Source organism: Cynocephalus volans, chromosome 17, assembly GCF_027409185.1.
Source record: "Cynocephalus volans isolate mCynVol1 chromosome 17, mCynVol1.pri, whole genome shotgun sequence".
In the NCBI taxonomy this organism is placed as follows: domain Eukaryota; kingdom Metazoa; phylum Chordata; class Mammalia; order Dermoptera; family Cynocephalidae; genus Cynocephalus; species Cynocephalus volans.
The window spans coordinates 20,733,183-21,021,540 of NC_084476.1; the positions used below are offsets into that span (position 1 = coordinate 20,733,183).

General features: G+C 42.2%; 1 protein-coding gene across 1 annotated transcript; it reads right to left on the reverse strand.

The window, feature by feature from the left end:
* Positions 1 to 6,082: 6,082 nt before the first annotated feature.
* PAPPA (pappalysin 1) lies at positions 6,083 to 236,176 on the reverse strand. The gene is made up of 22 exons (XM_063082520.1): positions 235,756 to 236,176; positions 202,787 to 203,849; positions 183,168 to 183,313; positions 178,466 to 178,759; positions 171,188 to 171,380; positions 163,931 to 164,052; positions 156,141 to 156,639; positions 126,922 to 127,050; positions 121,788 to 121,879; positions 93,070 to 93,263; positions 68,448 to 68,561; positions 67,332 to 67,467; positions 64,725 to 64,938; positions 55,905 to 56,073; positions 54,645 to 54,828; positions 46,312 to 46,522; positions 45,456 to 45,627; positions 36,915 to 37,062; positions 32,285 to 32,394; positions 23,752 to 23,823; positions 18,852 to 18,950; positions 6,083 to 6,190 (listed from the first exon to the last, which is right to left on the reverse strand). Exons 1-22 carry the CDS (start codon positions 236,174 to 236,176, stop codon positions 6,083 to 6,085), a joined length of 4,890 nt encoding a protein of 1,629 aa, XP_062938590.1.
* Between the last annotated feature and the right edge of the window lie 52,182 nt (positions 236,177 to 288,358).

The window sequence follows — 288,358 nt, forward strand, 5'->3', positions numbered from 1 at the left end:
CTCTCTTCAAAAAAAAAAAAAAAAAAAAAAAGAGGAATATTCTGGAAGTATATGGTTGATGTAACTGTAAGTAATAAATGTTTTAGCCCCCCAAAACTGAACTTTCTTATAGCATGTAAGAATGTTTTTCAATTTTTTCATGTGTAAAATGTAGATTCTTTTCAAGATTTATTATGTAGAGGATTTATGCACATTGGATTTAATCTTGTGCTATCATTGACCTTCTAATTCTAGGCCCTAGGCTTTCTCTTCCATGTTAGTGTGTATATGTATATGACAGTCCTTTATAGTTCTAAAACAGACAAAAACCACACGACGACACATTGAAGCATACAAGCTATTATATATTTTCATAATATAGAACTTTTAGGTATAGTAATCAACAGTGGCAAAATATTTCTGTCTTTGACATTATTTTTTGTGAGATCCAACCTGTAATTGAGACCAGAAAAGACAGTATGGAAAAACAAATCCACGAGAACAAGATAAAAATATCATAAACAGCAAAATATGTCTGAGTATTTAAAACCGCATAGAAAAAATAAATTAGATGAACAATTGTGTAAATATAAATTAAAAAAAGATGACATTCTTAATAAATAAAGTTTACTATTTACATTTTTATATATTGCTGAAAGACTTAACTTAGATCCATAAAAACACATAAACAGGAAAAATAAAATAAAACCCAAAGTAGGAGCAGCAAATTTATGCGCGTGAGGTACAGAAAAAGGATTGGAATCGTGTTTAGTTTTTGGTGTTTAGATTGTTTTCTTTCTGTCTTTTTTTTGTTTTGTTTTTTGTTGTTTTTTTTCCTTTTCTACAGTAGGCCATTAGGATTCTCATGAGAACAGCTTTTAAGCACTTCAATGGAGAGTCATTTTTTTTGGTAGCTTCCAGAAGGTGCCAAACAGATTTCAACATCATAATAATTAGAAATACCCATAATAATTATGACAATAATAAAAAGGTATAATATGATACACAAATATGGAAGAGCAGTTTGTAATATGAATACATTTTCTCTAGACGAGATCACAGTTTTATTTTGTAAATATTACATTTAAGTATATATATACACACATATATGTACAACTATATATACATGTGCATATATATGTAAATTTATATTTATATATAATATCTTTATATAGATAGATATCTGTGGACAGGTTATTGATTATAGAGACCCAAGAAAGCAACTCAATATTGTTCAAAATTCTTCTCACTGGCTGCTGGTGTGTAGTTTAAGAAGCCACAAGTTGTTTGCACTCAGAATGCCGTATCTTCTTTTAATGGAACACTTGAAGTGGAAATTTAAGTCTCAGAAGTGAGGTGTCTGCTAAAGAAGAGATTTAGAGGCTCCCTTCCCGTATAAGTTGGAAATGGCCCGGAAGTCTTGAATAGATGACAGTAAACTGACTTTCACACTGTAGGAAGTAATTGGCTTTTAACCAAATCATAGAATTCATAAAGGCCAGAATAAGGCGGGGGCTAGGAGGGAATCGAGTTTACCTAAAAAATGAGATATTCCCCAATACACGTTTCTCTCTGAAGGTGGACTATAATGCAGGAGCTCCAACTTTATTCCTTGAAATATCAAACAAGCACCCCCTATCTTTCTTAAAAGGCCAGTGGGCCTGTACATTCCTGAAATATAACCCACAGATTTGTGTCAAGCCTTGACCCTCTCAGATTGCCACAGTCCATTTAAAACCTCAGGGCCTCACAATCCCCAGCCCTCCCACTGTGAGGTAGGTAAGTAGCATCGTCCCCATTTTGCAGTTAGAGAAACTAAGCACATGTGGAGGCAATTCGATAACTTGTTCAGCATCACTGAGCACACTGCTGCCTGCAGTCAAGAATTCTAGGTTCTTTTACTCTAGGGATATAATTCCTCTTTTGGCTATTATACATTTCACTTAAAAAGCAAACAATTAGTAGGAATTTGGCAAAACTTGAATGAATTGCAAGAACAGGCTTTTATTCATTTGCTGTTTAGTCTTTATGTTTTTTGTTTACTTGGTTTGTTTTGTTTCTCAAAACTCATTTGAATTACCTGTCTGGTCATGTAGCAGCTTTTTAGGAAAGTGGACTATGCAGTCTGGTTCTGAGTGTAGTCTTTGTAAAGCCCAGTGCTATACTGGGAAATAGAAACATATTATAACATGAAAATCACGATGACACAATATTCCCCCTTAATATTTGGTAAAATTAATATAAAGCCTTCCCCATTCCTTACTACCATCGATTGCCACCAAACAAAGAAAATGTCCCCCTCCCCCAACAACAACAACATATCAAAGGGGAAAACGCCTTATTTCCTGGACCTACCACAATGTACAGAAAATAACAGACAGCGTTAAAAATCCCTCTCTATGTCTTCTAGGGAAATCTGTATACTTGTGTCTACCTACTGAGTATGTAGAATAAACAATTTCCTCTAGGAAACATAAAGATAGGTTTTTTATTCTTAGTTTTTAATCATGCATTTTTATTTCCTTTTAATCTCCTTGTCTTCTATTAATCTCTATCTGCACAGCTTTATCACCATCATTTTCTCCGTTTTATTTTCCCACTTGAAGTAGTTCCAGAAACACACACACACACACACACACACACACACACACACACACACACCCTCAAAATTGTTAACATGACTAACATGACTGTATGGTTTCCTTCCTTCCTTTTCTTTTCCTTTCTTTTCTCTTTCTTTCTTTTTTTTAAACACAGGTAAGACCTACAACAAATTGACAGTTACAACCAAGTTAAATCAAACCTGGAAGGGAGGTAGCTGAAATCTGTCTCAAAGAATTATTTTCGACAAATAGCATTTAAGCGTCAGCCAAGGTGGGACTAAGACCAAGAGAACTCTCTAGGCAGTGACTCATCTTGCCAAAGCCAGGAGTAGCAGCTGAGAGCCTCCATCCACAAAGCCCTACTATTTATGACTGTTCATCTCTCCCTTCCTTAAATACCAGTTCACCCACCAAAACTGACTCCGCAAGGACTAAATTCCCTTAAAAAGTTGTTGGCACAGAATCTGGGGGTACCGCAAGTCCTTGGGGCTAGGGTCATGGCTTGGAAAGGCTTCCCCAGACGGGGCTTAGGGAACCGTCCACCTCATCTTTTCTTTTGTGCTGCTAATAGGCTAATACTTCTTCAAACACGGAACCCCTGAGCGTTTTAGGGCCCCTGAGCTGATGATACACAACAATGCTTCAGAGCTGCCTCCTTGTAAGTAATCTATTGTCCTAAACAGGAAATGATCGAAGGGAAGAGACAATGAATTAATTCCCAAGAAGAAAATGGATCTGGGAATTGGTGCATTGCACGAATTGAGCTGACCCTCTTCCACTAAGGCTTGAGAAAAGCCTGTTAATTACAGCTTCCATGTGGGCACGAGGCTGGCCACCCACAAAGTGGACTCTTCTGCCTAATATCCCTGGCAAATATGAATTTGTTAGTAACAGGTTGGAAGGAAGGTAAGAAGGAGGCTGGGAGGGTTGGGTTCCTTCCTCAGAAGGGCTCAATTCAATCTGAGAGTCTGAAGATAGAAGTGAGCCTCCGGGAGTCTTTTCTCAGCTGGAGAGCGTGGGGATAGATGATGGGGATAGTGAAGGTAGACAGAGGATAAGACTGATTAAGGGAAGTGGGTGAGGTTCTTCTGTAGTTGCTGCAGTCTCACTACTAGTAATGTCATCTTTGGATCTTCAAAGCTTTTCGTATTACATATGGATGTATTTAAGCCACTGGGGAAGGGCTGACACTGTTACCTTTCTTAGCTCTACCTTCTAAGCTAACATCACACAGGTTGATAACTCAGCTGGGACAGAGACGGGCCTTACCAGTTGGCAAGAGTCCTAAGATACTGAAGAGGGGTACAAAACAGGATCAATTGTTCTAATATTATTCTTATTTTTTTGCTAAGAATTGCCCCTGGAAATTATAGGAAAAAAAATGCCCTGACTATAAATGAGATATGGTTTTGTAAAGAGAAAAGATAAAGGATTTGAACCTGGCTTTAACAATGGTGACAACCTCTCTTTTCCAGAACCTAATCTCAGAGTTTATAATGCAAGCCATGTAAACTAACTAGCACTGCATTTTTATTTGTGGGCGCTTGTGCAAAAAGCACCTTGATGTGTTTCTTAATGTAACAGACCACAGATGGCCAATAGATATCTTCTCAAATGTTTTTGATCAGCAGGTAGTTGTTATTGGGAGAGACATAGTAAAATGGTTTCTGAAGTTATTTTTGATCCTAACAGGAAAAAGAGCTGGGATGGATTAACAATGCCTGTCTTGGGTGCAGGATTAGGAGAGGCTGCACACATGCCTGATATTTCCCATTCCTGTGCTAAACTCTCTGTTGGTTGTATTCAGTAGACATGAGATAGCTTGATATATAGTAACCTTTTTGTGATATAACAGTTTAGATTCTCACTTTCCAGCTCCAGGTTTCAGAAAATATGTCAAACAACCATTAACTCGGCCTCATCCTGTAGTAATCTCTTTTCGTATTATTTCAAAGAAAGTGGATAGGTAAGTGACTGAAAAGAGGCAAAGAGGCTCCAGAAGAGATAGGGGCTTCCACGTGCAATTGACTAATTTTCTCTTAACTTTTGGAGCTGAATATGGGAGAGAGGGAAGTGTTGCCCAGCACAGGTGTGGAAGGGAGTACCGGTAGCTGGAGCGATGGCCGTGTTGGGTTGTTTGGTACTCTTTGGCTTCCCTCTGATGACCCTCTAGAATAGAGTCTTAATTGATCATATCCAAGATGATTCTCTGTTCCAGAGTTACATCTACTCAGAGAAACAGTGAGGTTCTCAGGACCAAAGCCTACTCTAGCCAGGAAGGCTAGAAAGACTAGGATAAGGATAATAACCCAAGAGTCCTGACAGTTCCAACAGTCTCTGGATGGCTCCAACATCATAGAAATTTAACACTGTTCCACTTGATTACAAAATCTAACACTGGCTTAGACATTCTGGATTCTCAGTGAGGGTTCCAGCATCTGAAGTCCCTCAACTCTTTTCCCGGATGAGAAGCTCACCCATAGGAGATTTAACTTCTCACCATTGTGGGCTCATGATGGTTTTTCTCTTGCTGAATGGCTAAGAATTGAGGAGCTATGGAAAAATGTGGGTCACTTTTAAGGCAGACAGTTTGGTTGTGTGGGTTTTTCCTAACCTAGTTCTAACCATCTTGGGGTACTCATTGTATAGGATAGAGCAGCAGGAAAAGTAGCAGCAAATGTGGTCCCAAGGCAAGATCTGAGGAATGGGTGGGTTCTGTAGGGATATTATGACCTTGAGCCTCAAGCAGGGGGCTGGTATAATACCTTGACATTGCAATCATAAGCCATTTCCAGCTTGGCCTTGAACCCTGGAGTTGGGGTAAAATCCCCATGGCAGCAGAAGAATTGGGGGGCTTTGCATACGTTAGAATCTTTACCTCTTCCTGGGTCCTAGTTCCCTAGCAGGTAGGTGATCATAGACCATTTCACTTCCAATCCCAATGGACTGCACAACTGTGTGTGCCCTACATATCCCGAGCCTAAGGGTGTTAGCTATTTTGGCATCTCAACACTTGGTCTTATCAGTCTCTGAAACTCTCTTTTTCCCAAGGATAGTATTGGCTAGGAGCTTGGGAAAGAAAAGGGTGAATTTGTTCCAGTATCTCTCTGCTCAGTCTCCAGAACTGCTCTCACACAGATGTTTGTATGCGTGTGTATGCATGCATGTGTACTAACCACATATGTGCACACTCCTAGATACAGAACATGTTTCTTGCTGTGGTCATGTGACTAATTTTAGGAGGCTCTAGGACTGCATGCTATCTATATATGCAATCCACCTCAGACTTTGGGATGGGATTCCATTCCATCATTTAACAAGGCGAGACTTGGTTCATTCGCCACTGTGAGTCCTTCCTGGTTGAAATTAAAGGCAGACCGGTTGGGTGCTAAGGATCCCTGGTGTGGAGAGGCCATTCCATTGAGCAGCTGACTGTGAAATCAATACCAAAGGGAAGCAGGTCCTGGCGTTGGGATTCTTTGACAACTCCTTGTCTTTCCTTAGCCATGGCTGTATCTCCGGAGGTCTTTCCGGCTGTGTTCTTGGGCCTGGGGATCCCGACAAGCACAATCACCTTGTAGGTCACAGGACATGGGAAAAGGGGTAACCTGCAGAGAGAAAGAGAGAAGGAATGATGCAGGTGGTTTGGTCTGAAGTGGTAAAGATCAGAGAGGCAGTGCAGGGCAGAGGTATAATCACTGGATTTGGGAACAGAAGATTCAGGTTCAAATGACGGCTCTGTTTCTTGCTAGTACCATGATAACTTTTTATCAAGAACACAGTGGTCATTATCATAACAATTTCCATTTGCAGAGGCATTTGTTATAGGTCAGGTAGTGTGCTGAACACTCCCAATAGTAAAACACTGAATCCTTTTGACAATTCTGTAAGATAGGTACTACAACAATTACCCTTTTATAATTGGGGAATCTGAGGCTCAGGAAAGGACAGGGATTTGCCCAAAGTAGCAAGTGACAAATCTGGTATTTAAAGTAAGACAAGCTACTTCTTTCTGAGTCTCAGGTTTCTATGTGTACATCTGGTATAATAAGACCCACCCCGCACTGTAAACTGTAAGGGCTGAGTAAAATCATGGGTGAAAAATTGTAATGCACTGTACCAAAGTTGGTTAATATAATTGTACAATGGAATATTTAACATACAGGACTGCTGTGATGACCAAGTGAAATAAAAGATGTGAAAGTGTCTCTTAGGAAAACAACTCTCTGCACATAGTGGCAATTTTGATTTTAAGAGGCAATGATAAAACCTCAGGCAAGCTCAGGCTATCTTTTAGAGGGCCTGCAATACTGAGTAGGGAATATTTCACATACAGATTTTGCACAAATTTGTTTGAAGGCTCTAAGGAGCAGATTTTAGCATAAGAAAAATTGAGAGGGCCAAGTTCCAGTTCCCAGTTTGTCCCTTCATGTGCTCTGTGACCTTGTGCCGTCTTTCTTTTCTCCAAACTGATAGAGTCCAGCAGAGCAAGTGTCTTCCCCATCCAGCAAATAATCCATCTTTCCAAAGAGCACAGTGCACTCCCTGCTTGAGTCCCAGCCTGAACTAACACAAGCCGATTTCACCTCATTGCATCATGATATCTGCATATAACTTTCCCCAGAAGGTCCCCCATCTGCGCAGATGGATTTAATGACCTCATTCGCCTCCTGCCCCGGCAGGGTCTCCAAGTGCTCACATAGTCTCAGAGAGCACCTTGTTTCTCTCCCTCTCTCTCATGTACTTGTAGACTCATTCTCTATATCTAGCTCTTTTTTTCCCTCTGCATCTTTGCCCTTCCTCCCTTCCTGCCACCCAACCTCACTCCATCCTGAGATTTTGTAGTAATTGAAAATGTAGGATTGAACATCAGGAAGATTTAAGTATGAACCTTAGCTGCTTTCTCACCTACTTGAGGTGTGACCTTGGGCACATGACAATTTCTCTGAGCCTCCGTGAACTCATTCATTAAATGGCAATAATGAAAGTGCACACCTCCTGAGGCTCTGATGAGGTGGGAGTGAAGTAACTCATGAGAAACACCCAGCACAGTGCCTGACATGTGCTAAGTGCTCAATTACATATGTGTACGCAGGTGTGTATGTATATAAACACGCATGCATACACATGAATATACACACATACACACATATGAGGGTACTTCAAAACGTTCACGGGAAGATTCTTGTTATCTTTTAATTTTATTTTTTCACAAATTTTGGAAGTATTTTCATATATATTCTTTCTCTCTCTTTCTCTTTTTTATCCTCCCACCAATTCTGTGGTTATTGAGGCAGGTACCATGTTGGTCTTGTTCATTTTTGGTTTTGCAGAGCCTGAGCCATAGAATAAATACATTTCTATTCATTTGTCCATCTTTCTCTGACTCTTCCTTTGTACTTATGCCTAACACATCTCTTTGTTTCTCTTTTCCATTTAAATTGGTAGGTGCTTGGTGCTCTGGTGTTTTCAGTTTCTCTTCCCAGGCACGTCTCCCTGTGCTTACAACTACCTGCTGTTCCCTGTTCAGCACATTTTCTTTCCAGCCTTAATGACTTTGTGGAATAAATTTAGAATATTCCATTCAGAATCTAGGATATACTTCTACAACCTCTAGAGTATTTTTCTACAACCTCTTCACCTTCAAGAGAAGCAAAGAATGTTAGAACTGGAAGAGACACAGAGAGAACACCCTCCAGTTCAAGTGAGGAAACCGAAGCCTGAGCCAAGTCAAAATCCAACACTGAAGGTAGAGATGGAGATACCATGGGAGCCAGAAGACCCAGGGTGGGATGTTCATTTGCCTCAAGCTCAGTGAGTGGTTTGGGGAAAATCTCTTCAATGCCACGACCCTTAGTTTCTATATCTATAAAAGAGATTTTTTTTAAATACCATATTTGAGAGGATTAAACATGAAGAAACATGCAAAAGCCCCGGCACATGGCCTAACACCTAGGAGATGCTCAATGCTGAATGCTTGTGTGCTGAATCAAATTTCTCGCTGACTCATATTTCACTATCTTACCGTACCCTCTCTCCCACCTCCCAGACTTGAAGACCTGCTTTGTCCTTAACTCACCTATCCTTTTTTCCATCCCCTTCTCCTGCCCTTGCTCACAATCTATCATTACAACGATCCAGTTACCTCTAATGTCTTCTCTGTAATCCTCTCTGTAACTCTTTCCCATTGAGCTCTAAGACCCATTAGGAAGAGATTCACACCTGCTTTATCTCTTGTGCTTCCTGCTGCACCTTACACAGGCAAGTAATCATCAAATTGTATCTCTTGAATAAAATCCAACGTCTTTATCACAAGTTCAAGGCCTTGCATGATCTGGTCTCCACACAGTTCTCAGATCTCACCTGGTTCCCTTCTTCCTCTCTCGTTCTCTGGCTTTTTAATTTATTTATTGGTTCCTCAAAGGCTCCAAGTGTTTTCTCACCTCTAAGTCCTTAGCCATTAATGTTCCTCCTCCCTGATTGCTCTTCCATGGACAGCTCCTTTTCATTCCTCAGGTCTTATCTCAAGCATCACCTCCTGCCTCAATGGCCTGGCCAAAGATGGCACCATCACTTTTACCCCATATCATACATCCTATTTTTACATGCTTTTTGTACTGAATTACTACTCCACTTGTATGTCACCTCAGTCTGGGCGGAGACCATGTCTGTTGTTGAACTGAGTCTTTATATACCACATAATAGGCATCTGATGGGCCCACAAATGGATGAACGAATAAATGCATAAATACACAGGCAGAATACAAGTCAGAGAGCCTCTGCTCTTCCACTCACTTGCTGGGTGACTTTTTGCAAGTTGCTTCCCTTCTCTAGGCTTCAGTTTCCCTCTCTGTATGATAAGAGTTGATCTTCATGGTCTCTAACTTTCTGTCTGGCTGAAAAATCCTCCTCAGTCTGAGAAAGGTAGAAGGCAAAGCCCTGGCTAGAAATGAATTAAAAATATACAGTTTCCCCACAAACTCTGTCTTGCATGTTCCCCTTTCTGCCCTCCCCAGTTCCAGCAGCTTCTCCAAACACAGTGACGGGCAGGGCCCTGCCACCATGTAGCTTCTCAAGCTGGCATGACAGCTCTGCCATGCTGGAGTGTTGTCACCATTCTCTTCCCTCGCCAGGTCAGCCCAGGCAGTTTCAGCATTTCCCAAAAAACATGTCTGGAAAGTAAGAGAAGGAAACGCTATCGAAATATGACAAAGTCTACAAGGTTTGGTCTCAGGAAGCAGGTCCAGAGCCTCCTTGTCTCCACCACATGTGTGTGTGAGTAGCTCTATTTACTGAGTTTGGGATTCAATAGTAGGCTCCACGTAGGAACTGCACAGCTTTCCAGAAGGCCCTGGAGCCCTGTGCACCTCAAGACTGAGGTCTCCCTGCCATCTGTAAGACAGGGGTCTTCATAAAGACCTACAGGGTTCTGGCGAGAAGTCCATGAAATCATACTGTCTCCAATCCAACACTCGGAGTGCCCAGTGCAGAGGCGATGCACAGTGTCTTGTTCTCTCTTCCCGCCTCCTTGTGAACTGCCTGTTCAGAGCCTGCCTTGGAGTCTATCTCATCACAAGCTTCCTCCCTGATCATGGGTCTAAAGCTGGGAAGAGAAGGCCAATGATCCTGAGGTGTTCCTGGGTCTGACCTGGAAGAGACTCAAGGAAGCCTGTTGGTGCCATTGCAAGTAGTGAACACCATTGTACACACACACTAGAGATTCCCGAGGGCCTTCCACGTGCTAGACGATTTCTATGCCAGCTTTCTGATTCTGCACAACCTTGTGAGGCTATCATTACTAGCTGTCCATCCTGAAGATGAGAAAAGAGAGGCTTCAGAATGTTTAAAGCAACAAAGTTGTCCTGGGCCTCAGTACCAGTCAAAAAGGTGATAATAGAGGGGTTTTAAACCCCACTCCAAACACTAAGAGCATTTCAGCAAGTGGGAGTAAAAAGAAGGCATTTTCTTCACCATGTGGCAAGGCTGACTGCTGCTTTGTCTTTTTAACAGCCAATAGTCTTTGCCCCTTGTTATGTGCCTGGCACTGAGCTAAACTCAATGTGCCTTATTTCACTCTTTCTCCCCAGCAACCTTAATAAGCTGTTCTTATGATAGCCATCTTACATCTTAAAGGAAACTAAGACGCAAAGAGTGGTTGATGGCAGGTGGCCTGGGATCTGCGTCTGTTTCTGAACACTCCACAGTATCATCTACCAGGAGGTGGGCACAGCAGGAGTCAGGGTCCTCTCTTCACGGAGGAAGAAACTGAGGCATGGGAAGAAGAATCACATCCTGATAAAGTCAGAGATCTGACCCTGTTTCCCACATTCCCTGACTCCCCAAGCAGCTTCTCCTCTTCTCCCCAAGACAGTCTCTCAAGAAAACCTGCTTCCCACAGCATGAATGCCACGGTGGCCAGTTTACATTTGGGGATTTCCAGCACCATGTGGCTAGGCTGTACCATAAATAGCTTGGCCACCCTCTCTGGGATTCTGTTAACAAGCCCAGGTCAATGACTAAAGGCCAGGATTCTCTCCTTTTTCCCTCTGGACTCAAGATGATTCTCAGGCTCAGGGCTTTCTCCCTCTGGGTGAGCTGTCCAGGCTAATACCTCCATCCACGTGTGACTGGCTCAGGAATGCAGCTCGGGCAAATGTACCACAAGGCCTGGCTGCAGATCTTGTCTGGAACTGGGAGACAGGCAGAGGCTGGATTCTGACTTAGACTCAGTAGGAAGGTAACGGCAGAGGGTGGTGGTGAGAACTCGAGATATGCTGTGCTGATGGGCAGAAAGCCTTGGCTCTTCCACTTGCTGGCTGTGGGACTTTGGGCAAGTCACTAATGAGACCAAGTAGATAAAGGCATGATGTCAGGCTTGAGGACTCCTCTGTGTGCTTCTTGCGGGTAGGGTGGATACAGTGCCTGGCAAAGGGCATGCAATAATCCATGAATACAGAGGCTTGTTTAAAGGTGGATAAGGTGGTCATGTGGATAAATGGAGGATAAAGTAGAGAAGAATGTGGGTAAAGTGGAGAAAAGCACTGGCCTAGATGAGAAGGAGACTTGGGTTTGAGTCCTTGCCCTGTTGCTGACTTGGTGTATGCTATCAGGCAAGTTATTTCACCTTTCTAGGCTTCAGTTTCTCTATTTGTAAAATGGTGATAATAACAGTACTACCATATAGAAATATTGTGGATAAATTATTAAATTCAGGTAAAGAACTTAATATAGCACATGGCATCAAATGTGCTCAACGATGATGATGATGATGGTAGTGGTGGTAGCAGTGACGGTAATGGTGACATTGGTGATGTTGGTGTTGATGGTGCTGGTTGTGTTAATGATGTGGTGATAATGGTGATGGTGATGACAACTTTTTGGGACAGAAGGGTTGGATTCCTTCATAGGGTCAAGCTAAAGTTAGTGTCTACTTCATGTACATGAAAATGTCAGGGGTACACCCCTTGGGAAGGGTGGGGACCATAACACCCCAGCAGCCAGTGATTGTCAGACACAGAAGAGTTAGTCTAGTCTGTTTAGCCATCTGCCTGTTATCTCTTACTAATCCTTCAAGTTAAACATATCTATCCCCTCTTCCAGGAAGCATTCTAGGATTCCCCCAAACTGGTTCAGTGCTTAAAATCTTCCTTGAATGCCCTCATTTCCCTCTGCCAAAAGCTTGAACTTCCTGGCTTGGATTGTAAAAGGGCGGTCATCCCTCTAGGTTCATCTCTGGTCCCTTCCACCTTTCACTCTGCTCTGGCCATACTCAGGGAATTATAATTTCCTTAATACTCTCCCTGATATCTGGGCCTTGGCACAGACTGTTCCTTCTGCCAGAAACACTCTTCTCCTCCCTGCCCCTATTTCTGGTCCTCTCCTGTTCCTTTCACCTGAGTGAGACTTTCTAGACCTTTTATGTCTCATCTTTGGTGTTGCCTTCTCTAGTAAGCTTGGTTGACAGTCCTCACTTACCATGTCTTCATTGGCACTTACTATACGCTAAATGTCTTGCCACTCATCCATAAGACATGAACTCAGCATGGCTGTGACCAGGCCTATCCTGCTCATGTGACAGACAGTACAGTATCTATCACACAGCAGGTACTATCCTCAAGCCACTCAGTGCACAAGTTTTTATTTGTGGGCGCTGAGCACCTACTGTGGGACAGGAAACAGTGCAGTACATTGGAACGTGGAATACATCAGTAAAAAAAAGAGATGCACATCCTTGTCCATATGCATTCTAGCATAGGGAGGGATGGGGATTTTCTGATAGTAAATAATAAGTGCATTTATAGTATGTGCCAAGGAGATAAGTGTCATGGAAAAAAGAAAAAAGTATAAGCCACAGCAAACGGGTGTGAGAGTGCCACGGGTGATGTGGGGTGGGTGGTCGGGGTGGGGTTCACTGAGAACATGACACTGGGCAACGACTTGGAAGAGGTGAGGGAGTGAGTCATGAGGATGCATGGGGAAGAGTGTTATTGGCCAAAGGAGTAAGCGGTGACAAAGGCTGCAAGGTACAGGGATACGTGGCCTGTGCAAGGGACAGAAAAGAGTCAAGAGGGCTGGAGGTGGGGAAGGGAGGCACAGAGAATGGGGGGGCGAGGACAGAGAAGTTATGTGGGTGGGCAGAGCATGTAGGCCACTGGAAAGCTCTGCATAGAGGTGTGATACGATCTGACTCGACTTAGAAGGACCACTCTGCTGCTGGGTCAAGAATAGGCATTGATGTATTTTCCCAGCTCAGTAGCCCAAAGTGCAGCCCTTTGTCAACATAAGCCATGGTCTGATCTGCTGCTCTCCATCTAAAGATTCTGATGATCTTCCCCTATCTCAGAGAATCACTAGCCTCCTTACGCCAATAGACTACATGTTGGATGTAAAGTCCTTTCCTAAGAAACCATGTTCTCACTTAGGGAGAGTTTCCAGGTTTAGCAAATGAGTCAGCTGGGTATGCCTTCTCGTGCTCAGGTGTACTGCAGAGATCAACCTCTTCTTACTCTCTACTGGTGTCAACCATAACTAGCCTTCAAGTTCCTGCACAGGACCACCTCTCTCAGGACCACCTCACCCACGGCTGTACGAAGAGTCTTCAGACATGAATTAAATCCAAATAAAAGCCCAAGTGAGTCTGGCCTGCCCAAGGTTACAAAGATAATAAGTCACGGAACCGGGACTACACCTCAACTCTCAAGACATCTTGCAGAATCAGTCTCTTAGCAGCCGCCTGAAACATGACCATAGCTAGCATTTCAGGCCGCCTTAGAAAGGCTTGGTATGTTGAATATGTTACGGTTGTTTTCCTTCCTCCCTCACATCCCTGACACATGCTTGCTTGGAATGATTTCAATTATTAACTGATTTTTTTTGTTGTTGTCAGTATAAAGGGAAATCATTACAGCAACCATTCTGGAAATCTGCTCTGTATTCGAGGCTCATCGAGGCTCCAAGTGGAAAATAATAAACTGACATCCTGAGAAGCTGCGTCCAGCCCCTTCCTGTCTGCTTCACACTGCAGGCAGGTGTCTGGGTGGGAAATTGGACACCCCGTCAGACTGAGTTTCCTGCACTATCTTGTTCTTGTCTGCCAGCTGGGCCTGGGACACCCCACAAAGCGGATGTGGGAAACAGCTGGTGTCTGTACAGACAAACAGGGGGAGGAAAGATGGAGGGAACAGACAGACACCGTGCTGGGCCAAGTGACTGGGAGGCCCCAGCCCTTGGGACCTGGAAGAGGTTTAGGTGGAGAGTTGGCAAGAAGAAGATGCTGAGAGTTCATACCAAGAACTCCATTCCAGGAGGTCTGCAAAGCAAGAAGGTCGCCCACAAGAGGGCAGGATGCTTGGGTAAGACTCAGACCTTGGCATCAAGACGTGCAGAGGGGTTTGAGGCAGGTGCTGTGCTGTTTAAACTCTCTAGGTTTGCATCTCAGCTCTACCACTTACTGGCTCTGTGAACTTAACCCTTCTAAGCCCAAGCTTTGTCATCTATAAAATGAGGATAAAAGGGACAACTCCCACAACAGAGCTACTGTACTGATGAAATGAAATGGCATGTAAAAGTAGTTCACACTATGTTTGCACGGAGTAAGCTTTCCGTAAATATTAACTATTACAGTTAGTTCAGAGTCAGGACATCCTAAATCCCACATACAGCTCCACCACCTTGTACACATGATTTCACCTCACTGAGCCTCAATTTTCTGCTTTGCTGAGTGGTTCTGGAGTCTAAGATTACATGCATGGAGATCCCAGCCACAGTCCAGCACAGAGTACGTGCTCCATTAATGAAATTCCTGTAATTTAGGAAAGTGCTGGAAGCATACCTGTCCTATGGATGAGTTTCTGAGTGCCCGTTTGGGTGCTTAGGCCAAGGAAATTTCCCATGATATCGACTGGGGCCAAGGGGACAGGTCGAAATAAATTAGGTCCAACAGGTAAGGGAAGGGGGATGAGAGGAAGGAAGCCCCTCTCCCACCCTAAGGGGCTTCCTACCATGAAATCTGTACTTTCTTCTAACCTGTGGATGCTCAGGGTAAACTCCTGTCTGGGCTGCTGGGATATCAGCGATGCCATCATCATCAATGCTAGGAAGCCCATATACCCCCCCTCTGTCTTTGCTGCTGGGAAAAGCTGCTTTCCTCTTTGTCAACGGGAGGGGTCCCACACCTAAGGTTCCCTGGCAGTCTGGTCTCACAGTGAAGTGTTTCTAACCAGAACTGGGGGGGGGGGGGTCATGCCCAGGTGTGCAGAGGTCAAGGTCCTATCTCAATGTGCTTTCATCTCTTGAGAGTCAACCTCGTGCAGGAGAAAGAGCACGACTTGCGAGTCAGGCAGAGCTGGGTTCAAAGCTGGTCTTCACCGTTCACTGGCCACAGATCCCCTAAGTGCTCTGAGCCCAAACTGGTTCCTCTGTGCAGCAGGGATAACAATAGCAACTCGTCAAGGTTGACATGAGGATTCACAAAGATACCAAAGGCCAAGTGTCTGGCCGAATGTCTGACATATGGGGCAGTTCACTTAGGGGTTTCTTGTGTTATTATTTAGTTTCTCCATTGATGAGCCGGTCTACTGCAGGGAGCAGTTGGAGAAAAGTTTCAAGAAGTTGGAAGTTAAACAGAGAAATTTAAATTGTAGCAAGCATGACTTTAACTTGAGACATCTTTCTTCTCTAGAAGTTACAGTTCTGGGAATCTTGAATCTGAAAAGCCCCAAACACCTCTGAATTGAAATAACTATGGCACAGTCACATCTACTGTAAGAGAGGCCTCTAGTCTCTCTAATCCATTATTCATATGTAGTTCTAACAGGCTGTCTTCCTTCTACCCCCAACCACCATTCATCTTAACCAGGAAAACTCCTCCTCCTTCTCTAGGTCTCAATATAAATGCTGCTTCCTCATGGAAACTTTCTCTGACCTTCCCACTGATCTCCATAAGATCCTTCCTGCACTTTTCCTTCATTGCCTCTTCCACAAAGAGCACTAAATGCTTAGTTGTATAGGTCGCTGCTTAAATCAGGCTTCCCCAATAGACTACAAGTTTCGCAAGGGCAGGAACTCTGAGTCCCACTGGATGCATGCAGCCTGGCCTGCTGCTGGGCACACAGAGGTGCTCAATGGACATGGAATTCACTGCATGAATAAAGTTTGACCATTTGCATTCTGCTGCTTCGGTCAACAGGAAAACACAACAATTTGAAGTGGAATAAGAGATTCTTTTAATGCAAAAAACCCAAACTACATTTATAATATGAGTGAAGAAGAAAAAAAAAAAAAAAAAAAAAGAAAGGACTAAGAAACATATTTAGAACTAGCAAAGAACTAATTCTGAGGTCCCTTAGTGAAGAGTCAGCTCCTATTACAGGGCCCCGGAATCTGAAATTTCTACAACTCAAACCAGTACAGAGACAGAGAGTCAAAATGGTATTCTTAAATATATATAAACATATATATATATATATATATATATATATATTCTAATTAAAATTACTTGGTATTCTTAAATATATATATTGGAACTAAAATTACTATAATAATTTGGAATCTGCACCTGAATCTCAATTTCATGACTTCATATCCCTACCATGCACTCTGTAGAAAGAGTAATCTATTTAAGGAAGTCTCCCCATGCCAAAAAAAGTTGTTTTATTTTTTACGTTTTAGTACATATGTTATGGTAGGTATTTTAATCAAAGCTGTTCTTTTTCCAACTGATGGTGTCAGATGGTGTCATAATTCTACACAAACTTCTACTTAAAACACACACTTCATTGTGCATTCACTTAAAAAAATGGCCTACTCCAATGGAGTGAAATAGACACTATTGTATACTGTACACTGTATTCATTTGGAAACAAGTATAGAGAGCCTTAAAAAATGCTGACACCTTTTATCTTAATCATTTCAATTCTAATAATGAAGTGTAAAGGAATAATTAAAGCTATAAAAGTATTTATGTACAAAGATGTTTATGAACATTATTATGAGGATTTGTAATTGTAAGTAACTGAAATTACCCAAAAGTTAAAAATCACAGTTGAGGTAAATGGTTACATAAGCTATAGCATATCACAACTATATAAATAAGCAATAATGAAGAAAAAATACAGCTGAGAAGTATATGCTAATAAGACATAATTCTTATGTGTAATATTTCCTGTGTTAAGTAAACAAAACCAAGCAAAAGAAGATCCCAAACTGAAAATGCAGTGATATTACATAGACGCATATAACCTGACATTTGACAAAATACATAGAATAAAATACACCAAAAAGAAAGGAGTGGTTATCTTTGCATCGTAAGACAATAAGTGAATTCTTTGGTTTTCTTCTTTCTGGATTTTCCAAAGAGTAGACTATGTATTATTTCATAATTAAGAAAATTTTATGCTCCTGTACTTTAGCAGAAACTGTACGCCTTCAGGGTTCTAGCAAAAATCAAAAACAAAACCAAAATCCAAAAAGGGTAGTCATGCTGAAATGTGCTGCTCATACTGGACTGACTGATCTCAGAGAAACCCGGAGTCCTTATTCATCAACCAGAAGAGGCAGTAACAGTCCTCTGACCTCAGAGTGTTCCTTGGGTTTTGTCCCATTCATTGCATTTTAGGGTCAGAGCATCTATCTTGAAGAAACCAACTCTCTTAAGGATGTTTCAATATAAGGGCAATTGGACTGGAAGGCAGGAGCCTTGCTCTGTTTCTATCACTTACTCTGCCACCTGGGAAAAATCATTCTTCTTTTATGGGCCTCCGTGTTCCCATTCAAAAAGTAAAAAGTTTGGGCCGGATAATCATAGAGGGCTCTTCAGACATGGCTAAGGGATTATTTTGCCTTTCCTGTCTCAGGAACTCAATCCTTCTTTAAAACGAGAGATCAGGGCCAATGATCTTTGAGATCAGATGATCTTTCAGCTCAGATTGTAGATGAGTACAGAAATAGAAATAGTTTCCCACTAACTCATTCGTCATAACAATGCTCTCGACTCCGGTTAGCTGGGTTTTCCACCTCTCTCCCACCTCTTTGCTAGAGCCCCGGGCTCTGGTCCCAGCTCTAGCCAGAAGGAAAATGGAGGTGGCCACTCTTCCATGAGTGGTTCATGAGCATCTCAGTCGAATGCTCCAGTTTTACTGCAAACACCTGAATCACTCTTGTGTGCATCTGAATACACAAAGAAAGAAAATCACGACCAACACCCCCCTGCCAATTCTACGGATGTGAGAAACAAAATAGATGATAAAGTTGGCAAAAGCCATAAGTGACCTTGTTGGGAATGTCCCATTTTCTCTCTCCCCCTAGATTTCAGCCATACCCCCTGAAAATGCATGTCTCTCTGGGATTTTACATGCCAGTCTCCTGCCCCAAACACTTCCCCTGGCCACCTCGTGCCCCTTCATCTCATCTCCCCAGTCTCAGCGTAGGTGCCACTCACTCTACAGAGCCTTCTCGGACCCCTTGCCTGGACCCTCACAGCTCTTTGTCTTTGCCAGCTAACAGTACTCATTGCACCTTTATTTATCTGCTTCTATGCCTGATTTTAAGCTTTGAGGACTATATCTGCAAAGATCATCCAGGGTCCAGCCTATGATATTAGCTCAACTATTGACTAAGAGAATTAAAAAAAAAAAAAGAAAATGGAATAAACCTTGAAGACAGAGTGCTGCCACACTGGGAAAATGGGGTATCCGGCATGTGGAAGTGACCTGGCCCAGCAACTGAAGGGGTGTGCAGGAGGCAACAGCAGAGGGTCACGTGGAGGCCTACCTTTTTGGTCTTCACCGTGGAGGTGCAGCAATCCCCACCATCGTAGTTGCAGAAGGCTCGGTTGTTGATGGCATCACAGTAATTGTCTCCCATGAAGGGCTATAAAGAGGGAGAGAAGCAGGAAGGCAACAAGGCCTTGTTAGCATCCTGGAATGTGAAGGAGCTGCCCCCAACACCGCATAGAGGCCTCTGAGTCATTTAGCTGGCTCTCATTGTCTCACAGTCCTCTAGAGTCTGCCTATCCGGCTTCAAATCCCAACACCCCCTTGGATAAATTATCACTTCTATCATTTATAAAGACTTATGTAGCCAAATTTTTCCCCACTAGAGTATGGTTATTCCAAGAGACATGCTTGTGTATGCTGGGGTATGCTCAGCCACATATTAGATCACTTACATCTTCCTGAAGGGGGCTTACTGAAAAACGGTAAGAGAATTTCAGCCCCCCTTCCCCCACTTTTCCTTGTAATAAGTAATTAAAGATATAATTTATAATAAAATATATAAGAAATATTAGGAAGCTGAATGTAATCTGCCCCCAAATTATAACGATAAAATGTAAGCATTCATAGGATTTGGCACAATGGTCTGTGTACAATGCTGGCTCTCTCTAACAGAGGGGGACAGATGTACCCCATGTTGCCTGCTTTACACGCCTGTTTTCTTTTTTTGTTCTCCAACAACATGTGAGGTTGGCATTGCTGTTTCCACTCGACAGATGAAGACCCTGAGATTCATAGTAAGAACTGGACTTGGCCAAAATCACCCTGGCAGAATGAGAGGAGTGATTTAAATCTAAGTCAGCTCCATGGTTTTTTTCTTCATCACTCCAGGCTGTCCTAGCTTATACTGATTTATTTCTTTTCTGTATTCCTCCAACCCCTGCGATGCTCCAAAGATGATGAAAAGGTGACAGAGTTGAGTCATAACTGATCTGAACCCAGAGCTATCTTAGGGGAAAGTTCAGGAGTCTCCTCAACTCCACTGCCACTTGTATTTCCCCATCCCAGCACTTAGCATACCAGACTCTACGGTCTGCTTATGATTTTGTAGCTGGTGCAAGACGATGAGCTCCTCAGAGACACAGGCAATGTCAGGTTCATCTCTGTCTCCCAATCACGTAGTTTAACGCTGTGAACACCTTTGGTCCTTAGTAATGTTTTGAAACAGAATGTAATTGTACTGGCATAACAGAAAGGGCAGTTGTCAGGGATTTAGAAAACTTGAGTTCTACTCCTCCAAATCTTAGCCAGCAATATGGTTACATGGTGATTTTGGTTAAGTGACTTTTCTTCTCTGGGCCTCAGGACTCCCACTACTTAAAAAAAAGAGGCTGGATTAGTCCACTAATTTCTCAAAGAAATGAACCTATCCCTTCCTCCATCAAATGCAATATAGTGTGACACTATAATATAGAAAGCAGAAGAAACTGAAACCACTCTGATTAGAGTGCTGGTTGGGGTCTGTAATGCTCAGTGACTCATTGGCCGGAAAGATGTGATCCTTTGTCTAAGACCATTGCATACCCAGCACACCACCTGTGATCCAATGGTCTCTCCTTCCCAACCTGACTGTTCTGTGGAGAACCAAGTTCACAAGGAATCCATCCCATGTGGCATCCCTGGCTTTTGCATTTCTGCTCCAAAGTCTCACTCACAGGGAATTTGTGCCCCCAAATCATGATGCCAGATTCCATTTCATCACTACCCTGTCAAAGTCTGAAAAAGATGTTAGTAGATAGAGCTAAGAATAGGCAGGAGCTGAGCTCAGGAGTGGGAGCATGCATGAACATGGCTGTGAGTGCAGGTGTGCCTCTGCTGTGTGACTACCATAACCAACACATTATTACCTTCATACTAGAGCAGAGGGACACAAACAACAAGCCACAAACCAAGGATAAGCCCTTTCCTTTTCTCTGTGCTGCAGACGGTCAGCCTCGGGGCTAAGTTCTTTATGTTCTTCTCCATTAGTCTCTATGAACAGACTAATGAAGGAAACCAGTGGTCCCTTCCTAAGAATAAAAAGAACTGAGCTGGTAAAGGAGTAGCTGAAGAAGAAGAGGAAGAAAAGAAAAAAACAAATGAAGGGTTTTTATTATTATTATTACTATTATTATTTGGTCCCTGAAAAAAATCTTCAGTTTCATCACTGGCTACTCTCTCCTATGTGGCATTTTCTGCAGCCATAGCCATTCATCTGTCCATCCATCCATCCATCCATCCATCCAACCATCTATCCATCCATCCTCTACTCACCCTTATTTTTTGGATGCCTACTATGTGTTACACATTGTGCTAAAGAAAGAAATGCAATAGTGAGTCAATATAGGCATAGCCTCTACCCCTCTAGACCATATGCTCTAGTGAAGATACAGACTTTAATCGAATAATCACACATCGAATTGAGCAATTTCAAGTCTGATAAGAGTTATGGAGGAGAGGTATATGGTGCTATTAAAGTAAAGAGTAAGAAGATTTCATCTATTCGGGGAGATCAGCGAAGGTGTCCCTAGGAAATGACATTCTAGCTGAGATCATAAAGATGAGGAATTAATTAGATGTGGGTGAAGTATGACTTTCTAGAAAGAGGCAACAACACTAGAAAAGCTCTGCTACTTAGAGATTTCTCCCATCTCTGGTATTTCTCATGTTGCTACTTCTACTGGTAATGCATTCAGGCAAACAACCCATCCTTCAAGATCAACATCATCCTTCCAAATACCCTCCCTGACAGCTCCAGCATGTTCTTGCTTCTGCAGATTCTTGCACTTGCTTTGGTTATAGCTCTTAGTGCATCATTTTAGAACTCTGTCTTTAATTGTCTATATCCCTTGCTATCCTGTGAGTTCATTATAGACAAGGAATGTGTGTCATCTATTTTTGTATTCTAGATTTCCTAGCAAAATTTCTGGAAATTTGAGCAAAATTTATATGTTCAGCAAATGTTTACTTAGAAAAATGATGGATGGATGGGTGGATGGATGGATGAAGAGGAGCAAGAAGATATCACAGATGACTCAGGAAGAGCACAGTTACTATTTTCACTTGGACAAAACCACTCTACTCCCAGAACCTAGAGTAGTGACTGGTATATAATAGACACTCAGTGAAGCTTTGATGAACAAGTGAGTTAATGATCACTTTGGACACAGCTTGGTGCAGAGGCAGAGGGCTCAGGGGTCCTAAAACCCTTTATCTGTCTTATCTACCTCTGGACACTTGAGGTCAATGGCTGTTCTCTGGTCCAAGCATTTGTATCTCTCCTAAGCATATTTTTCAGTTCCAGACAAGACACAAACTATTAGCTCTAAGCTAAGAAGGAAGGAAGATGAGGGGCCCCTGCCAGGGCAAAGGTGATAAGCATCACTGGCGGGGCTCAGAGCCTGACAGGTGAGGGTCTCTTGGGTCTCACTGCTGAGTCAAAAAAAAAGGATCGAATTCTGCTGTCACACTGCCTGCTCAGACCACTGACTCAGCAGAACTAGGGCTCAGGTAACCCAAGCTTTCTTTCTCCAAAATGCTGAACTGATTCAGAGAGATGGAAGGAAGAACAGCCACAGGTCCTTGGTCGTGGTTTTGTCATTCCTGGCTGAAGCCTGAGAGAATGGGGGTTCTTAAAGACTGTAATGTGAAGTGCTCTGAGCAGATGGTGCAGGGGGTTCCCAACCAAGGCACAGAAATAAATGTGTGAGCCAGGGACTGTCTGGTGACACTTACAGGTCAGGGGATGGCTCACAGGCGGGCAGTAGCCTACTCAAGGAGAAAAAGTGCCAGGCTGGAAGTCAGGAGACCTGCTGAGCTCATGTTTCACCTTTGCTATCATTCTGCACAATCTCAGACCATTCCCTCTCTGGCCCATATTTTTCACTCTATACAACAAGCGAGTAGCACTAGATCACATTAGGAGCCTTCCCAGTTTTGGCATTCCATCAAATTTTAGAACTGTCCACTGTCTGGTCCTCCGTTTCCCCATTTTTAAAATAAAAGGTTCAGTTTAGATTGTCTAAAAAAGCCTTTCTGGATCTGACGTTCTAAGAGTTTCATCAAATATAAATTTTTCTAGGGAACGATCTAGTCCTTCATATCCATTTTCCTCAGAGGTCTCTGGGTGGACCACAGAGATTCGGACAACCACCTGGAAGGGATTTAGGGCCCCCTTTTCACTGCCAGCTGAGAAAAAAACATACGGGACATAGTGACGTACCAAAATGATGCTGAGTGCCATGAACAGCCTTTCCTTGTGAACACAGCTGACATCCCAAGAACCCTGCCCCCGTGATCCCCATCCCCCTCAAACTCGTCACTGATACATGGAGCCAAATCTCATAATTCCAAGCTCCAGAGAATGGCTCAACTGTGAAGTCACAGAATTTAAGGGTCAAAGAGGATTTTATACTTCAGCTTAACAGTTGGGTCTAAAGCATCCATATTTCTTCCGGGGTTAAGAATGAGTGAATGACTAAGACGTGGGGCAGAAGGAACTGATCTGCAAGTAATAGTCATCAGTAAAATGGAAATTTAAAAAAAAAAACCTGCTTCATGAGGGTCTGTAAAGGTTAAATGTAGTAACGTTGGTAAAATTCCTGGTGTATTATAGATGCTAAGTCAGTATGGACTCCTTCTCTCCTTTTCTTTCAGATCCGGTATTATGCAGACCACAGGCTTTGGAGCAAAGAGATCCTGGCTTGGAATCCCAACTCCGTTACCCATTAACTATATTTTTGAGTATGTTTCTTCATATCTCTGTGCCTGATTCCATCATTTGTCCAAGAAGTCTGCTAAATGTATATTTACAACACTTCGTAGGTACAGTAAATGGTAGCTATCCTTAACATAACAATAAAATAATAACAGTAGGATTGTTTCCAGATAGCTGAGGAGTGACTTTCCTTGGGACTTACCTCACAGCCTTTGACACAGTGAATCAAGGAAGGGTGAGGATACCACTTGAGCCCAGCAGTGCAGACAATTCTCTGCAGAAAGAGGGAGAGAGAGGTCAGATGGGTTTGGGATTGGGAGCGAGCCATCTCCTTTTTGGCAACACATTCAACCACCCCGTCTCTTCTTGGGCCTTCCAAGTGCTGACCTCACCCTGGCATTTACATGGGGAATTGGCCCAGGTACTTGGAATAACAGGAGCCATAAGATTAAAATAATATTTGTGTTCACTGTATGTGTCTGTATTTCCCTGGCAGGAATCAGGGCTGGGGAGAAGCAGAATTGGGGGATGGAAACATGACCAGAAAGGCCCTTCAGAAAATTCTTGGCTGATGTTTAACCATCGGTGGAGTTGAGGATAAGACGGGATGATGAAGGGTAGGGGAGTGTGTGTGCACATGTGTGTGCACGTGTGTGTGGCTGTAAGAGGAAGATGGGACAAAGGTACAGAGCAGGATTTCTCAAAGCATGAGCTGAGGACCACATCCATCAGAATCATTGTGGGAGTGCATTCAAAAAGCAGAGTCCTCAACCCGGCTTTGGATCTAATGAATCCAAATCTCTGAGGCCAGGTATACCATATTTTCCATATCCACTCATCTGATGATGGACATTTGCGCTGGTTCCAACTCTTGGCTATTGTAAATAGTGCTTTAATAAACATTGGAGGACAGGTATCCCTTCAACAGATGATTTCCATTCCTCTGGGTGTATTCCCAGCAGTGGAATGGCTGGGTCATATGGTAGATATGATGTTGATGGGTGGGAGTGGGGAGAGGGACGGGGGAGGGAGAAATCGGTAAAGGAACATGAAAATCAACTACATTGTATATTGATAAAATAAAAATAAATAATAAGTAAATAAATAAATAAATCTCTGAGGCCAGGGCCTGGGACTCTGCATTTTAATCCAAGCCTCTCAGATAATTCTGATGCACATTACAGTTTGAGAGCAAGTGGGCTGAAGGATGAATGAACCAACCCCTGATCTGGAACCTAAGAGGCAGAGAACCCTTGCTACTAACACCTGCTGCCATGCTATTTGGGTCTGGTAGCAATTCCCTAGGTTTAGTGAATTTGTTCTTGCTGCATATATATATATATATATATATATGAATACACACACACACAAACACACACTTATTTATAGCCTCATTTAACAATAATAATTATGATGATGATAATGACAACTAAAATATATTGAGTGAATGTGTGGTGCTAATTACTTTACAAATTATCTTATTTATTTATTGTTGACATGCTGTGAGGTGGGCATTAATCTCAAGTCATAGGAGAACAAATTCCCCAAGCTTTATAGCTGTTAGATGGAGAAATCAGGATTTGAAAACAAGCAACTGTTACAGAACTGATTTAAGGCAGCTCATAACATAAAATCCAACAAGATGATATTTTTTTAAAGTAGTTGAGTGAAGAAAGATAGACAAACATAGAAAGATAAAATTGTATCAGGACTGGGGTTATCATAAAAATTCTAGAATCTCCCTTTTCTACTTTCATAGAGGCCTCAATTTTCATGCTAGATTACAATTATTTCTTTAAAAACAATACAATACAATACAATACAATACAATATGATGCAATAGCACATGCTTAGATTTGCAGTGAGAGGTAACTGTGTCGGGGACCAGCCATGGAACTCTATATGATCAGTGCTTGCTCTCCTGGTTGAGTGCCAGCTGACGAATTTTAATTAAGAAATTAATAGTCACATGGGCTAGAATGTAGAAAGTCCATGTGACCATCCCATTCTCTCCCCGAGGGAAAACCTACATGGGAGCCAAACTGTAATTAGGTTTCTTGGCAAGCTTGTGACAAAGGGAATCCTGTGACTCCAGGCTAAGTCCAGGTTGGTGCCCTTCTTCCTTGCTCCACAGCATTTTTGTTTCACATGCCTATTACAGTGCCTAGCACACAGCAGATGCTCAATAATTTTTTGTGAAGAAACGAGTCCATGTCAAAATCAGAAAATTTTACCAATGGATAATATTTTCTTTACTTGTCTTCCTCTGTTGTAGAGTATCAGCAACACATCTACAATGCCAAGCACAGTGTCTAGAGGACTGACCAACTTAGAGCAGACTGAATTAAATTAAAGATCTTGGACAAAGAGCCTAACTTGATGATCTGCCAATCAGTCTTGCAATGTGAAATCTACCATCTAGCCCCCTACTGCCTCTATTAACAATGTTTATTTACCCTCTCCCAATACACATACAAAGTGGAATATGGGAAAGACCACGGGATTTGAGATAGGATGGGTGGGGTTGCAATTCTGACTTGAAATTTATTCATAAATTTCTGGTTTGAGGCTTGGTTCTCCCATCTGTGAAATGGGTACTGAAAATGTCATTGGCTTGTTGTGATGACACATTGGGGTTAATGATGTGGATATGGTTAACCTGGACCTGATTTCTTAAGCTTCTTTAGGGCAGGTCCTGGGTTTTAGACACATCTGTCTCCCTCCAGGGTCAAGCATGAAGCACTGTGAACAAATACATGAAGGAATGTGATGCAAATACAAATGAAGGACTGTGAGTAACCTCAGTGACTATGTTCTTCTCCTCTGCTTTCCAGCCATAGGTCCAGAGAGGAGAGAATTACCTGTTTTTCTTCTCTGGGAAATTCTGACCAGACTTTTATCTCTGAGTCTGAGAGCCTGTTCCCCACCAAAGTCCAAGGATATTGGAGGGCATTTGGTAAAAGTTCGAGAAGTAGAACACAGCAGGGTAAGGATCCACCAGGAATTCAGTGCCCATCCCTCCCCTTGTTTACTTGAGAGCTAACTTAATCCATCTGTAGGAGTGTCTTGCTGTGTTTGCACAAGTTTCTGTCAGTTGAGGTTTACCTGACGTGAGTTCAGAGAAAGCACTTTTATACTATCTGCATGTGCCTATTTATCTTTCCAAGGCTTTTGGATTTTCCACTATTACTCAGGGCTGCACGCTCCACCTGTCTCACCACAGGGCCCCTCTGTGTGTGAGGAGAACTGGGAAAGGGGACAGGCCATGGGAGCTGAAGGAGAAAGGCTCGGCTGTTTATACCACGAGGTGGGAGATCCCAGACGGGGCCCCTCACGTGTCAGCCTTGCTCCTCTTGGTGCCAAAGAGACATGTGGCCCAGCCAGAGCTCTTTCAGACCAGGTTTGGTAAGAGGGCTTTCCCTTCCTGCCTTGGTGCATAGGAAGTAATAGACGGTCTTTTCTTGCTGGCTGCAGTTATCGTCATCATCAACATCAGCATCATCACTACATCGCTGCCATCATCATCACCACTGCCACCACCGCCATCATCATCTCCATCATCATCAGCACAAAACCCTCTATTACCTGAGGATGATGGACCACGCTCTGTGCTTATCGTATTTAATTCTTACCATCACTATGAGATAGGTACTATTTTTGACTCTGGTTTACACAAGAGGAAACTGAGGCACAGAGAAGTTAAGCAACCTACCCAAAGTCGTACACAGAGGCTGTGACAGTCAACAATTAAACACACATCTGTCTGATTTCAAGGTCTGTACTTTGAACACTACACTCTCCTTCAAAATCCCCTAACCCTTGAAGCTGTAAATATAAAACAGGTTACTCTTTGGAATGACAGAAAGACCAAGGTTCGGAGAGGTGGAGAGGCTTTGAGACAAACGTAGGACGGGGCAGAGAGTGTAAATAATAAAATGCAGAAAAGACAGGCCCCAAACAGAGCTGAAGACATGTGAGAAAGCATCTTAAGGAAGCCTCCTCCTGAGGCTCAGGGCTGACACCCTCTTCAATGTCTTCTAAGATAAGCCCTCTTTTCCCCTTGATTTATAGGACCTGCTATGAGAGAATTGTATCATCATCATCATCATCATCATCATCATCATCATCATCATCATCATCATCATCTTCATCATCTTGCCTTTGTTTTCAGTCACTGAGCTTCTGCCCTTCTTCTGGGTAAGCTTTTATAAAGGCCAAGACATTTTTCACTCTGTATCTCTAGTGCTTAAAAAACACCTGTTGTTTGAAAGTGTTTAATTCATGTGTGTTGAAGAGTGAATGAACACACGATCAACTGTGTGGATGAATGAGTGTGTCCTTGAGTGAAGGAGAAATCAGTAGATTCCAGCTGCATTTTTTTTTTTGTCTATAGGTTTCTCATCTAGGGCACTTAGTATCTCCTTCTACACATCCAATAGATTGGACTTAATAGTCACTCAGATCCATTTTTCCTCTGTCCTTTAGACTCTTGGCAGGGTTTCCCACAATGCTGCCTTCTTTTCAAGGTAGAATTCTGCATCCTCTGTCTGTGTATGTGGAATATGTTTATTTTTTAAAATGTGTATGATGGTAGCCTGGCAGGATGAACTGCAGAGGAATCAGCTAGTTAATTCAACCACATTAGTTACGTGAGTTGAACCTCTCTGAGCCTCAGCTTCTTCCTCTGTAAAATGGTGATAATATTTACCTCACTGGGGTGTGATGGAGATAAAACAAGGTGGTATATATGGAACTGCCCAGCAAACAGTGCTTGTATATCATAAACAGTCAATAAACGGGTCATTTCCCTTTCCTTTCATTCATTCATTCCCTTCCTCTCTTTTTTCCTCTCTTCTTCTCTTTCCTCCTTCCATGATTTTTCCAGAAGCCATTGTAAAAACCAAGGTCCCAGGTACCTAAGAATTAAAAGCTTCTCATGATAGAAGCTGCATTTTCTATTGTGAAATTCTCCTGGCATCCCTGAGCAAGAAACAGTATGGGGACATATTGGAGATCCTCCTTAGGTGCTCATGGGAGAGAAGCTGCCACCCCTGAACTCTAGATATCCAGGCTGAAAAAGTCTATCTCTTCCAAAAGTTGCAAGCCAACAGCTTCTATCCTATACAACCCACATAGATATTTGGTTTGGCATGCACATGCTTAACAAAAGTCAAAATTAGTTGCCAATATTAAAAAACAAAAAAAGATTTCAAATTTTGTTTTAAAAACAAACACAAAAAATCCTGTGTTTTTCATAATTTACCATAGTTTCCAACATTCCCTACAGTCTCTCCAGCACTGAACCTGAGGGGGATTTTCATCTATCACTGAGTTTGTATAATCTCATTTGTTAGATTAGAGGAAGAATTCTCTGAACCTCTGTCTCTTTCAAAAGTACATGTACGGGAAGGGAGTTGAGTGTTTTTCTCTACGGAAGTTAAAAATATGCCTATGAAAGAACCTCATGAGACATATACTCTATGATTCCAGCTATATGAATTTCAAAAATAAGCAAAACCAATCCATAGTGATAGAGACAAAAACACTGGTGACCAAAGAGATGGAGACATTGCCTGGCACGGGGAGGGGAGGATTCTATGGGGAGTTGGAAGACCCACTGTCTGTTGTGAGCAGGGGTTTCACGAGGGTACACAAGCATGAACATGTATCAAGCTTCATGCTCAAGATTACAATGTAAATTATATCTCAATAAAAAGAAAAGGACTTCACCTGTGTCTGTATTGTTTTATTTTTTAGTTTGGGTAGTATGTACATAGCTGTTATATTTTTCTGTCTTTCTGAAATGTTTACAGTAAATACTACTGCTACTAATATGCCAAGGTGCTTAATATACAAAACAATCTGCTGGGCCTGCTTTACTCATTATCCCACCTCCACATCATTCCACAAATGGAGAAACTGTGGCCTAGAGAAGTAATGATGGCTCCAGGACAGCCAGAAGGTGTGAGGGCTTGGACTAGAACCTTGGTCACTTGACACAGCCACCATAAGCATTTAGTGAGCATATGCTGTGTGCTAGGCACTGGGGAAGATACCATGCAGATGCCTTCACGAAGCTCTCTGTTCTGGGGCACCAGTCACGGTAGGGTCAATGCTGATATTCCACTCAGCTACACGGCTGTCCCTCTCTTCATACACGTCAATACATGGAAAGCACATAAAAAAGAGTCTGTCATGGGTAAGTGCTGGGGTGGGTGGCAGGCAGCTGGCTTGCCTAGGCTTGAGAGAGCCACTCATGCTTGTATCTGCCCAACTTTGTGTTCTGTGACAGCAATTTGGGAACCTTAAAATCTGCCATGGTGGGAATATTTACACCACAGAAAGTGGCAAATGCAGACTTTGTTTTTTGTGAAGAGCTGGTTGTTCAACATTTGCCTGCACATCCCTGGTAAGTGATGAGTGAACGTCTTGCCTTCATTAGTACTATCTGACATTCCATAGAGGCTGCAGGGGCAGCTGGAGCAAACTGCGGTGTCATACTGGCCTGGTCCCTCTTCGGTTTCTCTTAGGCAAGTGGTTTCCATCTCTGAGAGTCCATGGAAACACGAAGAGACTAATACCCACCTCGCAGGTTTGTGTGTGCATGCGCGTGCATGCGTGTGGTGGGAAATGCCTGATCCAGTGCCTGATCACAGCAGGCATTCCTTAAATGTGATTTCTCACCACTCACTCTCTTACCCTGGAACAAAGGTGGCACGAGCTGGCACAGAGCCGCACCATTGACCTTCTACTTTGCACTGGGGCTCAGAGGCAGACCCTCAGAAAGCAGAGGCGCTACCCGGGCCTCCTCTGGCCTGGAAACGCAGCACCAGCAGCTCTATTTCTGTAGCTCTCACCGCACCACGAGGGGCAGGGGTGCAGCAGAGGCCAGCTTTTCTGCCTTATTCCTGGAAATCATCAATCTCTGCCCTTCACCCTCCTCCCTTTTTCTACCACATTTTTTTCCTCCTGGATAATGAGGCCTCCAGAGACGGTGGAGGTCTGAACCTTGTTACGGTTCTCTCGGTAGGCCGGCATCAATAAAGGCAGGCAGACCAGGGAACTGGGTGGGGGCAGGGGTGGGCGGGCAGCGGGTGGGCGATTGGGGGGTGGGGTGGGGGGTCTTGCAGGCTTTCAAATCCCAGGATTTATTTCACAGTGAATTATAACTGAACTCTTTAGTGCCCGGGGCCCACAGAGGGAAGGGTAGAAATTCACCCAGGGGGGACGGAGAAGGCATGGAGGAGAGCTGGGCCAGCCCAAGAAGGTCACTGAGTCTGGAGTGACAGGGAGGTCTCCTGTGTCTGCTCTGGTATGAGTAATGCCCACCTGCTTTCGGGTACATGGGCGTTCGGGTGGGCTAAGGGACGGGAGGGGGTGGTGTCGAAGGAGCTGCTGATCACGAGTCTGGCTCGTAGCTGTAGCTGTATAGCCTGTGTGACCCTGGATCAGTCACCTCCCTCTCTGAGCCTCAGTTTCTCTACCCATACAATGAGAGACTTGCACTGGATGATCTCCAGCTGTCTTGGGACTCTGACATACAGCTACATGCACGCTCCCGGGCATGTTCAGCACATCTGCACATGCTGGGGCATTCAGGGGGAATCCATGTGGGAATTCTGGTTGAGGAATGGGAAAGTGCATTGAGGTACAAGGAACAGGTGGAGGAGCATGAGATGAGGGGGACAGGGCTGTCTGTGGATGTGTGGGAGAGTCGGAGGCAGAGAGAAGAGAGGATGGTGATGGAGGATAGAGTGTGGGAGGGAGGGAGGCAGAGCAAGGTCAAAGTGGTATCAGGAGGGGGAGAGAAACAGGGAGTGCAAACATACAGGCAGGGAAAAAAATAAAGTTGGAGAGACAAAGGTGGAGACAGGGCAAGAGGGGGAGGGAGGAGAATGCAGGGAACCGGGGGGAGTGGAGAGGTCCGGCCAGGTCCCTACGCCCAAGTGCTGAGCAAGCCCTCGCAATGGTGCCCTCAGCTCGTTTGAGAAACAGAACACCCAGGATCGGGTTCTGCCCAGCTCTCCAAGCACGATCTGCAGCAGGAGGGCAGACGGCAGCTCCCTGAGGCTGTGAGGCCTCCCAGCACCCCCGGCAGAAAGGCTGAACCTTGCCTGCCTCCACCCCGCTTCTCTCCCTTTCTCCAGGGTGAGGAGCCAGTGAGTGCCCAGAGTGACACATGAGACCTGGGACAAGAGTGGGTCCCACATCAGCTCTGGGGGCCCCGATTGATCTGATGACATAAAGGAAAGTGGGACCACCAATCAAAGTCAAGTAGAAAATGACACGGACTGCCACAAGGCAGGGACAATGCCAGCCTGGTAGCATGGGAAGCCACAGTGCTTGGATGCAGGTCTGGGTTCCACCCCTCACTCTGGGCCCATCGCGTCACCTCTGAGATCTCAGTGTCCACAACCAGAGAATGCAGACAACGACCTCTTCCTCATACGACTGTTCTTAAGTTTAAATGTAGTCTCGTGTGCTAAGCACCAGGTACATGGACATGGTAGGTGTTCCATAAACAATAGGTGTCACTAGTTCTTTATGTCACTGAGGAATTGCTTTCCACAAAACAGCGAAATGATTGTGATCCAGTCCCCATCCCACAGGACAGGTGTGATGACTAAATGAGATAATATATGTAAAGGGACAGACTCAGGATCGGGACACAGCAAGTGCTCAGTAATGTCATTTCCCTCCCCCTTAGCCACAGGCAGGTATCCCTGGTCACTCACCTCCACCCGAGTGGGGTTCAGCCAGTAGGGGATGTCACGTACAGTCACGTTCACTGGCAGAATGATGGACTCGCTGTTGTGGTCCAGGCACGAGGTGGCACACTCCGACCCTGGGGGGAGGCACAGCACGTGGCAGCGGCTCAGACCCCAGTCTCCTGATGCCCACAGGCTGTCCTCCCACAGAGGGAGCCCTGCTGACCCCTGGCCCCCAGCTGTCCCACCCGCAGGGCAGTGTGAAGGAGAGAGCTCCCCCGGCAGGGGACCTCCAACCCCCCGTAGGTGCTCATCCCAGCATTTGTCACATGCTGGAAGGTAACGCCATGGGGCCAGCACAGTCTGTGCTCTCCATTCCGTGCCAGAGTCCAGCACTGTGCTCAGCAGATGAACGAGAGAGGCAGTGAGTGAATGAGTGCAGAGGTGAGCAAGGAAATGTGCAAGAGAATGAATGAATGAACGAATGAACGGTGCAGCGAGTGAGCAATGAACAGGCATTTAGGTACCTTACAAAGGAGGACACACATGCATAAATGGATGAGTGAATGAGTAGAGGATGGATTGAATGGACAAAGGAATGAAAAACTGAACCAGGTAATGAGTCAGTGAAGGGGTGGGTGACTGGCAGGGACAGGGCTAGTACACGGAAGCCTCGGTCCTTGTGGGTGAAGACAGTTACTTTCAGCATATGGGTTGGCAAGTTGACTATATGTTGGCTCATTCATTCTTCACCCTGACCTCACACATTCTGAGGTCTCCTGAAAATCAAACGTATCCCATGAGCTGTCCCCAGGACTCTAAAGAGGTATTCATGTGGACAAAGAACTGACCTCTCAGCATCTGATCAGGCTTAAGGAGGTTATTCTCCATCTTAGTGCTCAACCGTCCCTCTGCTAAATGTGAACACTAAATGGTTCACTAGAAGCGTCAACTTTTTTCTTTAAATATCTTATGTGACTAACCATTCTAAAGACCCTCTTCTAAATACATATATGTGTATGTACATATGCACATGTACATGTGCATATACATATATGCATACACATATAATATTCATACATGCTTATATACATATATGTATATAATCTACCCAGTGCCCCTTCCCGTTACCGTTATTATTTTTTTATTATTTACTTCAGTCTAAAAGACTCACAGGGTATGAAGAGGGGGGCAAGGGTGGAGTGGTAGGACTAGGACAATGGTTAGAACCTCTTCATTTAAAAAGTGGGAACACTGAGCCAGAAACAGGGAGATCCCTAGCCTTGCTAGGTGGTTTTCCTATGTCACTTCATTTCCCTGCAAATCCAGCCCAGTGAGATAGGTGTCACCACACCCATCTCCCAGCTTAAGAACCAAAGGGCACAGAGCTCAGGTAAAGCTGTGAGCAGAGGGCCATGGATTCAAATCCACATTTTCTGACTTCCAGATCCAGCAATGGATAAGGTGCAGATACACAGAGAGAAGAGAGGTAGGCGGCAGTGGAAAGGGGTAAGGACGGTGGAGGGCCAGAGGCGAGAAAAGAAATGGGAGGCAAGCAGAAAGACAAACAAGATGAGGGACAAGAATAGGAGAAAAATCCCTACGGAGTCTGAGAAACTTAGTGCTGAATGTTTTATCATGAGACCAGTTCCAAAGGAGTTTTTAGGGATCAAAGATGAGACAAAGCTGTGATGATAAAATTCTTTTGCAAAAAAAAAAAAAAAAAAAAAATGCAGCCTCTGAGAAATAGACAAAGGTGATCTTATCCCAAGACAGAAAAAAATGTGGCCAACACAGGAGGCATTTGCTGTCCTATGCAGCAGTCCTGTCTTAATTTCTCTTTCTCTGGCTCCCCTCCCCCAGTCTCGGCTCTTGAGCTCCAGGACCAGGCTGCTGTGTTGTGATATATGAGCCTTAATTGGCATCATTACAGACTGGTGATCTCACCAGGCCCCGCCTCTCCTTCCTGGGAGGCTCAGGGAGGGTGGCAGACTTGGTGGCAGCAGCAGCAGAGGCGCAGCAGCAACTTTCCCAGGGCTCAGAACTGCTACAGAAGCCTCTCCAGATTGCTTGGGAGAGGGTCCCAGAGAGAGCCCACTGCGGGGGACTCCAGCCCCAATCTGCACACATAGCTCACCCCTGCTTACAAGGCCTTTGATCAAATCCCTCTCAATGGGGAAGTGGGTTCTCCCCAGGCAGAAGCTCAGCCTAGGAGGTGGATGTGGGGGGCTTGTGGAGGAAGATGAGACAGAGCCGAGGTGTGGGGAGGGAAACCCGCTTCCCTATCATCCTTCTCACTGTCTCCCTATGTGGTTCTTTTCCCTCTGCCTCCCCCAAAGTGCCCCCATCCACCCATCACTCACTCCATATCACCATAGTCATAAGATAGGCATGTGGGCTGGACAGCCATGGGAACAAGGGGTATGAGGGAGGGGAAGGCAAATCGAGTTCCAATATCATGCAGATTTCTCTCCGCTTCTGCTTTGACCATGAAAGAGCTCAGCAGGTAAAGGAAAACCACCACCACACCCCTTCCCCATCTCTTGACTGTCCTGAGGGAAGAGTACAGAGCCTGGCACTGTGGCTCATCACGTGTGGCTGTGACACAGGAATGCAGACACACACAGCGGGGCCGTGAGATGTGTTCGTGAAAATGTGTGTGTGAGATCCGTTTGCCTTTTGTGCAACTTCGGTGTGTTTGATAAGTTTCAGGGCCTAAGATGTGTTTGTGCCCATGAAGTGTGTGCACTTGTGTATTGTGTGTGTGCATGTGTTATGTGTAAGTGTATGCATGTGCATGTGTTTGTGTGGGGGATGCACTCGTGTGGAATTGGGCTCATATGGATATGGAGGTGCTAGACATAAGTTTGTATGATGCGTGTGCTTGGGACTATGTCTGGTTATGAAGCATTTCTGCTTATCGTGTATATTTTCACATGTGTAAATCTATTTGGATGTCTCAGTGGGTGTAGACACATGGCAAATCTATTTCTATAGGTTTTTTAATAAAGGTCCCTTAATCAGAATTTTTCTCACAGAGCTGCTCAATGCCAATTATGAATATGACTAAATATTCCCTTGTATGTTCTGATTGATCCCATCACAGATATAAGTGTCTTGAGCCATGCACATCCCCCAGGAATGACGGTGAGGAGAAAGTATTGGCATTGAGATGAATCTGCTCACCATGGTTACACCTGTTGCCCCAACCTTCTAGAATGCATATATTGCCAGGCCCTACAAGAACCCATCTCTCTGAAACCCTCCTGGGGTTCCTTAGATTAGTGGCTCTGTAAGATCTTTCTTTTTTTCTTTCTTTTCTTTTCTTTTCTTATTTTTTGGTGGGGCGCAGGGGGCGGGGTGGCTGACTGGTAACAGGGATCAATCCCTGGACCTTGGTATTATCAACATTATGCTCTAACCAACTGAGCTAGCCAGCAAGCCCTGTAAGATCTTAAAGTACCTTCCAAAACATCAGAGAGAGGGCAACCATGTGCTTTGGTGTTTTCTGACGCTGCAAGAGCAAGAGCCCTGGAGTAAATGCAGGAGTGCTGATTCCTGCTCTAAGTTTAGGTGAAGTGATTCTGCTATCTGAGATTGTATGCTCCCATCTTCAAAAGGCATACCTCTACTCTCCAACCACAGGCCTTGCTCTGGACATGCAGTGATAACTCTGGGTTTCCTGGGTGAAGAACATGTTGGGTCTGTGCACACTCAGATAACCTTCTGCGCCAGACATCCCTGGCAATTGCCCCATAAATCACGTTGGCCATGAGAAAGGACATTCAATTCCCCGGGCTTTTCATCATGGTCAATTAGGAAATCAGCCCAAGAGGAGGTCAGACTCCATGCACTCCAAGTTCCCCGGAAAGCCATGGGGCTTGTGATTAATGCATCTGTCCAGACGCCTGGTTTCAACTGGGCAGATCCCTGGCATAAAATCCCAGGCTGTCCCTCTCGTTGTGTGCATTTTCCAGCTGGCCTATCACCACACAAACAGTATTTTGAAAATGCTATTTGTGATCATTTTGGAGGCAGCTGAGATGCTCTGGAAAGAAGTCAAGCTTAGGAGCAGGACAGGTCTCAGGATTTGGGATATATTCCTTTACCTCCACAAGTGTCAATTGCCTCATGCATTACAGGTGATTGAGAGGGTAAGATAGAATGCTTTTCAAGTGCTTGATGCAGGGCCTGACCCATAGCAAGCACTCGTGAGTATTTCATAGGATGCATTTTGAGATTAATAATAAAAGCAGCCACACACAACTCTGTTGCTTCCCTAAACATGATGTGTGCTTTCACATCTCCTGCTCTTTGACCACGTGGCTCCGCCTGTCTGGAATGCCATTTCTGGTCCAACATGCTTTTCCTAATCCCTGTGTAAGCATCCCTTCTTCTGGGAGCCTCTATGTCCCCCTAGGCACCAGACAGCTTTTCTGTGCTCTGGTGTAAAGTGCACACTCACCTGCCATTTTTCCCCCAGTGTCCCTGTCCCTGACTCTCTTTCTGGGAAGACAGGGTCTACTCTCATTCATCTCTGTCTCCCTGTGCCCATGCAGGACCTCACATGGAAGAGGTGCTCCTGAGCCCCTGGGCACTAGCCCCAGTTCCTGGAAGGACCTTCCCCTCCCACTGGTCCCATGTGGGCCCCTCATACCTATGGCATAGCCATCGGGGCACTGCAGCTTGAGGTTGCTGTTGAGCTGGTTCGGGGCCGAGCACTGGCCTTGCATCTCCTGGCAGACATAGAAGGAGCCGCTCCAGGTGCCATCTTTCCGGCAATGGATGACGTTATTCCCACGACCCTGAATATCACAGAAACACGATCAGGACCAAGAGACACCACAGGCCCCCACAGGATAAGCCTTTTGGAATAAAGAAAAAAAACAAATTCTCATTTCCCCAGAGCTCTTAAAAGTGTTCCAAAACAATTTCGTAACCATGGTTGAAACTCCATCACCCTGAAAGAGAGGTATTGTAGGTAACTCCATTTTACAGATGGGCAAACTGAGAACTCAGAGCAGGGAGAAACTTGCTCAAGGCTTCCAGACAGCTTAAGTCCCAGGTACTAGCTTAGTGGTCTTTCAGAAACTTCAGGAGGAGCAATTATAGTTTTATTTGTGTAGTTTTTTTTAATGGAGAAGGTAGGGGCCTATCAGTTCTCTCCTTGATACAGCAGGTAAGAGCACAGGCCCTGGAGCTATTCAAGAGGAGTCAGGTATACATCAAAGCCTGCTTCCTCTTAAAGGATGAAAAAGCATCCTATGGCAGGGCTCTGCCATACATTAACTGGTAACCTGGCCCAGCTAAGAACTTTTTTTTCCTGAGCATTTCCTTTCTTCTTCTTCCTTCCTTTTTCTTCTCTTCCCTTCCCTTCCCTTCCCTTTCCCTTCCATTCCAGCCATAATGGCACCAAGATGGGGGATTGGGGATACTTCTATCTGTGTCCCCTCCCAGTTCTTTAGAATAGGCAATATACAGTTTCTCAATCTCCTGCAAAGTATCGGAAAAATGCAGCTTGAAGTCACAGTCCCTTCTCGAAGCCCCCTTCCAACCTCCAAGAATCCAATGGGAGGTCTCCCTTGGAGATATTTCAGAACTATTACTGAATTCAAGAAACATTTCTTAGTGGCCTCTCTGCACCCAGCTCTGTGGGGTACAAAAGGAAAGAGAGCCAGTTCCTGGCCCAGTGAGCAAGTGGGACAGGCAGTCATGCCAGCAGCCGGCCACATCAATATGACTGTGCTCAGTGACACAGGCAAACGTAGCCCAGTGCTGTGAGTACATGGGGGAGAGTAACGGTGGGGGAGAGACGACCAGGAAGACCTGTGAGAGGAGGGAATGTATGGAAAAGAGTTTTCAAGGATGGGTAAGCATCTCAGGCAGAGAAGGAACAGAAGGACATTCCTGGAAGACGGAGGGCGTGTGCGAATGCAGGAAAGGATGGTGAGCACTAGAGAGCCCGGGGAGGTTCTGGTTCTACGCCTCAGGAGGAAGGAGGCAGATGAGCTGGCAAAGTGGATAAGGCGTGGGGCCTTGAATGTCAGCGTAAAGAGTTCGGACTCTTCCCCTAAGGAAACGGAGAACCACAGATGGTTTCTGTGTAGGGAGTCCATCGTCTGAAAGATCTGAGAACAAGCTATCTATTCTCTCTCTCTCTCTGAGGCTTGTCATAAGTTGAGAACCTCGACATGAGGCCAGAGGAGCTGACTATGACCCACCAGTGCAAAAATTCAAGCAATGCCTCCCCACGACCTTCAGCTTCCGTTCAGACTCCTGTGCCTGGCCTCCAGAGCCCTCCCAGCTCCACTTAGTTCTTAGTTCATTGTCCTCCACATCACCACCAACCTGGGACTTCGGCTTCAGTCACCTGCATTCTTCAAGGCACCATATGCTGTGCTTTTGTGCTCCTGCTTCTCCTGTCTGCTGTTTCCTCCCTGCCCCATCCACCTGGCAGACACCTTATCTGGAACAACGCATCCTACCTGATGGTGCCCCAGTTCTGCACGGGGCACCACCTTAATGCCTCTGACGTGGCATTACCTCTTTGTTCACCACCTCTTCCCCAACTAGATGAGGAGCTGCTCAAGGCCCAGGATGGCACCCTATTCATCCCTGTGTCCTCAGGGACTTTCACAACAGCCAACAGTCCCTGGCTGCTCAGTCTGTTCATTCATCACTCAATAGATATTTTCGTTCTTTCAAGAACTGTTTGCTGAACAAAAGATAGGGAGAATAGGTGGACAGTGATAGAATGAATTTTTTTTAATAAGCAAGGAAATAAATGAATGCTTGGATGAGGAAATGAATGCATAAGTGAGTAAATAAACAAATGAATGGATAAAGGAATAAATGAAGGTGTGCATGCATTAGGAAATGAATAAACTCTTATAAAAGGGCTGATGCAGGCTGAAGCTCCCCTGTCTGAGAAAACAGCTGCAGGAGACAGGATTCAGAAGAGAAGGGGAGCCCCTCTCCAGGCCTCTCCTGGGCCAGCATGAGAAGGGGGCCATTGCAGTGGAAACCTCTCTGGTCTTGGGAGAAGTTGGCCCATCTGGAACACACAGCTGCGGGGTGACTTGCAGAGTCCACTCCTAGAGGCTCTGTGTAGGCTCAGGACAAACTTAGGCAGCTTCATGTGGCTTCAGAGAACCCCGACTCTCCCTCTCAGAGCCTCAGGCTCCAGGCCCCATGATTCCACTGGGCCCTCAGGGGAGTAGGAAATTGACCCCATTTCCTGGAGCCTTGGCCTGGGCCTATGATGCATTTGGCCTCCAGCCCCTGAAGGGCTGCAGACCTCAGCACTACGTGGGCCAGAGCTGGCTGGAGAGCCTGGTCTGTAGCAGAGACTGTTAGAACTAGCTGGAATCTACTCAGGGAGTTTCAAACTGGGGAGGCACCAGCATGGATGGAAGGTGGGGGCATAAAGCACTGGTCTTGCTGCCTCCAGGCTCTCTCTCACCGCTCGGTTCATCTGGCACCTTCTGCTGCTAAACCTGCTTTAAAAAAAACATGGCACCCTTCTACTGAGACCCCTTAGCCTTCAGAACTAGGCATACACATAGGCTGGCACTCCAGGGCATCCATAGTGGGATCCAAAGGACACTTCTGGCCCCATCTCTTGCTATGCTCATACCCTTCCTTCCGGTCAAGCGAATCACCTTGTCTCTCCTGCAAACTTCTCTTGCTTCTTTATCTGCACATCTTCACCCTTGCTGTGCCCTCTGTACAGCAGACTTTCTGGAGCCTCTCTGGATTTTCTTTAGGACTAGATCTTGATGCATTCATCACTTGCCTATCACTTGATGCAGACCCTCAAAGTAGATCCTTGCTGATTAAGTCTGGTTTGACCACAGAAGATCTAACGTTGTTGAGGATCCAATCTGGGAAGACCAGAGACCACTTTTTCTCGGTGTTGTCAGGGAACTGACTGGGTATCTTTGGCTCCAAATGCACGATTATGTGTGCTAAGGTAAAATCTGTCTCAAGAGGCCTGAGCATCCCTCAGCAAAACGGTTTGCTTCCCTGTGCCTATGGGTCTGTCTGTAAAAAAGCATGTTGTGCTCTCTCTAATTCCCCTAGCTCTTTAGCTACACAGATCCACAGAAAGCTGAAGGCATATATTAATTCCTTTATCAAACACCTGTTATGTGCCCAGTGTTTAAAACATCATTTGAACAATGTAGTAGACTAGAAGTTATGTCCTTTTTACAGATTTAGAAGATGAGGCTCAGTTAGGAAGTGAAAAATGAGTTTTTGAATGCTGCTAGCACTCAAAGGGCCTGGACCTAAGTCAAACTGCCTAGATTCAAACTCCAATTCTGCAACTTCCCAGGTGGACTTGGGGAAGTTCCTAAACTTCTCTTCACCTCAATTTCCTCATCTGGTAAATGGGTATGGATTCCACTACCTGACAGAGTTGTCATGAGGATGGAGAGAGTCAGGTTACATGAAGCACTGAAAGCCTAACACACACACACACACACACAGACAAACACACACACGGCTCTCTCAATGTTCGCCAAGGCTCTCAACCACTCTGCTGTACTATCTCTAAGGGATCTTCAGAATCAACCCAACCAACTGTGCATTGTAGAAATGGCAGCAGCCACAAAGGGGAGGCAGAGGGCACCAGTCACAGAGCTTGCCGATGCCAGAATCTCAACTCTCAACTGTAAGCCTCTGTGCCTTTACTACAATGGAGGGAAAGAAAGAAAGAAAGGAGAGAGGGAGAATTAGATTTATTTTCCTTAATAAATGAAATAATGGCAGAGAAAAATGTGGTGGCATCAGAACAAGGCAGAACTGGGCGGTGTAGTGAGGGAGACAGATGACTAAGCTTTGGAGGCACCTGCTCTAATGACAGGAGGCTCAGCTCTACCCCCTCCTGATTGTATAGCATGGGGCAAACCACTGCCCCTCTGAACTTCATCTGAAAAGTGGGATAGTAATACCAGATGTCGTGGGGCTTAAAAGAAAAGATTCGTGTAAGATACTTAGCCCAGCATCTGGCATATAAGAAGTGTCCATTAAATTGCAGTTGCTGCTAATCATTTGCCTCTGTTCTTGGCCACTGCCCTCTGTGCATTTCATTTCCTCCAAGTGAGGTACAGGGATGACATGCAGCAACAGAAATGAGGATGGACCAAAAATGTGGCTTGTGCAGTGACTTGGTTAGGAGACTTGGTTTAAGAACTGGTTCTGCCAGAAACTTGCTGTGTAACTCTGGTTAAGTCCCTTCCCCTTTCTGGGCTTCAGTGGTCTCATCTGTAAAATAAGTGGGTTGCAGTGGGGGTCTCTGAGGTCCTCCTTGGCTCTAACATCACATGGGTCTGGGATGTTTCTGACTTCCTCTAGGAAGCCCTGAGTACTTGGGCAAACACTTAACAACCCAGAAATGAGAAGCTGCCCCTGCCTGCCAAGATTCTGTACGTTGGGGAGCTATGCTTTGTCTGCAGCAGAGCCCATAAAGGCAGGGGTCAGCTCCATGCCACTTGTGGTGGGCAGGCTTTAACAGCCACCGTCTGTGGCTTATGCAATGACTGGGTATATTGTGGATTCCCACTCTTCCTCTCTTGCTTCTGCTGAGTTGCTGAAATCCACCATTAAGAGCATTGTTTTGTTCACAAAGCACCCTCAGCCTTTTCCTTCTCCTGCTGCACTCATCTCCCCCAGACCCTCTTCCCATCCCCAGGCTGGTGGCTCCTATAATCACCTACAAAGCCCCCAATACTTCTCACATGGAGCTGGGCCCTGAGTTATCACCTCAAACAGATCAGGAACATCTGAGCTGGACTAAATCCTTAGACAATTAGCACTTCTCCCAGCTGCCTGGGGCTGGAATCCCTTCCCTTTGCCACCAGCCTGCCTTGAAAATGCTGGGGAGCAGTGGAAAGAGTGGAGTCAGACAGAATGCCACCTATAACTCGTACCCCCGGGCAACAGCTTAGCTTCCCCAGGCCTTCTTTCCTCATCTGTAAAATGGGCATATTGTTTCTTTCTCAAATGTTTGTTGAGTCGTCAAAATGAGAGAATGTCTGTAGCACCAGTGACTACCATATTGCACAGCATAGATATGACAGATATGGCACATTTTCATCATAGCAGAAAGTTCTGCTGGGCAGTGCTGGTCTAGAGAGACTAAAGGACTATTTATTCTACAGGTTTATTTGGTCAACAGACCAGGTTTCACTATGGCTCATATTGGTCTCCCAATCCTGGCCTCATGCAGAAAGGGCTTCCCCTTCTCTGATTTTCTGGAGCTAGTCACCAGAGGGCTAGGTTTCAATCTGTTGCCTTTGTTTCCAGGTCCTGTGGGAGCCCATGTGGAGTATTAGGGATACTCTCCCCTGGAATGGCCTTGAAGGCAGTCTAGTTCATTAGTGTCTTCTCCAGGGCTGCCATGTATGGAGGCACAGATGGTGTGCTGCACAACTCCCAGGGATACCCATATCCCACTTTCATTATCTCATTTAATCTTCACAAATAAACTGTGAGGAAGGTGTACCTCCCTCTACTTTACACACAAGGGACCTGAAGCTTAAAGAGTTAAGTAACTTGCTCGAGTCCTCCAGCTAGTAAGTGGTGAAGCCATGTTTTGAACTCAAACTCCAGATCCAGCAACATACTGGCTCCCAAGGAATGAATGAAGTGGGAATTTATCTGTTAATTTGCTATTAGTGGTAGTGGGAGGGAGTGTGTGAATCTCCCCTACAACAGTTTTGGTTCTTTCCTGCCAGGATCTGGAGCTTGTTTGGAAAGCAAAGAATTCCCTCTCCATACAAGCTGTTTGATTCAAGATGCTCTGGAACGTGCATGTCTGCTGTGCTTACAGGCAGCAAGAGGGAATCTGAGGTGAATACTAGCTTTGGCTCTCAGGCTGCTGGTCTGAGGGTAGAGGAAATTCATTTTCAGTACAAACTAGGAACATCAATTGTATCAGGAGCCCGTTTGGCACGCGCTCCCTCATTCTCTGAGCTGACAAGCAATACCCTGCTCCTCTGCGTCTAGCCTCTCCTGCAGTTGCCAAACTGAACTGCCTGAGTCGTCTGATAAATTTACATTTTCCTCTCCTTTAAATACAAACTGGCCATGAAAGTTACTTGGCAGGCCCCAGGCAGACTGGGTTTCAGTTTGATAACATGACCACAGCCAGAATATTATTTGGCTCAGCAGTTTGGGTAACTGTTAGCAACAGTTTCATGTAAGGGAGCCAGAAGGAAGTTGATCAGCCTGCGAGAGGCAATGGTAATCTCTGGCCTTTGCTTGTTCCAGCACTTGCTTCTGCTTCCCTGGCAGCCAAGGATGGGAATGATTCCCCTGAGTGTTCACTGTCACCTATGAGTGTACACAGTTGCCTGTGAGTGTACACTATCAAGAATTTTCAGGTGGTGCTTACAGGACTCAGTCTATCCACAGTTGGGGGTCACCCAGATTCTGATTCTGACTCAGCCGATGCCAGCTGTGTCATGCTGGGCATTGGAGTAACCTCTCTGAGTCTTGGTTTTCCCATCTGGATAATGAGGAAATGAGCTTTGATGCTCATCGCAGTCTTTTCTCATTCCCTTAGTTCAAATGTCATTTCTTGAGTACTTACTAGGTGCCTAGCACTGTCCTAAGTGTTGAAGGCCTAAGGAAGATTAAAGATGCAGCGACAGATGTAACAGCCTAGCATGGGAATGTGAAATGCAAGTAATTACAATACCGTGTGGTCAGTGCTATACAAAGGGAACCCCGAGGAGGGGCACTGAGCCCAACAGTGGAAGGGACACTGAGAAAGGGTTCCCAGAGAAGGGGGGGCCTGAGCTGAGCTGTGAAGGAGGATGAGGAGTCAGGAAGCTGGAAAAGGTGAGAGGAAAACTCTTTAACGTAGAGAATGCAGAGGTGAGAGGTAAAATCGGTCTTAATTGTTATGGGGGAGGGGTCTTAAATGACACTTTGAGGAGTTAGGGTTTTATACTACGGGAAATGGGAGTCCCTGGTTTGTTAAGGGTTTTAAGCAGGCAGATTGTCATGATGAGATTCATGCGCCAAACAAATCACTCTGGCTGAAATGTGGACTATATAAGGGAGAGAGCGAGGGAATGAAAACACAGAAATGATCAAGAAGCTGTGTGGTGGCCCAGGACAGAGAAGACAGTGGCCTGAGCTAGGGTGGTAGTATTGGAGACAGAAGAGAACAGCTTCAGGAGAGGTTTTGGAGGGAGAACAGGTAAGACTTGGTGATGGCGTGGATGTGGGGAGAGGGTGCAGGAGGAATTGAGGATGGTGCTTTGGCAGTGTTTGGTATTTGGAGGCTAATACTAAGTAATGAAGACTGACAGGGGATGAAACCTGCACCAGGGACTAGCTCACGGATCACTGGGCCCCCCAGCTGGTGGTCCTTGCACACCCATGGAGCATGGGGCCTGGGTTATCAACTCTGAACCGCCGATTCTATTAAGATGGAGCTCTATGTGGACGGAAGGTGTCTTTGGAGACAGCTGATCTTTCATTCCCCTTTTTCATCCCTCCCTGTCCTGTTAGGTGGTAAGGGGCACGTGTGGGGATTGAAGAAAATTCATTCACAGAACTCCTTCATCAGGGGCAGGCAAAAGAGTCTGACTCTCGCAGTCACATGTTGACTGAGATAAAGTTTAAACCCTGCCAGCTCCTTCTGTCATTCTTTTCCTCCACAGTGTTCTCAAATCTGTACTTCTAATCTCAATGTGGCCTCCTTTCTCTTTATGCTTCAAGAGTCCAGTGATGTCTAAAGATAGTGGTAGACTTGTGATTTTAAATACTTCAAGGACCAGCATGGGTAGTGCTGGTGATAAAAGACTGGCAAAAGGGCCCTGGTCACTCTCAGAGTTACTTCACTTTGATCTGTTTCATACATAGGAATTCCATACACGATTTCCTCTGTAAGGGTTCCAATGCTTAAAAAAAAAAAAAAATTAAAAAAAAATCAAATCTGAGAATCTCTGAATAAATAAAATATAGTGTTGTAGAGAGGAAAATGAGGCTCAGAGAGATTGCAAAGGATGATAATTAGAATCCAGTTTCTTAACTTCTGCATTGGTGATATTGTTATTATGCAATCGGTCTATGTGGACAGTCTCCAGGAGAGAGTAGTCCTTAGAGTATAGGCTGGTCTTTGGTAAGCAGAGAGGAAAGGGACTAGGGTATTGATCTCAAGTTGCAGGAGGAGGAGGCTTACCTGGGAGGTGTCGCTGTCTTCACACTTGATCCTACACTCGCTGTTGAACTGGAAGCCATTAGTGCACTGGTAGAGCCCATGGAATTTTGGTGGAGGTGGGTCGCAGGTCACGGGAACACAAGCTCCCTCTTGCCAGCTCCCATCTTGCGTACATTGAGTCTTGAAGGCCCGTCTTCAAGGAAAAGAGGAAAGAAGAGACATCTCTAGGACCAAATGGCTAGACCCATGCCCTCCTCAAATACCACCAAATGGCTACATGTTTCCCTTCCCATGCTTGATTCCCTACCTGTCCTATTGAGTAGGGTGCAGGGATTAAGGAAAATTCACTCACACAGCTCCTTCAGCAAGGGCAGGAAGGAATGTCAGACTCTCTCAGTTATGTGTGGATTGAGATAAAACTCACGCCCCACCAGCCTGGTCCTCTCTCTTCCTTCCAGAGTGTTCTGATGGGTGCAGGCACAATGATGAGATGAATACCCACCATTTATTGAACAATGATTATGTGCAAGGCACTTTGCAAGCACTCTATGTACACATCCTCAGTGATTCTTCACTGCAACCTTATATGGTAACTGTTATAAAGCATCTCACTGCTTTAAAATGGAAGTCCGGAGAAGTGACATCACCTGCCCAAAATCACATAGCCAGTAGGTAGCCAAGCTGGAACTTACAGCTAGTTCTGTATGACCCAAACCAAATATTATAAACAATGTCCTTCTAGCTTCCCACAGAATAGAATGGCCTGCACAGTAGGTATTGCCACCAGCAAAGACATGACTGTTTCCTACCAATCAGGCAGGCAGACCTGACTCTTCTCCCCCAGAGCCTGTGAGTTTGTGTTTCCAGCCTCACTTACTTCTTTGACTTCCGGGAGGAGCCGGGCACGTGATATCCAGGTTTGCACTTGTACTTGCAGAAAGAGCCCACCTTGTGCTTGTTCTCTCGACAACGGGCGGTCTGGAGGTCTGCATGGGGTACTGGGGGTGGAGCTAGGCACATGAGCTCACACAGGGCCTCGGGGAAGGACCACAGCCCATCTTCCATACAGGTCAGGAGGCTGTTGTTGCCTGGAGGACACAGACAGGCAGGGTTAGCAAGGGCAGGAGTGTCTGATAGCGTGTCCACAGTCTGCTTGGACTTTAGCTGACTTGAAGAACTAGAGGGTCCCTCATGTGGAATTCTAACCCTTTCCACTTACAGCTGAGGAGCCCAGGGAGATCAAGAGAGTTGCCATAAAGAAGAGGAGACCCAAACTAGGGGAATGAATTACGCTATGTTTACAATGAACTAAAATTAAAGCTTCTGACTCCTGATTCTGAATCTCTTACACTGCATAGGAAAGAGACCTTCACTATCCTTTGATCCATCCTCCTTGCTTTCCAGGTGTGTCTCTGAGCCAGAAATGAAGGTATTTGCTTTCTAACAATTGACTGCAAAAACACCTATTGCAGTCTACTCCAAGCTTTGATATCAGTGTGCTGTATGACCTCCAGCTGCCACTCCTCCCAGGCCCTGTACCCCTGTATCTGTCCTGCCCCCCATACCCCCCATGCCTGGAAGTGACAGCATCATGTTATCAGGAGCTTTGATTTTCTGTTCAGGCCCTTGTGCTCAGTGAAGCTTTGCCAAAGCAGCTGAGAGAGCGGCACTTCCCCCATAGCCCGTGCCAGCTCTGACAGACGTGCTGATTGCCATCGGGAAGCTGGCCTGACAGGGAACATTGCAAATAAAAGTACAACACAGGAGTTAGGCTTTTCACTGCCAGCTCATATATTATCGAGGCTCAGCCTGCCCAAGACAATTAGAAGAGTACCTGAAACTTGTGCTTCTCCATCAAACTCTCCTCTTACTGATATTACTGAATGGTGTTGACAAACAGGGCTGGAAGCACGTGGGACGCTCTGGGATTTGAAGGTTAGAGGACAAGTGATAGGGAGAAAACTGACATTTATTGAGCAGTTACTATGTACTCAGTGCTTCTAATAAGCAATCTCATTTACTTCCACAACAGTGTGCTTCATATGACAATTCTCATGGAGACATGGCAACTCAAAGAACAAGGTGACGTGACCAAGTTTTACGGTTAGCGAAAGACAAAACCGAAGTTCAAAACTGATTTTGTCTAACTAAAGAGATGTTTTTTTTTAATGGGAAGTTGGCTATCTATGCTCAGCAGAGCCCTTTTTATCTGTTCTGGAAGAATCAAACCTCAACTTTCCTATCTGTAGAAGGAAAACAATTGCTTCTGCCTTTCAGGGTGTTGAGAAGATGAAATAAAACAACATTTATGAAAAGTGCCAATAAAACCACTGTCAATGTCTCTGTGTGCTCCTTAAACTCTTCCTTTTCTCTCTCGTTCTTTTTCTCACTTTCTCCTTCCCTCCTTTTCTGTTAACTTTTTACCTTGATTAGCAGATAAGAAAGGACCAGGTAAGTTGCACAGAGGTCTTTATTCTTTCAACAATAAACACCTATTTAGTGCTTAGTATGTGCCAGATACTTTCCAATTGTGGGGGCAAAGGAGGGAACCAAACCAAATATAAACAAAACAAAAGATAACCCTGCCATTTTGGAATTTATAATCTAAAGGGATAGGAAAAAAACACAATACTCTATACTAAAAAGTAAATTATTGTGCTAGAAGGTGACAAGTAGTATGGAGAAAAATAAAGCAGGGAAAGGAAGAAAGGGGAGAAAGTACTTTATAGTTTTATGTGGGCTCCTCTGCTTCTCCTATCCCAGTCACTTTTCTTCTTTTTCCTCTTCTGTCAATATGATTCATCTGGTTAGCACAAGACAATTTAGTGTCTGTAAACCCCACAGAGAATTCCACATTGATAAACTGTGATACTGACAACTGTGGGTATTTTCACATCAAGTAAAAAGAGTAAAGCATGCAAAGAGGTGATTCATTTGGCTTCCTTAGAAACAGAGAGGCTTCTAGGACACCAGGCACTACAAAATTATTTTTGCATTGACCTTGTGATTGGGGCAATCAGCCTAGGCATAGCAAAAGCTTAGTGAGAAGGGGAGCTATAAAAGATACAGGGATCATACCCTCTCCAAATTGCCCAAGAGGGATAAAATATCTGTGGAAAAAGTGTCGTGACTTCTAAAAAGTACACCATATCAGCTATGCAAATTGTAAACTGTGAAGTGAAAGCCATGGCAATATAATATAAAAATTACAAAATGTTAATCCAGAGAAAAATGCAAAGCAGAAACGTACATTCTGGGAGTGGGTAAATAGGAGTTAGCAGTGTACCACCATCAGAAGAACATGCTAAAGCAAGAACTAGTGATTCAGGACCATGGATACGTCCCCCACCCCCTCAACAAACAACCTCCAGGGGATGCAGACACTGAACTGTGCAGAACCAGTAATGTCCATGTCCCAGCTGCCACTGCTATTCTGCATCCACCGTGTGGCTTTGAAGAAAGCAGGATATGACAGATGCTGTCTGTGCCCTTCCCTCATCCCCTTGGCATTGACCTCTATACTCTGAAGGATGCTAACTGCACCAGCAACTCTCTGTCTGCTCATGGATGCATGCTGTGCTCACATGCAGGGCAAGCTCAAATTACCGAGGAGTTAATGTCCCTGGAGGCAGCACTGAACCAGTGATGGAACTGGTGGGTTCTCGTGCCAGTTTCCAGAGTTGCAGCAACTCCGTGGCACGTTCTATGCTTTCTCCCCAAGATCCTCAGAGGGACTGAGCTCTAGCTGCTCAAGTGGTAACCGGCTTTAGGAGAGACCCTTGCTGACTTTTGTCAGTGCCATGTCTCCTGTCCTCATTCCCCTCCCCTACCCATGTTTCCTGGGAGAACATGACTCAGGACACAAAATGAAGGCATGTCTGAGCCTGGAGTTTCTACGAGATGAAAAGAGGTCAGGTTCCAACGAGTTTGGGGACCCTGTACCTTCATTTGTTCATTTTTTAAAGTCAGGTGACATTCTTCACTGAAATAGAAAAAACAACCCTAAAATTCATATGGAATCACAAAAGACTCCAGAGGGTAGAGAGAAACTGGGTAAGGGGCACAAAGAATAATTACAACTCGTAATAATGTATATGTTAATAATAATGGTTTGATCATCACATATTGTACACAAAAAAATGATAGTTAACACTGTACCCAAAAAATACGTATGATCAATTGTGCTTCAATAAAAAAAATAAAAATAGAATTAAAAGATTTTTTTTAAAAAGACCCCAAATAGCGAAAGAAATCCTGAGAAAAATGAACAAAGCTGGAGGCATCACACTACTTGACCTCCAATTATACTACAAAGCTGTAGCAACCATCTTTTAAAGTCAGGAAAATAAGTCTTGCCCAATCTGTCTACAAATATGACTAAGGAAATTTCATTCTCTAATGAGTATTAAAATGGTTGTAAACTCTTTGCAATATCAACAGAGAGGCGCTTATTTTCATTATTTAATTTAAAGGATTATGTGGAAGACCAAATCTCTTTGGGAATGCTTTTAAGACTGAAATTAACACAGAAAAGAACCCAAGTAGGGAAATATCAAACTTTCATATGGCTTTCTCAGCACTTGCCATGTGGTGATGGCACTGCAGATCATAAGGCAAGGGGCTGCATCTTTATTTTCCCAAGCCTGGTCTACTGCCATGCACATAGTAGGTCCTTGATATCCATTTGTTAATGCATAAAATATTATGAAACTACCCATGACCTCGAATGAATCACCTAGCCTTTCTGGACCTAAACCAAACCTTTCTCTGAATTATGTCCAGCTCTGACATTTTAGGATGTGAAAGGATATCGGCCTCTATACTGTTGGGAGAAAACAAAAATGCAGCTAGCTGGACAGAAATAAGGACAAGCGAGCACTCGAGGCTGCGTTAGCCAAGAGCTAGCACTGGCGAGATTGCAAAGATCTTCAGTTTCATTACCCTTGGTAAGGAATAGACCTTATCAGAAGTTACATAGGAAGAAAAGAGGTTAAGAAGGACAAGAGGCACAGATAGAGCAGAGGGCCAGGTTGGGCAGGAAATGGGTCAGAAAGGATTCCAGGCTGGTTGTTTATCCAGAAACAGCCCACTGAAACTTCACCACCATTGGGGCTGGAGAAAGTCAGGAGAAGTCGAGGCAGAAGAAGTGGAGGCACCAAGAGAATCCTCTGCCAATTTAGTTCTGAAAGCACATTTCTCTGTTCCTGGAATCCGAAGGAGTTAAAGAGCACATCTGAGCTGGGCCTGGCAGTCCAGAAAGTACATCAATTTCTCACAGCTCCAGCCTGGGTAAATCAGACTACATTTTGATTTATTTAATTGTCCATTTCTTTTCCCTAAATGTCTGAAAGGAATTCTACCAATGGCTGTCTGTGATAGAGTCCATGGGGTAGACACAGGGAGAATTACCAGAGGCATCTCGTTAATCCTTCTAGTGACCCAACTCATCATTAACCCCATTTTCTAAGTGAGAAAATTGAGACCCTGAGAGGGTCAAACTAGACGTTGCTCAAACAAAAGTCCAGATATGTCTGACTCCTAAGTCATCTCTTGACCCCACTGTGGAGCTTTTGCTCATGAGCATGGCCAAAGAAGAACTGCTGGTCAGAGAAAAACTCATGGAACCAGAGATTTACAACATCAGAGTGTCCTGGAACCAAGAACTAGACACACAATACAACTTCACCATCCCCGCTTCTTCCCCCACTGTCCAAAAGGGTGTCCCTCCCTTCCAAATTTCTTTGCCAAGCAGCTCCATTTATCATTCCAAATGGAAACAGAATGCAGTAAGATGCGGTCATCTTCTGGGATAGTTGATAGAGAACCCTTTCTAAGAAGAGGAAGAAAGGAGGCTGGAATGTTGGAATCTTGCCATTCAGGCAGGGACTGGGAAAAGAAAATGACAAATAAAAGTTAGACTTTCACCAGGACAAACAAGAGCACTAAGTTCTGGGCACGTGGAATGTGGCAACTCTCCATGCCCACCTGTTCTCACCCCATCTTCAATAAAGTCTGACAAGTCAGAAAATGCTCAATGGGGTTGCATGTATCAAGGAAACTAGTGAACAGACTGTTTTAAATCTGAGGTGAACTAGGCAAAGCTGAGATAGAAAAGCTCTTGTTGTTACAAGAGCTAGAAATAGAAAGCAGGCTTTTAAAAAAAGATCTTTGTAGAATGGGGACATGCTTACTTTAGAAACTTCACTCCATAGTAAATATTAAATGCACCCAACATAGCTGAGTTTGGTGGGGGTTGACCAGATGATGTAAGTCATGTTTCATTTTTAGCCATTTAATTAAACATTTATGGTTCTGACTTTGAAGTTGTCTCTTTTGAATGTGAGAGGATTTATCCCCTCATGGATTTTTGTAGGTTCTGCCTATACTTGTAAGTGCTCATCTGATAAAGAACCCTGGCAGAAATGATTTTTAAGGCTGTGAATTCTTGGAGTATTTTGCTTAAATCTTCAAGAGTGGTTGGAGTTTAACTGAAAGGCAAGATATTCAAAGAATAGTCATCCGGAAACTAAGAGGCAAGTGGGTTTGTGGTGCTCCATGTGTTATTCTAGGTTCTTAGGGACTGTACTCAAATGACTGTCCTGGGTGGTGGCTGCTCTTCTGAGGACACTGACCTCTGTGGCCTGGGAGAAATATGGTGAGTGAAACATGTTTCCACACTTCCCAGCACCAAAGACTCCACGGGACAAAGAGATCAGGGGCTGGGAGAACAGCCACTGCTCAGGTCTAGGCAGGAGCCTTCTGGAGAAAATGAATATTTACTAAGCACTTTCTTTAGCTCTGGAATTTTATATGCACTATCTCTTTTAATCCCCAACCTGACCCTACAACATGGACATTCATAAACCTATTTTACAGATGAGGATATTGAGGCTCATAGATGTGAAATTGCTCACTTAACATCAAACAGCTGGTAAGGGGCAGAGCTAAGAGTGGAGCCCTGATATTTCTGATTCTAAAGCTATTGCTCTTTTTGCTTAAATCATGCTGCAAGGAAAGGGAAAACAAAGGGTAGGAGGCAGAAAAGGGAGCAAACAAAAGAAGGGGGAATAAATTGTCTCGATCACCTTTTTACCGCCTGGCTTGAGAAAAGAGGCAAATGAGGTGGCATTGGCAAGCTCAAGACAGAGGTAACAGGACCTTCCTCCAGTCCTTGCTGCTAGCAGATCCAAGAAGAAGCCTCAGAACAGGAATTTGAGTGCCAGATGATGCTGGCCATCAAGTTGCATAAAATGTCAATCGGTCTTCGTGGACCAATGCGGCAAATGGAGAAACACTTCCCTACATTCTCAAGGGAAAAGCAAAGTTGGGATCAACAACTATTAAATGATGGTCCTCCTGAGGCCTCATCTCCAAAGCAGGGTCACAACCCCCTGCCCCCACCCCAGCCATCATCTGCAGAGAAGCAATGGCAGCAGGGTCTGTATCACTTTGATTAAGGATATTATTAGCCGCAATGATCAATGCTAATTTATACACCTCCCTTTCCCAAGGGCCTCTGATTGAGAGAAGTGTGATTTCCTAGACAGGAGTTATTAATACACTTTGAATATAGGTGAAAGGAGCCAAGGGCTTGAGGGGCCTGAAAGTTGGAGGCTTTGCAAGTTCTGCTGATCCCTTCACCTCTCTCTGATCTAAAATTTTATAGTAGCTCAAATGAAATGTTGGTAACATTTTTATTCAAATCCTCTTGGGTTATTAAAAAGGAGGAGATCTAAGTGGTGCATCCCAGAATTGCTTCCTGACTTTCTTTTGGAACAGCATAGTGAGATTGCTGGGTCTTTCATTTATTTATTAAAAGAAACATTTCTTGTGATGTTTCTTTCTTTCATTGATTCATCCAGCCATCCAGTCAATACATTTTATTGAGTCTTACTATGTACCAGGTGCTGTGCTCACTGACAGGAACATGGAATGGGATTAGACACAGCTGCTGCCCTCAAGGGATTCAAGTCCATATGGGCTTCCTAGTTTTTTGGAGTCATGAAAACTTGGTGAACTACTGACGCTCTCCAATCATCAAGATGCCTGACACTCATACATACACAATATTACATCTATGTTTAAGAGAATTCACAGACCTTCCCCCAAATGCCCCCTCACCCCACAGAAGCCCATTCAGGCACACTCTATAGAATGATGGACCCAAAAGTGGGACCCCCATCCTCAAGTGTGGTATTATTTTAAGTATCTGATAAAGGAGCAATGTTTCATCTGATAAATCAAGTAAAGGAGAAACTCCTGACCCCTCTGAAAATCGAGTATAATGTCAAAATCCAACACTCAAAAAGAACCCAGGAGCCTTCGTCCTGAAATTGCTGCTAACTTGCTCTGTGATGGTGTACAAGTTCCATCCTTTCATTTGCTGGACTTCAGTTTCTCAATACTTCCAATAATCCAGTCATTCTCTATGAGTTCTAAGAGCCCTTTCAGTCGTAACATTCTAGGACACTCAGGCCAGCCTCTTACTTGTTTGCAAAGTTCGGCCTCGCCTCCAGTAGGCCAGACTGTCTCATATGCACCCCAGCCCCCGCCAGTGCTCAGCCCAGGAGGAGGCCATGCGCTTGCCACCCACACCTTCTCCTCTCTCCCCAGTCTGCCCTTCTCAAGGAGTAGTGGTTGGCATTGGAGAACGAGAGACCTGGGCTCCAATGTGATCCCCACAATTAATAGTACAGCCTTTGGCATGTTCTTAAACTCTCTGAAGCTCCGTTTCCTCCTCTGTGAAACAGGAATGATAAAACTTCTTTTTTTAAAATTTATTTATTTATTTATTTTTAATTAATTAATTAATTAATTAATTAATTAATTAATTTTTTTAAGGAATGATAAAACTTCTAAGCCTTACTGAGTCCTAAATATACAGAGCAAACTAGTCACATCACTTCCTAACCTAACTCTCTTTTCTTTTTCTCCTTTCCTTCCTCTCCCTCTCCCTTCCTTTTTTTTTTTTGCAAGATTTTCTAGGTTTTGAAGGGGATTTCACTGTCATGCTTATCCACACTCTATTTTTTTCTTAGCTGCACAGCAGGGCAGTTTACATAAATAGAAGTGGTAGAAAGAAATCAGGGGCACAGATAAAACTTCATCCAACCCTCAGTGTTTGAGACCAAGAAGGATGGCCAGAAGCAGCCTTTGGGCTTCCCATAGACAAAGGGGTGGAGTCAAACCCGGACAAAGGGCCCAACATACCTTTCAATTGCGCAGGGTGACGGCATTGGAAGGAACATTTGCTGCCAAAGGTGGTGCCTTCAAGGCAGGAGAAGGAGGCGGCATACACGTGGTGGTGGTCAGGGATGCCACAGTCCATGGGCTCACATGCCACCTGCTTGTTCCACTTCCCCTCTGTGCAGGTCACTGTGACACTGGGTCCTGTCTGAAAGGAGGGAAAGGCACAGTGAGGTGAGGCAGACTGAGCTTTAGATGTGGGGAAATACACTTTGTCCCCAGGCAACAGCTCAGAGTCCTGTCCAGGCACCAGAAGACCAATGCCTAATGTTTAACTTTATCTCACTTGTAATGATCCCAACAACTGTATGAGTGAGATATTTCAGTTTCCATGTAAAGATGCAGAAAGTGAGGCTTAGAGACATTTCATGACCAGTCCTGGAAAAAGGATAAACGGGACTTGAGACCAAATGGTATGCTCTTAACTGCTGTCTACAGAGTCTCCCAGATCATGATGTCCATTTTATTGATGAGAATCTTGAGATTCAGAGACCTCACAGGGTATAATGACTTCTTTCACAAAACAGACGCTGAAACATGGTGCAATGGTAAGACGCCAGGTAAGACACCAAAACAGCACTTTGTCTGTTTATCTAGTTGTCAGTTTTCATGTCATTTCTTCCAGGACACTTTCCTTGAATCCCCCTGTACTTCCAGGATACCCTACAATTCCCTTTACAATATTTATCACACTGTGAGTACATTACTCATGAATCATCTGCCCTTTCCCCACTAGTCACTAAGCTCCTTGAGAGGAGGGACTAGATTTGTCCTAATGACTTCTTTTTGTCTAGCATCTAGTACAGTGTCTGATTTACAGTGAACAGATGCTTTGCAATGAATAAATGGATGGATGAACGAACACCTCACTGACAGAGGGCTCACTTCTTCCTAAAGCAGCCCATTCAATTATGGCAGAGTTCTGACTGTAAGAGTTTCATTCCAAAATGTTCAGCCTACGATCCTGCAGATTTGCAGCCTACCCAAAGATACTAACTTGCGGTATGTGGAACACTACTCTGTACAGGAATGCTTCTCTTAGAGATTCCAGACTGGTTAGTTGATTCATTCATTCATTTACTCACTCAATCAGTGATATTTATTGAGCACCAACTCTGTGGGAGCACTATTCTCAGTGCTGGGGATTCAGCAGAGAACATGTTCAACACCCAGTCAGCCTTCACTGGGTTAGAGAGGTGCTCTGAGCTCAGCACCTGAACATACCTGGCTCTTGATCAGCTCGTCATCTCGCTGAATCTGGAGCACATAGCCTCTCCGGCAGCTCACGGTACACTGGGCACCGTGGTAACGGTCACTGCTGGAGCAATTGAGAGAAGCATTCTCCACAGCCAGCTCCGGGCAGTCAGTGGCCTCACATGCAAAGTGCACACAGCTGAGAAGGAAAGAAACAAGAGGGTAAGAGGGGATCTTCTCATAAGACAACTGCACTCCAGGTGGAGGATAAAGGCTAAGAGCCTTTCCCTAAAATTTTAGGAGGCTGAGACTGAAGAGCAGAAGTGGTGCTGGCTGGGGTGAAGAAGAACCTAGAGGCAGTAGTTAAAGTTTATCATTAACAGAACAAGGTATGAAGACAGACAAACCAGGGATCAAATCTTGCCACTTGTAAGCTTTGTATATTACCAAGTTTCCGGACTTGCATAGCCTCAGTTTTTCCATCTATGAAATGGGAATCATTATGATTACAGCAAGTACTTACTGTGTTTCCAATCTGTCAGGCACCGGGTTGAGTGAAAGTCTCTTTGTATCTTTCATAAAAGTACTCAATGGCAAGGGTCATTCTGAGAATTAAATCAGCTAGTTCAGGAAAAGCACATAGCAGGATTCCTGGCACATACTAAGCACTCAATAAATAGTAGCTAATGTTATAAATTTATCTATGCTCTATTATCTAGAAGCTGTGTGACTTTGGGCAAGGCTCATCACCTCTCTGAGCTTTAATCGCTCAACTTTGGCCAACCTCATAGAGCCATGGGATTCAACTGAAGTGATGGCTGTACAAGTCTTTTATAAACTGTAAAGTGGCTTATGAACTGTTAGTGAAGTCACACAGAGACCGTGCCTTGCATCCGGCTGCAGCTGGAATTCTCACCTCTCTGCCAGTCTGAATTTTACCCATTTTCCAAGTCTGAGCTACATGTAAATATCTACAGGAAGCTTTCCCTGTGTCCCCAGGTGAGCTCCCTCACAGGCATTCTGCCTTCCTCTCTCTGACACTGCTGCCTCATGCTTGATATATTGAGAACACAGGACCTGGGAGCCCACCACGTTCAGGAACGCATGCTAATCCTTAATGATGTACACAGAAACAACATAAAATCCCTGCTACACAGACACTCAGTAACATTAATTACTATTCGCTGACTGCTTATATACATGAGCTCACTTCATCCTCACAACAAACCTATAAGCTAAGTGTTATTCGTTTTACAGTTGGACAAATTAGGGACCAACAAGATTAAGTTATTTAAGTTCCCATCCACATGTGTGACTCCAAAATCCTCATTGTTAACCTTGCCCCATGCTCCTGAACTACAACATCCTTGAGGGCAGAGATAATGCCTGTTTCATCTTGGCGTAGTTTACATTGCCAATAAAAATGCCTTGCGCAGCAGATGTTTCCTAAATAGCAGGAAACAAATGGTGGTGGAGACTTGCAATAGCTCTTAAGCATTTTATGGAGGCTGAGATGCTGATTGCTACCACTGAAAGCTTCTAGGGGGCAGTTTTCTCTGACTTCTGCCTCTCTGACTGTGTCTATCTCAGCCACCTGGTATGCACAGATGGCTAGATTTGCACCCAGAACCTCATGGCTTTTATTTTCCTCTTTTTATGTAGGAGATAGGGAAAAACATTGGCCAAACCTACTTCAAGATAACTTTCCAACTTTTTCTTGGTGCCAGTTTCATGATGCTCTGATGAGAGTTTTACCAGGACAGGGTTACTCATCCCCGTGCTCTATCCCCTGCTCAAAAGTATATCTAGAGTGGGGACGCTGAGGTGCTAAAAGCCTCCAAAACATATCACAAACAAATTCACTTTGTAAAATACTCAGGATAGGGCAAGCACTTTATGTAGGTCTCAGACCCTCACTTGTGTGGGCTTTGTACTCTCCAAATACCACCCTTCTGAAATGCAGGGTGACTGGCATTAAGAAACACTTGTTGAGATATCCTGATTCTCCGCTTTTCTTCTTACTTCTGACAGCCTTGGCGTTGCACCATGTGGAGACCTTGAAGAGGCTGTAACTGTGGAGTCAATGCAAGGGCTTTGACACCAAACAATGCATCTGTTCACATTGTGTAAGCACTGGGGAAAGAGCCACATGGTTCCAATTTAAATAGATTTACTCCGTAAGCTACCAGCTCCCAAGCTGTTCTTCTGGCCTGTGCCTTACAGTGTGGACATTCTCACTCTGCACCCCCAGAAGGCACCTGGGCTCCTGTCTTATAAGGACCCAGAGGGAAAGATAACTTTCTTCTCTGGGCTGTGGGGACATTAAGACAAAAACAGCACCCTCCCCCACTGTTCTGTGAACATTAACATTCTTCTTCATAAGAAAACAAAAAACTGAAACGTGTCTCTTCCTAGAAAAGAAAGAGCACAGGGCTTATCCACTGGGGAAATCTTGGCTCAAGCCCCAGCTTTGCCGTTTAGCAGTTGTTTGACCTTGGAAATTTATATGACACCCTGAGCCTCAGTTTTCTCATCTGTAAAGTGGAAGTGATAAAATGATTGATCTCTCAGGATTGTCAACAGGGTGAAGTGTCATCCACTCATTCATCTATTCAACAGACCTTGTCTGGGGGCCTTACTGAGAACCAGACATTGTTCTGAACATCAGGGATACAGTGACAGAGGGGACAAATAAGGTTCCTGTCATCCTGTGTATTTGAGGAGGGAAGACATATGCCAAGAATAGTAATAAACGAGATCATTTCAGATAGTGATGTATGCGGTAAGGGCATTAAAATAAGGAGAAATTATAAAGGGTAACTATTTGGGGGAGGGGGAGGACGTCTGTGTACAAAAGGATCTATGAGAAAGGGACATCTGAACTAAGACCTGGATGAGATGAATGGATCAACTATACAAAGTTCTGGAGCAGAGGGGGTCCCAGGCAGAGTGAAAAGCCAGTGCAAAGGTCCAGGACAGGATGGAACTGGGCATGTTTTTAGATTAGAAAGGCCAAAGTGTGAGAAATGCTCTGGAATCTATGAAGCTCCATGAGAAAATGGTCTTTCTGCTCTGTCTCTTTCTTATATAAAAGGAAACTATTCCCTGGTCACAAGAATTACCTGACCCAAAGTTTCCATGGTCGGATAAATATGGGGAGCATTGGATTAATGAGACCAATCCACTTTCTTTATTGCAGGACTTCTCAGAACCTTGAATATACTAACGTACATTGAGGGATCCCAGAAGGGGCTAAGGTTCACACCATTTTCCAAACTCTTATAAGCTTTGTATCAGAAATATCCCATTTAACCTAATTGTCATGGGACCTTTCTTATGACTAGTGTCTTCCAGAACACACTTTGGGTTGTGAGGCATCCCTGCTTTTTCAGCACATCTGTGTGCACCTGACTTGCAGGCTTTAAAACAGGAAAACTAGGGGGAAGGAAGGTGTTATCTGTCAGGCATTGGCCACTGTGTTTTATCTACATCACTTTAATTGTATCCACACAGTAACTCCTTGAGGTAGTGATATTATTCCCATTTTCAAGAACAAGAAACTAGGAGTAAGAGTTTTAAATTGCTTGCCCAAGGGCACTCAGCTTGGACAGAATTCCAGTGGAGATCTGGTGCTTGTCCCCTAAGTCCCTGCTCTGTCCTGTGCTCTCCTGATGGCTGGAAAAGGTTGTGTGAACACACTGTCCAAAAATGATAAACATTACCCTAACTGACCCTCCCAAATAACTCCCTAACACAGCCCTGTCATTTCTGAAACACAAAAACAAAAATCAAAACAGGACAACAAAACAAAACAAAAAGGCTCTGCTTCATGAAAAAAAAAATGGGAGAAGGATTTAGTATCAGTGATGAATGGTCAATGAAAATGACAAAAGAAGGAGAAAAATTAAGACACTTCTCTGGAGGGTGGAAGGTGGCTGACAGGGGAAGGAACGTGGGGAACTCTATCAACCAAATTTTCACACTTGGGCAAAGGTGGAGTCCTGCATGCAGAGCTAATGCGGTACCTAGGTTTTTTCTTCCTTTTAAAAAAAATCTTATTATATATATTTTTCATGTATTTATTTACAAATCCAAGCTCCATATGGAGGTAGGACCTTACGAGCTCTGACAGCAAATCCCCTAACTGCTGTCCCCTCTGTCAATTGAAATGGACTCCAACCATGCATAACAGAGGATACCTGGGCAGTGCATGAACCAGGATAAAGCCAGGAGAGAAAGGGCTGATGAGGCGCCTCTCCTGGTTCTGTCCTTTGACTTAACTCCTGTGGCCTGTTACTTAGCTGCAATTATGCCATGGGGAAGCAGAGATAATGACAGGCAGGTTGTTTATAAATCATTCTGGGCTGCTCTGATGGGAACGACAAAAAAGACAGCAGGCTCAACCCTGGAAAATGAAGAGAAAACTGCTCTTGGCATCAACTCTGCAGGATCACGTGGGAAGCGAGACTGAGAAACAGTTATATGATAGGACCTTATTCTTCTGCCCAGAAGTGAGGCTACTGGGCGACATGATCCTAAAGGCTCTTTTACTCTGGATTTCTAAGAGCCAGCATTGTGGCGTGCCATGGGGGTCACAGATTTTGAAGATTAGATGATGCAAAGTCAGTGGGCTGCAGAGTCCAGGCAGGAAACCTGAATGGCGAGGTGGGCTGAGCAGGATGTGCTTAAGGGAAGGGTATGTACCCGGCCAAGGCAGCAGAAGAAGTCCAGTCCAAGGTTGTTTCGTGGAACAGAGGGTCTGGCATTTACAAATCTTATGATTTCTTCAGTAGATTCCAGGAAGAATTCTGGTTTTCAACATAGACTCTCCTGATATTTAAACATTGCCAACTAATTTTAAAAGATAACTAATGAGGACAAAAACTGAAATTGTTTGTGGCCTAATCTGGCCTATGGGACACCAGTCTTGAAACCTCTGATGAAGAGGAAAGAGAACTGGATTCCTGAGAACTAGATTCAAATGTTGGTTCTGCCTCTAACTTGTTGGGTGACTTTAGACAACTTGCTTCCCCTGCCTGGACCTTAGGTTTCCTGTCCTCAAATAAGGACGCAGAACTAGGTTATCTTTGACAGCCCTTTCAACTTTCAGGTGTCATGGTTTTATGAGAACAAAACTACAGAGGTATACAATTTCAGAGCCCTTTGGAATGGGAGAAGATGGGCTTTGATAATCCAAGTATTGACAAAGATGAGGAGCAAGAGGAATTCAGTAGATTGCTGACGGGGACATGAGTTGGGCAATGTTTTGGAACAGTCAGGCAACATTTGGTACAAAGACACACATATGTTTAGGGTCAGAAATTCCATTTGCAGGTATATCCACCGGACCAGTGATTTCCAACCAGTAAGTTGAGAGGCACCGATCCCTTTGTGGGTTGGGGAAGTTCTGTCTCAGGCCTGAGGTCTCTGGCCATGAGCAGCTTCACTCTGGGTTTCAAATCCTATATAGGGATTACTATCTAGTCAATGAAGGAATGTTGCACATGTGGGTCCTATCAGGGTGCAGACTCCAGGAACGTGTGGCTCCAGCCTGTGGGTATCTCCTGCAAACCACAGTCTCAGTGCACCCTGGCTGGAAAGAGTCTACCTGGCCCCATGAAGAACTTATCCTCCACAGCTGGCCTTCTAAAAGCTAGCTCTCTATCAGAACTGCCTCCCGCTGGATGGGCTCGCATGTAGAAAGGGGGAAGAGTTGGAGGTATAGGAAGAGAAGGCAAAAAATAAAAAGGGGTTAGAGGAAGAAAGGAAACAAGGAAAGAATGAAAATATAAAGGAAAAAGGGAAGGGACGAGAGAGGGAAGGAAGAGGGAAAGATGTTAATTGTCTAAATACGTGGCCCATTGAATCCGATACTAAACTGTTCAGTTTCTGCTTTGAACCACAAGGATGTTTGGGAGGGGTGTGTGTGTGTGTGTGTGACAGACACACTGGAGCCTCAGTATCGCGACTGCAGCTTTTCTCACTGAAGAAGCCTCTGAAACTTCCTACCCCCACCACCATTCTAGTCCCCCACCTTTTCCTCTCTTCTCAACTCATTGTGGAGCTGGGATTTGGCTAGAATTCCACAACTGGACCTCTCATTTGAAACCTGAGCCTGTTTTCCTGGGCTTCTGAATTTATATCAAGTACCACAGGGGGACTGGAGACCCGTGAATCTAGGTCAGATCGCACGGCCTGAATTGATTTTGCTACAGCGCTGCTTCTTCTGTGGCGGCCCATTGGACACCACAGTGCTCTCAGGAGAAGAGGAGAAAAGTGAGGGAGAGAAAAGGGATGAGAGACGACGGAGAGGTGGGGGAGGGGAGGGAGAGGAGCGGGTTTAGGTGGGAGGGGGAAGGGTAGGGACGAAACAGCCCCTTTCACTACCTGGGAAACAGCTGAGAGTAAATTGAGATACTTCTCGTACCACCAGCTCCAAGTGTGCTATAAAAAGCGATGCTGTTTATTTCGTGTTTTGAGAATGAAGAAAAATATCCCATGGTTTTCTACAGTTGTTGCTTACTTTTCTTTACTTTCCTTGTTTGTTTGCTTTAATGCATTTGCACATTTGCAGAGTCCTGCCTGTTTGGGTAAATGTGTAAATGCCTCTTCAGCTCCCCAAGAACAGCTGCTGTCCTTTCCCCTGTGGGGGCCTTCAGTGGAGGTTCTGCAGCCCTGCAGCCGCAGCCCTCAGGACTCAGCCTCTCCTATCCCCATCCAAGCTCAGGGACAAGCCAGCCAAAGTCCCCAGGGCTGCATCTCCATCCCCTGACTTGGAGTTTCACTGAGTCAATGCTCACATGTGACCAGACGTGCAAATTCTTCTGTCCTACATGTGCCTTGCTCCGGTGAGCTGAACATTCCGTTTTGGGGTAGACAGAGCAGGGTTTTGCCTTTTACCACCTGGGTATTTTTGGCTCGCTCATTCTGTTTCTCTGAGCCTTACCTCCCAGAGCAGGTGTGACAATGTGATAAAATAATGCTCCTATCAGGGGTTCAATGAATGCTTGTCCCTTCCTCTGCCTTCTCACCTTTCCTAGCTCCTGGGAATCAGATACTGTTAGAACTGGAAAGAACCACAGAGAACAGAACAAGCAATTCATCATCATTATTTCATAGATGAGGAAACTTAGGCTCAGACATTGAGAAGGAAAGGTATACAGTCACACAATGAGTCAGACACAGAGCAACACTTTGCTCCAGTTCTATGTTCTTCCCATGACCAAAGAACTCAAGAAATATGGGTTGATTGATTTATTTTAGAGGTTAAACACTTCTTACTGGTTACTGAAGGCATAGAAACTGTTAACTAAGAATTCAGAGTCAGAGCTGGCCTCCGGGCAGTCAGGATGGGCTGGTAAAGATGGGAAAGCATTGTGGTAAAGGTCTGATGGATTTCCATCGGCATTGTGTCCCTGGGTTCTGAGAATTAGCTTATTTTTATAGAAGCTGGAGAGCCAGGGACAAAAAAGCCCCCTTAGAGTGAAATATGACAACAAGTGATATTTAAGGAGCTCTTGCCTCGGAATGATTGCGACAGACTTTGCAAAACAGAAGCTAGAGACAGTGGGTGCAAAACAATGTGGATTTTGCAACCACCTTTGTGTCCTCTGTGGTAGCTGGAGTGTGGGAAAGGCTGGGGTCCCCCCCCTCCCCTCCCTCCTCTTCCCTCTCTGTGCCCCCAGGTGTACAGGGCAAGGCTGAATCACCTTTTGGGGGGCCTCACTCTGGGAGAGCCCACCAAAACGACAACTCTTTGTTTCTCTTTCTGTATCCCAATAAGCAAACTTGAAAGAATCTGTGCAACTGTGGACCTGTTCTTCTCTTTTCTGGGCCCTGGAATTCTAGACTGTAATACAGAAGTTTGGACTTCTTGGATATACTGGATGATCTCTGAGGCTTCTTCTAGCTCTAACATTGCGAACTTTATGCAGAATTCTGTGCAGAGAAGCATCACCATCATCAGAAAATGGATCTAAATGTTCTTTATGTATGCATTATCTTTGCACAGTACCTAACAATTTGCAAGAGCATTTTCATCCACAGTGCAACATTTAACACTCGCAACCACCCTGTGGGGTAAATATTACCAGCTTGTTCCAAAATAGAAAACTGAAACTCACCACAGTGAAGTGACTAGTCCGAGAACACAAATTTGAGAAGTGGTAATGGGGAGATTCAAACCCAAATAAGAGCATTACCAAAGCTCATATTTTTTCCAGGAAACGTCCCCTCCTAGCTCCAAACTGATGCATTAACAGATGCCAGATTAAAAGCATTGATGGAGTGATGTTATGCAGTTAAAAGACAGGCCCCGAGACCACTGAGGGGATCTCAGGGGCTAGGCTTGTAGAAGACATGGAGATTTCACCTGTCACTGAAACACACAGTGAACAGGGGTGAAGCAAATGCTAGTCCCACACCACGCCCCTCAATTTAGGAGGATTATGCCTCTTGTCTATTTACCTAGGAAGCAGAATATTCCAGCATTTCAGAACTGAAAGAGCTAATCAACCTGCCCTCTCTTTTTTCAGATAGGGATATTGAGGCCCAGAGAAGGAAAATGATGTTCCCAGAAACCCCCCTGCAAGCTATTGTGAACCCTGCTGCTGTGAGCCAGGTAAAGAAGGTTCTCTTTCCACCCCTATCCCTGCTTCCTTCACTTGTCCCCAAAATTCAGGGCCTTGCAGTACTCTCAAGCTCAAAGGAAGAGCAGCCAGCAGCTACAGGATGGAGAAGGGAGAAACACACAGACTTTTTACAGCAACACAAATGGCTCCCCAGCTTCAGAGCTGCACTGACTCCACTTGGCTACAAATGGCCCAGGGCGAGTAGGCCCAGGGTCCTTACCTCTGTTCAGCAGGGCTGTAGGTCTCCCCTCTCTGGCAGCTGCTCAGGGTGACGGGGTCAAAGTTGTCGAAGGAGCGGAGGGCCACCCCCGAGATGGCGACCAGGGGCGAACTGAAGCTCACACGTACCGCCTGGCTGTGGTAGAAGGGCTGGCTGAGGTCATGGACCACCGGGATAATCAGGGGATTGTTCCTGCAGCTCAGGACATGGAGGCCTGTCAGGGGAGACAGAGAGGCCGGGGGGCCAGGCTCATTACTCAAGGCCAGTCACACCCTCCCCAACGGACCCTTCCTGAAGCCCCCAGACCCTTTCATGTCACTGCACAAAAGCACCATTGGGCTGCCGGTGGGGATTTTGAGTTTGATTGAAAGTTTCTTTGTCTGCCTTTTTCTCTTGGTTCCAAATCTTCCCAATCCCTCTGCCTCCCTGCCCCCTAAGCTTTTCCCTTTACCTAGCTCCCACAGCCCCTCTCCCTCCCCCAAATGGCCACCCCTCAGCCAAGCATCCCAGGCCCTCACCTCCCTCCCTCATTGCCTTAGAGCTTGATAGTCTGAGTTGCTAGTTTTCAGGCTATGTACAGAGTTAGTCATAAAGGTGATAAAAATAAGTCATAGCAACTGGTCCTTCCCAGGTACAAAGCTGGATGGATCTCATCGGTAACCTGTGACCCTGGAAACAGCCCTGTGAGGGAAAGACCTCTAGGCCCAGACTGCAGAGAAGACTGAAAATCATGGTCAGAAGGTGGTCTTCTAGAGGGACACAGCACAGTCATGGCACAAAATCCAAGGAGAATCCAAACTTGTCTTGCTCAAAGCCCCTCTATTCTTTCTAGTACAGGCTGCAGGTCCCCAGACTTCAGGAAGGAAGAGGAGCAGGAAGAAAAGATACACTGAGGGGGAGGGGAAAGGAACAATGCAGAGGGATGGACTTGGTGAAATGGAAGATGGCTTTGTTGTGTGGAGGACCTGGGTGTGAATGCTGGTTCAGTTCCCAATGCTGGGAACTACAGCTAAAACTCCATTTCCCCATCTGGGGACATGGTATGACCCTAACCATGCCCCGGCAGGCTTGCTGTGTTGAGAGAGTTCTCCCTTGTGGGAGCAGAAGCTCAGAGCCCAGCAGGTGCCCTTTTCTGCCCTGCTCTCTTATGGCTGTGAAGCTACTGCTGGGGGTCCTGGAAGGCCGAGGACAGGAGAACATGGTGGGGTGGGACAGGGACATGCGGAAGCCCCAGGCATCAACAGCAGGATCCAAGGAGCATCCACAGAGCCAGATTTTTTTCCACTCTGCTGAAAAACCTGTCCTTAGAGCCCTTTGCAATGCCAGCACAATTATGAAAATATTTGCTTCTCATTTAGGGAAATTTCCCAGGAATCCAGATAAGTCCAGAGGGGTTTTCTTTCTCTTCCTTATTAATATGTTCCCCCTTGGCTTTAAAACTCACTAAATAAACAAAAAGCCCTCCCTGCTCCCTTGTCTTCTGTCTGACCCTGAAATGACCCCTTGCCTGCTTGCTTCGTATGGGTATTTGAAATCAACTCTCTGCGGAATGGTGTGGGCACCACTTTGGATTGCGGGCTCCAGTGCTGATCCAGAATTCCAAACACTTGGAATGGCTGCCCAGGGCTCTCCAGGGTGGATTAGAAATGGGAGCACGTAGCAGGAATTTTTCAGTGCCAGGTGCTGTGCCAGGCATGATCACAACAGTGTACAATAATATCTTCCTCTGCACCATGCTCTCCCAAGTGAGCCACGGCTGGCCCTGCAATATCACCCTTTGATGGTAAGGTGGACGTTGTTTTCCTTGCACATATGAAGAAAGCAAGGCTGAGCGAGGTGCTGAGAGGCCGAGAAATCGCTCACAATCTCAAGGTGAGAGAGTGGATGGGCCAGAATTCATGCTTCGGTTGTCAGCTGTTGAGCCAGCCTGTTCCTCCAGGCCACAGCACATGTGGGTAGGCAGAGGTAACACTACAGTGACATCCTGGCCCTGGTCCACCCACTTGGCCCTGCATGCAGGGCAGCTTCTCAGTAGGTAGGATGTGACTGTTCACCTGCCTCCCCACTCCTGAACCTGATGGAAATGTCCTCCTTCCTGCTCCCATGGGGAACTTCTCTGGAGGTTGTGCTGGAGATACGGTCACCACCTGGGGGGTTTCATGGACACCTCTGGCTATAGGATAAAGAAAAATGGGCTAGGATTCTGGAAACCTGGCTACTCAGTCCTCACATGACAGGTGACCGGGGGTCATTCAGTGCCTCTTTGGGTCTCAGGTGCTAACATGTACCATGGGGAAATGGCCCTTGCTCAGTCTCTTTCTCAGGGTCTTTTGAAGATCATATATGATGTCTGAGGTCTCTGGAAAAAGGGAGCTATTGAAGAGAAGGCCTTGACATTGGCACCTTATCCCTATGTCTGCCAGATCAAAGTTTCCCTGAATACACAACCATATCTTGATTTGATGGCAACCAGAACACCAAACACAGGAGAAGCAAGAAAGAGAAGAGAGAAGGAAGAACTCATTCTAAGCTCATCCTCGCACTGCCCACAGGATAGACACGGAAGCAGATACCAAGAGCAAGCCAAGCCCAAAAGAACATGCTTACCTAAATCGTGGCTCTGGTCTTTGGTATCAAGCAGCTGCACGCTGATGAATTCCTGCTTTTGGTCCCCATAATATGTCCCATCGGTCACCAGGTGAATGATGACCGCTGCGGCAACCATTGGCTGAGAAAAATACGCCTGAAATGGAGAAGACAAAGGAGAGTCACACGTGCATTCTGTCATGGTGAGGAGGCAGCCACACTGTGGTGGATTCAAGGAGAATCTTCCATTTTAGAAGCTGGGCTTCTCATCAGCAGCCCAAGATACCTGACAGTGGAGAGCACAGGCTCTGAGAGAAGAAACCTGTCCCAGGCTTGGCTCTGCTTCTACCTAGCTGTGTGACATTGAGTGATGGCTGGGCTGCTCTGGGCCTAAATTTCTTCACTTCTAAATGGTAAAACAAAACAAAACAAAACTATATATATATATATATATATATATATATATATATATATATATATATATATATATATATCTCACAGGACCACTCCGAGGCTCTAGTAAGATAACGGGAGCAAGTGTCTAGCACCGGGCTTGCCACACACTAATACCCTCCAAAATGGTAATTATTATTATGTGTCACTTGTCCATGCTAGCCTCTGCACCAGGCACCAAGGAGAGACAAAGTAAGACATGGCTCTTGCTTTTCTGGGAACCGTGGAATTCAAAGTAGTTCAGTGACACACAAACCAAAATTCAGTAAAATCCACAATCTTTAGTCAGGAAGATAGATCCATAGACAGCTATGTAATACCATGTGACAAGTGCCATCCAAGAGCTGACCAACATGGGAGGACAAGAAGGGAGAGAATAGTCACTTCTTTCTGTGGGGAACAGTAAAGACTTCAAGGAGGGGAAGATAATTCTAAAAGGCCTTGAACAACGAAGAGGAAGTTGTAGGCAGACAAACTCTTTGCCAGAACAAGGGTTATGTGGGGGCATTCCATGAGCAATTAAGGAATTCCATTTCATGAAGCATCCCACTGCTAAGTGTTTTGTTCTGTCCTTACAATTAACACTCTCAGTGGGTGGACAAATGATCTTGAGAAAGGGTTGTAGAAGTCACTGCTTCCTAGGGCCATTGCTGGAGATTCCAAGACACTCAATGTTGGGCTTACCCGGAGCCAGAAAGTGGTCTGAGTCATCTGGGAGTCAAGGTAGCTGATGATGCAAGGGTACCAGGCGTGCTGGGAAATGCCTTCACTGAGATCTATCACCTTGGTTCGACACACCTGAAAAAATATAAAGAAAAAAATAATAATGTTTTAGAGAGTCTTAGAAGTTCAGTTAAATTGAATCTGACAAGTCTTTACTCAACACCTATTTTGTTTGTGGCACCGCAGGAGGAAATGGGGATAAATAGACAAGAATTTGTTCTAGGAACTCACACTTTAATGTAGAAGAGATCATCCTAAACGCTGTTAAGAAAATGATAAGATAACATATTTCAGTGGTAGAGGTGACAGAGACATTCTCATGAGAACAAATGCTGGAGGAGTTGACATTTGAATTGGGCTTGGAAGCATAGGATGAAGTAAGAGGTCATTGCAGGCAAAGGGAATGGAAGCAAAGCCTCAGAGGAAAGCAGAATGCTTAGGTTAGGATGGACTGCCTGGTACTACTAGAGACTGGGGAACGTGGCAGAAAAAGCAGGTTGAGGGATGGGATCTCAGAGACTCTTGAACATCATGTAGACCATTTGAGGAAAAATCTGTAAATTGCACTCAGAGCTGTATTAAGAACAGAGAAAAGAAAAAGAATGAGCATTTGCTTCCCTGTCACCAAAGAAAATCAATTCCATCACTTTACACACACACACCACACACACACACACACACACACACATGCACGCACGCACACACTTATTCTCAATGATAGATAGTGCCAGATAGTGCTAAAAAAAACAAGAAACACTTATAGACAAGTAGAATTCTTAAAACTTAGGAGTTTCTTGTGTATCCAAATGCCATTTCATTTATTGGTTCATCCATTTTTTAAAAATGCTATTTATGTACTAATTACTATTTGCCAGGAATTCTGGGACAGAATGGTAGACAAGAAAGATGCTGAGGAGCTTAGAGTAGGCAACGGGTGCAGATATTAATCAAGTAATCACATAGCCATACATGACCATAAACTGAGAAAAGTACTCTGAGGGAAAAGGATAGAACAGCTGAGTTGGTTGTGAGACTGGTCAGACCTTTGGTAGAATTTCATCCCAAATTAGCAGGTCCCCTTTGATCTCTAATGTGGCTCCTCTCTGAAAACTTTCCTATGAATTTGGGCTGTCATTTCACATCTCCAGGTCATAGTCTACTCATCTGAAAATTAAGGCTGACCTAGAGAACTCTTATAAGCTGTGGGAAAAAAAAAAAGATGAAACAATCTATTCTCAGACTAAACAAACACCAAACACATAAAACAAACAAAAACAAAAAAGGAAGAAAAAAATCATATATATATATATATACAAGGATCAATAATGTCCATTGTTGCAATACATACAGTAGCAAAAGATTGGGAATAGTGTATATGTACATCTGTTGGCAAAGGGATGCATAAAATATGAAATATTCACAAGACAGAATCCTACTTCATAAAAGAGCATTATAAAAATATTTAACACTTTTTCAGTATAGGCCCTTGCTGATCACAATCATAGAAGACCTACTGGTGAGTATATAGATGTCCACATGGAGCGATCACAAATACGTATGATAGAGAGACAAAAACAAACAAACAAACAAACAAACAAACAAAAAACAGTTATAAGTGGAAATGTAAATTATGATGCCATTTATAAAGATTACACAAAGCAGAACTACATATTGTCTAGGAGTTCATAGAGATGAATATGGAAGAATTTAAAATGGAGTACAAAGTATCCATCAAATTCAGGGCGTAGTTGACTCTGGGAATCAAGAAAGGGGATTGGTACAGGGAGTCAGGAATGAATGGAATTTCAACCTTTTCTGCAGTGTGTTATTTCTCTTACAGAAAGAGTCTTGAAGTGAATATGACAAAATTTGCATAGTTGCCAATTCCAGGTAGTGCATAAACCTGGTATACACAAGAGTTTTGGTTTACATTATTATATGTAATTTTATGAACTAAAAAATAAATTCAAAATATTGGCTTAGAAAGCCATTAAAATTGATGTAAAATCACCAGCATCAATTCCCCTACCAATGTGTTCCTACACAGTGGGCTCCAATGAACTGGATTAGATCTCAGTCTTCCATAAGAGTCAACTCTTCTTGTTCGTGGCATTACCAAGGGCTCCTGTTAACATGCTGAGGTCTCATCTATAAATGTGCTAAAACTCAAATAAATGCCCCTCTCTCCATCACTTCTTGGAATGATTTTGGCTTCTAGGAGCTCTTGAAAAACTCAAGGTTTCTATTCTCTTTACAACAGTGAGACACTAATCTAACTTGACTAAAGTCAAGTTAGAACACATAGATGCACTGTAGTCTACAATGGCAAGCACTAATGCTTTTATTATTTAAGTAAACTTTTCTTTTTGGAGTAATTTTATATTTCCAGTAAAGTTGCAAAAATGATGCAGAAAGCTCCATACACACTTCACACAGGATCCCTTCATGTTAACATCTTCATCAATTCATTCTTGAAACTTCAAATAGAGAAAGATGATTGCTCGACAGACTTAGGAGGATCACAGAATGTCACCCAGGAAGTTCTGTGTTGGCGAGCTAACTATGGATTAAGGAGACCAGGTTCTAGTCCGTGTTCACTCAAAATTTGATGTGCAATTATGTATAAGCTCCCTCACTCTTTAAACTTCAGTTTATCTTGTACATTTGAATTTTGGATTAGGTCATAGGTTTTCAGGGTGTCTTCCATAGATTCTAAGGGATCCATGGAGATGTCAGCCTGTGGGTCAGATTGTGGAGAAGGTCTTCCTAGCTCCCACTCTATTGCTTCAACAAGAGCACCTCCATTCATCTGTTTTATATATCCAGCTGCCTCGTAATGTTTCATCTGAGACAAGAGCTTCACTGCTTTAAAAACATTGAAAAATTTTGAACTGCCTTAATTGCCAAAGTTCCCCTCACTCTGTCCCTAGGGTCCTTGGAATACAGTATTAGGTGCCAGAATATCACAGGTAACTTCTTAAGGAGAATAAATGTGCTAAGAATCAATTTTCTTATTGTCTAGGAATTAGGTGATGGCGTCAGTTATTTAAATCTCTAGAAGCTAATACCAAGGAGATTAAGTAAAACATAGCCACTTTAATGGGCTGAAAGATGTTTTTAAGTTTATTTATTTTTCTCAAAAACAACTGGGACTGGTCTTAGGCAGATTGTGTTACACTTTACAACAGTGTGAGACTTTGCATAAACTATCTATGGCATTTGAAATCCCGGCCAGCAATTCGACATGTATCGTTTTGGAATTCTTTCCCCTGTGTTCTTACGGCCTGTCCCCCCTGCAGAGCGTGGCAGAGCACATGTCTGAGTGCCGGGCTGCGGGGCTTATCTCTGCATCTAAAACATTCGGGTCAGAGAAGTCTCCAACATGAACAAAGCCCTCTTATTGCTTAAATACGATTTCCTCTTATCTTGTCAGCTCTATCACACTAAACAGGGTTTTAGAGGAACATACTGCTATTATTTTATTCTTCTGTTTTCTTATTTAGTTTTGTGATTGTTTCAGGCTGGCTGCGATCCTGGCCAGGGACAGTCAAAGCAGATCAGAGAGGAACGAACAAATCCAGCTGAACATTTGCCCAGAGCCCTAGTTGATCTTACAATCATCTATGCTCCTGGGGAGGTGGAGGGAGGCTGGAGGAGAAGGCAGAAACACCCCCCCCCAAGCCTCCCACTTTTCTAGACACTGCATGAATTTGCTCACACAGCAGCAGTGCACAGAGGGTATATGGCATGCCAGGCTCTAGAACAAACAGGAAAGAAGAGCCTTGCCCAAGCCATGAGGTTGGTCACTAAAGATACAGATGTGACCCCCAAGGTGACTGAGTCTACAGGGATGCTTTGTTTTCATCTACCCACTGTTTTTGCACCTTTCAAAAAAGCAAATCCAACTCCACAAAGCATTACTTAGCAATGTCGATTTTACTGAACATTTGTGGGGGGCATGCAGGAGAGTTACATCACATACCCAGTGGACTCACACTCTCCCCACCACCACCACCCTGAGTTCCTCTTCTCTCATCATCTCCCCTTCTTTGGTTTCCTCAGTGTCACTGGCTCCAGTGACCTTCCCATCTCTCCTTTGAGAGCTGGGTTCGGCCACTTCCACCAGCTTCATTTCCAGCCGCTGTCCCTGCACACCCAGCAGGCAGGACACCTCTTTCTCCCACATGTTGTGGACAGACCCACCATGCTTGTGCCTAGACACCCCTGCCCCTGCACTGCCTATTTTGTGGAATACTACACATACTTCAGAGCCAGTCTCAGGCATCAGCCCTCCTCTGAAAGCCTTTGCTCATCCCCCAGGAAGAATTAATTGCTCCCCTCATGTGCCACAGAGCTGCTTCTATATACCTCAGTTACAGCACTTGTCAAGTTAGATTACAACTGTTTAGAGCCCGGTCTTATCTCTCTAAACTCTGAAGGTTTCTAAGGTGAGAACTATGTTTTATTTATCGTGAAATAAATCCCAGCAGGTTTCGCAGCACACAGAAAATAATAGGTGCCCGGTGAACAAGCACAGCAGCCGAAACCTATGTCTAGTGCCTGTTCTATGCTGGGCACTGTTCTAAGAACTCTATGCGGTAAATCAGGCAATGCTCACAACTACTCTGTGAGGTAAGTACTATCATTCTATCCATTTTATAGGTAAGGAAATTGAGGCCCAGTAATTTGCCTAAGGTCCTACAACTAGTTTGTGGTAGAAATAGGATTCAAATCCAGGTACAAACTCAGCCCATACACTTTAACTGTAGATATTAACTTGAAAAGGGCCTGCCTTTCAGGGCTGTCAGGAGGATCTAATGAGAGAACGGGTATAATTTTGCCAGATGTGTCTTAAATCCCAGCCACGTGGAAGATGGACTCAGGATTTCTCCTTGTTGAGTTCTCCTGGGGCTCTTGAAATAGAAGCTACTTCAACAGAACAAGGCCAGCTTTTACAGGTCTGCCCTGGGGCAGAGGGGTATGGTAGAAAGAGCCCTGGATTGCCAGGCAAGGGACCTGCCTCCTAGAACTAACTCAACTGCTCACTTTCTCTGACCTTCACCCTTCCCACTTATAGAAGGAGTGAGGTGAATTCATCTCCAGTGGGCTTTTCAGCTCTGACATTCTGCCAGCCTTTGATTTCCAGCCTCTTCTCAGTAAATGCTGCAGAAGAGAATGTCAACTCTGACATGAAGTGTAAAATAAGCAAAGAAACAAACCCACACTGTGTACCAGTTGAACATCCTGTCGACTTCTGCACCTCATGGGACCCATGTGTCTGATACCTGGAAGCTGAAAGCTAATTTCCCAGCCACCTCCTGGCAAAGACAACCAGAAGAGTAGCATAAAAGTTTACTGCAGCCATTCCAGCACTGTGTTTTCTTATTCTTTCTTCCTTTCTTTCTTCCTGTGCCTACAATTTACATGCTGCAAAACAGCTCTTCTAAGATTATTGGATGTCTGAGCTGGGAGGGCCCACAGAAATCCTGATTTCAACCATGACATTTGATAGATGGGGAAACAGAGCCCAGTGGGGAAGGGAGAGACTGGCTTGAAGATACCCAGCAAGCTCTTCTGTGATGGGCCAGGATGGCTGGTGGCGACTGGGGGTGCCTGGTCTGCAGAGGCTGAGGGATGTGTGGCTCCAGGACCTGGGGACTCATTCACTTGATGCACTGCCAGCCACTACATCCTGCACCCGCCTCCAAATCCCCCTCCTTTGCAAAAGACTGCTTTCAATTAGAGGAGTTAACGATGTCTTGCTTTCAAAGGGTTTTTTAAATCCAGTTTATCTTCCACCCACACACAATGTACACAAAGGCAGGGAGGTGGAGGGAGAACGGGGTAGAGGGGGCTCTGGTATTTTCCCACACAGGGGGCATGCCATAAGGTTTCGATTGAATATCGATTTTACAGATTTACATGCCCTTTTGTCAATCACGGGAGGGAGGAAGTTCTCGTCAAACCTCTAGCCCTTCCTCTCCAATTTCCTCTTTCCACCCAAAAGGACCTGTGAATGGGCCTCATAGAAAAAGAGAGGAAAAAGGAATACGGAAGGGGGAGAGTGGGCATGCACAGTGACAATAATAATACACATAACCGCGCAAGCATGTGCGTGCACACACACTCGTGCGCGCGCACACACACACACACACACACACACACACACACACACACACACACACACACACACACACACACACACACAGCCGGGCAGTGTTTCCCAATATTTCTATCTAGGCCACATTTTAACCTCAGGCTTGCAGTTTCAATGCCAAATTATTTCCCCAAGAATTGCAAGGTTGCAAGAGGGGCAGAAGTTGGTTCCTTGATATAAGCCACTAAGATCTGGAGGTCCTGAAGCCTACAGGAGGGAAAGCCTTGCTACAAGACAGCTTATCAGGTCAGGGCTGTAAAGGGTCTCAGGAAACCTAGACACAGAGTGACCCAGGTGGAATGAAACTGCCTCCCCAAACCCAGCTTTGCTGATCTTATCAAAACATGTTGCTCCCTCCACGGTGCTCCCCTGGGTGAGGGAAAGAGCACTAATGCTTAAAGACAGTGTACCAGTACCGGGTGCTGCCTGTGTATACTCTCATTTCACCTTTGTCATAACCCTGAGGAATGAGTATCTCTGTCCCCATTTGAGAGATAAGGACACTGAGGTTTGGAAAGACATTGGTCAGTGTATCAAGGTGTAGGAGTCCAGCCAAGCTGGTGCGACTTAAAGCCCATTCTCGTCCCACCCCAAGGCTCGACCTCCCAATAACTCTCCTTCTATACATTTGCATGGTGGTTTTTTATCTTTCCATCTGTCTCTCCATGTATGGGCTTCCAGAACAATCCTGTGCCTGATTTATCCCCCCTTTTCAGCAGTGTCTAATGCAGGTCACTGCGAGGGGCTCACCCAGTACTGCCTATGGTGAACTGATGTGGCTTTTGCAGGTGGTCCCATATGCAGTTCACTGGTGATGTGCATGATCTAGAAGCCCACATCTCCAAGGCACAGGCAAAGTGCAGAGATGACAGTAATAATATATGGTGCAGGAAAGGCACTGGGAGACCCAGGACTCATTCCGAAGCATGGAAGTCACCACAAGGCATTACTGCCAGACAATCCACCATGTGGAATCAATGTGCAATAAGCATGATGGTGACAATGATAACTGGTATTCATAATGAATTCTCTAATTAGTATAGTGTTCTTCAGAGCCTGTTTGAATCCACTTTTCATTTAATCCCTAAAACCACCCTGTGAGAAATGTGTTACTATTACTCCAGTTTCCCAGGTAAGAGACTGAGGCTAACGGCCAACAGAGAGGAAATGGGCCTTAAGCCCACAGGGCCAGTTGAGGCAAATATGTAGAGACAGTGCTACCACTTTCCCAACTCTTGCCCAGGACAGACACCATTAATTAAACAGCACATCTCTGAGTGTAGGCTTCTACATCCATCTCAAGGAGACATGATGGGGACCACTCAAAAGTGGTCAAAACTGGCCTAGAAGATGAAACCTATTTACAATCCTTGTACTTGGTCATTAGCTCACTGAGGGCAAGAATGAAGTCTTACCTGTTAATCTTCAGTAGTAAGAGCAAAGGATGCACAAAGTAGACACTAAGCAAATGTTAGCTGAATAAAAGAATATGCTGACAACAGTAACGCTTACATGTCTTATCTCAATTAAAGCATATCACGGACAAACACAACCCAAATGTTCCAACTCCAGGTTCAGAGCCTCTCCCACTGCCTTTCTGTTACTGTAGACCTTTCCTACCTGGGTTCTTCTTCCATTCCTGTGCCCATCCCTGCTTGCCTCCTATGCCCCAGTTCCAAACTGATCCACTGAACATAGAAAACTTTAAGAGAAATAGAGGGTTAACAGATACACAACACACACACACACACACACACACACACACACACACACACACACACACACACACACACACACACACACACATGCCTCCAATCCCCTCCTCCAATCTCCTTTTTACACACTTAATCACAATGGGGGGAAGAAAAGGGGGTGGGAGCCAGGCTTTCTTTCACCAACCATTAGAAACAATTATCACTTTCCCCAGGCCTCCAGAGCAGCTTTCCCCTTTGATGCCCGCCTCAAAGAGATAGAGGAGAGGGGGAGGGGTGGATTGCCTTCTTTCAATTTGAAGATTTATTATTTGGTATGGACAGACAACCAAGCAAAGAAGCATTTCCTGTGTGCTGGGCCAGTGTGCACAGCAGAGAGATGCCTCCTTCCTCCCTCCCAGAGTTCTGAAAGTAGCAGCAGATCTCAGGACCTCCACCCAGGAGACACTTCCAGATAAGAGAACTTGGCATTGGAAGCCCTCCAGCCTTGGGGTTCAGCTCTGGGCTGATTAGCACCTCACTGCCCCTGGGATCTGTCCCTGACACATTAGACATTTCACACTCCTCAGGGGTCCAGTACCCTCCAGGCCTGTACCTCCACACAAGTCTGAAATTCCATGATTTGGGGTACAAACTTCTGGCCTGATGCAATGATCATGAAAGGAAAAATAGGTAGGCTTTCCACAGGAAAGGAATATAGAAATCATGTAAGACATCACTATTCTACAGTGTACTAACATTTTTACAGGTGGAGAAACTAAATTTCTTAGTGGATAAATGGTGCATCATCATAGAACTGACTTGGGGGAACTACTCATTCAATTGCTTCATTTCGTGGATAGAGGGTCGGATTTCTGGGAGACAGAAATTGGGTGTCTCAGCTTCTCCCAGGGGAAGAACGTAGGTTAGAGGCCTAAGGCAGCATCTGTGATGGTGGCAACGTCGAAGTGTTTTCTTTGTTGTCATTTACTGATGGGCACCTATCCTGCAAGTATAGAATCTCCACATTCCTGTGAAGCCAGTATTAGCATCCTCCTCGCTTGCCTCCCAGATCAAGCATCTGGGTTCTGAGGGGCGAAACAGTGCGCCAAGGCCACACCTGCCAGGAGTGAAGTCTGCATCTGATCCCAGTCTCTTACTCCAAGCCTATCTCTTATTCTCAATCCATTGTACAGACAAGGACACTGAGGGTCCCACAGTGTACATGACGATCATCATGAGGATGGTGATAATCATGGTGATGATGATAAACACCCAGGTGCTTTCACCCCCATGGATTATATTCTGGCGTCATTGTGCAGGGAAGATTCACGTTCCCCATTTTCAGATGGAGAAAGGAAATTATCACAAGAGCAGTGGCAGTGCTAATTAAAATAATGATGCTAGCCACCACTTTATATGGTATGAAATGCTAATTCCTACAACTCCATCCCCTGGAGTTGGCATTATCTCCCCGTTTTACAGAGAGTAGAGCCCAGCACTGGGCTGAGCCCATTCCAGGACACCCGCTTTGAGAAGGCAAGGGGCAGGGGGCTCGGGCTCCTCCGGCTAGTAAATCCTCTAACAAGGGAGAGTGATTAGTGTCGGATGTGGCGGCCAGCTTTTGTGCTGCTGACAACTGCTGCCATTAAAGGCCTAGCGGGCTCATGTCACAGGGGCCCTCCGCAGGCCTGCTCCCTGTCTGCCTAATGATGCCATTCACCCGGGGCCTGCCTCTGAACTCCTGACCCAGCAGTGAAAGACTTGGGATCTCATTACTAATCTCTTAAGCCACCTAGTCTTCCAAAATACATCCATTTAAGTTGGAGGCCAAGGCTTTGGGGGTGGGAGGAGGGGAGAGGGAAAGTCTGGCGTAGGGACTTCTCATGACATGGCCATTTTCCCTCTCTGGAGTCCGTGGCTTGAGCCACAGGGCAGCTGGCGTGGCTGTCCAGCCCAGCACAGGGTAGGCCTTGCTGAGGGTCGGTGGCTGGGCCTGGAGATTGAGGCCCTTGGACGGGAAGAGGAAGGGCATCTGGGCCCACCTGTTTGTAATTTCAGAGATGTGGGTGGGGGATGAGGCCTGTGTTTGTTTTAATTATTATTATTGTTGTTGAAAAGGGAGGGAAAAAAATGAGCAGAAACTGCTAACATCTGGAGGCTGCCGTCCAGTTTACGTAATCTCCTGCAGCAGAGGAGGAACACGGGATCCCCAGCCAGACGGTCCATGGGTGACTTCTCAGCACATGTGCCGCCTCCAGCAGTAAGATGGTGACAGGGTTAGAAGAGTGGGATGCTGGACTTTCCTTATATTCTTAAGGGGTGAGAGGCAGGGGTTTGGAGGCTCTGGATTTCACAGTTTCCTTTTGGAAGAATCCAGAGGCTTTTTTCCCAGCAAAGCTCAAACATTTCTCTATTTCTCATTCTTGCACTTGTCATTCATTCATCATTCATTCATTCATTCATTCACTCTTTCAATAAGCATTTACTTAGTGCTTATATGTGTTAGGCTCTTTATTCCCATGGTCCACCTGAGGAACGTGAATCCCAGAGGGGGGAAAAAAAGCAATAAAGATAAAAATTCCTTTTCCTAAATAGCTCCTAGACCTATGGTGGACGAAGGGTGAAGAACTGAGCAACAAAGACTCAGAAAACTGTGGTAGGTTCTGTGTTGGTGTTTTATGCAGGCTAAGGGAGAGGATGCAGAAGAAAGTTGCTGAGACAATGTGTGCCTGAAGGCCAGGTCTGAAATGCAAAATCTTAATGGCAAGTGGGAGAACAGGAACTGGAGATAAAAAGGCCAGAGAAGGGAAAAGCTGGTCCACAGCTGAGCCATGACAAACCCCGTTTCCCAGATGATGTCAATAGTAGAGCATGAAGGTAAAGTCTGAGATGCCTAATGTTGTTGTGAACACAGTTTTGAGCATGAAAATACATTGCTAATTTTCTGTGTTTTCCAATCTCTCCCTCTCTTTTTTGTTTTTTTTTACCTTTGTATAAAAGCAATTGATGAATTTTTGAATTTTAGATCAGGATATAAGTGTAGTATAGACTAGATCAGATCAAGAGGGCACTGTAGCTTCAACCCAAATATATACTCAACTCAAAATAGAAACAGAAATCCTACCAGCAGTAGAGGAAAATTCTGAGGGATTACCAGCTTAGATAAGAATCATGAAACATCATGAATTTTATTTCTGTTGAGTGCTGAAACTTCCAGTTCTAGGCCAGAATGCTAAGACACCGTAATTCTAGAATGGATCAGGCAATGCCGTCTGTTCTATATTCCAACATCCCAAAACTGCCTTTTCATGACTGGGACACCGAAAGACCAAAAACACAAAGCCAGTTTGCTTTAATCCAAAAATCTCTCTCTACTGGCTCTGGAGACAAATTGAGAAACACAGCCAACTCTGGAGGAAAGCATTCAAACATGGGCATCTCAGAGCCACTCAGACTGAAGGAAGATGTTAAGACGCCCCCAAGACCTTCTCTTGGCCTTTCTTTGTGAGCCCCTGGACATTCATGGCTTAATCAGGAAAGCAGTGGCCACTTGCAAGCTCAGTGCCTGGTTACCAAACCCTTGGTTAGGATAGTTGAGCAGTGGTTAACAGCAGTCTTGACCACTCTGGCTTATTCAAGAAAGGTCAGAGGACTGATTTTTCACTTAAAAGCATCTGTGTCTTCAAAGAACAAGACTTTCTCAAGTTCATACACCTAGGAGTTTCCAGGTTCTCTCTCCTTTTTTTCTCCCCTTCGCCTCTCCAGCTTTCCAAATTAAGATCTGTGTTTCCATATTGTGTCTGAGATGAAGTAGAGTCACATTAGCTGCAGAGAACCCCACTAGATGCCAAGATAATAAGGTGAAGCCCCTTGTTCCTGGGTCCTGCTCTTCCCTGCAGATCTTGGGGATCCTCAATCTCCTCCCACAGCCTTGGTAAGCAAACTGGAAACCACTGTGTGATTGGCTCTTTGCTCTACTTTTGAAGAGGAGGCAACACTCTTGCCTAGGCTGCCTCGTGCTTGATTTCTCCTGGGGAAAGCTGCCAAAGGATGAGGTACAGTGACATATACAAGGAGCGAGAGGACAGGAGGTGCTTTTGCCTTCAATAGCATCCTGCTGACCTTCCAGCTCAAACAAGACTCCCATTCTTAAAGACAAGGGTGACATTTCCCTCTGGCCTGCCTCTCCAGATTTCAGAGGTAGGGATAGTGACCTTGATGTGCAAACTGGAGGCTTTGTCCACCCAGTGTCCAATGGACACTGCGGACCTACATATCCACCACCCTGTCAGCAGAGTTTTTTGAGGGACAGGGAGATTGTAGAGTGATGCTTTCCCCCAGGTGCAGCCTTGGCCAGGGAAGCACATATCTGCACAAAAGCAGGGTACTGAAGCAGTTGTTCTGAAACATGGTCCCTGGGAATCTTGGATTCACAATGCAAATTCCTCAATAACCCCTACACCTGCCATTTTCCTGTAGCTTCCATTGAACAGGGAAGTCACATACATTTCAAAGTCAAAGAAACATGATCTGGAAACTCAGCTTCTGCCATTCACTTGACAGCATGACCTTGAACGCTTCACCAAGTCTACATTCCTCCATTGCAGAATGAGATGATGGTATCCACATTGGAGGGTGGTTGCCAGGATTACAAGAGCTCTTGCTCCTGTAAATGTTTAGACACACCTTACACACTATAAACACAATGAACATGTTCCTCCTTTCTTCCTGGCTCTAAAGGGAGACAGTACAGGTTTCAAATTCTAGACTTCCCTGTCCCACCCCTGGGCCAACTGTAGACCCTTAAATAAGTGACCTAACCTTGGTGAATCTCAATTTACTCCTCTGTAAACCAGTGAAAATTACAGTAGCTACCCCATAGGGTGGTTGGCAGGTTTAAATGTGCAAAAACCATGCAGTGTTCCTGACATAGAATACCTACTCTGATAGTCAAGCCATTCACATTGCTTCCATCATTACTATCAATTATCGTTATTACTATTATGTTATCATTGTTAGTGTCATTTGTTACTTTGGTGCAGTCATTCCTTTTCCTCTCTCCCTTAATTCTATATTCCTTCTTCCCTCTTCTCTCCACCTCTCCTTCCTCTCTTCTCTCCTTCTCTTACTCCTGTGCTGGGCCTCTCACTGGGAGACCTCTCTGAGGGTGAACCACATTCTCAAGTCAGAAGGCAGCCCTATAGTTTCCATGCATCTCTGTAGGAAGCTAATCACAGGGACATCACTGGAACCCTGATCTTTCCTGCAATGATAAGAGGCAAAAGGGTAGACCGTTTATGCTGGGGCCCAGCCTCTAGATGCTGTTTCCTGCTTTCAGCACAAAGCTGTTAGCAGAGCAAAGGAAATATTTATTCATAAATATTTATCATGAGCCTACTACATGCCAGGCCCTGTTCAGTAACAAAGAAAACCCTTGTGGCTGTGCAGCTAACATTTGGAGGTGGGGGTGGATTATGGAGGCACAGAGCAGCAGAAAGAACATGAGGTTGGGGTTCAGGATATGTTTTCAGAACGTATTCCCCAACTTACTCAGTGGTGCTTGCCTCCTCTGCAATGTGAAGGGATGAACCAGAGGATTTCAGAAGGCCCTGCCTACTTTGGTCACTTCCGATATTAACAGGGGACTGTAACCTGGCAACATAAGGGGATCACTTGTAGACAGTGATTTGTACATTTAACCCGATCATACAGTAGACATCACTCAGCAGATGTTGTTTTCAATAGCACCATTCAATGAATCCATAAACATTTTTCAAGTATTCTTCACAAAGCAAACTCTGTGCCAGGCACTGGAAATACCTACAGTTACAAGGTGGAGCCCAAATCCTTAGCTGCTCATAGACCATGAAGTTTGAAAAGCTGTAGACACAGACAATGCAAACTGAAAGGAAGCTTGTGCTCAGGCCCACCCCATGATCCCAGCAGTACTATGAGGCACCAGAAGAGCAGGCGTGGCTCATGGGCTGAGGTGCTCAGAGGAGGCGGTATGGAAAAGGAGCCTCCTGAACTACAGCTGTGCTTTACAGAGGTGGAGGAGCAAATGCTGATGTTCACTCCAAGGCATGTTTAGGGATTACAGCCCATTCCACCTGGAACATGCCTCTTAGGTAACAGATTGTAAAGAAAAGCTGGTACAAATTGTGTGAGGCCTTGCCTGCTAAAGCTTTTGGATTTTATAGGCTATGGGGAACAAAATAGAAAACTTCACAGGTGAAAGATCACTGAGACCAATATTTCTTGTGAATGATGAAGAATTTACTCCAAAGGCAAAAATCCTCCAATGAGAATTTACGCAGACTTAAAAGATTTAAGACACCGAATCACAAAAATTTAGTATGTCATAACTCACTTAGGAAAGAGAGAAATGTCATAAAAAATAAAAAATAAAAAAAGTCTTGGGAGAAGTGGTATGGTAGTAAAAAGTACATGGGCTTTGGAGCCAGAAAGAACTGGATGAACTCTTGTTCTACCAATTGGAGTAGGGGCCCTTTGTGAACCTTTGTTTCCCTATCTGTGAAATGGACACACAGTTCCCACTGCACAGGTTGGTTATAGATTTAATACAATGACTAAATCGAATGAATTTAGGTAGCACTTCCTCTATGCCAAGCACTGTCCCAAGTGCTTTATATATGCAGTGTTACGGAATCTTGACAATCTCCGTGTAATTGTCCTATTTACAAATGAGGAGACTCAGGTGCAGAAAGGCTAAGTAGTTTGAGATCTCACTGTAAGTGGTAGCAGTGGACTGTGATATACTCTAGACCTGCTCTGTCCAACTGGGCAGCCTACGGTCGGTCCCCATGTGGCTATTTAAATTTAAATGAGTTGAAATTAAATATTCAGTTCCTCAATTTCATGAGCCATTTTCCAAGGGCTCGATATGATAGTGGCTAGAGGCTACTGTATAGGTCAGTGCAGGTGTAGAACATTTTCGTCATCACAGAAAGTTTTATTGGACACCTGGTCTGGAGCCTGGGCCCTGAAAACTGACACAATTCTGCCTTCTCTGGAACACAAACTCCTGACCGTAGCTCCCCGGTGCATGCCAGTTATCTCCTCTTGCGTTGCACTGCGTGGATATTCTGTTCCTGGACTCCTTGCTGCACTGCAAACATGGGCATCACCCAGGTGGCATCCTTGCTGCTGAAAGCCACATCCTGCCAGCAGATCAGATCTCTCCCAATCCCATCCCTCCCCCAAGGGACTCTTTCCCAGGAAGGAAACAAATGCAGATATCAGCCAAGTGTCCCCTTCTACACATACAATCCAGTTTGGGAAAGGGTCCTAGGGTGGGCAGGAATCTTGTTGCATCATCCTGGCACAGAAGCGTGCCTCTCAACAGGGGTGCCTCTCATGGGCCTGAGTCCATTTCTCTCTGGAAAACAAATGTGCACAAATACGTCCAGGACCTCCTGGTGCTTGGGTCTGGCTGAAGAATTAGCGAGTTTTAAGAAATCCATGGCTGGGGTGGAAGGCGGGGCAGAAGGCCCTTTGTGGTCTGTTTCTACGTATAACACATCCAGGCTAATTTGAAAAGTAAGGATGGGGAGGAATGGGGGGGGGTAGGGGGCTTGACAAATAAACACAAACAAATGAAAACACACAAACAAAAACAAAATCCTATGCACAGCCAAACCCCAACTCCCCTCGAAACCCCATCCTTGGGGCCTGGCTTGAGAATGTTTACTTTTTGACTTAGAGAAATGAGCATGTGGTTTTGGGGACAAAATTCAATACCACTGAAGCAGTGGGCTCAGCAAGCTTGACCGGCTATTGCTTCCTAAGTGCATTACAGCCCTGGAGCGTGAACGCTGTTTACATTTTTTACATGTTTCTTGGGTACAGAACATGAAAGAAAATTATAGAGCAAAGGCCATGTTGGCTAAATGCCGGTGACCCCACTTAAAACAAAACAATAATAATAAAATTAAAGAAGAAAAAGGAAAAGAAAATGAAACTTAAACACAAGAATGGAGAAAGATTTTAAGGAAGACTGAGTGAATTGACTCAGGATGGAAGGACAATGTCTGGTCCTGAAGCTAAGATTGAGAAAGGAGTATGTGGAGCGTAAAGGTGATGAGATAGGAGGTGTGTGTGTGTGGTGGGGGGGGGGGGGGGTGGATCAGGCTTGGGAGAAGATGGAACACAAAGGCCAGGGAATCTTCTTAGATGGGCGATGGAGTGGGTTGGCAGGTTCATGTCTGCTCTTCGGGGGGAACCAGTGGAGCAGCCCCAAACCACAAAGTCTTACTTGTTCTTGGGCTTCAAGTCAAGAGTCAACTGGCAAGTGAGAAATGAAGACTCACCACTCAAACCCAGCCCTCACTGCTCCATGCAGCACCTTCCCTGATCGACCAGTACAGGTGTGTGGTGTGCCTGCAAATGCTAGGCCTGTGCCTCCATTGCTTTCCTCTCTCACCAATGCTTGTTCCTCTTCCAGGCTCAATTTACTTGGGGATAACACAGTTTAGTAAGAATGTGAACTGACATGAAGGGGACGTCTAGTAAGAGGTAGGCACGTACTGTACACTTTCTATGTTAGCTCATTGGAGCCTCATGACTGTCCCACAGAGTGGCAGTAGGACCATTGTGCAGATGAGGAAAACTAAGGCCCAGAAAAGTAAAGTCATTTTTCAGGGGTCATGCAGCCAATAAGGAACAGTACTCAAACCAGGTCTTTCTGTCTCTGAAGCTTACGCTTCCTTTGTGAAACTGCAGCCAGGTTACAGTTTTTCCATTTCCCCACATGCTCAACTGAAAAGAAAAATAATTTCATAGGTAACCTCCCTCTCAGGTTCACCCTTCCTCCTCAAGGTTGACTCCATGTATCACAACACTATGCCAACACTTATCTTTTCTTAGAAAAACCTGTTTTGGTGTACCATTTCCTCCACAGGACACATCCTACTTAGGGCGGTGGTTGAATTGTTCATCTTAACATCAGCCCATTGCTGAAAATGATGCTTTGGACATAGAAGGTTCACAATAAGATTCTGTTGATTCTGAATCTGAATATCAGAATCATTTCACAACAGAGAGGGGATTGAGAGGTCCAAGGAAGATGTTTAATAAAAGTCAAACCTTAAGTGAAATAACACCAAGAGACTCTCAGAGTCTTTGCCTAGATTTCTGTGCCCCAAAGACCACTCCTTTAAAAGAAACACACACACACACACACACACACACACACACATGCACACATTGTTCCTAATTGAATTGGTCCCTCAGTTGCCAAAACTTCATAGGCAGACAGAAGTATGTTTTTAAAATATCTGTCAGTTGCTATCAAAAGTAAAACCACATTTCTGGATCAACTGTCTCATTCTTGACAAGCATCTATCATACAGATGTTATTATTCCCATTTTACAGGCAAGAAATTGTCTGTAGGCAAAGATAACTGACTTGCCCAAAGCCAAACAACTAATAAGTGGTGGACCCCAGAACTGAAAACCAAGTTAGTATGATCCTAAATCTCATTTTTTTTTTTCTTCAAACCTCCCATCACTCAAAGTTTTTCAGAGAGAATCCCAGGGCCAGTCACAGTGTCTGGATTTTTGTAGATGTGAACAAATATTGAAAGGGTGAGTAAATAAAGGCTGGAAAGAAGAGAAGGCCAGGAAAAGAATACAGTAGATCCCTTTGCTGGGATCAAATAAAGTTCAGTAGATTTAAAGTCTCTCCCAGCCCAAGGTTTACATGACAAGTTTCAGGGCAGTTATGACAACCAGTTCAGGAGGGCTCCTTTCTGAGGCAAGCTCTATTTTTTACTCTCCTAGAGGGATTTTTGGGTCCCCATACCATGGGACAAATTGTGACAGACCCTGGTACTTTCTGTTCTGCCTCCTTAGATGACTTACATATGTGCTCTTGAAAAATTATTCAGAAACCACCAGGAGAAAGCAGATCCCTTGGGTATTTGGGAAAACTGCTTGGAATCTTCTCTGACATTTCAGCATATTCCCTTGGTCTCTCCTCTTTCGACCACTGTGGGCAGAGGACATCCCATTTCACTAATGAGAAGAGTTGAAAACTTTGGAGAAGACAATGGCCAGTAGGGTGGGCATGGAAGAGAAAGACAGCCCTGAAAAGTGACTCTGGCACTGGGTGTTGAGTCCAAGACATCTTCCAGCCCTTTGCAAATAGTGCTATCTAAGCAGCACTGGGAAATTTGTCAATGCAAAATTTCCAGATGAGGCTGTTTTAATGTAATACCAGTATCCTAGTGTAAGAAAAATTAGAAGATACAGTGCCATAGGTAAGTTCATCCTTCTGAGACTCAGTTTCTTCATTTTGAGTAAGAGGTCTCAGTAGGGCTGTCATAAAATATATGGGAAACAACATGCTTCAAACACCTAATCCAGGGCCTGGCATACAGAAGATGTTTAACAGACATCATTCCTCTCCTTTCAATGAACATCTGACCGTGTTATCCCCCTGCTTAAGAACTCAAAAAAGTTCTTCATTGCCCTCAGGATAAATTCTAAATTCCAAGTATCTGCAGGATGTCCCTGTCCACTTTTCCTAGCTCATTAGCTCATCTCTCTTGATTTTTTTTTTTTACTTCTTATTGGCTTTTTTGAATATGCCATTCTCTCTCTCCCTTATTCTCTCACTCTCTTTTTCTCTAACACTCTCTTCCCATTCATTGTCTGCGCTATCCCCCAGCTTATCCTTCTAGTCACAGCCGAGCATTCACTTCCACAGGAAATACCTCCCTGCCCTCCTCTGGGTTCCTCTGTCTGAGCACTTCCTACACTGCATCAAAAGTGCACATAGAGGGCCGGCCCCGTGGCTCACTCGGGAGAGTGCGGTGCTGGTAGCGCCGAGGCCGCAGGTTCGGATCCTATACAGGGATGGCCGGTGTGCTCACTGGCTGAGCGTGGTACAGACCACACCGTGCCGAGGGTTGCGATCCCACTGCAAGTCAAAAAAAAAAAAAAAAAAAAAGTGCACGTAGAAAGATTTCTTACCCTTGTGTCCACAGAACCCAGAGGGTGTCTAGTGCCTTGTTCTGGAGACAAGGGTGGAGAAGACACAGATGAACGGCCCCTGCTCTCCTAACTCTGACTCTACAGCCATCAAGGAACAAACACATCTTGCAATTCTCTTTTCCTGGCATTTCACGCACATGGCTGTGACAAAACTATAAATATGGCAAAGTTTCCTCTTCCATCTACAATTTCCCTATTTGTGCTTTTCTTCTTTTTCCTCTGATATCCCAGCAATAATTAGGCATACATTCTAAAATCTAACAAATCTCTTTTACATGCAGGTGTTGGCAACTTAAAACACTTCTTCTATTTCTCCCTTATTTCTACATGCACATTTTAGAACACTATTTGAAGAGAGCAATGTTTAACCTAAAAGAATCGGTGCTGACAGGTGGTGATCTGGGTAGCAAAGCAGAAACAGTAGGGTAGTATTTGGGGTATTGTAGAGGGGGAGATCCCACTCCCACTTTCTTGTTGTTCCTTAATATACCACAAACAAAAAGGTGCAAAAGACACCAGCTCTTCTGGCTTGTTCTCATGCATCTGTCACCAAGCAGGTGCAAACTGCCTCATCCTGTCTCTGGGTTCCTATTATGAACACAGTGGCTTGACTCATGGTTCTGTCCCTTACAGGGGTTAGCACAAAAGCGAGTCGCTCAGCTCCCTATGCCATAGTGTCTTAATCTGTAAAGTGAGAACACTGATTCTTATTTTTGTAATACCTTTAGTAGGATTCAAGGAACTTGGTACAGAGCCTGAAAGAACTCTGCAAATGTTAATTTTAAAATTTGTCCAGGACCTTCTGAAAGTAGGCAAAGGACTTTTCCATCCCTACTTACTGGCTCTCATCCCTGCTGGCTGAGAAATCTGATAGCAGCTGGATCTCACACTCTTGGGTCTTTTGACTCCTATTTCTAGCTGGGCACACCCCATTGATGAAATGGTAAGCTCTTTGAAGGCAGCAAAAGAAGCAGCACTTCTTCAGAGTATCTCAAAGTGCCTGCTACTAGTTCTGAGCATGCAGCAAACATTCACTGACACCACTATGTTAAACTCAGCAAAATGCTGACTGAGATTTTGTACCATGTGGGTCATGGTGGCCAGCTCAGGGATGAGGGTGTAGAGAGGAGCCTGACATGAATGAGACAGAGAATGAACATTTGCACTACCCTATAAATGAAAAAAACCCAGTACTAGTGTGTCATGTTCATTCTTACTCTCCATCATTCCCACTTTCCAGTGGAGGACACCGAGGTTCTCAGAGGAGTAATTTACTCAAGGTTCCCAAGTGAGAACAGAAGTGAAGAGGGCGAAGCCCGATCTGCATGACTCCACTTCATTAACACCCATGCTCTCTCCCTCCTCACATCCCTCAGGATCCAGGACCCCAATGTATCTCTGTTTGATTAAGTGAATAAATTGCTGTATCACAAGACATAGTATAACTTATATTTTAATAGGAGCATGAAGTATCAGGGATGTGCCAATTAATAGAAAATAGCAACTCAAAACAAAGTGGCGAAAGAATGATATGCCCAGCAATGGGTTAATTGGCTATAAAGTCAGAGAATTAATTACAAAAAGAGGGGAAGGGGCCTGGGCCCCACCTGCCTTCTAATGTGGGAATCTCCTGTTCACTACGCAGCTGAGCCTGAATGTCTCACGATGGGGAGCTTTCTATACCACAAGTCATCCCATTCCAGTGTGGATATTTCTTATTCTTAGAAAGGTTTTCTTTACTTTGGCCCCCAAACTACTGCCCTGGAAATGCTTAGTCTAAGTTTTGCCCTCAAAGGATTAACCAAATAAATTGGTTGGTGGAGTGAAGGTCTGTAATCCCTAGGAGATTACTGTGAATTCCAGATGCTCTTAGTATTTCCATTTCCTCCTCAGGCCATTGGAAAGTAGGGAGGTGCCTGTTTGGATAGGAGGAAATAGGCTTTGGTAGAATGCTGGAGTTGTGGGCAGAAGAAAGGAATATCCACCTCTCGTTTTGGCAGCCTTTGGTGTAAAGCATTAAAGAAATACAAAACATGGAGACAAAATAAGTACAAGACGAGATCTTTGCAAGCACTTAAACCAAACCATTTTCTGAGGTTCCCAGAAGAGAGAGAACTTGATTTTTTTGGTTCATTTCCATTTTTGTTCTGTCTCAGGAACTTCTTGATTCCAGCTGGGCCAGGAAGGTGCATGGCCAAAATATCCAAAGAATGTCTCTTATTATAGGATGTTCAGCCCAATTTGCACAACCAGGAAGTTTTGATACTTCTGATAATGTTTGGATATGACAGTCAGTGTTCAGGGTTAGCTTTGCCCTAACCAAATTTGGAAATCTTGTTTGAGGAGAATGGGCGAGAGCGAGAGCGAGAGCGAGAGAGAGAGAGAGTGAGAGCGAGAGAGAGAGAGTGAGCGAGAGAGAGAGAGAGAGAGAGAGAGAGAGAGAGAGAGAGACTGGAAACCATTAGAAGTGGCAGGCTGATACAAAATCAAAACTGAAGTTTTAATCAATATTCTTAGTCATAGTATAAGGAGCATTGCTTCTTTGCAGTTGTCACAGAGATTCCACAGACTTATTCTGTCAAGGCTGCACCTCTTGGTAGAATTCTCACTCCTAAGTCTAGTGCAGTGACAAGATCAGAGGCTGAGTCTTTTACGCCTTTGATTTCTTCCACAGGCTCTAGCACAGAGATGGGCTCATAACTCCAAAAAGTCCCTGCATTCATCATTTCCACAGCATTAGGGAAAGGCAGACAGGGGACAAAACTGAACTGTAAAGAGGAAATAGGAACGACTGTGGTTACTTCATCATTTCCCAAGTTAAAGGAGTGTCCTAATGTACACCAGGGGATCACAGAACAGGGCCACTTTGGCAGAGAGTGGGAGCAGCCTGAATGTGAAGGTGTGGGCAGTGTCTACAAGTCTGTCTAGGAGAATTCAAGCAGCTCATGGGTTCTGCATAGTGACATCTAACACTGAGATCTATCCATCTAGGACACTGCTTATTTCAGCAAAGCTTTCCAGGAATCCAGTTACTTCCAACTTTTGGGTGTGACCTCATAGTCCCAAGCTCTCACCGTCATCTTCCATTTAATCCTAGATTCTCCACGTATGAGCTGAGTGACTTAGTGGGGAAGCCATTGTGCTTCTCAGTTTCTCCAAGACAGATAACAGTTCTTACCTTGAAGACTGGCAAGATGACTGGCTGAGGGTGTGTATAGGTGTCCAGCACAGCGACTGGTGGCCCTTGGTAACTACTAGTTCCTTCCCCACTTCTCCTCTATCTGCTTTGGGATTCACTCTGTGGATCCATGCTCCTACAGGGCCTATTCATGTATAAATTTGTGTGAGTGTGTGTGTGTATGTGGTGGGGAGAATAGAAAGGGAGGGTATGATCATGTTGGGGGAAATTGAGGGGTACGTGGTGCATTTTCTCATCTTATTCCTAGGCCCACCTTCTAAAAGCCTCCCAGCTCTTCCTCTCTAGCCATCAACATCTTCACTGGAGGCCCTGACAGGGTGAAAATTAACTACCAGTTTCTTCTAATTACTGCATGAGGTAATGAAGGGCACAGTTACATTTCTCCCTCTCTATGTTTCCACTTCAGGAGTAGCCTTTACCCCAAATTATCAGGCTCTGTGTGTGTGTGTATGTGTGTGCACGTGTGTGTGCATGTGCCTGACTGGGGGGAAAGGGTGTGTGAATGACTTGCAGGCATAGGCTCTCAGATGAGGAATTCAGATTTTCGTTCTGTGCCCTCCTGGCCACCCTCTGCGGGCCTTGCACCCAGCCTGCACACAGATCGTCTCCCCTGACCCTATATTCTCCAGTGAGCTGATCTCATTATGGAAAATTTAGTTACAGCTGAAGTCTCCTTGTAACAAAGATTATGTCCAAGCCCAGAGTAATGGAACTTAGTCGATTTCATTAAAATAAAATTGGTTACAATGAATAATTCAGTAGGATGATTTTGTTTCCTCATCTCCTCTTTGTAGATCGAAGTGCTAGTATTTATAATGATTTTTTAAAATTGGATTTTTGTTAAGGAAGAGATAATTACCCATAATTCCTGACAGCCTCCCCCCCTTCTTACAAGATTGGAATAATTGCCCCATGAAGCCTCTTTTCAAATGCTAAGACTGGGAAATTTTTTCCTTTTCTCACATTAGTAGCAATAAGCTTTGGGTGATTTTTTAAGCACAGCTGCTACCTCCACTCTTGTTCATGTGATGTTCTGAATGCGTTTATCATTCCCTTGTTTGACTGATGTTTTTTAAACATTTCTAGGAACTGGATGCTAGTGTTGAATTTGGGATTCCTGGTTGTATTGGTGGCCCCAGCCCTGCTGTTCCTGAAGCAGGCCATTCTATGTCACACAGAGGTGTTGTTCATTTGCATGGAGCCGTGTGTATGTATGTGTATGTGTGTATATCTGCAGTCAATAAAATACACATTTCCTGAGCTGAGCACCTGGTCTTATCTAGATTTTGTGCTTGAAGATGAGAGGACAAAGATGAATAGATCTCAAACCAGTTCTTGAAGAACTAAGAGCTTATTGGGGAAGCCAGACATACAAATAGATACTTATAGTTAAGCATGATTAGTGCAACCACACAGATGAGTTCACCAAGGGGAGAAGTGGCATGTGGTGAGGACCAGCCCTAGTCATTCATTCACGCATTCGTTCATTCATTCACCCGGCTGGCAGGACTCATGAGAGGTATCGGGGATTGGCATGTTCTCACTTCTTCCCACTCTTTTCAGGACATTAAAAAATAAATGCAAATGAATAGATACAAGATCTGATAATGTAAGCATAAGCAAACACAAATGAAGCAATGGTCAAATAGATGCTATAACTAATAAGTTAGCTGCTCCTATCTTAAATCTCACTCAATGATTCTTCACTGGGCCCAGAAGAAGGTCATATCTCTAACTCATCTACAAGCCAGACCTTCTGCACTGAATCTGAATCAAGGAGGCAATGTTAGAGAGGAATGTGGGAATAATGGCTCATCTGCAAGGCCAGAAGGGGCTGGTCTCAGAAATAGCCAGTGGGCCAGGCAGTCAGAAGCACTGAGTCATGTCTCTGGGAAATGAGAATCTCAGAGGAAGGCAGGTGCTTGCTCAGCAGGATAATTGGAAAGGGAGCTCTAGGGACAGAATGGCCATCCCTGGAATCACATAAGCTCTGGTGGCCCCAAAACTCTCACTCTCTCAACTAAACTGACAGTTCCCTGGGGAAGAACCATGACACATAAATAGTGCATTAGGGAACCAAGGAATAAGTCACAGGTTCTTAGAACTGGGAAGGTCCTTAGAGATCATCAGCAAATTCATGGTAGTGAGTGCTAATTCTAGGAGTACACAACTTGCCTCACCTCCCCCACCCAAAAAAGTGAGACTTTCCAAAATTAATTTGTTTTTATCCTGCTGAATTCCTGTGGTATATCCAAAATAGTATATCCCCCAATATGAATTACAGTAGGTAGGAACCAGGAACAGTCATTACCCCCCCTACACTGATGTTGCCTGCCCTTAACAATTCCATGTCTAATCCTTTACAAATGGTGCTCATGAGTCCCTAACATTATATTTGGCTAAAGATATGCTCAAGCAGCCACATCTAATGACACTGACTTTGAGGTGGGCAGCCTTGAGAGGCATAGCAGAGATTCAGAATGTCTGTGCGAAATGTTGCACATAGTAGGATCTTACCTGGGACGCTGCTGGCTGTCCAATGATGACCCAGCCTGGGCATTGCTGGTCCTGGTGGGATACTGAAGCGTTGGATGCCCATTGATCCAGGAACCCCTGGGGCGTGTAGACTCCACAGTCCTTAATGCTAGTTTTTTGTTCGAACTCCTCACATACCCCATCACCATCATGGAAATAGCACCGGCTGGGCTCATCTGTAGGAGATGGATGTAGAAAGGGAGAAAATGGACAGATATTTTCTTTGGCTTCAGCCATCAGCAGCAGCTATGGAATCAGACCCCCAAAACTATCTGCACTGCCAAGCCCACCATCATTGGTTACAATGGAATACTATTCAGCCTTAAAAAGGAAAAAAAAAAAAATCCTGTCATATGCAACAACATGAATAAACCAGGAGGACATTATGCTAAGTGAAATAAGCTAGTCACAGAAGGACAAATACTGCATGATCTCACTTATATAAAGTGTCTAATGTAGTTAAGTTTATAGAAGCAGAAAGCAGAACGATGGTTGCCAGAATGTGGGGAGGAAGGGGAATGAAGAGCTGCTACCCAATGGGTATGGAGTTTCATTTAAGATGAAGAAGTTCTAGAAATATGTTGTGTAACGTTGTGCTCATAGTTAACGGTATTGTACTATATACTTAAAAAATAGGTTAACAGGATGGATCTCACGAGTACTTTTCTTTGCCACACACACAAAAAAGTTTACAAACATTTCCACAGTCATTAACTCAAATGAGCCTCACAAAAACCCTGTGAGGATGGTATTATTATTTTAATTATTATAGTCCCTTGGTGTCCATGGGGAGATTGCTTCCAGGACCCCCCATGGATTCCAAAATCTGAGGATGCTCCAGTCCGTTACATATAATGGCATCGTATTGTATGTGTTTTAATCTTCCAGATGAGGATACCGAAGTTCCACACAGCATTAATAACTTGACCAAGGTCACACAGTGTGTTAATGACAGATCTTACCTTGGTCTCAAACTCAGGATTTCACTTTCCAAGTTCTGGATACATTATCTGACACCACAGAACTTCACAGTTGCAAACGGGAATTTATTTAACTCCAAAGAGGATTTCGGTGTTACATAAAGTGTAAAGTGATATACAAGAGGCACTGGCTTCAGTCCAAGCTCTCAAACTAAATTGCTGTGTTGATTTAGGCAAGCCTTTTTCCCTTTCTGGGCTCAATCATCAGAGCAGAGAAGGAGGTTACATTACTGGGACTCCTATCAAATGTTCTCAGCTTCTGAGGACTTGTCAGATACCTTAGGAATTTCAGTTAAAGACCAAGTGAATAATTAAGCTCCCATGTAATTCAAACCACAGCAAGGATTCTACTTGGTGTGATTGCTGCAATGACTCTTATTTATCTGCAAGGACCAGGATCACAGAAAAACAGAGCCAGCCGCAGAATGTCTTCTAAGCAGGTATGACCTGTGCATATTTCTTGGTATTTCAACACAGAACAATACAAGGAGAAACCTAGATGTGGCCATCTGAAAGAGATCACCTTGTCCATGTTTTAATAACTCTGATGTTAGGTCTTCTTTGCTATTTTCCAACTTTTCTAGGCAAAGCTAAATATCCCCTCCTGTGTAGGTCCCTATTTTATAAAGACCTCTACCTTAATTCTTATCATACTGTGCTGTCATTATGTCTACATGTTTTGGCTCCTCTGAAAGATTCTGAGCTCAAGATGTAGTCCCTACCCAGTGTCTTAGGGTTACCTTATAATTTATCATCCAAACTAGAGCACTTTGAGAATGATAGCAGTACTATTAAAAATTATGTCCTAATAGGCACATATACTGGGAAAATATTCCAGGCAAATCAGAACATACAGTAACCCTAAAAACACTGCTTTATCTAGAACATCCTTCCCCTGTTTACTCCAAAATAATGGAGAGTAGCTCTGGAGAGAGTAATGAATTTAGGGCCCAAGCCCAGGGTTTGATTTCTGTCCCTTGTATTACCTATGTAACTTGGCACAACCAGTTTCTCTTGTTAGCCTCTGGCTCCCCACCCCTAATGTACAAATGATATTCCCAGCCAAGACACTCTCTCAGGACAACCATAGAAGTCACAAAGGAAGTAAGCATAAATGTGCTTTGTACATTCTTAAATAATCATCAAGAGAGAGAAAAAATAACCTACTTCTAAGGGGTTGATTTGTTCCTAAGTGGCTGAATTAAATCAGCTTGTGAAATCAGTATTCGCTTGAAACACTTTCAAGCAACATTCCCCTAACTAGAAAGAGCCCGGGTCAGGGAGAAATAAGACTCTGATTTCTATGATGCTGACTATCTAAAAATGGAGTCATTGAATTCAGGGGCAGCAGAATGTTGAGCCCCTTCCAAGCTCCGAAATCCCTTGTTTATTTCTGCAAACAGTTTACATAGTGAAATACTACCAAAAGAGCCAGAATAAATCAATTCATTATAATTCAATTATTTAAGGATGGGTCTGAGCCAGCTGAGGACTCCAGTGACCAGTAGCATGCCTGGCAGTTCAGCATGGAAAGAATACAAACTCAGCACTTCTCAGTAGCTCCAAGCTCTTGGTGAATATGGCCAACTTAACATATAATAAAGCTTAAGCCCAATCCAAGAGTGACCAGCCAGAAAGCCAGGCTTTCCTTTTTAGAAACCCAATAAAAGGGATTGAAAAGAGCAAGGGTTTTGGCAATAGGCAAAGCTAGGTTCAAATCCTAATCCTGCCACACATAAACTGTGTAGGACTTATATAAAATAACCTAACCTCTCTAAACTTCATTATCCTCATCTAGGAAAAAGAAATGGAGGTACTAATATTTACCCAGTGTTGTTTCAGTGATTAACCTGAGGTGATATGTGCAAGGCCAGCTCCTTCACCCATTATATCTAATGGAAAACTGAAAGCTAGAAAAGGCAAGGCATCTGCTTCCAGGTCGCAGAGAGAGGAGGTAGCAGAGCAAGAAGTCAAAGCCGGTCCTTTTTACATCTAGCAGAGAGATCTTCCACTATACACAGTATCTACCTAATGACGAAAATGCATCCTCTTGAGGATAAGATCATGGGGTTGTCTGACTCTTGGTACAATCTTCCTTCTTCTCCAATGGGAAGACAAATAGGGCAAGATTATAATAAGGTTATATAAGATCTATTTTCTAAGATGCTTTAATTTATTTCCTTAGCGAAGAGACCTCTCAGAGTGGCAGGACTTGGGGCTCGAGCTGAGATTTCACGAAGGCTAATTTCTTCCTGACTGTTTAAGCCCGTGATAAATCTGTCTGCTTGGAACCAACAGAACCCAAGAGTGGAGGAGAGGTAGAGACAGACGTAAATAGGTAGATAGGTAGATAGATAATATACAGATAGAAAGGTAGAGACAGAGTGAAAAGAGAGAGAAGAGATAGAGTGAAAAGAGAGAAAGAGCTATGCCTGGTTTGTTCTCCAACATTCTGCTGACAAAGCTATTGAGTCCCTTTTTAAAATAACATCCTTGGACTCTGCTATTCAGTTTCTCTTGCTACTAGTGTCCCGGGGGCTTTTCAGCTACATCTGCCAGTCTGTATCTGGGGAATTTTCTCTACCTCCCTATTCCCTCTGCCCCAAGCACTGAAGAGAACAGGGTAAGGAACGGAATACAAATGTGTGGCCAGGAAAAACAAAGACAGCAGCAACAAAACAATGAAACAAAACTGGCCTTCTTGCTTTCATCACATCAATTTACTCAGTGCTCCTTGAATCCTTTATGCTGGGACCTGAGCACGTCGTCGTGAAAAGAGTTTGAAGTCAATACCAGGGTCAAATGATCACCCTGCCACCCTGCCTTCCATGTAGTAACTAGGTTGCATTGATAATACTATATTCCATTGGGAGGGGTACAGTGAAGATTACACACACACACACAACCTGAAAATCTAACAGACTTTCGACAAATATTTGCTGAATGAATAAAATCTGGCATCCCTGATGCACACTCTCTTGACTAATTATAGTTTAGACTCTGCACCCTTTGAAAATTTTCTTTAGACCATGTCTTAGGGTGAAGAAAAAGGAGCTGAAATACCAATGGTGACTGGCTTACAGTGGGACTGCACTGAGTAGTCTGATGGGTGCATCTTCCCTAGCATAAGCGAATTCCTTATTTCAATTCATTCCCTTTCATGTGGTGACACATTTAGAAGTTGCTTTATCCAGCTAGCAGACTTGATAAGGGTGGGGTGGCATTAGCCAAGTCTGTCCTCCCCAGTTGAACTTTCATATGACAGAAACTTTCTTTTCCTTTGAAAGAAATAAGCTGAATCCCAAGAGTCCAAGGCAGATGGACTCTATAAGTGGACAGACGTAGCTGATGGTGCCCCTTATTGACTTAATTTTCAATCTGTACCTGTCTGGAGCATCAGATGAGATGTCATGCCCCTGCATTCCTGAGGCACATCCAGAGGACACTATTTGGGATAGGTAGAGAACTGGAAAGTTGTGAACTGGAAAAGCTTGGAAAGCCAAGCCTTAGGGAAGTGAGGTGAGTTTACCTTAAAGCACAAGCAAAGGCTGAGATCAGAGCTATTGTTGAGTTTTTATCCTCAAAGTCAGAAACCCTGAATTCAAGCTCTTTATCTGTCCCTGATTACTGGTTAATCTTGGACACAGTATTTCACCTCCTAGTGCCTCCTTCACTTTTCCCATTTACAAGTAAAAACAAGAATATCTTTTAGACTTTCTCAATAAGGTGTTGGGAATAAACAAATAGCATAATTGACTTAGAGATGTGAAAATAGTACAGGTCTTAAAGACACAGGATTTATTCTTAACGATGATGATACTGAGGTGAGAGAGGGATTGCAGGAATTGTCTTAATTAGAAATTCTACTTTTATTTACACAGCGCTAGATACTAAGAAAACTTCAAGGATAGAAATGATCAAAAAGAATGGATGGGCTATATAAATATAAATGAGAAGGAAGAAAGTAAACAAAAGAAAATTTTTTTTAAAAAAAGAACCCAGAGAAAAGAATGCATTTACTTATATTGGAACTATTTCAATACAGTTCGGGGACATTAACTTAGCTTGATTAGAAACTTTGACCAGTAATTTATGACATCACTGGAATCTCTCAGGTGAATGAATGAAAGAAATAGCTAAAGAGCTCATAGGCTGGGAAAGGGAGGAGGAAATTAGACTACTCATGTCTTCTCAGTACAAGACTTTGGGGATAAATGTTTAGATGATGGAGAAGCTAACTATCCTAATGTAATCATTATACAATGTATACATGTATGGAAACATCGCACTATACCCCATAAACATGTACAGTTAAAAAAAGAAAAAGGTCTTAGGGATGTTCTCCACAAGGAAACTTGCCTTCACACTGAATCTCACCAGTTTAAGGACTTTGGCCAGATGGTCATGAGTTATAGGTCACTGCAAAAAATAACTTACTCCAATATGTTCTTCAAACAAAGCCTGAGATAATGTGTATTCTTCAGGATAGTGGCATACTTTAGGGAATTTTGGCTATAAATATTCTACCCAAAATATATATCTTACCATGCCCCTTCTTTGCATATAATTCTCTGATAGATCACCACAGCTTATAGGAGAAGATAATTTTCCTTAGTCTGGCATACAAGACTCTCCACAAACTGTCCTCTTCCTGCCGTTTTCCAAACCAGCCATTCCATTTTATTCCTCCACTCCCTCACATGGGTTCTTTTCTCTGCCTGGAATTTTCTATTTTGTATCTTGCCAACTCCCACTGGTTCTTCAAGATTCAGCTAAAGTGTCTTACTTTAGCATGTGTTCCCTATCATTCATCTACTCACTCTCCCTGACTCCCATCCTAGCTGGGTTAAATGTCTTTCCTCTGTGTTCCCACAATTCCCAGATTTCTTCCACTATAGCTTCTTCACTGTCTGTTTGTGGGCCAGTCTCCCGTACTAGGCAGAGAGGATTTCTGGGAAAAAAACTGTGGAGTCTTTCATATCTGTATATCCAATTTATAGCACAGTATCTAGAGTTAAAGACGTACAAATACATGGCTGAGGAATATAGGAATGGATGGATGACAAATGAAAGTTAACAAATGCCCTACATTTGTTTATTACCAGGTTATGCATAGTCTAAACCAACCAGGTGCACATTACCGGCCATACAATGACAGTATTGCAAACCAGATGTCATCTAAACAGAGGTACTTTCTTCTAGTGGAATGTTATACTTTGCCTGAAAGATTTACTAGCTTCATTTCAAAATTTCTTCAAACCTTGGGATTGCAGTTGTTCTTAAACAACCCCCTAAGGGCTTGCCTCTCAAACATTTCCATAATCCCGTAAACTGGGATTAAAACCCTACTAATTCATTTGCAATCATTTTAGCAATAAATGAGCAATAGATAAGAGGTGCCAAAGCTTTCTGAAGATTTCAGGGTGTGAGGGAATATTATCATTCCCAGCTAAAATATCTTCTAACCCTTAGACGAGAACTGGAGAAGGCTATCAGTTTATTTAATCAATATTTACTGAAAATCTGCTTGTTTTCTGTGCTGATGCTGGGAATAAATTGGTGAGTTAGATTGGGCCACTGTCCTACAAGGAGAATCAATACTGCTTGGGAAAATGGGAGAAAACTTCCTTGAAAAGATAGTTTAAGGGAAATATCTTGAAGGATGAAAGTAATTTGAGCATATGGAGGGAAGGGTATGAATGAAAAATGAGCCTCAACCAATATTTGAGTAAGGAAGTGCAGTGGATCCTGGAACTGATAAATTGAAAAGCTGATCTGAGGCCAGATAAAAGAAGGGTTGCAATGCCAGGTTAAATAATTTAAATTTTATCCCCTAGGAATGGGAAAACTTTGAAGAGTTTTCTGAGCAGGAAAGTCATATTGCACCTGTAATTTTCTTACTCTTAGAGGCAATGAAGTGTAAGACTTGATTTTGCTTAGCAGATGTGGCATTTACTATTTGTTTGACTTCGGGCAAATTGCTAAGAATTTCTAAGCCTTGGTTTCCTCCTCTGAACAATTGCTGAAGGATCGAATGTTTATAATGCTCAAGTCACTGAATAATAAAGGTAATTATATAAAACCAAAAATATTTACTTAATTGTGTCTGTGTGCAAAGTACTATGATAAACTCTAAGCATAGAGTAGTAAATAAAATATCCATAACTTCTTCCTTCGTGGACTTACAATATCATGGTAAATGCAGGTAAGCATATAGTACCTAATAGATGGTCAATAAATGGTTTGATGATGATCTTGGAGCTGAAAGCAATTATTTCATTTTACCTATGGAAAAGCGGAGACTCATAAGTTTGAATTCATTTGCTGAAGACTTTAGAAGAAATTTCTGGCAGAAACAAGACTAGAATGTTGGTTCTTGACCTTGAACTCTGATGGCCTTTCTACTTCACCACACCACTTTATCAGACCCAATTTTCAGTATATAAATTTGGGAACAAAATAGTTCGCTAACTTTAAGCAAGTTTCAATGTTACTTTTGGGAATCTCTGATGTCACTTTTCATAGCATCGTTTGGTAAGGGCTAAATATAACCAGTATGAGAAGCTATTGAGGTTAGCAAGCTTATAGCCCATTGAGAGGGGGGAAAAATCTCATAAAACTATCCACTGGTGGGGAGATGAGAGTTTTCAGTTATCGGAGATAGACTTGATTTAGGGCTCAAGAAAAAAGCAAAGAATTTGAATGCACACGATTCTGAGATGGCTTACCTTCCAAAGGACGGGTGAATTTGCTTGTCTTACCAAATTTCCTGTTTATGAAGAAAGCCAGCTTTTGAGAAATTAGCACAAGTTTCTATTTCCAGCTGAGGGAACAGTGATAGGCATTATGATATTCTCTTTTAGTCCAATGATTACTATTTTCTTCTATTTTTTTAGAGACCAGAAAAAAATAGTATTTTTAAAGTTCAGCTGTTTGTTTAGGAATGGGTCCAACTAAGACAAGCTTCATGTCACATAACAATTTATCCAAACAACAACAAAAGGATGAAAAAATGCACAATCTTTGTATCCAAATAATAGCTTCTTGGAACAGACGGAATAAGAGCGTCTTAACCCTCAAAGATTTACAAAGGAGAAACCTGGGTGGGGGCTGGGGGATGGCTATATTCGTGTATATGGGGTACTTCAAGAAGTTCATGGAAAAATAAAATGAAAAGATAATACACATCTTTCCATGAACTTCCTGAAGTGCCTGCATATTTCCTCTGGAAGAGAAATGTCTTGACTTTAATTTATCTGTCTTTCAAAGGATTCATGTTAAACCCACTCTGCTGACCTCATTTAATTCTATTCAAACTGGGCTTTGTTCTTAACCTCCTCAACCAGATCAGCTTGCCCAGAGTACAAAAGACAGGGTGGTGAAGGGCTCCTAAAGAACCAAGAATCCACTAACAAGCTTCAGATGCTGATGAGGTCTACTGAATCTGAGGAGCTTAAGTTGGTTTCTGGTTCCTTCAGGGGTTGGCCAGTTTGCCAGCATGGGCCAGAAATTCCTCCCTGTGTTTCACTGTGACAGCAGGCATCATCAAACTAAAAGCACTAGAAAAGAACAGTGTTCCTGGTTGTAGACTCACATTATCACTCTAACTCCGCACTGGGGCCTTCATGGAGAGCATGGCCACATCCTCTATCTACTTAGCCCTTACAACATTCTCATGACTGGCTTTGGGGCTTCCCTATTCCAATCCCTTCTTGCAAATCTTATAATCTAATCTAAAATGCAAACTTTACATTGTACTATTTAGTTGGCTCCTACAAAATTTGAACTTCCTCACCTAGCTTTCAAGTCCTTTTCTAATCTAGCTCTAACTTTCCTATTTATCCTCAGGACCAACTACACCTCCATGCTATGCAGACAGCTCTTCCCCAGACCTCACACCTCGGAGCATCTGCCCTTACTTAGCCTGAAAGGCTGGCCCTTGCCTTGGAGGATTCCATCAAGATTCAAGTCTAGTGTCTTAGGCTTCTGATGCCTCATCTGTTACTCTCCAACATCTCTACTTGTCCGACACAAAAGAAGTCCCTCTATTTCCTGCATCAAAATTCTCTCCTTTTAAACCAGCAAAACAGGATATACAGACTATCTAAAATTAAGAAAAATTTTTGGAATAATACTGTTTTTAAATATAAAAAATTAAAACTTCCCTTCATTCCACATCTTCTTAATACTCTTTCTCCTACCTCTCATTTCTCTTTCTATAATTTATAGTAAAAATTATTGAGTTATCTAACTTATTTCATCTACTTTCTCTCCTACAGTTCACTCCTCAATTCTCTCTAATCTAACTTTTATACTCACCACTCCCTCAAAATCAATCTCTTTAAGGTCACCATGAACTTCAATGTTGCTAAAACTAACTATAACATCAAAATCCTCATCATGCTAGACTGCCTCGAGCATATTGAGAAGCAGCCCTTTCTCTTGAAATGCTCTCTCTCTCTTAGGTTTGATGGCACCATATCATCCTAGTCCCTTCTGGCTTTTTCTACAGAGACTGATTTGCTATCTTGTACTTCCTAACTCTACAATAAATGCTGCCAGGCTTCATGGTTAGGTCTGGGACTCCCTTTTCTCCTCTCTATACCCTCTCACCCAGTCCCAGATTTTAAATAGAAATTATAAAACATCTATGTGTCAGTGACTCAAACACTTATGGCTTTAGAAATCACCTCTTCTCTGTGTCCCAACTGCCTACATGGCATCTCTACTAAATATCTATTTTAAATCATCACAAAATCAACATGTCTTAACCAAAAATATTGGTTTCTCCTCACATTTCCTTTTTCTCCACCTTAGTGGATGACAACAGCATTATCTAACAATGGCCAAACCAAAACCTTCTCAGGCATCTCTTCTATTTTTGTAAGCTCACCCCTCAACACCACATAAAGTCTATCAGCACATCCTGTAGGCATTTTTGCCCCAAGATATTCCAAATAGATTCACTGTGGTTCATCACTACTACCCTAATCCAAACCACCATCACTAGTGCAAATGATCACTTAACCAATCTTTCTGCTTCTTCTATGTCTGCTTCCCAACCATCCTTCTTCTGGAACATAGCTATAGCGCTCTTCTAAAAACATAAACTGCACCATGCCAAACCCTGCCCCAATCTCCTCAGTGTCTTCCTATCTCATATGGAACAAAATCCAAAGTCTGTATCACACCTACTGGTCCCTGCTTTATCTGGCCATCTGCTGGTGCTGTCCGCCTTGCTCACTACCACTCATTCATTCACTCATTCATCCAAACAGGCATCTATCCAACAAGTGTCTATTCCTTAATTAAACCCAACTTATTGTTGCTCCAGGAACTTGAACTTGATGTTCACATTCCCCAGAATACTTTTTTTCCTGGGTTTTCTCATAATTTGCTCATTATTTAGGGGTCAGTTCAAATATTACTGCCTCAAATAACAAAGCTGTCTACCTGCGGGAAGCTCACATTTTATTCCTCCATCCCATTAGACAGTAGCATCCCATCTTGTTTTATTCCCTTCACAGTATCATTCACTATCCAACAATAAAATTTTATTTATTATTGTTCTCAGCCCCTATGGAAGTTTCACAGAAACATGTTTTAATTGCATCTTTTTCTTTAGGATCAAGAAAAGTGCCTGGCCATATTATGTGCTTGATCTTTAAGAATAAATGAAGAAGTAAATGAATTATGTACAGCTCTTGGATTCTGAGGTATTTCTAGGCTGGCTCTAGTCTTCCTTATATTTATATCTTTAATACTTAAGACAATGTCAACCTTAGAGCAGGTACTTAGTAAATGATGAATTAAAAAAGCTCTTTTGGAGTTTTAGACTTTCTGTTATTTATTATGTTAAAGATATCTCAAACCTGACTTGAATATAAACTGTTCCATAATATTTTTTTCTGTGAGACATCATGCCTCACCATCTGTCCTAAATGTTATTTTATTTTCTATATTAACTGAATTTGAAAGGAAATAGAATATCTGGATATAAAATGTGGTGCATACTAGACTGAAATTTAATAAAGAGATTTGACAGTCTTACGAGTTAGAATTGGAAGATGGATTTACATCACCCGAATTTAGTAAGCTTATTTGAATGGCCTAAAAAGATGATCAGTAAAGATAGTAATCCTAATAAATAATGATACATCTAATAAAGCAGAATGTTCAAAGTCCTAAATGATTTTCAGCCAGGTCTCTTTTACATTCCAATGATATCTCATGATATGGAAGAAGAGGTAATATTCAGCACGAAATGAATTATACAGTGGCCAAGAAGAAATAGGCAGGCAGTCTATGCACAAACAGGAGAAAGAGTGATACCTAGGACCCAAAGATTTTTTAAAGTATGGGCAGGAAATAACAAAATAAAATTTGGCTTGGATAAAATAATAAATGGGAAAAAAACCCAACAATCCAAGACATTGATATGCAGAGGGTGTGCAGAAAATGACAAAAAAAAAAGGCTAATAAAAGAAGCAGACTACAAAATGGAGTATCAGTGGTTCTAATGTGATTTCATCTCCATACCAAAGAAAAAAAGAAAGAAGAGACACTTTTTCAAAATGCGCAGCCTGTACAGTAATGAACAAGGGAGTTGAGGGAACTGGAGATCAGAATAGATGCCTGACAACCTACACTGTGACTCTGGACAACTTATTTTCCCTCTCTGGGCTGCAGTTTCCTTTTTTGTAGAATATCCCCTTCAATTGTATCACTCTAAAATGTATTTGTTTTTTTACTTTTTTTCCTGTTAATCATTAAACAAGTTTTTCAGTTAAGATGGGGAGAGATGATCAGGAAAATGAAGACTGAAAAGGGTGCAGATGATGAACCCATTCTGGAAAACACAGAAGAGGACTATGATGAAGAGCAGATGGAATGAAAGACCAGAAATCAAAATTTGAGCCCCGACTCTGTCACTAATGTTATCTTTGGTACCGGGTAGTGTACATCATCATCCTGAGTCTCACTCTTTATTCCCATTCAAAAAATGACAATATTACTTTTCCTACACATTTTGGGAAGTGGGCTGTAATGATCAGGTAAAATAATACCATAGCAAATACTCAAACATGTCAAAAACTATAAACAGTGCTGTGCTCACATTTTATTTTTCTAGATACAATCTAGAACTCATTTCCTGGATCTTTAAATGGTCTTTCTGATTATTTGTTTACATCTTGTCTTAACCATCACCTGCCCAGTGAGGACTTTTCTAACCATGCTATAGAAAAATAGTTCCCACCTTCACTCTAGCCTCTGTCTACCCCACTAGTCTATTTTATTCCCTTCATAGCAGTATCTTGCTTCTTGTTTACTTGAAACATTTACTTGTTGCAAATGTCTACTTGATCATCCTATTCTTTCTAAAACAGAACAGTAGTTCCATGAGAGCAGAAACATAAGCTGCTTTGTCCCTTGCTGCATTCAGATTCCAGTACCTAGAAGACACACAGCAAATATGTGCTGAATGAATGAATAAAGATTTAGCACTGTGAGCGTCTTTAGAACACCTAGACCACATGCTTTGTTTTGCAAATGCGGCAACTGAGCTTCAGAAAGGTTAAGTAACTCACTGAACACTGCATAATTAATTGTTAGAAGCTAAGGGTTCTCACTGGCTAATGAAGGCTTATTACATAAATACAGGGAACATGTAATTGTCAAATAGAAATTAGCCTGTGAGAAATGCATGTAGGTGAGCACAAAGAAAAACAATGCATGCAAATGAAATCAGTATATACATACACGTGCATCTGTTCAATCCAGTAAAACAAGCAGCTCATCATTCTGTTAAGGTTCCAGCAAGGTTCTATCAAGAGACACTTTTGGACAAGTGAATGCTATGCCTATCAGTGGGCCAAGGACTCAAGGATGAGTCAAGGCACCACATGAAAACCAAGCCCGTTATCCCAATCTGGCACAGCTGGTTGTGATACGGTGACTGCAGTGATCTGGTTTCTTGGTGGGGTTCCCATGCAGAAACCAGTGTCAAAATGGATCCATCCCACCCTGAGCCCTGATTGGTCTGAACTGCCTCAGAGACTATCCTCCTGCCATCTGGTTCAGATAAGTCAAAAAAAGAATTAGGCATTCAAGCCACAGTGTCTTCCGCCTCCAAGCCGGTGAGGCACACTGAAGAGCTCTAAAGAGCAGAAGCTGGGCAGGGGGCAGGATAACACTTGGGTAAGTTTTCTTTCTCTGAAGTAATGGGTGGGGTTACTCTTCAGCCTTTGGAATAGGATTTTATGTTAATTTGAATCTTTATGCTCTTTGATTTGTACTGTTTAGTTGTATTTTGTTCTTAAAGAAATGTGTGTATGTCTTTTCCCCCTCCTCATTAGGCAAAAAGATGGGAAGTAAGGGTGAAAGGAAGGGAGAGAGGGAGTTAGAGAAGGAAAGTGGTGCTAAATCTTAAGAGTTAACCTGGAACATTTGAAAATATCAATTAAAACCACTGCTCTTTTTAATCAGAGTTGATGTATTACTATAACTATTCACGTTCAAAAAAGATCCAAGGAGCAGTGATCACTCTGAAGTCAGTTTCTACAAACTGGAAGAGGAGGTATTTGCCCAAACAAAAGCACAGGGTTGCAGATTATCCTCCTCCTGGCTGCAGATTCCAGAAGTTCAGAGAAGTCCAGAGTCCGCAAAGTCCAGAGAAGTCCCCTCTGGTCCCAGCTGGACCAACCATGGTGAAACAGAACAATTTTGGAGAACTGATGAGCTAGAACATGGTCAGACAATGGGACCCTGGATAGGCACCATCCACTAAGTAATGCTCACATAAGCATGGAGATGTCTAACCTGAGGAAGAGAAGGCTCAGGTGGGACACAGTTGAAAACTCTTCTAACAAACTACAGGTGGTTTAGAAATGAAACCGGATGCCTCAGAAGATAACCAGTTATTTAGTCAGCATTTTCCGACAGAGGCTTGTTGATGATTGACAAGGCATAATAAGGCATAATCTGGTCCCTGCCTGCCTGGGCAGCCTTCTCTTTTCTCTAATGGCTGCTAGTCTAAGCTACAGACAAACTGAAATTATGGCTGCTCTTTCAATGTACCATGTTCCCTCTCACCACCCCGCCCCTGCACAGGCTTTCTCCAGATTCCCAGCACCGCTTTTCCTAGGACTAGTCCCCACTCACCCCTTACTCATAGTTTAACCAGGCACTCATTCTGGAAAACCTCTGTAGGTTCACCACCAGAAGGGCTAGTTGCCTTTCTCTGTACCTTCCTAGAACATCATCTACTTTCCCAATTAAAATCACATTTAGTACATCTATTAAATGCATAATTGGGTGACTTGCTACATGCAAGGTGCTTTGTTAAATGTTTCAAACATGTAACATCATTTAATCCTAGAACAGCCCTATGTGTTTGGTTCTATTATTATCCCCATTTTACAGACAAGGAGACAAATGTCTAAAGAGATGAAGCCATTGCCTAAGGTTTCACAAATTGCAGAATAAGGAATCCAATCTAGACTAGTTCGATGCCCAAATCCACACTCATCCATCCACCCACGCTGCACATTCAAGTCTCTGGTATGGATGGAGATACAGACGAGGATTTAAATGAGAAGGGCTGATCTGATTCTCTCTGATATACTCTGTGATTTTGTGCTACTTGGGGATTCAGGGATCTGATGGAGCTGCTGTCACATCCCTCTCTCCATTAATTAGCGGGGTGTCAATGACCAGCCTACTTCAGTCCTGTGTTACCATTTCCTCTTCGGCAAATTGGTGAGATAATGACTATCTTCCCAGATGTTAGGTGGATAAAATAAGCAGCTCTACAGAAAGCACCTAGCACCACATCTAGCATTTAAAAAAAAAAAAAAAGATTTTTGTAAAACATCAGGAGTCTGTCTTTTCCTAAGGAAAGTGATCTGTCTCTGCTACTTTGTGCCGTAGTTAAATTGCATGAGCTCGATAACTTATGTTTTGGTTAAATGTTTTTAATTTTTTAAAAGTGGAATCTGAGTTTTTGTTGGCAAGTGATTGAACACTTCGGGCCCAGCCTCTGGGCCCACAGTCCATTAGGGAATTTACGAGGCGAGAGGGGGACCTTCAGCCCAAGCACTCCCTTCAGACACAGTACTTACAAAGCCATCAATTTCCTTAACAAAGAGCGTTGGCTTAAATGCCCCTTAAAGCAGTGTTATTTACACAGTCATCCACTTCCTTTTGAATTCCCTTCCTGGGGGGTGGCATACCTGCAGTTCTTTCCAGCTACTAGTTAATTAGGTTCCCTCCCCAAAAGACAGCCAGAGGCGGACTGGGACTTAGTAGTATACAAAAGCAGCTCAATTGATCTAAGTAACCACAAAAATCACTAGTTCTACCCAGCATCTTCTAAAGTTCTATAGCATTTGGACCTTACCAAAGAGTTATGATCACTGTCATACAGAGATAGAGAAGGATAGCTACCATTTAAGCCTGAGTCTACTTTACACGAAGGTAAAATGAGGGTCAAAAGAGAATTAATAGCAAACACTTATCTAGTACTTTCTAGCTCCGTGGCATATCCATAGAGTGACAGTGCTGCTTTGTAGATGAGGAAGCTAAAGTAGTCCCCACTCCATTTGTGGCAGAGCTAGGATTTGGGCACAACCCCCCAGCTCCAGAGTCTGAGCGTGAAACTGCCACACTATGCCTAAACTGAGATAACTTGCCCTGAGGGGACAGCTAGAAGGTGGGAAGTCTCCATTCATACTGAGGTTTGTCTGACTCTAAAGACCAACAAAGCTCTACTACACTTTGTTGCCTGAAAAATAAAACTATCTCCTAAGAAATATATTCTCCTTTCACTCTATTTTATATTTACTAAGCCACAAATTATTTGCCAGGTCCTGGACTAAATCCTGGCAAGTCCTATGAATTACAGTGGGTCTCAGCACCCCTGGAACTCAGGTTCTACTGAGAGGGGAGATGTGTAAGTTATGACCACACAGTATTTTGCTCTGGGGAACACAGAAGAGGGACACCCAACCCAATATTACCCAGATTTGAGAAGACTTCCCTTAGGAGGTAATACCTAGACTGGATCGCTCAGAGGAGGAATGAGTGGTAGGAAGCACATTCCAGGCAGGGGGACACTGTGAGCAAATGAAAGGAAGCTAGACACAAGGTAGCAGGTGCAAAGCACTGAAGATGTTAGAGTATAAAATGCAAATGACGGAGTCTTGACTTTGCAGGCCTTGAATGCCAAGGTCAGCAATTTAGATTTATCTGGGGCAATGGAGAGCTACCTGATGCTTTCAAGTGGAGAGTGACAGATGATATTTGCATTTTTGGAAGTTTGTTTTCACTATAGTGGAGGATAGATTGGGGCAAGCAAAGACAATGAACCAGGAACCTGTTACAGTTCTCTTGCTGTACTCTATCTAGGCAGGAGCTGAAGGCGGCCTCTGGTAAAGCAATGAAAGTTGGAGAGACTGATTTGGAGGAAAAAAGAAAAAAAAAAGTAAAAGTAAAATGGAAAGAATGGCAATTGTTTGAATGCGGGAAATGACAGAGGGAAGAGTTATGGATGTTTCCCAGGCATCTAGTTTAAATGTCTGGTTGGTTAGTGGCGCCACCAGTTGAAATTGGGAAAAATAGTTGCAGCAGGTTTGGGAAGAAAAATTATAAGCTTCATATTAGATGTGTTAAATTTGAACGTCTGTGGGACATCCTAGGAGATCAATTAGATATACAAGTCTGTAGGTCCAAGAGAAAGGCCCAGGCTGAAGACAGAGATATTGGAGTCTTCGATTTTGAGTAATGGGCCCAGGAAGACAGTATAGAATGAGAGGTGGGCCCATTATGAAACTTTGGAGAATGCTGATATTTAAGTGGTGGACAAGAGAACGAGGTCAGTGTAGGGATGATGAGAGAGGTTAAGGAAAACTGGAACAGGGTAACACGCCAGAGTCACCAGGAGTTCAGAATTTCAAGAAAGAACCAAATAAGTCAAGGGAGAAAAATACTGAAATATGTCTGTTTCATCATATTATTTTAATAGACACCCTTCACGGCTTTCCTGAAATTCTCAAATTACTGCTCAATCTCTTCCAGGAACAAGCCAGTCTCTACTTGTGAGAAAGAACTAGATAATTATTTTTAATAACCATGCTAATCAATATTTATTGGTTGCTTTCTGAAGGACAGGAACAGTCCCAAGCACTGCAAAGATGGCATCCTCAGGGCTTACAGTGGACCTGGCATGAAAGAGATGCCCAATAAATAAAAGCCTATGGGATGAATAAATTCATAAATGATTGAGAGAATATCTCATGGCAACGCTTTGAGGGAAGGTTCGTCAATCCCATTTCTCAGATGGAAAAAGACATTTGGAGAATGGAACCCAGAGCAGAGAAGTGCCCCAGGGTCATTTCAATCAGCTTTTCCCACCTTGTCCCTTTAGGAGTTCTCTAGCAAAAAGGCACAAAGACAAATGGAAAAGGAGGATTGAAGACACTCGTGCAGCCCTTCCCTTAGTAATGAGGCTGAACTCAAGTTCGATGTGTGGTTTTGGACTCCTGAACTGGGAGATCAGCTCCAGCCAGGACCTTTCATAGTCCTGCCAATGGCGGTTGATAGTTTAATTCAAGCTTATGGATAATTTGGGCTGGGTTTCTGACTGGTGTTGAAAGCTAAAATAATTCTGATTTCTCTTCAGGTCAGTTTGCCAAGGACACTTTGTTGGCCCTTGAAGAGCATCCCACTCAGGGAGGTTGATCTTAAAACACATTAATTGCTACAGAATCAGACCCACCCGCTTGTCCCTCTTGTGACTTCCCTGCGGGAGTTTTCTTTGCGACTAGTCTACTCATAGTCTACTCGTTGCACCTGCGAAAGAGCCCTCATCTGGACCTTTATGGCAGCAGAGTGCCGCACTTAAGCTTATCTGAGTCCAGCTGTCCAGGAATCTTTCACAGACTTGGTGACCTCCCACTGGGGGCTTTCCACCACTCTTAAGGTCCTCTCCCATGAATCCCTTCATATCTTTAATGACCATTGTCTTCTGAAGGCCTCCAGTGAACGTTTTCTACTACGTATTCCTCCCATCTACACCCTGCATAGCACAGAGCTTTGTATGTAGCAGATACTTAATACAGACAAACTACTATGAGACTGGTCTCATTCATTTCTAAGTGTCTGCAGAACCCCTGTGTCTGCTGCCTGGTGGACAGAGAAGGTGACTGTGGCTCTCGAGAGCAGAACTGCAGATATCGGCATGGGCATTTTATCTTTGTGTCCAACAAATTAAAATGGAAAACTCAGTCCCTTGATTATTGTTATAATTTTATATTTGCTTTACCTTAATTTCTCTTTGGTACTTAACCAGTATTGGCCAAGAGAAAGTCGGCTTTTAGTTTCTCCCTCTGTTAAGTGTTTAATGATCTGTAAACAAACACTTCAGACAATGTTTCTCAAAGAGACCCTGGGATCCTTTTGTTAAGTGAAGATTTCCTTTGCTCTGTGCATTGTTTCCCCTTTTCATTATCTGTTTGCTGCTAAGCTGTTCAGCTCTTGAGAGCAGCCGTTTTATTAGATAACCTTAATGATGGAGATGTAGCATAAATTAGTAGTTAAGCCTGAGGGCTTAAGAGCCAGACTTCAAGGCTAGAATCTCTTACTGGGAACTGGAAACCCTGGGTAAATTACTTAACACCTCTGTGCCTAGATTTCCTTATTTTTAAAGACTGCATAATGTTAAAACTACTCCATAGGATCAGTGTGATTAATCAAAGGAGTTAATAGAGAAAAAGCATTCAATTAATTGAATTCGATTAATTAACAACGAGTTATTTGTACTGTTATGATTATTGTCTGGGATGATGAGATGCAAAAGGAGTGGGGATATATATATATATGAACCACTCCTACTGCAGGTCAGTGTTTTGGAGGAGAGCATCTGGCTACTCAAGTTTTAGAATTGGGCACATCTTGGTTCGAATCTCAACTCTGCCACTTAATAATCCACTACACTTCATAAGAATCAGTTTCTCTTTGTGTAAAATGGGGTAATGGCCCCTACCTTTTCATAGCCTTGTGCGGTAGTCAGCCTGGCATGGGATGTGACACTCAGGAAGGTTTGTTTCTTTTGTGGTGGTTTCCCAGCTCAATAAATATTTACAAAATGGAGGCCACTTTCACAAAATGTCACTTAAACATATGGGGGCTCTGTCGTGTCATCTGGAAAGTGGCAATAACCACGCCTGGCTGCCAGAGATGCTGTGGGTTTGAATTGGGACACCATTGTAGGTTCTCCATAAATCTCAATGCACCTCCTTCTACTGGTCAAAGAGGATCCAGGATGCTCCTGGGCCTTTTGGAAGGTAAGCTGTTTGGGTTCCTCTGGCCACTCTTTGCAGCCTGAAAGTGTCACTTGCTTCAGTGCATCAGACAATGATTGGCTCCAGCTGGATGCTGGGGAGATGACAGGATGATTTCTTCCCTTAAAGGTGAAGAACACAGATGTGTAAATGGAAAATGTAGGGAGTTGATAAAATGACAGCTAAGCTGTGCTGCCTACTTGGCTATTCTTTCACCCACTTATATACTCATCCATCTATGCGAGCAGTTGGCTACTCTCTGTACAGGGCCAGATAGTAAATATGGCTTTGCGGGCCTTATAAAGTCTCTGTTGGAACTATCAACTCTGCCTTTGTAGTGGAAAATATGTAAACAAAGGGGCATAGTTATGTTTCAATAAAACTTGATTTACAAAACAAGCAGCAGGTTGGGTTTGGCCATGGGCAGTAGTCTGCTGACCCCTGGTCTGTGCAAGCACGCGCAAGTCTACTGTGCTCACCGCAAGGCATGGCACAGATTATAGAAGGCACACATATGAGCCGCCTTTTCTTTCCCTCGTGCCATAAGTAACAGCCTCACCATAGTCATCAGGGCCTGAAGGATTACAGCCTCATCTCCTGTTTGCTACGGTCCATCTGTACTGACTTTCTTTTCCCTCTTCAAAAGTTCTTCTTTGCCTTGAACATTGAGTAGTCTAAACTTGCAACCCTTACCCTATCACCCTGTTCCACACCTCCCTGATGTGCCTACATGCTATGCAACCTTCAAGCCTTAGCTTAAATGGCACATCTTCAGGAGACGTTCACGACCCTCATGACCCCTCAATGTGAAGGAGGCTGTTTGGTTACATACCTCCAAGTATCTCTGTTTTGTGGCATCTTCAGCAATGACATTGAATTAGTGATTGGTGTTATTTTCACAACCTCCCTGTCCTTCCTTATTCACTTGAAACTAGCACAGTTCTTGACACCCAGCAGGCATCAGTGAGAGTGCACTGACCAAATGAGTGACATAACCTAGTGGCCACTTTGCACTACCTTCTGCCTGGGTCTGATTGCATACGTGAGAGCAAGCAGCAGATTTCTCCTTTCTGTTCTAACAATGAGGTTTTCACACAATCCTGACTGCCCATTCATCACTTTATTTTAAGCACATTACTTCTCTGTCCAAAAATAAAAGGAGGGCACAATTTAGTCTATATCCCTCACTTGCTTAATATTTCAATTTCCCCCAGGGCACTCCCTTCAAGTGGAGATCACCGCTCATGAATATTAAATGCCTCTACCAACCCATCACGAACTCCAAATAACAGCAAAGACCCAGAAGCTGAGAAAAGTCCCCCGACACCCAGCCCAGAGGCCTCTTCCCTCTTTCAGGCTGCTTCAGTCATAATTGCACCGACGCACATCAAGGCATATATATGTGCAGATGGATTTCTGGTCACTTTAAATGCCACAAAGAAGCCCTTGTTCTTGGCTACAGATTCACCTGCCTTGGACTCTGGCTGTCTTTCAAAGGCACACATCAAAGTTTGGTCTTGATTCCTCGCATTCAAGCAAGCTCCACGTCAGTTCCCTGAGCCTGACCCCTTCCTGAGAGTCAGGAAGGTGACTTGGGCTGAGGGCTAGAATTCCTCCCTTCTGGCGTCAGAAGCCCTCCTGTTCCTTTTCATTCCAGCCCAGCCTCTCTGTGGGGTAGGCCTCCCGGGTTTCCAAAGGAGGTGGTAAGCCTTGGTTGGAGGCAGGATGGCAAGCTTGATCCTAACCGGTGCTGACTCGAGGGTGTTTGAATGCATCCATCAGACCTCCCCGTTGAGGACCCGCAGATCTTTGGTCCTGCCCGCACGTCAGCCTTCCGCCCCATCGCCTCCTTTCCCTGCTCTTTTGTCCCCTCAGTGACCCCCTTTGACCCTCTGGGTGAAAGGAATTCCTTTCTCCTCCCCAAGCCCTCATTTCTTTTAAAATGCACAGTTTTAAAACAATAATGCTCTGGGATTTAAATTCTAGAAGTCAGAGCTGAAAAGACCCTGGGAGCCCATTTAACTCACCCTGATCACTTTAGAGCAGGAAACTCAGAACAAGGAGGTTCAGTCACTTTGCAAAAGGTATCATCGTAATTTAGTGGAAGGATCCAGTTCAGGACCATTTTTGCCAGAGATGGATCGGCTATTAAAGCATCACTCACAATTGAGATGAGGAGTGAGGAAGGGGAAGAAGAGGTGCTGTCAAGTGACATTCCTGAGTGTCCACTAACTGTGTGCATTGTGTTAAACACTATATATGTTATTTCATTCTTTCTCTAAACTGAACCACAGGTGTTGTAATTATGTCCACTTTGTCCATTTTCCAAAGGAGGAAACTGAGACTCAGAGTGGGGATGGGAGATACCCAGGATGACGCACAGGTAGTAACAGCAACCAACAGACACTTGAACCCGGGATCCTGTCTCCAACACATTGCCATGACAAGAGGGTTAAGTGCCAAGGTTGCTTTAAGCTAGAAAACAATTTGACTACTGCCCATGGAGGGTGATCTTTTAAAAACTAAAACACAGCCCCAAACACAGAACGATCCTATGTGGGTGGAATGGGCTTTATGTGCTTTATGTGGTGGAACGTTTATAGGGTGATAACAACTGAAAATTGTTTGCATGACTCATGAAAAAGGCACAAGAAGGACATATATTCACTTTTGTTTCCTGCTGTGACTCAATGGCCCAAAACAGAAACAGTGGAAAAGAGAAACTCTCTTGCTTTTTTGAGAGTTTTTCTGGATGATGGATATAGTCTTTTGGACAGGCACCCAGAGTTTGAGGTCTTCTCTGACCTACCTGGCTAAATGACTTTGGGCAATTCATGTAAACTCTCAGTGCCTCGATTTCCTGATCAGCTATATGGGTATAATCATTCTGACTCTACAGAACTGCTGGGAGGATGAATGAAATCATTTTAAGACACAGTTCTTAGCCTAGAGGCTGGCATAGTTGGGTGCCGAACAGATGGAATAACTTCATGGTTAAGTGTGCAGACTGCCTAGGTACTAGGAATCCTACCTCTGCTCTTCCTAGTTGCGTGACCTTGGGCAAGTTGCTTAATGTCTCTGAACCACAGTTTTTTCCTCTACAAAATTAAGATAATAACATATTTGTTTCATAGTGTTGCTAGAAGGATTGATACAACTTCTGAATTAATGATATTAATAACAGTAATATTAGCAGCAGTAGCAAACACATATGTAACACTGATCGGGTATCACTGTTTAAAAGCTTTGCATATATAAAATCGTTTTATCCTCACAACAACTCTAAGACGTAGAACTATTACTAACCATTTTACTGATGAGAAAACTGAGGGACAGATTAAAAGTATCTGGGCCAGGCTTTTCACCCAGAATCTGTGTTCTTAACTTTTATGTCATTACGCCAGAGCTAAGCATTCCATCCATCCCAGCTGATAGATTATTAACATCATCACCTTCATCACTACCACCATGACCACCACTCATCTTTCTCTCTTCTTTTCTTTGAAAGGCCTGTTCTCAAGCCAAAGGAAGCTATATTTCCAAAAAGTATTACGGGGCAAATTACTATGTTTCCCACAGAGGGAGGTCTGAATGAATACATGCAGCCAAGAGTTTTACTTTGTTTTTTCAATTTTAAATTTTTCTAAGGTGAGAGGTGGATCGTCTATTATGATTTCACATTGTTAGAAAGAAAAATAATAATAAATGCAACTCCCAGCAGAGCCCATCTCCCCTCCCCGCAACAGATGCTGTTTTGCTTTTCAGTCACTGTTGTTCTAAAGTCTCATCGGAACATCCACCAAGAAGACGTGGCGATTCATCTTCTTGTTTTCCTTTCTCGCCTTGGCTCAGAGCAGGCCAGGGCAGCCTGACAGAGGGGCCACAAGGCTCGGTGACCCCCCGCTTCTCTCTCCCAGCAGCTGCTGGGGAGGCAGATGGATCCCCGGCCCTCCCCCTTATCTGCCTCACACCCTGAAGGGGAGGAAGTCGGGCTGCTGGGGTGGTAATTACTGGCCCTGGCTCTAAGACGGGCTTGGAAGTGCTGTGTCAGGGATCACAGACAAAGTGAGCCTGATGGCAGGGAGTGGAGGAGAGGAGAGGAGCGGGAGGGAGGGGGAAAGAGACACACAGGGGATGCCTGTGTGTCTGGGAAAGACACCATGGGAGTTCCTTTCGCTCTGTTTTCCTAACTATATATCAGTGTCAGGCAGGATTTGAAACCCCAAAGCCTTTAAATCACTGTTTGGCAAAGCGGGGAATCCTCAGTATCAAATGGGGAAGGAAGCCTCAGCGCCCTCAATCCAATCACTCTCATTTCACGAAGCAGGAAACCGAGGTGGCTTTGAGATGCTAGGTCAGCTGCAGTCAGGAGGCTTCTACACTGAAAGCGGGACCTGGACCCAACTGCCGCGAAGAACACAGGGTGGTAAATCAGAAGAGAACCGGACGAGCTCTCCACAGTCACATCTCCAGTAATACATTCAACGTCATCTCAGAAGGTAGCGGGTTTCCAGCACCGGCTCGAGATATATTACTAAGAATAACCCCTTTTGGGGATCCTTCACATTTTGTCCGCCTAATTTGACCATTACCTCCCCTCCTTCAGCTTTTATCAGCAGCCCAGCCCGTCTGTAGTTTATGACTCAGTGCTTTAGAAACAGAACTCCCAAAGCGGCTGAACAATGCCTCTAGCCAGTGCCTGTTGGGGGAGTTATCATTTTACTGATATCGCATTTTTTAACTGAAACCTCAGGCCTGGTGTATGTTATAGTTTTAAAAGGGGGGAAAGGACAAGATAATTTCCACATTGCGAGGCAACGCAGGCTGCATTGCTTAAGAGGTCTTGTGGGTGGTGTTTGTTTTAACAAGCAACGTATCATGTGCTGGCGAATGAGGGCACTGGGGGTGGGGAAGTGGGAAAAGAAAGTCCCCAGAGTGTTGCATCATAACACACTGGCACCTTGGGAACACTTCCGGATGTGTGGGCTTCTGAAAAGTGAAGGAGAAAGTCACCGTAAATCTGTTATGCACCCTCATGCTGGTGTTACCAGCCCAGGGAAAACATTAGCCCTTCTAAATGGTCAGTGACAAAGCAGATGAAGATGAAGAGGGGTCAGAAAGACGAAGAGGACAAACAAGAAGGAGGGGAAGAAAGAAGAGGGAGAAGATGAAGGAGGAAGACTAGGAGAGAGGTGAAAAAAGAAAGACAGGAAGAAAAGAAGGAAGGAGGAAAAAAGAAAGGAAGGACAGAAGGTCATTCAAATGGAGGGACAGAGTGGCAGAATAGAGAAAGCAGGGCTCTCTCCTCAGTCTGGCGACAGGATCACACCTCTGTGAACTGTGTGACCTTTGGCAAGTTAAGACATCAGAGTAGGTCTCAGATCCCACACATGAAAATAAGAGACCTCACATAGGCTCACATTAAACAAAGGTGCATAATGCAGGGCATACCACCTAGTGGGTAGCCATAGATGGAGGTTGTTGCTGAGGAAAGTAACAGTTAATGTATGGAAAGCACACCCAACTTTCTAGGAATGGGGCTAACCCTCACAGCATCTTATGACAATAATTTTCAGTCGGAATTCTAAGCGACAATCAACTGAAACTGACTTTGGATAACTTCAGCAAAGCAAACAAACACAATCTATTCAAAAAATATTGGGTACTTCTGGAAGATACTCTGGGAGTGCTGGAAAGCCATGCTTGCATGGTCTGAAGCCCATTCCAAGCCCCAAGTTAGGCCCTAGAACTGGTCTCGTGAAGAGATCAGAGCTGTTGCAATGTATGCCCAGCGAATTCAGCTTTGATGCTAGATGCTGTCCCTGCTACTTTGGAAGTGGGCATGGGTTGTGGCTACTCCCATCATCCTCATCAAGCTGGTTTTTGCAGAGTCCCCATGTCTTATCACCCCTAGCTTCTGATACAGGGTCTAGGGTTGGTGTGTCTGATTGGGGAAAGTCTAGGTCATGCGCCTATACTCAAGCTATAAGGGAGAATGAAAATGAAATGCTTGGGTTTTCAAGTGCTACAGTGGGGTTTGGGCTCTGTCTCCTTAGGGGAATTATTCCCTAAATCTAAGAAGGGGATTCAGATAGTAAGTATCCAAAAATATTGGTAAATATTTTTCATAGGTGGGTCTTTGAACTTTTACCATTTTCTGAATGAGACTACTGAGGCTTAGCCAAGGTCACACATCTAAGTCATGGTCAGTCTTGTTCAAGCTTGTTCTCTTGGCCACTGTCTTGACCACTGTCTTAACAAATGCAATGGTGAGAACAATGTTCACCTCTGCAAAGCCTCCCACACTCCAGTCCCACTCTCTGACTCATTAAAGCTGGGTCTGCTGGGAGACAAAGATTTACTGTCTATTCTTCAGCTGTTCCTTTAACCAGAATCTAGTTTTCTAGTTCAAGCCATGGGGTAGGGTTTATCCTTGGAAAGTAGTCCATGGGACCTGGGATCTATGGATGGAGCCCTTTCTTCCTGAAATGCCTGTGTCTCTGTGAGTGTCTATAATGGGATTTTAAATGGCCGTGAAGGGCATAAATGAGGTGCTTCCTCTAACACAAAACTTACTCAGTATACAAGGGTAACAGAAAGCCTTTCCTAGCCACCATCCATACCACTGAGAGTTTTGTATTTCATTCCATTAATTTGTTAAATGAATTGTTTTACAATGATATATCCCTCATCCACCCCTGAAGCCATGCAAGACTAGGAGCTGCTTTTTTTTTTTTGGCAGGTAGCTTGCGATACTGAGCTCTGGACTCAAACTCTCTGGCTTTAAATCCCAGCTCCACCACTTAACTGTGCATCCTTAGTACACTACCCCATGCCTCAGCTTCCACTTTTGTAAAAGCAGTGCAATAAAAGAGTTGTGACAAGAATTAGTTTATAAATGGGCTTGGAATATAATAGGTGTTCAGTAAACACCACTGGTAGCAGAACACTTAGAATCTGGTTGAGAATAACAATCTATAAAATGGATCTATGAGGGTCCAAGTCTCATCTTCTTGGTAACTCCCTCATCTTCATTTCATTTCTCTTAAATGCTTCAGTTAACACAGTTTGAAAACCACTGATGTAATCCAAAACAGTCATTCTGGCCGAAGTATAGAAGGAGAAGCGAGGCCGAAGGAGGCAAGGAAAGCCTGGGCTAGACTCGCAGTCCCAGTGCTATTTCCAACTGTCTTCCAGTCGCCATCACCGTAAGCTTAAAATTCAGTTCTTTTTCTATGAAATAGTGAACCATGCCATAATTTCACCTCCTCTCTGTACAGGCTCCCACAACCAAGAATATCAAATACCCTAAATCCATGAGCCAGAAGTTCACAAACTTTGTAGGTAAAGGGCCAGACAGTAAATGTTTTAGGTTCTTATGGTCTCTGTTGCAACCACTCAACTCTATTGTAGCAGGAAAGCAGCCATAAACAATATGTAAATGAATGAGTGTGACTGTGTCTGAATAAAACTTTATTTACAAATATAGGCAGTAGGCCGGTTCTGGTCTGTGAACCATTCCTTTGCAGACCCCTTCCATGGATAATGAGCTTCTACCTGTAAGAGACTTCCTTATGTTTGCTTATTGCTGCGTAGTTCTAAAGCAACACAGCACAATGATGTGAGGGCTCAAGCAGCTGTATTAGGGTTCCATATCCTGCCTTTACCATATCCTACCTTCTTCCCAGAAGCACTTAAGTTACATGCCACATTAGTGCTGGTAAAATAGGCAGATATTTTCAAGCATGTTCTGGGAGTGACACTGGTTGTCATGAGGATGACGGTAAAGATGAGATTTTGGTTCAAGAAGAGCTCACGATTATGAGGAATCAGTTGCAAACCTTGGAAATCAAGTTACAGAAGTGCAGTTAAGGATCTTAGAGATGATCTTACCCAATCATTTTGACTTCCAGGAGGAGAAGCGAGACCCAGACTAGGAAAGCGACTTGGCTAGTTTTAAGCAAGTTCTCTGCACAGTTGGGACCACAGCCTGAATTTTTAAATTTTAGCCCAATGTTCTTTCCACCACACAACCAGACTAGTATCAAGCTTATACTATGGATCATATTCAAATCAACAGAGGAGAGAAAAAAAATCTCCCGCAATTGCAATTTTAAAACCCAAGACCTTGCCTAGAGGCTCCCGTGTCTCCCTCCCCATCTTCCTTTCTTCCAACCACAAGTATTTTCAAAGCACCTTATTGTGTTTCTCAGCCCCTACATGATGCCAAGGAGATAGTAGGTGCTGAAAAAATGTGTGGTGAGAATGAAATAAAAGGTTAATAATATGTAGTCTTTACCTGCACAGAGCTCACAATCTACCGAAAGAAAGTCTAAATGCACCCATGTAATGAGCTGTGGATATGAGGATGCGATGACATTTCCTCCCCTTTAGTCTTCCCAGAAAATTGCCTTTCAGTAAGAAATCTTCCCACCAAGGTTTCCATCCCCTCTGTAGCTGCCTCTTCCTTCTGCAGATAGAGCACCTCTGTCTTTTGTCCTTGCAAATGAATTGTGTTTAGTTTTCACCTCCAGCCCAGGGGATTAGCTTGGGGGACTTTTGATCTTCAGGTATCGATTTGCATCTTAAAGGAAGTATGATCTCATCTGGGCCAGCTCAAAATTCCATCCCTGCCCCCCAGACCCTGTCTGTTTACCAGCCCCAGGCTGGCCGGGGCCTCCCATGTGGGGCTGAAACAACAAGATCAGCCAGACTCCGCCGCGAGAAGGCAGAGGAAGACAAGTTTCCCATCTGACTGGTAAAGGTGGGAAAAGGACGTTTGCTTTCTAAACACAGGCTGCTGCGCTCTTCCTCTGCCATCAGAGCAGAGAGACTGCCCAAGCTTCTGAGTCTGCAGAGGGGACCGTGGTGGTTCCTGGATTCTGGCTAGAGGTTGTGTGGCAAAACGGGCTGAGCACGCACTTGAGAATCAGACAAAAATCAGGTTCAAGCCCAGCTTCTGTCTTCAGTCACTTCTGACCTGTTTGGCTCTGGACAAGTTTCATAATCTCTCTGCCTTTTGGTTTTTCTTGTTTCTAAAATAAGGATAAAAGCCCTAAATCATCTATAGTAATTGCCCTCCTGATGGCTGGTGTGAAGAAAAGCAATAATATCTATAAGGTGAAGCTTGATTAAAAAAAAAAAAATACCCATCATTGTCATCATCTACGAGAACATAAGCACCTTGTTTGTTTGTTTGTTTATTCATTGCTGTATTTCCTGGTGCCTGCAACAGTGCCTGGCACACAGGAGACACTCAATAAACATGAGTAATATAACTGAGTGAATCATCATTTAGTCATAACTACTGTTATTGTAATTGAATAACTATTATGCCCTGTCTACGTCTCCAGCCAGACCCCCCAAAATGACAAGGACTTACCAATGCAATTGAAGGAAACTTCTTGTCTGCAGAAAAGGGAGCAGCCATCACCATTAATCTTATTCATGTCATCGCATTCCTCCCCTTTGTCTCTGCAGAATGGACAGAGAAGAGAAACTTGACAGATCAGTTTCAGAATCGTGGCTGGACATAGAAAAGTCCTTCCTCGGACCATGAACCTTCTGTGAGACATCGGGCAAGTGCTGTCCCACCTAAGTCTCTATTTCTTTATCTTCGAAATGAGACTCATCAAAGGTGGAGATTTATGAGATACTTTTACATTTGCTTATTTTGTGTTTCTAATGACAAAGTAGAATCCCTGCTTCAAACTCATTCTCTGAGATTTCAAGTCAGTTAACAAGCCAGATGGGAGTAAGAAATGTATGAATGAATGAACAAATAAATGCACACATCTTGCTCCCACAGTGTCTAGGAAATATCATGGCCACTTTCATGTTTCTAATTTTGGAAGTTCTGTAATACAGATGCTGTTCCTTCCCTACTCCCAGCAGTGACATCCTCCCTATTCTCCCAATACACTCAGAAGTAGAGTTTTCCCATTCACATGCTCAGGTTTAGTCATCCTATCACTGGAAAGTTTTTGCCTTCTCCAGTTGGTGTCATTTCATGGTGTCAAGAACTCCAAAGCCTGTAGGACTATGCTGTTAAGAAACAAAAATGCCCCCTCTCGTTTTTGTTGGAATTATTTCCATCACTTAAGGATGATTTTGCAGAGGTTGGGATGGGTGGAAAAGGAGCAATGCTTTCTCTGAATTGAGCTTAGGCAAGGAGAAGGAGGAGCAAAACCTGAAAGACAGAATGGATTGTTGCTTTCTGGAAAAACATCCTTTCTAAAATCCTTTTTGAAACAGAAAATTTAAGCTTAGAACCCCATGTTTCAAACTAGATGCACGATCTTGGGTAAGTCACTCGAACTCTCTATTTGATCTTTCTACCTGAGATGATTTAAATTTAAAGCAACTAAAATGAAATATAATTAAAATTCCATTTCTCAGTCACAGTAGCCACATTTCAGGTAATCACTCATTAGCCACATGTGGCTAGTGGCTACCATACTGAACAGCACAGAATACATTTCCATCACTGCAGAAAAATCCATTGAACAGTGCTTTTTTAGATGCTGATCTTCCGTTTTTCTCATGGGTTAAAATGGAGATAATTGGGCCTATTCCTTAGAGTTTGGTGCAAGAATAGAATGTAGCAAAGGGGCTGGCATAGAGTGCGGCACAAAGTAGATGTTCAGGGAATCACAGTTCCTGTCCCCACGTTGCCTTGCAAGGTCTCTGCGGAATATGTGGCAGCTGTCCTTTCCTCCCCAGAGACCAGCTGGGACCTGTCACAGCACTGAAGAGGCCTCAGACTTTTCCTTTCACCCAGGTAATTAAAACTGGGCAATGTTTGTTGCTTTTAGGAGGTGTCAGAGTAGCAGGATTGCACCTCACACATCAATCCTTAAGATGGCTAGGACATTGCATTGATCTCCAGCCAACCAAGTTCTCTCCTGTCTGCAAACCCACGAGCAAAGAAGTGCATATTCCTAGCTGGTCCCAGAAATCTCTGCCACTGAATCTTGCAGGCTGGAAATTGCTGGTGACCTTGTGCTTCTTAGCTATTTAATTGTTTATCTGGGGAGAGACTTTTTTTTTTTTTTTGTACCTGGGCTGGTTCCCTAAGCCAAAAAGAACACTTCCAACCTGCCTTCCATCACCACCCAAGCAGTGTGTTCTATCAGTTGAAGCAAAACATTAGGGTCACTACAAATATCTTACAGCATGACAGATCTATTATTAGATAGAGAGGTTCTGAGAAATCTTCTTTGACCCCTCAGGCTGGAGTGGGTGGCTATCTTTCACTGTGTCCATAGACATCTTGTTCCATCTGTCATAGAACTTGTCAAACTGACTGTTTTTGCCTGTTTCTTGAGAACCGCCCACACTAAGCTGAAAGATGTCAAAGGAAGTGACAGTGTCTTCGTCATCCTAACGCCCCAGTGTCTGGCACAGTGCCTGGGTTTTAGTAGACAGCAGGCAGACACTCCTTTACTAGTTAGTTTTACAGTGTTGTCACATTGCATGGCAATGCAGTGGTAAATCCAGATGAGAGCTGGGCCCTCAGTTCATGTACTGGTTCTATTCCTTACAGGGTGAGTAAGCTTGAGAAAAGTTCTTTCATCTCTTCACACATTAGTTGTCTTTTCTATAAAGTATGATAATAGGACATAACTCTTCAGTGGTTGGAAGGACTCAAGGAGACAACAATGTCGCACAGTGCCTTCTGCATAGTAGAGGCTCAATAAATATTTATGTATATTATTATCACTATCATAATATTCATCCAGTGCTCCCATCTTCACACTATATATAAAATCGGAAGAATCTGCTGTGTGAATCATTTACAACTGAGTGCTAATTCATTGGGGACCCCATTGAGTGCTGAGTCTACCCATGTTTCTTTGTAAATTCCCTTATAGATATAGCAAATTAACATCTATCATCCCACGAAAATCCTGTTAGCTAAGATGATACCCTTGCTTTTCCCCAAGCTTTCATTTTGTTTCTCTTGTTTTCCTTCCTTAAGAAAACATCTATAAGCTGCATTCAGTTTTCTAAAAAAATGTGTCAGCAAATGTTTGGTATCTGCAGGTAACTGGACAAGTATTTGATGTTCATGCAGGATATCAATCCTAGGTAAAAATTTTTTAAAAACTATTGAATTAAGAATACTATTTGAAATTAATAATAATAATAATAGTTTTAGATCAACAAGAATTATATTGTTTGTAGTATTTTGCCAATGCATTTATATTTGGCTCTAAAATGAATACACTGACTTGCTGATCAAGCTCCAAATCTGGTGAGTTTCTTTTTTTTTACTCTTTGTGCTAAATTAGAAAATCCCAAATCACAATCATTGGCTCTCAGCAATGACTGCAAGTGCTTCCTGAATATTGTGGAAACAGTCTGATCTTGGATCTGCAAATGCAGCCTGATCTTGGACCTGCAAATGGTGGGCACTTTCTCCCTGGAGGCTGCTCTGCCAGTGTTCTGTCAGACAACAGCCATATCAAAGGCTGGAAGTTGAAGCCTTAACACACGAGAGAACAGTGAATGGCTTCCCTTTCCCCAGCTGTGTTGTATTGGAAACTATATCTTCTTATTCTGTTTCTGTATTTGGATGTGAATCTTAAATGCACACATTGTATAATATATTTAATACAACATTATCATCGATTTCATTCTTGGACAAGTGAGGAACTTTATGTTCTGTACTTGAGGAGTCAAATTCTTGGCAATCAGCTGATTTGTACCATAAGTGAACACTTAAATCCTTATATTATCTTCTCAATATTAAAATCTTGAAAATTCAGATTTGAAATTATAGATGCAGGACATTTAAGATGTAAATATATATCCCTGTGATACACCGCTTCAGTAAGTCACCTGAAATCGTGCTAATGATTGTTACTAGCCTTATCAGGACCATGTTTTTTAAAAATGTCATTTCTCATTTCAAAAACTTGAATTAATACCCTTGCATTAACAGCTGTCGTACTTCAGTAGGAGGGGGAGCAGAATCTTACACACACTACTATTGTTTTTTTTGCACAGCAACTTGTAAAGATGTAACTCACTGGTCCTCATCTGATCACAATTGCAACATTCACTATTTCTTCCAATGCTAAGTCATGATCAGAAAGCATATAGCTGGCAATAACTGATGTCTATGCGGATGGGTATTCATGTGCAAATTCTTTGTACTTGCATAACTGCATCATCTTGCTGCACTTCTAGCTGTACTCATCCCAGAGCAGAGGTTTCCAGTTTACATTACATACTGCAAAATTATCAGTAACAAATTAAATTGCTCATTCCCTCTGGCATTAGGATTAGTGATAAACAAATCTGTCATATATGTACTACACCTATGAGCCGATTCTTGTGTTCTGCACATCAGTGGTTTCACCCAACTGTGAAGCAAATTCTCTTTTTACACTGCCCTTCCCCCCACAGGAATAGTAATTGCAATTCCATATTGCACAGATATTATGTGACACCCAACAGTGCTATTTAATGAAGGAATTTGCTGATAGCTTGTTTTGCTATCTTAATATAATATGATATAATATAACATAATGCTTATCTCTAAATCTGTCAATAGTTTTAAAAGTCTCTTAAGCAATAGTCTGACTTGCAAATAAATACTTTGGAAATAAGGAACAAAATTTTAACCGTAAAAAACTTAATTTTGAATTATTGTTGGTTTCTTTTCCACCTCTGGGGACAAAACTCTCCAAGTTGTACCAGAACACATTTTTGTGTTCATTCTAGAAGAAAACAACTCAAAAGTTTATTTATCGATTTTTAAATAATACAAAAGTCTTGATGGCTTTTTGCCCCTATTTGGCAATTGCATGATATCTTGCCCTGAGAACACAGAGATAAGTGGACCAATAATTAGATAAAATCCATTTATTAGGCATGTATGTTTGTACCTCCTGATCATACTTTTTGGCTGGAATCTTTACACTTATCAATCTATTTGCTTCAGTGTACTTATATTCACATTTATTATTCACTCTGGAGTACTGTTTACTATGTAGGGTTTCAACATTATAGTGAGTGAGAATACTTTGTTATTTTTATGAGCCTTTGACCCATTTTGTAAATTGTTGATAGAACACAAAACAATAAAAATAACAAATAAATATGCAGTTATAACAAATGTAAATGATAACCAGCAAAGAATGGAAAAGTATTTTAACCTAGATGACCTGTGTCCTGTTAACTGAATGTGGGCTGTGATGGAAAACACTAATAGAATCCTTGCAGCACACCTAAAACAATTACAAATAGGAGTAAAATGGTAGTAAGTGCATAATGGTAGTTTTGTCTAAATCATATATTGTATTGCATACTTCAGAAAGGCATGTGTTAAAAAAAATGTCTGAGACCAACAAATTGCTTAAAGTCCGATTGACAGACTGCTGGGGATTACCAGTAACTCACAGCTCATACACGGAAGAATATTCCATAAACTCTTCTATTCAGCACCCTGACCATCTTGTGGCCTAATTAGCATCCCCCCTTCTCTTTCTTTGGTTAGATCTACTTACTTCTGGATAATGCCATCACCACAGTACCCACTTCCATGGATGTATATGGCAGCAGGGGATGGCTCACTCTCTTCAGTTCCTGAAATGGTTATGACCCGGTACTGGTACACACTGCCAAGTTTTAAATCCCTGGAAAATATAAAGAAGACTATTAGCTATACAAATACAATGCTGGGGGCAGAAAAGGAGAGAGTAGAAAATTGATCCTCTTGAGGGCTTTCTATTAGTCTTGCTCATATTTTAAATCAAATGCACATGCAGTTATCCAATAATTTTTATGGTCTAGTGTGGTTAGGGTACTCTGCTAAGCATGATGAACCACACTAAAATGTACAGCAATAATAACTAGCATCAATTGACTGATAACCATGTACATTAGTAGGAGCTTTTTATCTCTAATTTAACCTTTGCAACAACCCTGGTGGGAAAGTATCAGATAGCATGTGATCCATAATGAAGGTATTTGGGAGAAAGCCATCCAGGAAAAATAAATATGATAAGCAAAAGCACAGAGGTGGGAAAGTACCACATCAGATTCTCTGGGCATTATCTGATCATTTCCTCTCATTTTAAGCAGAAACCCCATGACATGTGAGCAAGACCTTTCCTTACACTGCACTTAACAGTGATTCTCCTCCTTGCCACTTACTTCTTTCTGTGTCTCTCACTCTTGACTAAGATGATAATAATAGCAGCATCCATTAATAGAACATCTTGCCCTGGGATAAGCACTTTACATGCATTTTTTCATTTGAGAATCAAAACCCTGTATGGATAGGTACTAGTATTTTCACGTTGATTTTACAGATGATGAATCTGAGGCATAGAGAGGTTAAGCAACTTGCTTACAACTATATGCTAATAAGTAATATCCTATATTCTTCCTCTCTAATCCCTATTTTAGGTCTGTCTTAATAATCTCATTCCTTGAAAGTGGGGTCTTGTCCTGGAGTTGTAATTCTGGGGCTGGTTCCTGGCAGATATCCAGCTTGACTAGATTGTATCTCTCCTCTGACTTCAAGACCTCCTAGTACCTGTTCTGACTTCCTCACATAGGAACCACCAAAGGAACCTAGCTACTGCCAATTATCCCCCAAGGCAAAGAGATGTTATGTCAGTTTCACGTGACCAAATCTCCACCTCTATTTCCTTTTTGACCATTTTCAAAGGGAGATGTTATTCTTTTTTTTTCATCTCCCTCTGCACCAATCATTTATTTTTTAATAATAGAAAAGTACCAGGGGAAAAAACACAAAATGATAATGAAGGGAATTCCTATCAGATTCCAGAGTTGGGGGGAGGGGATTTCATAAACAAAAGGATGATGTAAAAAAATCTCAAGTTCTCCTGCCCATCTGTTATTTCAGCTGCTGCTAGGGCTGGGGCTATTTGGATAAGGCCAGCTAGATAACAGGTGCAGGGGCAATGGATGGAGAATGTGTCCTGACTCTCAACGCAACAATGATTTGAAGTTTACGAGCATTGAAGGACTCTGGTGAGGAACATAACCTTCCTGAGAATGTTGGACATATTGCCCCAAAGGGAGTAAAATTTAGCAGCACTGGAGATACTAATCTTGGGGGTAGACCAGAAGTCCCTGGAGATTCTTTCAGTGCTGTGTTAATGAAAATTAAGTGGGTGAATGCATAAAAATCTTGAGATGGGGCCGGCCCTGTGGCTTACTCAGGAGAGTGCTGTGCTGGTAGCACGGAGGCCACAGGCTCGGATCCTATATAGGGATGGCCAGTGCGCTCACTGGCTGAGCGTGGTGAGGACAACACCAAGGCAAGGGTTGTGATCCCCTTATTGGTCAAAAAAAAAAAAAAAAAAAAATCTTGAGATGTATGTTTGAAGAATGGTTGTCATGTAAACTTCTGGAAAACTAATTTGTTGACAGATTTATAAGCTTTACAATTTTTTAGCTTATTGTCTATTTTATCTACTTCTAGACTCATGAGTGTACATTTTTCTGTCAATGCTTCTAAAACATGAGTGGGTTGGGGGAGAGAGTAGCATTCCCAGGGGATACATGAAGGCATGAAATAAATATGACATGCATTGTATTATACATTCATTTTGCTCTAAAATATAGAGGCATGTTTTATATTTTAAAAATATTATGCCATATTAAGGAATAAACTAAGAAATTTGCTTTAGGCTACATCCCAGGCCACTTGGGGGCATATGCTCTCTGTCTGAGCAGATGGGGCTCTTGGGTGGAAAAGCATAAGAGTGTGAAAAGTACTTCCCTACATTGTGTTTTTCATTTGCGATGTGTGTCACAAATGATTTATGGCTGATAATATTTAAGGGAGTCAGCTAATATTTGTGAATGTTTTCCTCCTCCCCGCTACTTTGCCCCCCCCTTGTCCCCTCTTCATGCTCCTCCTCCTCAATAAACATCAACTCAGAGACAAGCGAACATATGTTTCTGTCCTGGCTTCATCCCTTACTAGCTGGGAAGTCATGGAAGAGTGTCTTAACTCTCTGAGCCTATTTCATATCAGTCATCAGCCCAGCCTCTCAGCATTTTTATGCAGATTGAATGTGAGACCACATATGTGCCCAGCCTATGATAAACAGTTAATAAATGTTAACCCATTACTGTTAATAGTTAATTATCAACATTCTCATTCACTGGAGTTATGCTATGGTCTCTTTAATAAAAGAAATGCAGTGAAGATAACTGCATGTGACCTTGGTTAGGTAAACCCATGAAGATGAGGTCACCATTTATCACAGGTGCCATAGATTGATGGAAAGTCTCTGTTCTACCACATCATTTGGCTGGAACAGCCTCAGCACCGGGCAGCTTGTTTCCTTTCCGGGTGGCCTACTCCAACTTCTGAAAATACTGTATCCCAGAAAGTTTACCCTGGGGCAAGCTCTGTCTCCCAGGAACTTACACCCACAGTCTTCTTCTTACATACTAGCATCACACAGAACACATCCGATTGGTAGAGAAACCTGAATCACCCTCCTTCTTTCCATGGTGTGTGCATGGCTCATGTATCCTTAGATCACAGAAGCCTGACAACAGCTCTTTGAGGCAGGGGTTGTTTTTCTGAGTTTTCAGACAGGAAAAGAGAAGCCCAAGTCACTCCCTGAGTGAAAAGGCAAGGAAGGGGTATGGGTATGATTGCTACTGAAAAGATTATGTTTTCCTCACTGAAAAATCATTGTGATAAAACAACATTTTCTCCAAGTTAAAGTCAAAATTAGTGCTAAACCAGGACTTTTTTCTCAAAAGCCTACGTAGAATAGAACTGTCTCAGAAGGACAAACTAGTGGCTTCTGAAGACCTGGCTGGAGGTTAGAACCTATTACATAGCTGGTCTAAAAGCCGGATGACCTTTCAAGCTGCTCCAGAAACCATCTGGAGAGCCTTGCACTGTCTCTTGAACCCCTTCCCCTCCTGCGCCTCCCCCATCCAGATGGACCCTAAGTCCTCTCCATTCTCCCCACCCAAATCCTCCCAAGCCTCCCCTTCTTCGTTCCTGCTACCGCCAGTATCTCGACCTCGATAACTAAAGCAGCCTCAGGCATGCACTCCTGCCTATACCAACCCCGTTTTTTCAGTCTTGCCAATGACGTCAGAATATTCTTAGATGCAAAGTCACTCTCCAGCTCAATATCTCCTCATTTAGTGCAGCGATGGGTGCTTACTACCAAGCCGAAACTTCCCCTTTACGCTTTGTTTAGAACTAAAACTTTAGCACTTCGTCTGAGATGTGATTACTTTGGCTTTTTCTGATTTCATAGAATTTTGAACACTATATTAAGGTGTTTTATTTTTTTTTCTAACTTTAACCATCATTAGTACTTAATAATCAGTTCCTCAAACTACATATCAGATTAATTTTATGTTTGTGGCTAGTAAATTTAAATGTGACATATGAAATTGTTTGGCTAGTTTTGAAAGGTCTTTTGTTGTCTGAATCCTTTCATACCTTTAAAAAAAAAATGTTTCCAGCTATCATTCTTTCACTAACATCTCAAATGACATATCTGACTTAGGTTTGCATTTCTGGCAATCAGAAACCAAAATGCTGGCATTTCTAGTTATAATTTCCTCAGTATTCCTTCTCAGAAAGGTTGTAGTGATGGCAAATGTACATCACATCTGGAGCACAATCTTATACTAAGATTTAGTTACAAATTATAAAATTATTTTCTTAAAAATATTAATACATACATCAGGAGGCTAAACACCCTATGACTTAAGCTTAAATACTTAAATATGCACTTAAATGCATATTTTTAAAGTGTTGGTATATAGTTAATACCATGATAGGTCAATTAAAACCTATCTAAATTCTGTAGGAAAGTCACATCACTTCTTTAGGTCTGTTTTTCTATCTTTTAATTAGGATATATGATTCTTGTCCCATAACAACATGAAGATAAAATGAGAAATACAGAAGTACGCATACTCTAGGAGAAAAGGAAGAGACAGCCCCATTATACTATGGGGACACCACAGTTTGCTTCTTCCAAGAAAGCCTCTCTGAGCCCCTTGGTTATTCCTTGATCTCTTATTGTTTCCATGTCACAGCATTCATTTAACAGGGTCTCTCTCTCCAAATAGTCTGTCTGACTAAACTGTGTTATACTTCTTTAAAACTCCATCTTCTGGAATAATAATAGCAATTATAGTTTTAAATTGTTGCCAATTTATCATATGCCAAGCACCATGGTTCATACTTTGTATGTATAATCTCAATGGAAACAGCAGTCCCTTGAATAATTATTGTATTATCCCCCTTTTCAGAGGAGGAAACTAACACTTAGGGAGAGTAAGCTGCCTGCCTATAGGCATATTGCTTTCATCATAGGGGAGGGATTTGATCCAGTTCTGTCTAACTCCATCTCAAGGCTGTGCTTTCCAGAGGTAGAAGCCTCCAGCTGTTATGAACTAGCAAGTACAGCAGAATAGAAATCAAAAGACCTAGTTTTGAACCAAGAAGAATTTACCTGTATACAAAGACCAGTTATAAAGATCTAGAAGTCAGGAAACACAAGTTCTCTTTTAAATATTCCAATCCACTGAATGATCATGGAGAACCCATTTCCCTTCTCCGACCGTCCATGTCTTCATCTGTAGAGTAGGAATCTGGGAAGGATGTGATGATGATAAGCTCTGCAGTCCTCAGTTCTAACTTAATGAAGAAGGCAGTGTTGTCTATTTTTGTCTCGAGCTTTTGTAAAGGCTAGAAGCTGCCTCAGCAGTTAAAATTCTGCATTGAGAATGTGTGTAGATCAGGCCCTACCACCCAGATTGTCTAAGCTGGAAGACAAATGGTGGGACCACCTAGGATTCCTCTGGCTCGGGAGGAACACAAGTATTCCATTCCAGCCTTGGGCAGAATCAGAGGGTAATGCCTGGGCACTTTCTATATCAGCTTCCAGCCAAGAATGGGAAGGGAAGAAAGCAATCACTTTCTGAGCCTGAGGTGATGTTCCAGGGACTTATTTTCATAAGAAAATATTCCAGTTATATAGATAAATACAAATGTGCATAAGCCTAGCTTTGTCATATTATAACATTGTGCCACATGTTCTTCATATCTTTTATTTTTGGTGTGAAAGAAGTAAAAAAAATATTGATAAAGTTTGAACTAATTTGGGTGCCCGATCTGTATCACATTTCCCTCCAGTGCACATTATTATATTTTGTGCATATGTATTGTTTTGCCTATTGTAAATTTCATAGATGTTTTAATACTATGCTTATCATATAGAGCTGGCTTTTTTTTTTTTTGGCTCAGCATCGTTTTGAGATCACACGTATTGATACAAGTAGATCTAGCTCATTTATTTTCACTGACATAGTATTTTACTGCATGAATATATTACACTTTATTTGGTCACTCTTTTCTTGATAGACACCTAGGTTGGCTCTTTTGTTATTGCTATTATTATTATTTAACCTTTTATGTTCGTTATTTCCAATAATATTGCTTTAAGCATTTGTGTTCTTGCTCCATTGTGCACAGAGCAAGAGTTCTCTGAAGGATATATAGCTAAAATGATATTGTTAGTTTGAGGATAATTGCACCTTCAATTTATTAGATACTACCATTTATTCTCCAAAATGGTTGTACCAATTAACATGTCTACCAACAAACTTCCCATTGCTTCAGGTTCTTGCGAACATTTGATTCCTCCAAACATTTAATTGCAGTGTGATAGTTACTGAATGAAACTGAACTATTGTTTTATTCTGCCTTTCCCTGATTACTCACAGGCCTGAGAATCTTTTTACATGTATATTGAACATGTAGGTTTCTAGCCATGTGGATTGCCTGTTCATCCTTTTGCCTATTTTAAATTGTGTTATTTATTTATTCTTTTTTCTTTGATATGTAAGTATATTTATATGTACTAGGTATTAATTCTTTATAATTAAAGGCATTAACACCACATCCAAGTCTGTGACTCCTATTTTTTTATTCTACTTATGCTGCTTTGTTGAATAGAAGATATCGTTTCCTTCATGATTTGTATTTTTTATGTCTTGTTGAATGTTAATCCTTTCACTACTGAATTGTATAATACCACCTTTAACATATATCATATCAGTACTTGCATAAGTTTGTTTCTGGATTATTTTGTTTCATTGGTCTGGTTTTTTTTGGGGGGGGACTAGTAAGGGGATTGTAACCCTTCGCACGGTGTGGTCTACACCGTGCTCAGCCAGTGGGTGCACTGGCCATCCCTATATAGGATCCGAACCCACGGCCTCGGCGCTACCAGCGCCGCACTCTCCCAAGTGAGCCACAGGGCCGGCCTAGTGGTCTGTTTTTTTTCTATCACCTTATTAATAACTGTCTATCTTAATATCCATAGCTATAGACAAGTCTTGATTTATGTTATGAATTCATTCTGGACTTTGATTTTCTCCTTTGAAAGATGCCTTTGCTCTCCCATGTAAATTTTAAGTTTCATTAAAAAAAAAAAAACTCTCTTGGAATTTTAATTGCAATTTCATTGACTGTATAGATATATTTGAGGAGAAGCAGAATCTTTACAATATTGTATGCTCCCATTTATATACAGAGTTTATCTGTTCATTTATTTAAGTCTTCTTTTATGATTTCAGTACAGTTTTAAAGCTTTCTTCATAAAAACCGTGATGATTTTTTATTAGAAATATATTCCTAACTCTGGCATTTTATAGGTGTTAGTACTATAGTAAATGGTAGCTTTTCTCTAATCTGTACACACACACACACACACACACACACACACACACACACACACACACACAAGAATGTATCTATGTGTATATGTATTCTAACAGTTAGAGAATGATAAAAAATAATTGAGTTTTCTAAACTGATATTATATTTAGAAGTCCTCATAGACTGTTTCATTAGTTCTAATAATTTGTTTATTCTTGTTAATTTTTCTATGCTGTCTCTTACAGATGAGGAAAAATGATAGTTTTGTTTCTTCCTTTTCAATTCTCGGATTTTTTTTTTGTTTCCTGTTTAGCTATGCAATGTAGAACCAACGGCATTACAGGGCATTCTTAGTTTGACCCTGTAATCAAAAAGAATACTTTTTCTATTTTGTCTATTTCCAGTTCCCTTCTTCTTCTTTTTTTGGTAATCATGCAGGGATCTGATTTTACTGTTGTTGATACGAAAAGCAAACAGAAAGGACATTGTTGGGGGGGAGGGGGGGAGGGAGAAGGGAGGGAGGTTTTGGTGATGGGGAGCAATAATCAGCCACAATGTATATCGACAAAATAAAATTAAAAAAAAAAAATTATCTACAGCCTAATTTTAGACCTTCCTCTAAAATTGATTCTGTCTCTAAAATAAAGACATTTCTGGAGCTTTAATAAAAAAAAAAAAAATTAAATAAATAAATAAATAAATAAATAAATAAATAAATAAATAAAAATTAAAAAAATAAATAAAAATAAAATTCTGCATCTAGTTAAAAATACCTGTTTTAAAATTCCTTGAACTTGTTAAGACAAGAGAACCTATATGATGTAGTGGGGGGGGAGGAGAAGGAGGAGGGAAAGAGGAACAGATAAAGGGACACAAAAATCAACTACAATGTATATTGAGAAGTTAAAAAAAGAATAAAAAAAATAATTTTCAAAAAAACCCAACCTGTTTTAGAAAATCATTTAATATGCTAATATTGTAAATTACATTAATAGATCACCCAATGTTAAAGTTACCCCTCATCCTGGGGTAATCCACCTTTGCCTCAATGTGTATGTTCGTGTGAGTGTGTGGGTTTTAAAACATTGTTGAGATCTGCTTGCTAGTATCTTATATGAGATTTTTGCTTCCTAGTCACAAATTCCGTTGAGTGAAAGTCTCGTCTTTTCATTTATTTATTTGTGTTTTTGTTTATGTGTTGCATTATGAACAGAACTTATCTCCTATGGACACTGATTCTTTGATATTTGTTGAGCTTTGTATTGTAGCCTAGGACATGGTAAAATTAAAAAGAATATTCTACATATCTATTCTGGAAGAAAATATTCTTACTTCAGTTTAATTCAAGTTCAAAATTATATGTCTCTTTTTTATTATGTGGTGACCTCTTTATCATAATAACAATTTTTGCCTTAATATTTCCTTTTCCTTTGACTGAAAATAGTATTAATTTGCATGGTTAGTATTTACCTGGTAAATATTTTCCATGCCTTTACCTTTAACCTTTCAGCAAGGCTTTCTTTAGTTAAATCCAGCTAGAGAATCTCCATCGTCATATAGTTGACTTTAAACTGATTAGTGTGATGACAGTTATGTTGAATTTATTTCTCCCACCTTGTTTGTGCTTTCCATTTAATAGTCTTTCTTCTTTGCTTATTTATTCTTTTCCTCCTTTCTTCCTGTTATCTGGATTTGTTGAATTTCTCTATTTCCACTACTTTCCCTTTCCTTGTCCATCTAATTTTTGGAGATTGCATTTTCTTATTTTATTTCTTTTTTACCCTAAAATACTAACATGCATACTTGTTATCAAAGTTAAAATTTAAAAAAAAAACCTGATGTTGTTTGCTGACACTTGTTCTTGATGCCTTGTTAACTTTTTATGTGTTTTTAATTTTGACATGTAAACTCATGTTCAGTGGGTTTTAATATGCGGAAATCATATGCCCATGGGTCAAGTCTATGTCTTCCCTCAGAGTGGTTTTATGTTAATTTCTAAGTACCCTTAAAACATCACCAACATGAAACTTTATTTTTTTCTTTCTAGTTAATTTCTTGGCTAAGGCATTCCCAGACCATACTGAGCAGTTTAAACTCAAACTTCAAATCTTTGTTAGGTATAAGACAGTGGTTATAAATCTCCACTCAGACTCTAGGCAAAGAAAGTTAAGTCTTAATTGTCATGTTATTAAGATAGGCAGCTAGGTATATGCATACACACACACACACACACGCGCGCACGCATGCACACACATAATATTTTTTTCTCTAGTACACTGTTTCACTAAGCACATAGATTTTTCAGGGTTCCTAATCTTATTTTAAAGACCTTAATTCCAATTCACCACTTTGAAGATTTGCAGGGCCAAATCTCTCCTGGAATAAGGAAGAATATTCAAGCCATTCAATTGCCAAAACTGATGGTTCTTCCTTATCCAAACTATACTAACAAAACACTGGATTCAGTGCTCACCTACTTAGTTTCAGCTCTATTTTACTTCTTGTGTGTCTTGCCCCTGGCAACCTCCTTTTCTGTTTTTCTGATCTCAGTCATACATTTTAGAGGATGCTACTTATATCTGTTATATTTTATCTAGAGTGTCTGGATGGAAGCTTTTATTGAAAATATTTTTAGATTAGTTAGTCCACGACATTTTCACATATGATTTCTAATTTAAACCTGAAAGGTAGAAATTAATTTCATTTTTCATTTGAGGTTAAATGTAGCTCAGTGATCTGCCCAAGGTCAGGGAGATAGATAATCACTATAAAGCAGGATTCAAACCATGCTGTTTGACTCTAGAACCTTTGACCTTATCATAACATTGAGCTGACTCCTTGGATGAGCACACACCAGTGAGATGTGCATTAATATCCAATCAAATAAAAAACACTAGAACTATTTGGAGATAAGGCAAGCTTCCCCTTCATGATTTTACAGTCTTTTAGGGATCTGCAACTCAGAGTAAGAAAAAAAATTTTTAATGTAGAAATGTAGAGGAAAATAGTTATAGCTCTAATATATCTTTTAGAGTGCGAGCTGACTTTTTTTTTAATTGAGAAGTGATAGTCTATTATCACAATTGCTTTATTATGTTTTTCTTTTTTTCTTTTCTTTTTTTTTTGGAGCAAGAGGAACTCTCATTTATTGCTGGTGCAAAATGGTACAGCCATTTGGAAGATGGATATTATGTTTTTCTGTTCATAAAAATAAAAATCATTCATACTTATTATAACAAATTAGGGAGCTATATGAAAAAATTAAAAATAAAGTAAAATCACCTCAAATTCCATCACCCTGATACAGCTACCAGGAAGATTCTGATTAGCATCCTTTCATCTTTTTACGTACAAAAACACATGTACACAATTTTGTATAAATACAAGATCACAAATTTGTAATATCACTTCATCTTTAGTGATCATGAAAAATGAATATAAGATAAATCCAGCTAGTTAGCTTTATGCCGGCTAATTATATTTAGGCTTTAATTACTTTTCTCAAATTATAAATAAGTATATTTACATATAACATTTTATTTGTTCATCCACACATTCATCCAAAAGGCCATCCCAGCTTCTCCTAGGTTTTTGGGATGTGAAAATGCATAAAATATGGTCTTGCCATTAGAATGCTCATAGGCTAGTGGGGAAGAGAAGACATTAAAGTGGATGGCTTTGACACAGCCTAAAAGTGTGTGGGACTGTGGGAGCACACAGGATTCGTACCTGATTCTGGCTGATGGGGAGAGAGCCTGAGAAAATTCCTAAAAGAAGTATACTGGCTTAACTGGAGAAAGGAAAGAATAAGTCAAGACGGAAGAAAGAGAAGAGAATTGGCTTTCTGAGCAAACGACATCATCAGTTTTGTTCTGTGATTTGGGTAGCAGCATAGGTAATTAGTTTAGGGAAAAGGTGGAAAGGTACCTGATGACAGAGGGACCAAATATTCCTTGTGGGATGGAAGATGCAGAAATAAATTGAATACACACCAAAATTTAGCACTATGCTAGATGATTTTAGATTCTATTTTGTTTAAAGAGAACTAAAACTTACAACAAAGTGTCCTTTCTTGCTGAATGACCTTGGAGCTATGATTAGTCTTCTCAAAAGAATTTCTTTCTTAACATTCATACATTAGAGTTACATACCTACACTCAGTTTTTTCCTGTATGTGATAACCATATACACCTTAACTCCAATCTCATCTGGGTATTACCCTGAATTCTTAAGGGAGTCTTTTATTTCTGTTTTAGATTGAGAGGTATTTTGGTCTTACTTTTTATTGGTGGTGGGGGTGGTTGTTAAGGATTTGGGATAGAAAGCACTGTACGCCCTTGGGAAGGGGTATCTTGAAGGGAAGTCTGACATAATGACTCTGGATCATGTTTCAGGAAAAATGGCTATGGTTCTTGCATTAACTTTTGTTGTGATCTTGGATGAACTACTTCTTTCTCTGGACCTCACCTTCTTTGTCCAACTGAAAAAAAAAATGTATGAAGTTCAGGCAAAGTAAAGGACCAAAAGGTGAAGAAGATGCTATCATTGGCTTCAAACAGTTCAAAGGTCAAAAGGGAGAATTAGATGAGTACAGTATGGTTGTAATACAAGGTGGAGTTTGAAGAGCACTAACAAAGAAGTGGACCAAATAGTGGTTAGAAGGATGAGAAAGTGTCAGGGAAGCTTATTATTGACACCTGGATTAGGTTGGTTTCCTCCTGCAAATGTCCTTTGTACCTCACACTTTATTATAAAACTAAGCACACATTTTGCAATCAGATGCTGAATGCCTGTGTACCCTGATGTACAAAGTACATCAAAGTACTTCAAAAACAGAGAACACATTAGCCTTTCATTGTCGTATTTCTGTGCCTAGCACAGTCTTGGCACAGAATAGGTTTTCAGCAATACCTGTTGAATAAGTTAATAGTTTGATATAATACAAACACGAGGAAATTGTCAAAAGACATCAAGGATAAGTATGGTATTTTGAGTTAGTAGAAACAGCACAGAACAGTATACAGGTAAACCTTTTAAGACTAACAAAAGCTCATTTAGACTGAACTTCAGGGTAAACCAAAGGAAGCAGTAAAGTTTTACTAAAATGGTCAGCAAGAGGGTGGGTGCAGTAGATGGTGGGAGGCTCTGAGGCAAGGTCTCGGGGCTTGAGTCATGGGGGGACAGAGAACCAGAGTTGTTAAAGCAAGGGGCTAGATGCAATGATTTCCCAAGTCTCCTCCCTACCTCCAGCTGTGTAAGTCAGAACGTAGATATGCTAACAGTAGCCAAGAAATCAAATCAGCATGCAGTCTTCATGCATTCTGGAATCCCCTTACACCCACCTTCCCTTCTTCTGTGCCCTGTCACTCAGTAGATTTCACCTTTTCCATTTCTAGTCCACCTTTTTAAAAGCCAAGCTGCAATGCTAAACTCCTGTCGCCAAGAAAGTCTTTGTTTGGGAAAATGGCCTTTTGTCTTGCAATATCCATCCTCTTATTCCTCCTAGTGACCACTGTGAGCCCTAACCCATGGTCTGGATTAAAGAAATGAAGAACGAGAGGACAGGGCTCTGAGAATCCACTGGTCATTTGGATCCCTTCCCAATGGGACTAAGGTCCATCCCTCTCACACAGGTAACGTAAAACTCATTCTTTCCATACTGACAGTGTTGTCCTCACTCTCTATAAGTATCAGAAAGGAGCAATTGTGTACATGCAACTGGTTAATTCCAGTAGACTTTGATATAATTGTCCAAAGATTTGCTCTGGTACCAATTTAAAACACAGTAGCAAATTTAATAAAACTAACAGTTTGCAGCCAAGGCCTTTGTTATTTTGTTTTAATCATCTTTTACCACCAATTGAAATGATTTTCTACTTTCTTGGTGCAATGAAACAAATACAAGGGAAAGAATGGTGGGACAATGTGGAAATTATAAAAGATCCGGAGCTTCCAATCCTGGGGTAAGGTAACAGCAGTGCTGGGATTTCACTGGATGTTTGTGTCAGGCCAAGATTTGAAAGAAAGACATTTACCAGTTTGGGGGAAACTCCACACCTGGATAACATTAAAGAAGGGAGAGAGGAAAAGATCTACAAGGGACTCTTGTTTTTCCTGAATGCAACCAAAGAAGATGTGTGACAGCTTCCCCAAACATTCTGCTGGTGATGGACAGGCCACTTGATTACAGGGCAGGGGCTTGTGACAAGCTGACCGGTCCCCGACGACTCTGGGAGCCAAAACACCAGATAGAGGTGGAGGTAAACAAGGCATGCTGCAGAGTGTGAAAACCGAGGCCAAGTCGGGGCCAGCGAGTTGAGCAGAGGGACCCAGTGACAGCTGGTGATTGAGCGGCACTAACTGAACACAGTTGTTCAGGACCAGGGGCCAGTGGGGAAAGCAATCCCCTTTCTCCTCCCTGTGGCCTCACTGGGTGGCCAGCAATTTTATTACTGGCAGAGGGCAAGCTCAACAGCATTTTCGAATTTGGCACCACATCTAAAACCAACTGGGGGCTGGGCTTTTCTTTCTTCTCTCCCCCCACCCTCCTTATGAATGCCTTGGGTTCTGTGAAAGCCAGCATGCAGTTAGCAAACTACATTTCCCCTCAGTTTTGAAACCCATGTGCACTTGGGGAAAATGTAATCCTTATGTTTCTGATTCATTTACACTTAACTCATCAAAACGCTATTTTGTAAGAGCTATTTGATGTCCATGAAGTCTTCTGAGCTCTTTTGTAAGCCTTGCTTCTTAGAAGCAGGAAGTCACATTTCTGATGAGAGGGAGAACTTGAACCTAAAAGGTTGAGTTTGTTTTGAAATGAGGGCTCTTGGAGGGTCGTGTGGACCCTGAGCTCGGCCAAATGCATTTTCTCACTTCCTATACCACTCCCCTCACCCACACCAGATGCCATGACGTTACTACGTCAGCTTTCTGTGAATTCACCAAGGGAAACTTCTCCAATCAGAGAGATCCAAGCGCAAATTTGAGTCCCAAGGTCTAGCCAAACTCCAGCACTTTGTTATGTGGGGGAAGAAACACCTGGATTGGAAGTCAGGAGCCCTATATTCAGTTTGTTCTGCCACCAAATGGCTTTGTGACTCTGAAGAAGTTGCCTCCCCTCTCTGGGCTCAGTTCTCTCATTTGTAAAGTGTCATTACTGGCCTAGATGATCTTCAGTTCTCTTTCTAGCCCTAAGAGTTTTTGACTCTAATTCCCAGACAGTAGGAGGTTTGAGAAGCTAAGAATTCTCTCTGCAATAAAACTCTGGAGACAAGTTTGTACATAAGGAGCTTAGCTCAAGAAGGAGACACAAAAATGTAGAAATTGGAGCTGGATGACTTTGTATATCACTTACTCCTAGTTTCTCATTGTAGGATGCATATTAAAGCCCAGAGAAGGGGAATATATTGCCCCAAGTCATACAGCAGATTAAAGGAACAGTCCAGCTTTCTTGGCATTTTTGACCAACATCTTTGAATGGAAGTTTCCAAACTTTTCAGTTTATAGAATACCGAAGCTGGGGCAAAAAAACCTCCTTCTCTGTCTGACAAGAAGAATGTGAAAGCCAGCATTAGAATAGAAGGGGAGCTAGCATTGCTTTGCATGAGGCACAGTGAGGTGGTGTCTGGCTTATATTAAAGCCCATGAGTGAATGATTAATCCTGGGTAGAAAACAAAGCCCACGCCTTGTAACGTTATAGGTATTAGCGCTACAGAAGATTAACCCCACAACCCCCCATGGGACCTTTTCAGAACATTGGACTACACTTTGAGAATAAGTGGATGATGAAAACAGGTGGTCTTACAGGTCCTGTCTGTGCACTCCCAACACACATGCATACACACACTCACATGCAGGTACTCATGCACGCACATGCACACACACACGTGTGCATGAACATGCACATGCTCACCCCAATTGCTCTTGTGACTCTATACAGGAAAGAAATGTTCTGATTCATGGTGGTCTGCTGCTGTAAGCATGCTTCCAGCAACTGAAAAGCACTTTTGAATGCATTTTTCTTCTCCCATCCCAACCCATGTATGTCTCTGTCTCTGAATTCATTCTCTGTTTCAGTGATGGCAGTAACATAATCATCTTCTATGACCCACTCACTGGCCTCCTCCTTCTGATTTAGTCATCAACTATTTCTATCCCATTAATATTGCTCAGCCCCATCTGATTCTCTCCCTTCCCACCTTGACTACTCTAGACCAGCGCCATCATCTACTTCAGCTTGGCAACATTGTTTTACTTCCCTTACCATTCATGTCCTATTTCCATCTCTGCCTCTACCCAGATACCCACACGTAGCCAAAGAGATGCCCTAACACCAAACCTAATCAGGATTTTCTCTCACCCAAGACACTTTTTGGCTCCCCACCATGCTCAGGAGGAAGTTCAGACTCTTCAGCATAGCAGTCTGGAACTGTCATAACCTGTCCCCTCTCAACCTCTCCGTCATCTTTGCTCAAACTCTCCTCCCCAAATTTTACCCCTCAGTCACCAAGAGCAAGCAGTCTCACCTCCCATCCCTGGCTAAATCCTTCTGGCCTTAACGTGGATGCCATCTTTTCCAGGAGGTTCTCAAGTACCCTTTAAGCTGAGTCTTAGCCCACATGCTTCCCTTATCATAACACCTTTCTCATCATTTTATCATGTGTTTGTCTGCTTTTTACACTGACGAGACTAAGCTCCTAGCAGAGCTCCTAAGCTCTTATTGCCTAGTATAGGGCCTGTTACAAGGACAGTGCTAAATAAACACCTGTTGAATGAATGAAAGACTGAATCACACCTTGTGTCCCAATCTGTTTGTTTTAAGGATAAGAGAACTGAGGCCCCAAGAGGAGAAGCAGCCACACTGTAAGATTCTCGTTTGTCCTCTGATCCTTTAGTAACTAATCCATCTTAGAAGTTAAAAGACCTCCAATACACCAGAAATCATCTGTATTATCATGAATTTCTGACCACTTACTGATGTGCCACAGGGTTTACTCATTCATTCATTCATGCATGCATACACTTATTTACTTGCGTCTACTGACCATCTACTTGATGTCTGGCTTTGCCCAAGAAGCTGAAGATAGAGGATAATGTAGCAAATACTACCTGCCCCCCCACCTCCAGAATCCCCACTGTAAAGTCAAAGTACTACTCAGGAAAAACACGTCAAAACATTCTGAAATTGTTTCAAAGGGAGTGCTTCATAAGCCCCAAGAGAGAGGATAGGTCTAGGAGAAGCCCTGAGAGTCCCACTGTGCCTGAAGGGCTTTTTTTAGGTCTAGATGGCCATTTCCCAAGCTCAGAGTCCAGACTTATTAACAATGTGACATGCAACCTGTGTGCATCCTTACTGAATTAGATGCACTCAGTGCAGGTGTGAGCTTAAGGATGGACTGAAAAGAATGTCAGAGCTAGAAATGACCTTCAGGTTTATCTACCTACCCCTTCATTTTATAGAAAGAGGACTTGGGCCCACAGATGAGGGGCCATCAGAGCAGGAACACAGCAATATTTCAGGATACCAGTCCTGGAACCAGGTCTCCTGATCCAGGGCCAGAGCACAGTAGGTTCTCTCTCTCTCTCTCTCTTCTCTTAGATCAGCTATAGAGATTCAAGTTCAATTTATTATTTTCCCCCCTTCTAATCCAACACATAGCAACTCCGGGTACAGTTTATGGGAATTTGCTCCATGTGTGTCTGTGCGTGTCAGAGTGTCTGCGCGTGTCAGAGTGTCTGCCTCTCACACATATTCTTTGGCATGGCTCTAGCCAAGAACAAGCCTAATGAAAACCAAACAATAGAAAGAATCAGGAACATTTAAATCTTTATAGTTCACCAGATTGCATCATGTTCTTGCAAGTCTATTATCTCATTAGTTTTTCCCACCACCCCTTGTGAGACCATATGGACAGGAATCATCACCCACTTTGTTAAGTTCCAAGTTTTGAGACTTGATCAGAGTCACACAGCAAGGGAGTTGAGCATTGATCTGGGAGTCAGATCTCTTGATTCCAAACCCAGCATCTCTAAAGTGATATCTGAGGCTCCTACTTCAACAGACACAACATAAACCCACCAAGATCTGCCCTCATGATTCTCAGTGTCTACAGACACAGACTGAATGAATTTTGTCCCCTCCTCTTGCCAATGCCCAGTGTGAGATAAATTCCCCCATTCTTCTCACATCTGTAATTGTTCTGACAGCTGTTATTTTCTCCCTTTTTCCTCTTCATTTATTTGTTTTCTTAAAAACCAGGAATTGGAGCAGCACCACCAAGTTCAGTCTGTCCTACCTAGCCCCGGGGTGAACAGAAAATCACAAAGAAGTAGGTGACACCAGGACACCTCTGGCAAGCTGACTTCACTAACTCATTGTTTTCCAAAGGAGCTTCCTCAGGAACGCCAGTCCTATGACATGTGACAAGAAAACGGGGTTCCTTTTGCAAACAATGTCAAGAGACTGCATAAAGCATTCCAACAACCTCTGGGAGATTCACAGTGAAAAGTAACAAGTTCTGTGAAGTTATGCAGAACAAAACCTCTTGAACAGTGTTCAAACTAACCTTCCCTGCAGACTTGCAGACCTCTTTTACCCTCTCAGAGCTGCTATTAATGTGTCGTAAAACTATTAATCTGTAGAAATCTTTAGAAATATTCAGACATACCACAATTACTCTACTTTTTTTTGCCTGCTAATGAGTATAGAAACTTTTACTCCAGCAAAAGGTTGCAGTTCTGTTGTGATCCATCATCTCCTTCCCCAAGGTAATAATATTCATTTTTCTCTTCAACCTGTAGTGTTGCTTTTTGTAAACTTGACTTGAATGTCTAGGCCTTGATCATTCCTGAGGAAGACCATCATTTCAATTCTAACCAATAGTTGTGAATGCAAGTAAGTTGCTTCTCCACTCAAGTTTACTCATGCATGTTTATCATAAGGCACAAAGGTATAGTAAAGAATCCCACAACTAACTCTTCTTGAAAGAAGTTTGTAACATCTTTAAGATGCTTCCTCAGCTGTAAAGTATAATTAATAATAAAAACTCAAATAATTTTTTGGAAGGATTAAATGAGATAAAATATTTAAAAGTGCTTAGCGCAAAGCTTGATACATAGCCAATGGATGATAGATACCATTATTACACTGGTATTGTATCACACTTACATAATAACATGAAGGGTCCCTAACTTAGAGTCATCAAACACATCATTTTACTAGCTGAGTGTGTGTGGGCCAGTTACATAGCTTCTCTGAGCATCTTTTACAAAATGGGAAAGACGTCTATCTCTCAATGCCATTAGGATGCCCAACTGAGATCCTATTCATGTGCACTGTGTCAGGTCCATTGTGAATACTTAATACATTTCTCCTGTAATTATGCAGAGACAAGCTTAATGAATGTTGGATAATTCATTCAAATATACATTTGAAAAGCCTTCTTGAAGCTTTTAAAAATCATGTTAAACCAGGAAGGGTTATGTTAACTACAGACAATTTTCCATACAGAGTATTGATGTTTTTATTTATTTACTTACATATCTACTTGTTTATTTATTTGCTTATTTAACTTCAGCAAATTAATCTTAGTCTCATAAGGATATGGATGGCATCAAGAGTGGGCAGTTAAATCCTTTAACGATTTGCTGAAGGAATGGGGGATAGACAATACATTGGATGAAATAGCAATGTTATGATTACAAAACAGAATTTGATTACCTTGCAGAAAAGTACCTTAGCATATTGTGAGTAGAAATGGGAGCTGTGATAAAAGAACTGGTTCAACCATAAGCAATTCCATTCCCATGTATTTAACAGCCCCCTTGGCATCTCAGACATTGTATGTATAAGATGGAATGTTTGATTGACCTCACCCCCTAACAAAATACTAAATTAAAATATATTCCTCTCTCTATTTCAGAAAATAATATTTTGCTCATTCCAGATACTCAAACCAGAAATCTGAGTCATTGAACATTACACATAAGAAGAGTCATTGCTTCTTAAACTCCTTGCATCCAGTACATCACCAATTCCTGTTTGTTCTACCTTTAAAGGACACCTCCAGTTCTTTCACTTCTCTGTGCAAATAACTAAAATGTCTTGTTTGTACATTAGAAAAAACCATTAACTGGAATCTCTCCCCTTTCCTCAATTCTTTCTTCACAGAGTACCCAGAGCAATGTTATAAAAATCATAGATCTGATTGGTTTAGTCCCTGTACTCTCCAATGAATAAATCCAAACTCCTTCACATGGACCACAAACCCCTTCATAATTTGGCCTCTGCTTATCTCTGCAGTCTCATCTTTTATATATCTCCCTTAATTTGAGAAGGTACTATAGTCTATTAAAGTCTCTTGTAATTAAACTCTTCAGTTTATAGCTATATTTTAATGTGTGCTATTACTATTATTTAGCCTAGCTTTCCTATAAGATAAGCTTCAGAATTATAGTGCCAGCACAAACATTGACATGCAGTAAGCACTCCTTATTAAAAGAGTGAATGCATGAATGAATGAATGAATAAACAAATGGATAAATTTATCAATGGAGCTTTGGTCCATCATTTAACTTCTGTGGGTCTCAGTTTCCCCATCTGCAGAAGAGAAGCTGTAATGACCCACTCACTTTCAAGTCTAGTAGTGCATTTGACAGATCCCTAGAAATTTAGATGAGTGATTTTGGTGGTGTGAGCACCCAACAGGGGCCATTCACACTTTTGAAATCATGAAGGTACTTGGACATAGTCAGCATTTCCATGGTTGCAGCTGACTCTGGAGATTCATTGATTGTGCTAAACCTTCTTGCTTATCCTCATATTCCCAGAACCCATATTTCATTCTGAAAGGTACTTGGCCTAAGACTGATGAGAGGGAGTCACAGGTGGATGGTGCCCGGCTTCCAGAAATAGAGTGGGATTGTGCTGACTATGTGCCCCCTGGCATGAACTAACAACAGTGTTATTCACTCTGGGCCTGGTGAAACAGCTCTCATTACCGATGTTGCTCATCTGTCCTGGTGGGCAGGACATCAGAAAGTAGGCAAACCATGATGGGCAGGCGTGGGAGAAGGCCTCGCTCAGGAAGGAGTCCAGCCTTTCAGCAACAGGTTACTGGAAACCATGCTGGTCTGGCAATGTTCACACTTCCTCAAGTCTCCCCCTACTTATCTGCTTAAATGTTCAAAAAGCAAATGAAAAGAATTTGCTCTTTCCTCTACTTTCTTTAGACAAAAAAATAAAAAAGAAAACTACAGGCTAATACCCTTGATGAACATAGATGCAAAAATCTTCAATAAAATACTAGCAATCAGATTACAGCAACATACTGAAAAAAATTCTACACCATGATCAAGTGGGATTCATCCCAGGGATACAAAGTCGGTTCAACATACACAAGTCAATAAATGTGATACACCACATCAAGAAAACCAAGGACAAAAACCATACGATTATCTCAATTGATGCAGAAAAGGCATTCTACAATATTGCCTTTACAAACAAGAAAAACTAGTATTAACATCTACTTTCTCCGCCCATCATGATGCCACTTTGTCCTTTGCCAGCCGTCATAGCAATCATTTTGCTCTGTAGTTTGCCAAGTCCACCTTTTGGGGTTAGGCAAAGAGATCTAAAACTTGGCTCTAGCATCTATTAACTATGGGAACTTTACCTCTTTGAGTCTCAGCTTCCCCATCTAAAAATCAGGCACACTAATACCTATACCTCATCCATAGGCTTATAAAAACTAATGGGCATACATGAGGTATTTACTCCATGATAATTATTATTAGTAGTGATGTTAGTACTACTACTAGTAGATGCTACAACGAGTACTAGCACATGCAAGGATGGTTAATAGTGACTAAATGTAGGCTCTACTGAAGGCAGAAAACAGCTTGGTTTTTGTCACCCATTGTATCTTCAGAACATGACATGGTTCCCAGCACAGGAAGAGTACTAAATTAGTTAACAGAGTAACGTCTTCATAAATGCTAGTTCCCTCTTAACTCCCTGATTCATGCTGGATTCTAAGAATATTGATGGATATGCAGAAGGGCTGACATTAAAATCCCAGTTTAACAGATGGGAAAATGAAGATGTAATGAGATCAAAGACCAGATCTGTCTTAAGGATGTTAATAGGCAAGTTACAGAACAGGAGATCTAAATATCCAGTAACTATTTGAAGAGATGCTCATTCAAGAACACATAAGAATCTCAATGAGAAGGCATGTTTTACTCATCAAATAAGCAAAGACAACACATTTTCATAGTGTCAAATAGTAAGTAGTGAAGACATGGATTAGCAGGTCTTGCCACACACTGCTGGTGGGGTGCAAGCCAGTCCACCCTCTCAGAATGCCATAGGTTGTAACCATTAAAACAAAAAAGGCCCATAGCTTATGATTCGGCAGCTCCATTCCTCAATGCTGAGCCTGGAGAAATGCTTCATGTACATGCCCACAAGGAGTTGTGTACAAGAACACTCACTGCAGCATTTGTAAGGAAAAAATGAGAAAAATAACCTAAATGCCTATCATTAGACATATGACTAAATAACCTGTAGCACATTCATACTATGGAATACTATACAGCAGTTAAAAGGAATGAAGTAGATCTAAAAACCAAAGTAGATAGATATCCCACATTACTACATTTCCCACCTCAAAGCTCTATATTTGATCTGTGATTGAGCATGCATTTCTGCCATGAAGTATAGTACATTCATTCATTTACCGATGTTTACTGAACATCATCTTGGTTTCTATCACCTGCACTATGGTGAACCTCTTCAGTGATCAACTGTTATACATCCTTCAGGACTCAGTTTAGACATCTCCTCCTCCAGGAAGCCTTCTTTACCTACTCAGGCTGGGTTAGACACCCTTTCTATGTTTTTGACAGCCCCAGTGCTCCTCATACCATAACACTTTTCATGCTGCAGTATAATCACCTGATTCCTTTTCTGCCCCTCCCCCCCCTTTAAACAGTGTGCTCTAGAGGCCAGGGATCATGTCTATTCAAGCATAGGGCATGGCACAGAACAGACATTTAGTATATACTTGTTAAATGAAATAAGTATTACCGAACATGATTATATTAGATTTTTACTATTTGATTGATGAAAGAATGAACACATGAATACATATGCAAACAAAGAAGGAAAGACTGGGTGAGAAACAAAAAGAGCCATGAAAAAGAAATGAGGCTTAGAAAAAAAATGAAGTGGTGACTAAGCTTGAGAGCCAAGAAACAGCATGCCAGAGCCACCTGTGCCTATAGCTGGCCCTAATTTGAGCTAAATTTTCCAAAACCTCCAAAGCTTAATGGGGCATCATATATCAATGTTACTGCTAAGATCTGGAAGCAGAAGACCCATCTTCTGAGAGGTTGCACTTGGTGATGTGGCTGACTCATCCTTCACTTATTCATTCAACAAGCATTCATGGAGCTCCTATTCTGTGTTGTGTCTTATAAGTGTAATACACTTCATACTTAAGGCTATAAACCAGTGAGAGAGGGAAAAAAAAAAAAAAAACCCACAAGCACCATTAAATATAATACAACCCAAACAGTAAGCATGGACCAGGATTGTGTTCTAAGACATCTGTATTCCAAATAGGCTGGGATCCCAGTCATGGCAGATCAACTAGCCTTCATTATAAGTCCCTAAGGGATACTTCTGGTCTCTGTACAAATGTCACCTCATTAGAGAGGTCTTCTCTGACTGCCTATCTCAAATCACCAAATCCTACCCAACTGGGATATTATGCAATTGCATATTTCTATTTTGTTTTCCCCCAATACAGTGTAAGAATCAATGACAGAAAAGACAAAAACCTGCTCTGTTCACTACTGCATCCCTCGTGGCTAGAAAGTAGTTTGGTTCAAAATAGGAACCAACAAATCTTTGCTGAACAAATACATTAATGAGTGGAATAAAGATTTTGGTTGATGGAGTTTTTGAGCATTGAAGTCCAGAGGAAGAGATTTGGGTTTGATTTGTAAAATTTGGATTCAGAGTCACAAGAATGTCTACCCAGATAATATGAATATATCCTTTCCTTCTGTTTATTCACTTTCCTCCAGAACTATATCAAAAATGCTAAGAAGGTGAGGTAAAGTAGATCGAGATTTTGTTGGCACCTTAACAGGTCCGAATGTGAGAAAAGAATTAATAGATTAATAAATTGGAATACACAAATAAGCCATTTGGGAGAGATGAATTCTAAGAATTCACCTAGCTCTACATCGAGGATCCTAAGAAGAGACAGGCACAAAGCAAGCAACACAAACATGTTTGTTCAATCAGAGATTGAATAAGACCACAAGTTTGGAGTTGATAGATCTATGTACAAACCCCAGTTCTGCCACCTGATAGCTATGTAAACTCTGCCACCCACTTTCCTTCTCTGAGTTTCAGGTCCTTATCTGTAATCTGGGGATAAGAAGTTTACCTCGTGGGGCTGTTGTGATAATCAAATTAAATGAGAGTATCTATGTTCTTGTCACATAGTACATGCTTAGTAAATGATTGCTTCCCCATTTCTCTCCAAACACTAAACTCCTCCCCACCCTTCATTCCAGATTTATTAATAAATATTTACTGAGTGCCTAGTTTGTGCCTAGAGTTGTTCTAGGTGCTTGGAACACACCAGCAGATAAAAAGGCAAAAAAAAAAAAAAAAAAAAATCTACTTGAGGAGTTTGTATCGTAGTTATAAGCTTAGACTTCAATTTTTCTGAGTCTGACTTAGAAGACTCTGTCTCTGTATCTGTTTCTTCCAACAGAGCATTATTTTTCTGCAATGATGCTGCTTATGTATCTCTCTATTTCCTGTAGAGTGTGAGCGCCTTGAGGTTGTGGCACCGCTGGATCACCATCTCCTAACAGTTCACAGCAGCTAATAGATACCTTGTAGATATTTGTGGCATGAATTAATGAACAGATGGGACTGAAGGATGAATAGAGGAGTAATGGGACTGAGCTGCTAGTCACTGTTCCTGATTTGCTTTATACTTCATTTTCTCACACACACACACAAACATACATACACACACACAGAGGCCTATAGAAACCATTGACATCAACATTTTCGTCAACATTTTCACAGAGGAGAAAATTGAGGCACAAAGAAATTGATTGATTTATCTAACATTAGTAAGTGGACTGGCTGGGGCTAGATATAAGGCGTCTGACTCCCGAGCTGTTGTTTTTTCCAATATTCAACGTGTTCCCTTCTAGTGTCCCTTGCACATAGAGGTGTTCTATAAATACTCGGTGATTGACTCCATAGACTCTTCATACCCAAATTAGGTGGTTATGGCTCTATCATATTTTAGATTAAAGCAGAAGTTGGAATCACATCTTTAATTGAATGCTGGTTAAATGTGTGTGTGTGGGGGGGGGGGGGCTTAGTTTTGACCAGAGGATTTACTTCTCGTAGAAATCTAAAGATTCCATGAAGGCCAAGGAGCACAGGGCTCAGTGCAGAAGAGCTTGACAGCCCAGCTGAGAAGCATAAGTTTCTCTACTCTTTCTTTCTAGCCAGAGGCATAAAGAAAAGGCTATGTAACTTGTGTTACTGAACCCCAAGGGTGGGTCACAGAAGCTAACTATGGGTAGTGGTTTCTGACTTGTAATTCTATCTTCTACCTACTGTATCCAATACTTTGGCCAGATTGCATGCATTTCTCAGCTCTAAAATTCTGCCTTCACATTATTTCAGTAGGAGGTAGTGTGGTGGGGCAGTTAGGAAGGTGGAATTTGGAATTAGATCTGAGGTTTTTTTTGTTTGTTGATTTGTTTTGTTTTTGACTTTTCACAGTGTCCTTTATTGCCAGCAGACTTCCACTGATAGTCATTTAAATAATTAACTATTAAGAAAATGGTTGTTTATTTCAACCCTTGAGCTATACTTATTCTGTGCTGGTAAAGAGCCTTTCACAGAAATGTAACAAAGTGCATTTTATAGCAAATGTCTAATTAAATTACCAACTCCATGTTTTTTAATTGTATATACAAGTGCAAAACCTCAACAGCCCAAATATTTTTAGTATCTAAGTCAAATATCCAAAAGGTTTGCTACATAATCAGAAATGTGCACACCGATATTCCTATAGTAAAGACACATTCCCTGATAACCAATCATACGGAAGAGTGCAGCATTACCTAAATTAGGTGTATCATCTTCCACTCCTGGGTCCCAGTGATGACACTGGGGGATTTTATGTGATACCTCTACCTTGCTATCCCAGAAACACAGGGATACACCAGATGCATCACAAAGACCTAAATTTTAAACATGGCTATGCCATTACTAGCTATATGATGTTGAGTACATCACTTTTCTGAGATTCCACTTTTTCACCTGCCTCATCAGCGCTTGTAAGGCACTTACAGCAGAGTGAATACTTAGTAAATGGTTATCATTATTATTGTTTTAGTCCACAGACTACACATTTCAGTAGGCATCCAGAGCCAGAGAGGTTCCCTCTGGTTACTGGTTGTTATAGACAATCCCTATTAAATCCCTTTTATTACAAAAAAGTGTTTGAGTCACCTGTCACCTCAGACACCTTCTCTGTGCTTATCCCCAGAGAAGAGCTTAATGTGTTGTAACTTCATTTTACAGATATGGAAACTGAGGCTCAAATAGGTGATGCAATGTGTCTTGATAGCATCTGGGAGTGAGTTAGCAGCAGTGTTGGCACTGTTAACCTTCTCCTTTCATAATATCAGCTCTCATTCAATGGAGGGGTTTCCGCTTAAGGGAGACGGAGACATCCCACATTTCTTTCTTGTCCTGGCCACAAGTAATCAGTCTACTAGAAGTTTCCATGGGGTAAGCACAGAAGGCTCTCTCTTTATCAATGTCATACCTTGGGAAACTATCTCCAGTGTAGATAACAGAAAGAATAAATATTTTTGTTGAGAGAAAAAAATGAAGACACAGGTCAAAGGGAATCATGTAATGGGTTGAGTCAGGGAAGAAAAAGAAAGTATTTTTTCCCTCTTCTCTTTTTCTCCAAAACAGTCTTTATATAGAACTTGTATAAGAGCCAATTTATTTGATGTGGAAAAAATGTGAAAGCAGCAAAACACACATACGCATGCACACACACACAAGAGGTATTTGTGGTGGGGTTCAGAACTCAAATTACCAAGAGATAAAGGAGTTGAAATGAAAGGTTGACTTGGAATGATGTGTTTTCCTTCTTTCAGAGTCTCAGAGAACATTTAGTTTGAGAGGCCCAGCCCAGCTGAGCCCAGCCAAGCCCAGGTCTTCCATAAACTCCTTGGTCCTCAAGAGAGACAAAGAGGAAGGCAACCAACACCTCAGTCTAGCCATTGCGCCTGTCACATAATAGGAATTAAAGAAATATTTGGTGAGGGAATGAAAGAACAGATGGTGGATGAGTGTGGACCTGGATAGTGGTGGTTTTGGAAGCAAATAGGTATAGGTTTTGGCATTTTTGTCAAGTGGGTAAAGTCCTTATCGCTCAAGGTGAGTGCCTTTAGAAAAGGACCGGTCTGAGCCATCCTTATAACCCCTGATTCTCAGTACAGACTCCAGCATATTGGTAAAGGGTCACAAAAGTCAACTACATTGTATAATGATAAATATTAAAAAGCAATAAAAAATAATAATTAAAAAAAGAATGTTCCCAGTACGTATTTGTAAATTGAAGAAGTAGTTGTACAAGTGAAAGAGAAGCTGGAGATTCCTGGGCCTTAGAGATCATTTAGAACAGTGCCTATTGAACTTTAACCAGCATCAGAATCACCTGGAGAGGCCCTGCACTCAGCATTTTTGATTCAGTAGGCTGGGGTGGGAAGTGAGAACCTGGTCTTTCTAAGTTCCCAGGTGATGCAGATACTGCTGGTCTTGGGCCAAACTTTGAGAACCTGTTTTAGTATAATAGTCCTTAAATTTCATTGCACATTATAATAACCTGGTGAGATTTTAAAAGTCCTGCTGGTTAGGCCTTATTCTTCCCAATTAAATTGATGGGGGTGAAGGGATGGAGAGTGGATGCAGGTGAGACCCAGGAAGCTTAAAAATGTCCCAAGATTTTATAACATGCAAATGAGTTTGAGAACCACGAATCTAGTGCAACCTCCTCCTTGTAGAGTTTAGACTTCTGAATGCCAGAAAGGGTAAGTGGCTCACCTAGGGTTGTAGAGCTAGTTAGTGAGTTATCTGAGAATAGAATTCAGGGTTATTCTAATCCTTCAGTTTAAATTCCACCATTCCACACTTATCAGCCCATGTCACCGCTCACGGGCTCATAACTCAAAGCAAAAACTGAAAGTTTTGTTTAATCTGAGGTCTTAAAATATCTATTATTTCTGTCCTCCATTGTTTTATAATAAATTTTAAGTGGGTGAATGTTTATAGAACTTTACCACTGTAGTCAAGTGAGGAGATGAAAGAGACAGAGTTATGGAATATTTTCAAGGCAAGACGATCCTTTAAATGTTAAGTACATTCTCAAATACAAACCAAGTGCTCCCTCTGAGTTCTTAAACAGATGTTCTTCATCTCTGATTCAATGAATGGGCAGGGGTTTGCTTGTGATGTGCACATTAATTGCTGGCATGTAAAAGGAAGTGCTGGTAAAGTGTTTGAAAGTGGTTCTGTCTCTTAAAAAGATTAAAAGTTTCCTCCAGAACTTGGTTTCCATTAATGATTGGCTTAGTAAATATTTTCAAGTAGAAAGAGCAGAGATTGTCTTATATCATCTTAGAACCAAATAAAGAGCTACAAAAAGCCTATAGAAACCATTGACTTCAGCATTTTCATCCCACAGAGGAGGAAATTGAGGCTCAAAGACATTGACTGATTTATCTAGCATTACTAAGTGGACTGGCTGAGGCTAGATACAAGGTGTCTGACTCCTGAGCTATTGTTCCTTCTAATACTCAAAGTGTTCCCTTCCAATGTCCCTTGCACATAGTAGGTGCTTAGTGAGTGCTCGGCAATTAACTTCATAGACTCTCGGTACTCAAATTAGGTGATTAAGGCTTTATCATTTTTTATATTAAAGCAGATGCTGGAATCACATTTTTAATTGAATACCAGTTGAATGTACTGGCTTAGGAGTCAGGATGGAATTCCAATCCTGATCTCACCATTTCCTAACTGTGTGATCATGGACAAGTGACTTCACATCTCTAAGCCCCAGTTTTCTTCTTTGTAAAACAAGCATGATAATAGGGCTGTTGTAAAGAGGATGAAATAAGTGAAAGTTTCAAAGACCTTATCCCATCATCTGGTACATAGAAAAAGCACTAATGACCTCATCATAAGGTAGCCTTCCTCATAAAACATGAATCCTGAGATGGTTGGGGAAGAAGTGACAAAGAGGTGGCTTGAGAAGTCAATATTATAGACAAGCACTATTTTACATAAAAGCAGTGAGCATCCAGAAAGAATCATGGAGACCTAGAACTTCAAAAGCCCTGAGGCTCACATGGGTTTGAACCTCTGTTCCACCTCAGGAAATAAGACAAAAACAAGGCCCAGGCTTGTTATGTTCACCTTCCAGAAAAATTTTCATGCAAGTATCCAGGAGCCTAATTCCCAGCCAACCTGACATATCTCCACCCCTTTCCATTCACTAAAAAAGCAATCAGAATGCACAAATCTCCTTTAACTTAATATAAGGTCATTACCAAACTTCAGTTCTTTCACTTTCACTAGTAATAAATGACTTTCTCATTGCTAATCACATCAAACCTCCTTCATTTACTGTTGGGGAGACTAAGTTTCGGAGAGGTTGGTGAGGCTTAGGGTCACACATCAGAGGTGTCACCAAATCCAGGCCTCCTGGTTCCTTGTCCATCACTCTTCCCACCATATCAATTCTGCCTTGTTAAGACAATTCTACACCTAACTCTTGGGTGACAATCCCAAGAAGTGAGTCTAGTTGTCATGAAACTTCTCCTCCCGGTCCAAGCCTCTCTGACCTTCCTCACATCCCTCCACAGCCCACCCCATGTGATCTCCCTATCCAGACACTTACATGTCCATGAATCTTCTGTTGAGATGTAGGATGGAAGCGACATCTGCCTGAAGAGGAGGGTCCCGGACCACCTTATACTGCAAGGGCTTACACTCTAGGCAGAGCGGAGTGTCTGCAATGGAGGTCAACATAGCTGCGTCAATCTCCAGGTGCTCGTCCAGCGTGTAGATCTGGATACCATACACCTCCTCGCCCACATCTTGGAGTCTGATGGTCAGCGGAACATCGCAGAAGATGTTCTGAGGGCCCAGGGAAATGTTCTTTCCACTTACAGTCAACAGTTTGATGTCATTGACAGCTCCACTAGAGTCCCAGTCGCTGGAGACAAAGGTCACCCAGACAGTCAGAGACTCAGGGACCAAGGGGTAGCGGAATTCCAGCTCGAGATAGCAGCCTTGTGGCTCAGGGCAGGCTGGAGGGACTGTGTGTGGGTTGACAGCTGAATTTGGGCTCCAGGTGCGAACACTGGACTTACAGGGCTGTTCAACATCTGGATGACCTATGAAGAAGAGATGGGGAAATAAGTTCTTGAGGAAAGACCTTCATTCTGATCCTGAGTTTCCTGCAGACCCCAGGAGAAACTGGTCTGACTAGAACTTAGAAAGGAAAAAGGGAAGGGAGGATTCTCTGTGTCTTGGCAAATCTTCTGTATACATAGTACCCAGCTTGTCTCCACCCCTACAATACAGATCTCAGACGAACCACCAGACATTTGGTAAAAACTACATTCAGTTTAGTGTCTTACTATTAAGTCAATGGCCCACTTTTCCTCCCTCAACTTTCACTTGGAGGCTTTGCTGCCTCAGATGGAAAGAAAGAAGGGACACGTACATGCTAAACACCCTCTGTGTCCCACGAACTTGTCTAATTTTTGCAAGGACTCATTTCAGAACTAAGGAAACAAAAGCTCAGAAACAGAGTGGATTGACCAAGGTCATCCACCCTGAAGTGTAAAGGTCAGCATTAAAACCTAGTTTTGTTTGTTTGTTTGTTTGTTTGACTGGTAAGGGGATCACAACCCTTGGCTCGGTGTCGTCTGCACCGCACTCAGCCAGTGAGCGCACCAGACATCCATATGTAGGATCCGAACCTGCAGCCTCGGTGCTACCAGCGCCGCACTCTCCTGAGTGAGCCATGGGGCCGGCCCCAAACCTAGTTTTGTTTCATTCTAAAGTCCATTCTCTTTGTCTTTTCCCTGTTGGAAGCAGGGACCACTAAAATAAATTAGAATCCCTGTGGTATTATTGCCTTTGGTACAACCCACTTGGACTGACAGAAATGCCAGGAAATCCCCAGCAAGGAGTAGGTGAACATGGACAGCATCTGGTCTTGGACTGAGGATCTGTGAAGAAACTGTCTGGAACCATGAAAGACAGAGCTGGAAGGCAGCCCCGGGGCCATCTTATCTCTCCTCCTCCCTTTCCCTACATGAGGTCATTCCATACCAAGGAGCTTCTCCCAGCTCTGTCCAGCCTGACTCAGGAAGGGGAGGGTTGGGTGAGGAGGGGGAAAAGGAAGGAGGAAATTCTTCTACTTTTTCCCCAGGGAGATGATGCCTCATCCCCACAGATCTCAGCCTGCAGAGACTTCTAAATTTTTCTCTGCTGAGATCACATCTAGACCCTCAGAGAGCTCTCCCTTGCACTGCTGAGAAAAGTAATCAGGACTCGATGTAGCTGTTGGCTTTAATTTGTTTAAGAGAGTCTAGAAAGAGACACAGATCAGCTGGTGAGATTAGAATGGAGAACTTAAGATGTCCCTATTAGCCACATTCTTTTTTTTCTTCAACATCAGTGGTTGCTGGGGGTAGGGGTGAGATGCTGGGCATTTCTGCAGCAATTGAGAAAAGGTGATCTTTGAAAAATGCTTTGTAGTAATGTTACAGGGAAACAGGATTAATCACAATATGAACGCTAGAAGTCCTTTTGGGGTAGAAAAGCTATTCCAGTGAAGGCTGTAAATACCTCTGAACTCCTTACCTCTGCCCAGCCAAAGGAAAAGAGAGAAGCCACACCTGGGGATGGAGAAGGGAAGAGGAAAAAGAAAAAAGAAGGGGGAAATGGATGAAGAATTTTTTTAGATGTAATGCATCAGAACAAGAAGAGATGGATATAACTACAAGATATCCCCCACTCCTCCTCGGCTAAGTGCATTCATTACTCATAGCAACTGCTGGCTGGAAGCGACACTTAGTTTAAGCGAAAAGTACAAAAAAGACTTCCCACCTAGCTGAAGGCTTTTCTTCTGTTCACTGTTCAGCCCACTGAGTTCCTGACTCTCTCAACTTTGTGTATTGTTGGCGCACATGTATACTTATTCATTCAGTAAACTTTATTGAGGGCAGCACTTTACAGTGTCCGAAGGGCATTCCCTAGTCACTCTCTTGTTAACTCATCTGATTGTCACCAGAATCCTGTAAGATATTTATCCTTTTCATCTCTATTTTATAGCTCTGTTTCACTCAATACCATATAGCCTTTGCTTAATATAGTTACTGGTCCATAGAGATACTCATAGCACACAGTGGATGCTCAAGAAATATTTGTTAAATGAGGAATTTTCTATCTTGTTAATATGGAATTAGAAAAGAAGTTATAGCACAGACTATCAGAGCCTGCTGCCTGGGTGGTGGGTGTGAGGAAAACATGGCTTTCTCCTGGAATTGGCAAGGGATAAAGCCATCTTTCTCCCTTCCCTGGAGAAAACAATTATCAGTGGTGGGAAGCCATAGGACAGCAAGGATGAAAATTTGTTCGGCTCATCCTCCCTCCCTGATTTCTTGTTAATCAACAGAGGGACCAAATGCTTAAGGACAGGAAGGTGAATCTGGTCATTATGCTTAAATAAGTAAGTAGGAGTAGAAATCTTAGCAAAGCTTGTGCTTGTCTGCCCAGCCAAGGGAGAAGAGACAAACTCTTAGACGTAAAAATGTGCCCCAAGCATCACCAAGTCCAACCAGTCACCAAAGCAGCAACCCCTGTAATAATACCAGGATTCATGAATTGACCAACCTCCATGTGCAGGCACCATGCCAAGCACATTATATGCCTCAGGTCTTTCCATCCTAGCAATAAGACTATGACGCAGGTTTTATGAAACTCATTTTACAGAAGAGGAAACCAAGACTCAGATGGCTGAGTAATTCTCTAGCAGGGAGTAGAATATTGTGTGATACTCTTGGTTCAGGCATGCGCCAGGCTTTGAAGCAATGAATGTTGGGTTAAAATATCAGCTGTACCTACTGCAATATTACCTACCTCACAGGGTTGCTGTAAAACTCAATGGTGTGGATCTTTAATAGATGCTCACAAATATATTAGCTCTGTCCCTGAAGAGTAAGAAGAAATTAACAGCAACAAAAAATCTTGGTAGAAGGAGGTATTCCAAGCAAAGAGAACAGTTGAGAGAGACTTTGAGTTCAGATGACTAGTTTTGAGTGCAATGGGAGAGCAGCTAGTACTGATGGCCAAGAGAAGCAGAACCCATATTATGAAGTCTTCTCTGCCAGACTAAGGGAATGAAACTTTATACTGAGATAGGTGGAAAGCTACTGAGAAATTTTAAGCAAATGAGTAACATAAGAGTTGTCTTTTAGAAAAGGCACTGTTCAGAGACACAGATACTATCCATCCATCCATCAATCCATCCACCCACCCACCCACCCATCCACCCATTCATGCATTCAAAGAATAATTACTGAGTGTCAGAATGAGGCTCGTCCCTGGGCAAACAAGTTTCCAGACATGGTCTCTGCCGTCATGCAGATTCTAGTCTAGTGAGATCAGTTAGGAGACTGTGGCACTAAAGCAGAGAATACATGACTATGACTCGGACAAAGAGCATCAGAAAAGAAGACAAGTCGGAGTTCCTAAGCTGAACATGAGATTAACCAAACATGTGGTTGTGAGGTAGGGAGGGGGGTGAGGGAAGGAAAACATGAGTGGAGTAAGGAAGAAAGGAAGTGGAGGGAAGGAGGGAAGAGGGAGAAAAGGACGGAGGGGGAGTAGAGGAAGGGAAGGAATGAAGAAAAAAATAAGGGAAAAGAGAGAAGTGCAAAGGTCCTGTTACTTCATTATTAATATATATTCTTTTGTATATATGTTGACTAAATGAAAAGTCACATTTTTATATAGGCTGTCCACTAGAAATAAGGCCATATATCTTTGTAGAAATATATTTATACACACTTATGTTGATTTAAATTTACATTTAGGAAGATCTGTACAGACATCTGTCATATATATATATATATATATATATATATATATATATATATATATATATATATATATATATATATATATACACACATGTATATACACTGCCACTGTTGACACAAATATAGTTATAAAAATTTGATGCCAAGCTTTTTTTTCCAGATGAATAGTTCAGCATGCCTGAAATATTCTGGGAAGAAAAATGGAGAAAACACTCACACAGATTTAAAAAAATGAAAACAGCTAGTGCCATGTGTTAATCTCTCATGGAAAACCCAACACTTGTAATGTATTAAATGTATTATACGCTTGCATAAGTGATATTAACTAGGATTTGAATCAGTCAGATTCAGCTATCTAATTCCTGGGCTACAAGTATAACATGATACTAAATACCTCAGGAGATATTCATCTATTAAGCATAATTCTTGCTCAAGAGATAGGAGCTCAATTGCTTTCTGCAAACAAAGGCAAGAAGTTCTATGACTGTATTTACCTTCTTTAAAATGAAATTAATGCAACATAATGAATGTTCAAAATAAACACGTGCTAAATGAAGAATCGTCTATCTTGTTAATACGGAGTTAAAAAAAGAAGTTAAAACTCCATGGAGGATTAGCGATGGAAAGGACATTACAGTTCAACTGTTCATCCTGTGGATAAGACACCATCTTCAGAGAAGCAAGTGACTCACTCAAGGGCACAGAGTATGCTGATGGCAGGGCTAGGACCAAGGTCCAGTCTTCTTCATCCTCCCCCCATCCTCTTTCCCAACCCCGCAAATATGTCTGGCATCGCTCATGAATTTGGGAGTTATATGTTAGTTTGAGAAGTCCAAAAACTTAAACACTCAAAGATAAATAGGATGAAAATGAGTTGAGAAATAAATTGCAGAGTTTGGCTCATGGAAAAGTTTATTTCTTCAAGGATATTAAAAGGGTCTGAGCCAAACGAGTCACAGAGCCTGTAATAGGATGCTCTAAAAAAAGAACAGTGTCTTTTCCTGGCCAGTATGTACTAAATTTACATAGGAGGAAAACCCGGGGCTGCTGGGTTTCCTTGGAAGCCTGAGTCAGCTCAGTGGCTCATTGCCTTTAGCTGAACTTCGTTCTGCATATCACACTGCAAGAGGGTCAGGGACAAACTAGGAACAAGCTTCATCAACTGACAGTTGGGTTGGATGGATGTGTGGGGAGAAGTCTAGAAAGGACCTCATTTAAACAAGTGGTAGAAGAAACCAAGATGATTTTAACTAGAGAAGTCTCGGGAGAGAGCCTTGCTGATTCTACCTCCCAAATATCTCTCAACTCCATCGACTTCACCCAGGCCACCACCACCCCTTACCATTCACCTCGCTGTTCCCTTTGCTCCACACCCGCCTCCCCCAAACTCCTCTCCACAGAGCAGCTGAGCAGTCTTCATAACATGCCATACCCCTTACTGTATACTATACCTCTCCCAAGGCACATGGTGTCTCCTCTCTGCCCTCTGTGTGATTCCAAACCCATCCTTACCCAGTCAATATCCATCTCTCCCATCCAATCTTTTCCCACCCCACCTTGCTCTTTATTCTCTCAACCCATTTAAACTCCTACAGCATTATTGAGGAGCTTTTGCTTACGTAGATCATATCTATTAGTAGTCACCATTTGTAAATTAAAGTTATGAAATTTTAAAACTCGATAATACACAAGTGTGAGTTTTATTGGGTATGGGAGTATTAATAACATCATACGTCATGTATCCACTGGAAAACTCTCCTGTACTCTCAGGAGAGAATGAGGGTGAAAAAGACAAATGATATCATAGTATTATTATGAAAATAATCTTGACTTTGAGAACACCCTGAAAAAGTCTCCAGGAACTCCATAAATCTCTGGACTACACTTGAGAAGACTGCCGCTTTAAACATACCAAACTTATTCCACATTCTCAATGAATGATCCTTGCTCGTGGTGGTGTGACATTTTGTGGAAAGCCTGAGTCTTCCATTCTGGGTGAGGTCCCCTTCTTATTGGTCCCCAGCACTCTGTATTCCTATTAGCATAGGCTTCTTTACATTGAATGGTAATTGCTCATTTACTTATCTGATTCCTCTAGCAGACGGTCTGCGCTGCCTTGCACATGTACCCAGGATATTGCCCAGCACATAGTCCCCGTGGTGGTCACAGGTGAGCCAGGTTCACTCCATGAAAATATGCAAAGTATTGCCAAGTGGCGGAGACACACATCTTCTGTGTGAACCCAAAGTGCATTCAGTTTGGGTCGAAAAATTACGATTTCAACTTTCTAAAGAATGGAACTACAACACGGTGCCAGGGAACCTCAATGAGGAAGTGCATAGAGGGGATTCCTGCAGTGGGTGGGGGCTGGGGCTGGATGACCCAGGGCGTCCCTTCCAAGTCTGAGCCTGTGATTCTGTGAGGCTGAACTAAGGGTTTCTCCCAGACATGCCTGTAGCTTTACATTCCACATAGATATGTTTAGAGTGCTTGAGTTCAACTCTCATTTTTATTTTAAGCTACTTTAGAGAATAAAGTACATGCTGTCATTTTTCAACTTCACTTTCCTCTCTGATCTCTCTCCCTTGCTTTATTCTATCTATGGCTTTACCCTTCCAACTTTCTTTCTAAATATACAGAGGATAGAGAAGGAGTTCTCATTGATGATCAGTGAGGAGACAGATTCCACTCGTCCTGATGAACTGGTGTAACAGTGTCCCCACCCAGTGACTGTTGGCATGAGCTGACCTGCACAGGAGCAAGAGGGACTGGGCTGGAAAAGGTCCACATGTAAGTCTCCGAGAGCCAGTGAGGGAAAGATGGAAGACTGAGAGGAAAGCATGGGGTCTCTACCAGCCCAGCTTCAGGGCCAAGTGACAAAGTGCAGCAACAAGCACTTGGCAAAAAGTCTTCTCTTAATATCTGTAGAAAACAGTGGCTGCTTTTTGTAGAAAACAATGATGCTGTAAAGAAGCACAGAGATTGTTGGCTCCTTGGGAGGTCTGGGAGACACACGCTGAGCAGGGAAGGGTCTGATTGTGGGTGGAGCCCACAACAGTGGAAATCCTGAAGTGCTTTCCTCAAGTGTCTTGCAGGTAAGTGGATCCCAATAAAGAGGTTACATGGAAAAAATTAAAAGGAATAGTGGTGACACATGTGAGAATGCTCTGGGTAGTCTCAGAAATAACTGAAGAAGAATCAAAGACTACTGATGGCTTGAAGCCTCCAAATACGTGTATTGACTCTAATGTGACCTTGTCTGTATGGAGGCTATATTTCCCCCTCCCCCACACATACCATGTCTTTTTCAGGTGTGAGGCCTTGGACACTTATTTAATATCTTGGTGCTCTTATTTCTACATACATAACTTGGTAATAACATACCTAGGACAGTGCAGGCACTCAAAAAATATTTGTAAAATGAATGAGTGCATGAATACTGGCTTTGCAGGGAGATATTAAGATTGAATGAGATGGTATACAGGAAAGACCATTAAAAGCTATAAACTCCATTGAAAGAGCTGTTCTTTGCACATCTACCTGTCAATGAGCTTCTGGAAGGCTGGCTTACCTTCTGCTTCTCGAGGACTCCAGTGTCCAGATGGGCCGCAGGGCATTGGGGAGGAGGCATTGAAAGCATATTGCACCAGGATTCTCCCTTCCAGACAAAGGTCACATGCTGATCCCAATTCTCTAGGAGGCCAAGGAGAGAGGGGAAATGTACCGACTTAGGAACAGTTGGAAGAGCAACTGAAAGGATTAGGCCAAAGGCAACAAGATGGAAGACACAAGTCTGTTACCCCCTTTCCTCCTTACACATGCCAAGGCTTCCAGAAGATGACTGTAAATGAAATTCTTCCCCATTGCCAGTAAAGACCTTGTTTGGGCCTAAATGACTTCTGTTTTGATGACACATACACTTGTCAAGCAGCACAGAATCAACAGGCCAAAGACTCACCACTTGCAATAATTTTAATTTCATCAGGCATGAAAAGCTCCACTGAGAATTTGCTGGGTGGTTGTGAGAAAGTCTTTTGCCCCCTTTTGCCCTCAAAATTTACTCCCTTAACAATATTTATCAGGTACCTACTATGCGCCAAACACCATACGGTGTCTTAGGCATTAAATATGAAGAAGGCTTGGTTCCTTCATCTGAAAATGAGTGGCCGGATTAGATGATGCCGAAAGAACCTTCCAATCCTACACTCTGGGGATGGATGAGTCACTCCTCGATTTAACAGTCAAAAGCAGTTTCCTTACCATGCCATCTAATTCATTTTAGCAGCTTTCCAAGAGGCGAGCCAATCCCTCAATGCTACCAGCCCCAGAAGTGGAATATTACGATGGCTTCCCCTACTGTCTTGTGTCTTGTGTATCTGGATTCAATCTCCCTTTGGCCATAACCACCTCTGGGATCCTACTTGTTTTCCAGATTTGGCATCTGTTCAGGAGGCAGTTGTTGGGAAGGGTGAGGGATGAGTCCTCTCCTCCCGTATTACTGAGGACCCAAAACTCTGCAAATCTGAGCAAACTCTGCATAGGGACTGGAAACTGAATCTCAGAAAGACAGAAAGAATTTCTCAGCCCAAACCATTATTTCTCAAAATGAAATCGCCCTGCTAATACCTCTTTCATCATTCCTAGAAGAATCTCTATGCTTTGGCTACCTGAAAGAACACAGTGAAAGAGCCAGATCTCATGGAGAAGCTCTCACTGCCTTTGGGCTCACATGGTAAGGAAGAGCATGCTGTGAGCGCCACAGTTTGCTAATGCTCCCCACAGATACCAGGAGATCCTCCCCAAATCTCAATCTGAACAGGTCATTTCCCTGCTTATCTCCTTTGGTAACTCCAGCCCCTAATGCCTTGTGACATGAAACTCTATGCAATCACAAAGAATTGTCCTTGCTACTCTAGCTTTTCTCTCCACTGTAAGCTCTGCCTAGCCACGGTGTTGTGTCACGTGACCCACACCCCCCATCCCACACTTTTTTACCTTGTTGACATTTCTTATCCTTCAAAGTTCACCTTGGGCATTATTTTCTCTGTGAGAACCTTTTTTGGTATACAAGTGATTTTCTCTCAATAGACTGTGAGGTCCTTGAAGACAAGGTCTATGTCTTATGATTCTTGTTTTCTCTCAGGGTTCAGCACATAATTACTTCCTAGTATTGGTCAGCATATGTAGTTGAATAGATGGATGGATGGATGAATGAATACCAGTCACTCAGACACATTGCTGATACTCATGGCTAACCTAGTCTAGACCTTCAAATTGCAGATTTTGCATCTTCAGCCTTATCATTGTAAAAGTGAAATCATACGTAGGTAGAAATTTTGCAAGCATACTAATACTTACTGATAGTAGAGTAATTATGTAGCCCATGGTTAATATGCTTAATGGAATAGGTATGCAATTATTACAAACAGATTTATAAAGATTATGAAATTTGACTGAAAATGTGTAAGCTGTAACACTAAGTGAAAAAGTCATATTCAAAGCTGAACATACAGCAGGATCTTAATGCTGTTTAAATAACCTTATGTGACAAAACATTATTAGTAATAACTTCTGGGTGTTGGAACATAAGAAGATTGATTTTTCCCCCTGCTTTTTTTCTTCCTGGTTTTCAGAATTTTCTACATGTTTTAAATACATTTGAGTCACTCTTGGACTAGCACTAATAACAATTTTACGAATATATTTGTAGGCAGGGAATTAGGGGTGGAGAGAGAGACTTCTTCATTACCACTGATGAGAGCAGGGTTCCCTTACAATGACCTCAATCCATGCATAGAAGCTCTGGGTCCTATGACTGGCTTTATAATGACAATGAGGTTACAAATGTCCTGGGGTGGATTCAGAAACCACGCTGGCCTTAACGGCCATTGGGTCTTTCTTTCTTTTTCCTAGATTTTCATTTTTGGAGATACACATAATATCACCTAAACATCATTTAATTCTTGACATATCCCAGGTTCCCAGTAAATATTCTGATGAGTGAATAAATCATCCATCATTCAGCTGACAGCAAATGTGTGGTGTCCTACACATCCAGGGAGGGTATAATATGTGTTTCCTACCTTTGGCATTTATTTGATTTTCATGGGCACCTGCATCTACACACACACACACACACACACACACACACAGAAATCATAGACATACAGGATGTTAATGCTTAGTTACCCAGGTTCTGTGAGAGTCAAAGCTTAAAGCTCTAAGTCTGTACTGTCTAATGTGGCAGCTACCAGCCACATGTGGCTATTTAAATTAAACTAATTAAAATTAAATGAATTTAAAAATTCTGTTCCTCAGTCACACTAGTCACATTTCCAGTGCTCCATAGTCACAGTTGGCTAATGGCTACCATATTGGACAGTACAGATATAGAATGTGCAATTTGTGGTAATGGGTATACAGCCAGTATGAATCCGGCCCCCACATCACGGGCACAAGGGGTGAGAATCAACTTTGTATCTCATGAATATTCATAACCAATATAAAAAGAAGAAAGAGAGAAAGAAAGAAAAGAACATTTCCACTATTGCAGAAAGTTTCATTAGACCGTGCTTCTCTAAGGAATATTCTGTTATAATGAATTAACTTCTCTCCTATGCAACTAGAATGGTACTAGTTATGTACCAGCGTTGGGTGAATTGAGAAAACAGTTACTCAAATTATTTTTTGTGTGTTCTGAGATCTGGAAGAGAAACCTTGGTTGAGAAAAGCTATAACACTTTTGGCTTACAGATCAGAAAACTGAGGCCAAAAAGGCAGAGGGAATGGGTGAGGTTACAAAGACTTTATACCCAGGACTCTTGGTTTCCAGTCCCAGTACTCTTCTCAATATACCATAGCAATTGTTCAGATAACTGAAACCATCCAGTCAACACATGTTTGCAAGACAGATAAAAATAAAGGAGTTAGAAAAACCAGGGGTGGCCTTGAATTATTTATTCAGTTGCCCATATGTGAGGACACAGGCTGTGGGAGGATCTGAATCTGTTTTTTTAAGGGAAACCCTTGTATTCTCTTAGACCACAGATGTGAGAACAGAAGGAGAACATGAGGATGGCCAGGGGCGAGAGGTTGGCATTGATGGATGTAGTGGAAAACACCAGAGGCTTTGCAGGGAAAGGGAATTTTCAAGTAGCTAAGCCGCTCTAAAAAACACTGCATGTAATGGGAGCTAATATTTCTTGAACCTAGAATGCATGTGCTTGGCAGGTCACAAATATAACCTTGTTAAAATCAACACAAAACCAGGTGAAGTGGGCATGACAAGCACCTTTTCTTGGAAGAAGACTCAGAAGATCAGAGAGGTGAGATGGCTTGCTCACAGTCCCATCGACTGGGAGTGACAAAGCTAGCAGAAAACGGACAGCCTGACATCGAAGCCTGAACCCTCTGTACTAAGCCAATTTGCATAAGCATAAACTCCATGTGCACAGAAGAGTGGCATACCTAAAATGTAGTTCCATTTCTTTCCAACAATTTATTGACCTAGTGGTTTGACTTCCTTTAGCCATAGGCTATGGTCTACGTAGCTGTTAACCCTAATTAGACACGTTTCGAAAATGTCGGTTTTAATTTAACGTATGATAACTCTGTTATGAAATCTTAGACTGCACAGAATTGCTATTGTAAGAGCCTCAAGTACCAAGTGACTATTGGTTATTAAAAACATATTGATTGAAGCTGAAGGCACTATGTAATAGAGATATATCTCATTACACAACAATTAACCCTCCAATAGGTTCCAACAATCAGATGGTATTTATTTAATGGACAATAACTGCTTTATGAAATACAAATTGAATACATACACAGGAAGCTTCATTTACAAAACTTCAATTTTTAAGTGGAATCCAGGCCAAGGCTTGACCAAAAGTCTGATATTTCTCATTGCCACAGAAAAAATAAATAAATCTACAGGCTGCTAGAAAGCCTGTTCTGAAGTGTCACATGAGGTTTTCCAAACCCAGCTCTGAGCTCCCAGTGAGGGTGGCTGGAGCAGGAGAAGGGAAGTTTCTACAGAAAGTCTAGGGAATATATTTCCTTCCCCTGTGATCACTTCTGCTCAGCTGCCAAAGGAAGGTTCTAGATTGAGAGAATGATGTAATGTGGAAAATTAGAGCTCAGAATTTTATGTGGTACCATGATCTGCTTTTGGGGATGTTTTCAAACTTCAAAAAAAATTTCATTTATTTACTTTTAAAATTTTATTTTTAATTGATATTTATGAGGTAAAATACGATGTTTTAAAATGTTTATGATGCGAAATGATTAAATCAGGCTAATTAACATATAGTCACCTCTCATATTTTTTTGTAATGGTTAAAAACATTTAAAATCTACTTTTAGCAACTTTGAAATATACAGTGCATTATTGTTTATTATAGTCACCATTCAGTGCAATAGGCCACTAAAGGCTAGTTCTCCTGTCTTACTGAAACTGTGGGCCCTTTCGTGAACATCTGCTTTTTCCCCAACCACCCCCTCTCCCAGCCTCTGGTAGCCATCATTCTATTCTCTGCTTCTAGGAGTTCAAATTTTTTCGAACTTTTTTAGATTCTACATATAAGTGAGATCATGTGGTATTTGTCTTTCTGTGCCTGGCTTATTTCATTTAGTATAATGTCCTCCAGATTCATCCATATTGTTCACAAATGACAGAATTCTCCTCCCCCCCCCCTTTTTAAGGCTGAATAGTATTTCATTGTGTATACAAGAGTACTTCAAAAGGTTCATGGGAAAAGTCATATGATCTTTTAATTAGATTTTTTCCATGGTCTTTTTGAAGTTCCCTTGTACATACCTTTTTTTTTATCCATTCATTTAATAATAGACACCTAGGTTTCATATCTTAGCTATTGTGAATAATACTGCAGTGAACATGGGAGTGCAGATATGTCTTTGGCATACTGATTTCAATTCCTTTGGATATATTCCCAGAAGTGGTATTGCTGGATCATATGGTAATTCTATTTTTAATTTACTAAGGAACCACCATACTGTTTTCCATAACGAGTGTATTAATTTACATTCCCACTAACAGTGCTCAAGGGTCCCCTTTACTCCAAACCCTCACCAACACTTGTTATCATTAGCATTTTGATAACTGCCATTCTAACAAGTGTGAGGTAATATTTCATTGTGGTTTTAATTTGCATTTCCCTGATAATTAGTGATGGTTGGACATTTTTTCATATATTTGGGGGCTATTTATATGTCTTTAATGGAGAAGTGTCTATTCAGTTTCTTTTCCTTTTTACACACACAGACACAGACTTGTAAATGCGAGCTTCCTGCCATCTCTTTGTGGCTCTTTTAGGGGGAGATGTGACAGGTCCTTCATAACTCTAGTTTTAGAACAACTTTATGAAAGTACATGGGAGTCTGAGACAGGACACTGCCAAATGTGAGTCACAGCTCAGCCCCCACCACTTTCTATGGGCTCTTGGTCGGATCTCTCAGCACCTTTCAGCTCGAAATCTTTCTTTATCTGGCAAATGAGGAAGAGAATCCCTTTCTTATAGGGTTACTGGAAAGATTAAATGAGGGTCTGTATATAAAGCATTTAGTGCAGAATCCATCACATAGTGAGCCCTTGATAAGCAGCAGCAGACACAATAAGTAATGACAATTAATTATAAGCATGGATATTATTTTCACCATCATCAATGCTATATCACTGTTACTGGATGACACATCTCCAAAAAGAGGTGGGAGTGGGGGTAATATATTAATCTTCCCTGAAGTACAGCAAACTTCCAAAATAGACGTAAACATCTTGGTCTGTTTCCATGACACCTTTAAATCTGGTTCCCTTAAAGCTTGAGCCCCTCAGGGAATCTCCATGCTAAAAGGTACCACAAGAGACCATTTGGTCAGGTCTCCACCTTCAGTTCAGTGCAGCATCATGAGACCCATTTTTCAGGGTAGAAGAATAAGACTCAGAGAGGAAAAGTGACTTGCTCAAGGTCATATAGCTAATTAGTGACAGACAGGGGAAGAGAACTGAGGTATCTTTGTGCCTCAGTTTATCATTGCCTGGTCTTCTAAAAATTCTACCTTCAGTTCTACAAGTAAACACTAGGAACATTAAAGATTGTGATTATATATTATATATGTATACATGAATACACACATACACACACACGCACACACATATATATATATATATATAACATGCATATACAAGGTTACTTTAAATAGTTCATGGAAAAATAGAATTGAAAAGTAATATGAATCTTTCCATGAACTTTTTGAAATGCCCTAGTGTGTGTGTGTGTGTGTGTGTGTGTGTGTGTATGTGTGTGTACATATATATGTGTGTATATACACATATATACAAACTAGGGTTCTCTCTCTCTCTCTCTCTTTCTCTCTCTCTATATATATATACTTTCACATATAAAATGAATTGTATATAATATAATATGAAGGTTTTTGCCCATTAACCAGAGGAAATTTCACTCCTGTGCTCATAGAGACGAGAGCAGTACCTCCTTCCTAGAAGAGGTTCTAGCAATAGATGTTTCCAAGTTTCTAATAATAAAGTAAATCTAAACATTTGTTCACCTAAAAATATGTATTATTACCTATTCATTTCTATTAGCAATCATTCATTATTTGTTCCCTGATCCAAAACATCCCAGGCGCCCCTATGTAGAAGTCACCGTGCTAGGTGGTGAGGGTACCTGTTGAACAAGAACAAGGACGAGGAACACAGCAAAATTGCTCTCCAGGCTGCTTCCCTTCCGAGTTTCCCTCTTCTTGGCAGGACAGAGACAGGGATCAACACCTCGCAGCACACACTCACCTTTCAAAGAAGTGGCCATCGATGGGTGGGAACCACTCCAGTGTCACAGAATCTGTCGTGTGGCCCACTACCTGGGGGGCCAGGGCGACAGGCGCCGGTTTCCTGGAGGGCTGCCAGCTCTGGTACACCAGGTCCAGGTAGCAGTGCATTCTGGCGACTTGATTGGGTGTGAAGGAGTCGGTACAGTCATCATCTGCAAGCAGGCAGAGGGAGAGATGAGCACCAGGCTGCACGGGCAGCTGGAGAGCCAGCACCCCAGCCCTCCCCTGCCAGCTCAGGGCTGGCCTCTTCCAGTGCTCAAGAGTTAATGGTCTGTGAACAAATTAGTGCAGCCATCACTTCTGGAGACAGGTGAGAGGAAACAGGAGGAAGGGGAGGGGTGGACGGAACTAAAAAAAACTGCCTGAGTATGGGGCAAGAGCAGCCTATGGGGACTGGGCAACACAAGTGGCTTTCCATGGGCCCCAAATCCACTGGCCACTAAGTCGACAATTCCCTTCCTCCCCCCATACCTCACCACTCATCCAGAGTCTCATTCATTCATCCACTCATTCATTAATTCCATTATTCACGGATGCAGTGATATCGCCCTTCAAACAAATCTTCTGATTTGAAGCCTTGTCTACTGCTTATTCTCTGCTCTGTGCCAAGAGGTGTGGAAAGAGGATATGTACAAAGTTCTTGCCCTTGAGAAGCTACTCGTCTACCTATGGAGTCAAGGCCAGTGCACCGTATGTGTCAAAGTTGTCAGAAGGCTGCTATAGTCTGTGATGCTGACCACCGATGAATGGAAACAGCACATGCGGAAAAAGGGTGAACCAGGAAGACTTTCGAAGAAGGAGGCACTTGAGGTCCATCAGATTACTTGGCTGAGACTGGGAAAGAAAGTGTAGGATCACAGGAGAGGGAGCTGCATGACCACAGAGGCATAGTGTCCTATGCAGAGGACACAGGGCAGACCTAGGAGCACTCCAAGCTAGTGTGCTTGCTGGGAATATGAGCAATCACATCTCCCACACAGTACTGTCGTTGGGACATTTATTGCAAGCTTAGCATGAGCCAGGCATGATGCACTATGTTTAAACACATTTAGCCCTTTCCTTCCACTATTTCTGAAGTACATACTATTATTTTCTCCATCTTACATAGCAAAAAACTGAGAATGAGAGAGAGCAAACCACTTTTCCAGGGTCTCAGAGCTAGGGAAAGATCTGGGATTTGAACCCAGGCAGTCCTGACTCTAAGGCCATGCTTCTGATCAATATGAGAACTTTTTTCTGAGCATAAATGAGACCTTGCATGAACAACGTATTCTGCATGTGGCTGATAAATGAGTTGAGCCTGAGTCTGAGAGGGCTTGAAACACAATCTCTCAGGTATCTTTAGATCTGATAACCTTCCGTCCTACTCTATCTTTTCCAGGGCATGAACTGAGGGCGGTGACCCAAGACCTGGCCCCCAGGGAAGAAACTTGCCTCCTGTTTCTCCCTCCAACAGTTTTATCCAGCTGCCCCAGAGGCAGAACAAGGCACTGTTTTGGCTTGGTTTCCGAAAACACCACCTCCCAGAGGTGTCCACCTGGTCAGGGTTTCTGCAGCTGGGCCCCAGACGGAGGAGCACGGGGCTTGCCAGATCTTAAAATAAACTCGCTACTGGGAATCCTGCAGCACAAACTCGCTTCTCCTTATCAAACAAACAGAAAATAAGTTTGGGCAGGTGCTGGGCAGTTGGAAATGACCTTGAAAATCCAGCTTAGGGAAGCGATGGGGGTACAGGGAGGTTAGACACAGAAGCTGCCTCGGATCCCCTTAGTGATTTTTGACAGTGTCCTTTGCAGCATCCTAGGGAAGTCTCTAATACTTTTGAAGGAAGCAGAAGAGCCTGACATCCCATAGCAAGCACTGCATAAGAATGACTAATCAAGTAAAGCTCTCTCAATCCCAGATGCCACCATGTAACTCCTGAATATGAATTACCCTATGGTTCCTCATTGCCTGGGGTCCAAACACCTCACAGTCTGAGAATGGCCAGATCACTGGGTAGTTTTTTCTTTGTTGCTATAAGCTTTGAACTTCTTTCTGAAAGCCTTGGGAAAGCCACTGCACAGGTTTGATGCAGGAGCAGGGCATGATGGCTAAGGAAGGAAGTATGGCTATATAGTTAGATTAGTGCACAAAAGATCTGGAGTCAAATGGGTAAGAGATTTCATGTCCCTAGTGCCTCAGTTTCCCAGTCTGTGAAGTGTAGACAATGATGAAAACAAGAGCATCCATCTCAGAACTCAGCTGAAGTGAAGGGTCATCAAGCACAAGATAAATGCTTAATAAATGCTCACCTGCTCATGATTGGAAACAGTGTGTGCATGTGCGTGCGTGCGTGTGTGTGTGTACACATGTGCATGCTTGTGTGTGAGTTCTGGAAAACTTAAGGAAGGAAAAAAACCCAGAATGTAAAATATGCATTCTCTTTGATCTAGCAGTACTGCATTTATGATTTCAATAGATAAATGCTCTTGGACAGACATGGGGATAATACATGTACAAGGATGTTTCTTGAAGCATCATTTATAATAGTAAAAATAGTTGAAATAACACATCTGTTCATTAACAGGGAAATGGCTGTGTACTCTCAGGCACAGGCATAGGATAGAATACTAATCAGGCATTACTAAAACATGAAGTAACTTTAAGACTCAGTTCCCTCATGTATAAATTGAGGACATTTAAATAAACTCTAGCCCATAGAGCTGTTGTGAGGATTCAATGAATTGAGGCACATAAAGCATTTCTAAACACAAGTGAGGATGAAAAACAGCAGTTTTTCCCTCTATAAACTTCTGATTTATTTGCTTTCTTTCCCAAAGAAGTGTATTTTTCTTTTATAACTTAAAAATTAATCATTCCCATATTTGTCAATAAAATAGTTTAAAAAATGAATAGGTGAGAGAAATTAGGGAAAAGGGAATGTATTTGAATGTTAAAGCTGAAGTTGGAAAAATATATGACCCAGGATACATTACTTGGAGACTTAGCTGCTATCAGAATCTTGGGTGAGGTACCAAAGGGTTTCCGTTTATCACAGATGCTCTGTCTCCACTAGCTAATATCTAGAGTCAGCCCCACTTGGCTTCCTGCCCCCAAATGCCTCCCCTCTCCATGTCTGCAGCCACTTCACCCTGGCTTCCAGGACCAGCCAGCTCATCTTGTTTCTCCACCCCCATCTTGCCCCTAAGCAGAAAGACTCTGGAGACTTCAATACTTGGGGAGCCTGTGCCAGTCCCCATAGTGTTGATTCGGTGTCCTAGACTTGCTAACAGAGCTTTGTTCTCAAGAACAAATTTCCATCTGTAGCTAGAAGTTTCAGGGCATGGATTGGGTGCTTCAGCCCTCTGTAGGACACTGAGCAAAATGCTGAACCCTGACAGCCTCATTGTCACCCCATTTAAGGTGAAAAATAATGACGTTACCTGCCTCATAAAGCTGAGGAGAGCGTATAACAAGCTAGCCTGTGTCTAGTGCAAGGATAACTGAGTTGCCTATTGTAAAAGTCTGTCTTTTTGTTGTCTTTTAAAATAATGGTAAGGATAATAATTGTCATAATAATAAGTGATTATGAGTTATAGTTATTCACTGTAGAACCTCTGAAATAGGCCAAAAATATTACAAAAAATCACTCTAAACCTATTATCTAGAGATATAATTAATATTTAGCGTATATGTATATGTATGTGTATGTGTGATGGATGTGAATATTTACAGTAAATTTCTGTAATTCTCATCAACACACACACACACAGGTCTTACACTATACATAGGGCTCTGAGACCTTTGTCTCATTAAATAATTAACAGATAATCCTACTAATTAGCATCTATTGAGCACTAATTGTGATAACAAAGACAATTGTAAGTAGCTGTATGATCACACCTACTGTCAGGCAAGGTAAGTATAGTTATCCTCCATAGTATTGACAAAGTAATTTAGGCTCAGAGAGTAGAAGAAACTAGCTCAGGCTCAAAGGCTGGGACATGGAGAATTTGAGTTTGGTCCCCTCACTCCGAACTTCACTCTCTAAGGCACTATGTAACTGTTTCTGTTCGTGCCCCCTCATTTATCTCTACGTCATATTCGGCAGCCACACAATGTTCTATCATATGAATGCCTTGTGATTTATTTCAGCAGTTCATTATCTTTGGGCTCATAAGTTGTTTTTAATTGTTTACATGTGTGAACATTTTTCTTCTATGCCTGGCATTTAGTAAATGCTTAATCAATACTTGGAGAATGAACGTTGCTAAGACATTCTTATGGCTAAATATTTAAACACATCAATTGATTTGCTTCTGATATATTTCTTAGAGATGGGATTACAGGGTCAAAGCAGGTGTGACTATTAAAAGGCCCTGACACACTGAGAGATACTAACAAGACACTTGCTCCTGTGGAGTGGAGAAAGCCTGATATTCTGCAGGCTTGAAAAGGCCTCCACTGGAGGGTCCTCGAAGAGTAGTAGACTCTATGGCCTACTATCTTCAGGAAGTGGAGTAGGGGTTGCCACCCATCTATCTGCCAAGGGCCTATCCAATGGCTCAACATAACCATACTTCCCCAGTACTTTGTCCAGCTGCTAAACTATGTTTGTCTCCATCATCTGGTGACTGCTTGATCTGAGCACTTGGGATCCTCTTAATCTTCCCCAGGATTGGAAAGTGAAGGAGATAACATTGGTTAATACCACTGGCTCTGCGGTAGGAAAGACTTGGGTTTATGTCTCACCTTAGCCTTGTTACATCAGTGGGATCCTGAGCAAGTTACTTAAGCTCCTCAACCACACTGTCTGCATCTGTAAAATGGGCTTAATAATAATAGCACTTACCTCCTTGGGTTATTTTGAGGATTCAATGAGATAAACCTATGAAGAGTTTCATGCAGTGTCCGGCATATCATAGGTACACAAAAATTATTGTAGGTCTACACTGATCAATACGGTAGCCACCAGCCACATGTAGCTATTTAAATTTTAATTAATTAAAATTATTGAAGACTAATAATCCAGGTCTTCAGTCTCACCAGTTGTATTTTGAGCTTTGAATAGCCACAGATGGCTAGTGGCTACCACACTAGACAGCACAGACACAGCCCACGTCTACCTTTGAAGAAAGTTCTGCTGGACAATGCTGCACTTGACTCTTTACCCAGCTAGTGACATGCTTGAGGAATAAGCACCCAGGAAGGAAAAGCCACTGGGGGAAGCTGACCCGGCAATGTGTCTGCTCTCTTGTTTGATGGAGGGAGCCCCTTTGCCTCACTCTCCCTAGCCCTGAGAACCCAATCCTGTTCTGCATTTTGAATTTCATCCAGCTGCTTTTGTCACCTCATCTATCAGAGATCCTAAGGAAAACAAACATTTCAAAGCTCGTGGTTGCTTTAAATATGCTTTTGTGGGTGTAAGTTTGTTATCGTAGCTCAGTGAATTAGTTCTGCCGTTAATGGGTCACTGAGCTGAGGGGTTCCTTTAAAAAAACAACAGTAAATCAATCACCCTTTAGATCTGTACAGAGGGGAGCAAAAAAAAAAAAGATTTAGTTTACGGGGGTCTGGTAGCTAGTGGCAGCTCCTAGGCCCCTAAGAGGCCGGCAAACTTCCAAACTCATGTTATTGTTTATTTTCCATGTGCGTTGAGCTGGCCAAGGAAAGGTGCTACAGAAATGGAACGTAAGCAAGGCTGTGTGAAGGGACAGGGCGCCGGATGTGGGGTGTCAGCGTGGCTGGGAATGGGAGCCCAGTGGGAATCTGCTTTTGAGGAAATACCAAGCACCCTGCCCATTTTTTAGAGACCCAAACCTAAAGATTCTTTAAAGTACCAGCAAGGGGTTATTGACCCTTCAAAGTAGGGCTTCCCCAGTTTGAGCAGAGATGGAGGTAGAAAGCCTCATCCATGCAGCCACCAGGGGCATTGCTGTGGAACAGAGTGCAAAAACCACCCAGGTTGCTCGATTTGCACACTCAGCCATCAGCTACATCTCTTTTGAAGAAAAGCATAGGATTAGAAGAGAAAAAGTACTTCGATGCAGATGTATGAACTAAGAAAAATGACTTCAGTGAGCCTCAGTATTATCATCTGTGAAATGGGGATAGTTCCTACCTCATAGATTGGTTGTGAGAATTAAATGAGATGGAGCACATTGAAGTCCTTTACAGACATAAATTGTTACATGGGTGGAAGTATTGTTATTGATAAGAATCAATTTCGTACACCTTTTATGAGAGTTTATTTTCTTCTCTTGTTCCCTCGTTCTCTTCTTCCTCCCCACCTTTCCTTATTTTCTTCCTTCCTAACAAACATTTGTTAAGCACCAGGCCCTGTGGTAGGTCCTGGGGATACAATGATACATTAGATGCAACCTCTGCCTTCACAGAATTTGCTTGTTCTAGTGGGAAAAAGACACTTAAATTGAGTATTACAATAGTATTTGATGCTGGGCTACCATGTGAAATTGTGATGAATTGTGTCTTACACAGGACTCTTGACTGAAGGGGACAGGGGAGAGGGCTGTGATTGCCCTGAGGAAGAGGTGTCTTGTTCTAATTTACCACAGGTGCTAAAAAGGCTCTAAAATGTGCTAAAAGTGGTCTTGAATCTTGTGCTAAAAGGAAGTGCAGGGCATCCTAGAACCCAGAGAATGAGCCCTTAACATGGGTACTCATGGTATATAAAAGGGCTATGATAAGTTATATGCAGTTAGGGAAAAAGTCATACCCAATCTCATGAAATGATTTTGTATTTGCAAAACCAAAAGCATCCTTTTTGCTTTTGCAAAAAACAGCAAGGGAGGGTGTGGGAGTTTTATGTTTAACTAAGAGTTAAATAAAAAAGGTTCAACAACCACCAGCTTAGAAAAATACAGATGCAAAACTAGGAGGGAACTTGGAGATCAAGTCCAAAGATTTCATTTTCTGGAGAAAAGTGAGATCAGGACAGGAGATGACCCAAAGGCATTATGTGGCCAAGTGGCAGAGCAAGGCCTTCTACCTGGGTTTCCTGGCTTTTGGTCCTGGTCATCTTCCTAAAGTGTGTCTTTCTGAGAAGCTTTCATATGCAATATCTTCCTTGAACCCCTGAGGTGCTCATGGAAAAAAATATTATTCCAATTGTTTGGAATGAAAAATCTCTCAGTTTTTTAAAAGGTAAGCAGCTCATGTAAGGCTACCCTGAGCCAGGACGGGAGCCCATGCCTGACCTCCAGCCCTGTGCACTCTGCAAAGTGTAGGGCCCTACCTGCATAACTCATGAAGTTGTTGTAAGGAGTGTTGAAGAAGCTATGAAAACCACAAGTGTCATTCCCTGGCCCCGGGTCGCCGCAGAACTTGTGTTTGGGGGCTGGGTTGGTGTCATTGCAGAGGTCTCCGGTCTCAAAGGAGGGCTCTGTCTCCATGCAGGGGTCACTGCAGGACTGGATTTCTGAGATGCCTCGGAAGATGTGATAGAGGCCCAGGCTGTGCCCGATCTCATGGATCATGGTGTGGGTGTGCCCAGGAAGACCGTAGAAAGATGGGTTCAAGACAATGCCACCTACAAGGGAAAACCAGAGCGTTAGGCAAGTTGGGCACTCTGCTTCCTTGTGTAAAAACCTCCAAATCTATCCAAAGGAAAAGTAGTACTGTCCAAAATAACCACAGGCTTCTCTACCATACGACTCCACTTCCCTGAGAGCTGTTACAACTCAGGACATAAATCACAGGTTATCTGATTGGGAAGGAGTCTCAAAAGTCATTTTGTGCAATCCCTTCATTTTTCAGATGAAAACCTCAGTGCCTGAAGAAGTGAAGCAACTTACCCAAGCTGATTTCAAATGATAGCTATTTCTCGATATCCATGGGGGTTGCAAGACCCCTCTGGATATCAAAATCCACAGATACTCAAGTCCCTGACATAAAATGGCATAGTATTTGCATATAACCTACACACATTCCCTTGTATACTTTGTATCATCTCTATATTACTTATACTACCTAATACAATGTAAATGCTATGTAAATAGTTGTTATGCTGTATTGCTTTAAATTTTGTATTATATTTCATTTTTGTATTGGTATATTTTAAAAAAAAATTTCCTGAATATTTTTGATCCACAGTTGGTTGATTTACAGATGTGGAAACTTCAGATACAGAGGGCTGACTATATTTAAAAAGAGAGGTATGCTTAGTATTCCGGACCCCTGATTTGGGGGCTGGTAAATTTGGGCTTAAAAAATAAAGCATTCCCTAGGTTACAAACATTCTACATGCTCTTGTCTAAATAGTGCCCTCAGGCTCAAACACCTTGGTTCCAGTTCTCATTTTGCCTTCCCTCACTCTGTGACACTGAGCAGGTTAATTACCATCCCTGACTCCCTTTTCTTCATCTCTGACACTCGAGTAGCATGAACACTCTTGAAGGTCAGCACTGTCTGTGTTCCTCTTTATAAAAATGATCATACTGGCCAATGTTTCCCAAGGATGTATTATGACACCTCAGGCTCTGTGCTGAGCATTTCACGTGCGTAATTTCACTTAATCATCTCACAAGTCAATGAGAGAGGCTCTGATTCAGAGAGAGGTGAAGTAAATGGCCCATGATCAAGAGTACATGTGGAGATGGAATTTGAACCCGAAATTCTTGGGTTCCAAAGCCAGGGCTCTTAATCTGTGTTCTACTGCTAATGCCTATTACAGGACCTGGAATATAGCATCTCATTAAATGCATGTTGAATATTTGCTGAATGGTGACTCACCTAAAAAGGTCTCTGAGGTTTAACTAATAAGGTGTAAGTCGCTAGAATAGCACCTGACATATATCAAATGCTTCATTGCTGTCTAACTACTTGAGAATTAGCGGCATAAGTATCACCAGGGAACTTACTAGAAATGCAGAATCTCAGACCCCACCCCAGAACTACACAATTCCAATTTGTATTTTAACAATAGCCCCAGACGACTTGTCTGTACGTTCTAGTTGGAGAAGCAATGATCTGCACCACAAGTTCCAGAAGATTGGGCATTGCTTAGAATGCCCATTGCTTAGATCTCAGAAGAATTCAGTGGATGGTATTTGTTCCATGTTAATTTTAGGTATTGGAAAGATATGTAAAGGTCAACAGAGACATAGTCAAAATCCAAACATGTTTAAGGGAAGGTTAAAATTCAGGTCTGAGAACCCTACAAGTAGTGACTCTAAGTGTGGAGCAGCATCCTATAAAAGAATGGTGAGGACCTAGGGCCTTGTTGATTTGAACTGGCAAGCCCAGAGCAGGCGTGGGGCAAGTTTTATCTCAGACCGAACTGCAGGGATGGTGAGCTGGCTCAGTCATGGGGCTCACAGTCTATTAATTCTGAATTGCTCAAAGCCTTCCAACACAAAGACAAAGATATATGACAGTGTGTGGGTGTGGGTGCGTGCGCGTGCACGTGCACGTGGGTGTGAGAAGGGGCAGGCAGAGGCAGGGAGGAAGAGAAATTGAGACAGGAAATCTTAATTATTTTCTGTCAATCATAATGTGAAACATAATCCCCTTCCCACCCAAGGCTTTTTCCGGGGATCATGGTGTAACAGCAGGAGAAAAGGGTAAAAAAATATGGTTCTAATAAATCGCATTTGATCGGGGCTACTGCAGAGGAATTGCTCATGATCAGCTAGCTTCTCTCAGGATGGGGAGATGGTGGCCTGGAGGCTGGCGGGGTTAGCCTGACATGAGTAGCAGTCCTCTTGTTGCCTCACAATGGCCTTGAGATCTTGGGAAACTGACATCTAAAACAAGCAGCTACACTAGTGCCAATGATTCTCTGTCTCTTCGTGAAGCTTCAACACTAAGGCAGCAGAGGGGCAGGACCATTCCAGGGATGAAGACTTAATGTCCATGGTGGTTCTGTTTGTTTCAACTCATGCCTTCCCAACTCACCCCTCTCCATAGTGACAACACTGGGCCCGAGTCTAGTTTCACTACTTCTCTTAAAAGGTGAAATAGCTTGAGCCTGACATCATCCTGAAATACTATAACATGCCATAGATTTATAGCCTTCCAGATTCCTGGCCCTTGGCCAGTCTCTGAAATTCATGGAATTATCAGGAGTATTTTTCTCTAACTTTAGAAGCCTGCTATTCAACCCTTCTCAGTCTCTGATCTTGGCTCTTTCAGTTGCTTTCTCAATAGGACAGGATTTCAAAGCGGAGAAGAGTCCTTGGGGACCATCTGGTCTAACCTGCTTATTTAAAATATGATAAAATTGAGACCTAAGGAAGGAAAGAGACTTACCTAAGGAAGGAAAGAGACTTGCCTAAGGCCATGCTGCTAAGTCATTGCTCAGAACAATCGTGTGTTTTGGCTCTGATCTAACATGATTCCCATATATGATACTAAGCATGTGATATAAACTGATTGTCTTCAAGTTTGCCTAAGGTGCACACTCTTTTCTGCCCAATCCCTGTCTATCTGTATCTGTCTGTCTATTCACCCATCCATCATCTATCTCAGAGTTCCCCAGCCTCAGCACTATTAACATTTTGGGCACCGTAATTCTTTGTTGTGAACACCATAGGGTGTTTAGCAGCATCTCTGGTTTCTACCCACTAGATGCCAGTAGCATTCCCCCATTTCTAATAACCAAAATTGCCAAATGTCTCCTTGGAAATAGAATTCCCCCAGTTAAGAACAACTAGATATTTAGCTTTGTATCTACCTCTATTTACACACACACACACACACACACACACACACACACACACACACACTGGTTTTGTTCTCTTAAAAAAAGTAACTGAGAAATGAGAGCAGTCTGAAGAGAAATAAGCCTATATATTGATTCAGCACAACTTCCATCATTGGAAGTTTCAGAATCTCTCATCTCCACAACTGCATAGGTTTAGAGCAGCTACTGGATTCTGGGTAATGTGATAGGCCCCAGGATACATCCAGAACTGTTACTATGCTGAGCCTTAACATTCTCAGATGAAAGGTTCACTGAGTCATCAGTATTCATTGTTAAAAATAATGGAAACATTCTACCAAGGGGAAAATGGTTAAATAAAGTGTAGTGCCCTCACTCAATGGAATACTATATGGCTATTAAAAATCTCATCTTTAGAGAGGTGGAAATAACCCAGAGGGATGCTTTTCACTTGTGATTTTAAGGAGAAAAAAGTTGAATGGGAGGTAATCGCATGACTTCTTAAACACTGAAAAATATAGATAGCATAATATCAAGTGAAAAAAGAACACAAAATTGCATCTATGCTACAATTTCAAATATGTACAAGTAAAAAATCCATGGAAAAGAGGATTAACCCCCACCCCCAAATTAAAGAACTACAATGTTTGTCTACAGGGTCTGGTACAGAAACCATTGCCATTTCTGACTTTTGGGGATTGGTTTGTATACGCTCATGTCTGGTTTATGGATATGCATAATTTAAATGTAAGAAGAGCTCCTTGAGTGATGTTGGTGGGTGGAACACGGAGGAACAAGGATTTCTTACAGACTCACTTTCTCTTGCCTTTTTGGTGTTTTTCAAGCCAACCCATGACTGTCTGTGCCAGTACAATGTGGTTACCACTCTGAGAAGATACTGCATGAAGTAGGAGATGGGGTATAATGAGAAAACAACCAATAGATAGAGCTGGAAACTTGAATTCCAGTTGTGGCTCTGCCACTGACTTGAGTGTGTGATCTTGGATAAGCCCCATTCCCTCTCTCGGTCTCAGTTTGTCCATTGGTAAAACATCATTCATAATGTTGTACTATTTCCTTCAGAGCATTGCTTGGTGGTCAAAATGAGACAAGGAATGCTCAGGAGTTTTGTAAATTAAAAAGTGATAAATAAATGGTTTGTTCACCATCACCACTATCACCGTCACCATGATCATGATAATGGTCATATTACTATACTACTAAATTTATTAATGTCCTACTCCAGTTTCCTCCTGAGGAAGTTTCTAGGACTCACCTAAGTGCATCAGGGCCTCCTTGTCCCATGGCCAAGTTGCTACTCCTGCCAATTCCTCCTCTGAGGAATTTGCAAAGAAAATATTGAGGTGTGTTGATCCATCCAATCTAAGAATGTTCTTCAGCTCATTAACATCCAAGTAGGCTCTGAAACAAAAAAAGAACCTTGGGTGTTATCGTGTCCAAGAAAGATACTATTTAAATAGCAGGCACTCTCCAAATAATTTAAGAGGTACTGTGTGCCAGGTAATTTGCTGAGCACTTTATAAACATCACCTAATGGAATTCCCCCAATAATACTATAAGTAAGATAATCCCATTTTACAGATAAAAAAATTAAGTCCTTGTGAGTTTAAGCGACTAATTAAGGTAAGTAGGCTTATAAACAGCCAAATTCACTTTCACACCTAGATTTGTCGATAATCAACATTTGTACCCCTGAGGACTCTGCTATAATGACTGAAGACAGAGCCACATAATGGGAGCATAGATCAAGAACAGAGACCGTGGAGACGTAACGTGTGTTCTAGTCTTGGCTTCTTCCCTCCTTCACTCATTCTCTATGGACCTTGGACCACTTATCTGGCAAATACAGAGCCGCACTAGACCTGCTGTGCATCTCTACATCGACCCCGCAAGAAGGCATTGTTCTGTTTTCAAGATGAGTAACATGTCAAAATGTTATTAAATAGGTTGCCCAAAGTGATAGAAATGGTGTTCAAGGCCAAAAGTGCATAACTTAGAAACCTATCCTCTTTTTATCGAGACATCACGCTGCCTACCATAGATTATTCTGCATTGTGTAAGCTTTATTTCTTTACTTGTAAAGTAGACTAGAGAGGGATACTGTATTTGGGGTTGCTGCCATTGCAGACTGACATATCTGGAAAGTGAATTAACTCCTCACTGTATAATCATCAGCTCTTTAATACATGGGGCAGACATGTGCTGGAGAGAGAGAAAAATGGTCTTCATAAAGATACTACAGGCATATCCTAGGTGCTGAAGAAATAAGAAAACCTCCCTTGGGGAGTGTGACTCTCTCATCAGAACAGAAACACTAAATATGACGGGCCACTATATGCCTTGGCTCAGCCACTGGCATATTATTCGGTGGCTCCTTTTCTACATAGAGAGAGGCATCTTGCTCCCCTCTATGCTTCTTTCAGCCCCCATTTGTCTGCCATTATATATTTTAGGGATCCTTGTGAGCTGCTGATGATCATTCATGAGTAATGTTGGAAATGAATCAATGGATAAAAACAAAATAAATAATCAAGCAGGCAGCTTGATGTAGTAGATAAGATAAAATCAATGAATGATTATTTTTCATCTTTGTTGGGCCCTTCTATGTGCCCAACTTTGCATGGATTATCTTCTTTAATCTTTTTAATAACACAGAGGTAGGTAGCATCATCATCCCCGTATTCCAGAGGAAGAAGCAAAGGCTTAGAGAGCCCCACAACTTGCTAAGATCATGCATCTAGTTGGAAGTGTTTTCCATTTCCCCTTACGCCGACTCTTCCTGGGGGGTTCTCATAGGACCCAGCCAGTAGCACACGCTATGGTGCCCCCTTCTCTCTCCCTCTTGGAGTAATAGAAAAGCCCCCCACATAAGAAAGAGCAGAGTTCAAGCTCCCAGCATGACCTACAAGCCCCTGCCCACCTTTTGGACTCATCTCTCTCTCCTCCCTCTCTTGTCTGCTCTGCCATCACAGAAAGGAAAGAGGAAGGAGAACACCAGCATTTATTAAGCACTTGCTGCATGCCAGCCCCTGCGCTAGGTACACACGTTGTGTCATCTCTGTTCAGTATTTGAAGCAATGCAGCAGAGTGGGTGAGATGGCTCGTGCTCTAGCTAGAGTCCCAGGTGCGAATCCAGCTCTGCCACTTGATGTTTGGGTCACCCTGGGCAATTTATCAAATGTCTTGTGCCCCAGTTTCTTTATATACAGACTGAGGGTAATAACAGTACCTACCCCAGAGAATTGTTCAGAGGACCAGGGAAGTGAATAAGGAAGTGGAAAGGACGTAGAATAATGCCTGACATGTAGAAAAACCTCAGCACATCTTTAGCTATTCCTGTCATTTATCCCTATCCTAGAGATGAAGGCAAAGGGGTTCAGACACTACACAACAACTAGTGACAAAGTCAAGTACAAATCTCAACATGCCCAACTCTTTCCACGACCTCACCCTCATTTCCAAGCTTACTAGAACCCACGGAGAAAAGGAAAACTAAGCGTGGGGAGAGAATCAAATACAGAGGGGCCGAGATTTTCCTGGATCCTCCCTTTCCACATTATTTGTTATTTTCTAATTGATTTGTCCATGTCTATCAAGTGCTCTCTCAGGCAGGGAATACAAATGTTATTTAAAAAGGCCACCTCTGACTCATCGCTCTGGGATGAGAAAGTTTCATCATGGAGTGGGATGGGAGAGATGTTTTAATTGGTTGTTTATTCAGTGATAATTGCAAAAGCCAATCTTTTCAAGGGGTGGTATTCATCCCAGCCTAAAACAGAGATGTGGGATGTTGGAGTCCCTCCCTGGCTTGTGTGTGGGCTTTGTTCATACTTTAGGAAGTGTCCATTTCCCAAAGGAGGGAAAATCCATGCAGCTTGCCCAGCCCCTGGCCCCACCGGCCTCCCTCCTCCCATCTCTCTTGGCAGGGAGATAGGGGGGACCCAAAGGGGAAAAAAAAAACAAAAAACAAAAAACAGCTCTGTGGCTAAAACTTTTCTTTCTACTGCCCACCAACACAGAGCCAAGCTGGGTGTCTCCCAATTGTAACAGGAGGAAAATTTTGAGGACGGGGGTCCATGTTGGTATTTACCTTAATCCCCCTATCTCTTAAAGATGGTGTTTTCTTCCCCTTTTGTCAATGGATGGAAGAGAAAGCAGAGAGAGTCTAATTTAGGAAGAATATTAGAGTCCAGGGATATTGAAGATGAGAGAAGGAAAAGGACTTGCTTAGGGTCCCTTGACTTTCCATTTTGCCACTGTGGGGAAGGCTGGCCCTGTGTATATATTATAAATTGGTCAAATTTACTGTATTTAAAAATATCATTACCCACCCCATAGAAAAATCAATCCAAATCGAAGACTCTGTATGTTTATTCATTCCCGTACCAGTACTATTAAGAGTTGGACAGACAGACCTCTATCCATGGGTGAGTCGCTTTATGTCTCTGAGTCTCAGTTAGCTCGTGGGGATGTAGGAGGATTAAATGAGACAGCTCAGTACAGTCTCGTACATGCCCAGAAAATGCAAGTTCGCTTTCAAATTCTGGCCTCCTATTTTATCCTGCTGGGAAAGAACCTAAACTCACAGTCTGCCTCCATGTGGCATTCACAGACTTGGCTTTCAGTGTGTCTTCCCTGTTATCCAACCTGCTTCTTCCTCCTACAATCTCCATAGCTCAGTTCTCACGGTTTCCTTATCCTGAGAATTCTGTGTACTTACTCCCTAATTATGCCCATTCCCTAAGAATGCCCATTAGCTTCCCTCCTCTGACTCACAACCTCTCTTCTTGAATCTTAGTCTTTTAAAATCTCATCCTCCCTGCAAGTCCAGCTTCCATGTGAAGCACTCCCTGTACCCTCCCCACATCACCCTTATCTGCAAAATGGGGGATGACAACCACCCCTCAGGGGCCTGGGAAGGACAAGAGGAAATGCTGGCACATAGAAGGCACTCATTGATTAGCATAGCCTACTTTTATTGCATTATTGTTTGTACAATGGTAGTTACTAGCAACACCAAAATCATCATCATCACCTCTAACTGAAAATGAGTCCTCCCTCCTTTGTGCTCCCTACTTTTAATTCCACTACTGCTTTGCCCTGCTTTGGGTTATATTTACTGTGTGAGTACCAGTTTTCTTCAACAGGTTATGAGCTTCAAGCAGTTGGGACCAAGTATTTACCATCTCTGTGTCTCTTAAAAGTTTCCTTCAAGAGACAGAGCTACCACTGATGGGTAGCTATTGAGCATCTCTCTTTCAGATTGCATAACTTCAAAACCGGATGAGCAAGCCCAGTGCTCAGGGAAGTGACGTGACTTGCCCAAGGTCACACCTTGAAAAAGGGGAATAGAAGGGCCTCAGAAAGAAACTTTATGCTCCGGGCTGTGTATATGTGACCTGTGAAAGGTGGCACTTTTGTACCAGTTAGTGAAGTCAACTCCCCCTTCAGGTGAAAGAGATTCCTGCAAGGGGCATAGCTTAGAGAGCCAACTTTGGGAGGAAGGGCAACCCCCAATCTCTCCCTCAAATGGACCTCCTGTGTAGAACCTGAACTGCCTGAATATCTGACCTTTTCTCACTATAATCTGTTGCCTGCTCTGCAGCTCAGGGTCCTCATCTGTTCAGTGAGTATCTAAACTAGATCAGTATTTTTCAGATCACAGTATAGAGAAGGCTAAATCCACAGGAAGTAGATGAATATTTAAAGAAAGAGGGTTTCTGAGTCAAAGGGGTTTAGGACATGCTCTGTTAAGAAAGGTTAAATCCATTACAAGCCTTAAATATGCCAATTGAGAGAAAGGCAGACAGTGCATGAAGTGTTCCCAAACATATTTGATCATACACCCCATTCCTCCCCCTCACCTTTGCCAAAAATCAGATAACAACACAATGGACAAAGTTTGGGAAATGTTGAGCTAAAATGGAATATCCCTCCTAATTTAGATCTTCTTTCCCAAGCTCCCTCTCAAGAGCAGTGTGTCAGCGTCTCTTTTCTTCCTGCACAACCCATGCACCTGGATCCCACAGTGGAGGTTGCGGGTCCCCTGGAATGTCTGTTTCAGGGGGCCCAGCCCCAAGAGCCAAGGCGCCCAGACTTTACCCCTTTGCCAGAACTGCATTTCAAAGCCATGAGTGCAGTTCTGGAGGGAGATCAAAGCTCTCTCAACTCAACTGTCATTAGAAAATTTTCTTTATGCATCTCACTCGCTGGTGAGTGCCAACAATATATTTTCTAAATGCACTGGCCTGAGATGGTACAACTCTGTAATGATCTGAATGAGAGAGTTGTCAGGGCTTGTTTTATTGAAAGAGAAGCAAAAGGATCCACATCCAAAATGCAAAACAACAACAACAACAAATCCCTTAAGTAAAATCATGGGAAAAAGTGTGGGAAGGCTTGAGATTTTTCAACTCTAGAAACATAACACAATGGCTTTCCCATTTTAATGGCTGACAGTAAGCCAAGGTTAAGATTGATGACTCTCAGGTTCTATTCCTGCTCAAAGCAGGTCACCCTTCACCTGACTTCCTTGATGGAGAAGTGACAGCTGAGGATACCTTTGGGAAATGTCATGCCAGTGTCTTGCTCCTTGGGCTCTTGGTGCAGGCTGGTCACAGAGATGGTTCTGGACATGTTTGGATGCATTCAACTTGAGGAGTGTTTGTCTGAGCTAAACAGTGGGTGAGACTGGGCCACTTTTAAGCTCAAGGCTGGTAATAGCTCTCTAAGGTTAAAGAAAATGGCAGCAGATGGCTATTTTCAGAGAGAGACAGATTGGGGTTTGAATCCTCCCTCTTCCACTAAGTGGCCCTGTGACCTTGGACAAGTGACTCAGTCTCTCTGGATATCAGTTTCCTCATCTCTAAAGTGAGAATTATGAAATTTAACCTAAAAAGGGGGATATAAAAGTTCAGAAAGGTAATACATAAGAAAGTGCCTTGAAAAGTATCCAATTCATGAAAAGACGTCAAGATGCAGAATTCTCTGTTAGCCTCGCTCAAGGAGCTTGAAGAAACTGGCTTTAGCTCTCAATACCTGTTGGGTCTCCCTTCCATGAACCCTGATTTCCATCACTGGACCAATGCATTTGTCTTTCTCAGAGAAGTCACCTTATTTCTCCATCTCATAGAGCAAGTCCTGTAACATTGCCCATTTCCAAATTCTGATCGCAGTTTGTCATTCTCAAGGAGGTTCTGAACACACTAGACCATTTGAAAATGATTATCAAATATAAAGATCAAAGCCACTCAAAGCAAGTCATTAAAGCAAGATAAACCTCAGAATGTTTATTGCATCCATATCCTTGCTCCAAATAACAAGCTTTCTCCAAGATGTGACCAGTCTAAAACCTGAATTTTGCACTTTATCCAAAGAGCCCTAACAATCTGGACTTTATTCTCCTGCATAGTTTCATCACCAGAAATGCTTAAATCTGCCTCTCTTGTCTGTAAAAGGAGACACAGGGAAAAAAAAATGCTTGGAAAGTTTATTACATTCTTGGAATCCTAAGTGATTGGTTTCCAAAATAACAGCTTTTGTATGGAATCTTGACACATAGAAAAGAAAAATGTAACAGCACCAAAGACAAATTGAAAAAATGATCATTTATTAAATAAATCATTGTTTCATTACCTCCTTTTTTTCTTCCCTCCCTGACTGCCTTACTAGCTGCCAACATTCTGTCCTTTTGTCCTTCAAAATTTTATTCCTCCCCACATAGCACCCATTCATTCTTTTCTGCTTTCATTCACCAACATTTATTGTTCTATAACATACCATGCTTCAAGTTAGAAAGTGGGCATTCAAATATAAAAGAAAAATCAATTGTCTTTACCAAAGTATTAGAAGTTTTAAAATGGAAGTGAGACAAGTAAATGGATGATTACAACATAATGTGATAATACTAACACCTACCATTTGGGGGAGTCTATGGCATACTGGCATTGATGAAGTACATTTTAATATTATCTCTTTGAAGCTTTACAAAAACCGTAAGTATTAAGTGTGACTATCCCCAATTTGTAGGTGAAGAAATCAGGGCTCAGCAAGATGATCCATTTTTCCGTGGTCCCTCCACTCATAGGTGTCAGAGGTGGGACACCTATTCTGTTGGATATTACAGATCATTAGTCTCTTACTTTCTCTTATGATATGTGCTATGACAGAGGGGGTGCTGAATGTGATGGGAGCACACAGCAATGACAGTTACCCAGCTGAAGGTGGGTAAAATACCACTGAGGTTTTCACGTAAAGAATAAACCTTCATTGAATATTGGACCAAGTGTAGGAGACAGGAAAAATGGGAGAAGCTCCAGAAGCCCAGAGGCCTGGAAGAGCATGAGAAGAGTGTGACACTGCAAGTCCTCATTTGCAAATAGTTTCAAAGTTGGGAACATGTGAGGAACTTCACAAGACGAGGCAGGAGGGAACAGCAATAGGACTACAGTAGGAAGGGCTTGTATACCAGGTTATGAAGAATGGGACATTTCCTAAAAGCTCTAAGCAGACCCTGGAAGATTTTATGGAGGAGAATAAAATGATCCAATTTATGTTTTCCAAAGACATTTCTAGAAGAATTTGGGAGAAACACTAGAGAAGGGATGAAAGTGGAGATGGAGTCATGGGCAGTGTTTTTCAGGAAAAAGGTGGATAAAAAAATATCTAAGAAGTAGTGGTATTCATTCATAGGGAAAGACTTCATGCTGAGTGAGATGGGAGTGAGAGAAGCTGAAAAGATGGGTCTGGTTTCTGATTTGGTCTCTTGTGGTACTGTTCTTTCATCAGTCTCAGATTCTACACATCAAATTCCCCCTTAGTACTGCTCTAAATCTTGGTCTCCTGGGATTGTACCCTCTGCTGAGTCACCTGGAAGGTCAACCTGTAGGAAAGTCACTGTCCTGCAACTCTCTGTAGATAGGACCATGATGAGACCACATGATGGGTGGAATAGAGGACCCCGAGGATCTGGATTAGAGGAGAGGACGTACTGATTCAGAGAGGCAGGGTGACCCAGTGGAGAGGTTCTTAAAGATTTGGATTACTAAAATACATTGAGGTTCAAATGAGTGATGATTTGTAATTTTAATTAATAAATAAGGCATTCAAAAGGGAAATAAAAATCACCATGATGGACGTCAGATCATAAAAGAAAAGGTACATGAGAAATAACACTAAAAGAGAGAATAAAATAATCACAGAATAAAGAACATTACTTTAAAGTGAATGCATTTTACTAGGAGCTATACAGCTGCTATTTTTCTCATTTGCCGTTTTGAAAAAGACTTTTAGAGACTGCTGGACCATAAGGCAAAATGTCAGAACACCTGATTCCTGGTAAGCACACCTACACTCCCTTGGTTAACATGACTCGTCCATCAGGATTCAGCCCAGAGGAGACTCTTACCCTCTGTGTCTGAGTCAGTTGCCATTCCCTGTGCTCTCTCAGCACCTTGGACTTCTCCATAACAGCACTTACCCAAGTAGCTACCTATCTTTCTGCAAAACATTCCAAGAGCACAGAATCATAGCTGACTTGTGCAATGTTTAATGTGTACCCCTAGTACCTAATGCTGTGCCCAGCACATAGTAGGAGCGCACGCGCGCGCACACACACACACACACACACACACACGCACACACACACATACACAAACTGTTGAACGAACAGTCACTTCCCTAAGATACTTTTCTTGCAGTTCCACAATCTCTGATGTGACAGCCTCAAAGACTCAGAGTTCACTTATTTTCAGAGCAGCCATTAAGGCATGAGGGATCTCCTGCTAAGTAAGAAGGTACAACAACGGAAGTGTGGTGTTGTGTTCAAAAGTAGCACAACAGCAATGTGACTATCTCAAGTCAAACTATTGCTTTTACAACAGAACCACGCAGTTCAAGGGCCCACAGCTTTCTCTTCCCAGCACTTCACCTCCTTCTTGGAACATCCAAACCACAGTTGACAAATAATACAACTGACCACACCAAGCAGAATATGCACAGCTCACTGGCAGCCCTGTGGTTCATCTTATGTATAAGACAAATCACATCTATTTCATAAGTTGTAGCAGCCACATGTTTTAGGTACAGTGGGTATTTCAGAAGACTGCGTAGTTTGGCTCTAGATTTTAGCAATGCAGGCCATCTAGATGATGTAAGGACTAAAACACTAATTTTGGGAAGGAGAAGTCAAGAATTACATCATCACCAATGTGTGTCTATATGGCAATGTCTGGATTTTAATCTGAACCATGGCCCCATACAAAGCACCTAACCTTAGGCAAATAACAAATTTATATAAAGGTAGACTAATACAGTCACTACAGTAGATGTAGATCTCTCTGGATGACCCTGAACAAGTCTAGTAACGTCTCCAAATTTTAGTCTCTCTTGGGGTTAAGACAGAGGCAGCTCTCAGACGGTTCTGTGTCAATCAAAGAGTTCAAGTATGGAGAAATGATAATAGAAAGCAAGACATCATATGTCAGGCTGTCAAAAGTAGAATCACATTCAAATATATTTTGGAAAGAAGATGCCACATCTGAGGTCTGAGGGAAAATAAAACATGCAGACCACCCGAGTATGGGGTACCATCACTCGGCCACTGCTGGGACTTGAATAACGTGAATAGAATTTTTTTCATCTTGTCATAGAGCATAATTTTTCCTTATTACTGCACTGAACACATTGTACCCAATTAGATATGGGGTTAGTAAATCCTTTGATGGCAGGGGTTGTCTCTTATTTTCTTGGGTACCTCCAGGGCCAGTATCTGGCTTTATTTGTGCCTTTAAACATTAAGCCCTCCATTTGTACTATAGCACTAGTCCCCCACAAGCCTGGAATCAGGATCACAATTTCTAATTCGGGAATGTCTGAGCAGGAACAGACTTCAAATCCTCCCATTTTTCAGGTGAAAAATTTGAAGTAAGAGAAGGAAAGTGACTTACTCCATGCCGGCCACTAAGTTACCAGAAGAATAGAGTCACTTTCCACCTCACACTTGGCCAAACCACAGGCAAACTGTGTTTTTCTACCATGGATCCTCATGGGAAACAGCTCTTCCTTCTGTCTCTCTTCCACCCTCTGTAAGACTCTGAGATACTCCATGCTATTGCAGAGTTATGGTCACCATTACTCTCTGTGGCCATAAAAGTCGTTCAGTACTCAGAAGCCATGCTTAAGACTAGGAGTTATGTCTGGCTATCTACACTCACAAAAATGAGGTGAGCACATCAAACATCAGAAGCTTGAAACGGAGACAGCACTCCTACCGCCCTCCGCCCTTCACCACCAGACTGACAAAACACGAAAAAGAGAAAGAAGGAGTAGCAAAGGAGAAAGAAAATGCCCCTCCAAAATCGGGGAAACGGAAGCCTGCTCCACTCATGCATGCAAACCCATGAGCAAAACACATTGCTGTTCACACACTAGCTTTGCGTTTCTAGAAAGTGAGGGTGGAGGTGTGGAGCTTCCATATCGGGAGGTGGAAAACAACCCAGTCGTGAGTTTGAAGGATCAGTCTGAGCTGTAATGACTATAAGAAAATAAATTTCCCTAAAACCAAATATACGGCTGTCTGTCAGTTCAATCCTGCCCTTCCAGGGCATCTGACCAAGTGCTGAGGCTGTCATGAGTGGTCAGTGTCACCAGTGGATGGAGACAGGAAAATGAGAGTGCTGAGTTCACCAAACCCAGAATGGAAAAAATCCAAATGCCTCCTGCTGAGGCCCTCGAAAGGGCACCCAGTGCTCCCATCTGTTCAGGGAACTGGAGATGGGAATACACACCTAGGAAAGGGGTGAGGGAGAAAGCACCTCAGATCCTGGCATCATGGGGAGCTTCCCTGGCATGTACCCCCCAAAGAGTCCCAAATTTCACTGTGAACTTTGAGGATATTGGACATGCCGGGGCAAGAGTCCCAGCCAGGAGGTGGCTTGCTGGGCATGGTTCAAAGCACATTATGGGCACCCCCCCAGCTTAAAGTTCCTTCTCTACTCACTATGCTGTGAATCCCAACCTGGAACCTCAGACTTGCCTTTGATTTTTGTTGGAAATTCATAAAATTAGTGTGACATGCTGCTTATGCTTGGGAAAATGAATACATTAGTGTTTGGTATGTGCAGGGCTTTAGGAATAAAAAAAAATCTTTTAAAAATGGAACCTGTGAGAGGTAAAATAAAAGGACTCTTGGTAGTAGAGTGATTGATTAGGTCATCTTTGACTCCTACTATAGCCCTGAGATTCTAGTAAAGGGTCAGGAGGATTGAGAGGGGGCTGGGAATTCCAGGACATTCATGTAAGAGGTCAGAAGATTTCCCAGAGAAGGGAAATCCCCAAACAGCAGCAGCAAATGACTGCTATTTTTGGTGCTTACTGTGTGCCAGGCGCTGTTCTAAAGAGCTCACCGTGTACTATTTCATCGAAGCCTCTAAACCAGCCGATGCAGTTGATTGTTACTTTCATCCCTGATTTTACAGAGGAGGCAACTGAGACTTTGACAAAGAAAGAGACTTGCATAAGGTTATGGAACTGTTAAATGGCTTGATTGAAATATGTTCTGTCCCCACAACTTGTATTCTTATTTATTTGCTAGACTTTACTGATCCTCCACTGTTCTTCAGAGGTCACTATTTTAAGCTCCTTATGAATGTCATCTTTAGGGGCCACAAGCAATTCTCTTAATTTCATTCTCCCCTGTATTCTGCTCTCAAGGACCAAAGTGACACGTGTACAAGATTCACTGATGGACTTTGTTCAGAACAAAAGCACAAAGGAAACCTAGACTGAATCAGAGAGAATCAGATCACATGTACAACGTAACAAATATGCCTGGATACGTATGTTTGTGTATCAACACTCAAACAGCATGAGGGCTGTAGGTGGTTGAAAAAATCTAGCAACTTTAACCAAAGTGGGAAATCTCTCATTATGACCAATCCTGACATAGCTTGGGATGGTTTCAGGCCGAAAAATGTCCTCTAATGTAGTTAGACATTTGGATCATTTTTAAGATAAACTAGTGTGCAAAGCCAATGAGTTTGATATAAGTTAGGTAGTCTTCATTTAAAAATACCAATTCTGTGGCCAGTCCTAAGAAAAAAATACTTAGTATTTTTAAAATGAATGTAATCTGGGTAAATGTTCTCAATCTGTATACTAGAGTTCCGTCCAGGCCCTTTTTAGGAGACTGCAGGGAGGCAGTCTTCATAAAGCAATGCTGTCACAGGGGAAACGGTGTCCATGTGCACAAGTAAGAAGGGAGGGAACTTTTTTCCAGCACCTACTATGCACCAGGCACTATGCTAGGTATTTCACAACATGCCACAGGATAGCTGTTGTCACCCAATTTTTACGTGAGAAGCTGGCGACTATTACTGAGCAATATGCCAAGGTCAGATAGTAGTACAGAGTGAAACCAAGATTCAAACTCTGGTCAGTCTCCAACACGCATAATTTTTCCACCACACCAGGTCTGAATCCTGTTATTGCTTTAATGAATATTAGTCACGTTAAATAAACCCTGATATTGTGATTATAAAATTCCAAGGAATTTATCTTACATGATTACTGGAAAAGAATGAACAAAGTTACTGAAAAAAAATAACAATGTTCCCTTTCATCTGCATGCTGGTTAACTCTTCCCAGAACTCTTTGTGGGATATTATTTTATGTGACCCTCATGGCAATCGTGTGTGTCCAGGCAGACAGATATTATTATTACTACCTTTCAATAGATGTAGAAATGTAGCCTCTGAGAGATTATGAGACTTGCCCAAGATTACATAGCTAAGAAATTGCCAAGCCAAGGTTAGAATCTATCTCCCCTGAATTCTTTTATTCTGAATTAATTCGATTCTTTGTGGTCTGCAACCTGAAGAACAAATCAAACTGTGGCATCTACTTGCATGAAGTCCCAACCAGACGTTCCTCTTTCTTGCACCCTCCCAATACCTGCCCACCTTGACACCTTTACTGCCATTATGCTACCTGCCTGGCTGGCCTATGCAGCTCTTTCCTATCATTACAAAGCATGCTCATGTTAGTAGCCTATTTGCTTCCCTTCTCCACCATTAAACCTTTCCCACCTTCACCAAACCACAGTGATCCTGCCTTTCTCAGAGCTCATGTGATCTTATAGTCTGTGTGGTTCATTTGGAAATTAATCATCTGTCTTCTTGCCATCTCTTGAGTAACTATAACAGGATGTCATTAAACCACAGCATGCTAGCTCCTTGAAGACAGAGATTATATATTAGATCCTCAAAGCCTTTATCACATTGCTCTGGATACTAAGGTGTCTTAACAAAATATGGGTGATGAGTAAGAACATGACCATATTAAATATAACTTTTCTTAATCCCCAACTGCCAGCTTCTAAGATATCAGTCAATGTGGTGGTGGTAGTGGTTAGGGGCGGGGGGTGGTTTTGAAATGGCATAGGGAGTAGGAGACGAGAGCCTGGGCTCTAGTCTCAGCCCCACCGCACTCTCACTGTGCAGCCTGAGTCAGTGCCTACCCTCCTTTGGGAGCTTGGTCTCCTCATCTTCAGCAAGAGGGGGCTGGACCCTCTACTGCTCCTTTCAGGTCCGAGAATCTCTGATTCCATGCAAACTTGTCAGATTCAGAAGGACCTGGGGAGTGAGCATTTTCAGATTCAGAAGGACCTGGGGAGTGAACACTACCTGGGGATAATGTTCTGTGACATTACCCCAGAAAAGAAGTGGGAAATCCTATGGAGAGAGGATAAATCATTTAACAGACCCTGAAAAAAGGCAGAAGAGACTGAAGAGGGCTACAGCTGCCAGGAGAGGGGTCAAGGAAATGACTTCAAGACTTACCACAGCCCCTTTTGTGAGAATTCCAGCAATGGTAACTTGGGTAAAAACAAAAACAAAGAATACCTGGCCCCAGGGGAATGCCCTTATGCATTAAAAAATAATAATAAAAATAATAAGAAAGGGAATGTCTCCCTATGAGACAACGGTGCATAGGGGAAGTTTCCTTTTTCCACCCATCTTGTTCCATAGGAATAGTTATTTCATGGACAAAGTTGAAGTTCACCTGACAGTGCCAGAGCTTGCAATTTGGAGGGGTCCAAACAGGAGCTCAGTGGGTTTGCTGCAATATCCTCTTGTAGTGAGGTAGTTACGCCCAGAGTGTCAACTGCCTCGAATTTCCTGACACTTGGACTTTCTATTAATACCCAGGTTTTCTATTTCACTTATAAAAGGGCCTGTGAAGTGCATTCTACTTGTTTGAGGACATCTCTAATGCCTTCAGAGGAAGCTCTGCCTACCTGGCTCGTCTCCACCGTGCAGAGAGAGCCAAGGTTCACCTGGAATATATGTTTTCTCACTGGCCAGTCTCATAGAAAGGCTTTTACTGCTCACACAGACTGCTCCCCTGGCCCTTCCTTCACATCACAATCACACTGTTTACCTACTTACTGGTTTGTCTTACCCACTAAGTGGTGAGTTCCAGAAGAGCAGCGACTAGGCAGGCACAGATGAGATGGAGCATTCAACAAGTATTTATTCAGAGAAAAAGAGAAGGACAGAGGAAGGAAGAAAAGGAACAGAAGGAGGGAGAAAAGGAGAGAGGAAGGAAAGATTAAGCCTAACATTAAAGTCTTCCACAAAATAAACCGAACCTTTCCCAGCCATACTGATTGACTCCTTATTCTCCATAGCCTTCCTCATCCCATACCCCCACGTGTCCTCGCTCGAAACCTCCCCTCTTCAGGGGCTGGCTTTCTTGAGGTCTGGATGTTCTCTGTTGGCTCCTCCGGGTCCACTCCCACCCCTCCCCACCCAGCTGTATGCTGTTGGGAGCTGGGCTCTTCAGGCTCCTATGCCTTGTGACTTCCAGTTTGGTTCTCCCCATGGGAAGCACCAGCAGGAGACTAGAAGGCAGAGAATGACAGTGTGGAATTGACTCTCCTGGTTCCCTACTGGTCAGGGGGCTGTAGGTTGGCTGCTTCCCTCTGCTGAGAGCCACATCTGCTGCCAGGAAACCTCACCAGACAGCCACTCTCTTTGGGTTCCAGAGCTGCTCCCTCCACCTGCCCCTGCAGGCCAAGGGTGGAAATGGCTCCCTATGGTTGCTGGCTCTGGAGAATAGTGCTAGGCCCTGCAGAGTGTCCGAACCCCTGCCTACAATTTGTAAACAGCCTCTCTTTCAAAATAGCCCCTCCTTTTACTCTCCATAATTATTCTGTTTGAATGTGCTGTCTGTTTGCTGCTGGGACCCCAACTGATGCGGTCTGCATCTGTACCTCTCCCTGGGTTGCCTGCGCCTGGATGCCTCCTCAGACCATGCCCTCTCTGGCTGATTTGCCTTGTTTTGCCTAGTCAGAATAAGTCTCTGCTTTTTAGGTCTGTTCCACCATATGTCTCTAAATCCACAGACAGAGTTTCTTATGTTTGTATATGACTCTCCCAGTACAGTGGAAATTCCCCAGTGGTGGGAAGCATGTCCAACCCATTGCAACTTCCCTCCCCCGAGTGAACAACAGAGGCTGGCAGGGGTGGATATGGCCAATAAATGTCTGTTAAAGAGAAGAGAAACAAACAACATTTGCTTTCCTAAAATGACATAGAATAAAACTTCAGCAAAAAGTTGGGCCATGCAATGTTCAACCCCAAGACCATCAAGGCTACCTTCTCTACCAGCACTGTAGTCCCAGCTACAGCCTCCCTGTGCTTGACTACTGGTGTCAACTTGCATGCCTCTGGTGACTGGGAGCCTGTCACCTGCAGAGAAGCATCCTCCAAGGGACCATTCTGACTGGAGATGACATCATCTGTTACTTGGCTGGAAGCTACCTCCTGTAATTGCAACACTATGGTCCCAGCCATGGCTTGGAAGCCATACAGGATAATTCTTCTACCTTTTCCACAGGACAGGCCTTCGGAGACTTGGAATGTATGTGTCATGACCCTGTGGTCATGGGCCTGTGAGGATGTTCTCTCCTCCAGGACTCTCACTGCCCAGTCCCCTGCTTCAACATCCTCAGTTGGCTGTCGTCGTCCTTGCCTCTTAATAAGGAAAACCCACTGCCAATATGCTCAGAGTTCTAAAGTGGCTCATGGAAGCCCAATGCTGTTATCTAATTCTCTTTCAAACTCACTCGTTCAGCACTTCACAGTCTCGAGCTCTCAGGAGAGTCAGGAAAAAGACAGTGATGATAGAACAGGAGGTGACAGGTATCTGTGGCTGACAAGAACATCAAGACAGTCCTGCGAAACAGTCATGGCAGACAACCAGAGGTCAGAAATCTGAACCCTCCCTCCCAAACTTCAACACCAATGGACTGTGAGCTTCAGCCTCAGTTTTCCTCTGTGGGAGGTAAAGGGGTAGACTCAACAATCTATGAGGATGTCTCCAAGTCTGACAATTGACACCATTTTGCTGTCTTCTGCAACCCCTCTGCTGGGACTCGTTGCTTTCCTGTAGCACATGCAATCCTGAGAACATGGGCCAACGGGCCCAAGAACCATTAGATAAAAAATAGAGTTTAAATGTGTTTTTTTAAAAAAATGATACTTCTCTGATAGAGTCTGCCAATCTCCCCAGCTGCATTACTGGTGGATCTTACCTGTCTCGAGGGAATTGCAATGGAAACGGTTAGATGGTGAATTTTAATCATAGCTACTCAAAGAAGGCAGTCCACAGACTGTTTTACTAGTCCCCGGCACAATGAGTACAAAAATACAGAGTCACATTTGGAAACTTTCAGAGAACCCTGCCACTGTTGCACCATTCTTGAGCTATTTTGTTTTTATATCAATTCATTTTTGTTCCCTGTTACAAAAGTATTTTGCAACATATAGAAGAAAAAAAAACTGTCCTTTCTCTGTAGACTGACAAATAGAGATTTAAGTATTGTCTTTACCCATCAAGAAAGAAAGAGATAGAGGTAGAGATAGAGATGGAGAGATAGACAGACAGATATGAGAGAGGGAGAGAGAGAGACAGAACTAGAACCCGGGATAAGAATTAAGTTCAGGTCTTTATTTAAAATCAGCGATAATGTCAACCTAATTTTCATTGCTTCTGTTACAGCTTCTCTCCCTCCCTTCCTCCTTTCCTCCCTCCCTTTCTTCTTTCCTTCCCACCTTCCCCACTTCCCCCCATCTCTCCCTCCCTTTCATCATCTCTTTTTTGTTTTAAGACACAAAGCAAATATCTCTCTGCAATCTTCCACAGGTTTCTCTCTGCACACAGGGGAGCTGATTCTGCCAGAACCCAGGAACCCCCAACCTTATCAGGAGATGACCCAGAGCCTGGTGGGGCTCACCCAGGGCACACAGCTTTCCCAGACAGCAAACAAACAGGCCCTGGCGTGAGTGGTCACAGTGCTGGCACATGGCCGCTCACAAACATTCTGGGCATTCAGTCCCGTGATTTAGAAAAGAGGAGGCCTCTGGAGCCTGCCAGCACTGTCTGCTGATGGTAAACGATCTGGAACCTGGAGCCCCATGGCCCCTCCACACCAGTATGGTGCTCTGCAAAGGCCAGCTGCCCTTAGTTTTAACCTAATGACACTCATCAATTTTCTCCCAAGGCTTCAGTAAAGCCACTCTGCCCATCACCCCTGTCCTTTAATTCTGTCTCTCACTGTTCCTTTAGTGGGAGCTTCAGAGTCAGTAGACCTAGGCTAGAACCCAGGCTATCCATTTATTAGCAAGGTGGGCTTATCTTTCCGAATCCTGGATTTCCTTCAGAAAGATAAGGCTAAGGGAACCCACCTTCCTGGCACGTGGCAGGTGCTGGATAAACATTTGTTGCTTGAATGAATGAATGAGCAAATGAATGGATGTACAAATGAATGAATGATTTCCAGCCATGCCCATTCTCCCCCATGCCCACTCTGCCCTGGCACATAGATGCCTCCTGGGAGTCTAGCTCAGTGCAGCACACACTACACTGATCACAGAAGACTTGGATTGTTATCTAGCCTAATGACTTTCCTGACCCGTTAACTTGGCTAAGTCACTTTACTCTCTAAGCTCCCTCTGTTTCCTTTTCAGTCAAATGCAAATGTTAACCCCTTTCTTGTCACCCTTGCCAAGTTCTGGCAAGATCCAAATGAGATCAGAGATGACAGCGCATTGTGACCTGGAAGGGACTGGCCACACACCAAGGCTTCTTCTCACATGGGCTGCTCGTGTGTCGGAGCCAAGGTGAGAGTCCAAGGGCCCTCCTGGTGCCAAGAGGCTGAGCTGACGTGCTTTCTGACTTGCTGCCAGCATCGTCATTCCTTTGCACATAGGTATTTCGTCTGTGCACAGGAGGCCCTTGCTCTTTTGAGAGAGACATAAAGAGAAAAGTCAGCAGAAAACCTGCAGAGGTTGGCAAATGTGCTGGAGCCATCAGCAGTCCAGGGTCCTGTGTGTTGGGCAGAATGGAAAAGTTCAGCATGATTCTGGGAAAAACAGGAAAGTGGATGTTGACTGTCTCTCTGGCTTGAAACTAGTTAGGTCCCACATCTAATACAGGTCGCCCTCAGATTCACCTCTGGGTTCTACTTCGGGATTACTGGTTATAGTTGACAGCCATTGGCAGAGGCTAAGTGAGGCACACGGCCTCCCTTTCTGCCCTCTTCCAGCAGAATTTGAGAACTTGTCTCTGTCTAGAGTGTCCTCCCTTCTCCCACAACCCAATTTCTAATGTTCAAATTATACCTATTCTTTTCTAAATAAATTTTATTGTGTATATTAAGGAATACACCATGTTGTTAGGGGATACATATTGACCGTAAAAAGGTTACTATAGTGAAACAAATGAACATATCCATCATCTCACAGTTACCCATTGTGTTCTTGTTTTTGTGGCAAGTGCAGCTAAAATCAACTCATTTAGCGTGCATCCCAAATGCAACACAATTTTATTCCCCGTAGTTCCCAGGCTGTATGTAAGAACTCTAGACTTATTTTATTATACCTGTTCTATTATCTCGTTGTTCATTAGATCTCTAGACTTGTTCTATTATATCTCAACTTATACCTGTTCTTGCAGATCTTGCTCACATGCCACCTCTCTCAAAGAAGCCTCCCCTGATAAAGCTGCTAGTCAACTTCTTCGCTTTGATCTCCCAGGGCACTTCCTAGACACACCACACGACCTTTCATTAGGCAAGTAATGACAACTATACTTACTGAGAGTTAATTATGTGCTAGGCACTGCCATGGAGACTGCACTGTGTGTGTCCTCTCTCAGGTAGTCCTCAGAGCAGCTCGACAAAGTAGATACCACTATTATTCCCATTTTACGGATGAAGAAACAGCTTCTGAGGGGTCACAAAGTGAGCATGTAGCAGAGCTGAGGTCTGAACCCAGGACGTCCGACCAGAGCTGACCCCAGCTCTACCGGCATGCCCAACAGAGCTTTCTACAATGATGGAAAGGTTCTATATTGCTCTGTTTAGTTTGGTGGCCACTAGCCCCATGTGGCTACTGAGTACTTGAAATGTCATTAGTGCAACTCAAAACTGATTTAAATTTAAATAGTCACATATGGCTAGAGTCTACAGTATTAGACAGTGCAACGCTCACTACTCTACTACGTACAATGGAGTAGTTATTTGTATTCAGCTTATGTCACCCAATTTACACTCAGAGCTCTTTGTAAAGACAGGGTTCCAAGTCATCCTTTGTATACCATCATGGGCACTTAGTAAATATTTTTGTAATGAACTTTGCTTGCCGACGATCCCCAGGATGACTTGAGTAATAGACTCTCCTAGATCATAAAGCTGCTGTGTGAACTGGAAAATTCCTCTAACCCCTAAGGGCCTCATGCGCCCTTAACTATAAAATGGAAGACACCAAGTTCAGCTCTCAACTGGGCACCTTCTGCCCAGCAGGGTCTTACCTGTGTGGAGAGTCAGGATCAAAGCAAGTCTTAGTGACATCGGTGATTTCGGGGTCACAGCACTCTCCGGAATCAAAGTTGAAGCGTTCATAGTTGCAGTCCATGTCACACACACCATTCTGCTGCTTCTTCATGAAGGTGGGGTGGCGCAGGTGGCGGCAGTCCCCGCCGTCATGTCCAGTCAGCGTGTGGTTGCACTCAGGGTCACAGTTCTCATCTCCAATCTTGCTGATGTCACAGTTGGCCAGGATGAGGCGGTGACGCAGGGACGAGTTGCTCACCTCCAGCACCTCTAGCTCCCAGGAGATGTTGTAGTGCTTGAAGGACTCAGCCAGCTGCCGGTGCTGGAAGTCGACCTGCTCACGGCTCACCGTCGGGTTCTCACCGCTGTCGTCATAGAGGTTGACCACGCGGTAGCGCACCACCTTGGGCAGGCGGAAACTCGGGAGCTGGTTGTAGCTGGCCATGACCTCTGTGTTGTCACACAATGTCTGCCCACACAGAGGGGGCTCCAAACTCGTGTCCAGCAGGAAGCTGGGGGCATTGCTGAATTCCACTCGGGGGCTATTGCCATCCTTCATGGGGGACCAGGTGCGCTTCACAGTGTCCCAGTTCTCCTGGAGGAGGAGCTGAGGTAGAGGAGTGTGGAGGCCATGGACTTCCATGTCTGACAGTATCTCCCGCTGAGTCCTTGCCACCTTCCACAGACTGAAGTGCTCGATGTAGCCCCTGTAGTTGTGATCCAGGGCACTGCCCCCCAACATGAGCACTTTACATTTCTGGGTCAGCGGGCTGAATATGCCACCCACTTGCTCCCCAGAGGTTGCCACTTGGGCACCATTCACATAGAGCTTCATCAGCCTCCCATCGTAGGTGGCAGCTAGGTGTACCCACTGGCCTGGGAGGTAGCTGCGGTGGGCATGGATGGTGGTCACTTGACGGGCCCGGTCTGTCTTCAAGGAGAAAAAGTAGCGTGGGTCTCTGTTGCCTTGGTCACTGACGGGGTGAATGCCCACGACCCATCCTCGGTCACGCGAGGTATAAGAACATTTGTCATACAGCCCTATGTGTCCCCAAAAGAGAAAGATGAATAAATAAAGGATGGAAGAAGAGGGGGGTAAGTTATTTTTCTCTGATAAAATTCATATCAAGATGTCCTAGACTACTAGTGGTTTTTGAACTGCTCTGTGGGATCCTGGCAGTTACGATTAGTGCCTCTGGGACCACCCCAAGGGCAAGGCAAGGGCTACAGGAACTGAGAGAACAAGTAAGTTGGGTTTGGTGCATTCTCACCATAACTTTAGCCCATGCAGCTAACTTTTACTGGTTTTGAATATGGAGCACACAGAAAGATTTGTATTTGTAGAATGGGCATGTCACCTAAAGAAAATGCAACAACAGCAATAATAATAAAAATCTGAAAACCATTGGTTTTGCAAAGTTGTTGGATGAGGAAGAGGACTTTCTAATTAAAAGGATATTTTAAGTGTAGGATGACATATGAGGTGAGAGGAGAAAGAGAGAAAGATGATAATAAATAGAAGATGCTCATGTAGAATACTATATTCACCATAACTTTGAGTGTACACCTGCCATTACCAGTCATCAAGTGATCTGTGGTGCTAAAAGTTGTGTCAGAAACTTGGTCTAGAAAAGTGAGAGTGAAAGGCTCAAAAGCCAGTGTTTCTATCTCTAACAGAAGTCTCGGCTAGCCCTGACACTCACCCCCAAAGAAAAGCAAACACACTTAATGGCAGAGGTGGAAAGGTTTGTAGAGATTATTACCTCCAATCCCTTCACTTGACAGGTGAAGGAATTGAGACCCAGAGAATGGAAGGCATTTGTCAGGCTACACAGAGTCATTGACACACCTCCTGAGACCCAATTCAGCTTGCTTTTCTCTACCACTAATGCCTATATATATGAATGAGTGCCCTCAACATAAAAAGATGTTGGAGATGACTACATAATAGATAATAATAAGAAGCAAAATCTACCAAGCTTCTATGGCAGGCCAAGCATTGTGCTAAGGGCTGTACATGTGTTAATTAATTTAATCCATGTAACCCCCCCCATGGTGATGATATTAAATTTCTCACCCCCATGGTGAGGATATGGAAATTAAAGGAGGTGAGGAGACAGGTTCAAGGTCAACTGGCAGGTAAGTGGATCCTAGATCCACCGGACCCTGGGATTCACTGTCCTCTGCACTAATTCTATAGCACTTACACCTCCCTCACCAATGTCCTTAGGGACCTGGATCATATCATCTACTTGGGGGGTGTCACAAGTTTTAGTTGGGCATTTGGGGAAGACCCAACCTAGGTGTCTCTAGACTTACTCTGGGACATCCAGGAAGTAGCGTAGTGGATTCTCATTGGATCTAATTATCTTTATACTCACCAACCTCCATTCCCCAGCCTTTCTGCAATATACCCAGTGTCCCTGGCACAGACGAAGCTGTTGGATGGGGAAGAGGACTTTCTAATTAAGAGTGTATTTTAAGTGTGAGATGATGCATGAAGCCAGGTGGGAGGAGAGGGGGGGGATTCGAGAATGAATAAAATGATGTTCATTTAGAAGGACAGTCCCTACTCTCAGCTGGAGAATTGTTGCGGTCACCATAACTCTGAGTGTGTATCTGCCATTAGCACTCACCAAATGAGAATGGAGAGCTTCCAGCAAAATCAATAGAGGAGGCCTACACAGGCTTTTCTCCTTTGTGGGCACTGGAACCTTAGAATTTGTGTAAATCTCTCTGGTAGCAGCTGACATAGCCAGCAGTTTTGATAGAGCATCTAAGGCTACCTACACCTCACCTTCTACTCCCTGCCCAATAGTCTTTCAGGTAATGGCCAGAGTCTCCTCACGAAGTCATCTCACTCTTACAGTCTGGATGACCTTGGTAAAGCACAAAGTACCTCCTCTGGGTCTTGGATCTCCCTCTGGTAAAGGAGAGGATTAAATTAGGTTCCCTGTCACATACTCGGTCCAAGTTTAAAATTGTTTATTCTAGGTTTCCCAGTGACTAACACACAAGGCACCTCTTCCAAGAAGCTCTCCCCGATTGCCCTGTGAGTAGTGATTATTCTCTCATCTGAACTCCTTTGACTTTTAAGAAACTTGGCACTTACTCTCTGGTTTTGGAGTTGCCTGTATCCTCACTATTATCAACTCTCTACTAGACTGGATGCTTTTTAAGAGCAATGACTGTGTGGTGTCATCTTGGTAACCTGCTACAGCAGGCCCTCAAAGTGTCTCATGAATGAGCACAAGAATGAGTCTCAACAGAGTGGGGGAAGAGAAACGGGGGACTTAAAGGACAAACAGAGAGAAAGTCACTAGTTTACATATCCGTGGCTAAAGGACAGAGAGAATCAGAGGACACTGTGTTTTTGGTAGTTTAGAAAGAGCAAAATCTTTGGACTTGGAGTAATCTGCTTTGATTCTCGACTACAGCAATTATGAGCTGTACCTCTAGGGCAAAATCACTTCACCTCTGTGGACCTTAATTCCCTCATCTGTATCTCTCTTTAAATATGTTGTCATACTTCAAAGATATAGAGGATACAGCATCCATGACATACAATAGCTGTCCAAATGGGAGTTCATTTGTGAGATGCTGGGGGGTCTGGGAGTGATGTCGAAGAAAAAAAGTAGGAAATGACTAGAATCAAAATACAGAAAGGCCAGGGAAAGAACATACCCTGAAGGCATCTTGCCTGATGTATCAAGAGCTAGGAGGATGAAGGCTCAAAAAAGCACAAGTCCTCCTTAAACATACTGGCAAACCCTACATAGAAATCAGAAATCCCTGTCAGTTTAGATGATATTAGGAAATTACATATTAAAAACTGCCTCCACTCCCCCACCACCAGTGACCCCCTCCAAAGCCAAAGACCTGAGTCCAGATTTGGAATGCATTGCCCCAGATCTATGTGTTGCTGCCCAATACGGGAATCCACACAGCAAAGGTTCCTGGCGCCACATATTTACCCCCCACTCCCAAACCTCTTTGCTCACCTTCTCTCCCTCTCCTGCCTAACCCCTTCCCCCCATAAAAGAAAATGAAGGGTCTTCTAATGAGAAAATTAGAATCTGAAACAGGATCCTTTTTCCCTCTCTCTTTCTTCTCTCTCTCTCTCCCTGCAGGTTTTTATTTTGCAAGGGGCTCCCAGTCCCTCGTTTTCCTGTTGCCTTTGGAAGGCGACTAGCCTGGTTAGCAAGGTAAAGTGTTTACACATCTGTAGGGTGCCCTCAGTTCAGAACCTTCCCAGGGCTTGGGACCTGGTCTCAGGCCACCTCTGTTTGCAGTTGAGAAAGAAGGGGGAAGGAGTGGGAAAGGGTAGATTCTGCAACACAGAGCTAAGGAATAAGGGTGGCTTAGCCCCAGGAGGCAGAGAGAAAGGGCAAAGAGAGGGTTTTCTGTAGAACTAAGAGGAAACACATTAAGAGAAATGAGAACCTTGAAGCATTGGCTTCAGAAGTTCAGGAGGAAATATTTACCTGGAGTGTAAGTGGCAAAAGGAAATCACTGAGCTTCAATAGGGATGGGGGAGTACAGTGGTGACAGAGATTTATTTCTGAGTGAAAATAACTTAATCAACAGCAGTCACATTTCAGGGGGCTGGAAGGGTGCACCTCTGAACCACCAGCCCAGAACCAGGAATTTGGCACCAGAGGTCTGGGCTCAGCTTGCCAGGTAACCTTGCTTGGGACAAGTCACACCACCCCACCACCCCTTTATGCTGCTGGGTCTCATTTCCCTTCTCTGCAAAAGGAGAGGTCCGGATAAAATGATCCCCCGCTAGAAGTTAAGAGCTCTTTTGTTCACTGTTAGAATGGCTCCTTGTAAGTAGAAGGTCCTCAAAAATATGTGTTGATTTGAATTGGATGCCTTATGTCATTCCCAATTCTTGCATGCCTAGGTTCCCTCTCCTCTGCATCTCTCCAAACATGACACAGAATTGTATTCTCTGGAGAACACAGGCATATACCCCCACACCTCCAACTCCACATTGTGCTTCCCCACCAGTCTCTACTAAGATATAGACAAAGTTAAAAAAAAAAAGTGGTGTAAGTCGGTCTGAAGTCAGCATTGTCTGTGTGGAACTAGAGGATGATCCCAGGGGACCTATTCCCATGCAGCAAGATGGAAGGGCACATGCAATTTTGCATGTGATCTACATATAATTAGCATACACCTGCCTCAATGCTATCAGCACATATAACCACATGATGAGAGTGTGCAAAATCCTCTCTACAGGCCAGTGAGGTGTCTCTGGCACAATGTACAGAGGAAGAAGTGGCAGCCCAGACCGTGAAAGGGGCCTGTCTTGGGCCTCCTGTAAAGGTACCTGTTGCTCGAACCCTGGTCTGCTGGCTTTTCTAATGCGCCCCGTCTTCCTGCAGCTAGGCTTGATGTGAAAAGGGCTTCCTCTGCCCCCAGAAGCTTGATGTTCATTCATCTGCATTGCCTCTTTTTCTTCTCATCGACCCATTCAACCTCACCAAGAGGAAGAACTTTCACAAAAGAGGAAAGCCCAAAGACAAAGGCATGCAGATAGACTCACAAAACTTTGGTTGGGGATATACTGGGAGAATACTCTGGAGTTTGGGGGAACCCTCTAAGGATCATGTTAAAGACACTGCCCCAGGGCAGCATTGTCTGACCACCCCAGGAACCAACAAATCTTCCTTTTTTCTACTCATCATACTCCTCCCTGTCCTAAAACTCATCACTAAAGTACTAATTCAATGTCTGTGTTTCCCACATATGTGTCTATCTGGTTCATTTATAGATGCCTAACATCCAACACAGAACCTGGCATGTTGTACGTGTTCTATAGAGTTTGTCATTGAAAGTAAAAAGTGAATGAAGAAAGGGAGGAGGAAACTCCCCTATTTCTGCCTTCTCTATGAGTGTGTTGCCCTTTATTTGGAACTTAGTAGGTACTGTGTGCTCTACATCCATTCTCTCCCTTAATTTTCACAGCAAAACTATCAGCACTGTGCATTCTTCGGAGTAAACTGAAGCTCAGAAAGGGGACATGTCTGTCCAAGGCAACACAGCTCAGAATCCAGGCCAATAGGATTCCCAGACCCAGATTCTCAGTCACGACACTGCAAAAAGTGCCAACTGCCAAACATTCTATTGTGGGCTGTTTAGAGGTATGGCCCCCTCCAGAAATATTTCTGTAAGTCCTACAGTGCCAATACAAGCAAGTTGAACTGAACTACAAGCCAGGAGGTGGCTTTTCACATCATTCTTCTGCCTGCACCTAAAAATCAGCTAAGAATCACTGGTTCCTTATTACCAGTGCTTACTCTGTTCTACCAGGCTCACCCTACTTCACTGTGACCGAGGATCTGCCTGGGCCTGGTGTCCATCAGAGTTTGGAATGCCTTCATGAGCTGAGTCTTTAGCTTCTGGGCTTCCATCACTAGCCTTCTTGCCCGTTGACCTTTCACCCAGCTCTGTTCCAACCTCCAGTGTCTATACTGAATTATTTTTCTCTGAGCTTGCTGTCATACCCTTTGCTGCCTCTCATCTTTCTTCTATCTGTTATGAACTGAATTATGTCCCCCAAAATTCATATCTTGAAGTCATAACCACAAGTTCCTCAGAATATGACTGTATTTGAACATGTTCCTTTGAAAAGGTGATAAAAATAGGGCCATTAGGTGGGTCCTAATCCAATATGATTAGTGTCCTTGTAAGAAGAGAAGATTAAGATGCAGATATGTACAGAGGGAAGACCATGTAAAGATACAGAGAAAAGACAACCCTCTACAAGTCAAAAAGAGAGGCCTGGGGAGAAACCAACCCTGCCAACACTTTGATCTCAAACTTCTCATCTCCAGAATGGTAAGAAAATACATTTCTCTTGTTCAAGCCACCCAGCTTAAACATTCTTATGGCAACCCTACCAAACTCTTACACCATCATTCAAAAAGTTTTCTAATCTCTTTGGCTAAAATTTGTCTAAAATCTATTCCATCTTCTACTGCCTTGTTTCAGTTCAGAATCCTTCTCTGGTTATGATATAATGCCTCAGTTTACTTAATTCCTAATTTGAGTAGAGTGAGGTATATCAGGAGGATACAGAAATTGGTGATGGGGTCAGCACACACACACAGGACACGTTCCTCCCTGGACAGGGGTGCTTCTGTGTTGCCCCATGAATGTGTATTTCTGAGCACCTTCTGTGTCTTGAGCATGTAGGTATCTACTTCCGTGCCAAGGTGTTTCCTATGATCCTCACAGCCACCTTGCATGATAGGTGCTATTTACAGATGAGAAAACTTGAGACTCAGAAAGGTGAGGCCCCCTGCCCAAAGCCACACAGCACTAAGCAGTAGCAAAGACTAGAATTCAAGTCTCCTGATTTCACATTCAGTTTCCATACAGTTGAGGAGGACACCAGCTATGCCTCCATCCTGTTTCCCTGAAGTGGCTAAATTTCACAGAAAAGTAGCTCTGATAACCTATGACTTACTTTCATTACTGTCTAGGGAGGAGAATTAGCAAAGGATGGTGATTTATACCCAGTTTGTATTTTTTTTTTTTCTTTTTGGGAAAGTAGAGATAGGAGGAGAGAAAACTCTACCCATGGCATTTCTGCATGTGAAAAAGTAGCATTTTCAAATAAATAATGATAATAACAAACAGTTTTTGAAAGGCTCTATGCAGCAGTCTCTCTGGTAAGCAGAGACAGCCCATTTAGTGCTCATAACAACACTCTCTCGTGGGCTTTATTAATATTCCTTTGACAGAAAAGGAAACTGAGGTGTCGAGAGACTAAGTGACTTTTTCTCCAAGGGCCCCAGCTAGGGATTGGGAGAACCACAATTCTGACTTCCATCTGTCTGACTCCAGAGCTTGACCCCCAGGATGCTTTCCTTCGGTGGGAAAAACCCTCAACCCACCGTCAAGGGTCTTGTGTCCAGCTCGGGTGCTGCTGTGCTGTGCATCACTGGGTAAGTCACTCCCCTCTCTGGGCTTCTTCATTCTCCCTCCTTATGAGATGGGAGGGAACATCAGATGTTCTTAGAGACTCTGACTCTGAGATCCCAGCTCTTTCAGCTATCCCAGACCTTACACAGATGCAAGGTCATTGGGGGAGGGGATTGAGGAGGAGGGAAGTTTCAGGCCCTCCAATGGAAGGACGCCCACTGGCTGTGGGACATCTACCAGGAGAATACAAGCAGAGGTGAGAGGATGTGGGGATGAAAGGGGAAATTTAGGTCAACAATCTGGTTTCTTTCAGGATGCTAAAAAAAAAAAAAAATTAGAAGCTAAAGGTTGGAGCTGGTCCTTTTTTTGTTTTGTTTTGTTTTGTTTTTCCTTCCATGATTTAAGCGCTGGTATCAAAGCCTCAGAGGAATGCTTGACAGAGCAATCCTATGGAAAGCTTTTATCTGTCCAGAGGAGAGTGATTAAAACAGACAGATTTGGGTTAAGTATACCCATGGTCCCTGTACTTGGTTCTGTCGGGGGGAGACCCACCAAAATGTCCTGAAGAACTCAGCATCACCAAGTGCTCAGAGGAAGGCTGGAATGTCACTGAGGAGGGAACCTGAGGGACTATTCCTCAGCATCCTCATCCTTCCGGACCCACACTGCCCAAAGGATTCCCCTTAGGCTCAGTAGACAGAGGAGGCTTAAAGTGAATCATACCGGAATGGAGGATTATACCAAGTTGTCCTGAGTTCCAGACATTCCTGTCTCCTGGTAAAAGAGAGGCAAGAGCATCCAAAATAACCATATGGAGCAATTCACAAGGTCAAGATGAGCTCAGGTGTTTCTCAATGTGTTGGCCATGCATGTGTACAGGCAGGACCAGTTCTCCCTCTGCAGGACTGCATGGAACACGGTCTTCTGCCCGTATCCTTTTCCTTTGCTGGGAACTATTATCCGAAAACCACCTTACATGGGTCTGCTCAACTCTTTCACTAGATGTGTGACCTTGGATGAGTTAATTAACCTTTCTGAGACTTAGTTTTCCCACAAGTACTCTAAGCATGAAAAGTCTTATCCTGTATTCTTCACAGACCTTTCCTGGGAGAGAAAGGGGATAAATGTACATGTATTTCCTTGTAAACTATTTAAGGCTATCCAGATGTGAGGCAAGTTTGAGCAGAATATGGCTTTGGGTTCCTAAAACCCACAAGTTTTATTAACACACAGACTGAGGTAGTGCATTTGGGATGGCAGAGTGCTTTTGAGGACTCAAGGTGCCCCCATGTCTCCCTCTGGCTCCACCTCTCCAGCCTGCCTCCTTTGCTCATATGTAAGCAATCTGTATGCACATAGAAAGGACAGGGTCATACAGACCAGCAAATCTGAGTTCAAATGCCAACTCTACCATTTACTAGCTACATGGCTTGGGAACAGCAGGACACCTCTCCCAGTGTCAGTCTTTTCATCTGTAAAATGGGGATGGTGCATCTTCCATTGACACTTGTAGGAGGAACTAATGAGCTAATGAATGTACCACATCCTGGAACGTGGGCACCAGCAACCTCACAGGCATTCAAACACGTGCACTGTGCAGTCACGCTGATCTGTGTGCATCCCAGCTCTGCTCCTTGTTCATTGTATAGCCTTGAGCAAAATCTCTTCACCTCCTTGATAGTTTCCTCTTACGTAAACTGATGACAGCATGCACTTAACACAAAGTGCCATTTTGAGGATTGAAGGAGAGAAGGCAAATGCTCATTTGCATAGCGTGCTATAAATGTAGCTAGAACTTTTTACTGATATTGATAAGAAATGTCTGTCCCTTCTCCTCAGAATTGGGACCATTTGCTCTTTTCCTTCTGTGAAGTTCAACTCTAACCTTGTCGCCAAAAAGTAAAAGGAGAAAGAGGAGAAGGGGGTGGCGGGGAGTGAATTTTTTGCTTGGTTTTAAAGGTTGCATTATACAAACCAGGTCCTGGGGACCAAGTGGTGCCGATGCCAAAGATGCCCTGGAGGAGAGACCCTGCCTTTGGTCGCTTTGATGACCTGAAGACTTACCAGCTCCTCTCCCCACTCATTCTTCAAACCACAGAGACAATGATACCACTTCTTGGAAAACTGTCAAGGCCTGGTGTATCCTTCCTCTACATCCCTATGGCAACCTCCAGCCCTGACCTTTTACAATTCATAGAATCAGGCAGAGTCAGGGCCAGAGGTTCCCTTCCTGGTCATTTAATCATCCCCTTTAACACCTACCCTTATGCCTAAATCATTTGTACATCTCAACAACATCTCAACAGAGGATATTTCCAGAATCAGAGAGCTGCCTACTGCGTGAGGAAGACCTTCACACCTTTAAGGATTTCTCAGTGGTCTCGTAGACTGGGCCAAAATTGTCTCCTTTTCTTTTCCACCCAGTGATCCAGAATCTGGTTTCCAGGAACCCTCAGAGTTGTTCTGTGCCCTTTACCCCTAGACAGCCCTAGAGATGTCTGGAGCCTTTGATTGTGTTTTCCTTAGGCTCTTCCATTTTCCAAATGAACATCTCCACATCCTACCTTATTGATGCACTTATCTATTTGCTGATTCATTCAACAAGTATTCATGGGACATCCACTGTATCAGGCCTTGGATACACAATTGGGGTATAGAATATAACCAGACCCATGCTGTATACTGTGGCTAGAGACCTGGTGTTCCTCAATGTTAGTGCCAGTCCTTCTGTTAATGCAGCACAGATAAAATAGGAGTTGATACTATGCAATTAGGAAGACCTACTATTCCCAGACCTGCCTCCTTACAATAACCCCAGAATTGCTACTGTGATTTGTTCTAATGCCACTCATAGCCACAGGAACCTATTGAGAAATAAACGTAGCCACCATTTATGATGTGCCATGTACAAAGCCAAGAACTTTACATGTATCATCTCACTAAATTTTTACAGCAACCGCATGAGATAAAGAGTCTTGATCCCATTTTATGGCTGTCAAAATAAACTCAGAGACTTGAAGTGACTTGGCAAAAGTCATTTGACTTGTAAGAACACAAGTAGGATTAGGCCCAGCTTTCTAAATCTCAAGCCAGGGATTAACCAAAGCACTGTGTTTTCTACAGAAATTATAAGCAGAAGTTCTTCTTAAGCTGTTGAATATTTCTTCATATAGTCAATTTTTAAATCTTTCCCACATTGACTATGAACTCTATTGTTATAACAACACAGAAGGAATTTAAGTTTCCTTGAATTTTTAAGAAGTGCAAAGCATCTAAATTATTTCATTTGCTTCTCCAAACACTCTCTAAAAGAGACAAAATAGAAATGATGATTCTGTTTGTACAAATGGGGAAAGTGAGACTCCAGGAGAGGTAGTAACTTGGCCAATGTCACACAGCTCGTGAGAGACAGAACTAGGATGTGAGCCCTAACTCCAACCCAGAACACACTGATGCTCTTTGTTCATACCACTTGCCTCCTGGGACACTCTTGAGTGACAATCTCATCACCTCTACCCACACTGTTAACTAGCTGTGTACAGTAGCTTTATATTAATCTGAAGGAAGATAATTTGAAGTTGAAGAGCAATGTATGTGTATTCCAGTCCAAATAGAAACCAACACCATATGTCCACATAAGAAGCCACTTTAGAAAGAAAAAGGAGTTTCTTTTTCTGGGGTTCCTACACTGGTCCAGGTAAGATCATTGCTGCATACAAGCCATGAACATACACAAAGGAAATTCCAGAGGGCGAGGAACATTCTTGGAAGCCTTAGGACTGGCAAAATGATGGGCAGGTAGAAAGCACCAATTAATGTTGATAAAATGCTTATATGTATGCATGCAGGAAAGAGGAAATAAACGAGGGCATGTGAGGGTGTTTGTATGAGTGAAAGCACAATGGACAGTCTGGTGGTTAAGAGCACAGTTTAGGAGCAAACACAGCTGTGTTAAGTCCTGGCTTTGACATAACCCTAATACAGCTCTGGTTGGGAGAATGTAATAAGACACTGTTCATAGAGCACTTAGCCAAGTTCTTGGTGTACAGTAAGAACCCAAGAAATTGGCTAGTTACGCATGTATGTGAGGACAGGAAAGACCAAATGCACATGGGAAGTACTACAAAAAGGAAACAGAATTGGAGGAGAGGGAGGAAAGAGATATGGCTAATAAGCTCAGAAGCATATTTCACATGTCCCTGCAAAGGCCCATAGACATAGTACTCAATAAACACTTGTTGAATGAATAAACGAATGAAAGATATAGGTGCCCAAGGCTTGTGAGGAAACCCAATGTGAGTAGATCTTAGTCAACGATCTCAATAGCACTGGAACAGGAGGCCTGACTTGGAGGCAGAAGTGGTAAAAAAGTGTAACAGGAAAACACAACTTAGCTGTGTGCTAGCATGACAAAGCCGTGTAACCCTAGATAAGTCATGCCCTCTCTCTGTGAAAGAAAATTACAGTGAAATAACTTCTAGGAATTTTCTTGAAAATACAGAGAAAAGATTTCTAAATTGGGGATCATAAGAAATAAACCTGTGTTCTGATTTGCCACTAAGGTACTACTGATCTTGGGTAAATCTGTTTTTATTCATGATTGCATCATGACTTTCATGGGCCACAGGTTCTTTTACTTTTGGAGGGTGCTTCTTCCATAAACAAATAAATATAAATGAATACATATGTATATGTATAGTTATTCTTCGTGATCACATTGGTATAAAGAAAAATATAATCGGGAGGCTAAATTCATTATGTATGTTTGTATTATTATTATTATATTAATTTTCTGATTTAAAAAGAAATTAAACCATTGTTTGGCCCCTAAGAGTAGTGTAGACCTTAGGCAGTGTGCCAACTGCACCTAGTGAATGAGTCGGCCTTGTTTCCTTCTCTGGACCACAGCTCCACATCTGCCTCAAAGGAGGGGCACTGAGCACCTGTATCCAACCTAAGGAGCCAAGAAGAGTAGTGGAAGATTCCCACATGGGAAAGCCACATGATGTAAATTTCATACCCCACGTAGGCCCACAGCAAGTTAAGTAAAAGTGCACTCCAGAGAGGGTTTGCTGAGCTCTGGAGACAAAAGTTGCTCTCTCAGGTGAGCCTGCCATCTCCTCATTTTGTTCCACACAGGCACGGGAAGGCTTTCCCAGGAGACAGATAGCAAAGGAAAGTGAGGAAGGGATGAGGCCAGACAGGCAGATCTCTACTTCACAGGATTAGTGCCATCCAGAATTCCTCTCCTAGGCAGGGAGAGAATGACAGCTGATGCTTACCAAGTGCTTCCTGGGCACCAGGCATGGTGCTAAGCTCTGGGCATGGATTAACTCAGGTAACCCTCGCGATAATCCAAGCAGAAAGATATTATTATTATTGTCTCTATTTTTCAGATTAGGAAACTGAGGCTCAGAAAGCCCAAATAACTGTCTCAAGCCTGGGTAACTTGCTGGCAAGTGACAGAGGTGAGGGTTGGCCCCAGGCGATCAGACTCCAGAGTTCATGTTCTTAACTTTTAAATTATGCTGCCCAGCCAAGGGAAAACTGACTGCATGAGGACGAGGGGCCATTTTTAATTCTAAGTACATACAGCAAGTTCTACAGTAGAGGTACAAGCAAACAGAGCTCAGTGGAAGGAACCCTCAATTCCAACAAGAAAGCTCAGGGAAGTTTTCCCGGGTGAGTCGAGAAACTGCCGAGCCCTGCGCGAGGTGCAGGATTTGTGCAGGGAGAAGCTGAGCAAAGACCTTCTAGCAGAAGTTGAAGCCTGAGAAAAGGCGAGAGCTGTGAAGTCACCTAAAGGCGACTCTGGAGATGGGGAAGATTTTGCTTTGGATGGAATTGGGGTTGCACAGAGTGACAGAGGGAAATGAAGTAGCAACAGCTGTCTGAGGCTAGATCACCAAGAGCTGTGAGTGGCATGCCAAGAGGTCAAGTTCATTCCATAGACAATAAAGAATCACTGGTGGTTTTTGAGAAAGGCTGTCCATGAGGAGTGGGGAGGAACAGCTAAGGATTATATGGTGCTCTTTTTGGCAGAGTCACTGAGCTGACAGAGACAGGACTAATGTCTCAGAACTCCCTGTCTGATGTTCATTTGGCAATCTGGAGTCATTTAGTCTTAAGACTTATTAATGAAGAGGGTGAAATGTGAGCAAAATTTGGAGAGAGAGGGCAGATAGACTTTTCAAACAGGAATTTAATTTTCTACTGTTTTGACATCTGCTAGAAAATTGTAAATTATAACTCAACTCAAAGGAGATTTTTTAAGGCTCTAGATGGATAAATGGTATTTAGATGCTTACTCGGACTTTAGAATTTAAATTTTGTTCTATTGAGTGGAGGATGATTAGCTCAGCCTTGATCCTGGTCTCCTGTTGATCTTGATCAAATGTCATCTACCTTATATCTTTTGGTTTCCCCATCTGTTTAACTGCGAAAGAATGGAGAGTTGATCTCTAAGTCTCTTTCTAGCCCTGACAGTCTATCACACAAAGTCTATCTCCTTGAAGGGCAGGGATTGTACAGACTCTGACCTCACACCCTCAGTACTGAGCTTGGGATGTGACACATGGTAGATCCAATAAAAAATTGTTGAATGCATGAAAAAAAAATTAAGTGTTTAACTCTAGACTCCTGAATAATCTTTAGGGGATTTTAAATCAAAAGTTTGGAAATGGTGACCATTTTTTTAAAACAAAAAAGTACAAAAACAAGCAGATCATTAATCCAAACAAGATAGTATTCCCTCTCTGGCTAAGAAAAGAAAAAGAAATGCTGAGGAACTGAATGACTATGAAATAAAGAAGGCTGATGAGGAAGAGACCCAGGACACTGCAAGGTCAAGGGGAAACTATGAGTGTAAAAGCATGAAGGTGGGAATATGCATTCTAGGAACATCAGGTAACTCTGTTTAATCAGAAGAATCTACGTAAGTAAATGATTCTTAATCAGTGGAGATTCTTTCCCCTGGGGGACATATGACAATGTATGCAGACATTTTTGGTCATCACAACTGGAGAGGGTATTAGGAGCTGCTACTGCATCTAGTGGATTGAGGCTAGGGAAGTGTCTAACATCCTACGACATCCAGGAAAGAGTTTCCCATTCCAAAATATAAACAGTGCTGAGGTTGAGAAACTTGACATAAGGAACTAGGAAAAATTACTGTAGGAAACAATGTTGGGGGGGGGGGGCAGAGCTGAATATGAGGCTAAGGAATTCAGACCTGATCTACAGAGGTTTATGGTAAAGCGGTTAGACTATGGACTTTGCGGACTGATTCTACCACTTACTTGCCATGGACTTTGGGAAACCGACTTAATTTTCCTCTTCTCTCATCTGTAAAACGGATAACAATAATACCTACTTCAGTGGGTTATTGTGAGAATTAAAGAGTTAAAGCATGCAAAATACAACAGTGCCTGGCACATATTACGTGTTAAACATATTAGCTATTATCATTACTATGTGCAGGTAAAAGGCAACTACAGTAGACTCAAGTACAAGAGAGTGGCAAAAGTGCCCCCTAAGTCACTGATAATCCTAGAAAAATAACCTAGAGCTGCATGAATATCATGTGACTATTTTATCCACCCAATTAATAATCCTTCTTCAAACAGCTGTTTCAGATGACACTGCAAGCTGGATGTGTTTGGGTTTGTCCTGCTATTTGCAAGCAACTCCCTATCTGGGCTGTATCTCCCAGAGATTCACGAGGCCCAGGCCAGCATCTGTCTGCCTCTCCAGCCCAGGCTCCTCATGATTTTAATGGATAAGTGGAAGGAGACAGAGGGAGCCAGACATGAGGACCGAGCGAAAGACAGTAAGGCATAAAGCTTTCCACGAAAGCTGCTGCCAGTGATACACATTGTTCACAGAGTTTCCAAGGACACAAACGGGGGCATGTTTTAGAGGTTCGTTTGAGCTACTGATACCGTCCTCTTGCAGCCCTTGTTTGTAAACAGATATTTCTGTTGACACTGGGCTTTGTAAGGGTGGACAGAGTGGGGGGTGGGAGTGGGGACTGGAGAAAAAGGCAGGTTGTGTCCGAGAGCCTTAGACCATGTGTTTGTTGTTGAGAATACAAAGACCTCACTGTATTAAATGAAAATGCTTGTTTTACAAGGCGAGTGGGAATATGATAGGTACATGTCGAAAATGCTTCGGAAACTGAACCAACCCCATGCCACCAGGGCTTCCTGCTACATCATATGTCCAGAGGCACACAGTGCTCGTGAAGGCTCAGCATCACTAAACAAGGGCTTTGGGAGGTTCTGAGCAAAAAAAAAGTCCCAGGAGCTAAGTGACTGGCAGCTCCCTTCTCTGTTCCTACCTATGAAGCCTGCCCCCTTTCCCAAACAGTGAGGATCCATTTCATATTCTCTATGATTTTCCATCACCTGCTGACCTAAGGGTAAAACTGTTATTGATCAAAAATATTAGTGTTCATAAAGGAGCCTCTGGTAGGCTACATCCAGACTCCAAGCATTACTGGGAATACTTATAATTATATAACTATACAGGCAGAGTACTTTAATTTTTTCAAAGTAGTTTTCAACTTCTGAAGTGAGTGATTTTCAAACTGTTACTCTGTAGAAGCACAGGTTCAGTAGAGGTATCTCAGAAGGTTTTTTTTTTTAAAGGACTCCCAGTGGACTAAAAACAAGAATCGAAGTCTCCAACCTCTTGCTGCAGCCCTAGCTAGCACAAAGCCTGGTAAATAGAAGGTTACGTGGAGAGAAGGGGTGAACGGATGAGGGAGTGGATGAGGGTATGTATAGATGGAAGGACGGATGGACGAAAGGAACGGGGGAAGGGAGGGGGCGAGGAAGGAAGGGTAGATGGGTGGATGAATAAAAGGGTAGACAGATGGAAGGGTGGACGGATGGTTGAATTCACAGATTCATGAGTCAAGTCCACAGTGAATAATTATGGGGAGGACCACTTTGGGCCACATTCAAAGTGAACTTGCCTATTTAAAAATTCAGAGAAACTCAGACACCAGAGTTTGAATAAACATAGTTGTAGATTATATTTCTAAGGAATAAACTAATTCCTCCTCAGAGGGGAAAAAAATTCCAAATTCTATCTACTCCAGCAAGGGTACAGATGAAGGAGAGTGCAGTTCCTCATTCTGATATGACAACCCAGTATCAACATCCTCATTTTCACAGATCCCTGCAGTGTTCAGACTTTAGAGCTGGCAACAGGCTCCAGGAAATGACCTGGCATGCCCTCTGTTTTTCGGCACTTACATTACCATTTGGGGCCATAGATCCCTTTAAGAAACTGGTCAAAACTCTGGACTCCAGAAATAATGTGCACAACCTCAACTTCTTACAGAAAAAATCTGAGGCTCACAAATCTCTCCAAGGTTCTCCTGAACCCAAGTGCAAGAACCACCCCCCCCCCATTGATTTAAAGCGTGGGTGCTATCCAGGTATTTTAGTTGGTACTAGTATTCGTAAGGAAGTAGATGCTAATGGCATTAACCAAATACTAAGTTGTAACTAAAATAATAATATCAGCAATCAGTTCACACCGTGATAATGCTGTAATTGAGGTCCAACTCTTGGCTTCATGCAATCCTTTCTCCACATAGTGGTCAGAGTGGTCTTTGGCAAATGTACACTGGATTCTGTAACTTTGCTGTTTGAAACACTCCAATAACTTTCTAGTACATCTATTAAAATCCAAATGCCATGATTTGGGTCTCCCAGAGGTTAACACATCTGTTCCTTCAAAGTGCTGAACGTACCCAGCCTCATGGTCCATTTGCTACTTCCCTGCCTCTTTGTCTGTCTGTCCCTTCCTCTCCACCTCTCGTGACTTGTTCTTGCTCATGGCTTAGGCTTCCTGATCTATCATTTAAGCCTCAGCCTGACAACATAAGCCAGTGTGCCTCTACTCCAGTTATTCTCCACAGCACCCTCTTGCATTTTCTTATGGCACTTATTACAATTAGAATACAGTTCCTTGTTTACTTGTTTATTGTCTCTCCCTCCTCTTGGCCATATAAGTTCACGAGGGCAGGGGTCTGTTCTGTCTTGTTCACTACTATATCTAACTGTGCCAGGCACATACTGTGTATTTGCTGATATATGAAAACACATAGAGGTTTTTTTGGAAGCCTAAATGTTGTCAGTATCTCACAGTGGGACCCTGAGTCAATCTCTTCCTCTCTTTGGAATTCAGACTTCCCAAGTGTAAAAGGGTACTTTGAGTCCTATCCAACTATAGGATTCAGTGATCTGAAATCTTTGGGACTAAGTTCAAGAGAGCTGGGACCAAATGCCCAGAAAATATGGCAAGATAGAAGGAATGGCCAGAAAAACTGGGCCCCAGTCCTTCTCTGTCCCAACTTGGGATGGAACTTGGGATGATTTCTTTGCCTTCTCTGGATATCAGATTTTCCATCTGTGAAGTGAGGAGACTGGACTAGATATGCTGTAAATTGAAAACATTTATTCATCCAGATATCCACCCACAAATATTTGTTAAGCCCTTCAGTGTGTCAGGCCCTGGAAAGGTGTGACTGGGCATGGCAGACATGACTCCCACCATCGTCCTGCTCTCATGTCCTCTGGGAAGGTTGATGAGGCACAGGTGAGGGTTGCAGGAGGGGCAGGGACACATCCCACACAATTACACCTGGTTTTTCACCAGCTCCCTCCAAGGATGAGGTTGGAGGGGCTGAGGGAGAACTCTGGGGAAAACAACTTAAAAGCTAGCAGAGATGGTACACAGGCTCATCAGAAAGAAAGGGAGGCAGAGTGATAGGAAAAGGGGGTAAGAGTATATATTTCAGCAGGTAATCAGTCAGCTCAGAGAGACCAGGGCCATATCTAATAAGAAATGCCATTTTCAACGTGTTTGCCTTCACTGTTTTGAGCTTTCCTGAAGCCCATGATATCAATGCTCAAAGCACCTTCCCTTCATAGTACTCACGTTCAGTCACTCTGTCTACTCCCTTATTTGGAGCCATCTCCAATCCATTCATTCATCCAACGAAGTTTACTCAGAATCTGCTGACATAGCTAGTGTTGTGCTAAATGTTAGGAATAACACAAAGATGAAGACAGGAATGTTCTCTGTTCTAAGGAGCCCAGAGATAAATGGAAAAGAGATAGGTACCAAGGCAATCACGCTAGAGTGTGATAAGTCCCATGAGAGCAGAATATAAGGAGTTGTATGGATTTAATTCAAATGGTGATGGGTTGAGTTGTTCAATCAATCATTTCCTAGCACCACACTCCTAATAGCTACTCTGGGGCAGTGTCCACAGCTGAGGAGCTGAGGCATGAAACAAGAAGTGTTGGCTGTTCTCGCTTAATTTATGGCTCTATGTTTAAAATGACATACACGTCTATATCCACATGCAAGACAAGACACATACTCCACATACATACACATGCCATCCACTTCATGAACAAGTCCCTAATCCTTCCATGCGGAAGGTGCCTCTTATGTCTTTGAAATCTCAGAACACTTTCTAGCTCCCACGGTAAACATGATGCTCCACAGCACAGTGTTTCTGCCTCTGTGCTTCCCCAGGACTCTATTAATTGCTTAGTTATACCAGTTACCATGATGTCATGTATCTGTTTAGCAGTCTGCTTCTGCCACTAGGACTGGGAGCTCCTTAAGGGACAGAAATGTGCTCTGTTCTTCTTTTTAAGTCCCATCTCCTAGCTCAATGTATGATACATAAAGATTACTCGATAACTAACTATTAAATAGATGGATAGATGGATGGATGGATGGATGGAGAGACAGAGGGAAGGAAAGAAGATTTACCTCTTCTAATCAACTCTCATTTCCTTTTGAACCTCACAGAATGCCTAGGGCAGAGGTTTGGCACATACGAAGTGCTTAAACAAAATTATTGAATAGCTGTATGATGTTTTCTAATAAGTTCACTAATGTGAACTCACAGGTATAGCTATCAGTGCACACAATTAAGAAAAACAAAGTGATCCATTGGAAAGAGCACTGATTTTGGAGTCAAGAGACTTGAATTCTAGTTTCATTTTTGCTGCCAATTTTCTGCTTAACCTTACTTAGCTCAGCTTAACAAGTTAACTTGACTGGACCTCAGCTTCTCTTTCTGTAAACTGGGAAAATTTGATAAAGCAGATTCTAACGTCATTCCAGGTTTAGAATTTCAGAAAGGAATGGACAAGATATTGTATTTGTGTGTTTTCAGATCATCAAATCTGATTAGCTGAGTGGGGCTGTTCTGTAAAGGCGTCATCCTGAGACCTTGATAGTGGTTCTATCAAGGCTTAATCGGCTCCCATGAAAGCCACATCACAAATCAGCCTTGTCACTCTAGTGTTCTGCTCAAAACTCCATGATTGCTCAGCATGATCCCTTACGTACTTCCCAGATGTGTCTGAGAATGCGTCAGGGCCCTCGTCAGAGGATGACAATGTATCTCCATTAAGCATACTTGAGGGAACATGCCCTCGGCTCCAATTCCCAAAAGAGGAATCCAAACATGTTTTTGGCAAAAAGATCAGCTTTGAAATAAGTATATATCTCCTAGTAGACTACTTAAAGGTAGGAAATGCTTTGTGGAAGTAAAAGGTCTTTCTGTTCAGATGTCACCTGCAAATAAAATATACTTTGCATATCAAAGAGATTTCTGAGCCAATTTCTTTGAAATCTTAGAATATTCATTCAGATTTTTCCTCCATTTCTCCCACCCTCCCCATCTCCCTTCCCTCCCTTTCCATTCTACAAAGACTCTTCATATGTTTGCATTAGCCACTGGGGGCAGTATAATTCATTCATTCATTCATTCACTCATTCATTCATTCATATATTCATCCTCTCAAGGGACACTTACTGGATGACTACAGTGTCCCAACCAATGCGGCAGGCCTCATGTATGGATAGGGATAAAATTGAACTGGCCTGGATTTGAATTCCTGTTCCTCCACCTATTCACTGTGGGTCCTTCAGCAAGTCATGTAACTTTCTAAGCCAATTTTGGAAGGTTCAAAGTGTAGCACTCAGCACAGTGCCAGCACGTAGTAATTGCTCATTGTAAGCTAGATGCTTTTATTACTGTCATTACTGCTGAGAATGCGTATTCTCTCCCAAGGGTATATAAACAGTGGATAGAGGACTCCAGATCCTGAGGTCACTACAAGGTCTCACAAGATCAAGGGAAGCAGACAGAAAGTCCCCCTATCAGGAAGGAGGGAAATGGATGAAAACCCAAGCAACAGATATGACTGCCAGGACACTTGAGGTCTGGTGGTAAAAACGCTGATAAGGGGATGAGGGAGAAATCTGAGAAGAGAGCAGAGTTTAGGATTATATGCTGCAGTGCACACACAAAACAAATGCTTTGCAAACAGGCGAGGGGCTGAGAGGGGAAGGCCAAGGCCAAAAATGTGGCTTGGATTAGAAAGGCCACAATGTGAGTTAAGGAGGCCCATAAATACACGCTCCTCTCCTCCGTCTGTTTTGGAAGGCCAGATATCTTTTCCCTGCTGATTTCTTTGCTCAAGGGGAAATGTAATTAACCACTGTGTAATGTTTCTGACTGTGACGCACATGCTAAGTCATTTGCTTTGGTTACGTAATGCAACATGCCTGAGGTTCCTGAGCTCTTTCTCCCGGAATCATTAGATATTCAGCTGGTTCTCTTATCCAGTCATCCATTCATTAAACAAAAATGCATATAGCCCCTTTATATGCCAGGCACTGTGTAGGACACTAGAGAGGTTTAAATGGATATGATCCCAAATATGCACACAATGAAATGAGATAAGGAATTCCAGGTGTTTCGATATAAGCTTGCAGAAGGTATAGTGCAGACAGATCGATAAGGAAGGTGGGGAAAATGTTATACTTGGGAAAAGTCAGGGAGGGAGGGCTTTCCAAAAGAGAGGAATCTTGAGCAGAATCCAATAGAGACATGAGCATTCTGCAAAATGGTGCACATAAATAGAGGACACAAGCCAAGTAAAGAAAGTGATTTTTTAAAAGTTTGATATATTTGGGGGAACTTCAAATAATTCGGATGTATTGCAGGGCATTTAGTTAGGGGTGACAGAGTCAAATTTGCATTTTTGAAAGATCTGACTCCGGAGTGTTGGAAGACAGTTTGAAGGGGGTGCAGTGGTTGAGTTTCAGAGAAATGTGCATTACAATACTGGGAAAATAGTCATAGCAAGAAATGAAGAGGACCTAAGCCAAGGAGAGGAGAGATTGGCTATTAAAATGTTAAGGAAACAGGATAGGAAGAAATTGATGACTGATTGGATATGGCCAATGATGCATCTAGAGTGGGTAACACTGACCAAGATGAGAACACAAGAAATTTTGGAGGAAACATGACTCTGTTTTGGACATGTTGAATTTGTAGTGCATGTTGAGATTTCCAGTGGACAGCTGGATCTGTGAGTCTGGAGTCCAGTAGAGTCTGCAGATAAATGATGGTCATCAGCAGAGAGATGGTAATTAATCTGTGGGAAAGGCTGCAAAATCAGGAGACAAGTGGACCTAACTCTGGCCTCGGACGTAGAGGACAGAGAGTCGTACTTAGCTTGGTCACTGACTTGGATAAGCCGCTTTTCTCACCAACCCTCAGTTCCTCGTCTATGAAATCAACGGCTTGGGTGAATCCTTCTGACTTTTACACACCTTGGTTCTTTGGTCTTAGATGAATTTTATTTTACAAAACTGAGTACATCACGTATTCATTTCTTATGATTTCTGTGTACTTTGCATCTCTCAGAGCAAGACCATCTTGTTCCTGATAGGTCTCTTATTACATCCTTCTTTATTCTCTCATCAGCCTTTGCAGCTGAAAGATCTGTAATCTCACTGGGGGAAATAATCCCCTCTATACAAATACATCTGGTCATATTCTGCCCGTCCACCTTTCATGTTCATAGAGCAACAGGAATTAAGAAAAGATGGATATGGAATATCCATCCAAAAAGGCATAGGAATTACTTCTTGACTACAAGAGTGACAGGTACAGGTCAGACCACAAGCTTCTTGAATGTAAAGGGTTGGACCAGGACTCTGCATTTAGGCACACGCTGCCCTGGCCCACATACTCAGATATCCCGAGCTGTGGCCTCCTAGATTTTCTGTCTCTGTTTTCTCCAAATAGGCTGGAACTTGGAACTTTAACACATTTTCTAAAATTGAAAGATGGTCACTTCTCCTACTTTTCCAGGTCCTGTAAACCCTGGGTTTGTGGAAAAATAATACTGGAAAACAAACACATTTTTCTTCTCTTGTTTGAAGAAAAATCTAAGTGGCCAGAGTAAATGTGGTGGGTATGGGAGAAGAGGGCAAGGGATGAGAGGAAGTGAGATGTACTTCCAGGATGACAGTGACAGGGATTTGCTGAAGGAAAATTGGCTAAAAGATGGCTACAGACTGCAGAGACTTAGTATTTTAATTCATGAAATTATCTGATTAAAATAATAAACACGACTAAAAAGCCAGTGGCCTACTCTGAAGTCTAAGAATCTGTCTGCAATGAATTTTGTAGAGTAAAAAATTATGGAATTTGAGTATTTTAACCATTAGCCCAGTAAGTGATCATTGGGAAAGTCACTCAGTGAGTTTCTTATATATATATTAGCTATATTATTAATGAGATGGCTTCCAGCTATTAGGAAGCACCAATATTCCCCAAATAATGTCTTCAGTCAGTCTTTGAAATTCTACTATTGGTACTTTGCCACACAAAGTTTTTGGGTGGTCATTAAAGTGTTTATATCAATGGAAGGGTAACATTCTAAGTTGTTATCAGTCAGTGATACCTTAGCAAGAAGGAATACCATGTCTTTTTTTCTGAAAATGAGTGTTGCTGGGAGGAGGAAGTGGAAAGTGTATGGCACTTTGACCCTGAGGGTGAGAGGCACAGGCGCCACCTAGTGGAGGAAAATGCACCAAAAAAAGAAAGAAAACGAACTCTTGCCAACTTCACAATTTTGTTTTAGGACAGTCCTGATTAAGATTACAAGATCCTAGGAGGTCTCTGTTAGAATGGTCTCTTGGGCCCAGAGAGATAAACCCAATTCCACTTCCATTGTTCAGATGAGGAGAATTGGTGCCAAGAGGGAAGGTGACTTACCCAAAGTCACACAGCAAGCTAACGACTGCACTGGTCTAGAACTGACATCTCCTAGCTCATGGTGAACTGATTTTCCTTCTCCAATACACCCTGGCCTTCTCTAGATAACCTCAGGTCTGCTCCTGGGTCTCTTCTCCAGTGCCACTTCTCATGAAAGCCTCCCTTGACCACACAATTCAATTCTTGCTTTTGCTACACCCCCACCACCACAGCATCCCCTAGACCTCCTTCTTGACTTTTTCTCTTCATAAACATTCAACCTGACATTACATGATATTTATGCATATTCATTAATAATCTGTCTCCACATCATTTCCTCAACCCCTGCTGAGAATATAATCTCCCTGAGGGCAGGGATATTTTTTCTCTTTTGATCGCTGCTCTGCAATCAAGACCTAAAACTGCACCTGGCACATAGCAGAAAGTCAAAAAATACTTACTGAATGCTTGGGCAGGGAATGCGCAAATTTCACTTTGTCCTTTTTTTAAATCTGTACATTTTAGATTTTCAGCAATGAACATACATTGCTTTCATAAAATGAAACAATAAAGTGCTTTTTGTTTGCCTTTCATTTTAGTTTAGTGGGTTTTTTTTTTTCTTTTTAAATGTTAAGATAATAACAATAAATCTTCCCTGAGTGGTAAGGGAGGGAAAGACAATTCCTGGCTTTGCCAAAGGAGATAAGCAAGTCTAACTTCTAAGGTTATTGAGAGAATTAGAAATAATTGGTGGCAAGCGCCGGATACATGTAATACCGATATGAGTTAACATTTGCTGAGTTACCTCATGGTCTAGTTTCCATTACTAAGCATTTCCCACATGGATGCTCAGTTAATCTTCCAAACAACTCTATGAAGTAAGAGAGCTAGTACTATCCGCACTTTCCAGAAGGGAAAAGTCAAGCTTGGAGATATTAAGGAACTTGCCCGAGGTCATGAAACTAGCAGGTGCAATAATCAGGAAATCAAATCCACGCAGTCTGACTTCCGAGTCCTGTAATAAACTGATGCAAAATACGTCCTCAGTAAATACATGCTCCTGCAGGTTATTCTCTCAGGGCTCTCGAAGGCTCTAGAAGGCTCTCTGGGCAATTGAAGAGGGAGAAAAATCAGGAGCCAGAATAATAAATGAGGGTTATGTGTAAATGTGTGTGTGTGAGTGTGTGTGTGTGTATTGACACAATACCTTTTGGATTATCACAATGACTAGCAGGCCCTATGGGATTCTTATGTTCAGGATCAAGGATGCTAAACTTTTCACAATGTGTGAGGCAGTCCCTACCAGCAAAGAATTTTCTCACTCAAATCCCTCCACTTGCCCTTCTTGCATGCTCCTCCTAAGGCTCCCCTCTTTACTTTCCTTCCTCTCAAGTTCTCCCTGGATGGTCATTTCACTAGTGTTTGCAGGTATACAGAGAGGAGGGGAGAGGGGGCTCCTAGTGTCTGAAGCTTGCACTGCCTCCCAACTTTCAACTGTGTGACCTTTGTGTGATGTTTGTGAGACCTTGGTAGAGTCCCTAACCCTCTCCAAGCTGCGGCCTCGATATCTGAAAACCTATCAGCTCACAGAATACTCAAGGATCTGAGACATCCCCTTCTCCTGTGGTTCTCAAACACTTTTAGTTTTTGTTTTGTTTTTAACTTTTTCTTATGGAAATCTTCAATCACACACAAAAGCACAGACAAAAATGTATTGAAGCCCCGCATTTTCATAGCCAAATTTTGACGATTGTTGTCAGTTTGCCAATCTTCTTTCACTTATCACTCTACCCCCAACCCTCACAATTTTTTTTCCCCTGGGGCTTTTTAAACAAATAAAATGGACTTAATATAACTTTATCCATAAACAGTTCAGTATGTATTTCTAACAAATTAGGATTTTAAAGCAAACATAACAACAATACCGTTATCACATCTAAAAAAATTAACAATAATTCCTTCATGTCAGACCATGTCCACTCAAAGTCTTTGTAATAGAGGAACATATTCCTTCAAAAGGAGTCTTGTACAATTGCGCATTTTAAGCAGAATAAGGTAAAAAGACGATGGGAGGAAGCAGAGTCCTGCTCTTTAGCCTCTCCCCAGAGGATCCCTAAGATTGTGGGGCACAGTTTGAAATTCCCTATTCTATCCCTCCCCCTCTTGTTGCTTCCTGAGAATACTGAGGCCCAGAGAGGAGCAGTAAGTTGCCACAGTCACACAGCAATATGTAACACAATTGGGCAGACTCATGAAGTCCCAACATCAGAGGACTCCAGTGAACTCACAGGCATGAAGGTTTGCTAACTCCATCACTATTTATCATCTGCAGTGTAGATGACGATAGTAAAGACACCCTTCCAGGAATGACCTTGACTGCAGGAATCCCTCATGTCTCTCACCTCCTGGCTCTTCCTAACCAACCTGACATGTGCACTGGGTTCTTACCTCAGCCAAGAGCTTCCTTTGCCATTACCTCATCTGGTCCTCATGACAACCCCTGAGATGGGATGTTGAGTGTAAACACATCTGAACCCTTTCCCCAGAGGCCCTGGTGATTAAGTCAGAGGCCTCAGGTCATACAACTCATAGAAAGCCACCCTAGGACCTGAACAATGACCTCTCGATTCCCAGTTTCAGGTCTTCATACAAGCCAAGGGGCCAAAACTTTCAAGTCAGTTCTCAGTTGCTGGTGTCAGAACCACAGCTGAGCATTGCCAGTAACTGCATCAGGCATGAAGCAGAGCTCTCGGTGCCACAAGGAAGAAAATAAGGGGACACTCAGGGAAAGGGAGTTAAATTATAGCAAATAGGCAGCTGGTGAGGGAAGAAATGGGCACTTGCTGGATTCCTGAAGCCTTGGCCATAGGTAGACAAAGTATAAGTTGCCAATGGAGGGCGTCCTTCCACCTGGGGTACATGGGGACCTTCTCTCTTCCTCCTATGGGACATCTGCAGCCAGTGTTGGTTTCAGAGTGATCTCAAGGTGAAGGGTTTTTGAAATAATAGAAACACACACCTTTTTCCAGGACTAGCCTAGAGCAAAGTGGTGAATGTCTCTGAGATGAGCTTCCTTTTTTTATACCCCTCATTCCAACTCAGAGAGACTCCCTTCCCAAACTCTTTTGAGAGACTCATTTGAAATCAGGTGTATAGAACTCTATGTGTGATCCCCCTACGGGAGTATTCATACTCTAAAGGAGGCACCAGAAGAAGAGGACATGGCTTAACACACGGGAATGGCCTTGGAAAAACAAAATGTCAGGGCCCGCAGCACCTAGGGGTTTGGAGCGAGCAGGGTAATTCAGAATAGAAGAGGGGTCCTTCCTGATGTTTGGCAACTCAGAGCAGGAACAGATGAATTTCTCTAAAGGCTGGGCCACTAACTAGCTCAGTAAGCGGGGAATGTCACTTCCTCTTTGGGGCTCAGTTTCCCGCCTGCAGAACAAGGGCATGTCAGACTGGATCAGTGATCCTCCCCGCTGATGCTCCTTCATTACCAGAGAAGTCTTTGGAAAAAAAAACACCAGTGCCTATGCCAACCCCAGACCCATGACAACTCAGAATCCTGGGGTGTTGCCAGGGCGGCAGGATGTTTTAAAAACTGGTGATTCCAAGAGCAGCCAGGAAGGGGAACTGTTGGACCAAATGGTCTCCTAGGCCCCTTTGAGAGGCAGCAATCTAAATATTAGTATAATTTTGTGCAATGCTGGTCCTCAGTTTCCCTTTCACACAGTGGGCCACCTGACCCAGATGACTGTCAAGTCCATGCCTAGGCTGACCATATAGGACCTACACTCCTGAGTTCTACACCCCTGGGCTGCAAGTTTGCCTTTCTCTGTGCAGAGGGGAATGGGAGGAGCTTCCCTAGATTCTGTGGCTTCTATCACCCCTATTTGTCTGGGGAATGGTGGCTCAGTGGAAAGTGAGCGATTGCAAGGCATCCAGGGAAGGGGCAAGAGCCAAGTGACTGCAGATCTGTGGCCACTGCCTGGCTTCCATTCCTGGGGGTGCATGCTCTCCTGCATGCCAACTCGTTTTCCCATTTACAGGTCCCAGTGGTTGTGGATATCTTTTGGCTCTTACTACCAAGGGGTCATCCCAGCAGGTCAAGGAAGAGAAGATCAAAGTGAAGGGAAGGGATTTGAAGGAGCCTAATCATTCCGCAACATATATTGTCTACTTTAGATAGACTCCCCAGCAACTCAAGAGGGGAAGCCCTAAAAATGCTCAAACAGCCTCACTTTCTGAAGGCCAAGGTAGCAAATTGGAAAAGGGGGATGTGGCCATCTACTAGGTCCGGTTCCCTTGGCTGAGTTCCTAATATGAGCTACCACTGTGCTAAGTACTTTCTGTGTGTTTCTCTTACTGAAATATCCTGATATCATTATGTCCATTTTACAGATGAGGATATTGAGGGATAAACAGAGGAAGTGACTTGACTCAAATCACACATCATGTAATTGGTAAGGGAAATTCCAAGCCTTGTCTATCTGAGAATTTGATATGAAAAGAAAACCAGATCTGCTAGCTCAAATCCAAGGCTCCAATTGAGATTTATACCTATTTCTCATTCTCTTTAATCTGTAAGTTTATGGTCGGCACATAAAGAAAGGAAGGGGAATGTTCTGTGGATTAAGGAAGGGAAAGTGATTCATTTCTTCTCTCTCCAAAGAGACTGCTGACATTGGAAACAGGCACTTGGGACTCGAGTTCACATCTGGGCTTTTCCCACCTGAGGACCTATGGGACTTTGGGCCAAGTCATGTCAACACTCTGAGATTCATATTCCTCTTCTGTAAAGTACAGCGGTGATGGCCATCTCCCAGGGTGGTAGAAGGGTGACACGCACAGGTACAAGACAAACACCTAGCATGGGGTCCAGCACCTCGGAGGCACCCAGGGAGGGTCAATTTCCTTCCAGTTATTAAGTGTCCTCAGTCCAGAAAACCAAGACAGATCTTTGGAAAATCATGTCTAAAAACAAGAGTAGTTTGTTGAGCACTTACTGTACACCAAGTTCAGTTCTAAGCACTTGTCACATATTCCATTCATACCACCCTGTGAGATAGGTACTCATGCCAGCATCACTTTGTAGATGAGAAAGCTGATGCCCAGAGGAGTTAACTAACTTTCCCAAGGTCACACAGCTAGTTAGGGGCAGAGGTGGATTCACATTTCAGTAACCTGACTACTAAAACTGGGTTCTAAACATTGCAATATTCTAGATCCCAGGTAAGACTAAGAATGTTGGTGAGAGCCAAGTTAATATAAGGACTCCTCAAAACCTAGCCTTCACTGTTATAGCAATATTCTGAAGTGGGGAATATGTCACTCTTTTGGGGGGTTTGAGGAGGTAGTAGGAAGTGAAGGCTGCAGAAGAGAGGACAAAAAATACTCTTGGGAATAATCAATCCAGCCCAGTACTTAGAATGAAAGAGAAAAAACTGGCAAGCTGAAGGGCTGGGTGGGATTTGGGTAAATCCCTTCCTCCAGATCAGGGACTCTGAATCATTAAGGAGTAGGAATGAAGGTGGGAGGAGGGCAGTACTTGTGGGGTCCACATTTCACTTATCTAACAGGTTAGAAGAAACTTTAACACGATTAACTGCTGCTTAGGGCAGCTGCTCCATGGAGCAAATTGAGTCTATTGTTTTCTTTTTCTTTCTTTCAAACTGGAGGGGTGGGGGGCCAGTGATTGGGGATGAAGGGCAGGGGTCTGGCTTCTGCCTGGTGTGGTACAAAAGCAAAGGGATGTGTCAAGAAACACACCCCACCCCACTACCCCAACTTGAAAGGGAGCCTAAGCTGCCGTGCAGGAAGACAGAAGGCTGTGCCTGGGTGGGGGGTCTGTGTGGGGTGAGAGGTGATGGTGTTTATGAGACACGTTCTCTCTGCGGTGTAGGGGGCAAGGCCTGGAAGTCGGGATGCCAGGGATTAAATGCTAGCTCCTGCCACTGAGGAGCTGTGTCATCCAGCATACACCGCTCCCCTCTCTGTGTCTCTTTCTCCCCATACAACCAAATTGAGGACGGGCTTGGGTAACCTCTGAGGACCCTTCTTACTGAAGTCCTAAAGGATCCTTCGGTCCTGAAGAACATCCGTCACTGGTGGGCCCTCTGTAGAATCCTGCACACAGGCACTTTCCAAGTTTGGCTTTGTTTTTGCCTGCATAAGCCTTTCCTTTTTTATTTATTAATACATATTTTTTCTCCTTCCCCTTCAGAAATATAAAAGGCATGTTTCCTGAGCTTCAGAAGCTCCTTCGCTCCTTCCCCCAGCTTCTCTGAGCGCCTGTCTGAACTGGTGTCAGTGAAGTTTGAACCGGGGCAGAAATAGCATCCCGGGTGGATCCGGGAGCACAGCCCGCCTACCAGGAGCAGCAAGGCCTGCCTCGGCCAGACGACAGACCCGGTTAACAGCACCGTAAAATTAGACCTTTACGAAACCCAATTGAATCCTGCAGCAAAGAGTGATGTAACGCAGCCTGGCCTGACAGCAAGGCAGCAACCCTCTGCCTGAAATAGCAGCGCGGTCCCTGCTGAGCAATGACTGCTCTCTCAAGATAGGTGACCAGGGATTCCTAGGAAAGTGACAACGCCCAGCCAGAGAAAGCCAGCAGAGGTCAGGCAGCAAACTGGGCACCTGAGGTCGCAGCAGGAGATTGAGCTTTGGCACCCGATCCTCCCTGCCCACCTCTGTCCTGCTTCTCTCAGCCCAAACTTACACGAAGGAGGTAGCTGAAAGAGTACTTCTGCAAAGAACCTCTGTTTGTTTGCTTTTTAATTCAAGGAGAAGCAGGTTCTTTTTAGTCCAACAGTCTGTACCGTGTGGAGGATACGCAGAATGAGTCTTTTTTGGCTCGGGGCCAGGTGTTTACACACTGCCAAATCTGGCTCGGACTCAACTAGGGGAGGGAAAAAAAAAAAAAATCCACCAGAATCCTCGGGAGGAAAGCTCCTGGCTTTCTGGTGCTACACGACAGCAGTGCCTTTTATTTTTTTTCGTTTTGAGAAGAATGTTATTTCCACACATAAAATGGACCAGGCATTTTATACAAGCAATAATAACCTAACGTCCCCCATCCAATTAAAGTATTTTACTGCAACAATCTTTGTGTGAGAGTGAATGAGTGTTCGAGAGAATGCGTGTGAAGAGAGGCTCCTTGTCTGAATTATAGACACTTATAAAGCAGTCTCATGTGGAATCCCAGGTGTTATATATATTTTTAAAGAGAATACATTCACGACCTCTTCAGTGATGATACCTGTATAACCCTAGGCTCTCCTCTCTGCTGGGGAAGCCTTCCAAATCACTGGTATGACACCTAAAGTCTAGGAAAAACCAGATCTGTTTTTTGTTTGTTTTTTTTGTTTTTTAATCATCGCAAAGCAGCAGGCTCTGTGCTTTTCATATGTTCAGAAAGACAAGTAAACATACCACAGCCCAGAATTACACCATCATCATTATTACAGTATTATGAATAACATCTCCTCTGCTCCATACTATACCCATATTATAACCTCCTCTAGGTGACTAGGGTTGGGGAGTTAAAAGTCAACGAGCTTGAGCTTGGTTTTCGTCTCCTTCCCAGGAAAAAAGGAAAAATACATGCGATGACGTCAGTTGGGGGGGGGGAGAAGTCACTCTATGGCTCTTCTTTGGTAGCTGGAAGTGGGGGCTTGGAGGGGGCCATATTCTTCGTATAGCATCGGAGTTTGGTTCCCCTAAAGGGGATATCATGTGAATAGGACAGTCAGCGCAATGCTTGAGAAAGTCCAAGCCAAGGAAAGGTAGAAAGAAGCGGAGCAGCCTGAAGAGCTGAGAGCTTCCCTTCTAGTGTGCGTGTAAAGGGGAGGGATCGCAAGACACCGCCACAGTTTCCTGGCTGCTGCAAAGGGGAACCCCTACTCTCACTTTAAGACGTCCCAGGACATGGCAAGATTGTTTGTGCAGGAAGGGAATCTCCCAGACAGAAGAGGCAAAACTTTCCTTCTCTCCTCCAGCGCCGCTCCCTCCCCCCCCCCCCAAGTTTTATTAAAGGCATTTCCACAGATTTATTTAGAGGGGGAAAAATGGATGTTGGAGCATTTCTAAGGTTTGCAACCCTCACAAAGTGTCCGGTTTCACTATGGGCTTTGCTGCGAAGGGGAGAAAGGGAGGGTGAGGAGGGAGAACTCAAATTCATTATGGGCTCATAAAAGTCCCAAATGAGAAAAGCGCCCCGTTTCGCAGCCGAGTCTGGGGTTGACAGACGAGGTGTTCGTCCCAGTACCGAGTGACGGGCAACGGGCTTTAAAAGCGAGGACTAGGGATGGCAGCGCGTGTGGCTGGGGGAGCTGGGGGTGGGGGGTGAATCCCAGAGGCAGGCTTCAAGCAGAAATCAACTTTGGGGCACTTCGAGGACTTCTAAGTCCTGGCGATCACAACAACCTCGTCCTTGCCTGCTTTCAGGATAACGGGGCCAAATGATGGGGGGGGGGGCGGTTAGGAGGGATTACCCCCATTAAAAAGTCAAAGAAATCAATGGTCCCCTAGTCTCTTTTCACATGCATCCCAATTGGGCCATCCTCCCCTCCATCCCAAACGGATTCGGGGTACTACTGACCATCCCGAGCACGGATTACGTGCACTAGGCTCCCCTGAGACCAGCCCTCACTGACTGAGGGTCTCGGGCCTCCCGGAGTGCTCCCCATGCTCCCGCCGGGCTGGCCAGGCAGCGCCGCGTTTCGAGCGCGCCCATTCCGCAGATGGGGCAAAGTGAGGCTCGCAGCACGCCCCGGGTGTCTTGGCGCAGCTCGCGGGGCGGCTCCCGCACGGACACACCCGCAAGACCCCCGACCCGCCCGCCCCGCCACCCGCGCACCCCGGGGGCCGCGGGGACGGTGCGGCGCCCACCGTGGCGCCCTCGCCTACCTGTAATCACCGCCGGAGACCTCTGGCCCCCCTCCGCTCGCAGCCACACTTGCAGCGTGAACGCGTCCCGGGGCAGCTCGAGGTCGGCCCGGAGGCGCAGCTGCTCGCCTCGCCCGCTGAAATAGAGCGCCCGGCTCGGCGGGCTCGGCTCCTCGGAGGCGCCCCTCGCCTCCCGCTGCTGCCGCCGCCGGGGGACGCGCACGGCTTCCCAGGCACCGCCCGGCGGCGGCGGCGGCGGCGGCGGCGGCGAGGCGCGGCGGCCGCGGGCCGCCCGGGTGGCGCAGGTGGCCGGGCCGGCGGCGGGGCGCGGGGGGCGGCCGACCCGCGGGTCTCTCCGGGCCCGGCGGGGGCGCTCGGCCAGCCCGCAGCCCAGCGCGGCGCTCAGCAGCCCCAGGCGCAGCACCCAACTCCAGAGCCGCATGTCCGACGGTCCCCCCCGCCCCCCCTTCGCCCCTGCACCGCCGCCCGGCGCTGCCAGCTTTGGGAGCCTCGGCGCCTCGACTTTCTCCGCTTCTTCACCCTTCTTGGACGAGCCCCCCCTTCCACTTGCTTTTTTTTCTTTTCTTGCTCGCTTTGCTCCTCAAGGTGTGTGCTCCACTCCCCCCACCTTTGAAAAATACAGCCCAACTCCTCCTGCTTGGCAATTAATTTCTCTCCCCGCTCCTCGACCTGCCTTAGTTCCCCCTCTCACAGCTGGTGGCCTTCCTCCTTGTTTTATTTCATTTTATTTTATATGATTTCTCCCTCTTCAAAAAAAAAAAAAAAGCTCCTCTAAGACACTGATCCGCTGAATTCCCTCCCCCCCCAAAGATGCTCTAATTTATTTATTTTTTGCGTCCTTTATAACACAAGCCACAGCCCCCTTCTCTCCCCCCGTCCCCCCTCCCTCTTCACAAAATGAAAGGAAAGAGGGGGGAAAAATCCCTCCGAAGATGAGTAAACAAGCGTATGCTAATCTGCTCCCGAGCGCTCCACCTTCCCGATTGAATGAGTCCCTGTTCAACTGCGGGGATCATGACTAATCAATCAGTCCGGAGAGGCCGAGCTTCCCAGCCTTCCTCCACTTTGCCGTCGCCTCTGCCCCTTCGCGCCCGCTTCTCCACCCCTCCTTTTTTTTTTTTTTTTTTTTAAGAAGACAATCTTAAAGTAACAATTTAATGAAATTCTGTACACACCCCCTTACGGTCCTCCCAGCTCTCCCTATTTCTGCTCAAAACACACATTCCCGTGTTTGTTTTGTTTTGCTGGCTTTTTTTCCCCTCCTTCACACTCCCCCCTTCCCCCGATTTTTTTTAGTCTTCCTGGCGGTGGAAAAAATCTCTCTCTTCTCTCAGGATCCCATTTGCACTTTGCTGGTAAACCTCATCCTTTTCTATAGCACATGAAGAGTCTTGAAACTTGATTCTCAGATTTTTTTTAAATGCTCTCTCTCTCTCCCTCTCTTTCTTTCTCTTTTTACCCCTCTCTCCTTCTCTCTCTCTCTTCCTTCCTTCTCTCCCTTTCTCTCCCTCGTCCTCTTTTCCTCCTTTCCCTTCTCTCTTACTTTCCTGTCTTTTCTCCGTTTCTCCTTTTCCCTTTCAGAATTTGCTGAAAGTTAAGCAAGGATGAAAGGTCCCCCTCCTCTTTGAGCCCCCAGTGCTGTGGTTTCAGCTAACCCAAATGTTTGCAGAGTCCTCATGGAATCATAAGAAGAAAACAGAGGAAAGGCATTTTCTAAGGCATCTGCCTTGTAGAAGCTGCAGAACCAGAGCATTCTGAATTCCCCCAAATACTCTTAAAAATATTCTGTTGGTTGTTTAGAAATTATTGTGATTTTATATAAAAATGAGAGAAAGTATTAATTTGCCTGATTTTTCCAACCTAAGCAATTCAGGTTCTCTGACATTGTTCAAGTCACAGGTCAGGATCTGACCATTTGCTGCTTAGTAGATCTGTTTTTGAACTAGGACGTACGTATATGGAATAATTTTTTTTCTTCTTTTTCCCCCCTCTTTATGGAACTCAAAAGCTCCCCCTTATGGCAAAACAGTTCTTCTTTTTTCTTTTCTTTTTTTCCCCCCTCCAACTGTTTAATAAGTCAAAATGTACCTGCAGTGGTGGATTACAAATGATTAGTTACCTATCTGTTCAAATAATGTAGTGATAAAAATATGCTGTGTGAGGTTTGCATGTGGATAGCACTATTGGAAGCCTGAGGTGAAATTAACTCCACTAATTTGTGACTTTCTTCCCCGTGTGCTCCTGTCCTCAGGGCTACTCCAGGTCCTTCTTGAAAGCTAGGATCTTTGCTACACACTTCGGGAAGAGAGAAACCCAGTGGAGAATATGTGTCGGTGAAAGTATGAAGATTTGTAGGATGAGCAAATGACTCAGACATCCCCTCTATAAAAGCCAAATGTGGTATGCAGGGATTACGGCACCATTCTGAAAACGGGAGATCCCTGATTCAGATCATTCTGGTTTGGGAAGAACTTGCCATATAAATCGTAGGCCAAAAATGTTCGAACTCAGTTTCTCCAGTTATACAAGAAAAATCACACTATGTCCTAAATGTGTTTCCAGAGACTGGCTGGAAGAAAGAGGATCTTGGGTGCACCTAGCCATGCATAAGGAATTTGCCTAAGCAAATCCTTCGCTTTCTGCAACTCCAAGTCACCTATGAAAGTCATGAGGTTGCCATTTAATAAGAAGAGAGTTGTGTTGAACAACATAAATTAAATTTATTAAAAATCGCTCTCCCTCCCCAACAGAGGTGGACCAGGACTATTGATTGACTTCAACTGTAGCAATTAGGCATTTGGAAACTGTATAACTTCCAGGGGGCTTTCAAGTCATTACATCCAATAGTTCTGAATATTCCTAGATGTTTGGGATTTTATCAACTCTCCAACCAGGAGTCTGGACAGGAAGCTTTTAGTTCTAGCCCCCAATCTTCCCAACGCATATCAATGCTCCTGCCTTGGGTGAGTCCCTTTACTTCTCTACCCTTGCACTTGCTCGCATTTAAAATGGTAATGTCTACTTCACCGGTTTGTTTTGAGGACAAAATATGCTCTGGGGTATAAAACTTTGTAAGCAGTAAAAACGATGTATAAGTACCATTTATCCTACTGTTATTGTCAAGGATAAAGTGCTCCTTAGGTTTTTAAAGACAAGCAAAAATTACGGGCAAGTTATTTTGCTCCTGTGGAAGGCAGGAGAAGGAAGGGACACAGACGTCCACGTCTTATAGGTCCTTCAACTCTTTCTCCTCAGTCCTTAAATGCATTAGGGGCATTTGACAAAGCCTTTCACTCATCTCTTCATTGAACATATATTCACTATTCTGGCCCACGTGTCTTGGGAACCACTCTTACCCCTTGTGCGTGTGCATATGATGTGTGGGAGTATTAAACTGAGTGCATAGAATTAGATGAATTGTAACCCTCGGCTTGTGAACCACCCTCATCATTGATATGCATGACCTTTTTATTTATTTATATATAATATAATAGTATATCCTAGGTGCTATCCATTTTTTACTTCATCACTTGATCTTTCATGGATTTGTTCCCTCTCATTTCATCACTTGTAGTAGAAGAGCAGTTATGTAAGAGTCAGGCGACTGGGGGTCTATTTCTGACCTGTGCAGCATCCTTGAATTTCAGTTTACTCTTACGTAAAATAGAAGGACAGGAGTTGAAAATGCTGAAGATCACTTCCAAATATGAAATAGAATGGAGCCACCAGTCCTTGAAATATGGCAAAAATCTTCATCTAGTCATTCCACATTTGGCCAAATCTCTCCCACCCACCTTCACCCCTTAGAGACTCCTGTAAGTCTCTGAGGGATTTTTTTTTTTTAAGAACTGCTTTTGCTGTTTTCCTTCACTCTTAGAGTATACTCTTTCACATTCATTTTATTTGGTTATAACTAAAAGCAAAGTATTTTGCCAGGGAGTGTATACCATTCTATTGGAAGTTGAGAGAGTAACATCAGAGAAGCCCTAAAGATTGGGAAGGATTTGAACGGGTGAGGTTGGTTCAAAGTACACGTTTCAGAGTCACCCTGACCTGGGTTCCTATGACCTTCAGCAAGTTGCTTAATTTCTCTGAGTCTCTGTGACCTCACTATGGAGTTGTCATGAGGATTAAATTAGTCTACTGCATGATATAGTAGGTGCTCAATAAGTGAGCACCTCCTCTTCCTTTCCACAGATCTAAATTTTATGGCCCTCTGGACTTTTTTGTCAGCTTTCTTCTGGAGCCAGAGCCCTATCTTCTTACTCCAAGCCAGATGGATTACTCTCACCTTAGAATTCTTAGGGCAAACATTGTTTGTCTCACAGAATCTGGAACTCAATGAGATAGGATCTTGCATTGTTCTTGGTGTCCTGTTTATGTCTTTCGTCCAAGATTAGAGGCCTGCAAGGATGAGGATCTTCAAGGGCCTGTCACCTGCTCAGAGAACCTTCCACTAACCACACCCCTCCCGCACCAGCCTGAAGGGCTCCCTCCTCTGGGCTCTCAGAGAACTCCCTCTGAATTTCTATCAGCACATCCCCAAAGCAAACTATCACACTTGATTATGTATCTGGCTGTATCCCCTTTCCATTTGGGACAGAGACTTTGTTGCTTTAATATGTGTGATTCCCTAAATGCTTAGCCCAGCAAGCTTTCCCTATAAATAAATAAATAACTATAACTATATATATATATATTTAGACAAGGGTATTTTAAAAATTCACAGAAAGATTTGCATTATCTTTTAATTCTATTTTTCTATGAACTTTTTGAAGTACTCTATATTTCATAGCTCCTTTAGTTTCTCCTGTGGTGCCAATCATGATGCGATGAACATATTATGCTCTAAATAAATACTTAATTTATTTTTTTGTTTTCTCAGCTTCCACTTTCCCAGTGATGTGGACATCCTGACAGATATAGTGAACTTCATTGATCGCTCAAGTGAAGGTCACTAGAAAGAATATGGACTTTGGAGTAGAATAAATTGGGTTAAAATCCTATCTTTGCTTAGTAACAATTCTAAACCTGCTTATGTTTATTGAGTATGCAGTATGTTCCAAGCAATATTTAAGTGCTTTTTATCAGAATGATCCTTTCTAATCCTTATAAGAAACCTACAGAAGCATATAATAATCATCCCATTTCACAGTAGAGAAAAACTGAACCAGAGACACTAAATAAATAGTGGAGAACCCAGCTAATCCAGATCTAGCACTCTGTGTACTAGCTTCGGGACCCAGGAAAAATCACTTAACCTTTTGAATCTCGTTTTTCATTTTTATAGATTACATGGAATTATCTGGAAGATCAAATAAGACGTGGATATCATGTTGCACGGTGACAAATACATATGTCAGTGGAAAAATATTAGCTTCTTTACTTCCTTCCCAACAATAGTTTAATTGCATTAAGAAACTTACATATTACAGTTGACAGTTGTAATAATCATGCCAGCAGTAATAATGACTCCCCCTGTATCAAGCACCTACTATGTGCTAACACCGTACTAAGTTTTTAACTGTCTCTTCAAAAGACCAGAGTGTAGGTTTGAATTCAGTTTACCTAAGTTGCTCAGTAGTTTTCTGTCTATCCTTCCATCTTCTTAAATTGTATTAAAAAATAAATTTATCCTCAGTCCAGAGTAATTTTGAGCATCTCCAACATCCCTCTTAAAAAGAAATTAATTCCATTATTTAATAATTGCTGTTCTAAGTCCAGAGCCACAAAGAGAGTTGGTGATTGTATTGTTTGTCTGAAATGGAGGTAGGGAGGTGGGAGTTAGAGACTGCTGTGGCTGGAGATGGAGTTAGGAGCTCATGGTGTTTTCCTCTGTATTTTTTGAATATTATGCATCTAATTGTGGGTGGTTTTAGAATTAACTGGAGTCCCATTGTAGTCTTTCTGCAGACTTATGACCAGGAAGCTGAAACAGAACCTTCTAGATTCCTATCCTGGTCTTTTGATTAACGCCTAAGAGCCCCGTTTTGTCGATCTCAGCTGCCCAAGGCATTTCTTAAGCTTAGAATGTTAGTTAAAAATAAAGATCATCCATACTAGCCAGCTGCCAAAAAAATAAAAAATAAAGACCACTGATTCACGCTCCATGCTTTTTTCAATCTATAGAAAAACATACCATTTTATTCATTTTGTTATTTTATTTTCTACTCTTATTAATAATAATTAGCTATAATTTATTGTGACAGGCACTATCCTGATTAGTTATATATATTATTTCACTTCATCATCAGAACTATAATCTGTAGTTTTTTTCTTGTTATTTCCATTTTGCAGATTTAAAAAAAAGAATTTTAAAATGATGAGATTAAAAAAAAATGTTGTTTGGGTTCTATGACACATTTGAACCCAAGTCTATCTCACTCCAAAGTCCACATTCTTTATTTGGCTGGCCTGCCTCTAATCCACCTTTAATCTTTCTATTGTTTTAAATTGTAATCAGAAAACTATCTCCATTATCTCGTGGAAGAGGAAGCTTTGTGAGAAATCAGAAACAGGCAAAGGTGGGTATTCTGTTTATTTGGTGTGTTTTGGCATCTTTTGTTGAGTGGAAAACAAAATTCCTGGTAACCCCTTCTGCTTAATTCCAGGACAAATGTGTCTTGTGGCTTATTTGAGAGGAGGCCTTGAATCACATAATGGGCAATACTTCCAACTCTGTTTTTGCCAGAAATTGCAGCATCAATGTCCAATTGGCCACTTTTTTATAGCAACTGAGATAGAAGGCATGAAATTAATTGTTCTTCAGTGTTGTTCATGGAATTGTTCTTTCCATGGGCAACTAACCCAGCAATGTTCTCTGATGAACTCATTCCATACCAGTTAAGAATAACATGACTTGTTGAGTATCTTCTATATGCCATGCATAGCCCTAACCCATATTCTCACAACTCAGTTAGGCTGCTTTTGCTCTGTCTGGAAGATGAGAAAACTCAAGTTCAGAAAGGGGGAGCAGTTTACCCCAAATCACCTGTCTAGACAATATATGTCCAAACCAGAACTCTAACCTATGTGCTTTTACTCCAATCTAGAGCAAATGTCACTATCTAGATAACATCATTCTTGATTAAACATTAGAACAAATCATTTTTCTAGGATTTTATAAGGTTTTTCTCATTCCTATATTGTTGGATTTATGTTCTTGTTTTCCATTCTATGCTAGACTTTTAGCTTCTTGAAAATGAATCCTGAGTCTTTTGCCTTTTGTGATCCTCCATGGGGTTTACCCTCTGTTTTATACTGAATGGTGCTCAGTAAACACTTGGTAAATTCCATGGGACTACCATAACCCCTAGCTATGTGTGACTTCTAGAATAATGCCATGCTTCTCCGATCTCACCTTAGTTTGAGTCCTTCACATTCTTAAAACCCAGTTGAAGAAAGCTCTGGCTCTTTCAGCAAGCCTCCCTCATGTTCTCCACCAATTGCAGTTAGTCTTCCCCTCCTCTGAAACTCTCTCAGCCCAATCCCCAAGCCCTTCAGCCAGCACTGTCATGCACAGCCTCATGTTGCTACTTATCTTGCCATGTGAATAGAACCCTAGCTAGATGGCATATGGAGATAATGTTGGTATGTGCTACACCAGCCCATTGCCATTTTACTTACAATAGAAAGTGCTTTACAACCTGTTAAATCTAGCACTCTCACTTTACAAATAAAGATCTACAGAAGGAAAAGACTCTCTCAAAGTCATACATCCAAAATATTCCAAAGCGAGAATTCCATAGTTTTCTGGTTCTTAAGCCAATATGATTTTTACTAAAATGCTGCCTCTTTTACTGCAGATGATGATAATTCATTTATCAATTTGACAATTATTTGTTAATGGTCAATTATGTGCCTGACACTGTGCTAAGTCTGAGTAGCTGTCTAAGATGATTTTTCACTCTTAAATTATTATTGTTATTTCTACTGATAGTTGACGTTTGTTGTTTGATTTTATGTGGTGAGTGTTTATACATTATATTATTTAATCTTTATAACAGCTCTAAGAGGCAGGTTATATGACTATCTCCATTTTACAAAGGAGAGAAATAACTTTAGAGTACTGCATGAGCTGTAACAACCAAAACCAGCCAGCCAGGCTTTAACCCACCAAATGGTCTCAACACCTTTGTGAAACTGTCTGGGCCACTCCCACGCATATGTTCTCAAAGGCAATATTAACTTATTTGCATGTCCTGCATCATGACATTCACCATTCAGAGGGGAAAGAACAAGCACTGTCAGCCTAGAAAGATAAGTGGGGGAAACCACTGGGTGATTGTTACCGGCCCAAGTTACTCACCATCTTCATATGGAGCAAGTCGGAAAAGAATAAAATTTGGCCATTCTGGGCCCACACTGGCTGGGTTTGAATCCTGACTGTATGACCATGGACAGAAAACTTAACCCGTCCATGTCTCAGTTCACTCACTGGTAAAGTGAGGACATTCATAACAATATCTATTGTTTAGAGTTCAAGGGAGAATTAAATGAATCAATATGTGCTAGGTATGTGGGGCTTGTCCAGTACACAGAAAATGCTCAAGTAGTGTGAGCTATTTTTATTTTAATAGTCTTTCTGCTAAGTTTTCTCTACTCCTTAGCAGCATCCTCGATAGAAAATAAATGTAGTATTATTTTACTTGTGTAAGAAATATTTTTCAGTCACCCATTGGGTACCAACGCTAGGCTAAGTGCCAAGGATTCAAGTATGACCCATGTGTTCATGAGCTTACCTGTCCAATAATAATACTAATAAGCATGTATTGAGGATCACTAAGTGTTGAATGCTGTGTTAATCTTTTCAGTACTCACAAAAAAGTCCCGAGTTAGTGCCCTCACTTCACAGAGGAGGAAATTGACCCAGTGAGAAAAAGACAACTTACGACATTGTAAAATATGATAGAGCCACAATTCAAACTCAGGCACTTTGGGTCCCGAACTCAGCCCTTAACCACTCTGCTACATATTTGATTGGAAAAGCAGAACTTTAAACAACAATGACAATGACAAACCAAGCATAATAGAAAGGGAAATAGGGATGGTACACAGTGGATGACCTCTGGGGAAAGATAGCAGGGGAGCCCAGGGCCAGCAAGCGGGAATATATCAAGAGGACTTTGCTTTGTCTGTGTTGTTCATCTTTTATTTATGCATGAATTTTAGTTATTAAAAAAAGAGGTAAATACTTAAAGGTGAATAAACAACACAGACTCTTTATATACCCAGTCTTATTTAGAGTTTGCAAAAAGGCTTTCTCTTTCATTATAGCATTTGAAAATCAGGACCTCCCTGCAAGGGGATGAAACAGCAGGAGTCTCCACTTCAGAGGTGAGGACCTTGAAGATCAGGGGGTCCAGTGACTGACCTAGGGTAAAACAGATTAATAAGTGGTGAGCCTGGGGTTTCTCACGTGCACATTGATTCATAAGTCTATCTTGGCTGGCGAATACAGGTTCCCATCACTGTAGACAATAAAACTGACGATGCCGATGGTGATGGTGATGATGATGTAATAACTAAAATTCTATGGTGCTTGCTAAAACAATGCACTGTGCTAGGCTTTAAAACATCAAACCATCTCAGCACTCATTTGGAATAAGAGAGATTCTTAGCCATACTTTCCAGATGGAGAGCCTGAGGCTCACCAGCAGAGGCTAACTGACTCACTGGACATTATGTGAGGATTTCAGCCAAAGACATTTAGTTACAGAGATTTTGCACTCAACTCCTCCTCAAAAAGGAGAAACCACTACCATCTCAACCTCAAGGCCACGTCCTGAGAAAAACTTTCTTGAACACCCGAGCAGCTGTCCTGCCATTATCCTGCCAACCACTCTGTCTGCACCTCAGTTTCACCATCTGAGAAGTGGAAATAACAATGCCTCCTTCACTTCCCAGAGTGTAGTTACAAAAATATTATCCAGTATACTCAAAGTGCCTGCACAGAGGAGTATCCCCATAGAAGCAGCTCCCTGGCTTTGCAATGTTATGTAAATGTCCTCTCTGGCCAAGCAGGATGTGAGGACATGGAGAAGTGTCATGTCTTAGAAATAGGCTTGGAAGCACAAGTGCAGGTTTAAATCCTGGCTCTGTCACTTGCAAGACGCATGCCCCTGGGCAAATTACCTCAGCTCGCCCTTGATCTTCATTTCCTCATCTCTAAATAGGCTTAGAATTACCTACTTTGCAGTGATATTGTGAGGCACAAATGAGATAGTGCACTAAAGCCCCTGGCACAGTGCCTGGCACAGAGTACGTGCTTAGAGACATAGCTGTCTGCATTAGGTGTCTGTATCTCACACCACACCCAGCCGTGGCCAACACTCAAAACCCACTGAATGACAGACAGAGCATTGCACAACTTTTACAGGAGCAATTCCAACCACATGTATTTGTTCCAAGGGATTCCATTCTATCCAAATGGATTCATTCATCCTCAGTCTATATTTCACGAGGAGAAAAAAGAAATGACAGTCTTTATTTTCATTGGACCCTTCTATTCTTTTTTAATTTTTTCCATTTTTCCCCTTTTGTTTTCTTTTCCATTTCTTCTCTTTCCCTTCCTCTCTCCTTCCTTTCCTTCCTTCTTTCCTTTCTTTTTTCTCTTCTTTTCTTCTTCCCTCCCACCCTTCCTTCCTTCTTTCCTTTTTATATAACGTCCTAGTATAGAAACAAAACATAGGCTCAGGAATGAGGGGAACTAGGTTCCAAAACAGACCTGGTAAATGGGCCACGTGGGATATGGGTATAACTATTCCTCCTCCTGCCTATCTCACAGGCCTCATGCAAATGACAACAATTAATCCCACATTTTCTAAGCACTCTCTTTACCAGACACCATGCTGTAAACTTTACAACCATTATGCCTTGAAGTCACACATTAGTATTTCTCTCCTTACTGGGAAATACCATATATAGATTTAAAGGTTTTCTGAACATAATAGAAAGCTAGATAGACATTATTATTATTATTATGAATTATCAGTACTAACAATCTGAGAACTAATGCAGGTCACAGTGGCAACTGGCCCTCTTAAGTACAATTAGTGCACATGATTTGATACCGTGTGGTCATAGCAGCTGTGTAATGAATATTTTCTCTGGGCTTCTTGTCATGGCTGTCTTTATTTATAGGAACATTACTAATACTTTAATGAACATCAGATCTCACTAGGGTTGATTATAGGGCCTTCCTTATAACTGTCACAGAACTCAGAGCTATGTGTCTTTGATATCAACCACTACGGAAATTTTGATGTTCTAATGAAATTTCTCTGATGATTTCCTTACAATGTTCTATTATAGTGTCATTGTTGAGATAGACACAGCTGAACTAATAACACCTATGGAAAAGAAATATAAACACCAAGACAGAAGTAGAAAGAATCTTATCTTGTCTAATAGATGCCACTCCCATTTTAAAGATGGGAAAATGGAGGAATAGAGGGGGATGTCAACTCATCCTGGGCTTTGCTGGAACAAGATGCCAGGTCTCCTGAGCCCTATACAAGTGCCCAGTCTCCTATATCACAATTTCCGTGGATAACATGAGTTCAGCTAGATCTTTGTGGTGGGGTATGCTAATGAAACACTTTAAAGGTCTAGAGATTTCATTAAGACATTAAGTAAGCCCAACTGGCTGTCAGTAGTAATAATGACACAACTAGGGATGTCATAACTCCTGCAAATTATGTTTCCTTGTTCTGGGTGGGCCCAATCCAAGGAGTTGTACATCTCTACAATGCAGAAGAAATGTTGCCTCAAAGATTTAAGTGCTGTTTTTAAAGTACACATTATTATTGGTATTCATTGTCCTTGATTAGTGACTATCATGCCTTCCACATTTTCCCAAAGAATCATCACATTCCCAGAAAAGTCATGCATGTGTACTACACCTCCCACTTCACCTAGGTAAACCCTCAAGGAAATTATGTACTTTTGCTGTTGTTGTTTTTCTGGATTAATAAGCTCCAACCAACACTTTCATTGCCTGAGGAAAAGAAATATGACAGCTCCAGATGGTGACCCATCAATGGCCAAATATGCTCCCTGAATCCTCCTCCTTCATGGCAATAGTGGTCCGAGGTGGGACAGCCTGCCACTGGCTAGTAGCTTCCACAGAGGAGGATGGAACTGCGGGCTACTGCCCCATGCCCACTGTCTGAGTCTTGACGGGGGAGATTTGTGATTTTGTTAAGGATCAGCAGTTCCTTCCTGGTCTATGCCTTTGTCCTACAGAACCATAGATGGGACTATCTATGCTTGAATAAATGTTTTCTTCATGATATGATGTCTGATAGTTATGCTCTCCATGTCCTCAGATGGCACAGGAAAATGAAAAATCTCACCTTACTTGATTATTCTTCAGATCTCCATGATGACGCTAATTATGTAGTCTAATTAGCAGGCTCCTGTCCAGAGATTGTGAGCTACTTGAAGAAAGAGGGTAAATGTTGAAATTCGTTTGATTTTATCTCTGGCTCAGTGTTCAGTGCTTGGAACTACATATAGTATGAAAGAGCCTAAGAATGAATACATACATTTTGCTGATTTTTTTTTTTAAACCAAGTGATATTCTGGGCAGTTTCAATTTCTGATTTTAATAGATACCATATATCAGACAACAGGGATGCAGTATTTTCCATTAAAGCCTTCATAGGCCAGTGGAAGGTAATGAATGGATCTATATAAGGGACTGATATTATGAAATTTTTATTTTTAAAGGATCACACTGGCTTTTGCTTAAACAAGGGACTATACTGGATGCTGGAGGTGAGAAGACAGGACTAGAGGCTGGATGAGAAATGGTGAAGCCTGCACAAAGAAAATGCCTGGGAATGACTAAAAGTAGGCTTAGGAAGTAGAATCAACAGGATTTGGTGATGGCAGAGGGATGAGAAAGAAGCAAGGGTTGCAAAGCATTGAAAAAAGAAATTCTGGAACTAGATCAAGGGTCACTGAAGAATGAAGAGGGGACACACCCCTCATGCTTGCTGGTGGTCTAGGTTGTAATATTCCTAATGAGGAAACCAAGAAAAGGAAAGGGTCAGGAGGGGCCGTCTCAATCTTACTGGTAGGGATGGATAATTCTTCGGTGCCAGATGGCTGCTAGCTTCCTAATTCTGACACACTCTCTGTGTCCTAGAGCAAGAATCAAATCTGCTAATCTTATTTAAAACAAGGTATTATAAATAAGAAGTTCTCAGTATGAGCATTTGCACGCTTCTCCCTAGTGCAGGAATTTCCCTTCAAACATCCCTTATAAAGGAAGCCACCTGGCCTCCTTAAATACTTCTGAAGACCAGAAGAGCTCATTAACTCTTGAGATAGTCCTGTGTAGATTTGGGAAAGTTTAACGGTGGACATGAACATCAACAGGTCAAATGTTAGTTTACAAAGTGTGGTTGCTTGTAAGAAATCCTTTTGGGTTCACTACCATCCTGCCAGGTAAGTTAAGAGATTTGCTCAGCGTTGCTTCACCAGTAAGTGGTAGTATCAGATTTGAAATCCCCAAACCCTCTCTGCTCCTACAGTGTTTATGTGTGTCATTGCATCTGAACATTGCATGATGATATTTTTCTAGGCGGCTCCCCTCATTTGACTGTAATCTCCTTGAGGACAGGAGCTCTGTTTGATAACTGTTCATCCCATGCCTTGTTCATGAAATGGCACAAAATACATAGGTATTTAATAAGTGTTTGTGGAAAAACAACAACAAAGGAATGTCTTCTGATTTGGTCCTTTGTGTTGAAAAGATAAAATCTAAAATCCTCTTCCCTGAAACTTCTAATCATGGCTTTACCCTCTAAAGCCATAGAAAATATAAATCATCTTCTACCTGAAAACTCTTCAATCATGACATGTTAATCCAACATTCACAGCCCACAGCTTTTATATATGGCTTCCAATTTTCCCTCCCAGTCCTAAACTTTCGTCTTCTTGTTCTGCTTTCCAAAATGTTACTAATTAATAGTGGGTGCAACAAATAGATCCCCTACCACAACCAGCTGTTCCCTGATTAAAAAAACCTAACCCATGTATACAAGCCCTTGATGATTTCAAGAGACCAGAGGAAAATTGTCACGGCATCAGGGATTCAGTGCCGACCTTCAGGCAGTGCCTAAGCAGTGCCAAGACATGTAGATGAAAAGAAAACCAAGATGAGTCAGTTGCCCAGATGTTTTGTTGCTGGGTCACCAAGGATCTTGATGATTGGAGGTTGAGATGCCAGGGTTTGTGTGGCCATGTGTAGCCACGGCTTCAAAGTGAACACAAGCCTAATAAAGCAAGACTGATTCCAGAACTAAAGCATGGGTATGGAAGGAGAAATGGGGGAGAGGCAGGAAGATTTGGGCAGAAGGAGGGAGCCCTAGTGGAGGGGAATTAGGAGACTCTCAGGAGACCAGGGGTGGGGGACAGTGCTGCATCAATCAGAGAGGTTGGTATTGAGGATCTCACAGGGTCTTGCGTTGCCATTCCTAGAAGGAGGGTCACTGCATTGAGCAAACATTCATTGAGCACCAACTCTCTGCTTGAGACTAAGAGGTGCTTGGAGTAAGTGGTGAACAAGATAGCTGTGCTGTGTGCCGGTGTGTGGCTCAGGGCTTAGTGGAGAGACGGGTCATTAGCATGCCTTATGATAAGTGTTCCAGTAAGAAATTACATGGCACTGAGAGGTCTCAGAGTAGGGTCATCTAATCCAGTTCTGTGTGTGTGTGTGCGGGGAGCGGTAATGGAGGCATTCCAGAAGGCTTCCCAAAGAAGTAAAATCTAAGCTGAGGCTTGAAGAATGAGTCCGGTTTAGCTAAACTGTGTAGGGAGAAGTTGGCTCCCACCAAGGGAAGAGTATTCTGAAAATCTGCAGGCGAGATAATGAGAGGTTCCAGAAATGAAAGGAAGTTCAGCAATGATGGGAGAAGAGGCAAGAAGTGAGTTGGGAGGAGAAGCACACTAGAACCAGATGCTGAGAGACTTGTGAGAAGCATTAACACTAAACAAGCAGTTGAGTGATATCCAGCTTGCACGGCCTGAAGTCCTCTGCGGGGCAATGAGAATGGGTCAGAAGGGACAAGATAGGAGGCAGGGAGCTCAGTGAAGAGGCTGTTAGAGAAACTCAAATGAAAGATGACAGAGGCCAGGACACATCCTGGGTGGAGATAATTGATCCTTTGTGCCATTTTGGTCCCTCCCAATTTCATCTTGTGCTAGCATTTTCACTGTATCCCAATCCTTCAGGTATCCCAGCATCTAGGGCAGCTCCAGGCATACAACAGATACTCAGGAAATGGCTACTGAATAAATGAATAAACTAGTTCTAGTTTTTCAGATTGGAAGTTTTCCCCACATGTCTTCTCTCTCTCTGTCTCTTTTGTCTGTTCATGTGAACAGCTTGTAACTTCTCAGAGGATTGAGAGCACCTTGGGAGCAGGAATGGTAGTGTCTTCCCCTTTTCACTGGATTTGTTTTTGACTTTCGATTTCATTCTTCCATTCCCCCATCCCCGTTGCAAGTATATATCCAATCAGACCTCCTGATTTAGTAATCTCCCTGTGGAACCATACAGTTCCAGCATTGGAAGTGACTTTGAAGATCACTGAATTCAGCCCCTCTAATAGTTATAATAGCGAGTGTATTTGATACCAGGTGCCAGGCCCTGTTCCAAACGACTCTTGTGATTTTACAGTTTAATTCTCACAACAACCCTATAATTAGGCACTGTTATGATTCCCAGCTTATAAGGAGAAAACTGAAGCACAGGGAACATAAATAACTTACTCAAGAACACTCAGCTAGCATGTGTAGAGCCAAGAACCACACACCAAGAGTTTGTTCATCTGCAGAGTCTGTGTCCTTCAAAAACTGTCAACTGTGACAGCATCTTGAATGCCATTTGGAGATTGAGTTCCTTCACATCCATCCTCAGCAAATGGGCTTTCAGTTTTTTCAATGAGTTTAATTAAGAAAGACTGGAAATACACTGAGGAGGCATGCCTCTTCCCAAGACACACAGCTGGAATTTACCACATAAAACTGTGAATCAACGGGCACATGTTGCAGCACTGATTGTGGCAGATGTCAGTGCCTAAGTCAGATGTCCAGTATAAATCTCAGTTTACCTATCTTTAAATTAAAACAAAAAATCAGTGTCTAATGCAGCTTTTTTTTTTTTTTTTTTTTACTTCTACAGTATCATGTGTGGATAGTTTTGAAACTGTAAGAGTCTAAATATAAAACCCAACTCAATGTGTCTTTATTAAAATGCTACCCATTGTGATGGTTGGAAGATAACCTTTCTCTTTCCCATGGGATTATGTGGTTTTGGTCACATGTTCCAGGGAATGCTGTGCTCTCTGTCATACATAAGCCCATCACCCTCCTCTTTAACTTACTTCCTCAGTCTTGGAAGGCTTTTTGTGATCACAGGGCTGGGCTAGGTTCCCCATCTCTGTGCTTTCACTAATCCTTTCACTTTCCAATCCCAGACCTATCATATTGTTTCACAACTGCTGAACACTCAATTTTCCTTCCCTTTAGAGTGAGATATGTCCACAAGGGCAAAGGCCTTTCCTGCCTTGTTCCACACGGGGTCCCCAGTGCTTAGTACAGCATCAGCAGATTGACTTTGTTCAGCAAAACTGTGCTGAGCTGATAAAGTGCTGAGAAAGGTATCATATTTTCTACTGCAGGGGTTCCCCCTGGTTTTTTGTCCCCCATCCTAAGTGCATTTCATTCATAGTCTATATTTCTTCTCCTATCCAAATGGGATGAAGGAACCATTGAGATGATGCCATTGGAGGTATCACAAACAGACTCTGGATCATCCTCAAATTTAAATTCTCATTAGAGTTCTTCCCTGTTTGATGTGACTTAGAGTGATGCATTTTTATGCCCTGGATCTCTATAAAGTGAGGGGTTTGGACAAAGTCAGTAATTGCAAGTTGGTAGCCCATGGGCTGTGCTGAAATGCTATGTTTGGCCTACACAGTATCTTCAAAACAGTCGCCTTTAGTGCCAACATTAGTACTTTTTAAATAAATTAATTGCCAGCCCATCAAAATATGGATGCATTAGAACATTCCTAAAATCCTAGAGGGCATCGAACTTGAGATCTCAGTAGCAGCTTTGCCTTTAGGTGGATTCTGGCCTCTCCGGTTCACTCTCCTGACTAGCATCACTCATTTCCCATCTCTACTTGGCCTTGCTGGACGCCTAAGATCATCACCTCCGGACCAAATGATCTCAAAGGTCCACTCCACATTTAAAATCCTTGGAGGCCAGTCCCCGGTTATGTGATGTAATGAGGAGCAACTATTATCTACTGATGCTTTTTTCTCAACAGAATAAACACTTTGTAATGGACATTTTAAAAATTAGTCTGTGAAGACACCACTTTAAAAAGTCTTCAAGGTGGACCTGGAATCACATGGAGTAATTAAATTATCATTTTGTCTGGCTACTGAGGGACTCACTATTTCCCCACTCAATATGATCTCTCAGCAGATATTTGAGAGGAATGGGTAGCACAAAAACTGAAATGCAACCCACTCAGGTATGAGTAAGGAAATGAAAAGCTCTAGGAGACCTGGAAGCATCACTCATTGCCATCAAGTCAGGCCTCTAACAAGTCTGCACCCAAGTGTGGTCTGAAACCTGCAAGACAAGACGGATTTGTAAGAAATCAGAGGGAAGTCTCAAAAGCAATTTAAGCATCAAAGTAGAGGCTAGAATGGTATCTTAGATGTACAATCAGGATGACGTCTAGCACATAGTAGGCATTTAGTAAGATGGTGACACACTTGGGAAAAAGTGGCTGGTACCATCTTTTGCTGGAGAGATACATAGATGCATGTTGAGAAGAGACCGGTATATAACTGCAGAAATGAACTGCCTCTTGATATCATGTCAGAAGGAAGGGAACTGAAATTTGTGGGCACCTGTAGCATATCATACACTGAATATTTTGTTGTGTCGTTGACTATGCATTATAACTCTATGGAGCAATGTGTTCATTTAACAGGTAAAGCTCCTGTGGCTCAGGGAGGTAAAGAGAGTTTCCCAAAATCTTGGAGCAGGAATTAAACCCAGCCACTTGGGCTCTAGGTCAGGGTTCTCTCTGTGGCAGTTGGGTTGCTTTACCTTTCTCTAACTCCTCATTACGTCTGTTTCTGACAGCACCTCCCATTTTTCAGCTGGTTTTTCATCTGGTGCCATCTCAGCAGGCATTAGATTCCTGGTGCCTTACTCTGTATCAAGCGTCTCTCTGGCTTCCGACTAGAATGGTCAACTCAGGCCTCTGGGCTGGCTCAGTTTGCAGGTGTTCCCTCTCTCTCTCTTTGAAAATGTCTAGGCTCCTGGTCTCATGCCAAGTATGAGGGAGAAGGCAAGAGACAGAGCTTTCTGGCAGATTGTCTCTCTACCTGAGGCCCCATTAGTGTGACCACACACCATAAGAGAGATAGAATTTCCCTGATTCAGCAGAACAAAATAGACAAGAGTTGGCCTGGGTTTGTCTCTTGACACAAATAAAGACGTGGGATGTATGAAATGATCTCAGAAACTCTTTTGTCCTTTTGGTTTTGACAAGCAGTGGAGCGGGTCTCTCTTTTACTTGAGCCAGAAGGCAAGTCCATCACATCTTAAGGGGAGAAATGCAGCTGGAAAGGAATCCAGAAAAAGATGGAATTAAGACAATGCCACACAGTCACTGGCAGCTGGGCGGTATGAAGCGATACCCCAGGACTCTGACAGACCGAATTCGAAGTTTGCCCCTTGTTTGTTACTTATATAGGCATATTATTTTTCGATTTGGTGAAATATACACAACATAGAATTTTAACCATTTCAACCATTTTTAAGTGTATAGTGCTTTGGCATTAAGTACATTCTTATTGTTGTGCCACCATCACCGTCATTTATCTGTAAAATTTTTAATCTTCTCCAGCTGAAACTCCATACCCATTAAACACTCACTACCCATTTCCTCCTTCCCCCAACCCATGGCAACCACCATTCTACTTTCTGCCTCTGTGACTTTGAATACTCCAGGTATCTCATATAAGTGGAATCATACAGTGTTTGTCTATTGGTGACCGGCTTATTTCCCTTAGCATAATGTCCTCAGGTTTTGTATATGTTGTAGCATGTCAGAATTGCCCTCCTTTTTAATAAATACATTTTTATATATACATTTATAATATATATATAGAAATATGTACATTTTTAATATATACATTCCATTGTATGCATAGACCACATTTTGTTTATTCATTCATCCACTGATAGACACTTGGGTTGCTTCTACCTTTTACTATTGTGAATAATGTTCTATAAATATGGGCATACAGATATTACAGACATAATTTTAACTATCACTAATATATATATTCTTTGAAAATAAGGCTTAGTAGCTAACATTATGGAACCAAACAAGGAGCCCATTGGACACATTGTAATGATGAGAATATATTTTAGCACAATATAAAAGTGGATGTTGATATGGGGATTATGGGAAATTGGTCTTCCCCATTGTACCAGAATTCCTAAAAATAAAATATCACCATGTTTTTTTTTCTCCTTTAAGAATATACTCTAATGTACATTAGTTTTACAATAAAATGCGTGACCCTTAACATGGAACACATGGCTACAGCCATGCTTTCCAGTGTCATCTGCTATTTGTTCATCCAATCCCACCTAGTGAAACAATCAAACTGTATATGGAACATACCTTATCCTTTTATGTCTGAGGGTCTGCACTCTCTATTCCCCTCACCTTCACCTTAGAGAGTGCTTCACTGTCGCATTGATAACATAGTGTGTCTTTCTCCATGTTATTTTCCTATAAGCTACTAGAGGATGGAGATACTATCGTATTTCTACAGTACTTGTATTTAACATGGAAGGAACACGTTTTTCCAAGTGAATGAGTGAATGAATGAATAAATGTCCAAGTGGTTGTCAGTAGATAAAGCAGGAACTTAACAACTTGATGGGACTCTTATTGTGCTTTACAAAACCGTTTCTGAGATACAGTACCAAAGAAAGTTTAGTCCCAGGCACATCTGAAGTTGGAAGGATTTTCATTTGAGTAGTCAGATGAGAAGTAGAATTATCACATTTGCTCAGCACATGAACAGTAGGAGCAGGTCACTGTGAAGTCAGAGGGCAAACTAAAGAGAAATAAGACCAGAATATGAATTAGAGAAAAATGGGACAAGGAAAACATTGCAATTTCTAGAAAGCTACAACATATTCTCTTTAGATAGTCTTTCCTATGGGCCTTTCCTAATTTCATACAACCAGAATTATTTATTTATTTATTTATCTTGATTAATTGGTTTAAATTTACAAATAAAAATTGCAAATATTTATTGTGCATATATTGTTTTGAAATATGTATACATTGCGGAAATTCTAAATAGATCTAATTAACATATGCATTACCTCATAGACATTTTTTTGTTGAGAGAACATTTAAAATCTACTCTAAGAAAATTTTAAGAATACGGTACATTGTTATTAACTATCATTGCCATGTTGTACAATGGATCAATATCTCCCTAGCTATCCCCACTCTAGCCCCTGTTCACCACCACTCCACTCTTACTTCTATGAATTCAACATTTTTAGATTCCACATATAAGTGAGTTATGCAGTATTTTTTTTTTTTTTCCTGTGCCTGGCTTATTTCACTTAACATAATGTCTTTCAGGCTCATCCATGTAGTCACAAATGACAGGATTTCATTCTTTTATAAAGCTAAATAGTACTCCATTGTGTGTGTGTGTGTGTATGTGTGTGTATACACACACACACCCCACATTTTCTTTATCCATTCATCTGTTGGTGGACACAGGTTGATTGAATGTCTTATTTATTGTGAATAGTTCTGTAAGAAACATGGCAATGCAGATATCTGCTCAATATACTGATTTTATTTTCTTCCAATGTACGAGTATACTAAAAGGTAGGATTCCTGGGTCATATGGTAGTTCTAGTTTTAATTTTTTGAGAAACTTCATACTGTTTTTCATAATAGCTGTACTAATTTACATTCCCACCAGCAGTGTAGAATAGTTCTGTTTCTCTACAATCTCAGCAACACACATTATCTTTTGTCTTTTTTATAATAGCATTGTGAACAGGCATAAATGATATATCAATTTAACTTGCATATCCCTGGTGATTAGTGATGTTGAACATTTTTTTTTCATATACCTGTTGCCCATTCTTATGTCTTCTTTTGAAAAATGTCTACTCAGGTCCTTCATGGATATTCAATTGGTTATGTGTTTTTTACTATTGAGTTGTTTTAGTTCTTTATATATTTTAGGTATTAACTCCTTATCAGACATATGGTTTGTAGATATTTTATTCTGTTCCTTAGATTGTCTTTTTACTCCGTTGATTGTTTCCTTGGCTATACAGAAGTTTTTTAGTTCAGTGTAATTCCATTTGTCTATTTTTGCTTTTTTTGCCTGTTCTTTGGGGTTCTTGTTAAAAAATATTTTTGCCCAGACCAATGTTATGGAGCTTTCCCCCTATGACATTTCGGTTTTTACATTTGTAGTGGATTGAATTATGTCCCCCCAAACTCACTGGAACTTGAATTGCCTCCCCCAAGTTTTATGTGTTAGAAACTTAGCCCGCACTGTGACTGTTAAGAGAGTGGGAAATACTATTATGGTAATTGAAAGGTGGAGCCTTGAAGAGGTGATTGAACTGTAGGAATGTGCAGTAGTGAATGGATTAAAAATAGTGGTCAGCGGCGTGGTTCTGAGGGCTTTAAAAGAAGAGAGAGGAGTCTGTCTTGCTCTCTCTGCTTCACCATCTTGCAATGTGAGGCCCCTGGGTCACTGTTGCCACCACCAGATGGACTTTGGACTTACCAGCCTCAGAAACTGTAAGCAATAAATTTCATTTTCTTTATAAATCACCCAGTTCTGTGTACTTTGTTAAAAGCAACATAAATGGACTAATACAGAAAATTGGTACCACAAATATTAAGCAATTATCTTTGTTTTTGTTCCTCTTGTTCTTTATCATATACCATGACACTTACTGACTTTGTACCAACATTTAAATATTGTTAACCTTACCTCATAGTATTTACAATTTTAAGTTATGGGATATCGGGAGAAGGGTAAATATCATCTAAGAACTTCACCTTTTCCTCTTGGAAGGGGATAAATACATTTCCAGTTTTGCGCAGGATAGTGTATCATGTTAGGCTAAACTATTATGTTATTGTACTATTTGAAAATTAAGTGTGATTTAAGGAGATAGTAAGGACACTAAGTGGACTTGTGAAGGTTAATTCTAGGTGTCAAATTGGTTATATGAAGGAATGCTGAAAAACCTGGTAAATCTATCTTTTTAGGTGTGTCCATGAGGGTGTTTCCAGCAGAGATTAGTATGAGAGTCTGAGTGGACTGGGTGGGAAAGACCCACCCTCAATGTGGATGGGAGCAATCTAATCCTCTGGGAGTCCTGAGAGAACAAAAGACAGAGAGGAAAAAGTGAAGTTCTCTCTTGATCCGCTGGAGCTGGGATACACTCTTCTCTCCTGTCTGTGGACATCAGAGCTTGAGACTCTTCAGCTTTTGGGTTCTGGGACTTACACCAAGGACACCACCAGCTTCCCTGGTTTTGAGGCCTTCAGACTTGGACTGAGCCACACTACCAGTATCCAGATTATAGACGGCGTATCATGAGACTTCTCTTCACAATCACGTGAGCTAATTCCCCTAACAAATCCCTCTCATATATTTATAATTTATCCTATTGATTCTGTCTCTCTGGAGAACCCTGACTAATAGAACATTTAAGTCTCTGAATTCGTTTTGAGTTGAGTTTTGTATATAACATGAGTTGAGCTGAATTTCATTCTTTTACATGCAAATATACAATTTTCCCAACACCATTTATTGACGAGATTGTCCTTTCCCCATTAAGTGTTCTAGGCACTTGTGTTAAAAATCAGTTGGCTGTAAATGTGTGGATTTACTTCTGGGCTCTCTTCTGTCCCACTGGTCTATGTGTGTGTGTGTTCATAACAGTACCATGCTGTTTTCATTACTGGTGCTTTGTAGTATATTTTGAAGTCAGGTAGTTTGATGCCTCTAGCTTTGTCCTTCTTGTTCAAGATTGCATTATCTATTCAGGGTCTTTTGTGGTTTCAAATAAATTTTAGAAAATTTTTTCTGTTTTTGTGAAAAATGTCAGTAGTATTTTCATAGGGATAGCATTGAATCTGTAGGTCACTTTGGGTAGTATGGAAATTTAAACAATGTTAATTCTTTCAACCCATGAACACAGGGTATCTTCATTTTCTTTCATCAATGTTTTATAATTTTCAGTGTACAGATCTTTCACTTCCTTAGCTAAATTTATTCCTCAGTATTTGATTTTTTCAGAGCTAATGTAATGGAGTTGTTTTCTTGATGTCTTTTTTCAGCTAGTTTGATGTAAGTATAGAAATGCTACTAAGTTTTGTTTGTTGATTATATATTCTGAAACATTACTTAATTCATTTATTAGTTCTAACAGTTTTTTTTTTTTTTGCTGGAGTCTTTAGGGTTTTCTATGTATGAGATCATGTTGTTTATGAACAGGGACAGTTTAACTTCTTCCTTTCCAATTAGGTTGCCTTTTATTTCTTTCTTTTGCCTAATTGCTCTGGGCATGACTTTCAATACTGTGTTAAGAAGGAGAGGCAAGAGTAGGCATCCTTGTTTTATTTCTGACCTTATAGGAAAAGTTTTCAACTTTTTGCCACTGAGTACAATGTTAACTGTGGGTTTGTTATACATGGTCTTTATAGCATTGAGGTACATTCCTTTACACCTGATTTGTTAAGAGTTTTTGTCATGAAAGGTGGTCAGATTTTGTCAAATGCTTTTATTGTGTCTATCAAGATGGCCATACAGTTTTTGTCCAACAGGAATAATTTAAACAGAATTTCATGATGGCAAAAACTTTAAAGTTTATGAAGCAAGTCTTGTTCTCTGGGTCTTGGTTTGCTTATCGATAAAATGAGAATGCTGGACTAGAGGTTCTAAAGTGCTCCAATTTCTATCCATTTGGTCATGCTCTTCCGATACAACATCCTAAACTTAAGCATTTTCAAAGGCAGTCCTTTGGTTAGTACTTTTTTTCCCCTTGGCACTAAACTATACAGAATATGTATCTACCAGTTTCATTTCTTTCTCTGGTATTAAAGGAAGTTTGTTTGCTCAACCCTCTGAGAGCACTACAGACATATGTCTTTCCTGAGCTCCCTTTTCTTGGAAGGCAGCTATGCTCACCACTATACCACCAACGCCGCCCTGAGCTCCCTTTTCTTTATGCAAAATCACTCTCAGTTCCTTCTATTTCATATTTCACAGATGCTTTTCCATGTTGGGCATTTCCTACTCTGTCCTTACAATCTTCAAGTGTCCACAAGGAATGGACCTCAAGACTTCAGGAGAATCAACCTGCTACCTCTAGAGCCTGACTTTCATGTCTCTATGTGTGATGGCAGGTCAGTAATGTCAGCTGAGATTTCATCCAGAAGTTGGGAGTAATTTGAATCTTAGGATTTGTGTTACTTGAAAGATAAAATGTTCTAAGAGAGAAGAAGCAGTTATAAGAGATAGAGGGAGACTGGAAATCTCTTTCTTCATGGATTCTTCCCAGATGAGCTCTGTCACTTGTATTAGTTTCTGTTGCTGCTGTAAGAAATCACTGCCCCATTAGTCATGTGAAATAAGCACAAATTTACCTCACAGTCCTGTGGATTATAATTCCAGTTTCCCTGGCTGGGTCTCACAAAAACATCTAGTAGACTCTGTTTAAGGTCTTGTAGTACCAAAATCCAGGTGTCATCAGGGTTGTGTACTTTACTGAATCTGTTGGCTAAGAATCCACTTCCAGGTTCATTTAGGTTGCTGCAAAAAATTCAGTTCTATATGATTGTAAGATTGAAATTCCTGTTTCTTTGCTGGCTATCAGCCTGGGAGAGTGATAAGAGATGAAGTTGATGATGTAGGTAAGGGCCAGTTTGAGCCTATTAGGTGTTTGAATTATATTGCAATATTAATGGAAAACAATTAAAATGCTTATGTAAAAAAACAATATGATCTGATTTGTGTTTACAGACATCACTTTGGAAACCATATGGGGAAATTAATTGTAATACAAGAATGGAAACAGGAAAACAAAATAGGAATCTATTTTGGTGGTTCAAGCAAAAGATCATGGTGTCCTGACCAGGGTTGTAATGATAAAGTCCAAACTCTAAACCCTCAAACAGCGCAGCTTCAAGCTTTGTGGCACAGTTTGAGAACCTCAGGATTGACTCATAGTTTTTGGAGACAGATAGAGTCCTAAAGAACATTTAATGAAGCTCTTCATTTCAAAGACAATAAGACAACAATAGAGTCTGGAGTAACTTGTCCAAGTTCACAAAGTAAGTTGGAGACAGAGCTGTGGTTAAACTCTGTGCCTCTTGGTACCTGATGTAGTGCTCCTCTTAACTACACTTACATGCTCAGAGTCGGTCATTGTCAAATATCTCACAAGCAAAGTATTGCTCACAAAATGCAGAGACTTTTTTCTTTCTTTCTTTTCTTTTTTTTTTCTTTTTCTGACCAAGAGCAGGAAGATAGGTTGTTCCTGATGTTGAGGGTTGTGATGGGTAAGATAAGAACACAGATGAAAGGAAAAGAGGACCTGTTTGCAGGTATATGGCAGATGAGACTAAAGAGAAAGAGCTTCTTAGAACCATACTAGCAAGAGCAGGACTGATTTACTCTACTGCCACCAGGATGGCCTGGGAAGGCTGGGGCTGGTTCCCTACTAGGTAAATGCAATGCCTTACTAAAAGGTCAAAGCTTCTCATGTGTCCTCGGCAAAATCATGAGGCAAGATGAAAGCACAAAAACATTGTTAATTCATGTCCTGATAATTTAGAATCTGCTGTAACTAAAAAAGGAGATGTGTGATGCTGATGTGTGATAGAGGTTAAAATAAGTTACAACATCTGCCCTTAATAGTAACAATTATTATTATTATTACATACTGTAATCTTCTCCAACTTCACTCTTTACAATCTCCTTTAATTATTCATGTTGGTTTCATCTTATGGTATCTGTGTAATCCATACAAGTCACATATCTAAGTAAGTGTGTGTATGTGTGGACAATATAGTGGTGTATATCAATTACATTTACATGTATTTCTTTTTTCTGTAGTGAGATATTTGCTTAGTTTATAGGGAATTTAGCCTTGTCTATTTATGCCTAACGAAGCCATAGATTTGGTAGACCCATAGGCATGTATTTGCATGAATTAACTTATGAAAGAGACTTGTGTTTACTTTTTTCTCTTATTGAAGGAGGAGGGAATGGGTTGGTACCTTGGTGAATGAAGAGAGAGGGAAATGGAAGAAGAGAGAGAATTTAGGAGTGGAAAGATAGACTGGGCAAGAGGTCATAGTCATCTGCTTCTTGATAGCACCATAGATTAGTTTTGTAAGTAGAACTCTGGAGGAGAAGGTGGACAGAAAAGGGGGAATATAGGAGGACGAAGGGTAAGATGGTATTTCTTTCTCAGTTACATTTTGACCCTTTGGAGAGAAATGTTGGCAGCAAGAGCCACACAATCTGTTTTCATGAGATAATTTGCGAGACAACTCACATTACATCAGTTAGCTACAGCTGTATAACAAACCAACCCCCAAAATGTAGTGGTATGAAACAATTGTATGTTATTTTTCACAAGTCTTTGACTTGAATGGGCAGTTCTGCTGAATGGGGCTGGTCTTGGTTGGGCAGTTCTTCTGGTGTTCCTGGGACTCAGGTGATCAGCTGAGTGTTGGTGAATCTAAAATTATCTTGTCTAGGACAACTACCTCTGTTTCATGTGTCCCACTTTCTAGTTGTTGGTCTGGGCACATTCATGCAAGTCTTTTTTCTAGTCAACACTCACATCAGGTTTGTTATTATCCTATTTTACAAAGTCAGCCAAATGGCCCAAGCCCAGAATCAAAGGGTTTACTATCAATGGAAATAGATTCAGGAAGGAGTGGAAAATTTTTCAATCAATCTATTCCATATAAGCAAAATTTTTCAGGCTCAGGTCATAAAGAGTCATGTGGAGTTGAGAAATGGAACATTCTCGGGCCGAGCCCGTGGCGCACTCGGGAGAGTGCAACGCTGGGAGCGCGGTGATGCTCCCGCCGCGGGTTCAGATCCTATATAGGAATGGCCGGTGCACTCACTGGCTGAGTACCGGTCACGAAAAAGACAAAAAAAAAAAAAAAAAAAAAAAACAGAAAGAAAGAAATGGAACATTCTCCCTATTTCTGCCTATAATAAAATCTCTCTCTCTCTCTCTCTCTCTCTCTCTTGCTCGCACTTGCTCTCACTCTCTCTTTTTGGAAGCTGGTCTGTACAGGGATCTGAACCTTTAACTTGGTATTATCACACCATGCCTCAACCCAACTGAGATAACCAGCCAGCCCAGCTTGGATCTCATGCAATGAATACAGTAGAAAAGGCAATGGTTTAGCAACACACGGAACTCTCTACTCACTGTTGAGGTGGTTGCAGAGCATGAGATAAGTGAGTTACTCCATGAGCACAGCCTCCCTGATGATCCAATTTAGGTATATAGTAACAGTAATAAACAAATCTTTAGAGGTGTATATTGAAGGACTCTGGGATGAATCATCCTCATCAGGAGCACAGCATTCTCTTTCAGTGGCTGGAGTGACATGTTAATGGTGACAACTGTCCCCCAAATGGCCTTGTGCAGGGTACACCAACAAAGGGACCAGAATAGGAGGACAAGAATTAAGTTACTACTGAGCATAGGTGGACACCAAAAATAATTGGAAAGAGATTTTAGCTGGAGGGTGCTGAGGTCCTACAGTCATACAGAGGGGAGTCTTAGAAATATCAAAATTTGGGTGTTCATGCTATGGAGATCTCAGGCTGGTGTAACATAGGGACACGGCAGTTATATTTATACATTTATTTTTAAAGATTTATGCCTTGAAAAAATCTGCTACAATCTAGATTTCCTACAAATTAGGATAATTGTTTACTTCTTTAATTAGAAAGGTTTTAGTCTCATCAACTTGAAATGAATAATACCTTATGTATTTTCATTCACATGTTTTTGCAAAAAGTGGCATGGAATAGTGGAAAAATATTCTGCACTGTTGACAGGCAGGCCTGAATTATTTTTATTTCATCTCTTAGTAGTGTTTAATATTGGAAGATTACCTAACCTTCCAGTGCCTCTTCCTCATCTGTAAAATGGGATTAACCACATCTTTATGACAAGGTTGGGAAAAGGATTAATAATGAAACACGTAACATACCTGACACATTGCAGGTGTTTCTAATAATGGACTTGTTTTCATCATTAAATATTTATTGCATGTGAACTGGAGGCCAGGCATGGTCCTGCATGTTATAGATTAAAAAATAGTCAAGTAATTCCAGTATCTCAAGTAGGGAGTCAATGAATAAACAAGTGAGTAGTGATAAGTCTGTCTCCCCCCACACACTGGCAGATTTCTTGAAGTAATAATCAGTGCTGTGTCCATCATTGTAGACCAAAAATCTCCAGCATCAAGCAGAGGTCTTGATGAGTCAATGCCTTTTGAATTGAATTGTATCTTATCTTAGAAATCTGGTCTTATCATAATTAATATAGAGTCTCACAGAGAAGACTGTTTAATACATTTTGGAAGAATGAATGACTGTGTGATTAAGAGACAGAACTGAAAAAGAAAGGAGGGAGGAAGGAAGAAAGGAAGATAAATGAAAGGAAATCAAAAGAGAGAGAGAGGAGGCAGGGCTGGAGGAGGAAGGAAGATGGAAAAGAAAGGACTCTTCTTTTAGTTGTTTCCATGAAAATTCTTGAATATTTGCTTTTGAGAAATACCCTGCTCCCTCAGGTGGAGATATATCTGCAGAAGTAAATGAGCAGGCAGCAGAACGTAATTATGGCCCCAGATAACCTAGGGCGGGGGGTGGGGGGCAGGGAGGCAGGCGAGTCCTTCTAATTCCCCAGTTCCCCATCTTCTTGGAATGAGGTTGCTTTTTTATTTTTCTATTATTTTTTTAACCCTCTGATAGATGGCCAGTGCCCCCTCCCCCAGTGCACACGTGTGCTCATCTCAGATACTGCACTCTCCCCCAGTCCTTTTCTCTCAACACTGAGCACGGGGTAATTTATCTTCCCCTGGCTAAACCCCTCTGGCAAGCTCTGATCTCCCACTCTCCTCACCTCCTGGTATACTCTATCCTCTCACCACCCAACCATTGCTCCCCCTCAGCCCTTGCCCCCAACCCCTTTGTTGTCAGAATGTGTGGAAATTAATTGATTCAGGGGGGCTGTAGTAAATCAAAACATTCCAGTCATACTGCCTCAGCTTTCCAGGAGAACAAGGAATCTTTCAAAAAATAAGGAGAGGAGCTAGCATTGAGGAGTTGGGGTTGGGAAAGGAAAAATCACAGGAGAAAATCTGAAAAATTGGATTTGGGGTTCATGTCTTAGAAATCTGGCCTGTGTACTTCTTGGGGTGATATTGCCACATGAAATAAATACTGTCTTGAACTTTCAGGGAAAATATTGCCATATGTTCTGGGGCTGGAAATTTGCCCACCTCCTCCTTGCTCCCATGACTCCCCTTCTACCCCAACTGCTGTTGATTCACTTAAGGCTTTGACTAGGTTTGGTGAAATCCATAGCTTTGCCATCACTTTCCTGTATGTTACAGATGGGCTGGAGAGAGAAGGCCTGCTGCTGTTCAATGGAGAAGGGGGATCTTTTCCTTGCTGGTTATCAACAGGCACAGTAGTTCAAATGCTTGCAAATAGTTCTTGCCTGGTTGTATGGGAACATTGGGCAATCCCGACAAGGTCTTGAGGCTGTCCTGAAACAGTGAGAGGACAAAATCTCTTCTGAATTGAAGAGTAGAAGTTGCAGGGAGGCAGATTTCACCTCAGAAGAAAGGAAAAGCAGAAATATTCATAGCAATGAGAAATAGCCTAAAATAAAGTAGACTTTCCCAGAAGGTAGAAGCTTTCTCTAGTTGTGTGTGTTTAAGGACACATGCCAAAACGCTATTGAGGGACATTATGAATTTAATGAGGGATTGACCTAAATCTATGGTTTATAAACATTTATGGCTATGAAAAACTTTTTGTTTGTTTGTTTATGTTTAATTAAACTGCACTGGAGCTTCCAGGATACATATAAGAAAAAGAGCGGTAATATATTTGTTAGGGGAATGATTTAATATTTTCATTGTCTTGATTAATACGAAAAGAAGAAAACTGGAGTTGTTATGACAAGGATATTGACAGAATCCTGATTACCATAGGTATGTGTCTGTATATGACTGAATTTAAAAAACAAAAACAAAAACTAAAAAAGAAAACAAAAAAAAACAACTTGCCTTAGACAGTCTGGACATTTTTCAGTTAACAGAGATGATCAGAAAAATTGTGACTAGAGTCTGTAACACAAGCGACAAACTTGGCAATCCAAGTTAGCCCATTTGAAATGTCTCACTACGTGTTATACAACCAATTTATTTCTCATATCACATAAGTTAAATGTGTTCAGAACCTCTGAAACAAAAAGAGTCCCTGCAACATTGTTTTTAAACAACTTCTCTATAAATCTGTGAGTTCCCACTTACCTCTGAAGTTGTATGGTTTTAAGAACTTTTTTTTTTCTGTTCTCAGATGGTGCTGTGTATTTTTTGACTATTTATTTATTTATTTCGACAGGTTTTAAAATTGAAATGTAATTGATTATGCATATTTGTGGGGTACAGATTTGAATATCAATGCCTGTGTATAATATTTGGTGATCAAATCAAGATAATTAGGATACTCATGTTTATAAAACATAATTAATCTTTGTGACCCTTAACCAATTTCTCGCTAACTCCCCTCCCCTTCCCCCTACCCCACCTCTAATAACCCCAGCTCTGTTGTTTTTTATTAAAAGTATTATTGTTATTGTTTCTTTCTCTCTCTCTCTTTCTCTCTCTCTTTCCTTCCTTTCTTCCTTCTCTCTCTCTCTCTTTCTTTCTTTCACTCCCACTTATGAGAGAGGACGTGCAGTATTTCTTTTCTGTGTCTGGCTTATTTCACTTAGCATAGTTTTCTCTAAGTTCTTCACTGTTTCTGTGGATGGTGGAATTTTATTCTTTTTTTTTTTTTTTTTTTTTTGGCTGCATAGTATTCCATTGAGTATATATACCACATTTTCCTTATCCAGTCATCTGTCAATGGACATTTAGGTTGATTTCCATAAGGAAAATATGGACATCAACCTTAATGTTCATTGAGACTCATAACTGGTTCCAACTTTTTAAGAATCTTGAGTGTACTAAAGGTTGAGGGATTTCTTATCTATGGAGCAGGCTGAAAGAATCCTGTATTTTTTTAGGACTGCGGGTTGTTCTTAAGGAACTAATTAGGAAATTACTAATCCCCTGCTACTTGCAGGATTGGATAACTTTTTGTAAAACTGAAGCTGAAAAGCAACTTAGTCTAACATAATCGATGAAGGTAGGTATCATCAATAGATGCTATTAGGGATAAAAAATAATCTCAAATATGTGTCTTAGTTCAAGAACCCCAGAAGCAAACCTCAAGGTAAGATTTCTAGCATCAGTGGCTTATTTAGGAGGTAATACAAGGAAGCAGCTGAAAGGTAGTAAGGAGTATGGCGAGAAAGGAAAGAAAACGAATAAAACAAATTATCAAGCAACTTACCACTGTGGGCAACGGGGGCTCTTGTCCTACCGGGGAATTCTGGGAACCAGTGTTGAGCTTGCACTTAAAATTATCCTACAGGAAGCACCTCACACCCATTAGGATGGCAACTATAAAAACAAAAGCAAAATACAGAAAATAACAAGTTTTGGCAAAACTATGGAGAAATTGGAACATTTCTGCACCGTTGGTGGTAATGTAAAAAGTTGGCAGGCACTTTGCAAAACAGTAGGGCTGTTCTTCAAACAATTAAAAACAGAATTACCACATGATCCACTAATTCTACATATGGGTATATACCCCCCAAAAATTGAAAGAAGGGGCTCAAAAAGATAACCGTACACCTATGTTTGTAGTTGCATTATTCGTGATAGCTAAAAGGTGGAAGCCACCCAAACGTCCATTAATAGATGATTGGATAAGCAGAAAAGGAAGGGAATTCTGATGCATGCTACAACATGGATGCACCTTGAGGATGTTATGCTAAGGGAAATAAGCCAGTCACAAAAAGTCGAATGCTGTATGATTCCACTTTTATGAGTTACCTAGGGTAGTCGAAGTAATACAGACAGAAAGTAGAAGGGTGGTTGCCAAGGGCTGAGGGAGGGCAACGGACAGTTAGTACTTCATGGGTACAGACTTTCAGTTTTCTCCCAGAAGATGAAAGAGTTCTAAAGAGTGGTTTCACAGCCACGAATGTCCTAAAAACTATTGAATTGTACACTTAAGATGGTTAAGGTGGTAAATTTTATGTTTATTGCCATAATTTTTTTAAAAAGTGACCTACAGGATGAGCAAAGAAGCTGGGTTATTTACACACCAGAGCCTGCCAGTCAGACCCAGTTTCATAGTCTAGAATTTAGTATTTAAAACTAGCTATGTAATCTTTAGAGAATTTTTATAGTTTTTTGAGTCTTGAAGCCTGCATCTGTAAATTGGGAATGATAGTACGTACAGTAGGTAATTGTCATTTTGGTATGCCAGCGATGGACTTGTTCCCAATTTGGGAGACTTCTTCATCATGAGTCTTGGAGGAAAGTAGGAAAGCCAATGTGGGAATATGCATCCATTCATGTGTCCTGGTCTAAAAGTGATAACCTGGCCGTTTGGATGCTCTGCCTTGGATTGTGCAGGTTGTGTATATGGTTCAGATAAGAAGAAATGAGAGAGAGGAGATTTTCAGCTGGAGTGGAGGTGTCTAGGTGTCTATGTCAATATGAGGTGGAGCCCTACAAAGGCCTCTGTGTCTACTGCCCACAACACTCTGCTACTTTATACAGCAGTGGATTCTGTTGTTGCTGATACAATTCCTACCTCCTATGGTTCTTTTGGAGATTTAGATGAAATGAAATTAGATATGTGAGGGATTTTTTTTTTATTGTGATAAAATATATGTAACAGAAGGTTTGCTATTTTAAGCACTTTTAAACATGTGGATTCAGTGGAATTAATTACACTCACAATACTGTGTGACCACCACCTCTATTTCCCAGACCCTTTCATCATCATAAACATAAACTTAGTACCCATTAAGCAATCATCTCCCATTATTCCCTCCCCCCAGTTTCTGGTAACCTCTGATTTTTTCTTCCTTTTTAATTTATATTAAAAAGATCTACTTCTGTCTCTGATTTTTTTTTCTTTTTAATTTATATTTTCTTAATTGACCCATGGTATTTGTATATACTTATGAAGTACAATTAGATATTTGGATACATTTATACAGTGTGAAATGATCATATCAGGGTAATTGGCATATCCATCACCTCAAACATTTTTCACCTCTTTGTGTTGGGGACATTTAAAATCCTCTCAATCTAGCTACTTGAATTTATACAGTAATTTGTTCTTGACTATAGTCTCCCTATATTGTTCTGTACTTGATGCTATTCTATCTCTCTACAATTTTGTATCCATGACCACCTTCCTCCTCTCCCCTAACGCCTCCTCTTGCCAGTCTCTAGTAATCATTATTCTATTCTCTTCTTCTGTGAGATCAACTTTTTTAGCTCTACGTGTGAGTAAGAACATAGGGCATTTCTCTTTCTGTGCCTAGCTTATTTCACTTAACATAATTTTTCCAAGTTCATACATGTTGCTGTGCATGGCAAAATTTCATTTTTTACGGCTAAGTAGTATCCCATTGTGTATATATACACCACATTTTCTTTATCCATTCATCCATTGATAGACATTTAGGTTGGTTCCATATCTTTGCTATTGTGAAGAGAACCATGATAAACATGGAAGTGCATGTTTATTTCCTTTCCTTTGTATATTTCGGATGTGTAAGGCATGTTGTACAGTGTCTTTCAGGGATTCTCATGGTTCATTCCCTTTGCTGACAAAGCAGAAAATTTTTAACAGGACTGCAGACTCTAATTTCTGAATATAGGCTATTGGCTTTTTTCTCTTTCTTGCATCCATTCATTATGCCCTCTCCCCCATGTACACTTCATGAATTCTTCCAGGAAAAAAAACAAAAAGAAGAGTATTCATAGAAGTTTGTCCCATCATTTAATTTTCTGCAAAAGAAGGCACAGAATGATGGATGTTTAAAGTTTGAGTTAAAGTTTTATGTTCAAAGTTTGTAGTTCATTAACATCATCTATCATAGTGGTTTATAGCTTTATTTTCTTTTCTATTTTTTTCTCTCAGTAAAATTCTAAAAAGAACCCCAGCATGTGAATTAAAAGTTGTCATTACTTTTTCTCCACTTTGCAATGTTTTCCTCTTTTGCCAAGAATGACTTTCTGCTTTGGATTACAGTAATTTGTGCTCTTATCCTACTTCCTTGGTTCGCTATCTAAGTAATCACCTCTCTACTCTCACCTTTATACATACTGCAGAACCATGCACATAACAGACATTCAATGAACGTTTACCAAAGGAAAGGACCTGCTGCTGGTAGGAAGCAGTATCCTCACCTCTAGCTTAGCTACTGAATTTTAATTCGAAGTAGCACTTTTTGTTGTTGTTAAAAATGTTCCTGTGTCAGCAAAGTAAGATGGAAACTGCTGAAATCATGAGGACATGGTAGCTTATGATTTCAAGGGAGCAGGGAAATGAGAAAAAAATACCAGTAAGACTTAAATGATAATGAGTAGGATATTCAATTTTCTTTCTATTCTTGGGTTTTAGTAGTGCAAAAATAGTACACAGAGTTCTAATGTACCGTTCATTCAGTGCCCTCAATAATAACATCTTACATAACCACAGTATATTAAAATATTAGGAAATTGACATTGGTACAACATGCCAAAACTATTAACCTTATTCATGTTCCACCAGATTTTACATGCACTATTTTTGGGGTGTATAGTTCTATAGTGTGTGTGTGTGTGTGTGTGTGTGTGTGTGTGTGTGTGTGTGTGTATGTGTGTGTGTATATATATATATATGTATATATATATATATACACACACACACACATATTCACATAACCATTACCACCATCAAGATACAGAACTGTTCCATCATCCCCCCCAAAACTCCTTTATGCTATCTCTTAGTGGTCACACCCTCCCCTAACCATGACTCTGGCCACCACTGACCTGTTCTCAATCACTATAATTTTATCACTTCGAGAATGTTATATAAATGGAATCATACATTATGTAACTTAAAATTTTTTTAAAAATCCTCACCTAATGCCTTAGAGATCTGTCTAAGTTGTTGGTTGTATCAATATTTTGTTCCTTCTTATTGTTGAGTAGTATTCCGCTATATGGATATACTACAGTTTGTTCATCCATTATGTTGAAGGACATTTGAATTGTTACCAAATTTTAGAAATTGCAAGTAGAGATATGTCTTAGTCAGTGCAGGTTAATATAACAAAGTACCAAAGACTGGGTGGCTTAAAAAACAAAAATATCTCATGGTTCTGGAGGCTAGAAATTCAAGACCAGGGTGCCAGCATGGTTGGATTCTGGCGAGTGCTCTCTTCCACACTGCAGACTTCTGACTTTTCTGTGTATGCTCACATGACAGAAGGAAAGAGCTCTGGTCTCATAATACACTAATAAGGGCTCACTAATCCTATTCATGGGGCTCTATCTTCATGACTTAATCTCCTCACAAAGTTACCACCTTCTAAAACCATCACATTAAGGGTTAGGATTTCACGATAAAAATTTGGGGGGGACATAAACATCCAATATACAGTAAGGTGCTAAAAACATTCATTCACAGGATTTTGTGTTATATTATGACGTTTCTCTAGGGCAAATACCCTGAAGTGCCATTGCAGGATCACACAGTAAGTGTACGTTTACCTTTGTAAGACCCTGCTAATCTGTTTTCCAGAGTGATGGTAACATTTACATTACCTCCAACAATGTACAAGTGTACTTTGGAAAGTTTGTGGAGAAATAGAATTAAAAGATAGTATGAATCTTTCAATAAACTTTTTGAAGTACCCTTATATGAGATATACACGTGGTTTGCATCTGCACTTGGTATTGCCAGAATTTTTATTTTAGCCATTTTAGTGTGTGTGTTGTAACTTTAATCTGAATTTCCCTGATGACTTATTTGCCATTTCCTTGATGTTTTTGCCCTCCATGTATTCTGTATGGTGAATTGAACTGTACATGTCTTTTGTCATTTTCTAATAAAATTGACTGTTTTCTTACTGCTGAGTTTAGAGTATTCTTCATGCATTCTGGGTACAAATCCTTTGTCACATAAGGGATTTGCAAGTATTTTCTCCTAGTCTGTGGCTTCTCTTTATTTTTTTAACAGTATCTTTAACAGAGTAAATATTTTTTAACTTTTATGAAGTCAAATATACCATTGTTTTTCTTATGGATCATGCTTTTGGTATTACATTTAAGAATTTTTTGCTTAAGCTTAGACACCAAAGACATTCTCCTATGTATTCTTTCAAAAATTTTATAGTTATAAGCTTTACATTTGGTTCTATCGTCCACATTGAGTTAATTTTTGTGTATGGTGTTCAAGGTACTTTTTTTTGGTCTGTGTACATCCAGTTGTTTCAAAACCATTTGTTTAAAAGACTATCTTTTCTCTATTGAATTGCTTCATACTTTTGTCAAAAAAAGTTGGGTTTATTTGTATGGTACTATTCCTGGATTCTCTACTCTGTTCCATTGATCTATTTGTCTACCTTTCCATCAGAGCTATACTTTATAGATTACTGTAACTATCTATACAGTACATTTTAAAATCAGGTAGTATAATTGTTCCAACTTTATTCTTTTGCCAAATTATTTTAGCTATTCTAATTCTTTGGCTTTTTATATAAATTTTAAAATTAGCTTGTCCATATCTACAAAAATTCTTGCTGGGATTTGATAGGAATTGCTCTAAATCTAAGGCCAATTTGGGGATAACTGACATTTTTACTTTGTTGAGTTTTTCAATCCATGAACATAGTATGTCTCTCCATTGAAGTATCTTTTAATTTATTTCACAAGTGTTTTATAGTTTTTACCTACCAAAAGAGATCTTGTACATGTTTTGTTAGATTTATATCTAAGACTTACACCTAAGACTTAAACTTAAAACTTCAGGTTTTTTGGAACTATATTAAATAGTATTTTGTTTTTACCTTCAGGTTTCTAATTATTCATTGCTGGAACAGAGAAACATTTTTTTCCTCTTGACTTTGTATCCCACAACATTTCTAAACTCACCTAATAGTTCTAAGAATTATTTTGTAAAGTCATTGGGATTTTCTACATAGACAATTCTTTTACTTTTTTCTTGATGACCTCAGTTAATGAATTTCTTAGAGATGTAAGGATTAAATATGGCCTAATGCAATTAGTATACATACCCCTTAAAGAAGTGGAGAAATAAGACTCAATGTCTTGGGATTTGTATAGAAGAAAAAGCTATCTAAGATTGGGAGAAATTCCTAACTATTAGAATACTTTTTATTCAGAGTGAATATGAAAAATGGACTAATAAGGCCAGTAACACCTGGATCGTTAAAAACAAAAATGAAAGCAGTAAAAGGAATCTCTAGCTTTTGTGAATGGCCTATTATACTCAATGTGCTGGTTTGCGAATTGGGTCATATGAGGTGAGCAGCTACCACACTGCACTTAAATATCATAACCTAAAGCCATTGAGGCTTATTGTTTTCAGAGCGAACAGATTATATGGCACTGTGTTGTTGTCAACTCAAGGTTATTACTACCTTACATTTAAAATATGTTGTCTTAGTGTGTTACAGAGCTTCAGTAAACAGGGTGTGAGTTCAAGAAGACCTGGTTTTAGTACTTGTCAAATAACCTTGAGTAAATCAATTGATGTATGAATTTCAGTTTCCTCATCTAGAAAATAGGAATGGTTCAAAATATTTTATTTTTATATGTATATTTTATAGATACTCATAAGGCAATGAGGTAGGTGTCATTGTCCTAATTTTACAAGTGAGGACTCCCTACCCTAGGAGGTTGACCTTGCTCAAGATCATGTTTCAAGCAAGAGACCAAGGGGAGACTTGTATCTAAGGGCTGTTGGACTCTAAAGCTCACGCATTTAACTATTAAACTGTAGAAAGTCCCAAGTGGCAGATTAAGGAAGCAGTGAAGTGTAGCAGCACCACAGAGGAGATATGAGAAGGATCATGCACTATAAGGTCATACTTTAGCCTTGGAGAAGGGAGAATTACTTGCCAGGAATAGTTTATTTATTTACTGCAACTATATTGTAAACATGATCATTATGGTGAGAACATATGTAGACACCTTTAGTGTATTTTAAAAACAGGGATCCTCAGTGTATTTTTATTTAATTTTAAGGGTCATAAATACATAGAATTGGATTTTTAATTAGCAAAATAGTTTTCTCCAAACTCTTTATAAAAATTTCTACTGAAAAGGACTATGACAGATACATACGAGTATCCAGGGGAAACAGGAAAATAAAAATTTCACTGCCTGTCTCTGAGAAATAGACTAAGGACTAAATTAAGAAATATGTTAACCCCTTTTAATTTTTTTGTTTTATTGTATTACAAAAATAAGGAAAAACAGTAAGGAAATATTGAACGAATAATGCATGCTGCCAACCATTCCATAAAGTAAATGCTTGTCTCATCATGAAGAGAAGGCTCAAAGAGGTGATTGGACTTATTTATGGTTGCACATCTGCTAAGCTATAGACTTGGTACCTAACACCAGTCTCCCTTGATGCCAAAGATTGCTCCATCCAGTCCTCTAAGAATAAACCACACTTGTCGAGATTTTTGACTCCAAAGAGTGACTTACCAATATTTCAAAGGAACTATAGAATGGATATCCTGTGTGGCATATTGCTACTGACAAAGATGATGAATCATTAACATCTCTAACTGGGTAGTGTAACTATTCTTGCCATGGCTGTCTTGTTCACTTTCCATCCAGAGTTTTGGATTAAATATTCATTTACCATTAAAATATTAATGCAGCCCTACTGTTTCTGTAACAAATATTAATTTCTTATGGCATTTCCAGGCAATGCATAAGTCATACATTTCATACCCCACAGGAAACTGCTCATCTTCTGGCCACTTTTGTTCATGGTTCTGTTCGCTCCTCTTGGGTGCAGGTGTTTGGAAGGGAGTGTGAGGGGAGAGGCAATTGATCTGTAAACCAAGACCCTGACCTGCCATTCCTTTCACACCTCTTTGCTGCTGTGTTGTTTCTGTCCAGAGAATGCTTCGACCAGCAATTCAAGAACCCTGTGGAATAAAGCCAAGGAAGACCACTGTGATTAGAACCCACTGTGTAAATTAAACTTCTGGAAATCACTGAGTGACATGACTTCAGGATGAATCATTTTGTTCTCCTTCACTATCCCAACCTCACTCACTTTTCTTCTCTCCAGACATGGATACATTTCTTTGTTCTTTTTTCAGCTTTGAAGATTTTCAGCTATTTTCTGATTAGAATGACATCATAGTCAGATGTTGGGGAAAGAAGATAATTCATACAGAGAAAGGTCTCTTCTTATAGTCCCAGAAAGTTTCCTTTGCAAATAGGATGCTCAGAATTATCTGGTGGTGCTTATCAAAATATAGATTCAAAATGTACATTGGTCCACCACAGACCCACTAAATCAGAATCTGGATTAAGGTTTGTGTTTAAGGCCCAGGAGATTACACTGCATTCAAAGTATTAGAAGCTCCAAGTTATGTATTGGGTTAACAAGTCTTTGTTTTCAAACAGACTTGGATTCAAATTTTGGTGCCACTCCTTACTTACTCTGGGACTCTGGACTTTGCAATTTCCCTATCAGTAAAATGGGGATTATTGTAATACTTCAAAATGTGATTGTGATAAATAGGTGAAATGTTGTATATAAAACACTTACAGTACATGGCATATAATAAGTGTTCAGTAATAGTATCTGTTAATAGTATCGGTAATGTCGAATTCATAGGTAAATAAATTGGCATATCCTAACCTATACACAGGAAAATGATACCGTTTAGCTCTGATTAGCTCCTACTCCATCAATGTGGGGGTATGCCTGGGATCCAAGGAAGTTACAAGAAGCAATAAGAGAATTTCAAAGGGAGACCAGGTAATAGGCCAAAGCACTGGAGTCCAAGGCAGCCTAATGGGAAGACTTCAATATGTTTCTATAAGGCTCTGGTTTTTGGAATTAATTCATACTGGGGTAGCAGAGATAGAGTTCCTTTTTCAGGCCCTGAAGGAAGCTGATTTACTCGGCAAGTACCCATGACTATTTCAGGTCTCTGAAAGTTGCTTCCCACCCAGCCCTCCCCCTTGGCACATCTCAGAAGCAGAGTTTACTGAGCTTTGCTACCACATCCAGCTTCATCAAGATTCATCAAGGGGTCTTGAGAAAAAAGTCTGGCAATTCTAGCATTCTCAGGCTTTAGGATCAAATATACCTTGTGGGAAAACTTGACTCTGTAATCTAAAAGCTGGCTAGATGTGGACAACTCATTTAACCTTTTAAATTCTTAGTTTCTGAATGTTTAAAAGAGGGGTAATATTCCCCTTAGGTTATGAGGACTAAAGGAGAAGACATATACAAAACATAAGGTCATAATAGATATACTCTTTTTTACTCCCATGTGTAATTCTTTTCCTTTGGTCTATACTTTCAAAAGTTTTACCTTTCTTGTAGATTTTGCCAAAATGATTGCTATAATTCATCTTTTACTCTTCTCCTTCCATTCTCCCACTGTAACACATCAACTTCTCTAGGTACAGAGAGAGCACTTTAAGCCAGGAGACCACAAACTTAAATATTACTTTCGGGTCAGAGCTGTACTGAACAAAACTTCATAATCACCTATACACCTATACACCTGCTTTCTTTAAAAGTTGCCATCATCCATTTCAAATTAATAAATATTTAGGGATTGAATTGTTATTAAATTCTGTTGGAGTTTCCAGAATGCTGTGGCTGTGAAATCCAATTGTTCAAAACTAGGGTGCATTGATAGAAATGCAACATTTAGAGCCAGGCAGAGTCTAGTTTTGTCCTGATTCTTGCTGGGTGACCCACAGCTGGAATAGTGTGCCTAGTTTGGGTATTACACTTTGGTATTGATATAGACCAAGTGTAGCATGCTATGAAAGAAAGAAACATTTTGACAGTGAGGTGATAAGACAAACAAAGCAAGTAAGAGCAGGTAAAACACTTGGGCCATGAAATGTAGGAATAAGATGATGAGGTATGGCATGTGATCGCTGGCTTTAAAGATCTAAAGGGAAAAGTGGGATTCAACATATTCTGTGAAACTGTAAATTGTTAGAATTGGAGCCAGTGATTCACAGGGATATATGGGTTTGACTATATGAAATAACTTTCTAGCAGAGGAATCTTAAGATAAAATTGGCTAGTCCATGAGTCATAAGATCTCCTTTCTGTGAATGTTCTAGCAAAGGCTGGAAGGAGGAATGTTATCCATGTCAATCTTTTAGTGTAGATGACTTTAAAAAACCTTAAAAAAAATCCTGAGATTCTATAGATAAGTCATAGAAATATTGTGCAATCAGGAAAGCATTTCTCAAAGTGTGTTGCTCAGAATACTCATGTTTTAATATGTGTTTTACAATCAATTAAGTTTGAGATATGCTTATTTGGTTTGGTTAAACACTTTCCTAGAATACTTATTTAATTAATGAATACTGTGAATCTCCAAAGTTGTATATAGTATATGAAAAGTTTCCTAAAATTGTTTGGTCACAGAACCCTTTCATGTACTATGCAGTTTTTCCCAGCAGACCATCTCATAATGCTAGCCCATGGCAAGCCCTTGTGTACTGCCCAAGTTGGCAAAGCAGGCATTAGAGTCATGAAGGGCTCATGGCTCTGACTTTTGCTAACCATGTATTTGTGAATGGGTTACTTTTATTTCTCTGTGCTTCCTTTATCTCATTTGCAATACCTGCAAGGTCTGAAAGGTACAGACCATAGTACTTGGTACATTGTAAAAATATAATACATGTTAAGTATCACCATCATCACTATCATTATCAACATCATCATTATTGTTATCATCATCATCCTTAATATTCCCGGCAATATCTGATAGGGGTTTGTGCTTTTACAATAGTATTTACAGTTATTCAAGATTTAATAGAATAAAATTTTTGTGACATTTGCTTTTAGGAGGTGAATTTGGTAGTATCGATCTAATTTTAAAATATGCCCATGGGGTCGGCCCCATGGCTCACTCGGGAGAGTGCGGTGCTGGGAGCGCTGAGGCCGTGGGTTCGGATCCTATATAGGGATGGCCCGTGTGCTCACTGGCTGAGCGCGGCTCAGACCACACCGTGCAAAGGGTTACGATCCCCTTGCTGGTCAAAAAAAAAAAAAATGCCCATGCCCTGACTCTTCCAATCCTCTTCAAGGAAGCAGCCTTCAAAAATATTTGAACATATGTATAAATATGCAAGCACATTAGAGTGTTGTATGTCATCAAAAGACCAAAACCAACTGAAATGTCTGTAACTGGGGGCTTTTTATCATGACAAAACCTTTCACTGTGGAATTCAATATGGTCATTCAAAAAAAATGATCTAGATCTATTGGTGCTGACAAAGAGATTCCTCATTGCTGTATGCCAGTGCCTGTAACATGGTGCCTGGCTCATTGTAGGTAATAACTAAATAGTATGAATCAATTCTATTATATATTGCTGAGTGAAAAAGGCAAGTTTTAAAACAATAGCATATATATTTTGTGTGTGTATGTATGTATATATATTACATGCACATGCACATATAACATCTGTAGACATGAATACAGGTGCATTTACACATACCTAGTATATCCACAATATATGTATATATCAACAACTAGGGACCCTTGACATTTGTAGCATAGTTAACCATGGACCAAAGCTACATTGAGGAATTAATATTTAAAAGCCTCCCCACATTTTTTGCAAGCTTCCAGGACTTTTTCCGTCAATGTTTTTCTCTGTATCCATGTTTCTACACGTAACCATGCTGCTTCCATTCCACCCCATGTGAACTTGGGATGCAGAATTCAATCCTTTTACCTGTATCTCTAAGAATTAATTAACAGCCAAATCTTTTCTTATTCTTGTAGACACTGCTGAAGATTTGTGCAATTATTACTGAACATGTGGAGATGGCATTGAAACAAGTGTGGCCTTCTGCCATCATGGTGGCTTTAATATCTCCTCTTTCCCCTTCCATCAGCTCTCTCCTCCCCTCCACCTCCACAGTAACAATCTAACTCTTGTGTTTGTTTCCTCCCAAACTGTTAGTAGCCATACTAAGGGCTCCTATTTTCTTATTTAGGAGCTCATTTTTATACATCTCCCCAAACAATATCCTTTATACAATAAATTCCATTAAACACTTTTTTTTAACCCAATTACAATTATGAGTTTATAGAGCAAAGTATGAAAGAGAACACATTCCGCCATTGAGAGTCACAGTCTTTGGGGTGTGAACTTTTAGAGGGTGGGGTATATGGTTGGCTAAGAGATTTTATATTTTTATGAACATATTTCTCTACCACTTAAATATTCTAAAAGGTCATATGTTTTATGTTTGTAATCAGATGAATAAAGGAGAGACACTGTCCTAATTTACTATTTCTACTTCTGTATAAGACATATTACAAGTAAGAGATTGAGTCTGTTTGGTGATAAAATGATACAAAATGAAGAGAGACCAACTGAAAGGGGACTTGACTCTGTTCCAGCTGATAGAACTTTGTACCCTGGGGTTTTGGGGAAGGGGAGCTTGAACCTTCTTGTGTAATCTCTTAGCAGAGATGTAAAGGCCGCTGAAACCAGCATTTCTATATTAAGCAGCCATTGTGCCTTGAAAGTGAAAGCCTTTAAATTTAGTCATGAGAAGAGCATGTTGTTCAAACAAGGTCCTAGCTAATGTTGTGGTTTACACCTGCAAGTGAGAACTCTGCTGAGAAGCTTGTCAACAACTATCCATTATGCTCAATAGCTGTGGAAGCACTGGATACCTGGCTGCTGAGATAATAACACTGATGGCTTTTGAACATTTTAGAGCTATGACTAATCTTTGATTCCTTCTTTTTTCTTATGCTTGAAATTAAATTCTTCTCTTTCTTTTGGGGGTCTGATTTAAATAAAAACTTATTTCTAATTGGTACCTTAAGGATGTGTCCGTTTTTTTTTAGGCCCAAGAAGTCCATAAAGATGCAATTCCACTTAGCATTTTGCTTTGGCCTCAGAGGCTTATGGGGCAGCAGAAAAAGAATAAAAATCAGAATAAAGACAACAACAACAACAACAACAACAACAACAATAATAATAATAATAATGGCAGCTAAAATCTGAGGGCTTATAGGCTAAGCCCTGCAACAAAGAATTTCACATGCAAGAGCTAATTCAGCCCTTTCAACAGTCCATGAAATAAGGGTAATTTTTAATGCTTATTTTACAGATGAAGAAACTGAGTGTCAATTAGATGAATCTGTCCAAGGTGGGTGATGCACTTAGACTGTCTCACCCAAATGAGCCCTGATGAGAGATGTCGACTTTACTAAATGACTGAGAACTATGAAATTTTGGAACTGAAACAGTGCTCAGAGACAAAAGTCCAGCCCCTTTGTTTCACAGGTGGGAAGCTGACATCCAGAATAGGAATGGATGTCACGACTTCACAGATGTTATCTGGCTACATAGAGGCCAAGAAACTCTATCTGGTGTATCTCTGCACCCTGGTGTGCAGCAATGGGTTCAAAAGAAAAAAAGTCCTCAAGATTCTTACTATCTCACTTAATGCCACTAACATTGATGTAAACCAGCTCCTAGCATTTGCATGCAACTTCTCAGAAGACAACTTTCTCCTGAGGAGAGGTGTCTCTACCTTCTAGGAAGAACCCCTCATTTGCCCCAGCCTGCACAAAAGGATCAGACAGAAAGAATACTGGCTTGATGGCTGTCTGGCCTGGGAATGGGAACAGATTGCTGACATGTTCTGAAAAGCCCATTAACGTTCACTGAATTATTCAGTTCCTTCCTGAATAATTGTGTTCTTCATAGAGTGATCTGTCTTCTACGGTTCCATCCAGTTCTTTCCAACTCTTCAAATCTCAAGAAGAAAGCCAAGCTTTATAAGCTTTCTTGCATAACTGAGTGTGAAGGGAAATTCCTTGATCAGCCCAGCTTTGGTGCCATTTTTTTCTTGTTTCAACACAGCCACTGGGGTAGAGAGGTGGCTGGGCTAGGGTTGAAGGGGACAGGTGTCAGGAAACGTGCACCCAAGCTCCAATCCTTTCCCCACTAACTCCACAAACTTGGACATGCCATTAACCCCTGAGTCCAATTTCCTCTCTTCTAGTTTTACACGTGAACGATAATATCACTTTAACTCACATATAATGAGTATTATATGTAATGTATATGAAAGTACTTCAAAAAGTTCATGAAAAGATTCGTATTATCTTGTAATTCTATTTTTCCATGAAGTACCCTCGTATATAATATATATAACATTGAAACATTGGAGGTAATACCTTACCATTTGTCTAAATTTGCTTTTAACTTTTGTGAGTTGGTTAATGGACACATAACAGCCATATAGGAAAAATAATTTCTGTAGCTGTATAGTCAAGCTGAGCATCTATAATCAACAACAATTTACTCTACGTTATCAAATGGCTAGAAGAAAGGAGTTTGAATGTGCTCAGCTCAAATAAATGATTAAGTTTTGTAATGACGAATATGCTATTTACCCTGATTTGATCATCACACATTGTATACATGTATTGATATTCAACTTTGTACCACACAGGTATGTATAATCAATATACTTCAATTAAAAAAAAAACTTTCATGAGCTTTGACACATCTAAATTTTTTTAAAAAATTATAGTACGTGCAAAATTGACTTCAAAGAATTTTAGACTGGGAGGGTTTGAACAGACTATTCTTAGCGTCATAGTAAAGGCTTCTCTGTTTACTATTCAGAAATTGAGTCCTATAAGAATTCAGAGATCAAGGACTCAATATGGTGTCTCTCTAGATTTTTTGGATATTAACGTTTTCCAAAGCTACCATCTCCTCTAGCCCATGCTCACCTTTGCGTAAGGGGGAAAAAGACATTTAATGGAATGAATATGTCACTTATGTTTCAAAATTCCCCTTCTGAGCTAAAAGAGTCATCCTGAAATTTGGCACATAAAACAAACAAACAAACAAAACACCCAAAAGGTCTGTATCTCTGGCAGACAAACATGGAATGAATAACAGAGACATAAATGTGATGAAGGTTGAATAGGGGACGGTTGAGCAATTGACTCACATGACTCATTCTTACCTCATTCATATTTATTAACATTAATAATAAGAGTAGCCTGCAGAAGGGCTCCAGTGGTCAGAGCTTTATTTGAACCATCTCATTTAATCATCCTAATAAACCTGTGGTGTGAAGGTTAATTCCCACTTCTGAGGAATGAAGAAATTGGGGATCAAACATATTATGCAATTTATCTAAGATCTCAAAATGAGCAAGGGATAGAGACTTAATCAGAAACCAGGTTGCCCAAATACAAAGCACTTTTGTATTTGACACAGCAGTGTTTCTCCTTAGATGGACAGACTTCACATGCCTTCATTGTGGAATTGTGCCTAGCATGCAGTCAATGTCCATGAGATGTTCCTTGGTTGCTGAGATAGCATTGCTGTACAACAGAGCAAAAAACTAGAGAGAAGTAAGAAACTTCAGAATAGAACATGTTGAATGATACGAGGTGGAACTATTGCCAGCTTATAACTCATAAATCCTCAGTTTTCTTTTCATCTTGAATATCAATGTGCTATGTGACTTTGGGCAAACCACTAAACCTCTCCGTACCTTGGTTTCAATGCTTGGAAACAAGGACTACTGTACCTGCCTCACTTGCCTAGCAGGACGATTCCAGAAATCAAATGCAATGTAAGAACAAGCACTTGGCAATAGAAAGACATTGCTGTTATTATAGCTGTTTATGGCTAAGCGTAAGATTTATGGTGTCTCTCTCTGAAAAAAAATGTGATAAACTCACATAAGCAAAGGGCTCTGAGGATTATGGGTAAAGGCATGAGCGGAGGGGAGTAGGAGGTGTGTGGGTGGGCACTGCGGGGCATGAGAAGTATAACGAGAGCTCATAAGAGGCTGAATTCAATCCAGAATAACACATCTGTAGGGTGAACCATAGGTGAGACAGGGGAGGCACAGAAGTGGGTTTTGCGACAAGTCAAAGATGGGAAAGATTGACTCACTGCTTCACTTCTGGACCCGTCTCCTGGAACCACAAAGGAGGTGATAATCCCACGGAATAGCATGGGGCAGAAAAAAAAAAAAAGTTGTTTTAATAGATTTTTGTTGGGCACCTACTAAGTACATAGGATTGTGAAGATAGTCAAGAGGAACAGTTATAAAGAGAATAGTCGTAGGACAAAGTGATGCATTAAAAGTGATGAAAACAGAGGCTCGAATATATTCAGCGTTTAATGAATGACAGTGATGATAGTGATAACTAGGTGCTCAGAAAGTGTGAAATATATAAAATCTAGTCCCTGCTTTTAAGAAGCTTATAATCAGTCAGACCAGGACTAGAGTAGGACAGGAAAGACAGGGAGGGGAAGTAAGAAAATGGAACGGTGGTAGATTGTTTTCACACATGAATCCAATAATCCACTCACCCCTGTATCCACACCTTTGCAATGCTGCTTGACAGCTTCCCCCAGCAAGGGGTGGTGTCTGTCTCTCCAATCCTGCAATATGGGCTAGGCTTGGGACTTGCTTTGCCAATAGAATATGGCAGAAGGGACCCTGTGCCAATTTTGAACTTAGGTCCAAGAGGCTTCACATGCTTTTGCTTTCTCTCTTAGATCCTTGCCAGCTGCCATGAGGACTAGCCCAAGCTAGCTACATGATGAAAAACACATGGCCAAGTCACCCCTGTCACCCGAGCTCACAGTTAGCCAATTGCCAAACAATGAGCGAGGCCATCTTTGACTAGCCAGCCCCCAGCTGACCCATCAGCAGACTGCAAACACATGTGTGAGTCCAGCTGAGATCATCCATGCCTGGACAGATCAAAACTTCACAGTGGGCAGGAAGACTTGTGAGCAGTGATAAATGGGTTTTGTTTCAAGCCATTAAGTGTTTGGGTGGTTTTCTATGCAGTCTTGGACAATTGATACAGGAACTGATACTCGATTCCCATGTGCCATCTTCTCCTATGATCCTCACAACTGCTCTTTGAGGTTTTGCATCATAGGCTGCATTTTATAGATGAGGAAAGGAAGATTTAGTGAGGTAAAAAGTGACTCACCCAAGGTCACAGGGCTGGAAGTGGTAGAGGCAAGGTTTGACTCAGTCTGCTCGAATCACCAAATCCTGTATACTTGATGCTATGTCACACTAACTCAATTAAGGTGAAGGAAAAAAAAAAAAGTGTATGGTTTGACCAGGGTAGTTGACTTTGGGACAAGAGTTAAGGGTTGTAGAGACAGGAAAACAGGCTATCTAGGGGTGAGGCTCTGTGAAGGTGTTTACCAAAGTCTGAGCAAGAGCACACCAAGTATGAAACCCATAAATGTTAAGCGGAATGATACTTGTCTAATTTCCTTAAATCACTTGAAAAAGGAAAAGTTGATCACCCAGCAGAAACAGGTCAGGAACAAGAAGGGATTTCAGGAGAAAGAGTGACACAGATAAGGGCTAGAGAGATGGTGATTCACATCCCCATCCAAAAAAAGATGTGACCTTAATTGTGAAAGAGGAGAAATGGTTTAAAATTGGAATATCATAGCCAAACTTAGGTCATCGCAGAATTTCCAGTAATTCCTGTACCTCTCCCCTCTCCCGCCCACGCACCCACCTCTTCCAAGGAGAAAGAAATTTGAAAGAGAAGTCTGGAAAAAGTGTTTCAATTATGAGAGCTCAGAAAAATCTGTGTCTTGAACTATGCCCTGAAATCTTTCATCCGCCTCCATCATTGTCCCTTTGTTCAAGATTGTTTCTACTGATCTACCTGTATAAGTAAAAAATTCCTCAAGATTTTGTCCTGGTGATTGATGTGACTGCTGCTCATCAAATAATTCTGGTACATGGTAGCATGAGCCTTCTGTGCATATAGTTGGATCACACTTTCATTCTCTCTTGTGGTCAAGAGGAACATGACTAGTCCTGGCCAGTGAGTTGTAAAGATATGTAATATGTGTCTCTTCCATGCTGGAAAATTGAATGGATGCACTTGAGATCCACTAGAGGTCTTTTTTCCTCTCATGCAGAAACCATCAATGTTCAAGATGCTGGATACACCATTAACCTGGCTCCCTCAGTGATTGCAATTAGTTGTTTCCCTGCCAACTGGTGATGAAAGAAAAAAAATAAATCTTTATTATTTTAAACCACTGAGAGCTGGAGGTTGTTTTTTACTGGAGCAAAACGTAGTTTGTTTTGATTAAAGAGCCTCTTCTCTTTGATGGTCTAGGTTAAAATTTCTTAAAGTATGTTCTTTGCAACACTAGTTCTGAGAAGTTATCTGTTAACAGAATTCTATCTCCAATAAACTCTGGGCAATACTGTCTATCATATTCTAGTCCTAGAAAATCCCCCCAAACACTCTGGAGCAAACTGGATTATAGTATTCTAGACTCTACCTTTGGCAAACCCATCTATTGTTTCGGTTTCAAACACAACATATATGTAGCTTATTTCTAAACATATAACTCCTACCTCCTAGATATCTCCACATAGAATGTTATTCTAGCATTCAAATTCAATATGGCAGATTCCAAATTCATAATTTCCCCATAATTCAATCTGCTTCCTCTGTTTATTTAACGTACTTCTGAGACACTGAGCCATCTTTGATTTGCTGCATGTGTATGCAGCTAAAAGCTCTCTCAAGTCATTAAATTAATCTAGTCCACCACTATGTACACCTATACAAAGCTCAAAAACTGGCCCATAGTAGATACTAATAATATTAGTTTAATGACTGGCCCTTGGGAAGCACCTTATAACCTTGAACATGTTCATTCTGTCTTTTTAAATATGACACTCATGGAAAACACATCAGCTCCCTACTTTATATCTTGCAAACTTGGCATGCTAACTCACCTATCTTAGTCTGTTTTCTGATGTTTATAATAAAATACCTGAAATTAGGTAATTTATAAAGAAAAACACTTATTTATTATGAGAAGTTCAAGGTTGAGGAGCTGTATCCGATGAGGACCTTCTTGCTAGTGGAAACTCTCTGCAGAGTCCTGAGAAAGTGCAGGGCATCACATGATGAGGGTACATGCTAGCATGGGCAGATGTTATTTTCTCCTCTTATAAAGCCACTAGTGCCACTCCTATGGTAACCCATTAATCCATTAATCCATGAATGGATTAATCCATTCATGAAAGCAGAGCCCTCATGTGCCAATCACTCTCAAAGTCTCCATCTCTCAATATTACCACATTGAAGATTAAGTTTCAACGTGAGTTTTAAAGGAGGAATTCAAAACATTGCATCACCATTTTGAATTTTTATAAAATAGAGCTAAGAATATTACCATACAATTTTGAAGTGAATATTAAATAAATTATACTTTACAACATCACCAATCTTGTAAAATATGCTCAAAAATTTGAGCTCCCTTGCCTTTCCTCCTGAAAAAATAACTAACGTTGCCAACAATTAAGTACTATTGGCAAAATTTGAGTTATTAATTTCCTGAGAAGAAAGCTGAAGCTGCATGAAGGTTATCTTTAACCTGTCTGCATCTTGTCTAATTGCTCTGGCTAATTCTTCCAGTACTATGTTGAATAAAAGTAGTGAAAGTGAGCATCTTCATGTTGTTTCTGATCTAAGAGTAACAGATTTCAGCTTTTCCGCATTCAGTATAATGTTAGCTGTGAGAAAGAGAAAGAAACAAAAAGCATCTGAATCGGAAAGGAGGAAATCAAGCTATCCCTATTTGCAGACATGATCTTATATATAAAAAATACTAAAGACTCCACCAAAAACTGTTAGATCTAATAAACAAATTCAGTAATGTTGCAGGATATAAAATCAGCATACAAAAATCAGTAGCATTTCTATATGCTAATAATGAACTATCTGAAAAAGAAATCAAGAAAACAATTCTTTTTACTATAGCTATAAAAAAGTTAAGATACCTAGGAATAAACTTAACCAAAGAGTTTAAAGATTTCTGCACTGAAAACTATAAAACTTTTAAGAAAGAAATTGAAGAGGTCACAAATAAATGGAAAAGTACCCCATGTTCACAGATTAGAAGAATATTGTTAAAATGGCCATACTACGCATAGTGATCTACAGATGTAATGCAATTCCTATGAAAATGCTAAAGACATTCTTCACAGAAGTAAAAAAAAAAAAACAATCCTAAAACTTATATGAAACCAAAAAAGACCCCAAATAGCCAAAGTAATCCTGAGCAAAAAGAACAAAACTGGAGGCATCACACGCCTTGACTTCAAAATATAATACAAAGCTATAGAAACCAAAACATCATAGCACTGGCTTAAAAAAAAAAAAAAGACACATAGATCAATGAAACAGAATAGATAGCTCAGAAATAAATTGACATGCCTACAGCCAACTAATCTTTGAAAAGGTAATAGTGCTGGGAAAATAGAATATCCACATGGAGAAGTAAGAGAATAGACCCCTACCTCTCACCATATAGAAAAATCAACTCAGAATGGATTAAAGACTAAAAGTTGAAACTATTGCTGGGCAGAAGCTTTTTAGTTTGATCTAATCCCATTTGTTTATTTTTCCTTTGGTTGCCTGTGCTTTTGTGGTCATATTCAAAAAGTCTGTGCCCAATCCTATTTCCTGAAGTGTTTCTCCTATGTTTTCTGTAAGGAGTCTTATTGTTTCAGGACACATATTTAAGTCTTCAATCCATTTTGAGTTGATTTTAGTATATGGTGAGAAGTACAGGCCTAGTTTCATTCTCCTACATATGAATGTCCAATTTTCCCAGCACCGTTTACTGAAGAGGCAGTCTCTTTCCAAGTGTGTAGTCTTGGTGCCTTCATTGAAGATCAGATGGCTATCGGTGTATGGGTTGATTTCTGGATTCTCTGCTCACATCCATTGGTCCATGTGTCTATTTTTACGCCAGTGCCATGCTGTTTTGCTTATTATAGAGCAAAAAGATAATCAACAGAGTGGGAGAAAATATTCCCCATATATACATCTGACAAAGGATTAATATCCAGACTATACAAGGAACTCAAACAACTTAACAACAACAAAACAATTAACCCAATTAAAAAATGGGCAAAGGAGCTGAATAGGCATTTCTCAAAAGAAAATATACGAAG

What these genes read in the sequence shown, in the direction of transcription:
- PAPPA (XM_063082520.1), bottom strand. Translation starts at nt 236,176, where the DNA reads ATGCGGCTCTGGAGTTGGGTGCTGCGCCTGGGGCTGCTGAGCGCCGCG. An exon ending in CAACTTCATGAGTTATGCAG is followed by an intron (nt 171,381 to 178,465) that starts GTAGGGCCCTAC and finishes GCCTGCTTGCAG; the next exon opens with ATGATGACTGTACCGACTCC. An exon ending in TGAACCCCACTCGGGTGGAG is followed by an intron (nt 23,824 to 32,284) that starts GTGAGTGACCAG and finishes CTCTTTCTGCAG; the next exon opens with AGAATTGTCTGCACTGCTGG.